Source organism: Dipteris shenzhenensis, chromosome 11 (genome assembly GCF_047967505.1).
Source record: "Dipteris shenzhenensis isolate YYH24624 ecotype China chromosome 11, Dip_SZ_1.0, whole genome shotgun sequence".
NCBI classification, from domain to species: Eukaryota; Viridiplantae; Streptophyta; class Polypodiopsida; order Gleicheniales; family Dipteridaceae; genus Dipteris; species Dipteris shenzhenensis.
In genome coordinates this window covers 3,900,715-4,189,072 of record NC_141606.1, presented here as the reverse complement: position 1 = coordinate 4,189,072, position 288,358 = coordinate 3,900,715, and the positions used below count along the sequence as shown (strand labels likewise).

General features: G+C 41.8%; 5 protein-coding genes across 8 annotated transcripts; 2 read left to right on the top strand and 3 right to left on the bottom strand.

Annotated features, from left to right (window-relative positions):
* The first annotated feature begins 128 nt into the window (after window positions 1–128).
* On the top strand, window positions 129–1,549 carry LOC147896509 (putative RING-H2 finger protein ATL69). Its single transcript, XM_087381573.1, has one exon. It carries the CDS (start codon window positions 478–480, stop codon window positions 1,033–1,035), a length of 558 nt encoding a protein of 185 aa, XP_087237699.1. The 5' UTR covers window positions 129–477; the 3' UTR covers window positions 1,036–1,549.
* Window positions 1,550–61,324: 59,775 nt separating this feature from the next.
* Window positions 61,325–62,977, top strand: LOC147896508 (uncharacterized). Of its 2 annotated transcripts, none has more exons than XM_087381666.1 (3): window positions 61,325–61,918; window positions 62,038–62,223; window positions 62,335–62,977. In XM_087381666.1, exons 1-3 carry the CDS (start codon window positions 61,400–61,402, stop codon window positions 62,605–62,607), a joined length of 978 nt encoding a protein of 325 aa, XP_087237792.1. In that variant the 5' UTR covers window positions 61,325–61,399; the 3' UTR covers window positions 62,608–62,977. The 2 variants fall into 2 exon arrangements, with proteins under 2 accessions (XP_087237792.1, XP_087237791.1); XM_087381665.1 differs by having other exon boundaries at window positions 62,317–62,977.
* A 39,358-nt stretch (window positions 62,978–102,335) lies between these two features.
* LOC147896507 (protein LIKE COV 1-like) lies at window positions 102,336–136,685 on the bottom strand. The gene is made up of 7 exons (XM_087381231.1): window positions 136,176–136,685; window positions 124,719–124,771; window positions 124,508–124,617; window positions 124,166–124,333; window positions 103,482–103,579; window positions 103,120–103,246; window positions 102,336–102,987 (listed from the first exon to the last, which is right to left on the bottom strand). Exons 1-7 carry the CDS (start codon window positions 136,329–136,331, stop codon window positions 102,914–102,916), a joined length of 786 nt encoding a protein of 261 aa, XP_087237357.1. The 5' UTR covers window positions 136,332–136,685; the 3' UTR covers window positions 102,336–102,913.
* A 17,540-nt stretch (window positions 136,686–154,225) lies between these two features.
* On the bottom strand, window positions 154,226–219,477 carry LOC147896506 (protein S-acyltransferase 10-like). Of its 2 annotated transcripts, XM_087381706.1 has the most exons (12): window positions 219,398–219,477; window positions 219,116–219,304; window positions 218,884–218,998; window positions 218,660–218,734; window positions 218,495–218,569; window positions 208,282–208,362; window positions 205,617–205,650; window positions 205,366–205,475; window positions 176,259–176,348; window positions 176,043–176,126; window positions 155,339–155,404; window positions 154,226–155,161 (listed from the first exon to the last, which is right to left on the bottom strand). In XM_087381706.1, exons 2-12 carry the CDS (start codon window positions 219,126–219,128, stop codon window positions 154,990–154,992), a joined length of 915 nt encoding a protein of 304 aa, XP_087237832.1. In that variant the 5' UTR covers window positions 219,129–219,304; window positions 219,398–219,477; the 3' UTR covers window positions 154,226–154,989. The 2 variants fall into 2 exon arrangements, with proteins under 2 accessions (XP_087237832.1, XP_087237831.1); XM_087381705.1 differs by lacking the exon at window positions 219,398–219,477 and having other exon boundaries at window positions 219,116–219,389.
* A 33,806-nt stretch (window positions 219,478–253,283) lies between these two features.
* Window positions 253,284–254,870, bottom strand: LOC147896505 (universal stress protein PHOS32-like). Of its 2 annotated transcripts, none has more exons than XM_087381549.1 (4): window positions 254,477–254,870; window positions 254,235–254,344; window positions 254,019–254,137; window positions 253,284–253,872 (listed from the first exon to the last, which is right to left on the bottom strand). In XM_087381549.1, the coding sequence occupies exons 1-4, from the start codon at window positions 254,649–254,651 to the stop codon at window positions 253,863–253,865; spliced, it is 414 nt and encodes a 137-aa protein (XP_087237675.1). In that variant the 5' UTR covers window positions 254,652–254,870; the 3' UTR covers window positions 253,284–253,862. The 2 variants fall into 2 exon arrangements, with proteins under 2 accessions (XP_087237675.1, XP_087237674.1); XM_087381548.1 differs by having other exon boundaries at window positions 253,284–253,627; window positions 254,477–254,865.
* Window positions 254,871–288,358: the final 33,488 nt, after the last annotated feature.

Below are 288,358 nucleotides of genomic sequence, written 5' to 3'. Positions count from 1 at the left end.
TCACCGCCTTCCAAAGTGCCCATCAATGCTGTTGTTGGCCCTTTGCTGGTTTTGGGTGGAGGCGCTCGGGCCGCACACGCACACGGGCGGAGCTCCGCGCTCGTGGGGGCCAGCGGCAGCGGCGGAGGTGGCGCAGCAGCAGGGGCTCATTCACGGCCGGCCGCGATAGCTTCTCTTTCTCTCGCACTACAGATTCCTCCTCACCTGCTTCAGCTCCCTCCCTCGTCGTTCACGGCCAGTTTCCGTCCTCTTTCCCCTTCCCTTCCCTTAGACGCACGGCTTAGTCAGCTACCGCCAGCACAAACTAGCTGCTATCTTCGGGCCCGAACTGCACAATTCGCGGATTTGCCAAAAGGGTCACCCTCAGCTGCTATCTTCGGTCGCCCCAAGGCGCATCTGCGGTTTTATGTCCTTGAATCTTCCCTCTGGCTCTCCTCGGATCTACACCCTGGGATATGACACAGGGTAGCAACCACCATGAGCGCAAACAACACAACAGCCGATGCGGGCTATTTGAACAGCATGAACACGGTAGGCATGGGCTACGGAATCGCGATAGCAGTGGGCATATTGCTTTTGGTATCCACGATCATGTTGGCGTCGTATGTTTGTGTTAGGCTGCACGGGAGAGCCCTCCAGTCAGGCGGTGCGGGTCACAATGGGGAGCCTGCAGCGCGAGGGGGACTTGCCGAGCCGTGGTCCATTGGCGGATTAGATCAAGCAACACTGGAGAGCTATCCCAAGATCGTTTACAGCGACAAGGAGCCTCTTCCCACTCCGCAGGATTCCTCTTGCTCAATCTGCTTGTCGGAATACAAGGATTGCGAAATCCTTCGCCTACTCCCCGATTGCGGACATGTCTTCCACGCTGCCTGCATCGATGCCTGGCTCCGCCTGCACGCTTCCTGCCCTATGTGTCGCTCCTCCCCTCTTCCCACGCCCCAAAGCACCCCCGCCTCCACTCCTCTCTCTGAACTTATACCCCTCGCCCGTAATCCCCTCCACAGTCATTACACCATTCATCATAACTTGTAGGTTGATCAGGGACTTGTTCGCTGAGATCAGTTTAGCTTTGAAGCCACCCTGGTTACAGTTGTAGGGCTGCCTATTGAGAGCGAAAGGCTCGCTGGCGTATGGTATTGATCTGGGACTCCCAAGCTGCTTCAAAACGGCTGATGGGTGTGCACAGTAGCAGCGATTGTATTCTCGGTGCAGGCCCGTGAGTGAATATGTGCACGAAAACGTCGTGATATGTGAGTGTGCATTCAAAATTGACGACCATCCGTAATCTATTGTCGAGCTTTGCAGCTGCTGCGCGAGCATGAACAGGGTGGACGCAGTATTGAGAGATGGGGTTTCGACTCACAGATCCAGGGTCATCACAGATCCAGGTCAACGCCAATAGGTTTTTGATTCTCTGTTGTATGCCATTCGTTAGCTAATGATTCGAATCTAAGGACACGTGTGTGAGTGTGTGTGTCTATGGGCGCACAAAAAACAAGTTGAATTACATTCAGAAGGCCTGCCCTTGTTAAAGGTCAAGATATGTATAAATAAGAGAGTGGTCTGACCAGTAAATCAAGTTTGTTCTTGATTGTGTGCTTTCATTAGTATTGTTTTTCCAAATTTGGTCAATAGTGGATCCTCGAATAGTGGTAGGTTGATGTATTAATTGGTTGAAATTTTTATTTGAAAGGAAATTATTAGGTTGTACTTGCATTAGTGTAGTTAATGTTGAAATCTCCAATTATGGTTGTTGGAAGTAGGTTTTCTATTCTTCAAGGAGATTTTGCAAAACCGATATTAGTGTTGATTGTGGTGATGAAGGATGCTTATATACATTAATGATTGCGAAATAATAAAGGTTTGTAGTTGTGAATATTGTTAGCATGCATTCGCATTTGTTTTTTATTATGTATTCAACTTTTTCCAATGTCAAAGTTTTTTTTAAAACAAGTTGCTATCCCAATGCCGTTATTGTTTTGCAAGCATGTGAATTTGGGTAATTTTATTTCTTCATTTTCTTTGCAATGCAATTCTTGGAAACAGAGAATTGTTGCATGTAAGAGGCTTTTATCATGAATGATATCTTCGTAGTGTAAAGAAAAAGTTCTTGTATTTAGAGATTTCAATGTTTTTATTGTGTTATCCAATTGCGAAAAGTTTTTTGCAAGGGAATCCATTTTCTTTGACAATGCAAACATTGAACGTTGTTGTCTACTTTAATATGTTTTGGTTGGATTTCTTTGACAAGGTAAAGATGACATGGGTTACGTATGCGGGAAAGAGCTGTGTATGTAAGACCATGCGCTTTAATGAAGGATGGGTCAAATGCGAGACAATCCATTGATAAGCCTTGTGAACGATGAATAGTTCTAGCAGCTGCTGGTGCAATGGAAATTGTTGCCTTGATATAGAGTTCAAGTAGTTCTTTCCTATTTGGAATTCTCTAGTTATTGGATGTATGGGAGTCCAAGTGGGTGGGATATTATTTTGGTAGAGGTGTGAGTTGTTGTAGCGTGTTTGTCTTCCAATGTTTTTGTTGTTAAAACAAGACCCAAACTACGTGGTGATCACTTGTTTTACTTGAATGTTTGAATAAGCCATCAGCACCATTGACCAATCCATCTGAAATGTCCAAGTTTCCTGAATAAATTTCAATGATCATTCCAGGTTTAAGGTGTAGTGTATGGTGAAGACCTGCGGTATTTTTTGGACATGTTGGAATTGTTATTGTTTTGCTACATGTCTTATGTCTTTTGTCAATTGCTTTTAGGATGTGTGGATGGTCTTTTAGCAAGGAGAAAACCTCCTCATTATGAGCATCTTTTGATGCATTGGTATAAAAGAGATAAGGCACATTTTGTTTTTTCGTTGGTTGACGATGATATTTTTCGTTACGGTATAAGATGTCTTGAAGAGTGTGTGTTGCTGTTCTTATTCGATTGAGAAGTTCAATGTACTGAGTGTCTTGTTGATGCATTGGAGTGGAAAGTTCATATAGTAGCACGTAGTCTTTCAAAAATGATGAAATTGCAGAAGAATTTGATGATTTGTCCATGAATATCCAAGAATCTTTAGTAGGACTTCTTGGCATAAGTCTCCGCATAGAATAACATTGACACCACCAAATGGTTCTGGGTGGTTGTGTTTGATTTCCCTGAGCCGCATGTTAGTTGCGACTAGTGTGCTGTGGCCAATTAGTGACACCTCGTCAAAAACTTCTTCTAGGTCTTGTATAGTTGCGATAATTCTTGCAACTTTTCTGCGGAAAGGCTTGTGTAATGAGAAGCCATTAGTGGCAAATGAAGTGCTGAGTGGATTGTGTTTCCACCAATGTTGAAAGCAGCCTTTCCTATGTATGCTAGAAGTAGTATTTTTTGTAGTTCCGAGCTTGTACTTTCATTGTAAGAATAGTGTCTAAGTAAAGTTTGTACTTTGCAATATGATGCTGCGCCATGGGGGTTCAAAATGAATTGAACATCTGTATTGGCATTCCATAGTTTAGATAAAGTTGGATTGAAGTTGTTTGTGTATATATCTTTGGGATGCCTTTTCAAAAATAATGTGGGTTGTGAAATAGATGCTTGTATTGTTTGAATGTATTCATTTTTTGTCATCTATAATATTTTGAGAGAGTTGTAATAGTCTAGCGATAAGGTTTTCTCATCTAACAAAAAAGATTGTATCTTCTTCATTTTTTGTTTGTGAGTTTTTTCGTTGTCTTCTTCCTTTAGTGGAAGCAGGATTTTAGTACTGTGACATTGGTAAGCGTGGAAATCCAAATCTGCATTTTGTTTTTTTCTTAAAATAAGTTTTGCGGTGTTTGTGAGTTTGCATGAGCTTGTTATTGAAGGGGAACTTGTCAATGTCTGTGGATGTATAAGTATCGACAAAAGTTTCAATATTATGTGATGGTGAAATTCCAAATATGGGTGCATTTTCAATCTAAAGTAGGCCATGATCATGCTAGCTGCCTCTATTTTGAAATTCTGTTACAAAGAAGTAGTCATTCAATTTCCCTGGTATAGTATTGTCTTTCTTTAGTAAAGTTTTAAGAGCTTGGAATTATGGACATAGTATTGTGCTCTTGTCACTGGATCCGATCTTATTAAATTATGTATGCTTATATTGGTGTTCAAATTACGACTTTCTTCTGTTGGATTGAGTTTTTTAAGAGCATTCATTAAAGGATCCCAAAGCTTTTCAGCTGTAGAAAGTGTGATAAAGAAAGATGGGGGTCCAAGTTGTCGCAACATTGCAAATATGTTTTCCTTTAGATGATGCTTGTAGTCAATGGAAGTTCTTAAGTGGGTGAAATCTCTGAATCCTATGTTGATTGTAGAAGTTTCTCAATGTTTGTGTCCAAGAGTGCATCTTTGACTTACAGAGTTTTTCCTTTTGTTTGTGCTTTATGCATTCGCACCCAAGAAGATGAAAGCACTTGACGCACTAAAATTTTCATTTCTTTGAAAAAAAAGGTTGTCTATGGATAGTGCGAAATGTCGATCGACGTTTGTTAGTTCCCAAGAAGCTATGTCTTGGTAGGATGTACGAATGGGAATGTTGTATTGTCTTGGATTGCCAAAGAAAAGTTTTGGATAAGCTAATTCCTTCTTCTGATGGAGCCATAGCAATTGTTTTGCAGTTTTCGAAATCAACTACTTATATGCTTCCATATATTCCGTGTACTAAGGTATCGGTTGCAAGTTCATCTTCTTTAATTATATTATTCTCCTGTAGATTGTCTTCTGGATTGTGTTCTTGTTGTTGAATGTCCTTAATATGATTTTCCCAAGTTTTGTTGGTATAGAAGACTATGAAGTAGTTCTTTTAAGGCAAGCATAGTCATAGTTGGTCGCATAACACCACTCATGTAACTATGCTTGTAGGATAACTTTCGTTCAATTGCCACTGCAACAGTATCATTTTCACTTATGAATCAAGGCAACACTTGTTGGGCTCTATCTACATCGGCGAAAACATTAACAACACTTCCATGAAGCCCATATTGTCCTTCATATGAAAGTTCTCGAATTTGTGCAAATGGTATTTGAATGGAGACCAAGCGAGCTTCTACTTTGTTCAAGTTCATTGTGTATATTTTTTTTTCTGTCATGCGAAGGTTGTTCTTATTCATCAATGGTACTTTGTTCATTTTTACATCTTTCTAACAAAGAGAACATAAGAAATTACTTTCCATACATGTCGTTGTTGATATATTAATGAAATTGGTTTGCAAGAATATTGCCATATGTTCTTTGAGTTTTTTCAATTTTGATTGGAATTTTAGCGATCCACAACAGACACATGGAAAACTTGGAGTATCCAAAATTTTCTTAATGTATTATTGTTGATGATTGTTCTCATATCTCTTTCTCTTATTTGGACATTGATTTCTTTCAATTGTTTTTTCTTCTTTTGGAAAATTGGGTGCTTGTGAAATTATTAAAGGAGCAAGAAGAAGTTTCCTCATTTTGTAGATTTTGTTTAAAGTGCTAGTTAGTGTATAGTGAGTCTTTAATGATGTTGTGAAAAGCAGATTAGCAATTTCTTTAGCTGCCATACTTGGGGTTTTTTACTACTAAGTTTTGAAGTTTGTTTTCGTCTTCTTTAGACCATAATTTGTATGCACGTTTCTCGTTTAACCAAAGTAATGGAATCATTGTAGAAACCTCATTTGAATAGTCCAACAACAAAGTGTTTGAATGATTTATCTGAGGTGATCCGATTGTTGTTTTATATTCAAGTTTAATTCCATCATAACATAGCAAAGTAAATGATATATCGAAGATGGAGTGGAATCATCCTAAAATGTCAACAAGAAGTGCTACAGATGTTGAAGAATTTTGAAGTAAGCTTTTGACATTTTCAATTGCAAAGACTGTTTTGTTAGAAATTATTTGGAAAATGTTCCAAGGGTTAGAAGGTCCTCCGCATTTGGAGACAATATTCTCAAACAAAATAGCTAACAATTGTTCATAATTCAAAGATAGGAAAAACATAAGAAGACAATTTAAAAGATTTGTATTCATAGGATTTTGAAGTACAAAATTTTCATTCTTTGCAAATTGTCTTTTCATTTGTAGGTCCATAATAAAATGATTGGAAAGTACAATGAATGAAAGTTGATTACTCAATTGAAGAAACAACAATACAATACATTTTCAAAGAAGAACATGCACTATGCATTTGGTTCAAATGCAATTACATAACTAGAGTTGTTAATGGTAAAGCTTCCACCTAGTTTCAAAGTCTTCAAGTTGCCCCATGCTATCATCAAATCGTTCTCATATAGTTCCAAGAAAGGAACATCCAATGAAAGTATTGTGTCGACATGATGACCTTTGATGTGAACAGGAACTATGTCGACACAATCCAATGAAAGTATTGTGTCGACATTTCGTTGCACTATGTCTCCTGTCAAGCTTGGTACTTGTAAGACGTTTTCTGGGCTTTTGCATGTCAACAAAACTTACAATAGCTCTATCCTCATCACGTGGGCCATCAACAACAATGATCTGATCTGCCATTCCTTCATCGTTTGCTACTTTGATAAATAATCACAATTGCAACGGTACCCATAACATTTGATATGTTCCATTTGCAAAAGTTTATCATTTTGGATGCCCATCGCACATAAGTGCAAAGGGAATGATCGGGTAGTAGTCGAAGGTTGCCTTCGAAAGGTACTCCTCTAATTATACTTGTTGTAGCATCAAGAAGCAAAGAGTATCTAGATGTTCCACCTTCGGTGGCTCCCCTCAAAACTACACTAGCCCCTTCAATTTTATAGAACTCTCCAACTTGGAGGAAATTCACAAATTGGTTGATATAGGTGGAGGGTATGAGCAAAGTCATAGCGTAAGATCTAACCCTATTTGTAAAATCACCTTTCAAAAATGTAGGGTATTCTAGATTTGTGACTTTATAAGTGCCATATTTACAAAGCAACTTCCCTTCGAAAACAAATCTTTGTGTTGCGCAATCAAACAATTGAGTTATAGTAAGGGTTGCCAAAGAAATTCACTCCCCTACAAAATTTTCCTTTGAAGGAATAATTGCATTTCCTATGGATGGGAAGTTATGAAATGATGGTTGCAAATTGTTATAACAATCAGGACCATTGTGAGAATTAACTTCATCATTTTCTTCTTTGCACATCAATTGTTTGCTAGCTGCAAGTACAAATGGAAAACATAGTAAGATACTACTAACATTGCTAGACTTTTCCTACATTGGTAATTTGAAAATGTATATAGTCATATTCAACATTAGAAATTCTTAGCAAAGTATTGTAAATTTGAAGCCATAATGTCTTCTCATAGACAATGTGCTTTTCACATAAAAAGAGTAGTGTGATTCGCATACAAAAGATAGTGGATTTCCAAATTGTGACAATACATCAATCAATAACAATAACTTCATTCATGCATCGTTTGAGTGGGGAGGTTTGGGTTCTTCATGTTTCAATTTCACAAGTGTGATTTTACGTTGCACACGTCACGTTATGGTTGATTTAAAACTAATGCACTTTGGGTTTTCATGGAGAAGCCTCTTCACTAATACACAAAATAAATAAACACTTATTAAACAACATTTTATAAAAGGCCAAGTCTATTTTCACCTTGTGCATACGCTTCCTGCGCCACTTCCTAGAAGGAGTGCTTCAAGGAACGACGCGGAGTTTTCTTGATTGCTGAACTCTTCAAAAGATTCTATTTTGGTGGTCTAGTTGGCGTACCAACAACCAATGGAGCTGAAGTTGGGCTACTAGGTGATACACTCTTTAGAGCATGAGAACAAGCAGAGGCAGCAGCAAGACCTATACAAGAATTGCTCACCCATTCAACGCTTATTCAAAAGTTTAAGAACAATTGAAACTTAACATATAAAATTTTACTGATGAAAGTCTAATAAGTGAAAAGATGTCCATTCTAAAGTTAGTCGTTATAGTATGAGGTAGACTACCAAAGGAGAAACGAAAAACAATAATGACTAGGAACCACGAGAGGCATACAGTAATCTAAGTCACAATTTCTCTTATGAAAATCGAGCTAGGTCTGGGAGGTCGCCACTGGCAATGGCAAAACAGAAACTCTGCTACTGCTGCATGTAGGAGTGATACGAAGTCTACAAGGCTATGACATGCGTGCAACTTTAGCATAGATGATGGACTTTGATTCGGTACCTGCAATCAAATAAGTCCATTACTCCATTAGTCTATTGCAATCCTATAGTATTAATACATACAACAAAACGAAGAATGTCTGTTTTTCCATTAGTCGATTGCAATCTTGTAGTATTAATAGATACAGGGAAACGAAATGCATCTGTTTTTTCATAGTATAGTGAAACAATAAGCGTCACAAATAAAAACCGTTGAACCAAGAACAAGCCATGCATGTACCTCCTTCCATCGGGTTAATGGCTTTGCCAATCTTTTCAATATCTTCACCAATGATACGTTTCACAGATTTTGGAGTAGAGGGAGATCCAATCACCTAGGGACATGCTTTAGCAAGCCCTACATGAAGAAAACGTTCAGTAAGTTCAAGAGAAATTGAAAGAAGGAAAGAAAGACGCTTAAATCAATGAAGGAAGAAGTATTTCACGATGCTCCACTTCAAACCTTGTACGAACGCACCGCTGTTGGTATCCATGTAATCGCTACCACCCTCCATTGGATGTTACTGAAGTAAAGAGAGACAGTGAATAGTACCTGGAGAAAGCTTCCACCATGCACGTATTTATCCTATGTAGGACTTAATCGCAAGGTAAGTAAAAATCTCGTGCATGCAGGGAAAGATCTCTGTGAACTTAGCAAATGAGCCTACGAATTAAATCGAGCCAGGGAATTGAATAGCAGAAAGACGAAAGAGCAGCAAATGTGTCGATAAAACATCCTCCCCAAAGAGAATATCCCCATACACTAATGTAAAGCAATCACCTAACTCTTAGAGAATCACAGCTGGATTAATGAAAAACAACATTGAAATATAATCTAAATAATTCCTATTTTCTGCTTTGTAGGAATCACGCCATTGCTAAAGCTACCCATCAGGCCAAAATTTTGTATTGGAGACCCAAGTACGCTCTTATTAATAACGGAGTATGCCCCTTAGTTTGGAAAACAAAACGTCCTTTTTGGAGAAAATAAAAAATGGTGTTAAAGAGCTATAATTGCCTTCTAATTTTGCTTTTTGATTTCCAGCTTTTTGTGCTTTAATGTTCAAGTTATGATTCCCTCTCCATTCTCTTCTAGAAAAAGATTGCCTTCTATGATCTAAGATAAACGTTATCTCTAACTTGCAATCAATTGTTGCTACTTCTTCACATAATACTCGATTTGCATATTACGATCTTCTCTAGCTTGTGCAAGCTTGCCACTCAAACACGTTTATTTTGTGTTTGACTAGCTGCAAATTGCATAAGGACAATTGCTTTTAAGGCTTAGAATTAGAAATAAACATACTCAAAAAAGTTATAATCATCATCATGAAGTTACAGAGTTAGTAGTTGTGAATTTCACAAGGTTCTATTTATATTGAGTATGCTCATTTTTTAAATTAACGTATTAGTCAAGTTTTTATGTTTATGAGCATAATATTATTTCCTATGATTATAGATTTTGGGTATGGTGCATTATGATTTTGTTTCTAAATAAATTGTCCATGTTGCATTTGCAATCTTGACTTGACCACCACATGTCACACGTGCAGTATTCCTTTTAGTGATTGTGTATTTTGGGGCACGGTTCTCGAAGGGTTATGATTTTGTTTCTAACTAAATTGTCCTTGATGTGTTCACAAGCTTAACTTGAACGCATGTTACACTTATTGCATCTTGATCATTTGTGTTTACTACTAGGCTAAAAAGAGCACGAAAATGACCTTGGTTCAGCCAAATGTAAGTTTGCAACAACATCACATGGCTTGTGATTCCCATTTCATTTATGGGCTAGCAATTTTCAAAAACAAAGTAGAAATGGTTGTTTTGTCATTAATAGCCATGTGAATGCATTGGCCTGCGTATATGTTATCACCTTCTTTAATTGCCACTAGCATTTTTTGAAAGTAAGCAAAAGGGTGCCTCTTTATACAATCTAATTTGTAAGTGTAGCAATGCTAGCTAGCATCCATGTTTCATCCTATGACTACAAATCACCAATGGCGCCAAACTCTAAGTTGCAATGCTTTTCTAGGACATTGTTTGAGGGCTTGCTAGCATGGCATTGCCATTCCCAACAATAAATTACATTGATTAAAGGATTTATAACATTGTACCATTGGAGGGAGACTACAAATTTCCAATGGTGCCAAAAGCAATGCTTTGTTAGGACACCTTGTTTGAGGGCTTGCTAACATAAGCGTTGCCATTCGCAACAAATTACAAAAGGCTTCATAACATTGTTACCCTTGGAGGGAGTCATTTTCACAAATTGTGAAAAGCGTGTGGAATATATGTACTGCTAGTGTTAGCACTTTATTATCAGGATAACCTTGCTTACAATTAGAGCAGCACCCTCATGCCTTGCAATGACATTTATGACATTTGTGCATTCCATCATCACCCCTTCATGCTTTCTTTTAAAAATTATTAGGCATCAGAATAGTGATCAACATTGGAGATTCGACTTTAGCTTCAAGGCACGATGAATTTACAAAATGGTTAGAACCACAATGTGGAGAGTGGCATGTCCAATCATGTTTCCTACATATATTGTCCCAAAGCCACATGATTCTCCATGCTATCACCATGCATGTAGATTCGTTAAAGAGGATCAACCTAAGGAATAACTCCTGTTGGTGCAAAACATTTTTATTTTCTTTGCCTCTACAATAGTATAATGGAGGGTAAATTCACTTCGAGTGAGAAGCCATGTCACATATGTAATGGTTGGTGTGAGACATTGGAGATGCACAATAACTCCAAACGGTAGCACGAAGCTCCAAACATATGCCCATGGCAAAGTCTCACAGCTACAACGGTGCAAGGTGGCTCCTTCAACATCACAACGCAAGCCTGCCACGTTAGCAACCTACCACCTAGGCATCTATTTGCAACGTAGGTAGCCACATCACCTTATCTGCCAGCTCAGCAAACCTGTGCCATGTCATCAATTTACAGTGCACTACCATCATCACAGATACGTCAGTAATTCCATGTCATCTACCATGCAAGTAGTCCACATCATCAAATTTGCCACCTCAACATGCCACGTGGTAGAGTGCCAGCTAGGCATACTTGCCTCTTCACAAGCAAAATTGTCACCTTCCATGTGCACCCAATTGCCACCTAGGCACAATTCTCCACACAGGCACACTGCATGTGACCACCCACTGCCACATCAGTACTGCATCCACATCAGATTCCTTTTTCGGCTCTCTTGGGATCAAAGTTTGGCCATCCTTCTAGGAGCCATAACTTTTGATCCAGGTGGAATTTGCACAAGTTGTAAAAAGAAAAAATGATTGGTAGCTTGTCCTCTACATGGTGATCACTTGATATCTACTCTCTAACTTTTCCACACGTCAAAAAATTTCAATCCTCATCATCAAAACCACCTTATGATCCAATGCAGCATACCCATCACATAAAATGAATTTCCTTTATTGCATTTTGCACTTTGACATGTAGTCTAGCTATAGACTAGCACATCCATAGAAGAGATTAAACTCCACCAAGCCAAGTAAGGCATTACCATATCACCCTATTAGTTCTCACCAACATCAGTCCCTTTGGATTTATCATTGGTTTACACATTCATACATTCTAACACCAGCTCGGTCTCTTGGCATTCGATAGTTCAACACTTCAGTGTGACACTTAGCAAAGTGATCTTCCTTGGATTCAGGATTGTTGCATACATATGTACGCACATTTTCCACCCATGTGCAGTCATATTAAATTAGTATTTTTTGGCATTGATTCCTGTACACATATCCATCAGCCTTGTATATGAGAGTGCTCTCAACGGAAGCAAGAATGGAAGAAGGAGAGAGAGAGAGAGAGGGAGACAGAGAGCCACACAAGTTTTGGTGGGTGCAGAACCACCCTAATCTTCTTTTTCATTCATTTATATATGTGTTTAATTATTGTACATAACTGGGGTGAAGGCACAGTGACCTTTAACCCCCACAACCTCCCACTTAAAGGACAATGTGCCTTTAAGGGAGAACAACCAGTGAGCATACTATCCAATGCCCATCAATACACGACAATACTCAAACCGCTGACTAGGTAGACTCTTTGTCAGCATATCTGCAGGGTTATCATCTGTATGAACCTTGACAAGCTCTATGCGCTTGTCCTCAAGTACCTCCCTGATGAAATGGTACCTGACCTCAATGTGTTTGGTCTTTGCATGAAAGACCGGATTCCGTGCTAGCTGAATAGCACTCATGGAATCACTATGCAATGTCGGTACACCTGTATGAATCCCCAAATCTCCCACTAGCCGATCAAGCCATATAGCCTCCTTGCAACCCTCTGTGGCAACATACTCAGCCTCTGTGGTAGACAAAGCAACGCACTTCTGTGCACGAGACATCCACGACCTGCAAACGTGAACACATAACTAGAAGTGGATCTCCTACTATCCACATGCCCTGCATAGTCTGAATCTGTGTACCCAAGTACACGCATGTCTCCTCTACCAAAGCAAATGCACATCTCCTTGGTACCCTTCATGTACCTCATGATGCACTTAACTGCCTCCCAATGCCTCTTTCCTAGATTAGCCATATATCGGCTAACAACTCCCACTGCAAATGCAATGTCTGGTCTAGTAGCTATCATAGCATACATAAGACTCCCAACTGCTGATGCATAAGGAACCTTGGCCATCATGGCCCTTTCCTCATCTGATTTGGGACTATCTGTATGACTCAGTTTCACATATGGAGGCAATGGAGTACTCACTGCCTTCCCCCCCTCCATATTGAAACACTGCAATACTTTTGTAATATACTCTTTTTGTGAAAGCCAAAGGAGTTTCCTACTCCGATCACGCGTGATGCGCATACCAAGAATATGACCTGCAAGTCCAAATCCTTCATATCAAAGGCCTCATGCAACTTGGCCTTTAAAGCATCTAGCTCTTAAGTATTCTTGCTAGCCAATAGCATATCATCCACATATAGTGCCAAGATTATCAGGCTATTATCCTTAGCCCTTTTAGTGTAGAGGCAGTGATCAATTTCACTCCTTCTAAAACCCTGGGACCGAATGAAAGCATCAAACTTCTGATACCATTCTCTAGGCACTTGCTTAAGACCATAGAGACTCTTCTTCAGCTTGCAAACTAAATGCTCTTTGCCCTTTTCTTCAAAGCCTTTCGGCTACACCATGTAAATTTCCTCATGCAAATCCCCATGCAAGAAAGCTGTCTTGACATCCATTTGCATAAGCTCCATATCCTCTGATGCCACTAGTCCAAGCATGCATCTAAGTGTGGTCATCTTCACAACCGGAGAGAATATCTCATCAAAGTCCACACCCTTCTCTTGCTTGAACCCTTTAGCAACCAAACGGGCCTTGTACCTAGGCACATCATCACCTGTGACCTTCATTTTGTAGACCCATTTACATGGCAATGCTTTCTTTCCATGTGGCAAAGAAACCAAGTCCCAAGTCTTATTCTTCATAAGTGAACTCATCTCTGATTGCATAGCATACTCCCACTTGCATTTATCCTCACGCATCATAGCCTCTCTGTAGCAAGAAGGCTCCCTGCAATCAGTAAGCATCACATAGTCTACCCCTGGAACAAACCTATCAAGCGGTCTAGACACTCTCAATGATCTTCTCAATGGCATTTCAGCTTGCTGTCCCACTTGCATATCAGCCATATTTGGCTCATCATTTCCACCAATAGATGATCCATTATCTACCCTTGATTGTATACCTGTGGGAGTACTTGGTTGTACCATTTCTTGCACATTTGGTGCATGGACAGCTTGCTGTCTATCAACATATGCAGGTGGATTCACATCCTGGAAAGTGATTCTCCTCATTTCCACATCCCTCATGGGTGCCTTATGCATCTTCTTCTCATTGAAGACCACATCATGGCTGCGTATGATCTTCTTTGCTTCTGGATCCCAGAGACGATAGCCCATCTCTCCACTTTCACCATAACCTAGAAAGATGCATTTCCTAGACTTAGGATCTAGCTTCTTTCGAAGCTCTTTTGGCACATGTGCATATGCCTCACACCCAAATATATGCAAATGAGAGTAAGAGGGCTTCTTTCCACTCCATGCCTCTTCAGGAATACCACCATCCAAACTCTTACTAGGCGATCTATTGATCACATGCACTGCAGTCTTCATTGCCTCAGCCCAAAAACCACCAGAAAGACTTGCATTGGAAAGCATGCATTGCAACCTCTCTTGAATGGTATGGTTCATCTTTTCTGCAACTCTGGAGTACGAGGGGATGTAAGCTCCCTCTTAATCCCACAAGTATCACAGAAATGCTGAAAGTCATGAGAGAGATACTCTCCACCATTGTCAGTCCGTAGGCATTTAAGCGTTCTACCTGACTGATTCTCAACCAAGGCCAGCCATTTCTGAAATACCTGGAACACATCACTCTTCCGAGCTATAGCATAAGCCCACACTTTCCTAGTTGCATCATCAATGAATGTCACATAGTATTCAGCCCCGCCTAATGACCGTGTAGGCATGGGACCACATACGTCTGAATGCACCAAATCAAGCTTTTCAAACTCTGTCTTTCCCCTTCTTTTATGGGCTGATTTAGTCTGCTTCCCATAGAGACAATGCTCACAAAATTCAAAATCAGAGAAACTCAAATGCGGTACATAACCCAAACGGCATAAGAGTTTCATTCCATTCTGGCTCATGTGCCCCAACCTGCAATGCCACAAAGAAGTGCTTGGCTGCTCGGTTATTGCAACAACATGATCAAATACCCCTGATACATGTAAGGGATACAAAGTCCCACACTTGGCACCCCTGGCCAAAAGCATAGAGCCCTTCTGAATTTTCCAACTCTGAAAGCCAAAAGTGGTGTGAAAACCAGCATCATCTAGCTGACCCACTGAAATAAGACTCTTGGTTAGCTTAGGCACATGTCTCACATGTTTCAAAACAAATGCAGACCCATTTGCAAAAGAAAACTTTATGTCACCTGCTCCCACTATGTCACATGCATAGTCATTTCCAAGATGCACACAACCTGTCTTTCCACTGTCATAAGTGGAGAACCATTCCCTATGGGGAGTAACATGGAATGAAGCACCAGAATCCAAAATCCAATCCTGGGAATATGCATCATCTGAAGTGGCAAGCAACTCTGCAGATAAAGTAGACATGAAGAGAACATCATTGTCACTATCATGTGTGACTGCATTGATCTCCTCGATCTTCACTTTTCCTTTGTCCTCCCTTGGACTCTCTTCCTTTTGATTTGCACCCCAATTTGCATTCTTTTTCTTATCCTTTTGCTCTCTTTTCAGCTTGTAGCAATACTTTTTCATATGGCCCTTCTTGCCACAATGGTAACACTCAATGTTCTATGCCCTGGATTTGCTATGAGACTTCCCTCTTTCTTGGGACTTCCCCCTGAACTGTGATCTGCCGCTTTGCACATTTAAGGCTGCATCCTGCTTGTTGCCATCCATAGACTTCCGTCTAATCTCCTCGGCCAACAAGCTACCCACAACATCATCAAATTTCAGTACTCCACCAGGTGCAGAGTTACTGACAACTGTACGGAAGGTATCCCATGAGGATGGCAATGAAAATAAGAGAAATATTGCCTTAGTCTCCGCATCAAAATTCATTTTCTGAGCCTGAAGCTGGCTGAAAATAATATTGAATTCATTCAAGTGAGAAGCAATGGAGACCCCTTCCTTCATTTGTAGCTCAAACAACCTCTTCATGAGGTAAACTTTATTAGAGGCAGTTTCCTTTTCATAAGTGGCACATAGTTTCTTCCACAAATCTTCTGTAGTCTGCTCATTTACTACTGTGAAATAAACTGACTCTGCAAGATGAAGTCTAATAGTAGACTTTGCTAATGCATCCAACTCATTCCAATCATCCTCAGACATATTTGCAGGCTTAGCTTCAATCCCTGCCAAGGGTTTAATCTGCTTCTTTTGAATACGCACATCCCTTATCTGTTCTTTCCACAAAGAAAAGTTTGTCCCATCAAACTTTTTAATGCTGAAAAACTCCTTTTCAGGCATGGAAGAGGATGCCATGATGCAAATAAAGCAAAATCCCAAATGCTAGTGCCTGCAAGAGAGAATCACACCAAATACCAAGTGCACCCAAATGTGTATGCCACAATAAAGTGAGAGATCACCAAAATTCAAAGCTCAAAGCATCAAAAGATGCATCTGACTCATGTGCATATACTATGCATCCATATGAGAAAATCTGGCCCAAAAGAAAATGCCAATAAGTGCCAAATGACTCAAGCATAAACACCGTCCACTAGCATATGCATCAATAATATCTCATCCAAGAGAGCATAGCACTATCAGTGCATCACTTGCAATGTGTCAAAGCTGTCCGTCAGCATAAAATAGCATCCATGTGCAAAGCGTCCATAAAAAAATAGCATCCCATAAGGCAATTTGGGCCTATCAGCGCATCCAATAAGGACCGCAATGCATCCAAATGGCCTATAAATCATCCACTGCAACCCAATACACACCACGAATGAGCGCACACTGCTCAAACTGCAACCAGAGTGATATGCATAAGGTATGCTCAAGAAATCATAGTCTCACGGTAATGAGCGCTACTGAAAATAGAACCTGAGATGCCTCAAAACATGGGCGCCATTGCATAATCGGAATCAGCAAGAAAATCTGCAAATATCTCTCTTCTGCCAGAACTCCAAAATCCCAACCGATGAGTGAGAAATGGGAGTCAACACTTATCCACTGCCATGTGGCATAAATCTAAGGTTTCAAAACCTTAGAATGAAAAAATGCATAACAGAGAGACGAAATCGAATACACAGAGATCTATAACTCTGAAAATCCTCCAGCAAATCGTGCAAGAACTGATAGGTAGGGGTTTTTGGGCATCCGAAACGCAATGGGATAGACGGTTTTGGAAACCGTGGTCTCAATCACTGGGTCCAACACACGGGCTGAAAAACGTTTTTTGAAACAGAGCTGTTTGTAAACTCCACCGGAGTGCGAATGATGAGCAACATAGAAGTTTTAGGAACCTCTTGAGTCCACCGGAACTGACAGATCTGCAGATGGTTGCTCCAAACTTGAGTTCCAACACCTGGGCAAAAAACGCAGAAACTAACACAGTGAGTCAAAAATCCAATGAAATGATCCCAGATTCAAGAATGAAGGTGTTTCCAAGCTCCTAAAGTAATGTGGACACCAAAAGCAAGCAATAGTTGCCTCTACAAGTCAATACGGAGTCTCTGTCATCGAACGGAACAGGAAAAAGCTCAAAAAACGACTTTTCTTTGAAAAGCTCTTAACAGGCTCTCAAAACCACTTCGCAAAGCCAAAGTGACTTTTCGAAAGGTTCCTCCAAGGTCTCTGCACACTCGGATGCAAGTAAAGTCACCCACAAAGCTTCCCACAAAGCTTCTCCTTCCTCCCACAGAGCTACTGAGCTTCAAGCATTCACGCATGCTTAGCTAGATCACCCGGGCTCTGATACCAGTTGAGAGTGCTCTCAACGGAAGCAAGAATGGAAGAAGGAGAGAGAGAGAGAGAGGGAGACAGAGAGCCACACAAGTTTTGGTGGGTGCAGAACCACCCTAATCTTCTTTTTCATTCATTTATATATGTGTTTGAGTATTGTACATAACTGGGGTGAAGGCACAGTGACCTTTAACCCCCACAGTATACCCTCTTGGCTACTCAATCATGACACACAGTTGTCATCACTTCACTACAAGCTTGATCCTTGGCACACAATTGTTCTTCCATCACCTAACTTGGTTCACACATTGACATGTACAGCGGCAGGTGGAGCATAAGACCACAGTTTGCAACTCACTCACAATGTTCTCATGGGTTGACACCCTCATCAATAAATGGGTAAGCCTCTTGCATAGAGCACCAGACTCTGCCTCCAGCATGGAGTTCTTCATATCACATAGTTGATGATATACAAGTCATGACTCTGGATGAGAGATCCATGATTGGAAAGAGAACCTACTTTGACCATTCATTACCATAGAGTATGTGCCGATATATGATGCTGACTCGATCATTGGTCTTGAGAGATTCGACACAAATGTTCCACATGTTAACATGGATCCTTCACATTTTGATCATGAACATTTGATGGTAAGCCCTCAAGAGTCAACATGAGGCACTCCCATCAGCACAGTCATATTCTAGTGACATACAGCATCACATTCATGCATCGATTCGACTCTATCTACTGCCACATCGGATGAAGATACTCAACAACATTTCATTAGTGATCATGCAGTCTTCAAGACATTCCACCATCGGCTCAGTCATGCCGCATTGCATCATGCTTGGATCTAGTGAGATGATAACCACCTCCGATCAACAGATCATTCCTTAGAATGAGGATATTTATGCATCAGTGCACTAGACATCATCAGGTTTAGCCATAGCGCAACCTGGGGAACCTGAGTGTTTTAGAACTTCAGATTTATCCCGACATTAGCATTCAATACCTCATATGCCTCAGAGATATCTTATGATTTTTCAGTTGTATTTCAGGCTTTAGGCCTTTACACTATCAACTCCACCTTGAGCCTATGACGGATGCTGCATCCCATGCCGATGGATGTTTAGCCTTGCACATGCAAACGGCCAATTTTATGGGCCTCTTCTTTAGTAGAGCAGAGTATCACACTTGCACCATTGGCCCTAGCTTTTTGCAGCCTCTGTCCACACCAACTATGTTGTCTTCTTCAACCCTGCATCATATGATACTACAACATACCTTCAACATTGTTATCAGTTCTTTTGGGTTGGTGACACTCTTGTATGTCACAACCTACTGGATCATATCTCCATAGCTGCATCGACTAGCCTCACATCTGGATGCCTCTTCTACAGAGCGATTGCATAGTCCACAATGACTTATGACATGTCCAACATGCAACCATACATGCAATGATGTACGCCATCATCTTTCAATCAATTAGTCTTGATCAAGGTGGACTTTACTCTCTACATATTTCCTTCCTCTTCCCTTTGGCCTATCTTCTAAGTTTATTTCCCAAAGGCAAAGGATGACCCACAACTTTAGAGGGGGAAATGCACATTATGTACAAGATCTCATAAGTTTTACTCATTGTACATGCTTCTACTATGTAGGCATTATCCTCACACATGCACATACTACTCTAATTCTTTTCAGTTTTGGATGTTATCATATGCACCAAATGAAATCCACAAAAAGATCTTGTACATGCGCCCTCTACTTATCCAGTGCAATTTAAGAGGGGGTGTTGAGGATGGTGTAAATTACACCATACCTTAAAAGCATTAGAGGAAAACCCTAACCCTAAGGGGTTCTCATGATATATTCATGTTTTGTTCAATATGGCATAGTGTACAGGTAGCTATATCGTGTGCATGCCTCTCTCTCTCTCTCTCTCTCTCTCTCTCTCTCTCTCTCTTTCTCTCTCTCTCTCTCTCTCTCCCTCTCTCCCTCTCTCTCTCCACTTTATCACATTATGCATTGCAATAGTACATGCTATTGATATCATTATGGAGATGCTTGGCAGATGAGGCTAGGAGGCTACTAGCAACCTAGTATTTTTGTAAGGTATGCACCTACAAGGAACTCACATCCCACATGTGAGCAAGAAAATGCAAGTACGTTTGCTTTGTAAGCTGTGGGCCTATGAGGCACTTAAATCTTTTATGTAGCCCCAATTTTTTAGCTACCACTAGATCTTGTTATATTCTAGGTGGATATCATCACAAGACATTTAAAATTCATCAGATAGTTCTAACAGTGAGGATCCATGCCAAAAGTAGTTTTGGAACGAGCTCTACATTGGAATTGGCAACGTGCATGTGTGTGATAGGTGTGTGTGTGATAGGTGTCACTTCCCTCACTCTAGGAATCAAAGTGAAGTTCCTCGGATGTGTTCATAATGAGGAGTCTCTAAATTTTGGAGTGATGTCAAAAGATCTTGAATGTGTCGCTAAGGTGGAGGTTTGACTATGAGAGCCTGTGTCGCTTGTCCCATCCAAGAAGGACTGTGTTTAGCAGTATAAGTCCAAAGGCTAGCGTGAGTCAAGGCACAAGCATCCTTTCCATTTGCAAGACCTCTATGGAGCAGATCAAACTTGAGTTTGGAAAGGCTGCTTCATGGAAGCCTACATGTAGCTCTTCTTTTTAAGTCAAGTCACGTCATTCACTGAGCTTGAAAGTTTTCTGGGATATGAGTGTGAAGTGCCACCAAGCAAGTTTGTTGTTTTCCTCTCTATTCTGTTAGTCTATTCAAAATGAATTGGTTGGGACATTGTTTGTGTCAAAAAGGCATATCTTGAGGTTGAAGGGAATTGGCTCAAAGGAATGGAAACTAAAACAATATGACTATCATCTTGCAATTGAAAGTGGATATACAACTTTTGAGATCTGCAAAATTGGATTAAGAGGTAATGCAAAACCTAAAATCAAATGGGAGGATGATTGGAAGGGTTGGAGGAGGAATGATAGAGGTCAACCATTTTTGGAGGATCTATGTGGGTTGCCTCCAAAATACACATAAGAATTATTGGATCCTGCTCTCTAGGAGGCTAAGGATCGAGGAGAGACTGCAAGTACAAATTTAATTGCATGAAACAACATCTAGTAATTTGTGTTGCTTTGTAAGATGCTTTTGGTTTGTGTTCCATTTTTTTGAAATATGTTGCATCGAATGGCCTTGTTGCAACTGCATATATCTCAAAATTTAGGACATCCACAATCCATCGATACAAATATGAATGAATGATGAAGATGAGTTAATGAAACCCATGAACTACCTTGCTAGAATTTTATGGCAAAAATGTGCACAAATACAGAGCCCCATTATCGCATTTATTTTATTTATTTATTCATTTATTTTTAATGGTAGTATCAAGTATAACATTGATGCTAGATTCCAAGAAATTTATCAATGCTGATTCAAATAGTTACTCCAAAGGTTAACATACCACATTGCAAAAAAACACATTATAGGTATGAGACTAAGCTTACCTGTAATAGCTAGAAATTCACCTCAATCACTATTGCCACCATTTATGGTCTTATATTGCACATCTTTTTCCTATCATGACTCCATTTTTGGCTTGATATCTCAAGTCCACCCTCTTAGCACTACACTAGTACTATAAGCCAAGTCACTTATCACTACTAAGCTACAATGCTATAGTGTAATAGGTACAATATGTCTTAGAGATTAATAGCTCTAAAATATGCTCATGTGACACATACTGAATATTCAGTCTATTGAAGCCCTTTTTTAAATCATGCCACTCAAATAGAGGTAGTAGTATATCCAAAGTTTTTGATCATTTTCTTTAATATAATGATAGTTTTATAATTTTTGGCAATTTTGGCATTCCTACCTCGAATGGCATGTTGTAACTCTTAACTTTTAATAAAATACATACAATAGTGGGGCTGAATGGGGCTAAAACAAGCCTTGTTATGCCTCATAAAAATTTACTTAAGCTTATGTTTTGCGTCAGTATATACCAACGCTTCACAATGTGGGTATATACCGATGCTTCTCAGTGTCGATATATACCGATGCACATTTATCGACACTTACATCAATGATTTTTTAATGCTAGTGTAATTTCCATTGGTATTAGTATTGGAAACCAACCAATACCTTCTAGTGCCCACAAATATAACGAGGAATTTGAGTGAGAAAACAAACTACTGGGAGCAAGAGGCTAACAAACATGACCAATGACAAAAAATAACTTCTAGTATCCAATTTGCAATTAGAAATAAAATTGTTTAGGCATTACAAAAGTAGGATCATTTCTCTATCCAAAATCAATTTCTCCTTAATTCTTATGGAATTTCATGTACTATCCGATGTAGATTTCTCATGCCTTATACATGCTTTGATAGCTATTTCAAATATATTTTGTCTTTTTAAAACAAGAATAATATCAACAATGACAAAACAAAAATATATTATTCACAACCAAGAAGTATTTTCATTCCACTTAAGTGGGCAGGGAATTCCATGGCATGTGGTATTGGTCAACCATATGCAAAGCAAGGTTATGGTGGCAATGTGTGAATGGTGAGTAGCATAATGGGTACATGGCATAGCCACTTTGATGGGTCTATTAGGTTAAGTTTACAGTGTGGATAGCAAGGTGCATACAACATCAATGATTCTACCTTGATGATTCTTGGGTGACAACAAGTACCATTGCATAATAGATGGAGCATCTAGGGTCAATGAGTGAGTTTAGTACAAACAAAGCATCACGGCACTTGAGCAACATGTCTTGGAGTGAATCACAAGGAGGCTTGCAAGAAGCATACCTTTGGATGAAACTTGAGATTTGATCTCGAGGCACAACTCTCTCAAAATGCTAACTATGGAATCTCCCTCCTAACTATTTAACCAAACTATCAAAACTAATGGAACTCTAGGAACTTTATAACTAATTGTTTCAAAATGAGACAACTTGAGTTAGGAAGTTCACATGATGCTATAATAGAAAGAGTATAGCTCTCTCCATAAGCTATAATATGAGAGAATGTGGTGATGCAATTGAAGAAATAATGATCAACCATTGGCTTCGATACCATGTTGAAGAAGTAGGGGAAAGAATAGTGTTCAGAACATGTTAACTATACACTACTTGTAGTATAAACATAATGAAGTATTAAGTCAATAGTTCTTTCTAATACCATGGTAAGTACGGAGAGAGGATTGTACACAATATGCTAACTAAAAATTACTTGTATATATGCATCACCCTTTAAGGTTAGGATTAGGGAGTGTCCTTATTCCCTTATAGTCCTCTATGAATAGTGCAAGGTACATTACTCTTAACAGAGCTGGATCATCCACAGAGGAAATTTTGTGAGCCTACTCATTAGATCAGTGAAAAAGATATCCTAAATTTTTATTTGTAATATGTGGCTCCAACCAACCCTTGTTCATGGTCACAGATATTGTTTCAAAATGGAGAATCCCTTAAAGTGCATGCCTATGATTGTAAAGAACCTATGACTAGCCTATGCATAATGTCGCAAGATACATGCTAAGGATAGTATTCATAATCAATATCATGATACGTTAATTGACAAGAGAGAAAGTACTCTCAAAGAATATGAGGGAATCCTTTTGCTGGAGGTGCATTAAGTAGTGGCTACTACACAGACATACCAAAGAATCAAGGGGTGTTATTGCCTACTATGAGAGCTTCATGAAGAACATGATTTCCAAACATGAATATGTTCACTGAATTAGGACCATCTACCTTGGTTGAAGAGAACATAAATGCATGAGAAGTCAAGATGTGTGCATGAAAGAAGTGCTAGCCAGTAAGCGAAGTTCATCGAGTTCTCACAACTCATGTAGACAAAACCCCAACTGGTATGTCCATATGAAGTGGCTCTTATAGGGGAGAGAAGACAAAGGAGTGCATGAAAATATAATGAGAAGAAAAGAAAACAAAAGTGATGCAGTGAGATAAATTTTTTGATGTCAAGTGTCTGACAAAATAGTCCATTCCTTTCCTTTCATTCTTACATGTCATCCTTTGATTCTCCTATCCCATCCATTTGACACTACATGGCAAGAAAGTAGGGTTAAAAGTGGAAGCCACTTTCACCACATGTATGGCCTTCCCTTTGAAGAGTTATTGCTATTCACAAACTAGAAGCTTAGTTTAAAGATAACTCTTCACTACTTCTAAACAATGGAGAAATGCTCAAGGCCAAAGATGCAATGATGATATATGCTAAGGAAGCCCTCTTATGTGGGTGCCTGTCGACCTTAAGGGGAGATTTCTTATCCCTTTCTCATTGTTTTGCAACTAGTAATTACAAAGGAAGATTCCAACCATTGACTACACCTAATTTTGAGAGGCTAAGAGGGCCTCTGGTTTCCTTCCTTGGACAATAAATCCATGTTGAATCAAAAGTAAAGTTGAACCAACTAGATGCAATCAACTAGGATTGCAAATTTCAAAAAAGAGGCTCAACATCGATGCATCTCAATACTAGGACCTCCTATGAAGCAAAATCAAATTCCTACATAGAAAGAGAGGCAGCTCGATTGGAAATTCTCCTCAAGAAAAAGAGTGGTGAGAAGGGAAGCATTTTGTCGCCCCACTATCAAGCAAAGAACAAAAGGAGATGTTCAAAGTGGGCATGTCATGACTGAGACAATTAGTCTTGCTCAAACAAGAAAGGTCACAATTTTTGGATGCTGATGTGCATGAGGATTCTATTGCCTAGCTTAGAACTGGGTCCAAATCCCATTGCTACTGCTGGGTGAGTTTTTTTGGGTGAGAAAAGGGTTGATAATTAGTGATCAATGTAAGGGGACAAGAGGAGACTATGTTTTCTAGTTTCAAAATTGTCAAAAAGGCTACCAAAGTCCATCAACAAGGGCTTTGGACAATAAGATTCAAGAAACCAACTTCTCTATTTATAGAGTTGGTCTTTAGATATCTCGCTAGATAGTACAAGGTCAAATTTGGCTCCTTGCTGGGTTAAATTACTAGATTTTTCTTTATCTTTATCTAATCAAGCAACAAACCTCTTGAAATGAGTTTATAAACCTAATGAGAAACCTCGAGTTTGTATTCAATTGGATACTACTACTGAAGATCTTCCATCATCCCTAGCCGTCTACTCTAGGAATGGTGGGAGAATACCCTACAAAATCCTTTCCAACTCATGTTTCTTATGTGGCCTTTCCAAGCAAGAAGCTAAAAATTATCCTCAAGACAAGACTAAAACAAATATTTCCAACACAATCAGTCCAAGGAGGCATTGGGATCCTAAGAACCCAAAAAGATCAATTACTTCCAACCAACGAGTCAAATCCTAGTATGGAGACTATAAAAGCAAGAAATGGCTTAGAAAGAATTGATAAGGCAGTATCTACAAATGCATTTGATGTGTTGAATGGTGCAAATTAAAAAACAAAAGCATGGTTTAAGATGTTATGAATAAAGAGGAGGACTCAATTGTGATGAAGGTATGGTTAAAGGAGTCTGGATTTGGATATTAATAAATAAGAGGATCAAATGAGGCAAGGGTATGAGGATGCATTCTCTAAGGAGGACTAGCCCAATTACGCTGCTAAAGTCTTGTTTATTTCTCTAAATCAAAGGTTATCTTATAGAACAAGAGAAGGCAACCGAAGATTGGGACTCCATTCAAGTGGCAAGTCCTGGTAAAAAAGAAGCAGAAAAAGAATGGTAAGGAAGATTGTAAATTGCTTGACTTGATTGTTTTGTGAGTTGCAAAGAGAGAGAGAGAGCAGAGTGTGAGAGCAGGAGAGCAAGAAGGTAGTAGAGAGCTGAAAGCAATAGTTGCAATAGAAGAGTGTGTTACAACTGAAGAGTGGGATAGGTTTTGTCTAAGTGACAAAACCTTATCCTTCACTAACTGTAGTTAGTGAACTAACTGTGGTTAGAGGGAAAAACCTCTAAATGAGGGAAAAGTGCCCCTAACCTACTTATTACATTACATTGGTCACTGATATATTATAACAATAATTCTAACACCCCCCTGCAGTGCCAATGTCATGTACAAGGAAATGATCAATCACCAAAAGGAGATAAGTTCAGGGCACTGTGAAATGCCTCAAACTTTTCACGTGGAAGTGCTTTGGTGAAAATGTCTGCAACATTGTCATGTGTTGACACATAGATCATACTGATCTCTCTTGCATGCAACTTCTCTCTGACATAGTGATAATGAACCTCAATGTGCTTCGTGTGAGCATGAAACACAGGACTCTTTGCCACTGCAATAGCACTCTGACTATCAGTGAGAATTGGAGAAGGACCCTCCAATGAAAGATGAAGATCAGCAAATAAATGAAGTAGCCAAACACATTCAACTGTCGTTGTGAAAGCTGCCCTGTACTCAGCTTCAAATGAGGAGGTAGCCACTATAGACTGTTTCTTGCTTAACCAAGAAATACAAGCTTTTCCCAAAAAGAAACAATTGCCACTTGTGGACTGCCTATAGACAAATACTCTCCTCCTCTATCTATGCGTAATGTCTATATCTTGAGTCGTGATTCATTTTTGCAAAGTGTTTAAAAACCATAAACATTTTTGATTTGCGTTTCAGCCCATAAACCCAAGTGTAGTTAAAGTAGTCATCTATAAAAGTGACAAAGTAAAGATGACCACCCAATGATGGAGTCCTCATGGGACCACAGACATCACTATGAATAAGCTATAATTTTCAAACAGCTTTTACTGATCCATCCTTCTTGAAAGGAAATCTGTGCATTTTACCAAGAATGTACCCTTCACAAGCATGTGGAGGAGGTGTTTCAAGAGAAGGAAATGCATTAACCATAGCATGTTTTTGAAGTGTCATCAAGCGGCATAATGCATGTGTCCATATCTGGCATGCCATAACTCCGCATTTTGCATAGCAGTAGTAGGAGTGGAAACTACAAGAGCATGTGCTAGTCTTTTCTCATATATGTCAAGCTGAAAAAGACCATTTAACAAAGTGCTAGACAATCTCAAGGCATAGTCATTTTCTCTGTCATGGACTACACACTTATCATCTTCAAAAATGACCTGAAATCTAGCTTTGTTAAGAGTGGACACTGAAAGTAGATTTTTTGTGATACTAGGCACATACAAGACATTAAAAATTTTGAATGTTGAGCCATCCATGGGTGTAAGTTCAACTTCTCCTGTACCACTTACAAATTCAGCGAGGTATGAAAGCTGAGATAAGAATCTGGAAGAGAATTCAGAGTAGTGGTAATCATCTCTGAATCAGGAATGATCTCATCAATATTCAGCAATTGCTCTCATAAATCTTGTAGCTTTGTGAGGTGCACTGACATGGAGTCACCCTCTTCCATATGTGTATGAGACAATTCTCTTTTCAAAAAAGACACCTTGGTAGCATTCCGAGCTGCATACATGCTCTCCAAAATATCACATGCTACCGTTGAGGTCTTACATGACCGGATATGCGGAATGATGAATCTTTTCACTGAAAGAGATATACACGACAAAGCTAAAGCATCACGTGAATCCCATCTTTTTTGCTCTGGAGTGGTAGGTATAACTGCACCAATAACTTGTCCTACAGTTGTACCTTGTGCACGACCTCTGCCACCTCCTTGCCGGGGAGGGGTATTAGGTGCCACATTTGCTAGCCGGATCTCATCCCCATTTACATAGTCCCACAAATTATGAGAAATAAAAATGTTGCGTACCATAAAACTCCAGAGGGAGTAGTTGGTATCATCTAGCTTATCCCCTTGTGAGAGACCACTGAACTGGAAATCATTCTGATTTTGCTGGGCCATGTCTGAGAAAGAAAATACAGCAAATGCAAATCTAAATTCCCTTGCTAGAAATGGAGTGCACAATTCCCAATAAAACAGCCAAACACTGGTTGAAAATGTAACTCAAATCTCTGTAATGTCTTTGTCAGAAATCTACCAGAGCATCCAATCTCTCCCAAAACCTACCAAAAGTGCTTCAAAACACTTACAAAAAGGCAATGTGAACTGAAACCTGCAAAATTGCTCTCCCAACATAAAAGCCCCAATTTGTGGTTTGAAATTGCAACCAGAAAGGGACAAATGGTCTAAAAGCCCCAAATGTTGCACAAATTGCTCTCTACCTGCAAAAGCCCCAAATTTCACTGCAAAATTGTAGTGTGATTGCAAAAGCCCCAAATTTTTGCAATTCTCTGCAATAAATGCAAAAGCCCAAATTTAACAAAATTCCCAATACACAAAATGTGTCCAAATCTGCCCACAAAATGGCTTGCAAAGCAAAAATCTACATCGAATTTGAATGGCTCCCTAAAATGCTCTTACAAGAAGACCTTGAATGCACATGGAGGCTTGAGGAGATAGCTGATGACACACTCCGTACAAAAGTAAGGAATTGTACGGAATGTACAGTCAAGCTGTACGGACAGGTACTCTCTTGTGTACGGACTGCTGTATACGACAGCTATACGGAACAATGTCTGTACGAACGATCTATTGGCTGGTGCTATTGGAAGCTTGTATGTACAAACAATTACAACAGGTCGGCCTACTGTACGGATCACGTGCATAGCAAGGGGTTGTAGTAAGTACGGATGGCATTGTCAGCGCGTGTAGGTACAGACAAGCGTATGGCACTTGCAAGCGATGGTGCTATCAGCGCATGCAAGTACAGACAAGCGTACAGCACTTGCAAGCGATGTACGGTTGTACGGGCGACGTGCTATACGGTAATGTATGGATGGATATGTCGGGGCTGTATGGTGATCTCAAGAGCTGTACGACAATCTCAGGAGTTGTACGGTGGTGCAGAAAGTACAGTCTGTACAGATTGTATGGAGGACTGTACATATGAAATCTACAAGCAGGTACAGATGGGCAACAATCTGTTGTTCTTAGAGCAGGGCAATTGCGAGCAAGGAAGCAAGGAGCAGGGTCAACCTGCTCTGATACCAAATGTGAGTTATAGAGGGAGAGAGAGAGCAGAGTGTGAGAGTAGGAGAGCAAGAAGGTAGTAGAGAACTGAAAGCAATAGTTGCAATAGAAGAGTGTGTTACAACTGAAGAGTGGGATAGGTTTTGTCTAAGTGACATAACCTTATCCTTCACTAACTATAGTTAGTGAACTAACTATGGTTAGGGGGAAAAACCTCTAAATGAGGGAAAAGTGTCCCTAACCTACTTATTACATTACATTGGTCACTGCTAAATTATAACAATAATTCTAACATGTTTATGGGATAACAGATCCTACTAGAAGCTTGGAACTTGCCAAGTGGCTAAGAGACTGTAAGAAAATAATACAATGTCTATGCTCAACAAATAACAGGATCTCATAAGCAAGAGAGAAAACAAGATAGTATGGAGAATCAAAAATTTGATTACTATAGAACTGATACAATAGATGGCGCTACCTCCCAGCCGTGCGCTTCTATGAAAGAAGCTTCGATGGCATGCTGGAAATAGTAGAAGACAGAGGCTGAATGCTAAGGAATTAAGGTTGCTATAGCCAATGATGAAATGGGCTTCACGGGCTTGCTCTTATATAGCCACCAGTCGTAGTCGGTTAGGCTCAATTGGGTGGCCGACCCAGTCTGCCCAAAACGGTCGACTAGGGGTCGGTCCCAAAATAGGCCACCAACCATACGATAGAACCAGTGTGTAAAATAGAGCAACTGACCTATGGTCGCCGTTTGGCCACCAGCAATCCGGGATCATCTGAGGCTCCAAACGGGCCCCGTAACCCGAGAGTGGGCTACCCCAGGAAATGCTCCATCTACCCTCAGTGCGGTCAGTCAAGGGATGCCTTCCCGCGCTTGCATGTAGCCTAGTTGGTGGTGTGCCAACTGTATCGGAAGTCGTCTAGCAATCAGGCCACACATGGCCCCCATCTAGTGTCCAAACCAGGACCTACCGGATATCCGAGCTACTCAAATGCCTTCTCCTCATAGGGGGGGCTTACAAGTAGAGTTAGCTGGTTCCCGCATAGTTACATGAGAGTGGAGCATTGATATCTAATAGAGGCAACACACTCTCCTAATTTCTTAGCTCCTCAAGAAGTTAAAGTTAAGAACCATGTGTTGATGCATAGACCGAGTGTTGATAGAACAAGGAAATAGTCTTTCATTGATCATGAGGAAGGAAAGGGAGGTATAACTATAGGTATTCTTTCACACTTTGGAGACAACATGAACTCCTCTATCTTTGACTCTATGGGTAAGTGGCTTGCCTTCAAATATGACTAGAAGGGATGTAGTTCTCAATGGTCTATGTGTATGCTCCTATAGGGTGTATTGTAAGAAAGTGAGTTTGGGAATCTCTTTTTATTTTGGATGGATTTCTCATGCTTGCAAGTGATTCCAATATGGTAGAGTCAGCTTGAGATAGATGGGACTCAAAGGGTTTTGATTGGATATAGTGAGCTTTTAGAATGGTAGGCACTCAAAGGAGATTCAAAGAAATGCACTAGTTACTTTATTAAAACTCCCATAACATTTGTATGGTCCATCAATTGGACTTAAAAAGAGGGAATCCATATTGGATAGGTTTTAGTTGACTTAATATTTAGTTCTCAAGTCAGCCAAAACTAACACTCAAACGTTCTCCCCCTTGGCTAATTTTTTCCACAAGTTAATTTTATTGAGGTGTGATTTTGGTCAAATAACTACCACACCATCCTAGTTCAAAGTAGGCCCCAAATTATTAAATATCATATTGCGAGTGTCTAGAGATTGGCTTTAGCTATATTGCTATCTCTTGGGGTTAGGATAGGGATACTCAAGGGGTGCTTAAAAGGGGAAAAAAGAAATTGTAGTAAGGCTCTAATCAAAGAATATGGATGCTTTAAATCACAAAATTATAGAACTTGAAGAGAATGAGAGGCTACAGGATGCTCAAGAATAGGTTTAGCTACTTATGGCCAGGGCCATGAGAGTGCAAGAATATATCAAGCTCAACTAAGAAAAGATCTATTGCAGCAATTGTTGGACAATTAAGACTGATTGACCAAAAAAAGAAAACTTTTGTTTCATGAAGAGTGATGATACTTAGTCATCCTCTCCTGAAGATAACATTCAAATCATTCAATTATATTTCTAGGGTTCTGGTCCACATCATCTATCCCTACAAGGAGATTTTGGATGCCAAAATAAAGTTTCAATAGACCTGGTCCAAATCCATGGAAAATTTTAATATTTTCTTTTTGGAAACCCATTTGATATTGATGGAACTAAGGTTAGCTATTTGGGTTATGGATAATGGAACACCCCTAGGAGAGGATGGACTATCCAAATAATTTTACAAAGTTTTCTAGGACCTTGTTAGACCTTTCCTTGTCTCTTAGCAAGAAATTCTTGGATATTGGTTCCACTCCTTTTTGCAAAAATTGTAGATCCCTTGGTTGACTCATTCACTTGTAGTTGATGAAGGAAAACTTAAGGGGATCCAAATATCTCTAGGAGGATGCTTGGTGCATGAATAATTTATGAATGACAAAAAAGTAACTCTAAGAAACACTCAAGAAGACATTGAGTGTACTCTTGCTTATCTTGAAGCCTTTTGTCTGTTCACCAAAGTAAGGCAAAAAATAAGGATTACCAGCAAACTCACTAGCAATACATAGGTAAAGTAGGTTCAAGGTAGGATATGCCACATACACTAGAACAACAAACCAATAGTTTTCTTGTTGTTGGTATATCCTCATCCTTCCTCAAGAAAGAAAACTTCAATTGGTGGGCTTCTCATAGTTTCCAATTTTTTGAAAGAAATTTATAGAGCCTAGACTCTATCTTGTTAGAGTAGGTTCTTCTCAAGTGTGAGTTTATGGTTTGATGCAATTACTTGGATCTTAATGAATTTCTCCTAAATATGAATACAAAACCAATTTTTTAGCCCCACGAAAAGAAAATGATGAGAAGAGATATAAATGGGATGTAATCTTGCCTCCAAATTCTTCATTCATGAAGGATAAGGTAGCCTACCTTGCAAGAGATAGACATCACATGTTTTAAGAGCAATGTGTTTTCTTTTAACTTTTCAACAAGTGCACATGGAGAACATAACATGGAGCTTTGTATTGAGGTTTTAGATGAATACAAATATGAAGACCCAAGAAATATAGCAAAAGGCTAGTGAAATAGAAGCACCAAATTATCATAGAGGGGAGGTTTAAAGCCGCTTAATTTCATAATAACAAAGAAAATCTAATGGAAAAGTAAAGAAAATCATCTACAAGCTCCAAAAGTAAAGAAAATCATCTAGAAGCCTTTAAGTACAGTTATTGAGACTGGGTGGAACATGCTAAAGTTGCATAGTGCAAAATTTTCATATCCTACACTTTACCAACAAGTAGTTGTTGGTAAGTTGATGACATTGACATGGCTTGATATTTGCTATGTAGTAGGGCTATTGAGCCACTTCATGGCAAAGCTATGTGTCCACCATTGGAATGGGGTGAAGCATATTTTATATATCTTATTGGGATAGCCAATCATAGGGTAGCATATCTTAAAAAGAGCCACATACAAAACCATCTTGAGAGGTTATGTGATGCAGATGGGATAAGGGGCCCCAAACGCAAGTTTATTTCTTGATACACGTTCATGTTTAGGATAGGATGTCCCAAACGCAAGTCTATTTCATGATACACTTTCATGTTGAATGCCCATTGGGTATCTTTCTCTAGGAGGAAGCAAGTCATCATGGCACTATCTACAGCAAAGGTTGAGTATGTATCCCTTGCATAGTGTGCATGTGAAACAATATTGCTTTGAAGGCTCTTGGAGGATCTTAGTACAGTCCAAGATGGTGCTACTGTGATCCTTTCTGATAACCAAAGTGCCATTTCATTAGCAAAGAGTCTAAAAGATCATGAGAGGTCAAAGCACATTTATTTCAGTTACCATTTCATACAACTTTAGATGGAAGAAGGAATTGTTCATCAAGTTCATTGTTTCTCCGAGGACTAGGTAGTAGATTTATTCACAAAATCCTTGAATCATGAGAAGTTTGAGAAGTTCAATTCTTGCCTATTGCTTTGTGATATAGAGACCATACAATGATGGGGGAGTGTTGAAGTATGGGTTATTGGGCTGGTCATTCTCATGTATATATGGTTGGATATATGTTCATATGATGATTCATGGTTAGGATATAGAGTTATCTAGAGGGATCCTAAGTCTATGTGTGAATAGTACTTATAAAATTAGGGCAACCCACCTAGGGTCGGTTCTGTATATATTGTATCACCTTCATCTTGTTGGTTATGTGAGAGTGCAAGTGGTATGTGTGTGATCTCTCTCATCCTCTTTGTTGTGTGCTGAGTGTTGGACTATGTGTCCTCATTTAGAGTTATGTGCTCTTTCACATAAAGTATGCTTCTGCTAAGCACTCAAGAAATCATGGAGAAGCTTATGGAGCAAAATCGACTTCTCCTCCTAGCTACTAGCAGAAAACCCATCACACTAGAAGAAAAAATATGAGATTTTGACAAAACAAAGAAGCATCTTAGAAATCGAGGAAGAAAGACCTGAAGCAATCAAAGGAGTTTTAGATTTTGGAGAACTGCTCTTATTGATGTGAGAGGATTGTGAGCATGAGGAGACGATCCACACATAAAAAGGGTCAGCTGCGCCAATTTTACGAGCAAAAACCTATGAGCAGGTTTATCCGAGCATGTTTTTCAAGAGATTTAAAAATTTGTATTTCTTTAGGAAATATGGTTTTTACACTTTTATTTTCAGTAGAAGTAGATCCCTTTATCATAAAAATATACAGACTTGTAACTCATTCAATTTTACATAACATAAAATTTCTTATTCATAGACATCCTTTGTGCCCCTGTTATTACCTTTAAAAAGTATTGAAAAATAACTCCTTTAAGAAACGTCCCTCATAATCACTCTTAACATAATAATATTATGCATATATAACTACTTATTAAACACATTTATATCAACATGGCAAGATCTTTCTAGTGTTTTAATAGCATAAATAACAAGGTTTTTATGGATATGTTTCTAAAGAAGTTTAAATTATTATAAATAAGTATTAGCTTGGGCTTATATATCACTCTCATAAATACATGTAATATTTAATGCTATATATGCAAGATTTTCCAAAATATAACTCCACAGATGTGCTCAAATGGGATTTTTCGATCAATTTGAGTGCTTGAATGACTATATTTGGACATCGGATGTGAAAGTTGTGCCACTTTTAAAAGTGTTGTCCAAGGCAGTTTCGCCATCGAAACTACCTTAGAAGACCTACTTCAAAGGGGCTTCCTTAGCAAAACTACCTTGATGACTTGCTTCAATGAGGTTTCTTAGGAGAAACCCTTTCATGAGACTAGGTTGAGAGAGGGTTTTCAATGTCACCCCCTATTAAGCAAAAGTTGTAAGAAGGATCATAAGGGAATTTTCATAGAGAAGTCTACTCTACATGTGGGTTTCTTCAAAAGCCATCCCATTATGTTAGTCACCATTACCAAAGATTCACGTAAAGATTTATATATAAAATAGTCATTGCTATAATACTTTGCATATTTCTACGTGAAACTTTGTTTTGTTTCAATCTATTTTTACCATATTTTTACATAGTTGAAAGCTTTTTTCTTTCTTTCGCTCGAACGCTTGGAATATTTCACTTAGAAAATGCTCATCCCCCTATGTAGGCTAGCTTGAGTGCATTAGTTCCCACACTCACGCCATCCTCTACCTCTCCCAAGTCACTCCCCTCACCCAGTCGTTTCCAAACTTCACCAAGTATGATGGTAAGTGCAACCACTCATCTATTTTATAGTTTGTTGTTGTGCTGACTTTAGCATAAATTCAAGATGAAAAAGATAAAGTCCATCTTGCAACCCCTCAGCTCATTGATGAGGCGGTTACTTGGTGGTAGTGTTGGGCTAATAGCCATCCTAGTCCTAGCATGCATGTCACGACTTTTGTTTCAGATACATTTGTGTCCAATCTTCAATGTCATTTTTTGTCACCCCATTATAAGCTCAATGTGGAAGATGAGTTCTCTTGTCTATCCTAGGGCCAAAAGTTTCAAAAGACGTCTATTATTTTGACAATGAGACTAATTCTATGGATAGGATAAGGTGCTTTTGTTGTATTGAGAGTACATGGAATTACCTTTTCATCAATGTCATCTTTCATATTGCACACTATTCCAAGAGTACACAATCCATTACCCTTTTCTTTTTAAAACGAGTGACATCTTTTAGGCTCTTGGCATAATTCACTACGTATCCATGTAAAATTCTCACAATTTGTGGGGTCACTGGTTCCTTTGATGCCTCAACCTCCATCACTAGCTTTATGGAACATGTGTCCCTTCAATATCTCTATAAATGTTGATCATTCCCTCATGTTTTTCTTGAAACACTATATCTCCTTCTTTGTCTCCAAGAATCCAAAATTCACATATCGATACATCAAAAGTCTTCATGAGAGAAAATGTCTTAGACTTCATACCATTTGATTGTCCGTATTACAACTTTTGATTGTCATTATCACATCTTCTCATACCAATGTGTGGGTCAATTTGTTTGTGTGCCAACCATAGAGCTCATGACAACATCTTTTGAGATCTCTTTTGACCCATTGGGGGGTGGTGAGGATCCATGAGAGGGAGCATCATAGGAGGAAGAGAGGGGAATAGGGGCCTTCTGAGGGTGCATAAGGGGAGAGGGGACTAGGGGCCTTGTGAAGGGTTATAAGGGGAGAGGAGTGAGTCATGGGGAGAGGGAGATAGGATGAAAGGGGGGAGGGAGTGAGGGGCTGAATGCAATGCAAGGGCTAAGATGAGGAAGCCGAGGTAAGAGACACAAGGGGGGATGATGGGTAAGGGAGATGGGGCATCTCTACTAAAGGAGATAAGGGTGGGCAAAATACAAGGGGAGGTAGCCATCAAGCCAAAGGATATGAGAGGAGACCTAATGCAAGGGGAGAGCAGAGGAATTAGGCTAAGGTAGATAATGTTGGAGGTGCAAATCTCTCATGGACAAAGGGGATAAGAAGAAGGAGAAAGGGTTGAATTATCCCACATACAAAGGTGTGTGGAAGATGAAGGGACATAAATAGTCCAAGTTACCCCTCCTATCTTCAATTCCCCCAAGCTTGCCTTTTGTGGAGGTTGGAGGGCTGGCTAGGCAAGGGTGCCTTATGGCAGGGGTGGGGACCTACCATACACACATGCCAGAGCCTCCGTAGTGGCCATGAAGGTTGTGCACTTTCGTGAGGTGCTAGCGGTCTTGGCGGGGGGCACGCTAGGCACATGCTCTTGGATTCTAACATGGTATTAGAGCCCGGGTCTGATCCCCGGCCACCTCTCTCCATGATCGATTGGAGGGGGGTGTTGGAGGTGCAAATCTCTCATGGACAAAGGGGATAAGAAGAAGGAGAAAGGGTTGAATTATCCCACATACAAAGGTGTGTGGAAGATGAAGGGACATAAATAGTCCAAGTTACCCCTCCTATCTTCAATTCCCCCAAGCTTGCCTTTTGTGGAGGTTGGAGGGCTGGCTAGGCAAGGGTGCCTTATGGCAGGGGTGGGGACCTACCATACACACATGCCAGAGCCTCCGTAGTGGCCATGAAGGTTGTGCACTTTCGTGAGGTGCTAGCGGTCTTGGCGGGGGGCACGCTAGGCACATGCTCTTGGATTCTAACATGGTATCAGTGTTAGAGTTAGCTCAAATGTCCACCTCTCATGTAACCCACCAATATTCTGTGTACCCAATGTTGTAAGGCCCCCATATGAGGAGAAGCCATGATGGGTATCAGATATTGGGAGGGATCCCCAGTTTAGACACTGGAAGGGGTCTTAGAGTAGACCAGATGGTTATGAGACGGCTTAGGAGCCAAGAGTAGATACCCGTCTGCACAAAGGGGGGGTTCGGGGGGGCGATAGCCCCCCCGATAGCAGGGGGTCCGGGGGGCGCAGGCCCCCGGTGGGGGTCTGGGGTCTGGTTGACGGTATGACCTATGCGCGATCCTTCATCTGCCCGACGGCATGTTTTCTGAAGGGTCGGTTGGTCTTCCAGGCCGACTGTCTATTAGGCCGACTGCCTATTACAGGGCCGACCATCAACCACTTACACTATATAAGTGGCCACCCCCTATCATCAGATCACCAGTTCTTCACGCTCATAGTCCTCCGTCCAGCATCTGTCTAGATCACCATCGAAGCTCTGTCTGTAGAGCGCATGGGTGGACAGCCAACCATCAGTTGTATCAGCAGTTTGGTATATCAGAATTTTTTGTATTCTCTCCAGCTTTCCATCGTGTACTTGCGTTTTGTTGTTATCTTCCGCTGCGTACTATTTTCTTACATGGTATCAGAGCTCAGGCTATCTGAGTAACGACTTTATTGCAAGTTCAACGAGCTTTGTTAGCAAAGGCTACTAGGAGTGATGGCTGCACCAACCCCGTTGCGAATTCGTCCACCTGCCTTCAATGAAGGCAAGCTCGATGGGACGAATTATACTTTGTGGAAATTCAAGATCAGCGTGATCTTGGATTCATATGAGCTTCTGGATACTGTTCTGGGATTGGATCCAGAACCGGTTGGATCACCGAATCCAAACAACCCCAACGTCATAACGCCACCGAATGCAGATCTTCTTCGCGCATGGAAACGAAGGAACGCAGATGCACTCTGCGCTCTTGTTACCAGTTCAAGTGATTCTGTTTTGACTCTGATTCAGCACACAGACAAGGCAAGTGAGGCTTGGAACATACTGAAAGGTCAGTATGAAACGCGGAATCAGACCAGAATTCAAAATCTGGAGAATATGCTTGCTGCAGAGAGGTGCTCTGATGGAGAATCAGCTGAGACATTCATCACACGGATCAAGAATCTACGTGATCAGATGGCGGCGGTTGGGATTACAAAGACCAGCGAAGAGTTGGCCAGAAGGTGCATTCGGATCCTTCCACAAAAGTACGATGCGTTGGTCACGACACTCAACACGCAGGTAAGAAATCCACCCCTCACTTTTGAAGAGTTCAACGCGATGCTTCTAGAGGAGGAGATGCGAATGAAGACCCGCGATGGCGGAAGTGATGCAGCATTCTCAACCACATCCAAAGGGAAGGGTGGAGAGAAGAAGAATGGTAAGAAGAAGAAGTTTTCAGGTAAGTGCCACTACTGCAACAAAAGCGGTCACATGATCAAGGATTGCAGAAAGAAGCAGCAGGACGAAAAGAATGGCACTACACAGTCTTCTTCGAAAGGCAAGGAATCTGCCAACACAGTTGAAACTGAGTTGGAGCTATGGGTTGCAATTGAAGAAATATGCTCCTCAACAGAAGTTTCAACAACGAATGATTTGTGGCTCCTTGATAGTGGAGCGTCCCGTCACATGACCAGAAAGAAGGACTGGTATAGCTCTTTCAAGCCTCTACAAGAGCCCATGAACGTGACGGTCGGTAATAATGCAAAATGCCCTGTGGAAGGTACAGGTACTATCTCTCTTTCCATTCAAGAGGGTGAAACTAAAGAGCTTTCTGATGTATTACTAGTTCCTCAGCTAAAGAAGAACTTGCTTTCGGTTGCTGCGATAACTGATCGCAACTTGGAGGTACGTTTCAAGAGGACCGGAGCAGAAATCCTTAATGCAGCGGGCAAGGTGGTCGGCAAGGCAGTAAGGAAGAACAATCTCTACGAGCTGACGGCACTAACAGTCTCTTCAGGAGTGGGCATCAGTAAGGTATGGCATGAAAGATTTGGTCATCTTAGTTATCCTATTCTTTTGGAAATGCAGAAAACAGGGATGGTTGCACACTTGCCTGCACTCTCAAAGGTGCAGGAACCTTGTGAAGCTTGTATGATGGGCAAGCAACAAAGGAAGGCTTTTCCACATGAGAGCGGCTATCGGGCAAAGGCTCCTCTAGAATTGGTTCATGCTGATCTCAGTGGGAAAGCTCCGACTCAAGCTTTGGGGGGATGTAACTACTATATGCTTATCGTCGACGACTACAGTAGATACATGTGGGTGTATTTTTTACGAGATAAGGCTGAAGCTCTTGGAAAATTCAAACAGTGGCAAAAGATGGTGGAAAACGAAAGCGGGCTGAAGGTAAAGAAGCTTCGCACGGATCGAGGAGGAGAGTTCCTGTCAAAAGAGTTCGACACATACTTGCACGAGAATGGCATTAAGCGCCAACTCACGACTGCACATACTCCGCAACAAAATGGTGTTGTAGAGCGTCGCAATCGTACTACCATGGAGATGGCACGATGCATGGCACTAGGTAAAGGATTGCCTAAGTCTTTTTGGGCTGAGGCAGTCAATACAGCAGTCTACATCCTCAATCGAAGTTTCACAAAGGCCTTGACGGGCAAAACACCTTTGGAGGCTTATTCAGGTAAAAAGCCTTCCGCTTCTCATTTCAGAACATTTGGATGTGAGTGTTTTGTTCATGTTCCAGATAGCACCAGAAAGAAATTAGATCCAAAGAGCAGAAAGTGTATCTTCATGGGCTATAGCCAGGAGTCAAAGGCGTACCGGCTATATGATCCAGAGGCAAAGAAGATCGTGGTCAGTCGTGATGTGGTGTTTTGGGAACAGCCACATACAGTGGAGGAGGAGGTATGCCCTTCCACTTTATCATCAGCCGTAAAAGTAACTCACCTTGTGCCCGTATCTAAAGCAGAGTTGCAGAATGAGGAGGAGTACTTCGAGGAACAGACTCCACCAACACCACAACATGCCTTGGCTCCACAAGGTAAGCCACTTCCAAAGTGGGCAAGGCAGCTCTTTGATGAGAAGAATCCGGTTCCAGACTTGGCGGAGTCATCTGCAGATGGACTTCGACGATCAAAGAGGATAGAGGAGCAGAAAAGGGCTTCTGAACACATAGTCAATATGGCCTTGATGGCTGAGATTATGAAAGTTCAAGAGCCTACGAATTTGGATGAGGCAATGGCGGATCCAAATTGGAAAGCTGCCATGCAAGAGGAGTATGACAGCATCATGAAGAATCAGACTTGGGACTTGGTTGATCGTCCAGAAAAAAGGAAGATCATTGGTACCAAATGGGTATGGAAGGCCAAGTACAAATCTGATGGATCTTTGGAAAAGTACAAGGCTAGGCTTGTTGCACAAGGATACTCTCAAGTTGAAGGCTTTGATTTTGAGGATTCCTTTGCTCCTACAGCAAGGATGACAACTATTCGGGTGGTACTTGCCTTGGCTGCTCATAAGCAGTGGCCGGTGTTTCAAATGGACGTAAAATCTGCGTTCTTGAATGGACATCTCAAGGAGGAGGTATATGTGTTCCAGCCACCAGGATTTGAGGTGCCCAATTCAGAGAACAAGGTTTGCAAACTAAAGAAGGCATTGTACGGACTGAAACAGGCCCCAAGGGCATGGTACCAACGGATTGATAGCTTTCTCATATCTATTGGTTTCTCAAAAAGTGCTTCTGATGCTAACCTGTATGTTTGTAAGTAGGATGGCAAGTATGTGGTAATAGTCCTTTACGTGGATGACTTGATCATCACAGGAGATCATGAGAAGATGCTGCAAAAGTTGAGGGAGTCGTTGAGTTCCGAGTTTGAGATGACAGATTTGGGGCTCATGCACTTTTGCCTCGGCATTGAGGTTTGGCAAAAACCTGGCAGGATTTTCATCTCTCAGCAGAGATATGCTCGCGAGATCTTGAAGGCATTCGATATGACCGAGTGTAAGGACGTGGTCTCTCCCATGGAGGTGAATGGTAAGCTCTCAGTGGAGGATGCATCACCACTTGTCGACATCAAGGAGTATAGGAAACTTGTGGGGAGTCTCATTTTTCTGTGCAACACTAGACCTGATATCAGCTTTGCAGTTGGTGTACTTAGTAGGTTCTCAAATCAACCTCGAGAGAACCATTGGAAAGCAGGGATGCGTGTGCTAAAGTACGTGAAAGGTACACTGGAGTATGGCATTACCTACAGAGCAGGGAAGACCTTGGCGGGTTACTGTGACTCAGATTGGGCAGGAGATTGTGATTCTAGAAAGTCAGTTTCTGGATATTGTTTCTCACTTGGTTCAGGAGTGTTCTCTTGGATTAGCAAGAAGCAACCAACAGTGGCACTATCTTCGACGGAAGCTGAGTACAAGGCAGCATGCATTGCTGCTTGTGAAGCAGTTTGGCTAAGGAGGATCCTGCAAGACATAGGAGTTCCAATCGAAGATGCGACGGTTCTGAAATGCGACAATCAGAGTTGCATGGCCATTGCAAAGAATCCTGTGTTCCATGCTCGTACAAAGCACATAGAGATCCAGTATCACTACGTACGAGAGCTCATCGAGGATGGAGTCATAGAGCTGGAGTATTGTCCCACAGAGGATAATTGCGCAGACATCTTCACGAAGGCTCTTGGGAGTGATTTATTGTTGCGGCATCTACATCGACTCGGCATTGGTCCGATCACATAGTTCATCTTCGGGTGAACATTGAGGGGGGGTGTTAGAGTTAGCTCAAATGTCCACCTCTCATGTAACCCACCAATATTCTGTGTACCCAATGTTGTAAGGCCCCCATATGAGGAGAAGCCATGATGGGTATCAGATATTGGGAGGGATCCCCAGTTTAGACACTGGAAGGGGTCTTAGAGTAGACCAGATGGTTATGAGACGGCTTAGGAGCCAAGAGTAGATACCCGTCTGCACAAAGGGGGGGTTCGGGGGGGCGATAGCCCCCTCGATAGCAGGGGGTCCGGGGGGCGCAGGCCCCCGGTGGGGGTCTGGGGGCAAAGCCCGACGGCATGTTTTCTGAAGGGTCGGTTGGTCTTCCAGGCCGACTGTCTATTAGGCCGACTGCCTATTACAGGGCCGACCGTCAACCACTTACACTATATAAGTGGCCACCCCCTATCATCAGATCACCAGTTCTTCACGCTCATAGTCCTCCATCCAGCATCTGTCTAGATCACCATCGAAGCTCTATCTGTAGAGCGCACGGGTGGACAGCCAACCATCAGTTGTATCAGCAGTTTGGTATATCAGAATTTTTTGTATTCTCTCCAGCTTTCCATCGTGTACTTGCGTTTTGTTGTTATCTTCCGCTGCGTACTATTTTCTTACAGATAAGGGGAGGATGAATGTGAGCAGAGAGGGGAGGCATCTAGATGAAGGAGATGGGGGATGAATGCAAGAATAGAGGGGAGGCAAATGGGGGCTGAGAGGGGGGAAGATAGTAGGCATGGGGAGACCTCACCCTAGATGCCAAACAATACCTCTTTAGGGCTTCTTGAACGCCCTCTAGCCACAAAGTATCGTGTAATCTACAATCTATATCTCCTCCTCTTATGGCAACTTGGGAGCAACAGCCCACTAGTCCCAATTTGAATCTAATAGCTCCTTTGTTATGGCAGGTTGGGAGCAATAGATCATTGCTTGGGAGCATAGAAAATAACCAAGTGCCTCTACCATAAAAAAAGAGAGGAAAGGACAAAGAAAGAGTTTTTTTGTACTAGTGGGAGAGGGATAAGGCCTTCCCCATATGGATTCCAACCAGCATCAGGCTGGTAGTCCTTGCATAGAAGGCAAAACCCTCGAATTTGTTTGTCTAAAAACCCGACATTTGCATGGTGCCTATAGACTAGGCCACTCTACCCTATCATAAGCCTTCTTAAAATCCAAGAGTTTTCTTCAAGAATATATGGACTTTGTGAAAAGATAGAGAAGAAGGGAGATTATTTATGTAGGTTTCTAATACATTGTGATAGAGAGTACTTACATAATATTTCTAATAGCCTATGATACAACAGAAAGATTTTCTAATAGGCTATGTTACAGAAGAAAAGAGGTTGTAAACCACCTACAAGTAACTCTTTTTCTTTCTTGGTGGGCTTTCATCTCCTTCATACATATGTCCTTTCCTTGGACTTTTTAGTGTTGCCTTTATCATCAAGGTTGATTATCGACTTCAGGAGTTGATTCTACAACTAAAAATATGTTTTGTAGGTTTTCAACATGCAAAAAGTGCAAGCCATATTTCCAAGGTTAAATTTTCACAAATATTCTAACACTTAATCAAATCAGGATTATTCCATATTGCATACGTATTCAATGATAGAATTCTAATTTTTGAAGTAATAGGAAAGAAAAAGACAAAGAAATAGTATAAATTTATTTAAAGAAGGGTCATACCACATCAAAGTGCCTATATTTGTGTGGGGGTTAAAGGTCACTGTGCCTTAACCTCGGTTATGTACAATACTCAAACACATATATAAATGAATGAAAAAGAAGATTAGGGTGGTTCTGCACCCACCAAACTTGTGTGGCTCTCTGTCTCTCTCTCTCCTTCTTCCATTCTTGCTTCCGTTGAGAGCACTCTCAACTGGTATCAGAGCCCGGGTGATCTAGCTGAGCATGCGTGAATGCTTGGAAGCTCAGCAACTCTGTGGGAGGAAGGAGAAGCTCTGTGGGAAGCTTTGTGGGTGACTTTACTTGCATCCGAGTGTGCAGAGACCTTGGAGGAACCTTTGGAAAAGTCACTTTGGCTTTACGAAGTGGTTTTGAGAGCCTGTTAAGAGCTTTCAAAGAAAAAGTCTTTTTTTGAGCTTTTCCCTGTTCCGTTCGATGACAGAGACTCCATATTGACTTGTAGAGGCAACTATTGCTTGCTTTTGGTGTCCACATTACTTCAGGAGCTTGGAAACACCTTCATTCTTGAATCTGGGATCATTTCAGTGGATTTCTGACTCACTGTGTCAGTTCCTGCGTTTTTTGCCCGGGTGTTGGAACTCAAGTTTGGAGCAACCATTTGCAGATCTGTCAGTTCCGGTGGACTCAGGAGGTCCTAAAACTTCTATGTTGCTCATCATTCGTACTCCGGTGGAGTTTACAGATAGCTCTGTTTCCAAAAACGTTTTTCAGTCCGTGTGTTGGACCCAGTGATTGAGACCACGGTTTCCAAAACCGTCTGTCCCATTGCGTTTCGGACGCCCAAAAACCCCTACCTATCAGTTCTTGCATGATTCGGTGGAGGATTTTCATAGTTATAAATCTCTGTGTATTCGATTTCGTCTCTCTGTTATGCATTTTTCATTCTAAGGTTTTGAAACCTTAGATTTATGCCACATGGCAATGGATAACTGTTGACTCCCATTTCTCACTCATCGGTTGGGATTTTGGATTCTGGCAGAAGAGAGATATTTGTAGATTTTCTTGCTGAGTCCGATTATGCAATGGCGCCCATGTTTTGAGGCATCTCAGGTTCTATTTTCAGTAGCGCTCATTACCGTGGGACTATGATTTCTTGAGCATACCTTATGCAGATCACTCTAGTTGTAGTTTGAGCAGTGTGCACTCATTCGTGGTATGCATTGGGTTGCAATGGATGATTTATAGGCCATTTGGATGCATTGCGGTCCTTATTGGATCCGCTGATAGGCCCAAATTGCCTTGTGGGATGCTATTTTTTATGGACGCTTTGCACATGGATGCTATTTTATGCTGAGGGACAGCTTTGAAACATTGCAGGTGATGCACTGATAGTGCTATGCTCTCTTGGATGAGACATTATTGATGCATATGCCAGTGGACAGTGTTTATGCTTGAGTCATTTGGCACTTATTGGCATTTTCTTTTGGGCCAGATTTGCTCATATGGATGCATAGTATATGCACATGAGTCAGATGCATCTTTTGATGCTTTGAGCTTTGAGCTTTGGTGATATTTCACACTATTGTGGCATACACATTTGGGTGCACCTGGTATTTGGTGTGATTCTCTCTTGCAGGCACTAGCATTTGGGATTTTGTTTCATTTGTATCATGGCATCCTCTTCCATGTCTGAAAAGGAGTTTTTCAGCATTAAAAAGTTTGATGGGACAAACTTTTCTTTATGGAAAGAACAAATAAGAGATGTGCTTATTCAAAAGAAGCAGATTAAACCCTTGGCAGGGATTGAAGCTAAGCCTGCAAATATGTCTGAGGATGATTGGAATGAGTTGGATGCATTAGCAAAGTCTACTATTAGACTTCATCTTGCAGAGTCAGTTTATTTCACAGTAGTAAATGAGCAGACTACGGAAGATTTGTGGAAGAAACTGTGTGCCACTTATGAGAAGGAAACTGCCTCTAATAAAGTTTACCTCATGAAGAGGTTGTTTGAGCTGCAGATGAAGGAAGGGGTCTCCATTGCTTCTCACTTGAATGAATTCAATATTATTTTCAGCCAGCTTCAGGCTCAGAAAATGAATTTTGATGCAGAGACTAAGGCAATATTTCTCTTATGTTCATTGCCATCCTCATGGGATACCTTCCGTACAGCTGTCAGTAACTCTGCACCTAGTGGAGTACTGAAATTTGATGATGTGGGTAGCTTGTTGGCCGAGGAGATTAGATGGAAGTCTATGGATGGCACCAAGCAGGATGCAGCCTTAAATGTGCAAAGGGGCAGATCACAGTTCAGGGGGAAGTCCCAAGAAAGAGGGAAGTCTCGTAGCAAATCCAGGGCATGGAACATTGAGTGTTACCATTGTGGCAAGAAGGGCCATATGAAAAAGGATTGCTACAAGCTGAAAAGAGAGCAAAAGGATAAGAAAAAGAATGCAAATTGGGGTGCAAATCAAAAGGAAGAGAGTCCAAGGGAGGACAAAGGAAAAGTGAAGATCGAGGAGATCAATGCAGTCACACGTGATAGTGACAATGATGTTCTCTTCATGTCTAGTTTATCTGCAGAGTTGCTTACCACTTCAGATGATGCATATTCCCAGGATTGGATTTTGGATTCTAGTGCTTCATTCCATGTTACTCCCCATAGGGAATGGTTCTCCACTTATGATAGTGGAAAGACAGGTTGTGTGCATCTTGGAAATGACTATGCATGTGACATAGTGGGAGCAGGTGACATAAAGTTTTCTTTTGCAAATGGGTCTGCATTTGTTTTGAAACGTGTGAGACATGTGCCTAAGCTGACCAAGAGTCTTATTTCAGTGGGTCAGCTAGATGATGCTGGTTTTCACACCACTTTTGGCTTTCAGAGTTGGAAAATTCAAAAGGGCTCTATGCTTTTGGCCAGGGGTGCCAAGTGTGGGACTTTGTATCCCTTACATGTATCAGGGGTATTTGATCATGTTGTTGCAATAACCGAGCAGCCAAGCACTTCTTTGTGGCATTGCAGGTTGGGGCACATGAGCCAGAATGGAATGAAACTCTTATGCCGTTTGGGTTGTGTACCGCATTTGAGTTTCTCTGATTTTGAATTTTGTGAGCATTGTCTCTATGGGAAGCAGACTAAATCAGCCCATAAAAGAAGGGAAAAGAAAGAGTTTGAAATGCTTGATTTGGTGCATTCAGACGTATGTGGTCCCATGCCTACACGGTCATTAGGCAGGGCTGAATACTATGTGACATTCATTGATGATGCAACTAGGAAAGTGTGGGCTTATGCTATAGCTCGGAAGAGTGATGTGTTCCAGGTATTTCAGAAATGGCTGGCCTTGGTTGAGAATCAGTCAGGTAGAACGCTTAAATGCCTACGGACTGACAATGGTGGAGAGTATCTCTCTCATGAATTTCAGCATTTCTATGATACACGTGGGATTAAGAGGGAGCTCACATCCCCTCATACTCCAGAGCAAAATCTAGTTGCAGAAAAGATGAACCGTACCATTCAAGAAAGGTTGCAATGCATGCTTTCCAATGCAAGTCTTTCTGGTGGTTTTTGGGCTGAGGCAATGAAGACTGCAGTGCATGTGATCAATAGATCACCTAGTAAGAGTTTGGATGGTAGTATTCGTGAAGAGGCATGGAGTGGAAAGAAGCCCTCTTACTCTCATTTGCGTATATTTGGGTGTGAGGCATATGCACATGTGCCAAAAGAGCTTCGAAAGAAGCTAGATCCTAAGTCTAGGAAATGCATCTTTCTAGGTTATGGTGAAAGTGGAGAGATGGGCTATCGTCTCTGGGATCTAGAAGCAAAGAAGATCATACGCAGCCATGATGTGGTCTTCAATGAGAAGAAGATGCATAAGGCACCCATGAGGGATGTGGAAATGAGGAGAATCACTTTCCAGGATGTGAATCCACCTGCCTATGTTGATAGACAGCAAGCTGTCCATGCACCAAATGTGCAAGAAATGGTACCACCAAGTACTCCCACAGGTATACAATCAAGGGTAGATGATGGATCATCTATTGGTGGAAATGATGAGCCAAATGTGGCTGATATGCAAGTGGGACAGCAAGCTGAAATGCCCTTGAGAAGATCATCTAGAGTGTCTAGACCACCTGATAGGTTTGTTCCAGGGGTAGACTATGTGATGCTTACTGATTGCGGGGAGCCTTCTTGCTACAGAGAGGCTACGATGCGTGAGGATCAACGCAAGTGGGAGTATGCTATGCAATCAGAGATGAGTTCACTTATGAAGAATAAGACTTGGGACTTGGTTTCTTTGCCACATGGAAAGAAAGCATTGCCATGTAAATGGGTCTATAAAATGAAGGTCACAGGTGATGATGTGCCTAGGTACAAGGCCCGTTTGGTTGCTAAAGGGTTCAAGCAAGAGAAGGGTGTGGACTTTGATGAGATATTCTCTCCGGTTGTGAAGATGACCACACTTAGATGCATGCTTGGACTAGTGGCATCAGAGGATATGGAGCTTATGCAGATGGATGTCAAGACAGCTTTCTTGCATGGGGATTTGCATGAGGAAATTTACATGGTGCAGCCGGAAGGCTTTGAAGAAAAGGGCAAAGAGCATTTAGTTTGCAAGCTGAAGAAGAGTCTCTATGGTCTTAAGCAAGCACCTAGAGAATGGTATCAGAGGTTTGATGCTTTCATTCGGTCCCAGGGTTTTAGAAGGAGTGAAATTGATCACTGCCTCTACACTAAAAAAGGGCTAAGGATAATAGCCTGATAATCCTGGCACTATATGTGGATGATATGCTATTGGCTAGCAAGAATACTTATGAGCTAGATGCATTAAAGGCCAAGTTGCATGAGGCCTTTGATATGAAGGATTTGGGATTTGCAGGTCATATTCTTGGTATGCGCATCACGCGTGATCGGAGTAGGAAACTCCTTTGGCTTTCACAAAAATAGTATGTTACAAAAGTATTACAGCGTTTCAATATGGAGGGGGGGAAGGCAGTGAGTACTCCATTGCCTCCATATGTGAAACTGAGTCATACAGATAGTCCCAAATCAGATGAGGAGAGGGCCATGATGGCCAAGGTTCCTTATGCATCAGCAGTTGGGAGTCTTATGTATGCTATGATAGCTACTAGACCAGACATTGCATTTGCAGTGGGAGTTGTTAGCCGATATATGGCTAATCCAGGAAAGAGGCATTGGGAGGCAGTTAAGTGCATCATGAGGTACATGAAGGGTACCAAGGAGATGTGCATTTGCTTTGGTAAAGGAGACATGCATGTACTTGGGTACACAGATTCAGACTATGTAGGGCATGTGGATAGTAGGAGATCCACTTCTGGTTATGTGTTCACCTTTGCAGGTGGTGCAGTGTCGTGGATGTCTCGTGCACAGAAGTGCGTTGCTTTGTCTACCACAGAGGCTGAGTATGTTGCAGCCACAGAGGGTTTCAAGGAGGCTATATGGCTTGATCGGCTAGTGGGAGATTTGGGGATTCATACAAGTGTACCGACATTGCATAGTGATTCCATGAGTGCTATTCAGCTAGCACGGAATCCGGTCTCTCATGCAAAGACCAAACACATTGAGGTCAGGTACCATTTCATTAGGGAGGTACTTGAGGACAAGCGCATAGAGCTTGTCAAGGTTCATACAGATGATAACCCTGCAGATATGCTGACGAAGAGTCTACCTAGTCAGCGGTTTGAGTATTGTCGTGTATTGATGGGCATTGGATAGTATGCTCACTGGTTGTTCTCCCTTAAAGGCACATTGTCCTTTAAGTGGGAGGTTGTGGGGGTTAAAGGTCACTGTGCCTTAACCTCGATTATGTACAATACTCAAACACATATATAAATGAATGAAAAAGAAGATTAGGGTGGTTCTGCACCCACCAAACTTGTGTGGCTTTCTGTCTCTCTCTCTCCTTCTTCCATTCTTGCTTCCGTTGAGAGCACTCTCAATTTGTGTAAACCTTATCAAAATGGTGATAAAATCTAAATATAAATGCATGATGTATTTAGTGCAATTGTTATAGAAGATCATTTAATCATTTTACAAAGAATCTTCATCTTAAATGCTAGATAAGGCTTGAGATAAATTGTCAAATTTTTTGAAAAACTTGGATAATGCCGGTGATAAGAATAATGATCACAAGGCAGTAGATGTAAATCATGCTCTCACCACAAGAGGATAGCATTACTCTAGTCAGTAGTATAAGAATTGGAGAAGGATTATAAGATTGATTCAAATGTTGATTCTAATCTATATTGTAGTGATGAAGTTATTAATGTTACTTGCTCCTATGTTGGGATGGATATATTGGAGAGGCTCAATATGCTAGAAGAACACAGTGAGCCACAAGAGATAAGACAAGTTCTCGAATGTCCCTATCTTTACACTAGCTTTAACTTGTGGATTGGCTAATTAGGTCATGATGATGTTGATTTACTTGAATACAAATTCTATTTTAGTAATGGTAGATTATATAAAGCCTATGAGTTGAAAGAATAATCCATATGGAGGAGAATTTGGTGCCTAACAATAATTTTAATATCTACTTATCATCTTGTAATCTAGAGGTGTGGTTCTCCATCGTACTTGAATGGATGTGTCTACAATGTTAGCTATCTAAACCCAACATCTTATAACTTCTTATGTTTTTATTTCTTAGCGACATTCTGATGGTTAGAGTGGCCTTGATTTTGCAAAGAGGGACGTGTAGATTTTTTATCCAATTTGATCCAAACATTATCAACTAATTAAAATAATGATCCAAACATAATCAGAGATCACAACAATGATCAAGAGATAAACAAAAATTATAATGCAAAGATAATAAAAATCAATAAAACGATCCAAAGATAATAAAAAATGATGACCATGATTTAGAGCTAATCAAAATTCAAGATCATGAGATAAATTGACATAAAATATCAAGACAATGTGGGACAATAAACTTAAAATCTATATGAAATTGAATATCTTCAACAAACTAAAATTTTGCATGAAACCAACAATCTCTAGAAAACTAAAGGTTTGCAAGAAATTAAAATTCTATAGCAAACTAGAAATTAGGACCAACTCTAAAATCAAGATAGTTCATTCATTTTTGAAGATGAGAATGAATATGAAAACAATATTCAATGTGAACCTTCAATAAAATACTAGTACATCAAAAAAAATGTTGAAGAATAGGTTGAACACATATCTAAAAATGATGTGCTCAAAGATGGATAATCAAACCAAGTTCAAAAAGAAGTTCTTGATTAGAAGGTAGAGGACATACAAAACCTATTGCACTTGAGAGTGCGAGAAGAAGTCAAAATGGATGTCAATGATATTTAGAAAGTGCAACCCAAGAAACTAATTGATCAATTCTTTGTATTCTCCCATGAGAATCAAAGAAGTTAAAAGTTAAGTTGATAATGAAACATTAGATGTAGTTTTAACTCAAGAATCTTTTAAAGATGGTTTGATTTTGGACCAATTATTATATTCTCCGATGACTCTCACCATATCTCTTAGATTTCCTAAGCCTAAAAGGACACTCAAAGGAAAAAATATAAGGAATAAAAGAATATAAAACTCAAAAATGAAGTCATAAGAGACAAGTTCAGCAACAACAAGAGCTAAAATGAGAATCCCCTAGTGAGGAAGCTAAGAAAGAATAATCTTCTAGTGAAGAAGCAAAGCAAAAAAATGGCAATCTTCTAGAGAGGAAGCCAAGATTAAAACTAGTATGCAATATATATTTTCAATGTTGATATAAAGTACTATTAGACCCTTTTGAATCTCTAAACATGGCTACAAGACAAAGCAACAATTGATAAAAAATTACTCCATGATTTGAACAAGCCCATGGAGTAGCAAACATATCAAGTCGATGTACCCATATGGAAGGTGAAGATCTGGAACCAGCTTGTGGCTCAAAATCTATGGAAGCTTGTGACCGGCATTGATGAAAGGCCGAAGCACACATTTGACAAGGGAAGATTACTAATGTTAGTGAGGCATATGAACTCAGAATGTGGGAGGATAAGAATGACCAAGCCCTAACCATGCTGGCAGACATGACCGACAGATGCAATGATTCCTCATATCTAGATGGCGAAGACATTTGTAGAGGTGTGGGCCATATTAAAGGATCCATATGAGACAAACAATACATCTCGGATCCTCTCTCCAGCATCAGTTGTACAATCTGGACACGCGTGAGGGAGAAAACATACATGACCACTTGACAAAGATCAAGGTGGTGAGAGACCAACTCACTTCAGTTAGTTAGAAGGTAGACTCGAGTCAGCTGGCACTTCACAAGCTACCTAGGAGCTCCAAGAGCTTTGTGATGATAGTCATTACAGGACACAAGACCAAGCGTCTCACATTCAAATAACTTGGCCCTTGCGAAAGGAGGCTCGTCAAAATCTCTTCAATCATTCAGACAAGAAAGCAATTGTGGCAACAACAGGCAAGCTTGGAAAAGGCAAGGACGTTGAGAGGAAGAAGAAGATGAAATGTTTCTACTACAAGAAAACTTGGTCATTCAACCAAGGAATTCCCAAAGAATAAGGTAGACCTAAAGCGAAAGAGGGAGTCCAACAACAAGGAGGAGTCAAACACTAACTTAGCCAATTGTCACTACCGATGCACTTTGAGTAATACTTAGCTTATGTAGTGAGCAAAGGCAAGGAAGGTTGGTATGTTGATACTAGAGCCTGAAAGCACATGTCAACAAGAAGGAGTGGTTCAAGACCATGTAAGTTACCCATCATGACTCCAAGGTAAGAGTGGGGGATAACTGGACATGCCTTGTGAAGCGCGTTGATAGTATTCCATTCATCACGACTGAAGGAGAATAGGAGTGATATTCGGTGTACTCTATGTACCGAACTTGTGCAGGAATCTTTTGTCTATTAACTAGATGCACAACCACAACATGTCAGTACTATTCAATAATGGCAAAGTCACTATCACATCCAAGGAGAATGGACAGGTAGTGGCTCAAGGTGTCGAAAATCATGGGCTATACTAGCTCAACATCTTGTTAATACATGGGGACCATGGAAGATCCAAATTATGGCATGAGAGGTTTAGTCACATCAACTATAGCACTCTAGCCAAGATGTAGAAGTCCAAGATGGTGGATGGACTTCCACTGATTGCAGGCAATGATCGTGTCTGCAAGGCTTGCTTGGAGGGCAAGCAACACAGGGACAAGGTCCCATAGGAGACCTCATGATGGGCTAAGAAGCCATTGGAGTTCATTCATTCCAACATTTGTGGCCCAATGTTGACAAATTCATTACAAGTTCACACTATTCTCGATTATTTGTAAATAATTTTAGTCGTACGACCTGGATATATGCCTGGCCAAGAAATCTCAAGCTTATGAGAAATTCAAGAAATGGAAGGCCAAGGTATAAAAGGAGATGTGGAGAAGTCAAAGCCTTCCACACAGACAGAGGGGGGGAGTTCACTTCTACCAAATTCAATGATTTTGGTAAGAAGCACAGGATTAAGTGACAACTTACTATAGCCTGCACATCTCATCAAAATGGAGTTGCTAAGCAAAACCATAGGACCATTATAGATACAAGTTTAAGGGATAAGTCTCTCAAAAGCTTATTGGGTGAAGCCATGAACTTTGCCATTCACATCCTCAATAGAACCAAGACCAACAAGGCTATTGACAATATGACTCCATACAAAGCTCACTATGATTAATAAACCTACAATATCTCACTTGAGGATTTTCAATTTAAATGCATGTGTTCATGTATATAAGGACGAATGGATGAAGCTTGATTCCAAAAGTAGAAGATGTATCTTTGTTGGGTACAGGGAAAAATCTAGGGCTTATCACCTCTTCGACCAAATGAAGAAGCAGATTTTTATTAGTAGCAGGGACATGGTCTTTGAAGAGACAGAGCCCTAGGATGAAGAGGAGGTTTGGGAACTTTTGACACTACCCCAACCTAGGGTGACCATCAAAGATGTGGAGAAGAATGAAACACCCAAGGAAGAGGAGGATGTAATGACTCCTTAAACATAGAGGGATTCTTCTGCAATTACTTCCCAACCATGGCTTCTGTGAGCTCCCTTGATACCTCTTATGAACTGTATTTAGAGTAGTTCAAGAAATTATGTGTTGCACTATCATCGACCATCAATCTTACTCTTTGCCCCTTAATTTTTCCATGCATCCTCATTAAATCATGAGGACCAAAGGTGGGCTGCCACATTGCCAATGATAAACAATCCTCATGATAGACCTCTACCTCAGTGTACTTTTCAGTACCATTAAGCGGCAACACTTTCACCACATGTACTTGTTTTTGTGGAGGTTTTTTTGGGGCTTTAGCTCTCGCTTGTTTATTTTTAGGGAAATTCCAAGTAGCATGGTCTTTGCCCAAACATTTGAAGCAAAGATTTTCTTGCCTAGCCCTTTCATAATCCTCTTTCTTCAAGAGAGGATGATTTTGTGTTTGAGGTTTCTTAGGTGGTACCTGAGGAACCACCTTCTTAAAGTGCCCCTTCCTTTTCAAATTGGGAAATTTGTTGAACTTTGGAACAAAACTTGCTTGCTCTAAAGTTTCAACTTTGAGTTTCCCCATCGTATCATCGTATATTTGGGCATACTTAATAGCTTCCTCAAAGGTTTTAGGAGAATTTCTTTTCACCTCAACCTTATGTCTTTGAGACCTCTCATGAAACTTCTTATCTTTTAGAATTCATCAATTCCCTTCAGCTTAAGGACTGCCTCCCTATAGTTTGTTATGTACTGGACTGGAGTGTTTTTACCCATAGTGCAATTGTCCCAAGCCTTCCACGCTCTTTCTAATTCATTTTCCGATCAAAACTTTTTAGGAAGGCTTGTTGAAAATCAGGTTCAATACCTAGGAATTCTATCACTTTCCCTAAGGCTCATCCACCATTTATAGGCTTTATTTTCAAGGGAAAGACCTGCTTCCACGACTTGATTTTTAGGAGGAGTATTCTTGAGCTGATGGAAGTCTTGCCACTTTTGCAAGAACGTATTAATCGCATCTTTATTACACTCCTTTTCTTCCCCATTAAAAATTGGCGACTTCAAGTCCTTAAGGATATTAGAGGTTTCTCTAAGTTGAGAGGTGGACCTCTCAACTTGATTAGGAGGAATCGGCGATTTTTTTGTCATAGCTACTGATTGAGAATCAGCTAGCTTAGTTATGGCTTCAGCTAGGGTTTTCAATGTATCACTAATAACTCCTAGCTATGTTTCTATATTTTGCATTGGAGTTTCAAGTTTAGTGAATTTCGTATACATAATTCCATAATCACCGTAGTCTATGTCCTCCATTTCCACGTTATCCTCTTGAGTTACAATTTGTACCTCCTCATGTGTTTCCTCTCCAACTATCGCTTTTCCTTTTCTAGCCCTTTCCTCAACCTCTCTAACCATATCATCCCTCTAGAGTTGTCATTTTCAAAAATGTGTATTTTCTTGAAATAATAAAGCAAAATGCTTTATGTCAAAGAGAAAAATATGATGCCACTTCCCTGATATTTGTTCGAGGTTTTGGATATGTCTTTGAAATCGATGCGTCCTTTACTTCGCAAGCAATCTTCACTTTTGATTCCACCTTTTCATTATCTTCTATCTCAAACTTCTCTCTTTGAAATCTTGAACTCCTCGCTTCGATCTTCTTCTTTGAATTTGGCAAGGTTTAGAGAAAAAGAGGATGATATGCCTTAGGACTGTCGAAAAGAAGCAAAGACTCTTGAGACTTTGGAGAGGGGTGTAAATACATATGATGAGGTGGTTTTTTTTTTTGAAAGCCTTGGACCTTTAGGAAATGGCGTGGCTTTTCTTAATGTCTAGAAACCATGTCTCTGCAATGAATTTTCTGTGTAAGTTCATGAACGACAGAAATCTGTAGGCTATAGCTATGAAATGACCATGGCTCAAGACTACGATTACTCCTTCTTTCAAACAGCCAAGCTATCCCTCTATCATAGCATTGTTACACTCCCTCTTCATCCTCGCGACCCTCGTATTCATCCTCGTTGCTTATCGATGTAACACCTCCCAAGAATAGTAGCTTCTTTCGTAATTTTCCCACAAGAGCATTTGCCATCTATGTTGGCTCGTTGTCTATGTGCCCTCTATGTGCTTGCTAAGCTTGGAGTTTATTCACTATTGCATCAAACGTGACTATATACTTGCCATCCATTTCTCCTCTGCATTCACAAGAGCAACCGTGGTTGATATCCTTGCTTTCACCTTCGCAAATGATCTCTATAGCTTTTGCCACCCTTGTTGTGCTCCATCTCCCCTCCTGTCCTTTCTTTCTACCCAACCAGTTATCAATTCTACGTTGTTGATCGGTTCGTCCCACTAGATTTCGATGAACCGCTCCTTCACACCTTCCTTTTGGCAGCACAGTGTGTCTCAGAATTGGAATTTATTCACACTATGGATTCCATAGTGAAGCACCATCATGACTCCAATTCTGAATCTAAAGATTCTAAGAGGGTCCGGGACAGTGGAAAAAGGACTGAACAAGTGCTCAAAGAGCCTCAAACGAAGCTTCCCCTTAGCAACTTGAATCCCATAGACTTCTCAAGTCGTCTTGCTCTGATACCAATGTAACAACTCCTCAAACATAGAGGGATTCTTCTGCAATTACCTCCCAACCATGGATTCCATGAGCTCCCTTGATACCTCTTGTAAACTACCTTCAGTTCCTTTCCTTGTCCACTTTCCATGTGGATCTCTCCTTCCAAAATCCTCTCCCTTGCTCAGCACTTGCCACTTCGCCTCCAGCTTTGGTGCCACATGCCCCACAAGGGACTCCTCTCTTTATAGCCCTCTCTAGGACTCCTTATGCACCACCTCATAAATGCCTAGGCCTAGGCGTGACCCTAGACCCAAGCCCTTTAGGCCCTATTAATACGGGTGTGATTTTTTGGTGAGCTTTTTGTCATGAGCTTTTTTTTAGTTTTCATGAATATTGTGAGCTTTTCATTCACCTGAGAGAGAGAGAGGGGGGGGGGTCATGGAGTGGGGTGGGTGGAAAGTTTGGGTTGTGGTTGCAGTTAAGAGGAGAGAGGGGGGGGAGGGGGGATAAAGGAAAAGGGGAGGGATGGGCACATGGGTAAAGTGGCATGGAGAAGGGAGGGGAGGGGAGTTGGAACATATATTCGTTATCATAGTTAGAGGGGGAACTTATAAGGTATGCAAAGAGGAGTGCGAGGAGGAGAGAGAGGATGAGGAATGTGAAAGTTATGTTCATCTACTAAATGTAAAGGGGAAGGGAGAGCATATGGGAAATTTGTTCATTTTCAAATTGTATAATTTGATAGATTTGACCTCATATTTGGATTCCTCGTCGAATTCTGGTCATTTTGAGTACCAATATGACCATATTCCGATAAAAATTAGAAAAATGGTGTTTTTGTCATGAATTCATTTTGGCCTATTTTGGGCCTATTTTGAGTCTGCGCTAGCGCAGACTCAAAATAGGCCCAAAACAGGCCAAAATGACAAAAACACCATTTTTCCAAATTCTATCGCAATATGGTCATGTTGGTACTCAAAATGACCGGAATTCGACGAGGAATCCAAATATGAGGTTAAAATTTTCAAATTATACACTTTTAAAATGAACATATCTCCCATAGTTCCTCCCTTCTACTTTGAATATGGACATATCTTCTATAATTTTTTGCCTCCTACTGCCACTCATATCTGCCCCCCCCTTGTGCATAGTATACACTCTTCCACCCCTTCCACATGCTATGAAAATGAATATATCCTATATCCTCTCCCCCTCTTTCTAACCTCCCCATCTTTCTTATAACAAAAACATGTATGGATTTCTAAAAAAAGCTCACAAAAACAAAGGAAATGGTAAAAAAGCTCACATTAAAAAGCTCGCCAAAAGATTTTTCCCTATTAATACAAGTGTTGCCAAGCCCTCTGGCTTCTCGCCTTATACTATGGTCACATGGTATTATAGTTGACGTAACAAAGGAGGAGCAGGATGAACCAATACCAGCCCTGTAGGCACCTCCAGCAAAGAAGGAGCTACCTCATGGTTATTTCAAGACTTTAAAATACTCATGGGTCACTGACATTCCTAAGAGCAGTTCCAAAGTGTGGATATCTCAATACAATGCGAAGACTCCCTCCATGAACTCTGCAATGGTGGCTCAGCTCATGGAGCGTAGATCCTTTGAGGAGGAAAAGGATATCCCAGAATGGCAGGATGCTATGAAGGTGAAAATGGATGCCATTCTGAAGAACCACACCTAGGATTTGGTGGAAATGCCCCCCAAGTGGAAGGTGATTGGTACCAAATTGGCATATAAGCTGAAGTTCACTTCTAATGGGAGCTTAGACAAGTACAAAGAAAGATTGGTGGTGAAAGATTATGTACAATCAGAGGGACTTGATTTGGATGAGACCTTTACACCCATAACCAACAGGATGGTGATGATACGGACTATTGTTTCTTTGTCTTCTCATCATGGATGGCCTATCTTTTAGATGGATGTGAAGTCAGGATTCTTGAATGGAACCCAGAGGAGGAGGTATATGTGGATCAGCCACTAAGCTTTCAGGTTCCAGGGTCCACAGCCAAGGTATGCAAGCTAAAGAAGGCACTGTACAGGCTGAAACAGGCCCCAAGGGCATGGTATTAGTGAATAGATGAGTTATTTTTTAAGATCAAGCTACAGCGGAGTCTATATGATGCAAACCTCTACCTCTTTGTGGAGGGGGGTTGCGGCTAGTACTTGTCCTGTACGAGGATGATCTTATCCTTGGAGGATATCATTCAAAGAAAATTTCTCAACTTAAGAAACTACTCATGGAGGAATTTGAGATGACAGACTTGGGAACTCTGCATTATTTTCTTGGGATCAAAATGAAGTAGGAGAAGAGCAGCATATTCATCTCTCTAGAGAAGTACTATAAGGAGTTAAGCAGTTTTGGATGGAAGATTGCAAGGTGGCAATAACTCCCATGGATGTTGGTCTGAAGCTAAGCATCCATGATGCATCTCATGCAGTTGATGCATCTTAATATCAATGGATAGTAGGTGGTCTACTTTATCTCACCAACACTAGGTGAGAAATTTCCTTTGCTATAGGACTGTTCTGTTAATTCTCTGAGGACATGAACGTGACTCAGGAGGATGCAATGGTGATCATGTGTGACAACCAGAGTTGCATTGCCATCACCAGGAACCCCGTGTTCCACACACAAATGAAGCATATCAAAGTCTACTAGCACCTAGTATGGGAGCTCATCATTGATAATATCATGTAGCTGATGTAGTGTTCGATCACCAATAATGTATCAAATGTCTTCGCGAAGGTGTTCCCAAAGGAGCAATTGAAGCACCTCATTTGACACATGGGTATCGACATAGTTTTGTCATTGAGAGGGGGCGTTAAAAATCATTGTCCCCACCTGTGAGCCCCCAATTTGAGAGGACAAGGGTGCAATAGATGATCGGGGCTGTCGAGGGATACTCAACACATAGATGGCATCAAAAGAGGTGAGGATTTGTGATAGACATCATAGATCTAAGGTGCATTCTGGGACTAGTTATTATGCCATCTCTTGGGCAGTAGCAGGGTCTAGTAGATGGGTCTGCATGGTTGCACAATGTCTTGGCAATCATAGCAGATGTGCCCAACACATAGGCCTTATATAGCCCATGAAGAATGTTGGCTGACAGGCCGACCTGTCAAGTCAGTTAGGGGACCATCTAGTTGGTGTATATAGTAGGGGGCCAACCCCCTTTTGGCTAGTTTATTGGCCCAGATCATGGGGTAAATAAAGCCCTCTTCACCCCCCACTTCACTCATCTAATATACAGTAGAAGCCTCCACCATAGGCCGTGCAACACACACTTGTGAGAGACCATCTTAGGTAGAGAGATCTAGGGCTTAGCCCAACACCTTGCTAGAGGTTTTGTAGAGCTCATCTTAAGTAAGTTTTCCCCCATTGTTTGGTGGATATTTATATCTGAGTTCTCTTTCATCTCTATGTTGTCTATTCTATCTGAGATTTGCATCATTGTGATCATCTACTAGAGTGTATACTCCAAGCTGAGGGGTCCAGAGGTGTGAGTGAATCTGTCCTACTGTTGAAACTATTTTCAACGGTGGTAGCCTGCTTATGTGTTGCCCTCATGACAGCCCATGTGGTAGCCCTATGTGCTACCCACATGGCAGCCTAGTTCCCATTCCCCTATTTCCCCATCCCGAAATGTTTTGGCACTCAAGGTTTCAAAAATTTCCCATTCCCTTACAACTATGACAAAGGACTACCCAAGGATTAGCATGAAGGGAACATGGTAGAAAACATTGACCACATATAGCAGCAACCCCGCAAATTGAATGGGACTCAACCTAGCCATAAAAGAAATGAGATTGCCTTTTACACTTTCCTCACCTTAAGGTCCAAAAATCCATCTTAGAAAATAAGACACTCCTCATCAAAAGCCATGGACTCAAAGGGCGTATATATAGATATAAAATTAAATACATCTCTCTCTCTCTCTCTCTCTCTCTCTCTCTCTCTCTCTCTCTCTCTCTCTCTCTCTCTCCAAATATATATATATATATAAAGAGTGCTTTTAATATCTATAAAGAATTATACATATATATGATATACAGAGACTCAACCTAGTTAGCGGAACATTCTAAATCAATATCTATCCATATATATATTATATAAAAGCAAACCTATTCAAATTTAGAAGGAGACTATGTAACTCATATTAGAGGAAAAGAACTCCAACTACATGCAAGGAGACGAAATCATAACAAATTCGAACCGTATACTGAGGATTAGTACTATGGATAAGACTATGATTGTAGATGTATGTTCATCAAAAGTGCAGTCGATATGTGATCCACCTTAATTGTTTAGTGGAATAAGCATAACGAATTTGTCCAAGAAAGATGTCATGAGTTATTTATTTGTTGTTGAGGTAGTAAGCATGAAAGTTCATTGAACTTTGCAAAAATTCATAGTGTGGAGTCTGATCCATCACACCCCATGACACACACTTGGTCGTGGTCGTTTGTAAATGTATTCCAATCTCCACGTTTTTTATGCATACCATTTTGAATTCAGTAGTAGCCTAGTATGTCTTTTCAATTTTGATCTTGGCTTGTGTGTGTGTGTGTGTGGGTGGTTGCACTTTATATTGCCATTGTTGGATTATATATATATATACATATATATATATATATATATATATATATCTCTCAGCAAATTCATGTGAGCTACCTATAAAAGTTGATGATAGTATATGTGGCTACGTTGCATCCTTTGCAATTATACCTCTTAAAGTTTTGGAGTTGAAATAAAAGCAAATTTTCATCTAAAATTATAGCTTTGCTTTTGCTACTTGTCATCACATTGGTTTTGGCTCCTTTTATAATTAGTAATGATAGATGTGTATTCTCTCTTTCGAGACATCTATACTTAAAGGTGCCTTTAATTCTCTTAGTTTATTCTTACAATGGCTTGTAAAGGGAGAGTTTACCGAGCAAGAGAGCTAAAAAACAAGAAGATATATTCCCATGTGAAGACTTGTAATGTTAAAGCTCCAAGCTTGCCAACCAATGGATCTCACTACACCTGAAAACTTGCCAAGAGATGGACCTCACTACACCTAACGTGGTGAGAAAGGGGGAGTTAAAGTGAGAAACTAAGGTTGAAGGCGAGGGTGTGGCATTTTGATAATTCTAACCTTAGAGTGCATTCCCGCGAGCTTGCTCTCAGCGCCAAGCTCCGCTAGCATCCGCCAAATGACGCCACGCCACATTATGTTCCCACGATGCCCGCTAGTGCTCTCAATATGCCGACGTCTGATGACAAGGCCCGCATGGTACCGGTTCACAACTTGCGCTGCAGGTTGCACATTCATCTGCCATCGCTGGTCCTGTATTAGGAGAGCATCTTGTGGAGAAGGGTTCAAAGAACGTTGGCTAGGTGCATTGATCCACCGGCTGGAGCAGGTATCCAAGCTGTGGGTACCGAAATGCTCGGGTGAAGATGCGCAATCCTCGTCTCCAACGGGGCGGAGTTACACCGGGAGCATTCAATGCATTTGCCCTGCCTTTCGCTCTAGTGGGCAATTCCGCCAGATTCTGGCATTCCATGGAGTAAAGGCCCTCGCGGGAATGTACTCTTAGGATACGCGAGGGGGTAGAGTGTAAGGCTGTAAATATGGCAGAAGCACCAAGGTATACCTGAAACAAACATTGTTTGTTGGTGAGCAGGATCCTGGCTGGCGGGCATCAACAAGCCTCGATTTCTGTTGAAGCAGATGGTGATGAAAAATGTAGCGAGGGGCAGTTGGTGGAAGATACCTTAAATTGTGCGGCCGGTAGCGCCATATGCATCCCGGCGGCAATGGAGATGGCGTGCGGCGGTGGCGCTGACCAGGATCCAGCTTTCCTCTGCTCCAAATGAGCTGTGAGATCTCCCTCGCTCGCTCCAAATCCGTCAACCCATCTCTTCTCCTTCGCCATAGCCATCCCTTCCCTCCTCCTCCTTCCCCTTCCTCCTCCTTCTTCTCCATCATGCACGCCAAGTCCGACTCTGAGGTCACCAGCTTGCCTGGCTCCTCCCCTCCTCGCTCCCCCCGTCGCCCTGCTTACTACGTCCAGAGCCCCTCCCGCGACTCCCACGACGGCGACTCCAAGATCTCCTTCCAATCTACCCCCCTCCTTAGCCCCATCGGCTCCCCCCTCCACCCTGGCCTCGGTAGGACGTCTCGCGAATCCTCCCATTCCTACGCTCGCTCCCGCGACTCCTCCGCCTCGCAGCCCTCCCACCATGGAAGCAGAGGGAAACCTCACTCGGGCTCGCGTAGAGTCCAGCCTCAGCCCAGCCTCGACAATGGTCGCTCCGAGAAGGGCCTCGCAGGCTGGTCGACCTGCTCTGTTATCGAGGAAGAGCCAGAATCACGCAGAAGCAGCACCGCCTCGCAGATCTACATGATCTTGCTAGTCCTCCTCTCCTGTGCCGTCTTCCTCGGCCTCTTCATCCTTGTCTTCTGGCTCATTTGCAAGCCTGGGCGTCCTGCTGTTTCTGTGAAGGTAATGCATTTCTGCGTACTGAATAGCAATTAAGTGAAGATAATGTAAGAAGAGTGACGCTGTGGACTTAGTCGTCGTAGAGTCAGGCTCAAATTTTTCGTGGATCTTGCTCTGCCCAGAATGTCATCTTCCACAATCTCTACATGGGACAAGGGACGGACGCATCTGGCGTGCCTTCTCAGATGCTTACGGTCGACTGCACCGTGCAAATCGACTACAGCAACCCTTCGAAGTATTTTGGAGCTCACCTCTCTCCCCTTCAGGTCGACTTGGACTACTCGCAGCTCAACATTGCAACAAGTCAGGTGCGTTTCCCCAAAGGTTTCAATGTGGGGCAAGATGCTCTCAATCTGCTTTCTCCCCTAACTGGACAACGTTTTCTTCTTTATTGTTGCCAGACGGATGACTACATGCAGGGAAAAAACAGCCGTAAGGTAATACCGGTCGTGCTTCAGGCCGTCAAGGTGCCCCTCTATGGAGCTCCCAGCGATCTCTCCACGCCGCAAAACAACCCTGCCAGCATCCCGCTTCAAATGACTGCCCTCATTTGCTCTCAGTATTTTGTAATGGGAAATATGGTTAAGTCCCGTTTTTGCTCCCAAGTAGCCTGCAATCTGGTTGTCAACTCCAAGACAATGGCTCTGCTCTCTCCCCTCCACAGCTCCTGCACCTACTATCCTCCGTTGTGATCCTTTGATTGCTAACTGGGCTTACTTCGAATCATGGCAGGCGATTTTCAGGCTCAACTTGATGAAACTCTAGCTATGCTTGCTGAGCTCCATACATCTGTACATGCGCTTTCTATCTGTGTAGACCCGCACCACATGATTGAGCTCATGGAATTCATGTTTCAATCGAAGGCGTTGGTCGTCTTCTCATTCGAATTCGGCGGTTTCATTGTTTGACTGATAGGAAAGCTGTGTGTGTATTGCTGAGGATACGAATAAATGTCACTCTTTACCTTGGTAAGGCACACGGGCTTGTTACTAAGGCTTTACAAGAAAGACCTGAGGGCCACGGAGCCCCCCCTTATAAAGCATTAAAGCATTATGGATTCACGCTGACTTTTTTGCAAACCCGGTACCTTTAAAAATTGAAGTATTTAATGGTGCTTAAGTGAGCTCTATACCTTGGTTACCTACATTTATTGGCCCCCATCTTTACCTACGGTACTACCTTGTTTTTTTTCTCTTCTCACTAATTTTTTTGGGAAGATTTTTTTTAATTGCCTTATACATTTCTAATGGGGGACTCTAGTGGTTTTGGCACCTCGTTTGATTGAAGGATAATGGTGGAATTCTCTATTTTTAAAAAAATGGCATACAGGCCTTATGTCATGGATGGGGAAAAGGGGGGAAGTAGGAATGGCTATCTTAGATGTTCTATCCTTGGAAGAGGCTATTTTGGATGATATTCTCTTGACGCATGTCGGAACGACCAAAGAGAATATGAGAAGGTTATTAAGAAATGTCACATCAATGGTTCTCAACATTAGGGGGAATAGAATCATGTTGTTTAGAGCATTTGGTGCTATTTTCGATGGTCCTCCTCTACATCCTTTTTGCACAATAGAAAAAAGTAGTGATTTCCAAAAGCCTTAGGCATTTGAGACCCATATGCAAATGCCTACAGCAATACCATATGCAAATGCCTACAACAATACTTTTTCAAAAACATGATTCAGTGCTCATGTTTTAGATGCTTATGCAAGAGTAATGCCTTAAGCATTTGCATATGGGTCCTAAGTAGAGGAAATTGCAAGCGGACAAATGTTGATGTAGTTGCACTAGCCCCCTCCATATTGTTTATATTTGGGCTTAATGGTCTTACTCCTAAAAGTTCTCTAACAAGGGTGCACGTATGCACGAAAGCACTTGGTTCCAACTTGTGGGTTTTATGGGTCTTTGAACATTGTTGATTGTTTACTAAGAAATAATAAAAAAGAAACTCTTCGAGGACTCATAAGATCCATTAGGATTTGCCAAGGTTCTATAGTTATTTGCATGCTCTCACATCGATTGCAAAGCCATTGCCCTAAAATAAAAAATCTCTAAATTAAAGTTGGAAAGTAAATCAGTGTTACTTTTCCTTGAAGGTTTTCCAAGTGATACTTGCAAAGTGTTGATGTTAACTTTTTGGGGATTTTTTTGGCTTTATGTTTGTAAACAAATCTAGTAAATGACAATCTCTTCGCAGGCAAGCATAAAGCCCCTTTGGTTGGCATAAAGCCCTTTAAAAAAGAAAAGTGGATTTTTTTTACAAGCAAACTTGTTTTTCTAGAAAACGGCTTTTGGGATAGAAAATGCTTTTTTAAAGGCAACGGCTTCAACAGTTAACAAGCCGGCTTTAGCACCTTGCTCACAAACAAACACGCGAGTCTTGGATGGGCGATCGGAAAGCTTGTAGTGACTTGAAGACTTGTAACTAGAAGAAGCCAAGGCAATTGTTCTAGGGAGAGCTCAAGCATGGAGGAAGAGTGGAGCCCCCCAATTGATTTATAGCCATGTAGGAGCGAGAGGTTAAGTATTTTTAAAATTCCTAATAAAAATTCATAAAAAACTAAGAATGATCACAAAACTCTCACTCAACTCAATCCTAAAGTATTGTGTTTAAGAGACCTAGTGCTAATAAACATACTCAGAAGACATGAAGTCTTTTAAATTTTAAAAGCTTTGCATATTTCACAAAAATGTCAATATTGAAAGTTTTTTCATATATACCTCCACTACTTGAGTTTACACATGTGAAGGTGTGAGAATTGCTTCCCCTTTGAAATGTAGTATGTTAAGGTGTGCTTTCCATTTAAATTACAATTCTACTTTAAAGCTTTAAATGGTGTGCCAACATTGGCCCTCGAGTGAGTTAGTGTAAGCGATTCTTTGTCCCTTGTTTGAAATGTTTTTTTTCCTCGATGAGCTTCCTTAACCCCCATTTTAATTATTATTTGTTTGTAAAAGAAACTATATGTGTATATATGTATTACTTAAAGGGGGAAAAATTTTACCTCATCAAAGTGAGGCATTATAATGGACTTCTCAAGTTTCAAACAAACTTGCCTATAACATTCAATTTTCCCCCTCAAACTCCTAAAAGTGCAGAGACATAATTGGCCATGTTCAATTGTTGTCATTTCTCCCCTTGATGGCATCTTGCCACATTCTTTCAACTCCTTGGTCTATATAAAGCCAAAAACCCATGTTGTATTTTTCTTGTGGATGTGCATCTACTCAAATGGGTGTGCATGTCTATATGCAAATGTGCAAATGCATCCCACCTCTACATGCATGCACGTGCACACGTGTCTGTGCATGCGTGCGTGCGTGCATGCGTGTGTGCACGCAAGAGAGAGAGAGAGAGAGAGAGAGAGAGAGAGAGAGAGAGAGAGACAGACAGACAGAACCATGCTACATTTTGAAATCAGAACAATAGATGTATGCCTCTTTTATTATTTAATCAAAAAGAAAGAAAAACTATATTATTTACAATGAAGGTAGAAAAATACTAAAGTTGATCTTCTATTGTTCACATCCGTGATACAAGGGCTCATGACAAACAATATTCAAATAACAGTCATTACTCACAAATTTGGCATACAATCGGTGAAAAGGGTTTGTCTTGTAAGGGTCTTTTTTTCCATTCTTGAAGGATCTTTTTTCCTAGGGCCCTTTGTAAGAGCTAGTGCCCATGACGCTTTTTGTGCACCTTTAGTGCGACTCTGAAGTGCCAACTCCCTTTTTTTTAGTGAATCAACTACTTCGAGAGCTTTGGGGACCATCTAATTACTTGTAGGAAGCTTTATTGAATTGTAAACAGTTTTCATTAGTTGAACAAGGCAACTTGTTTGCTCTCGATTATTGTAGGAGCATTCAAGGCAATGGTCAGAGACAAATGTCAATCTTTTTTTCTTTTTTTTTTTTTGCAGTAAAAGCCATTGTATTAGAGTGAAAAAAGGGGTAGGAAAAGGTAGGAAAAAAAGGAATACATCATTTGCGTGTCCTCCTGGCGGGGAGGCAGGAACCCTCAGTTCTAGATCTTTCCTAAATGCTTACAAGTAGCATTCTTTTTACCAAAATACTTCATTGCCTTTCTCGTGTCCTCTATAATGGCTATAGTCATTAGTCTCCCTAAGTGTGGCACGTGGAAGGGAAGGTTGTTTCTTTGCCTCCACACATGGGTTATGACATGCCCTCTAATCACCTGCCAGATCTCATACATAGGGTCGGTCATCCTGCATCTATCTCCTAGCAGTGCCATTTTCTAATTTAGTCTGAAGGTCACTTGAGCTCCTATCAAACTAAGCCCGATTTGTTTCCAAATGTTTCTAACAGAAAAGTAGTTTCAAAATAGATGCATGTGAGTCTCATTGGCCTCTTTGCAAAATAAACAAGGACTTATGTTTGGGTTCCATTTGGAGATTCTTGATCTCACCGACATTTTCCCTACCAATACCAACCACAGCAAAAAATTCATTTTGTATGAAGGCTGGCCTTCCAAATCTTGTTCAACCGTGCCACCCATACTGGCAGTTTGTCACTAGGGGCATGGAACCTCCACTGTCGGTTTGCAAACAGTGGGGCCTCAAAAGAGGAGTTGTCCTTAAAATCACTTAGGCATACTTTAGAGAAAGGTTTCCCTTGGCTCCATACAAACCCTCTGAACCCCATTTCTTCTTTAAAAGCTTGGCTAGTGGGCCAATCTCCTCTGATCCTACTCAATAGCAGTGTGGTTACCTCACCTTCTCTAGCCGTGGGGCCGTACCTTTGTGTAATGGTCTCAGTATCCAACCATTTCATCCCTCCAAGATTCCAAATTTGGATAAAGATCTGAATGCCTTTCCTGAACATTCGAGCAGCAAGCTGCATGAAGCTTTTGAGGAGGGCTGGGCCTGTGGCTAAGGGCCAGTCAGTCAACCAAATTGATCTATTGAGAGATGCATCACCATGAAGCGCTGGCCTCCCACTAACAACCCTTCGATTTGTCTTTCCATATTTGCACTAGCCTAGCAAGCAGTTCAAATTGGGGGATCCTAATTGCAAATTTTAAAAGAATCACGTCCTACCATGGATAGTTAATCGTTTTTGGAGCATTTAAGCAGATCAAAAATCTTGAGATAGTTGCCCATGGTTGCTGCATAGCACATCATTTTTTTCCTTCATAGTAGTCAGCCCTAGGCCACCATTCACCTTTGGGGTTATCATTAACTCCCACTTCATTGAGTGCCACCTCCCTTCCCAAATGAAATTCGAAATTAATCTTTCAACTGTCCCTAAATTTACTTTAGAAAAAAGGATAACTAAAAGAACATAAACTAGTGAAGACTCAAGCATATGCTTAGCAATGGTAATCCGGGCAACAAGGGAGAGAGTTTTCCCCACCCACCGATCAAACTTGTCTTTTATTCTCCTGATTACCTAGTCAAATTTATCTTTCAGGGAGACTCTAACCACGATTGGGCACCTAGGGTATCTCAGTATTTGCCCTTTCGGGATCCATTTAAACTCAAAGTTGGCTGTCCATGGGCGTTCCTCGTCCCATCCAAGCCAGAGAGCTATCGTCCTTGTTGACTTTGGAGTCAGATAATGTGGCAAACTCGTCCACAATTTCCAAAAATCTGTTGATGCTCTCCTTTGTATTTGCCAGAAAAGTGGTGTTATCATCTGCAAAAAATTGTGAGCAGAATAGCATCCCTCAAGGCATCTTTAATCCCTTAATGCTACCATTGTTGAGCTGTCTGTCAATCTGCACAAGTAAAGGCTCAGTGACTATGGCAAAAAGCAAAGGGGCTAATGGGCATCCTTGCCTTATCAACCTTTTCAATTCAAATTGATGATAGTGGTAGCCATTTATTGACACCGTAGCCCAAGCATTCGTAAACAACATGTTTACTAGTCTACAAAAGCCATTGCTAAATCCCTATGCACCTAAGCAACTCAGGACGAATTCCGAGCTTACACGATCATAGGCCTTCTCAAGGTCTAGGTTTAGCATGACCATCTTTTCATTGCTTCCCAAGGCATAATTAGCTGCTAGCATCACGTTCAGCACTGCTTCATGGACGTTTCTACCTGTTACAAACCCAAATTGAAGTGGGTATATTACCCTTGAAAGCTGGAATTTGATTCTATTAGCCAATAGTTTGGCTATCACTTTGGAGTGGCCGGTTGTGAGACTTTGGAATCAGCTTAATGACACCCATATATAATTCTATGGGCATCACGCCCAGTAAACTTGAAAGAACTCTTCAGGGATCCCATCGGGGCCCAAGGCTTTCTCCTTAGCCATTTGCATGACCATGTACTGAATCTCACCTTCAGAGAAAGGTCTCTGTAGCATGGCCGCTTCAAAATCCTGCACCTTACGAGGCATGTCAACTAGGAAGGCCCTTGTTCTACTTTCACAGTCATCTAGCTTGTTGGGCCTTGAGCCTGAGGCTTTTGCCAAGTGGTTGGCAAAAACTCTTACAATATCCTCTTCTTTGGTAACCCTCTTGCTTTCTTCGTCTGCAATCTTGGTTAGAGCTTCTCTCTGTCACTTTTCGTTTACTGCTTTGAAGAAGAAAGATGATGGTCGATCTCCCTTCTCGAGCCATCTGAGTCTAGACTATATTCGAGTAGCTTCGAGTCTCCGGTGTTCCTGCACTCTTAGGAACAAGTCCGTTGAGTTGAGCATTGCCGATAGGTGAGAATCTTTAGGACTTTCTTGGAGCACCTGTAGCAAAGCCTCCCTTGCTTTGTTGGCATTGAGCTCTACATGTCTGTGGATCTTTGCTCTATTCCTACTAGTTTCCTTTGCAACCAAGACAACGGCTCTGATACACCTATTTCACACCCGAAGAGAATGCATAGATGATCCAGCAGCTTCTATCCAAACCATGCGAACCCTTTCATCGAAATACTAATGGCCCATCATGGCCGAGTTCCATTTGAAGGGCACCAAACCCTTAGCTGAGGCTTTTGCATGTAGCAGGTCAAAAGACACCATGATTGGGAGGTGATCGGGAGTCCTTGAGCACTTGTCCATGAACTCTAGGCTTGATCCACCAAGCACCTTGCAAGAAGTAGATCCTCTCGAGCCGGGTTGCCCTCCATGTGCTGCCTGCTTGCTTGTTGTTCCACATGAAGGCTAGCATGTTTCTAAGGTTATCAAAAGAGACACAGTCAACCAAGTTGCAGCTCCTTTCAAAGAGCTGCAAAGCGTCGATTTCATTACTTGAAGCCTCTACACCTTCGTGAGATCGGTCTCGGGCATTGAAGACAGAGTTCCAATCCCCAAGCAGTAAAGCATGTTTCCCCTCTACCAGAGATCTTAGCCTTCCCCACAAGGCTGCTCTTTTAGTGGAGCAGTTCGGGGCATAAACAGAAATGGCCATAAACTTGACTTCTTGGCAAGACAGCTCCACAACTAAGTATTCTCCCCTTGGAGCACTTTCGACAGTAACCACTGAGAGTTGTTCACTGATAATGAGGGTAGTCCCCCCCTTCCTACCTGGGGGCAATTGCTAATGCACCTATAGCTTGAATGCAGATTCTGTCTAGGTTTCTATCTCCCGCCGTCTTGAGCTCTTGCAGAGCCAACACCTTCGATTTCTGAGCGCTGAGTATCCTCCTGACCACTTGTTGTTTCCAAAGAGCACATGCACCTCTGATGTTCCATGAGCTGCATGCTAAATGTGGCCTTCTAGCCTGTGCTTCATCTTACATCATAGTCTTCATCCCGGTCCATTTCTTCCCCCAATTGAGCATAGATATTGATGAAAGCTCCACCTCTTTGGGCTTGACTCTTAACATCTCTAAGATATTCGACTCTTCTAGGGTTGGGGTCACCTTGGGGACCTTCACGCACGGCTTTTCGCTTAGGCTTCTTTTTCCACCTCCATGAACTTTCTGTGAGCCTCAGCCTTACCTTCAAGCTCTTTACCATGTTGGGGTGTTTCACCCTGAGGCTTTTCCTTTTGAACATTTGGCACCCACAGGAGTGCATGCCCCCGTCTTTTCTTCCTTCTCCTTAGGTAGGGGTGCAGGTTCGTTCTTTCCATGGCTGCCACATTTTGGGCACTCTCGTGCAAAGTGGCCGCTCTTCTTGCAGAAGTAGCAGGCATCAGGGAAGACTCCAAAGCGTACTTTGACAAAAATGCTTCACCTGTTGGGGAGTTCGAGCTCCAGAGCCTCAGGAATCTCCCTTCTCCTGTCCCACAAGAGGCAAGCTTTGGGAGAAGCTCATTTAGGTTGCACACGAGGCAGGTAGAGTACCTTATTGAGAGAGGACGCCACTGATATGAGCTGGGGGATGAGGGGTTCGTTGAGTCCAGGAAAGTGAACCCACACCTGGCACTCATGCTGCAAGACTTCTTCGGGGGTAAACGATGCCCTTCATGGGATGGAGTAGACCAAGTTACCTTTGTAACCAACTAAGCTCGAGATGAGCCATTCTCGCTCGCATGCTAACTGCACCGTGGCCTGAAAGAAGCCTCTTTCAACATACCTGTAGTCGACCAAAGAGGCATTGCCTTGATATGAAAACCCGAACCACCTTGGGAACTCGTCCTTCGAGGGGATGCATCCAAGGAAGAGCACGAAGATGCCGTAGTCAAGGAGCCTACTATATTCCGGACAGTGGCTCTCAGGTTGTATATCGAGTTGAATGCGTACCACCTTGTGTGAGGGTCCTTTACCATTTTGAAATCCTTCTCGCTTTCTAATGTTGATTCGTTGCAAGTCTTGTTCGAGACATGCGAGCTCAACGGCATCGAGATCTGAGATCTGTGGAGCCTGACTTGGAGCCTGACTTGATAGGGTCTGCAAATTTGCCTGTCTCTTCACTGACACCTTCAATTCCTTCACCTACTTTTTGGAGCTTTCTGACAGAAACATCAACTAGGGACTGGGATCTGTGAATATTGGGGGGCCTCCTCTTGTTAGGCATGGTTGGGAAAATGGCAGAGCCCGCTCCAGCTCCTGAGTTCCTCACATCGCCTCACCGCGTTTCACTTCCCGAGTTTCCCCACTCAATCATTGATTGCTTGGAGTTGAAATGGAGCAATCTACACTGTCCAAAATGGAAGTGCCAATTTGAGCACCAAAGCCACATTGAATTTAAGCCGTCTTAGCAACTAGTGGTGCATTTTTAGGTTAATGGCCTCATTTTTTTTTGTCGATGGTGCCATGAGATATGGTGATCACGTGCGATGGGAGGGCCCTCTACGCCAGCCTGTAACAAACGAGTGATCACGCAAGCTCGCATCTGCTCAATAATAGCAACCGCCATTCGCAACAGACTTCCGTCGAACCGACTGCACGGGGGAGCAAAGTGTAACCGAGCATGCACAGAGTGGCACCTGGGCACTAGAACCACTGTCAAGGATAGCCCCAATAATCTTAATTAGCGTGCCCATATAGCTCAATCTCGAGACCAGTGATTGGTGCTCCCAAGCACGTGATTTTGTAGGTGAAATAAAATAATCAGGGTTATCCGACGTCGGAGTAGAGCTGTCCTCTTTAAATGCAATAACACGACAATCAGTGACCAGATAGGATGTAAAAAAGCATGGCAATGTTAATGGCGTAATGCTTTCCGTGATGATCCAAACTAAAGCAACGTGTGTCCACAGTGTTGTCATTTTCGAAAGCAGCACTCTTGTCAATTGATAAGTTGGCCCGAGAATTCATATGAATTGGGAATACATCACAACTCCGAGAGCTAATTGGAGGCCTTGGAATCGAGTCACTTAAGGAAAAGTGCCATAGATTATGCAGCAATATTTAAACTGCATGGGGTGCGCCTTTTCCCATCATTCTGCTTGTTATTGACAAAGTTGATAGGCATGTGGAAAATGCAACTCTCTAAGGATTAGTGGAGATGGCTCTCCATTTGGATTGATAAGGATCCCTTTGTGAATACTGTGGTTCCCATTCAAATGAGTCCCACTCTTTCAAGACGCATCAGCACATGGGGAATTAGCTGTTGGCATGATTTATGGGTTCAATCCTATTCTTCTTGGCTACCACTTCCAACGTTTGCTACTCATTATCACTTGACGTAGAGGGAGATGTTTTTACCTATCAACTTTTTCTCGCCTTAAACCATGCTAGCCAGCTAGTCCATTCTTGAATTGCTTAAAGATAGATTTTGGGGTCTTGGCTTAAGGGTAGATTTTGGGATTTTTGGTTTGTCCTTAGTGGATGCAGTGGGCCCCAATGTCACCGGAGCGCTTTTTCGGTGCTAGGATGTTTATAGACATGCTTATAGACATATGTTTATAAGCGCACTTCATATGTGCACAAGCATGTGTGTGCGGCGTGGTGGCTAAAGCTTACAGACGTTCACACGAGGTTCAAACATAGGTCTCGGATTTCAATCCCCAAACACCCATAGTCTTTTGCACTCCTGTGCATTTAGTTTTTTCGACGACTGGAGGGATGGGTCCTAGCCTATTGAAGTCTGAGGATATGACAAACCATACACCCCTAGATTTATCCCCGGGCTCTTGAATTGGCCAAATAATCTTAAGGATACATGCGGGAAGGTGATGCATACTCTTACCATTGTTTATTTTACTATTTCTGATTCAGTGCTTATCTTTCGCAATGTCGTTGGCTCCCTTTGATTCGCAAAGCATTTGGGTAGCTCGAATCTTGAGAGCATGGGTGGCTAGCCCTTTGTACCATTTGAATTTTACATTGTGGCATCTTTTAATCAACAAATACCCTACTAAGGATCCTATCACCAGATGGAAACAAGTTTTAGTTCCACCTCTTTTAGAGCTGCTCAGTAACGAGAGCTCTCTGGTGCACTATTTTCAATTGGTTCTCTTGAGCCCAGTTCGATATTTTGGCTCGGTGGAAGGTAGTGCTACTTGGTGAATGTCTGATGCTCTCTACCACATATGGAGTTTAGCTTATTGCCATCCAAACTATATAGAGACAAAGGAACAATCTCATCTTTCAGAACCATAAGCTCTCGTCTTCACTCTCTCTAACGACGCAAACAGGAATTTCAAAGCTTCTAGCATACTACAGCAAATCGAATTCTGGCCTTACAGGAGGGGGCATAGCCTACTCTGATCAGTTGCATTTTCCTTTTATTTTCGTTTATAATATTTTTTCTCATGCAAAAAAAAAAACTAAGGAAAGAATACTAATAACGCACTCACATCTAAAAAATATCTGTCTTTTTTTTTCCAAGAGAAAATGTTACATATTTTATTACTTAATGAAACAAGGTTGAACAAAGTTCAATTGGCTTGCCTTGGACACCTAGTGTCGAGAAATAAATAGATGGGCATGTTGCTGTTTATGTTGGAGAAAGTTATGATTGTAGTGGTTAGTAGTAGTGGGGGGCAATACCATATTATAGTTTGAGCTTTTTTTTTTAATTTGGGTTGTTTTTGTGTGCTTGTAAAGCGGGGAATGTGCATTTATTTTTGATGTTGGGTTGTAACGTCAGTATATCGAAGTGTATATGAGGGAGTGGTCTAACTAGTATATGAAAAATATTCCATGCCATTATTGATGATTATTGTGGATGTGGGATGTCACCCATATGTAGTCAATGGTAGACCCATGGATTGTTGTGGGTGTTCTGAGAAGTTTTTTCATGTTTTTAGATTCTATAAATTGTGAAAGGTTGGTTGTGGTCATGGAGTTAGAGCGATAGTTAATGTTGAAGTCATGTATTGTGTACATCTCAATTTCATTAGGTATCTTGTTGTATAATTTTCCTAAGGTTTGAATAAGGATTTGAGTTTTTGTTTGTGGGGACTTGTATACATTTATTATTGCTATCTACTTGTTATGTTGTATACTTAGTATTGTAAGAAGGCACTCACAACCTTGAGTGCAAATGCTTATTGTATGTATAAGTTTAATGTTTTCTTGGAAGTATGTGCTAAGGCCCAAGCCTTCTCATGTTGCAATGTTCTGAAATCCTCATAGTGTTACATCAATTGATGGACATACGTGCGTTTCTTGTAAGCATAGAATTGTTGCATTCATTATGGTTGTGGAGTGCAACAAATCTCGTTTCTGTCAAGAGAAGGATCTTGTGTTTAGGATTTGTATCGTATAGTCAGATTTACTTGCTCGTGTTAGTATGTCCTCTTCAAAAGGCCATGGGGATTTAGTTTGTAGGCATTGTATTTCTTGCAGAACCGCAAGGTGCACTTAATTGTTTTGCGATTGCAATTCATGAAGAAGGTAAAGATTTGTTGGGTCGTTTACTTGCGACAAAGCTGTGTAAAAATGCCATGTGTTTTTATGTTTGAGGGGTCAAAAGCAAGTGATGCCATGGTAAGGCCTTGAGAGCAGTGTATGGTTCTTGTCGATGCAGCCTCTATCAGGAATTGCATTCTACAAGCACTATTCAAGTGGTTGTTGCCAATTTGAAATTCATGTGTGATCTGCATTATTGGTGTCCAAATTTGCAATGTTTTTGTATTATCGTACTTGTGCATGTTCTCAACGCATGTCTCAGACCTAGTTGTTTTGTCGGTTAACTCAATCCATACTATGGGAGGGTTGTTGTTGCTCGTGTTTGACCCTTTAAAGATTCTATCTGCACCATTCACAATGCCATTATTGATGTCTAAATTACCCAAGAAAATTGGGATTATCATGCTTGTTTTTAGTCTTAGCTCTTTGTGTAAGCTAATATTTTTTTTGGGATCTAGCGGGATATTGATTTTTTTGTTGCACATCTTATGCTTATGGTCGATTGCTTTTAGGGTGGAAGCACATTACCATGCTATGCATTTTATGCTAGTTAGCAATAGCAGTTTTTAAAAAATCGACTGTAACACCATATTAGGGAAATTGGGAATTCGCAACATGGTACAGATTTGTTGGCCACATGGTCAGATCTTAACCCCTTACTTGAAAGTGGAATCTTCCCTAAACACATGGTCAAATCATAAACCCTAATTAAAATGGGACTTGAGAGATTCCCAAATTCTCTAATATAGTGTTCTATGGTAAAAAGAAAGCAAATCAAATCATAATTTGGTGGAGATTACACATTAAGATTCTTTGTTTCAAAAGCTTTCCAATGATATATAGCATCATAAGAAATTTTTCATTGTGGGTCATATTTGGATCTAATCATCACATCCAAAAATTTTGCTAATTAGCATTGTCCATTGACATGCTTTTTTGTACACATTAACATTCTTTCACCCTTTAGTATGGGTGGGTTTCCTTCTATTGTTTCGAACATGTACTCGTTATGTTTGTCTTTAGCCATGTTTGTCTAAAAGAGGTGCAAGATTTTATGTTTGTTTGGTATTGTTCTTACATATAGATCATTGAGTGTGAAAATGTCATCGTGTGTTTGTGAGCCATTTCAGATTTTGTTTAACAAGTCAAGAAATGCAGGAAATTATATGGCTTGGACATTATTGTCTATATTGTATTTGATTTGTGTTGCTCTTGAACTGTATTTCTCTACCAAGGTCAAATGTATCAGTGTCTGTATGTGTTGTTGTTGCTGTTGTTGATGCGGAGCTTGTGTTGTTATTGCTTGGTGAAAATATTGTGTATGAAGACATGTTGTTAAAGAGTGCTTTGTTTATAGTAATATTTTTGCATTTTCAATGTACATGTCATGCCAAGTTGGGTGTGTATGCTTCAGTAACTATTGAGATGATTGGAACGGTAGGTATAGTAAGCACAGTTATCTATAATTCTCTTCCGATTTCATGTTCTTGTTGTACTTGTTGAAATGGATTACTTTTGAACATTTCCTTTGTTTTGGCACGCCATTTTTAACGCTAAATTTATTAGCAAAAGTTGCAAGGCATGTGTGCTCCAAGTTCTATCCGTGCTAAAGATATTTGGAAATAATGTCATCAAAGAAGATGTTTGTATTTGCTGGGTCTATCTTTTGAAGTTCAGATCATCTTTTCAATAGAAGCATTAGTTCTTCAGCATCACTTGTGTTGATGTAGATGAATTTCCTCATTGCACTCATGAGGGGTGAGGATGTGTTGAGTCTTACGTAGACAAGAAGGAACTTGAAAAGAAAAACTGGTAGCCTCTTTATTGAGTCCTACACTGTGAGTAGGAGTAGCAGCAGCAGTAGGCACACCCTGAGTAGGATGAACATCTCCTCGGAACTATGAAATAAAGGCTAAGACGAGGGAGCAATAGCATCATTACTTTGGATAGATGGGTGTTGTGTGGAAGGGCCAACATCAATAGAACTAGGGACATTTAAGGGAGGCCTCCTTTGAAGAAAATGGGGCAACTTGTCATGATCCTCAGAGATAAAACACCTGCTCTTGTGCTTTGAGATATCAGCATTCAACCTTGTGTGTTCCAGATTGTAAGTCCCTATCTGAAAATCAAGGCTTCTTTTTTCCTATCCCACCATGAAGAAAACAAGGCAGCAGTACACAATTCTTTATGATTAAACTAAAAATTATTTCTAGAGATCCAGATAAACCATATAGCATGTGCCCTTATTTGGAACCAAGGCTCATGCCTGGTTTTGCATGCATCCCCTAGTAGTATAGCTTTCCAGTTAATTGCTTTCCACACTCTATCTGGATGAACTTCCAAACTCTTCTGGCATGAGGAGAAGCTACAAACAAGTGGAAAATATCCTCCAAAGGACTAAGGCATTTTTTACACTTCCCATCTCCCTTCCCTATTCTGAGTCCTCTAGCATTTGTCCATACTGCATTGTGAAGAATGACCCAAGAGAGACAGGACGTCTTCTCTGGCATCTGTTTAAATCCCGAGCTAGTTAAATCTTGCAACCATTTTTCTCTACTATCCTTCAGAATCCATCTAGCATTAAGAGTTCTAAAAAGATCATCCATATCAGTAGTTAGGGTGGGAATAGGAAGGATAAAAGAGCATCCTACCCAATTGAATTCTTTATGGAAGATTAAAACAGGACCCCCCTTCCATCTTGTTGAGAGTTCATGCTCAACATCACGTGATCACGTGTGCATAGCACCATCATGTGATCATATGTGCATAGCACTAACCCAATAGAGTGCTATAAAGGAAAGGGTTAGATCTCCTAACCCTAACCCTAAATGGATTTGTATATATTCTATTTTTTCAACTAAATCTAGTGTATAGTTAGTCATTTGTGGTGTGCTCTCTAGCTGTGCCCTCTCTCCTCATCTCCACTCTTCTCCTCTCCCCTCTTCATATTTTGTCATGGTATCAGAGCCTTCTGCTGAGGCATTGCGATTTGTATGTGAGAGTATGAGAGAGAGTGCTAGATCGAGATTGATTGAGAGTAATTGAGTAAGCATCCCCTTCATTCTGTTCATGAAAGAGAGAATTTTGTTCATGTGAGAGATTTTTCCATCCAATTCATTTGAGAATTCCGTTTATTTCATTTCTTCTTTGAGAGATTTATGTTACAAGAGAGAGTGAGAGTATTATTTTGTTTTGATTTCATTCTTCTTCACTAAGAGAAACAGAATTGAGATAGAGACTATTCTATCTCTTTTGAGAGACAGAGAGCTCTCAAGGGAGAGACTCCAAGGAAAGACTCACTCCTTCGACCTCGAGTAGCCCTCAGTAAGCATGTCCATTAACTCTGACTGCAACAACTGTGCATGTGCCATCAAATGCCCCACCTACAGTAGCTTCAGTTCCATAGATGTCTCCTCTAGTGGGCACAAGCGCAGTCTCCATACACCAACACAGTAAGCACCGGAGGCTACCTAACGCCGTCAATTCTTGCCTCTCCAACACGTTTCTCCTACCTCCATTAGCCGCCAAGTTCTAAGGCAAGCCTCCCACAACAAGCTTCAATGACTCCAACAGCGCTCCTACTTCAAATGGCTGACCCCCACAACCAACATCACAAATGGGCTCCGAAAGGCTCCCACGAAGCTCAGCACCTGACGACTCAATGAACGAATCTCCAAATGTAACACCATTGGTTGCAAGCCCATCCACCAGCAGCACACGCCTAGCACGACGATCAGCCCACGGGTCTTTAACGACTGCTCATAGCCTCGAACGCCAGACGAATGAGAGCTCCTGCACACTGGCTACCAAGTCAAGGCAGCAGCGAAGGATTTGACTACAAAGTTTAAGAGGAAGACATTACTGTTGCACTTTTGTACGTAGATGATCTAATTGTGACAAGAAGCAAGGATAGCTTCATTAGAAAATTGAAACAAGACTTATCTGCAGAGTTCGACATGAAAGATCTTGGACTTATGCACTATTGTCTTGGAATTCAGTTTTGAAGAAATTCAGATAGCACATTCATGAGTCAACTCAAATATGTTGACAGTCTCCTGAAGAAGTTTCATATGGTAGATTGCAAGATTGCAGCCACTCCAATGGAATAGAGTTTGAAACTTACTAAAGATTCAAAAAAGCCTACAATCAATGACAGGTACTACAGGCAGCTCATTGGATCTCTTATATATCTGACAATCACACAGCCAGATATTTGTTATGCAATAAGCTCACTAGCACAGTCTATGGCAAATCCAAAAGAGTCTCATTGGAATGCAGCCAAAAGAGTCTTAAGAACATCAGAGGTACAAGACAATTTGGGATAGAATACAGAGGAAGTCATCCACAGTTGCATGGATACTATGACAATGACTATGTCAGAGATCATGAGACCAGGAGATCGGCACAGGGATATGCATTTTTTTTTGGTCAAGGTGCTATATCATGGTTGTCAAACAAATAGCCAACTATTTCTTTGTCTTCAACTGAAGCAGCATATAGAGCACTCACTACAGGTGCATGTGAGGCTGTATGGCTCAGAAGACTATTGTTAGAAATAGATTACTTTGATGATGAGTCAAAGCCAACAACAATATATTGTGATAATCAATCGGCTCAAGCATTGGCCAAGAATCCAGTATATCACTCCAAGACAAAGCACATTGATGTCAGAGAGCACTTCATCAGAGAAAGAGTGTTACTTGGTGACATCACACTGTAGCATTGTGATAGCAAAGAAAATGTTGCAGACATCTTTACCAAACCACTTGGTAAAGAGCTATTCAAGAAACACTGACTAGACCCAGAGGAAGGACATTCCCATTAAAGGGGTGTGATGAAATGTAATGCTCAGTCCTTCTTCGATTCCTCAGAATCATCATCTTGAGGGAAGGCCTACTTCATGATGTTGATCTTGAGGGAAAGTGTTGAGAGTTCACGCTCAACATCATGTGATCACATGTGCATAGCACCATCATGTGATCATATGTGCATAACACTAACCCAATAGAGTGCTATAAAGGAAAGGGTTAGATCCCCTAACCCTAACCCTAAATGGGTTTGTATATATTCTTTTTTTTCAACTAAATCTAGTGTAGAGTTAGTCATTTGTGGTGTGCTCTCTAGCAATGCCCTCTCTCCTCATCTCCACTCTTCTCCTCTCCCCTCTTCATATTTTGTCACATCTGACATCTCCTTGCCATAGTTCTAACCTGCTCAAAATAAGGGCCTGGATTAGATTAGATAAAGCAAATTCACTTTTGATCTCATGCCATGTCTTCCATCTGAAAAGGTCTCTGTGCCACAGCTAGCCCCAAGAGTGCAATCCTTTCTTAAAAAGGGTGTTTGCCAAAGTAAACTAGTCATCAATTAGTTGAGAGTTCCTAAAATTTGCTGAAATCCATATTGAGTCAATTGCCATAAAAGCACCTTTTCCAAAGAATTATGAAAAGCTTTTATATGCTCAAACGCTCCCCAAATGGGTTGCCACATTGAGCTCCCTTTGGCTTTGCAGGGTTTAGGATTAAATACAGCAGAAACTAGGGGATAATTCTTCCACTTGAGTGCCTATAGGGTCCGATGTGTTTCATATTTCTCAGTAGAAGTTGAGCCCAATCACATTTAGAGTTTAAAATAGCTTTAATTACCCAAGTAGCAGAGAGTTTTTTAGCTACAATTGAGATATCTTCCACTCCTTTTCTTGGTTTAGTGTAGTAGCTCCATCTTACTTTAGAAATCTTGGAGCTACCTCCACACAAAAAAGATCTACAAATTCTAATAAACCTATCTAACCCAGTTTTTGAGGGAGACCAACAAGAGAGAGAAAAATTAGAAATAGGGCAAATGTAGTGATTGAGAACTAATCTCCTCCCTACCAAATTGGCCTGAAATCCCCTCCACTTGTCAATTCTTTTTCGAAATCTATCCAGAAACCACTCCCACCTTTTCTTCATAGTTACTTCAAAGCCCATTGGAATCCCCAGAAGGCTAAATATTGTGACCTTTTTAATCCTGAGACATCCCAGATCATGCAAAACCAGTTGCTCCTTGCCACTTAAAGTGTCATAGCTTGTTTTTGAGTGATTATTTTTTGAACCTGAATCTTTACAAAAGGTGTCAAGATAGTCCATAACACATCTGACATCCTACTCATTATTCTTGGGGGTGAGAGTGGTGTCATCTACAAATTGCTGACACACTAGATGCTGACCATTCATGAGTTCAATCCCCTAAAGGTTACCTTCCTGAATTTGACTTCTGAGAAGCCATCCAAGTGCATCAACTGCTATAGCAAAGAGTAGACCTAAAGGACAACCTTTTCTGATTGATCTTTTAAAGAAAATAGGTTCACTCATATCTCCATTGACACTTACCTTAGCTGAAGCATTAGTGAGTAAGAGTTTAACACAAGTTGAGACAAAAGAATGGCCAAGTCCCATGTCCTACAAAGATTATATTAAGAAGTCCCATTTCAGCCTATCATATCCTTTATCAAAGTGAATCTTAAGGAAGCATATATCTTGTTTAGTCTCCTTGACATACTCACATCCTTCCCATATATTTGTAGTGGCTTCAAGGAGGTGACACCCCTTTATAAATCCCTTCTATTCAAGAAGTATCCAGTCTTTCATCTTCCTTTGGATTTTAAGGGCTAAAGCCTTTGCAAAGATCTTATAGCTACAGTTGAGCATTGTTAAAGGCCTCTTATTTTTTAGCTCATCTTTGGGGGCTTCTTTTGGAATGAGCTTGATTATTCCCCCATTGACATGAGGGGGGAGGGCACCCTTCATAGTACTTTCTTGCCAAAGTAGCAGCAAGTAGGGGCCTACTAGATCCCAGAAAACCTTATAAAACTTAATGGGAAGACCATCCTCTCCTAGTGTCTTGCCATCTGCCATCGCTCTGACTGCCTTCTTCAGCTCTTCAATGGTAAAGGGCTTCTCAAGAAAAGGAATATCATATTTTTCTACAACTTTCTCCCTTATTATTTGACAAAGCTATCTGGCTCTCTGAGTATCCTCATCTAGAATGACTGCAGAGGATAAGAATACCTAGAAATGCTTTTGAATAAGTTGGATGTTCTCTTCTATAGATGAGACACAAGTGTTATCAGCCTTTTTTTAAAAGGGTATATCTTCATTAACTCTTTTCCTTCTTATCAGTTTGAAGGCCTCTTTGGTAGGTCTATCTATTTTCCCTACCCACCAATCGCTAAAGTACACCTTGGAGACATTTAACCTAATCTATTCTTGTTTTTTGAGTTCCTTTTTGGCAATAAGTAGATCCCCTTGTGCAGTTGTATCTCATGCTCTGGCTTATTATTCTAAATTTTTAATGTTGCTCTAGATTACATCCATTCTCTCAGCCCTTACCTTAGCTCTATTTTTTCTAGCCATCTTGAGAATTTTTTGAGTGCCCTCAACAGCTAAAGCCCAAGCTTTTGAGGCAAAAATGCCTTTACCAAGCATTTTCCCAGGCCTTCTTTATCAAACATTGAACACTCTTTAAAGCAAAAAGTTTTGGGTCTACTTAGAACCAAGAAAATCCCCTAAGGCTAGACCCAAAATCACAGCTTAGCAAGACAAGTTTGTGGTCGTAAAGAGTTAAGAGAGTTTTTGAAGAGAGAAGATTATTCAAAAGACCCTATGAAACATAAAACCTATCCAATCTGCATTCTCTCCTATGTTCTCCCAATCGACTATTACACCAGGTAAAGTCCCCATCTGTACCAGCATCTACCATCTACCAGTGCTCTTCGAATTCCTCCCATGCCAATAGCTCAGAACCTCTGATGACTGTACCTTTTTCCAACCATCTGTCTCTCTTCATCTCTACCATATTGAAGTCCCCCATAGCAAAACAATTGCCAACTATACACGATAAAGAATCTCACAAGAGTTTTCTATCTGCTATTACTGAGTTGGGGGCATAAAGAGAAATTACTACAAAGTTCATCCCCTTGATAAGGCATTTGAGCATCACCCATCTATTTTGATCATCTGTACGGACTTGAGTGACACTCAATTATAATGAGATAGAACTCCAAATGAAGTCCCACCCTTACCCTCCACATGGAAGTGAGGTGAATGTCACCACAAGCCTTGACCTCTTGTAATGCGAGGAAAAGAGGGGATAGAGAATTTGCCCTTAACTAATAAGCTATCTCTTCACCTCTACCAGGGTCCATTAGCCCTCTAACATTAAGAGTCAAGAAAGAGACTAGTTTATCTGGCATTCTTTTTCTACCCCTTCTTAGTCCTGGGGTTGGGGCTATTTACTTGCATGGTAGCAGCTTTAGATTGTCTTAAAGGTAGCTTGTTTAGCAATAAAGGGCTCAACCTCCTTGGACTCATCCCTCTTTAGGGTATTGTTTTTAACAACACATGTGGAGAGACCACACAAAAAACAAGAATTAGGAGAATTTTTATGTATCAAGGGCTGTTCCCTAAAAGTGCTACCATTTCTGTTAATAATTATGAGAGTGTTAGGCATCTCCTCTGCTATATCCATCTTGATACAAATTTGGGGATTACCCCTAGGATTGATGAAATTTTCCTACTCCACACCTAGGACTTCACCCAACCCACAACACAGGAAGGGTAACTGATAACATAGATAGAGAGGTAAGTCAGGTAGCACTACCTATATAGGAATTCTGGTAGATCTAGGGGCATCTGGAGAAAAGTCCTTGGACCACCATTCTAAGTACAAAGGTTGATTCCTAATGGTGCATTAGCTTTGCTACATGGCTCTTGTAGTAACCACCTCAAGCTTCTCAAATAAGAAGGCAAAAAATCCTTTTTTTAGGAATCTCTAATTCAAAACATTCATGAATCCAAGTTTCTATAAAAGCCATTGGAGATATGACACCAGGGAGGAAGGCTACCAGTGCATGGGTGTGTAGCCAGAGGATTGATTCATGAAGTAAGGTATCATCTAAAAAGGCAAGAACTAACTTCAATGGGCTAGTAGATTCGCTCTCTCCTTTAGATTATTGTGTTCCTCTAGCATTTTCTTATTGGCTCAGTGTTTCTTGAGGTGCATGGTCTTTTTCTTTCCCTTGGTTGGACACAGGAAGCCTCCGCTCAATCAAAGATGACCCAATACCTTCTATATATGCACTTCTTCCTCTTGCATTGACAATACAGCCTCTCCGTAAGCCACTTTGTCCTCCCAGGCATTGGCGCATCATCTGAAAATCTTTTATGGATGCAAAGCACATCACTAGTAGCTCCATCATCTTTACATTTGCATCAACTTTGTTGCTATGTACAAATTGCTACACAACATTGGTGGTTTTAAATTTTTTCTCCTCTAGCATACTTTTCGCAATTGTAGTTGTTGACAATAAACCTTTCATTTTTTAACTTGGCGGGCATCCGAATCAACATTTTCTTTTTGAGGCTCAAGAATTTTACTACAATAAGCACAAACAAAAGAGTTTTTCTATGCTTAATTGCTATTATCATTGAGAAAGCATTTTCTTTGTGTTGCATTCAAAATTACAGAACCAAAGAAGACTTACCTTGCTTCCTAAACTCTATGCTTATATCCTCCACTACCAGCTTTCAAATCTGCAAGGTTGCGAATTTTTCTATTTCTAAGTCTATCTAGCAAGGATGTAGTTTTTCTTCTAGATTTCCTCAACATCTCCTTTGTCTTTGTGTGTTCTTCAATTTCTTTCTGTACCTACCCTTTCAATTTAGAGCTTTCTGCTGCAATTTCATTCCCATCTCTTGTTGGTACAAGCCTTTGTACATTTGTACAGTAGTAGTAGCAGATTGAGTTTTGACATATCCAAGTAGGACCTTATTGCCATCACCCACAAACTTAAGTAGTGTTGTCAGATTAGAAAATGGAGGAGCAAAGTTTCTACTTGGACATCTCAGTCATCACACCATAAATCGATATGTTGTAAGCCTTTTATCCTCATGTTCTCTATTTGCATTGTACCTACTTGTGGACCCTTCTGTCATTTTTGCATAAGTGCATACTCTTCTTCTAAATCAATATAGAGATGGTAAAGTCTCTTCTTGCTGGGATTGTTCTTCAGTAGCCATTTTTTTGAGCAACATTGTCCCATTTTGCCATGTTGCCATTTTCTCGAGATGGTCACATGTTGCCATTTTTTCGAGCAATGTTGTCCCATTGCTTCACACCCTCATCAACTTTTATAAAATGAAATGTTAGCAATGCACTTACTATGATAAACCCATGTTAATCTTTCACGGGAATGTTTAAAATTTGAAAAACAAAGTTTCTTAAAGGTTAGTTGTAAGATGAAACTCAACCATTCTCCTTTACAGGTGTTGAAGATTGACAAAAATGATGTGAAAAGAGTTATATATAGTGGTCCCCTTGTCACTTTTGTAACTCCTTCAATGTGCATACAATTTCCAATATAATCATCTACTTGTTGGTTGAGTAGGCCTCTTAACTTCCACACTTCTGCATGCTTAGGCAAGAGCACAAGTTTAATCCTCTGATTTTTCAAGGTTATTAATACTGCATTGAAAATGAAAGTGTAACCTTTCCTTCTCATTCCACTCTCGTCGAGTTCCACTTGGATTACGTTCGCATCAACTTTATTGCTATCTACTACAAACTGCTACACAACATTGCATTTGGTTGTTTTAAATTTTTTCTCCTATAGCATACTTTTCGCAATTGTTGTTGACGATAAACCTTTCACTTTTTTTACTCGGGGAGCATTAGGATCAACATTTTCTTTCTGAGGCTCAAGAATTTTACTACAATAAGCACCACAAGATTCCGTGGTCTAAAACTCATTACTAGCCTTTACGAATCTTTGTTTTTTGAGTTTGTAAACATTCCCGCGAAAGATTAACATGGACTTATACGGTGTCCATTGCTAACACTTTTTTTTATAAAAGTTGACGAGGGTTTGAAGCAATGGGACAACGTTGCTCAAAAAAATGGCAACCACGCTACTAAAGAACAATCTAGTAAGAATAGACTTTACCATCTCCATATTGATTTAGAAGAAGAGTGTGCACCTATGCAACTAATACGGAAGGTTCCACAAGTAGGTGCAATGCAAATAGGAACATGAGGATAGAAGTCTTACAACATATCGATTTATGGTGTAATGTCCAAGATGTCCAATCAAAAACTCTACTCCTCCATTTTCCAATCTAACAACACTACTAAAGTTTGTGGGTGATAGCAATAAGGGCCTACTTGGATATGTCAAAACTCAATCTTCTCCTGTGGAAATGTACCAACAAGAGATGGGAATGAAATTGCAACAAATAGTAGAAAGCTCTAAATCGAAAGAGCAACTATAGAAAGAAACTAAAGAACACACAAAGACAAAGGAGATGTTGAGGAAAGCCAGACAAAAGCCACACCCTTGGGAGATAGAATAGACTTAAAATAGAAAAAATCGCAACCTTGCAGATTTGAAAGCTAGCAATGGAGGATGTAAGCGCAGAGTTCAAGAAGCAAGATACGTCTTCTTTGCTTTTGCAATTTTGAATGCAACACAAAGGCAATGCTTTTTCGATGATAATAGCAATTAAGCTTAGAGAAACTCTTTTATTTTCTTGCATAAGCCAACAACGACAAGTCTATGTTTACCGCGATAAGTCCATGTTTATCTTTTATGCGAACGTTGAAAAATTTCAAAAACAAAGATCCTTAAAAGTTAATTATGGGATTCTGACACCAAAATCTACTATCGGCATGAGTCGGGATTAAGTAAAACCCACTTTAAAGAGAGAATATGATAAGAGCATTTAACACCATTTCATTTTTGAAGATTTTGGAGTAACGAAACATAGAAAATTGTGAATTTCTTACAAGGCCCCAAAATGAGTTTTTTTTTTCCTAATGATCATTAGTTTCAACCACCAACCATTCTTAGTAAAGTAAATGTGGTCCAATTTTGCAGCTCTCCATGACTAATCCGAGTGGCGATTATGCCATGTATTGAAATACCTTACAAGACTTGAGCACATCAAATACACCCAATCAACCAAAGAGCAAGCATTACACAGCCTCTTCCATGCTCCCATCTCCTAGATTAACATCTGCACACCCTAATGGGACCGATCATTTTTGTCATAAACACTATTCCAGTCTCCAAGGGATATGGCTTGCTTACTAGTTAAAAATCATTAAGCTTATCCCATAACCTCTCTCTATACAAGCTAAAATCCTTAAGCTTATCCCATAACCTTGCTCTATACATAGACCTATTAGCTGCATAAACTATTAACACACAGAAACATGCACCTTGAAATTGTACCTCATAGAGAATATATTCTCCATCTTCATAATTGATACTAGACAAAAATACCACAACATTTTCTATTAAACAAAAATGTTCATTCCATTCCTTAGACAATAATATTCCAACTTAAGACTAAACATGCATTATCAACCTCATTCATTATGGCATTGATCTTCTCGATCCATCTCCTCTGCCAAGGTTACAAATGCATTGACAGACTTACCTCTCTGGGCTTTCTCCTTAATCATTCTAAGTGATTCACCTTTGGATGGCTTTGCCTTAGAAGAAGATCCTTGATTGCTAACATTCATAGCATCAACCTTCAAGACATGACCATTCTTTGAAACATTAGCAAGAGCAACATCCTTCCAAAGAACACCCTCCTCCTTATGTTTCTTCTCTAACAATTTCCCATGTTTGATTTCCTACTCCTTTTATATCTTACCCAATGCTTCCTGCACCTCCGTAATCTTTTGCATCTCATACCTTGCTTCACCCCATGCATGCATGTCATGCAGCTTTTCTTAATCCCCATCCTTCCCTTGTGCATGCAGTGCTTGGGCTTTGTTTCCTTGGATCTTTGCCAACAACAGTAATGTCTTTTTCCTCTTTCAAATGCATGCATGAGAAGTCAATCGGACTTCCACCCCCCAAAATGCCTACATGTCTATTCAAGCAATCCCTTGGAAATGGTCCACCGGATTTACATAAGTAGCAGGCATCTAGGAAATTTTCTGAAGTGAGCCTTAAACAAATAAACTCTATCCATTAGGCAACGTAAAATCATGTCCCTCAAGAGGCTCCTTTTTTCGATCCAGAGAAGGCAAACTCTCAGTGAACCCTTCTTAGATTGCACAAGTAGAATGTATGACACCCTTCCAAGAAGAGGTGCAATCCTCTCCAGTTCAAACAACAAAAGTTCATTAATATTTGGAAAAGAGACCCATACTAGGCACTCATACTACAAAATCTCCTTGGGGTTGAATGAGGAACTCCTTGGGATGACATAAACCATAGTTCCCTTGATAACCAACTGAGCTGAATACAAGCTAGTCCCTCTCCCCAACCGTTTGCACTGTTGCTTGAAAGAACCCCTTCCCAATGAAATGGAAATCCACCAAATAACATAAAGAATCCACAGTCATATAGTCTACTATACTCCCTACAAAATTTCTCAGGAGGAATATCAATAGGGACATGCAGCACTTTCTTTGCATGAGGTCATTCACTTGAAAAGACTAGTATTAGGGATGTTGGTCCTCTGCAGATCATTCTCCAAGAAAACAAGATCGATGGGTTTAATGTTGCTTAATCCAGTTTGGAGTTTGGAGATCAAAGAATCCTTCCAGTCTTTATTGGACCAAAATAGGCTAACCAATTACTAATACACCTATAGGGTAAAAAGAATAGTTAAGAGGCAAGTGCCTTTAAAATGTCAGCCTCCCTTTCTTTTTCCTCCATGGAAAGACCCAATAAAGAGGCATGAAAAAATAAAAACTAGTATCAGTGATTTAGGATGCCACCACCAATCATTCCTTTAACTCATTCCATATTTGTGGTTTCTTGAAACTCTTTGTTTCCTCGATCATTCTCCTTTCTTACTCTAAGATATGATGCCTTTTGATCCAGATGTCATGGAATCTAACCTTGTAGAATAATCAAGATCCCCCCACACACTGATAATGTGAAGGATGCACCCATAACAATACGTGAATGAATTTTTATGCCCTTTTTATGCCACAATAAGACTATATCTAATATGAGAATTGCATAATTTTTTATGTTTGGAAGACTAAAACCTATTCTTCTTGTGATTACTCTGACTGGAGATTCACACTACCAAAATTAGGTGCTAGGTTACAACATCTCTCTCCTTTGCTTCCAATGCCCTTAAGTTCTTCCTATCAATGCCCATGGGCATAGATTACATGTATAATGTTGGGAGAAAATATTTTAAACCTATTTTTTTGAAAACAATGCTCAAATAAAATATTTATGTCTATGATGATGGAAACATGACACCTTTGAGCACCAAATTGATCAAATTAAATCCTAGACCCTACTTTCCCGTATAGCTTGCTTCTCTCCTGGGGTGACAATTTAATATGTATTACGTTACTACCCTCGTCCCTCCCATAAAATATAAGGTATATACCTTGCAAAATATGCAAGATTTTAAAATATGTACATATGCTTCATTATATGTGAGGCCCAAGGGGAAGGGGGGGGGGGGGTCGGGGTCTTTTGGATGAGGGGGATTAAAACAAAAAATACACTAAAATATGAAAACCCATCTCCTTTCAAATTAATGTAACTTTTTCGTGTGCTACCTAAATTTCAAGGCGTAAAGACATATTTGAAGCTCTTTTTGCATAGAACACAACCATGCTAATTTGACTAATTTCTACTCATGGCATATTGTTAAATTCATCTCATAATCAAGATAGGTATTCTTTCTAAAGGGAGCTGGCACTCCAGGGCTCTCTTAGACTTCATCTTCTTTGTGTGGTGTAGGTGGTTCTATAATTTTATCTTGCTCAGTCCATTTACCCTACTTCTTATAGACTTTATCTTCTTTGTGCCTTGAAGATGGTTCTATCCTTTTGTCTTATATTGTGATAACATTCTACAAATTCTTTAGTAGAAACAAATCGACAATATTGAACTTTAAATTCCCATAGCCGCTTACGATTAAAATGCAAATATCATCATTTTTGAACAAGCACAGAGAGAGAGAGAGAGAGAGAGAGAGAGATCAGTGCACCCACAAGGTAGCTTAATATGCACTACATTTACATTAAGATGAGGACATAGACCTCCCCTAGTGTTAGGGTAGAGTTTGTTTCATAATCCTAACTAATCCTCTATGGATAGGTGCAATTTTCACTATCCATAGCACCTCCTCTTAAATTCATAGGGTGCTTTACAAAGATATTTTTTTATTTTTTAGAATAAAAGTGTTACATTGTGGCAACAAAGGTGATAAAGAAGATGTCATAGGGTGCAACAAAAGAAGTTATGTATAGAAATTATAACTGAACTATCGATTCCACCTCTTGAGATGTACCAAGTTGGTGTTTGAAGAGTGTAATTTGTGGAGGGAAAGTGAATGGGTGGAGACATTAACAAAAATCATCCTTCTCCTTTGCATATTAAACTTGAATTATTGTTGTTGTCCTTCTGTGTTTTTTTAATGTACTTAAAATGTTTGTTGATAGGAACTGTATGTACTTTTTGCAATGCACTTCTTTCTTGGCATCTATATTTACATTCTATTTATGTGTTGTTTGGCATCTATATCATGACCACTTTTATATTTTTTCATTTTAGTAGATGTGCCATGTTGGTTATAGGACTCCACGACACTCTAATACTGAGCTTTGTTCATTATCTTTTATTCACCTCGCTCCATTGTCTATAGAAAGAAATGCAATCAATTGGCAAAGGCACACTAAATAGTCTGATAGTATTTTACCACTAAATACTCCCTATTACAAAGCTTGGATTTGTCAGCAACATGGGTAGTTTGCCTCTAATTATGTAATGGTGTTGTCTCATTGGATGTATTATCTTGTATGCTACAACCCTTGAGTTTTGAGCATTTGACATTTTGTCATTAGAGGGGGCTTGTTTATATTAAATATCGCTTTATATGCTATCAAGCTTTATATGTTATCAAGTATAGTTTTATGACAAAAGTATAAAGTTTTTCTAACTTGTGGAATGGTTTTGAGGACATAACATGCACCCTTTGATAAAGAAAGTTGAAAAGGTTGAAAGCTCAAAAATCATTGAACTGACAACCTCTACCTTACCCTCTATGGATGGGTGCAATTTACCTTTTCTTAACCATCATCCTATTCAACCATTGTTTCAATGATAAATCTAAAAAAGATGCTTGTGCTTTTGAATGTCTGGACTTGTTACTTTCATTGGATGAAGCATTCCAGTGAAAATAACAAGCTAATTAGATCAAAATTGATCATAGTGAGATGACTAATTGGGCTTAATTATAGTTGAGCATAATTCATGATGAGGTACAACAATTATTTTTTCCCCACCCTATAGAAAGGTACAATCTATTAAACTTGAAAATAATACAAAGATTTAGCTATCTATAAGGTGCTGAGAGGAAAGCTAGTTGTCTTGCAACCTATCTTATGTAATCCCATGTCACTACTACGGTACCATACAAATGCATGCCAACAATGAGTCTAATTAGATTATATAAAATAACTCCTTAATTCCTTTCAATGTAAAAAATGATTATAGGCCCAGATTGGTAGAAACTAATCTACCTCTTCGTGGTCTTCTTGGAACCATCTTTGTATTTTATGTTTGTGGTGGCATACGGTATGGATAATAAGCCAAATACTAACAAAGACTATGATAGATTAGAGTGTAATTTCTTAATCCAAGCTCTACAAGACATGGGGTTTGGACCTATTTATGTGTCTTATGTCATAATTCTACTAGTTAATGTTGTTGCTAAGGTTTATCTTGATCAATAAGGAGTCAATTATTCCTAGCTAAAGGTCCATTAGACAAGGCTACCCATCAGCCCCTCTTCTTTTTACTATAGTAGCTAACTCTCTAAGTTGGATCATCCATTAAGAAGTGGAAGAAGGAAAGATTGAATTTCCTTCTATTAAATAGCTAGTCATAAATAGCTAGTCAACTGGCAATTTGTCGATGACACAAATATAACCCCCAAGATCACTCTTCAAGTTATATGTGAGACTCTAGAACATTTAAACCCCTTTCATGCTACTTCAAGGCTAGCTATTATCAATCATGCCGAAAAAAGTTATTGTACCCTCTTGTTAGATGATTAAGAACTGTTGGATCGAATAGGGTGTTTGAAAGTCCCACAAAGGAAACTTCCTGAGACTATTAGGGATTCCAATGGGATCTTATGTTTCAATGAAAAATACGAGGGACTAGTTCCTAGGCAGGTTCCAAAAAAAAATTAGACAAACAGAGAGGCTACCAAGAAAATCTAGCTAGGAGGAGACTTGTCCTAAATCATTGCACCTATCTAGTGGCCATATTCTATTTATCCTAGTAGAGTCCCTCTCTCTCTGGGCTAGAGAAATTTATTAAAACAATGTAAGTTTTTCTTATGGTGAGGTGCCACTAGGAAACAGATATCCCTAGTTAAGTGGTGCTTCTATACTAAACCAAAGGCTAAAAGAGCATTGGGAGTGTTGATATGGAACTAGTAACATTTAAGCTCTCTCTCCCTCACAATGATGTACAAAAAGAGGGAACAGGACCATGATCTTTCTTCCTAGAAATTCCTTGAGGAAGGAGGAGGTCTCCAACTAGAAAAGAGAAGGGGAATTGGATGAGATTCAGCGCTCTCAAATTGGTAGCAAATTGAACCTTAAAAACTAATAGAAAGCACTCTCCCACATGTAAAATTTTCAAACTAAGTTTAGTTGATTTGCTTAAATCATTTACAAAGTCTCTTTAGGAAAACAAGATCTAGAGGATTCATTATGGCTAGAAGCACTCTGTGAGCAACTATGGCTTAGAGATCAAACGAATCCTTAGCTATGAAGGGATGTCCTCATAACTCTAATGTCATGCTAAGAGAATTGATGAAGGTGAGGGAGATGAGAATATTGAATTTCCTCTCATGCATACAGTGAAATTTATGTCCTTAACTAGAGCTACACCATGCACTAGTGTGTAAGCATGGGCCTGGCTTCAAAACATATGACAATGTGATCTTATTGAGAGCTCATTGTTGAAGATATTTATGCTCTTTATTTTAGTACTTTGTTGGAATATCCATCAAAAAACCAAAACCTAGCAAGGACATCATGTGGCAATCGTTGATCCAGCCTACAATTCTATTGAGATGGACTCTAGGGGGAAGCAAAAATTTAAGCACTATAGAGAAGAAGGGTGTCACATAATATCCAATCCTTGATGGCCAAAACTAACCTCATGGATCCCATTAAATGCTTCTCAAAGTTTAAGCTTGGGCATACTCCTTCTTGGTTGACTTGGTGTCTATGGCCCATCTATCTATACTACCACTCTAATCCTCTACCAATCTAGTAATTTCAAATCCTTCTTAAGCCTTGATAGTAGCCTCAAACTCAAACTACAAGACACCTCCAAGGACTATGTTGAAGAATACTAGATAGGGCATGCCCCTTTAACCCCCATCTTCACACCTCCAAAGTCTAGGCTAAAGAATATTGTCCCTCTAACCCCACATCTTTATAGCTGTCAAATGATAAGCCTTGAAGAGATCCCTAAGGAAGACTCTTGTCCTCAATATATAGTGCATCAAATGGGCCTCTATTGCATCTACAACAATGTGTCTAAGTCCCACCAATCAAACCCTTATGATGGCTATGTCAATCTCCTTGATCCTATGAGCTACCTCCACATATGCACCAAGGCTTGCAATCACTCTTTCAATTGATGTAGAAAATAAATTCATGAACCCATGGAGCAAATGGGTCCACTATCCCACTAAGCCGAGTTCATATGTGCCTTGTACCCAAACATAAAACCATCCTGATCCCAAACCTCTAGCCGGGGCTAGAGATCTATCTCTCCTTGCATTTAGGGTTGGCACAAATGAGTCCAAGATAAAATTGCTAGCAAACATTGACCAACCTCTTCATCAAGGGAGATCCCCTCCAAATCAATGGGGCCTCAATGGAGATCCATCTCTGTGAAAGTTTCCGATGTTCTCTTGCCTATAGGAAGTCCTTGCAAAGCTTATAGTGAAGCAGGAACTTCTAGGGCTCTATATTTGGAGTGAGATATCAAAAAATCATCTTGCCCAAGAGGAACCTAATTTGCAACTCTTAAGTCATCGATGATACCTAGGTTTCCCTTAGTGTGAGTATCACTATATACTCACACTATATATTTAGTGTGAGTATCTCTTCGTGTGATTATCACTATATACTACGATATTAAGATACTAAAAGAAGTCCTTTAGAAGCTTGTAGCATAGTAGGAACTTCTAGGGATCTACACCTAGAGTGAGATGTCACAAAATCATCTTGCCCAAGAGAGAACTAATCTGTATCTCTCAAGTGAAAGAGGCTCCCGACTTTTGCATCATGTGCAGGTTGAAAGTTCAAGGGTACCCGAATCTCCTCCCACATTTCCTCCACCCAAGGGGGTGGCCTCCTCTGGACTAAAGGTGTATAATGACAAATAAATATGCAATTTTTAGAGAATGCAAGGAAAAGTAAATGATGATCTGTGCTCACTTGGAAAAGAGGAATGAAATAGAAAGACAATGTAACTTGTCTAAATTTTAATGAGAATAAACTAAATAAGAGACATATAGAGATTTATGTTAACCCCTGGCACCCATATGCAAGAAATTTGCATGTGGGAAAAGTGAGCATGGACGAGGTGGCAAGCAAGTATTATGCAGAGTGGAGCATGCAAGAATTGGTGCATGCAAGAAAAGGTGCAAGAAGTCAAGTAGACAAGAGGTGGCACATAATAATGTACAGGGCTTTAGTATGCAAGCAAACTAAATAATGTGAATAGTCATCACCTAGCTATGTCAATCGGTGTTGCAACAAGCTACTTCATCAAGACCAGAAGCGTTCCAACCCTAATTGTTTTTTTACAAGCAGGCTAAGGAACATAGGCAATGATGAGACAAGCAGCTTTAAGTGAGCTACAAGGAGAAGATATGCCAAGGCTACATGATTAGAAGGTGAATTCTCTACTATGGGTAATGCAAATCATGAACACGAGCCAAAGAACACACCTAGCTACAAATGAGCGCATCCAAGGAGACCAAAGATTAACATAGCAAGTAGTACAACTCAAGACACACAGAGTGCAAGCGTGTAAGACAAGACACCCAAAAGAAAAGCCTAGAGAAAAGATGTAAATCTCACCATGAATACGATACCAAGAAGCCCGAGAATTGAGAGCCCACAGTCAAGAAGCACCTTGGTAGTAGGACATTAGAGGATGGAATCCTCGAGACAAGAGGGCCACTGAAGCACCACACAATGGCATCTCACAACCCATGAACGTGAAGTTCCAATCCTTCAAAGGGGCAGAGGAGAAAGACCCCTACCATCATTTGCAAAGCTTCCTTTAATAGAGAAAGAATACATAAAATAATTCCCCCGCATGCACGTGCGTATAGACGGCCCTCGATTTTCACTTGATTATAAAATGCTTAAAGTGTTAATTGCTCTCCATGAGTCGCCTAGCAATGTTGTTCTGACATAATACTCTGAATTGGACCTCAAGTAAGCTAAAGGTGCTTGTAGACAAAGATGCCATGATCTTATATTGCCTTAATGTTGACTTGCTTCAACTAATGACTCTCGTTAACCTGCTTCAACTAATAATTTATGTTGAGAAATGTGTGGCCTAGTAATACTTTGCCAAATTTTCCATAGTATCTTTAGAATTATAGTATAAATGTTGCCTTTGATTGGCTAAACCGGTTGGTAAAGACTATAGTCAATTTTGATATGCTTTTATGTTTCTCCAGAAAATCGTCTAAAATAGTTGCAATGATTGCACATCATAATATTGTCAAAAACAACATGTTTCCAATTAAAATTATGCCATAATTTGGGCTTTGAGTGTGTAAAATATGGGGTCTAATTGGCTAAAGTACAATACTTCAAATCTTTTTTTGGGGGGAGTCCAAGACTTAAATTTGATGTACATAGTTTTTTTCAAAGAATGTTCCAATGGCATATACTAGGCAATGTGGCATCTAACCATGGATAGAATTAATTCTACCTAGGTGTAGTTACCTAAATCATGGTTTGTTTTAATCAATCCTAACTAATAAGATGACATAGAAGGATGATGTGGAAAGGTGTAACGCTATCTGCCAAGTGTCAAAGTTTTGTGGCTTACCCTATCTACCACATGTTGTAGTGACATGACAATCTATCTCTGCAAGTCAAATTCTCATGTTGTATCTCGCTACTATGAGTGGATCGATGCCACCTGCCTATCCTATACTTTGCATGTCGTGGGAGTCACAGCAAGTAGCTCATTGGTTTCTCCAAGTAGTTCATTAGTTTCTCTCACACTAGAGACCTTCCATTTGTTCACATTGCTTTGTTTTGTCTTGGGCATTGGTCAAGGTGAAACATTACATGTCATTTTGAATCATGAAGTCATCACCTTCCAGTGATGGATTTGTTCTTGCACCATCAATAGAGCAACAACCAAGTCAGTGAACCCATTAAACTACCAATGCTAGTAGTTTTGATCATTAGAGTTGATGTTGATGTTGGAACATAGACTCCTATCTCAAAAATACTACCCAATGGGCCACCCTATTCATCAAGACCATGATCTAGGTTGTCAAGTACATGGAGGGATCTGTATTTGCTATCTGAGGAGCGTTTGTCAAGCACTTGCTACAATTTTTTGGACATGTTTTGAGAAATAATCCCACGGCTACTCCACACAAGCAAGCTAGAAGTATCAATCTAGTGAGAAGAGAATTGATAAACTTCCAGATCCTCTTGCATGGCTAGAAAAGGTGCCAATTTCACATTATCTTGGTCACAAATCAAGCTATAGTTATCTATGGTTTTTGTTCTTCTTTCAAATGCTACCAAAATTTTGTACTGCATTGCCAATCTTTGTGCAAGATTAATGGCTAATAATGCTTTTATAGTGTGCACACAAACTCAGCACATTTCACAATACCTTCCAGCATTCATGAAGAGTATAGGATCTTATCCCATGTGAAAATGGAGAGGAGAAAGAGGGAGACCCCATAGAAATATGCAATCTACAAGTCTATTTAAATGAAGACAATGGGAATATATATAGCTTATCCATTAGGGTTAGGATTTTCTCTTTTAGGGTCCTCCCTTAACATTAGTATATGGTGTAGTTTACATCATTATCAATATATGAACATTTTCATGCTTGCCTACATGTGTGTGTGCTTGCTTGTGTACATGTGTGCACATGGACGTGGGTGCGCATCTTAAATGTATCAATTTAATTAGGTATGAATCTTATCTTATCTATTTTCATGATAAATTCAAAGTTTCAAAGTTAGAAAGTGACAATATTAATAATTTCACCCAAAGAAGGTAGGCACATTGCCATTGGGAGGCTTGCAAATACTACGTGCAGAAATCATCTAAATGCCATCATAGTGGAAACAATGGATAGCCTAGCATGCTCAGTCATTTCATCATTACAAAGAGTGGAGATTGCTAGCTTTCACCCATTTTAGGACCTCATCCCCATTTGGAGCATGATATAGACTAAGGCACACACATCGACGTTTTCAAACCTTTCCCAAATAACAAGTAAGAAGGATACAGGTCAATGAATCAACAAGTCCATATCTTTCACAAATTCGCAAATAGAGTTCTTGTATGAGACATTGACATATTATTTATGTTAGCCAACTTCACCCAATCCATCATAATAGTTTGAACTTAAATGCACCCATATCCATATCTATTGCTAGTTTGATGCCCATAACCAAAAGAATAATGGTGTTCATGTCTATATCAAAAAAATAATAGTTACAACATATACACCAAGAAATACACTTGTACATCCAAATAAGCTATAGGACTAGTCAACAAGAGGAAGAGGGAAGAGTCCATAATACAGTATACATGTGAGACACCTGAAAATGAAGATGTACAAGGAGTAGATATGCTTCCCATAATTGTGCTTGTAGGGTATATGGGCCACAATTGGGACTGCTAGCACTACAACTCCCTATGGTGATGAGGTATCATGTATAGTGTTGATATGCCACCATGCAACACTTGATGAGAATGAGAACAAGGAGTGCCACACAAAGGATATCTTGCCACAAATACAAAAATTTACCATCTATATTTTTCAAAATCTCTACTTGTAATTCCATAATGTTTTATAGAATTTGTCATGCATAATATTGTCCAATGATGGCTTTCAAAAATATGTGAAATTTTGTAAAATTTAAACTTTTCATCTTGAGCAAACATTTTGTAAGCAAGGTCTTGGATTGTATGTGTCTCATGTCATATAACTCACACACTAACACTAGGGCATTGCATGTAGCACAAGGATTAAGACATGCCAAGTAAAATTGGTGCTTGCATAGTCAACAATAATCAGTTCCCATCGAGGTAGATAATAGGCACAAGTAAGGATTAAAAATTTTTGACAAGGACCACAAAGTCAATGTCCAATGTCACATCTTACACTACCCACACTATTGATAAATCACAACTTGTGCCACCCATACTATTGATTATACATGGTTATAGTTTGACCATATTATTGATCTGTAACAACTTGTACCACACATTATTGATCTCTCATAGCTTGTGCCACCCCATACTATTGTCATACATGGTTTTAATTTGGGTGTATTTGTGGAGTACATCTTCCAAGTCATGGCTCACTCGTGCAGTGAGGCTATTCCCACCTTTTGTTCTCAACCATGATGCAAAATTTCTTTTGAAACTTGTATCTAGAATGGTGATTGAGGGAAGGTGTGCTCTCCATTAAGGGACTCCAACCCTTGTGATCCTTCTAGCTCCTCGTGCCAATCCCCAAGAATATGCCATTTTAGGAACTTTCAAATAAAGTAAAGGAAGCATTAGTTATATAGAGTGTCATTATTTGGCATACACAAGTGGCCGATTCAAAAGCCACAAGGTCATGTTTTGTACAACTGCCCAATTATGAAGCTACTTGTGACCTTAAATTGATGACTTTCGAGGGTGATTGCAATACAAGCACCACCAACTTGATCTAAAATGCCCTAATGCCATCAACAAAGTCAACCAATTGTCCTCGGTTTTTTATGTGGGTTTTCAGTTTGTACATTTCTCAAGTAAATTTTGGGCAATTTATCAATTTAAGGCATGGTGCAATTTTAAAAGGGTCATCAATGGCTCATGATCAACCTTGTTCCTAGCTAGCTCGTTAGGGATTGGGGTGTTCCTCACCTCGAAATCTAAAAAAGTAATTCTCTACATTAAAGCTTGTGATCAACCGAGACATACAATAGAATGAATCTATTGTGTGGGTTTAAGATTGTACATTTTTTAAGAAATTTTTATCATTTTGCTAATTTACAACATGGTGCAATTTTTAGTGGGCCATCAATGTCTCATGGTCAAGCTTTGCTTCTAGCTAGTTGGTGAGGGGTTGAGATGTTCCTCAAAAAACCACAATTTACTAGTCGCTTAAAATTTTAAAAAATTAGTTCTCTCCAACAAAGCATTGATCACCATACCAAAATAGGGTGCATGCTTCAAAATGTTCGAATTGGTCATTGCCGCAATTTACAAAATTGGTTCTCTACTTTAAAAATGCAAGCTTGCCTTAAAGCATGGAATGAACAAAAGTGAAGAAATGAGCAAAATTTGTACACTTCATTCTTCCGCAAGCTCCGCCCATGATTCAAGACTAGTGTATGTTAGTAGAAATTGGTAAGCTTACATGTTATGATAAGGTTGAGGGTGCGTGGGGACTTGTTTGCACCTTCAAGAAGAGAGTTGTCTTATGGTAACAATGGAATGCCTAGATTCGTACAACCTATAGGCAAGCACTCCATGAGCGCTATTGTGCTGCTACAACACCCTATGTATCTAAAAGGGAACCTCCTTATCCAATTTAGAAAGTTTATTGAAATGTAGATATTCTTTCCTTTAAAGTAATGATGAGATTTAGAGCATCTAACATTGTTGAGACCTTACTCCATAAACCCATTTAAGATTTGCACATCACATGATTTTGTGATGCAACACAAGTGATATGTCCATGTCCACCAATTGTAGTTGATGAGCACCTTTTAGAAACATGGTAGTTTTCTCATCCTTTTATTTGTAATTTAGTATGATTACATAGGGTCTCGGAGTAGGAGTTTGAGTCACAACTAGTCCATGTGTTAACCAATGCTTGCTTCTCATCATCTTGATGCAACAAAGCATACCAACCTATTGTGAGCTCACTTATAAACTACACATTATAGGTTAAGCATTTCCAACTTTCAAGCTAAGAAACTCAAAAAGCACTACCACTCAAATAGAGGATAGAACAGAGATGTAATCAATGCATAACCTTAGAAACAACTTGAAAGGATAAACCCTTGAAATCTAAAATACTCCTTTCCTTGCACCCAAAGACCAACGACCACAAACCAAAGAGACCAAGACCATCTTAAGTTCACCAAGACTACAACAGACAAATCAACCAAGAATGCTAGCATAAGAAATGCCATGCAAAAGAATGACTCAAAGCAAGAACAAAAGGAAGCAACAGCTTGCCAAAACTCAAGAATCACCTACACAAGCTTCAAAAGTACCAAGAACAAATAAACCCACAACCAAAACATTAACATAACTCAAATACAAGCTTTAACATACTCTTACATCATGCCAAATCAATAAAACAAAGGTCGAGGACTGCTCCATCTTATAAACCCATGAAACACAAGAGCAAGGTTGCATGCCTTTCAAAATCCCATGCAACAATCATTGATGCCTGACACATCCACCAAGAAAAGTAAGAGCTAACACAACACGAAAAACACACAAGGAAAACAATCACAACAATAAGAATATGCACTACACAAGGTGGTTAAGTATCAAATTGACATATACCTTTGTAAGACTAGAATAAGTCCAATCATACAAATCTAGATTTTTTATTGTTCTAAAGATCAAAAATCTACACAAAAAATAAAAGAGTATATGAAAGAGAAGAAAAAAGGAGGTAAACAAAAACTTTTAAGAAAAACAAAAGACATACTTAGCAAGCAAAGCAACACTTATGTCGTCATCAGTGCCCACGCATAAACAGCTATACTGGGTTTCTAAAGACCCACAGAGTCTCTTGGGCAAACCCAATGCTTACTAAAATATGTCAAATAAACAAAAGAGAAAGAAAACAAGAAATAAAGATGAAAGGAAGCAAGTGACTAAGCAAAAATAAACAAGCAAGTCAAGAAACAAGATCTTCCAAAAAACTGGAATATCGCTCACTCACTCTCACCCTCACTCTCTCTCTTATTTAAAACATAAAAAGCTAAATGGTCCTTTACTAAGACTTATGTATTGTTTCCTACAAAGAGTCAAAAATACATTTCTAACTTCGAAAGCACAAGCATACTCAAACAAACTCTTTTTTGAAACTACAAGAAAAACGGGCTATTCAACTCCCCGCTTTTTGTTTTCAGCTTATGTTCAATCATTTTAAACATACCTAAGACCGATACACCATAGATAAAAGACTTCATATCTAAGATTGTGCGTACTTTTTTCATTATTTTCCTTGGATTATACCTCTTGTGTAATAGTAAAGTGATCAAATCACTACACTAAGTGATAAAAGACTCCTTAGTTGTACAAAGGCGAAAAATCTATGAAATTTGGAAGAAATGACTGCATATTTTGCCAAATCAAAAATGTTTAATCAATGTGAGGCATTTTAATAATGTGTAAACCACTATATTCAGGTTGTTCAAGTTTATCGTATATATCAACCTCTAATCCTATGGTAGATTAAGAAATTCTAAGATCTAAGAAAACACAAGAATCCCCTCTTGAAGTGTAGTGCAATTCACAAGAGTCGGGAGGATAGATTCCTTCTCCAAAAGCACTAGCGTCTTTGTACATAAAATCTTGAAAGTTAGTAACATCTGGTATAAATAAATCATCTATAAAACGCCAAACTTGGCTAAGTTTATGTAAAATGATAGGACAAATATTGATAGAAATAAGATGTTGCATAAACTCAAATTCATAAGTGAAAAGATAAAAGTTTGGTAAAAAGACGACACAATTAGTGCCCGTGGGGATTCCTATAATTTGTTAAAACAAAGAATCACCTATTGTGATGTAAAGATTATCTAAAATTGAATCTATCCAAGAGCAAACATCTTCCACACTTACTACCTTTGTGTATCTTTTCTTTTTAGAACCTATGTCATGATCTTTATTTTTTAGCCACAAGAAATCAAAGCATAAGGCTATTTTCTCAACTTTTAGCACTTTGCATCTATCTTTGTCAAATCTCAGATTGAAAACTTCAACCACTAGCTTTTTTATTCTAAACTTCAAGTCTTCTAGCTCAATCTTTGTGTAAAGCGTCGTAAAATCATAGGTTTGAAGGAGAATAGGAGACTCTTTTTCCTGAATGCTTCGAGAGGAATTAAAAAATTTTACAACAGAAATCACTCCTACATAGTCATTTAAAATCCAGCTTGAGTGCAAGGGGACATCTGCCTCTTTTAATAAGTCCCTCCAAAGTTCATGGACACTAGGCAAAATGGCTTTGAAGCAGTAGCTTAGCCATTTAGCATACTTACAAATCTTTAGCAAATATACTCAACAAATCTTACTTTTTCAAGCCTAACCTTTAGCAAATATAGTTCATACTAATAACAAATGAACCATTGATAGGAGATCTTGTTTTAGTCATGACTTTAGAGAAAATCTTGCATGTCTTAAGGGGGATGCATGCACACACACATACAGATGAGCGACGGTTGCACATGCATGTGGGCGTGTGGGGTACCAAGACAAACAAGAGAGTATTTGATGGTACAACAAAGAAAACATCCTTTTTCACAAAATTTTGAGAAAAAGGCATGAATTTCACAAAACTTGCCGAAAAGCTTTTATTTCCATCAATTAGGTTCAGCCCAATGACACCAACGCAATGCAACCAAACCCAACCACCCACCCCAATCCCCCGCATGTTGGCCCACCACGTGCCATTCAATAATAATCCCACGCCTCCATTGAAATATGACACATGAGTCTCTTGATAGAAATAAAAACCTTCAATGAATGATCCCATTAACAGTGTCACCTATTAAACAACAATATCACCTTTATGAAATGGTGGATACTGTAAAGCATACAAAGACCATTGGTTAAGCAATCTAATATACCCAAACCCATTCAAATATGATCCATGCAATCTTTTAAAACACCAACCTCAAGTAACTCCCATTGAATGATTCCAAAAATAACCATGTATATCTACTCCATGGTCCAAATTTTCAAAAACTGCAGCCTCGTTTATTGTAGCCGATAAGAAATGGTGGCTAGTTAAACCATACCAAGACGCTAGTACACCCAATGGGAAAGCACAAATGAAGCCAAACACAACAAAATTCCTCAAGGGATAAAAACCATCCTGTTTACACCAGGGAGCAAATCTCAACCTTTTTATATCTTATGACAGCTAAGGAGCCTTACACACATCAAACCGGTGCTCTCTCTCTCTCTCTCTCTCTCTCTCTCTCTCTCTCTCTATCTATCTATCTATCTCATGTGCAAGTGTCACTACCCGTGTCGCGTGTGTGTAAGTCTGTGTATGTCACTTGTGGAATTACAAAAAGGCACAGAAAGATGGTCAGCTACCAGCAAGACAGCAAGCAGACCCACAGTTACAGGGCACAAACCGCGCACTGTGTGTTACTGTACAAGAAAAGTACTACATTACACAACTCTGACAAGAGAATGAAGAGAATTACAGAAAATCACATGAACTCGACCTATATGTTATCTGCAGATATCATGGCGATACCCGTGCTGTATCAATTGGGTAAATATGCTGGGGCATTGTCATGCCCCCAGACACAACTATTTCTGCACGCATATCCACACAAACTTTGTAAGTGCAGGCTTAAGATCTCTCTTTCTTCGTGTATGTTGACAAGAATCTCTTCGAACAGTTTGTTTGCACAATCAATACATACGAACGTTATGATCAGAAATTACCGATTCCTTCCCGGACAGAGAGGTTTGGCCGAATCACGTCTTTTGAATTCACCAAAATTATGTCCCCAATATATAAATGATTTGTTGGAACATAGACACTGCAAAGGTGCTCCTCTTCTGTGTCATTCTGCATAAAACACCAACCAATAAGTACAGCCTACAGGCATTGGTATTACCTTGCAATATGCTTATCTTCATTATATGTTAAGAACTCTAGAATATAAAGGTCTTAAAAAAAAGGAATTGACCAGAACACAGGTCACATAGCTGAAACCAACGAGATCTACATGCACCAGATGCTACATGGAAACAATAAATATAGAAAGATCAGACTTCTCTAAAAGGTGACCCCAAGCTTTTACCTGAAGAACAAGAGAGGAAGTGATGAACCCAAAAGCATATTCTCCCACCCTTGGATGTCTAATTATTGCTACCTCTTTGAAAGCTTGTGAGTTTTGATCTGCACACCATCACACAACACAGAGAAATCCTCCACTCTGATGTTATCCCCATTTAAAAGGAAATTAAATATTTAAAACAGCTTCTCTTAAGCAAAATTAAATATAATCGTTCGATTCTTTTCAAAATCTTATCTCTATTACGTCTAGAGAATGTGAAAGATAGTGTATGAAATCAATAACAGCATCAGCAACCAAAACATGGCTTCTACAATCACAATTCATCAGAGAGAATGCTCTGTCAACTAAAAGCCACCTTTTTAACTGTGCAACAGCATGCCAAAGCACAGGACCTAAGAAAGCATGTTAGATAGTCTTTAAATGGCTTGTAAATAATTAGTACTTTAAGTAGGGGAAACCGTAAGTTGCCATGAAGCATTCTAGGATGGCTATCCCATAATCGATGTTGTAAATGTTGCTAGGCCCAAACCTACAAAAGGGCAGAGTCCTGCTGCTCCATGTATCCATTCCTGATTTGCAATTCAATACATTTCATTTCCAGTTGGGCCTCAAGGCTCTTGGCTGAACTGAACTATGATCAACTAGGACTTGCCCTCCTAGCCTAGGAACTCTCTTCCTAGCCTGTGCTTGTACAGCCCATCACAAGCTGAGGATCCACACATGTTTCCAGGTACACATGATGATTTTGAACATGAAATCTAATCCTCTCATGCTATCCTATCCATCTATTTCTATCTACTGTCGTTTTTGCTTACCTAGTCTGTGAAATTAGACCTAAACTAGCATGCTGTATGCTAACATAGCTACATTGGTATCAGAGCCCTTTCCAGGGATTTTTGTGGGGGAACTCATATCATTTTGATTTTTTGTCACGGCCAGGTGTCTGAATTTTAAGACAGACACGTGGCAGCCCCAGATTTGACCAACATGCTCAGATTATCACAATTCTGGTATCATTGCGTTCAGCTTGATCGGGAGATCATAAGCCCTCACTAATTGCAGTATAATTACTAAGTTTGATTCAGAAATGCCTCAGATTAAGTGGCGCAGGCAGAATTGAAGATCTGCAGCAATTTGGCAAATCTCTGCCCCAAAGTCTGTTTTTTCTGCATATATGAAGTGTCGCCTCTGCCTCAGGAACACTTGTGCCCCGTTTGAAGCTGGTCAGATGTCATTTGCCCTAATATCTACTTCGAAATTGGCTCCAGCAAGTGCATTTTTGGCTTACAGCAGTTAATGGTTGCACTGAAATTTGGGGCTTTTCAGTTTTCCTGCTAATCAACTCTACTCTACTCCATTCAAACCTAATTTGAACCCCTGGTTGGAGAATTGAGCCTTAATTTAGTCAAATTGGGCAAACTGTGAACTGTCCAGTCAGAGACTGCCACGTGGCAGTGAATCTCCTGCTCTGGCCAGTTAGAATGTTCAGATACTAACTGTCCAAACAGTGCTTCTATTCAGTGTTGTGGCAGGGAATTGGCTGTTCAACAGTGTTCTAAGTCCTACACTGTGTTTCCACTGAGGATCTGGCAGTAAAATCCATGTTCAAACAGTGTTCTAACAAGCTTTGACAGTAAATCCACTGTTAGTCAGTGAATTAATACCTCCAACAGAATTTTGACAGAGTTCTAAACAATGTTTTCATATCACAGTTGATTTGGGTTATCAGGATGCCTCCAAGGAGGTCTGGAAATCAGTTTAAGAAGTATCAAAAGGGAAACCTTGATCTGTGTTGGATTCTGCCAGTTTGGGCATTGGCTCCAGTGAGGGAGTCCAGGATGGTGGCACTGAAGTTGTGGATGCCCCTGGCAGTGGCAGACAAGAGCTCACTGATGGCACTTCCAATGTCCAAGCATCTCATGCCCAGGAGCAAAACACTAAAGGTCATATGGATTCCATATTACAGGCACTCAAAGAGATGACCATGGAAATCAGGGCTAATGGATTCAGAATGCAGAACTCTTTTGCTACAGTGAACAGAAGGTTAGATCAACTCAAAAGGAGCCGCATCCATGAGGGGAAAAGGTCTATAGTGTAGTCCAGGGAAGATGACTCAGATTCTGATGATGGCACCATTGCTGAGCCTACTGCAGACCCCATTGGTTTCATGTCCTCAGCAAGGAAGGCCTACCATTCTGATGGGGGAACAGCTCATAGGAGCAGGAAGCCACCAACGAGTAATGTGCGCAAGCTGCTAGCCCTGAGGTGGATGGTTTTATGTCAAAGATTCAATGAGAATAAGGCCTTGCCAGCACACCTCAAATCAGTCATGTTTTTCCATCAATATATCTAGATATTAAATCTGTTGATCCTAAGGGACCCACTCATCAAGATAAGGATGCCAAAGACAAGATTGTTTTGTCTAAGCTCAGTCTAAGCTCAAAGGTCTACTGCCACATTTATGGAGCATTATTATTATCTCTACATAATTTCTTAGAATCTCATTTTTACTAATCACATGTGTGTATTACTGTATGTGAGTTCTGGTTGCAAGTGTGGTGTGAACCTACCCTTGGGACACTTTCCATCCAATTAGGGGTTTTCTTCAATAGGGTTCATTTGTGGAGAAACCTCATTTTGGTCATTCTATGATAATGCACGCACTCTTGCTGTACAACTCGTTTCTTTGTGTGTTCACCAACAGCATTACCCATGGGCTGCTCATGAAACAGATGCATATGTGTCCCTCCCAGTTGCTGCCCCTGTGGCACTTGGATATTTTGGTGATGCATAGGTTATATATCCCGTACCCATCTTCATCTGGTTGAATTTGCAGAAAGTAACAAATATGTGAATTCACATAAGAGAGAGGTTGGATTCTAAGAATGTGAGAAAGTTTATTCAAGACTACCTCCTCTAAAACCCTAAAGACCTGAACAATGTCGAGTGCATCCAGTATTTTATGTTAGTTCTTTGAAGCAGCGACTACTTGAAGGTGAGAGTCTAGTAAGAGTAGAGCTTCTCGTAGGCTTATATCTAGATGAATCCAGGAACATGCCCAAACTCATCCTCTAAAAACACAACATAGTGCAGTTTCAATCTCATGATAGTCACTCATAAGGTTGAAAACCATAAACTCCAATCACGCATAGCAGGGACTAGCTACTATGACATCCCCACTAACATCATCAGCGCCCAATAGTGGGTGTAGACCATAGTATAAACACATGCTCTCACACAAACAAATAACCCACACATACTTGAGCATCCATTTATACAAAGTCTTCGTACTGGGTTTCTGTCGGCACTCCGGAGGCTTGATTGAACCTTCAATGCTTTCATATGAAGAATTCTTAATGTTGAAGAAAGGCATCTACACCATATAGTTATTTAGTACAGGTACAAAAGATAATGCTACCCAGGAAAGTGTCAGCAAACTCAGAAAGCAATTTTTTGATACAGTAGTCAAGGACACCAACTCTTCTTAAGGAGAAGAAAATGTTACATCAATTATAGCAAGGTGAGACCATAGTTCCTATGAAAAACCAGAATTTTGGAAATGCAAATGTGTGCAATGCATGCAAAATTTTGATGCTGATTGGGTCCTCCAATGGGGGGAGAGCACCCTCATGAGATACTTGTTTCTACTTTACCTATATGCAGTCACACACACACACACACACACAGAGCATACACACAAAGTGGTAGAAAGAATGATACGTGTGTTCACAATGAGGGGGATAACCCTTCATTAGTGCCCCTTGAGATCACTCAGGGTCATCTTCACATGTAGACCTACCATTAGCCTATGACTCATGCAGCCACCATTTTATGCACTTCAATGCACTCTTCCCTTTCCTATTACCCCTAGGACCTAGACCTATGGGTGCGCATCTTTATTAATAATCATTGGCCAATGTTACATAATTTAACGATACCATCTTCACCACTTGATCAATCTTAAATACAACCACCATCAAATTGGCACCTAATGAAATAATGTTCTACTGACTATTAATTTAAAAAATACTCATCTCTTGTCATGACAATTCCAAATATACACCTATTTCAAACAAACTTTTCAAGTATGGTATGCATTTCAATGTTTGGTATTTTCCTGGCAAGTAAAACATATGTAGCAAATATACTTGACACAAACCCTAGCCCCAAAAGAAATATAAAAACATTCATACTTGGATTTTCAAAGTCTAGATTGTATAAAACATGCACCACCATTTGAAATACAAGAATATTGAAATTTCAGGACTGTTCTGCAGATCCAAACATTTTAAATCATACACTAGTGTTATGCTCTAGCCGAGATAGCATGACCTCGGATAGATCGGTGGGCATTTTCTCTTAGATGACCAACTTTTGTAATAGTTAATGTGCGTAATTGAAATGGTCAAGAGAAGTAACTGCCAAGGTCCTGGGTGAGGGTGAAATGGCATTGACTAGGTAGTTCTGAGTGCTAAGGCCTAGGTGCACCTAAATGTGCAATAATTCCAAGGGGCAAGTGGTCTTAAATGTGCCCAAGAGAGGGGTAAAAAGGTGCACCAAGTGGAGAGGCTAAATTGATGACATTTGGCAAGGAGAACTATCTAGGGAAATGAGGGTCTCATGGATAAGCAAGAGAGAAACAACAAATTGATCTGATGATCTGCTATCCATGAGAGTTTGGCTGGGTGGAACAATCGATATGCCATCGCCCGTGAGTGAATTAATGTAGGAAGAGAGATGAAGAGTGAAAGTCGTTGACAGCTGGTATCAGAGCTGAAGGTAAGGGTAGCGACGTGACCGTCAACTGATTGACGCGGGTCAATACTAGTAGGTCGATGGGAAGCCCATGAAGCGTTGCGCGATGGCCTGGGAGAAGAGATCGACGGAGAAGAGATCGATGGAGATGCTGGTGACGCCTAATTGACGGCGTTCTCGACTGTCGTTGTAAAAGTGGTGGTGAGGTCGTCAAGGTTGACACTGTTTTCCCAAGCGGAGCTTGAGCGCAGGGGACGCAGCGCAGGTGGGCAAGGGCAACCGTGGCTTATCAAGCATTGAAATAAATGGACGGCTGAACCAGGGAGCAACGTAACGGTTCGGCAGTCGACGGGAAGGAAAACCAGACGGGTTTTCTAAATTGAGAAATTGTTGCTGTGTTGTTGGGGTCTCTACCGAGTTGGGTGAGGTGCTCAGATTGGATCGCCTCGAGCAAGAACTTTGTGAAGACCCGAGGGCTACTGGCCGTCGCACAATGAATCTGTCTCTTCCGCTCCTGGAGTATGGGCTGGTTGCAAGGCTTCAGCCTTGGTGACTATACCGGTCTATAGTTGGCGTTGTGGCCACAAGGCCTAGCCTTTGTAAGGCGGTTGGCTGGTTGTGGGCAAGCAGAGATGGGTCGTGGAAGCACGAGCGTGGAGTAGAGACGAGCGACGCGCATGCCTGAGCAATGAGCAGATTTGAGTCGGCAAAAGCTTTCATGCCATAAGTGGAGGCGGAAGAGAAGACTCGAGTTTAAGTCGACGTCTATATCGTCATCTGCGCAGAGAGCAGGATGGACGCCGCGACCTTCAAACGTGATTTTACTGGGATCGCTATTCTCAGTGAGACCATAACCGCGAAAGTCAGGAGCGTATGAACTCGGATTGCGTGGAGATTCCAAGGAGCATTTTTTCCTCTTTTATAAAAAAATTCTGAGTTGCAGTTGATTCGTTCTATACAGCAGGGATTGTCGTTTATCTTTTCTGTTTAAAAAAAAAGAAAATCCACCACAACAAAAAAAAGAAAAAAACTATTTTCCCTTTTGAAACTATGGAGGCAAAAGGACAAGATTCTAGGGTGAATCCTAGTGAGTCTAGAGTGCAGTCTACACAACAGAGGTCACATCATGCAGCACCTACTTTGATTGGTAGGATTTCGATATTAGAGGATGCTTTACAGCAGATTATGAACCAGCAGCTTCAAGTGAATGCTGGTCAAAATGAGATCAGGGAGATGGTGCAAGCCTTGTCGGCTAGACCGTCTAGAATTGATAAGGGCAAAGCTCCAGCAGAGCCAGAGCCCAGTATACATTCCTTAGAGCGCGCAAGGGTCAAAGTGCCTAATATCGCTAATTATAGACCGGAGAAGTACGCTGGTCGGATGACCGAGCGCAGCTCTGATGTGATCGAGGTTTGGTTACACAAGTGGGAAGAAGCCTTCGCCATTTGTGAAATTAGATCCGATCTAAAGAAAATCCGCGAGGCCACACACCTGTTTATTGAGGCAGCGGACAGATGGTGGATAAAGCAACAGAAGGATCAAGTTGCTCCAACCACCTGGGAAGGGTTTAAAGCTGAATTCAAGAAACACTTTCTCCCACCTGATGAAGAATCCCGAGCTTGGGATGCTTATAGAAATCTTCGTCAGAGGAGTCTGTCAGTGGCAGAGTACACTAACAAATTCAGGGAATGTGTCATGAAAATAACAGACCCTCTCCCTATGTCGGTCCAGTTAAAAGACTATATCTATGGACTGAACGACAAAATCAAAATGGAAGTTCGGGCTAAATATGTGACTACATTAGATGAATCTATAGCAGTAGCCCTGAACTATGAGGATGCCAGAGGCAGATCTGGTGGATTTGTGCAGGCAGGGACTCAGTATGAGTACCCGAAAAAAGGGGGATTTCCGAGGAAATGGGTTTCAAAGACAAAAGTCTCGCAGCCAAGTGGCCAAACCAAGCAAGTGAAGCCGGTTGAGGGACCAGTAAAAACAAGTATCACCGTTGGGGTGAAAAGGAAAATAACTCCAATGGCAGCCCGGGCTTGGTCAAAGTCCTCGTTGACCCCTGAACAAAAAGAGAAAGCTAGAAAAGAAGAATTGTGCTTCGGCTGCCTTCAGCGACATCAGTGGAAGGATTGTCCACTGAATAAAGACCGTCGCACGGCTAATATGATAATATCTGAATGCGACGTAGAAATGCAGGAGAGTCCCAATGCGGAACATATGCAGATGCAACTCGCGGGACCTTCTCAGAGGTTAGTACCTTGTTTGTTGTGTGTATCTGTTGCTAAGTTAGTGACGAGTGCACCTGATAACATCCTATCTAAGCCCGCAGCAACGGGGTATACGGCCTTTAATGATACGGAGTTAATTAAAATGAAAGGGCAAGTGGCCAGTCATGATGTCATTGTGTTGTTTGACTCGGCGTCAACTCACAATGTGATTAACTCCAAGAGATGGAAGTTCAACTGAAGTATGGGACCAAAGGGTTACCCAGTTGGAACTTCGGATTCAGGACTATGCTGAGAAGCTTGATTTTGAAATGACCAAGCTTGCTCATGCAGATATAGCCCTGGGTATAGCGTGGCATTCTAGGAAGAATCTAGCCATTGATTGGAAAAAGCACGTATATCAATTCTGAAGGAAGAAGGTGAGTGATAGAAGTACAAGAGGGAGAGAGTGAGAGAGAGAGAAGACTCCAAATGTGCGGGTGTGTAGTGATAAGCCACACCACAAACTCTTAAGTTTTATTAGGATTAGGTTTTCCCCCTATGACTGTCTTAAGACAGTCATAGGTGTCATATCTTTAATAAAGGGGTGGCAATGTGCCTTTACCCCAACAACCTCCCACCTAAAGGCCAATATGCCTAAAGGGGAGAAAAGAATAAAAATTACAGCAATATACAGTTACTGTATACAAGACCATAAAATAAGAGTGGTCTCATCCTAATCCCATGATGTGGCGGCAATGTGCAAACCGCTCTGTAGGCAAGCTCTTAGTGAGCAAATCTGCAGGATTATCATCAGTATGTACCTTCACAAGCTCAAGTCGCTTGTCTTCCAGTACCTCCCTGATGAAATGATATTTCACATCTATGTGCTTGGTCTTCTGATGAAAGACCGGATTCTTTGCCAACATGATAGCACTCTGACTATCACAATGCAAAACTAGCATATCTCCTGTAATGCCCAAATCTCCCACCAGCCGAGTAAGCCATATTGCTTCCTTGCAAGCCTCAGTGGCTGCAACATATTCAGCTTCAGTAGTTGATAGTGCAACGCATTTCTGCAACCGAGACACCCATGATATAGCACCTCCTGCAAATGTGAAAATATAACCGGTAGTAGACTTCCGGTTATCTGCATTCCCTGCATAGTCTGAATCTGTAAAACCATGCACCAATGCATCCTGCCTACCATAGCATATGCACAAGTTTTTGGTACCCTTGAGATACCTCAAGACACCTTTCACTGCTTCCCAGTGCCGCTTGCCTGGATTCGCCATATACCTGCTAATGACTCCCACCGCAAAGGCAATATCCGGACGAGTGGCAACCATGGCATACATCAAAGAACCAACTGCAGATGCATACGGAACCTTGGCCATTTCAGCCTTATCATCATCTGATCTGGGGCTGTCCTTACTGCTGAGTTTTAAATGTGGAGGCAACGGGGTACTAATAGACTTCCCCCCCTCCATTTTAAACCTCTGCAGTACTTTGTCAATGTACTCCTTTTGTGACAGAAACAAAAGTCCCTTGGACCTGTCACGAGTAATCCGCATGCCAAGAATATGGTTTGCATCACCCAAGTCTTTCATGTCAAAAGACTTATGCAGTTGTTTCTTTAAAGCACTAATCTCAAGCTGAGATTTACTGGCAATCAGCATGTCATCCACATATAGAATGAGTAGCATCAAACTGCCATCCTTTGCCCGTTTAGTATACAAGCAATGATCGGTCTCACACCTATGATACCCTTGGGACTGCATGAAGGCATCAAACTTCTTGTACCATTCTCTTGGTGCCTGCTTTAGTCCATACAAGCTCCTCTTGAGCTTACACACAAGCTGCTCTTTCCCTTTAACAGCATATCCCTCTGGCTGACTCATATAGATCTCATCATGTAGATCTCCGTGAAGAAAAGCAGTCTTCACATCCATCTGACATAAATCCATGTCCTCATGAGCAACAAGAGCTAACACTGCTCTCAAAGTAGTCATCTTGACTACAGGGGAAAAGATCTCATCAAAGTCAATGCCCTTCTCCTGCTTAAATCCCTTGGCAACCAATCTGGCCTTATACCTCGGTAAAGCATTTGAATCCACTTTGACTTTGTAAACCCACTTGCATGGCAAAACCTTTCTGCCTGCAGGTAGCTGCACCAAGTCCCATGTATCATTTTGAAGTAGGGAGTCCATTTCTGACTGCATGGCTTTCTCCCACTTCCTTTTCTATGTTCTTCCCATAGCTTCCTTGAAGCTGGAAGGCTCACCACAATCTGTCAGCATGATAAAATCAGCCACATTATTGGCTCCTGGAACAAACCTGGCAGGAGGCCGTTGTACACGGGTGCTCCTCCTAACAAAATGTTCCGGATTAGGCTGCTGTCCAGCCTGTTCGTCATGCATGACGGGTGGTTGTACCACCATATCTGGCTGTTCTACAGCCCCATCTGCTGGCATATCCAGTGGTGCATCATTGGCAAAATTATCTGGCTGATTTCCAGCCTGTATACCCTCTTGAACAGGGTTATCTGCAGCAGCCTGCTGCTGCATATAAAAGGGCATTCTTTGCTGTCCAACATCATCATAAATAACCCTCCTGTATTCCACAGGTTGCACGGGTTCCTTGTGTACACTATCCTCTTTAAAGATGACATCATTGCTGCGTATAATCTTCCGTTTAACGGGATCCCATAACCTGTACCCCATTTCACCTTCGTCACCATAACCCATAAAGATGCATCTGGAAGACTTTGGCTCCAGTTTGGTGCGCAGTTCTTTGCGTACATGAGCAAAGCACTCGCAGCCAAATACACGTAAGTGCTTATATGAGGGTGGCTTGCCAGACCACACCTCCTCTGGCACTTTCAACTCCAAAGCATTGTTTGGCGACCTGTTAATAATGTGAACTGCTGTTTGCACGGCTTCTGCCCAAAAGCCATGGGGCAATGCAGCATAAGACAACATACATCGAACCTTCTCCTGAATAGTTCGATTCATTCGCTCACTTACACCATTTTGAGATGCATTATGAGGGGCTGTGAGTTCCTGTTTGATGCCCTTAACTTCGCAAAACTGCACAAAAGCATGTGACACATACTCACCCCCATTATCGGATCTGAGGCATTTCAGCCTGCGTCCTGTCCGATTCTCAACCTGAGCGACAAACTTCTTGAAAGCATCTAAGGCATCGCTCTTATGCTTCAAGAAATTGACCCACACTTTGCGTGTGGCATCATCAATAAAGGTAATAAAATACTTTGCACCCCCTAGTGATAACTGTGGCATCTCACACAAATCAGTGTGCACTAGATCAATCAGTGCTCTATTCTGGGGAGTTCTCCTCTTATGAGGACTCACATAATGCTTGCCAAATATGCAATGATCACAAGTAGGCAAATCTGAAAAAGAAAGAGACGGCAAATAACCCAAACGTGACAGTTCTTGCATTCCTTTAACAGACATGTGTCCCAACCGGCTATGCCATAATGAAACCTTTGGCAGCTCGGTTATGGCAACAACATGATTACCCACACTGGAAACATAAAGAGGGTACAAGGTATCACTCTTAAAACCCTCAGCCACTACAACCTGGCCATCAGTAATCACCCATTTGGAATCCCCAAATGTGGTGTGGTAACCACTATCATCCAATAAGCCAGTGCTAATCAGATTTTTCTTGATTTGCGGCACATGGCGAACACCATCAAGCATGAAAGTGCGTCCATCAGGGAACACTATCTGTATACTGCCAATCCCTGCAATCTGACATGCATAGTTGTTCCCAAGGTGAACAACTCCATGAGTACATGTGTAGGAAGTAAACCACTCCCTATGAGGAGTAACATGAAAAGAAGCACCTGGATCCAAGAGCCAGGTGTGCATGTCATGGCCATCAATAACCAATGTGTGTGCAATTACAGCAGAAGAACATAATACCTCATGTCTGTCACTGTCACTGTCCTTTGCTGCAACATTCACTGCATCTAAGTCATCTACCTTGGCCTTGCCTTTGCCTTTGCTTCCACTGCCTGCATCCTTTGTTTCAGCCTTCTTGGCTTTCTGATCCCGTATAAACTTGAAGCACTTAGACTTCACATGTCCCTTCTTGCCACAATAAAAGCATTCAATATCCTTTTTACCACGGGACTGACTGCGGGATTTAGACTTACTAGCAGATCTCCCCTTCTGCTGAGTCCTGCCTCTTTCCTGTACCTGCAAAGCATTTGAAGACTTGCTGCCAGCATTATTCTTTCTGCTCATCTCCTCCATAAGGAGAGAGCTCTCCACATCAGCATACATAAGAGTGACATTTGAATTAGACAGGGTGGTCTTGAAAGTGTCCCAACTCTCAGGAAGGGTACACAACAAGAAAGTAGCCTTGAACTCCTCATCAAGGTTCAACCCCTGTGCAATCAGCTGTGTAAAGATGGCATTGAACTCACTCAAGTGTGAGGTCATAGCTGTACCTTCCTTCATGCGAAGATCAACCAACTTCTTCAACCAATACACCTTACTGGCTGAACTCTTTTGTGCATACAACTCTGCTAGCCTCTGCCATACACCATAAGAGGTCTTTTCAGCCTGAACATTGTACACAAGAGAATCACTGAGAGTAAGCATGATAGCAGCCCTCGCGGACAGATCTAGCTCCTCCCATTCATCATCTGACATCCCAGATGGCTTGACACCCTTCACCCTTATGGGCTTAGAAATCTTCTTAAGCAGAAGTACATTCAAACACTGTTCTGCCCATAATGCATAATTGTGTGCCCCTTCCAACTTCTTTATGTTCAGAATTGATGATTCACTTCCCCCTGATGCCATATCAGATAAGGAAAGTACCTGACTCCCTGTAAGTCAAGAAAGACTGAATAAAATTCTGATTTCTCAGAAAAAACCTGCTCTATCAAGAGCCAGGAGCACTCACAATAGTGCTGTTTTTTTACTGTCAGAAAATCTACAGCACAACAGAAAATTTCTCTCCACTTACTGTACCTTCTGACACACTGTACCGTGCTCAAATAGGCATTAAAAAAAACAGTAATTTCAGAATGCTGCAGCTGCTCCACAAGTGCTTTAACAATGCATCAACAGCTGACAAAGCACAAAACACTGCTGTAAACACTGCTGCACTGCTGTCCTGATCACTTCTCCCACCTCAGATGAGGTATTGCACTGATTTAATACCACTTGGCATATACTGTTTTGATTACCGAAAAAAAAGAGCTCCAGACACTTCAGCCTGTCACAAAACCTGCAACAGAAAATGGGATAAATCCCAAGCAATTACCCTTCTGCCAAGGGAATAAAATGCATCTGAAGATCTCTGACAGTAACCCAAGTGCTCTCAAGCAAAATCTGGGCAAAAGCCCCTTGATCTGACACTTGTACCAAGTGAAAACAACCTCAACAATGAGGGATAAGGCATACAATGTGCAAATCTCTCTGACAAAATCAACTAACAGTGTAATGCAAATACTGCCCTGTGTAGAAATGACATACACAGATCCCAACGTACAAACACTCAATGAGGAACCTTTTGAGCACTGTCAACGATGGACAGTTAGGGACCGAGTAAACTCGATGCGCCCTGGCCAAGCGTGGCTCAACTGAGGTTCTCTGAGTGTTGCACAAAAGATGTGACCTGCAAGAAAATGTCACCTCCACACTGCGGAAATCGAGACAAATGTGTGCACTCTGGCACCACACTACCTCAAGGCATACAAAGCATCAACTGCTGGGCAAAAGCCCTATGATCTGCTCACCCATAAACTGAGATTCAAACCCAGTAAAAGCATATATCCTCTGCAAGATCAAGGCATTACCTTCCCAAAACAAAATAACTGTGCAATCAACCACACACTGTGGTTCTGGTCACCTCAAGCACGAGGGAGATGAAGGTACTTGCTGTACTTTCAAAAAGACACAGTTTTGAGAACTGAAAAATGATCCTGAATGAAGAGCAGAGTGCTCTTTTTCCTTCTCTTTCTTCCCCAGAAAAAAAAACTGATGTACCTGCTGTACTTTCGTACCTGTGTACCTGTGCAGGGTACAAATGTACCTGCTGTACCTGTGCAGGGTACAGATCCAAGGAGAAATTTCGAAATGTACTCCTCTGACGCAGATCCAAAACAAAAAAGCACCTTCCTGTCAAAAATCCCTGACACAGCTCCCTGTCACAGTCCGTACGGCGGCGTCCGTACGGTACGGTCGCCTGTACGGTGTCCGTACGGCTGTACGGACGGCCGTACGTCCGTACGGTACTGTACGGCGCACGAAATGATGCGCTGCCTGCGCCCACGCGTGCGCCTGCTGCCCGCCTGCGAAATGGCGCGCTGCTGCGCCCCCCGCGCTGCCTGCTGCAGCCCGCGCTGCTGCCCGCTCTGCTGCTGCCCTGCTGCTGCGGCGCTGCCGCCCTGCTGCTGCTCGCTCTGCCTCGCTGCAGCCCTGCTGGCCACTAGGGCAAAGAGGTAGGGAGTGGGTAGACGGAGTGGAGAGGGAGGGGTAGGCTCTGATACCAGTTGAAGGGGGAAGGTGAGTGGTAGAAGTACAAGAGGGAGAGAGTGAGAGAGAGAGAAGACTCCAAATGTGTGGGTGTGGAGTGATAAGCCACACCACAAACTCTTAAGTTTTATTAGGATTAGGTTTTCCCCCTATGACTGTCTTAAGACAGTCATAGGTGTCATATCTTTAATAAAGGGGTGGCAATGTGCCTTTACCCCAACAAATTCAAGATGAATGATGTGCTTTATGTCTTGCGAGGTGAAAAAGATATACCTCAGGGACCGTTGGTTTCCGTGACGGAAATCAGAAAAGCTCAAGTAGAGTTTTTATTCCTTTCCACAGCATCGGTAGAGCCGGTGGATGATTCTTCGGCTAGCACTGATGTTACGCAAAGTGGTGAGATGGCCAAGCTGGCTAATCTTATAACAGGAGTTCTCTGAATGTTTTAGTGATGAACTACCTTATGGGTTACCTCCAGAGCGGAAAGTTCAGCATAAGATTGAACTGATCCCGGGGGCAGAACCTGTAAATAGACCTCCCTATAGAATGAGTTTTGCTGAAGAAGCGGAGGTGCGTAGACAACTGGAAGAATACCTCAAGTTGGGGCAGATTCAACCAAGTTTCTCACCTTTTGCTTCGCCAGTGATATTAAAGAAGAAAAAGGATGATACGTTTCGCCTCTGTATAGATTACAGAGCATTGAATAATATCACTGTTAAGCACAGGTATCCGATGGCTCGGATTGATGATTTGCTAGATGCATTACATGGAGCCATGATTTTCAGCAAGATAGATCTTAAGTGCGGCTATCATCAAATCCGGATAAGAGCCGAGGATGTGCATAAAACCGCTTTTAGAAGCAGGTTTGGTCATTATGAGTTTTTGGTAATGCCCTTTGGACTTACCAATGCTCCAGCGACCTTCGTCATGCTTATGAACGATTTACTACGTCCGTATATCGGAAAGTTCATAGTACATTTCATTGACGATATCCTGATATTCAGTAAAAGTATTACTGAGCATCGTGAACACTTAAGAGTAGTGTTCAGTACTTTGAGGAAAGCCAGTCTCTATGTAAATAAAAAGAAAACTATACTGTGTATGGTTAGGCTTGAATACTTAGGGTTCATAATTACTCCACAGGGGGTAGAAATGGATCCGAAGAAAGTGGCTGCGGTACTAACTTGGCCAATCCCTCAGAGTCTGACCGCGTTGCGATCATTCTTAGGATTTGTCCAGTTTTATAGAAGGCATATCAAAGGATATTCCGGAATAGTATCGCCATTGACTGATCTAACCTCAGATAAAGTACCTTTTATTTGGGGACAGAATCAACAGGAAAGTTTTAACACCATAAAACAAGCTGTGGTCTCAGGACCGGTGTTAAAAATAGTTGATCCCCAGAAACCGTTGTTCCTAGAAACCGATGCAAGTGGCATTGCGGTAGGAGCAGTCCTCCTTCAAGAGGGAAGGCCAGTAGCCTTTGAAAGCAAGAAGCTTTCTCCCTCTCAAAGGAATTGGCCAACTCATGAATTGGAGTTGTATGCAGTTATCCATGCTTTGAAAACATGGAGGCATTATTTGTATGGTTCAGAGTTTTATGTGGATGTTGATCATGATACTCTGAAACATTTTTGTAAACAGCCTGACTTGAGGGGCCGCCAAGCTAGGTGGGCAGAGCTCATGCAGGAGTTTAATTTGACGATTCGGTACCGAAGAGGAAAAGACTATAAGGTTGCTGATGCGTTGTCTCGCATTATGCACAACCTGAGTTTCACGGTATTAGAGAGTGCTCTAATGACCGAGATAAGAGAAACTCAAAAAGTGGACGAGTTTGTCCAGAGCTTGTGGCCTAAAGCTCATGTGTTAAAACCCGGGGAAAATGAAAAGGATGACCTGGCATCCAGAAAAGGCCAAACTTATGCAAGATATACCATAAGGGATGGTATGCTAGTTAGAAATGGCAAGGTTGTAGTACCTGGTCAGAATGATCTCAGGCAGAGAGTCGTTCGACAATGCCATGATAGCCCGTGTGCGGGACATCCAGGTGTCAAGAAGACATATGATCTCGTGAAGCGAGATTTCTTTTGGCCAAAGATGAAAAAGCATATTCATGAATATGTGACACAGTGTTTCTCGTGTCAGGTAAGTAAGGCCGAGCAGGTGAAGCCACCCGGACTTTTACAGCCCTTGGAAATACCACTAAGTAAGTGGGAGAGCATTTCCATGGACTTTATTGTAGGGCTACCTGCAACACAAGGAGGGTATAATTCTATCCTTGTGGTGGTTGATCGTCTAACCAAGATGGCTCACTTCATTCCGGCTAGAGAGTCTGTTAGTGCCCCGCAAGTGGCGGATTTGTTCATTAGACATATATTTCGTCTGCATGGATTGCCTAGATCCATAGTGTTAGACAGAGATGTCAGATTTACCGGTCATTTTTGGACAGCGGTATTTGAGACATTGAGGACTGAGTTGGGAATGAGTAGTGGGGATCATCCTGAGACGGATGGTCAGACGGAGAGAGTCAACCAGACTTAAGAGGATATGCTGAGGGCATATGTGTCATTGAGGCAACATACATGGGACAAGTGGTTGCCATTGTTGGAGTTTGCCTACAATGATAGGAAACATTCCTCTACCGGGTTCAGTCCGTTTGAGCTGAACTATGGTTATAGACCAGCCAATCCAACTATAGTTGGAGTACCTCAGAAAGTGCCTAGTGCCGCGAACTTTATAGTTCAGATGCGGGAGATGCTACCGCTTGCGAGAGCTAATATCCGCCAGGCTATGGATAGGGCCAAGGTATATGCGGATGAAAATCGGTCTATAAGAGTATTTAAAGAAGGAGAAAAACTTTTTCTCAGAGTTCCTTCGCACTCGAAGTTGTTGACTTCAGGAGAGTGTGCTAAGTTATCACCTCGATACTGTGGGCCGTGGTTAATTCTAAAGAGAATAGGCAGTGTAGCCTATAAATTAGAATTGCCACAGGGGTGTAAGGTGCACCCGGTTTTTCATGTTTCGCGCTTAAAGAAATTTTTGCATACAGGTGACTCACTAATCGAAGGTGTGGTTTTGTTTCAGGAGATAGAGGATATTGCAAGGCGCCAGCCAACAAGAATCCTGGACCGAGGAACAATGCAGATACAAAATCGGAAGATACCCACGGTGTTGGTTGCATGGCATGGTCAGCCTCTATCGGAAGCTACCTGGGAATCCGTATACCAATTACGGAGAGTGTTCCCAGATTTCATCATCGAGGACGCTGATGCTTGAAGAGGGAAGGAATGTTATGCTCTAGCCGAGATAGCATGACCTCGGATAGATCGGTGGGCATTTTCTCTTAGATGACCAACTTTTGTAATAGTTAATGTGCGTAATTGAAATGGTCAAGAGAAGTAACTCCCAAGGTCCTAGGTGAGGGTGAAATGGCATTGACTAGGTAGTTCTGAGTGCTAAGGCCTAGGTGCACCTAAATGTGCAATAATGCCAAGGGGCAAGTGGTCTTAAATGTGCACAAGAGAGGGGTAAAAAGGTGCACCAAGTGGAGAGGCTAAATTGATGACATTTGGCAAGGAGAACTATCTAGGGAAATGAGCGTCTCATGGATAAGCATGAGAGAAATAACGAATTGATTGGATGATCTGCTATCCATGAGAGTTTGGCTGGGTGGAACAATCGATATACCATCGCCCGTGAGTGAATTAATGTAGGAAGAGAGATGAAGAGTGAAAGTCGTTGACAACTAGAATCTGATGTCTCAAGAGTCTTTTTTATAGCACACTGAAGATCTTAGGAATCAAAACATATAAAGAATCTATAATTTTTCCCATATTGGAGCGTGGGTGCAGCACCAAAAGAAGCGCAATGAAAAAGGGGCCAAAAAGTTTTCTTTTACAACCCCCCCCCGGTCCGTTCCCCCGTCAAACAATCATGAATGTTTTCCCTATGCCATATGCATATAATACGCATGTTGCAAATGTTTGTGTCACCAAACGTATACAAATGTTTGGAACTATGGGTGAGATATCACCCCTAGGAGGTGCATGCCTTCAGGTTAGGAAACTAGGAGATAAAGACATATACATTCATAAGGCTAGGCTAGAACATATCCAGTCTTACAATTTAAATTTTTTATAGAACAAGCAAAAGAACCAAGTAACAAACAGAATTTGAAAGCGACTTCAGACTAAATTGAAAGTAAATGAGAAAAAGAAAAAATAGTAATAACTTAGTTAGCAAAGCAATGCTTATGTTGTCATCAGTACCCAAGGATAAGCTGCTATCTGGGTTCAAAAGTAAGCTTTGAAATGGCAACCAAACAACAGAAAATTTGATAGCAAGCAGAAAATTAGAAGAAAAGCGCAGAGAGAGAGAGAGAGAGAGAGAGAGAGAGAGAGAGTTAAATTACGATAAATTTTCATCACAACCCAACCTAACAATTGATTTTTAGTGGTCTTGAGTGGCATAGCAGTTGGTTAGTACCTAGTTAGGACAATTAGAACTAGTCCTAAGTCCTAGGTGCCCTAGGTGTCCTGATTGGACCAGTGCACTAATAAACAATATGAATTTCATCATGTGGCTTGCTCTCAGAGAGAGAGAAGAAGAGAGAGAGAGAGAGAGAGAGATGGGATGCAAATAGCAAGAGAGAGAGAAGTAGAAGTTGAATTTTATTATCGTCCTCGGGGGGGCAAAAAATGACCCATGGGACCTAATCCTCAGTACAAAAATCTCCTCTGGTGTGGAGGGGTCAAGAATTTTCGAGTTCTTGACGGTACAAAAAAAGACGAGTGACAAAAGATCCCAACGCTACCGGAGAGGCAGTGGAGAGAACTGACGAGATCTGAGTGGTGTCTGCCAGAATCTGCTGATAGTTGTCTCTGATGTGTGCATATCAGGGGCAGTGTGCCTCTATCTCTACTCTCTGAGAATCACAAAATCTGCAAACTCTAGCATGTCACGGCAGATTTAGCCAAGCTCCTGTCTCTATTGCCAAGGTATGTGACCGTGTGCGGAATCTAGCAATATTCCTACGATAGAGAAGAGGTATGGGAGTACTGATGTATGGCTGAGCAGGGGCATCTGGTGTCATGAAAGATGACCAGCATAAAGGAAGAGAGAGAGAAAGGGGGAGAAAAAGATGGGATGCAAATAACAAGTGTGGCCCAATCATAAATATCCAAATGCTAATTTCAAAAACACGCATTTTTTCTTCCCGTGAGGGCAGGCCAAAAATAACATTGGGCCTAGGGAGATGCTTTGGATGCATCCAATGGCTCTTTCAAAGCTGAGAGATCATTAGATGACAACTTCAAGGCAAGGTGGCAAGTACTACACATTCCATCAGTCATTTGGTAGTCAAGCTAGCAGGAATCTAACAGAGAATACTCATGGTACATAACCTCTTTATGCTTCATGCTTCTCTCTTCATCATCAAGCTTTTTGGGTTATACTTTCTAGCACTTTTTTGGATGCCTTAAGGTAACTTCAACATGCTACAAAAAAGGTTAAGTTTTGAGAGCTGGCTTTTATGTGTGTGGCACTTACACCCACCAAACTTCTCATGGAGAACCCTTTCCCCATCTTATGTATCCTCAAGTGTGGACCCCCCATGAGTAGATACCAAGACCCTAACGGACCTAAGCGGGATCTTCTAGCGTTATATTTAAGAGAGAGAGCAAGAGTCCAGCATGGGAAAGATTTACTCTCAAGGTAATGTTTCCAATCCAAGGACTTTCTCTATGTTACAAGAAGGTTTACCCTACATTGGGTTTGTAGATGGACTCGTTTGGGTTTTACCCAGGACAATGGGCAGCTCATTGAGGTGGACACTATGGGATCGGTCTTGGATTCTCTCTAGGCCACCAACTGGTGTTATGCACAAGAGAGGACAGGGTGCCCTCCACTAGGCTTGGTCGTTGATAATGGCCCTTCAGCCCAGTAAGTGGGCTGAGGCAATCAGCAAAAGAGTCCTAACTAGCCTGCGTGCAGGTGCATGCAGGGATGTCCACCTACAACCAATCAACCAGCTACATGATTGCAGCCTCTTATTTCAAGATGAGTGCTGTCAAGTATTGATAGCCAGGCTGCTCATAACGTGAGCTTAACGTTAGCACCCAGTTGACAAAATGAAGGGTTAAATTGCTCCATGTAGCCCCCATCCTTCAATAGCACAAGCAAAAAGGCATGCTTTTCCTTGGTACGGGGAAGATCAAGAGCATCCTTCTGTTCAATCTAAAATTGCTCAAACACTCAAATTAGGTTGCATCAAGAAAGCACCATGCAAGTACAATAATAAGAGAGAACTCTCAATACAATATGTCACATCACAGAGATATAAATCGAATCAAGAAAGCAGATCAAAGAGCTAGTAATCAATATAGGTAAAGAGAACAATCATGCAATGAAGAAATACAACCCACACTTGAAAATCCATACCATCAGGAAAGAGAAAAATTGCCCCATCAAAAGTTGCACCTCTTTGAAAGAGGGTATGCTGCCTTGCTGGCTATAGAACCCATATACACACAACTTTGTGGACAGCTTGGGAAAAATACGAATGTGCCATCAGAATTCTTGCCTAAACCTTCAAATTTGTGTCAAAGAAGCTTACTGGTTTTCTTGCATTTGCGCCAATGTCAATTGAAAATTCTATGTGTAACAACAGGATTCACGGGGCATGTGCCATTGACTTATAACAGGCTGTAGGCTAAAAAATGCTCGAATATCGGATTCAAACTTACGAGGAAAGCATTGATAGCATCAAACCTATCTGCGTGAGGCTTCACAAGCACACTACAAAGCATAAGACTGTTTGACCTCCCAATACAAAACTATACATGACTAATGAAATAGCATCCTAACTTTTAAAGCTGCATGCAAACACCAATTTTTGCTTCAGGCTGTTGGACCCCAAGCCACCAATATATATTTAGATGAATCCAGGAACATACCTCTAAAAACACAACAAATAGTGCAGTTTCAATCTCATGATAGTCTCTCATAAGGCTCAAAACCATAAACTCTATCACGTATAGCAGAGACTAGCTACACTATGACATCCCTACCAACATCAGCAGCACCCCACGATGGGTGTATAGTATAAACATACCCTCTCACACATACAAATCTACACACCCACACATACCCACCAAGCCCCAAATAAAAACAAGAACGGAAACATTAGAAAATATGTTACCTGGCGAGATTGCAGCACTAATTTGCTTAGATGCCGAATAAATATGTTTGACCAATGGCATCCGCTTGATGAACCATTCCCCAACTAAAAGGATAGAGGCTCCAACCCACGATGAGACGAAAACACCAACCAAGAAAATGAATATAATCGATGTCACAAAACCTAGTCCTGCGATTCAATTAAAAAAGATGAAGCCCTTAAATCATCATTTGGAAGCACTGAGATCAGCCACATGACTCAATTGTGACAAACCCTAATCCTGCAGTTTAATAAACCCAAAAAATAATAATAATAAATAAAGCAGTGAGATCGGTTAGATGCCCTCAAATGTCAAAAGCTTACCAAAGATGTTGATCCCCAAGTGGGCATAGATAGGTGAGAAAAAGCCATCAACAAACTGAATGAACCACCAAGTGACATAGAAGGTGATGGCAATTGGAAGTAAGATAACACTGCACCCCAAACACCACATCATTAGGGATGATATTTTCATTCAAACAAGTTGCTTCGATCCCTGACAGAGTGGGAGAATCGAGTAGAGAGGAGTACATACCAGCCACTCATGAATTTTTTGGAAACCCAACTCCGAAGCATTGAATGAAATGCCTGCAAGGACCAAAGACCGTATACTTCCATGCTTATCAATGCAGGCTATGAATACAGACGTACGAGCAAGCTTTGAAAACTAATTGTAAATATAAACTACTATTTGACACAAAGATCATATGATGCAAAATGGTCCATTACAAAAGACACCTATATGAACTAGGGCACTCCATGGAATCCACCCTCGTGTCAATATCAACAGCCACACACTTGGAAGATTCCAAGCACCCACCTTCACAAAGGTTTCTGACTCCCATCAGCCCACATCTCAATGTCAAACATCATCACTCTGGTTTCTAGGTCGACATATCTGCACACGGAGATGTCACCAAGAACAGTTCTTCGATTACCACATTAGCTTTGGCTTTTGTGTTCCCCACTGAGTCGGACACCTTCTTCTTGTTTTTTTGATCCGCCTTCTTCTTCTTGCAATCCTTCACAAAATGGCCAGGCGTGTCACAATAATAGAAGCACTTCTTCTTCTAATTCTTCATGGAAGTGTCCTCGTGATCAGTCATCCTTCTTGGACTTGCCACCATTAGGCTTGCCCTTTCCTTTGCCAACGTAATCCTTTGCCAGCAATGCCTTGTCATCTTTGTCATTGTTGTAGAGCTTCTTCCTGGAGCAGTAATGGACCCAACTCCTCAAAAGTTAGAGATTTGGCCCTCTATCCTGCTATCACAGTTGTAACGAAGCTTTTGAAACTCCGAGGTAGCCTCCTCAGTACCATCAAGGCCAACTGGCACGAGTCCACCTTCTGACCAACTGATGTTAGTTGATCCCTCACCACCTTGACCTTCATCAAGTGGTCATGTACCGAATCTCCCTCATCCATATCCAAGTTGTAGAGCGGATGCTAAAGAAGCAAGATCCGAGATGTGTTACCTATCTCATACAAATCCTTCAGAATGGCCCACGCCTCTATAGACGTGTCGACCATCTAGATGTGAGGAAGCATAGAGTCTGCCGTAGTCCCTATGATCAATGCCAGGGCAAAGGCATCTCTATCTTCCCAAGCTTCGAGCTACTCTCCATCTACAGGTATGAGTATCTCCCCCTTATTGTCCACCATATCCTTCGGCTTCGCCTCGGCTCCCGCTGTCAGTTTCCACAGCTTTCGAGCCACTAAATGACTCCAAATCTTCACCTTCCAAATAGGGTAATTTGTCCCGAACAGAGCTCTCACAGATTTGGGGAAGGAGGAGGAAAATGGAGAAGATGAAGAAGCTTTGGGAAACTAGTAGTTTATGCTAGAGAAAACATCTAATGCTAGGCTAGGCTAGATCTAGAACCTAAGGCTCTGATACCAAGTGTAGAATCCTGTAGGATAGAATAGATGCATCTTGCAAGAGGTGTGAGAGCACAATGAAAGAAAGATAGTAGTTCTCTATTATAGATTGTGAGAGAGAGGACTCTCTCTTATAGAAAGGGGGAGAAGGTAATACCTTCCCTACATAAGTGGCAATCAGCCCCTACATCAGTGGGAATCAGTCCTTACATAAGTGGGATTTCTCCCTCTCTCCATTGCGCATCGGGCCAGCTCCCATTTTCACCCGTATGCATTTATGTTGGTGAACTGAAAGGAAAGCATGGAGTGAACACAAACTGAGAATTCTTGCTTATAGAATGAAGAAAGGTGAGATCCTTAAGTAGGCACCTCTTACATGATCACTGACATCACTGATGACCTCTGAGCTCCACAATCATCTCCTCAATCTACTCCTAGATTCTCTCAATCATCCTATGTGGCATCTACCACCACCTAACAGTGCTTATGGGCACCTAACTGTGCCTCTAGCACACACACATAGAAACCAAGGTGTGCCTGGGGCATACACCTTGAGATATCCCAAAATACCCCCCCTCAAGGGAATGCCTCAGGCTATGTCAAGGATACATCTAGTCTCATAGTTTCTCATGCCATCTCATGGTGGTCAAGGATAAATCTATGGCTAGGTTCTCATGCTAGCAAGGGGTTCCCAAGGATGTGAAGTAAACAAAAGGGATACAAAAGACCTTCCAATGGTTATCTCCCCTGCATGTACATGCACACAATGTCAGCAGGAGGTACCATGGAGCAAAACACATACACATGGCCTACATCATATGGTGACGAGAGGTGTTTACAAAACACAATAGTTTATTTCATTCATTTTGGAGGACTATCCAGGCTGAGTACCTTGACTTAACATAAAAAAGGGAGATCTGGAGCATATATGGAGATGATTCAAAAAGCATAATCTTCATAGGATGCCTCATCTTGTGGAGGCACATCAACTGAAAGTAGATTGGTAGTTTCTGGCTTTGTAGTTGCTTCCTTTTTGGCAACCATTATCTTGGCAATGTGCAGCAAGGAAGCCATGTTGGCATTCTCTTCCATTGTAGCATAACAAGACATTGCTTTATGATCTGGCTTTCCACATATTTTGCATAAGCAAGCCATAAGAGGGTCTAACCCAAAATAGGAAGTGTCTAGTGCCTTATAAGATGGTACCATGATAAAAGAACAAGTGGATCTGAAAATCATATCCTTTGAGAGAATAATTATCGTCATCTCCATAGTTGTGTAGAGAAGCATATCTTAGGTATCTGACCTTCATCTTTTTCTTGTACTTGGAGTCAAATGAAGGTGCCATGAGACGGTAGATATCTGTCAAACTGATCTGATACAGTCAAGCAAAAATAAATGCAGCTTGGACAGTCAAATCTTTGAAGAAATGCTGACCTTTGACCACAATTTTTTTATGCATATGCTTGTAAAACTGTCAAACTGCAAGAAGGTTGTCACGGGGGCGTGAAATTCTAAGTACTTTAATGTACTACAAGACCGTGACAACTTTGGTTTTAAAAGTCCAAGCGTGGGCTTAATAATGTGTAATTAAACGCGGCATGGTGCCTAGCACATAAGCGTAATTAATCCCTAGGCCCAAAGGCATTCCAAGGAATTAAAAGAGTGGTTGTTGGGAAATGATGATGTGGCATTTTTAATGGGCCCCTTAGAGGGCCATGTACCTTCAGTGGCCCCCCTAGAGTTCCAGGTGGCTCTAGTGCCTTCTACATGCTCCTTTGCCATTCCTGGACCTTCTAAACTTCACATGTGTGGTTTTCTCTCTCATCTTCTCCCTTTGTTGAGATTTTGGACTGGTTTTTCAGCCTCCTTCAGCTGAATTCCGTTTTTCTTCATAACTCCTCACCCGTTTGGATTCCTCGACTTCCGTTTGGCCCGATGGCTTCCCCTCTGCCTCCCCTTCGTAGTGATATGCTTTTCCCTCCGTGCGTTTGGTAGAACGGGCAGAGCTGAGCACTTCTTTTGCTGGTCGAATTTGCAAAAGTGGCTTTTTTGCTTCTATTGCCTCTCGGGCCTCTCCTCTTGCAAAGCTACAGCTTTCTGTTGAATTTCGAGTGGTCCCACGCGCTGGTTGACTGGTTTTTCTCAGTTTTGGAGGACTTTCCGGCGTTGAAACTTCTCCAAAACCTTCTCAATGCATTCCTCTCTGAAGCACGCTTCTTTTGAGACCAAGAATTCCCACTTCTTCGCGACAGAAGTGCTTCTGTTCGCATTTTTCAGTGGAATTCTTGCTGGTCGGCTCTTGTAAATGCTCTTTCTTCATGCCTTTGCACTCCTCTTTGGCTGAGAATGCAATTGGGCATTGGCTACTATGTCCTCTTGGCGATCGAGGACTTGGTTCGAGTTCTCAGGGCTTGGTGAGTTGTGATTTTGCTACTGCAATTTCTTTTTGCCATAAGCTATTGGTTGGCCTCGTGTGCCGCCTCTTTCTTGGCTCACAGGTGCCCAGGCAATGCTACATGAGTCATTCTTTGGTTGGGTACTTTGCTGATTTTATTTTGGAGCTTTGAAAAGCTTTGTGAATGCCATATGGAAACCACTCAAAGAGAGTGCAGCTGGGGTGCAGTGTGATTGCATCTGGACAGCCAATGGAATTGCACTTGGAAAAGAGAATGCCTTTGGGTTGAGCCTATGGGTTAAGAGCACTTATGTGATGGTGTTCTATGCTTGAAAGCCTTGCGAAGGCTTAGTGAATTGGGGCTGCATGCTCAGTTGCAGGAAATGTCTCCCAGATGCAACTTGTAATCATTTCACTGTGAAATATAAATAAATACCGAAAGGGGTGCCACAGTGTTTGGGGCCAATCGGGTGCACTTGTCTATGTCTGTTGAGAAGGGGCATTCTAGCCTCCATCCCTTTTTCAATGGTTTTGTTTGTGAACAAATGGGTAAATGCCAAATGGTGATCATGCAATGGTTAATGGTTGTGATATATGCTTTGTGAGCTGTAAATAAGTGCTGAAGTGATTAAAGGTTTAGTTCCACTGCCCTCTGAGTGATTAGAGGCCGGTTTCAAAGGTGCTCCAAAGATGCAACTCAAATGTGCTCTAGATCACATCCAATGATCAAACATCCTAAAGAAAAAAGATAATTGATATAATTTCAGAACTTTCTATCATGAAACCTTTGGAGATAGTTGCATGCGGAAAGAGAAATCACAGTTATCCCCAAATTGAGCAGGTCGAGGCCGGAGGCCGAAATTGGAGTAACAGAGTGAAGCACTCAAGGGGCTTTCTGGAGTAAAGAAAGCTCTTGCTGAGGAGAAGATCCAGCACAGAGGTTGGGCGAAATGGCGCGCTGTTTTGCCCCAGGGAGTTGCTACAGGCTGAACCTGTGTTTTGACGTTTTCTCCTTCGTTACTGAACCAAATGGGCTGCAAAGTGACTCAAAATGTTCGTCTTGAGGTCGCCCATCTACTCCTAAGAGGGCTCGAGCAACGGTGCAGCAGGCAGGGAGTATTCTGCAACAGAAAAATGACGAAAAAATGCGCTATTTGGGGAATGGCGACCAGCAGCGACGTCTTTTCTTCAATTCCTTGCAGGTGAAGGTTCGCCCATTCGAGAGGTATCTCTAGCAGGAAGGGCTTGGAGAATGGCGGAGAAACGAGGGAGAACAAGCTTTAGCAAGATTTGGGAAGAAAGGAAAGAAATGGTGAAGATGAAGAAGAAGAAGATGATGTGGCACAAATGGGCTCAAGGAGGATCAAAGGGCTCTGATACCATGTTGGTGAACTGAAAGGAAAGCATGGAGTGAACACAAACTGAGAATTCTTGCTTATAGAATGAAGAAAGGTGAGGTCCTTAAGTAGGCACCTCTTACATGATCACTGACATCACTGATGACCTCTGAGCTCCACAATCATCTCCTCAATCTGCTCCTAGATTCTCTCAATCATCCTATGTGGCATCTACCACCACCTAATAGTGCTTATGGGCACCTAACTGTGCCTCTAGCACACACACATAGAAACCAAGGTGTGCCTGGGGCATACACCTTGAGATATCCCATCAATTTACACTTGGCAAGGCAGTGTTAGGGGGGAATTGCTCCCTCTGGTAGTCATTGTTGCAGATTTTGATGGGTCTACCAGTCTTCCATCATGGATGTCTAGTAGAGTAGCCCTTAGGCAAGTGTTTAGGGAGCATGATTATCTCCTAGAGCAGAATCGGCTCTTTTCTGAGCAGCTCGAGTAGGAAAAAAAGACAAAGAAGGATGCAACGACATTGGACCGTTACTGGTTTCTGTTGGAACATGAACACCTTGAGGCTACCGCACATCGATCTAGATGTCGTGTCGACTTGGCAGCATATGAGGTCCAGTGCAGGCGAGACCGAGAGCAGATACTTTTATAACAACAGCACTTGCTCACAGTTCCTCTCCTCATCAGTAGCTATCGGTAAAAGTCCATCATCCACTCAGGGGTCTTCCACCCTAGAGCATAGTGTAGGTATCCATAGAGAGTTCTTCATTAGTAGGCGGTCCTTTATTTGCTTAGGAGTCTTCCATCTTTGAGCATAGTTCAGTGGGCTATTCTACAACAACTCAGGCAATGGTTTCCCTTGGGTCTACCAGTCCAGTGGACCATTCAGTTTCCACAGTAGCTACATGTAGTGCCTCAAGGTCTTCCACTAATGGGGGTAGTGCAGCCATTTCCTTAGCTAGCTCTCAGGGGTCTTCCATCCTTGGGGCTCGCTTAGCTCAGTCAGCACACCCAGATGATGAGCTTCTTGGGTTTGCCACCCACGGGGATCATCCAGTTTCAGCAGCTTATTCTCTTAAGGTTCCCATTGAGGGGATCACTCATTTTTTGCAGTTATGTAAGACCTTGTCTTATCATGTCTAGTAGTTCCTCTGGGTCTTCCTCCTCGGGAGCTCAGCTTTAGCATGGGAGCAGATGGTTTTAACAGCTATGGGTGATGGGTCTTCCATCCTTGCAGACATCAGTAGTTGCAGTAGATGAGCCTCTTGGGTCCACCACCCGAGGGGGTTGTCTATTCCCTTATAGTTAGTTCTCTTGGGGCTTTCACACAAGGGGACACCCCAGATGCAGCATATAGTTGTGATGAGTCTTCCACTTATTAGGCCTCTTCATTAGCTACGGTTAGTTCCTATGGGGCTTCCACCCTTGGAGCTCTGTTGGCCACATCAGTTCCCTCTGCAATTCCCCTTCCTTAGTTCTTTAGGGAGGCAACAATTGCAGTACCAGTGAGCAATTAGATTGACGATGTTTTCCCTTCAACGTGTCCTTCTCTCTGGGAGGTTAGTCACGTAGTCTCCTCTTCATCAGATCTCGAGCCACCAGCATTAGTGGTGACCAGTGTCTACCTTGGCAGTTTCCTTGGTGATGATAGCAGATCGGTGATCGTGATCACATTCGCTTAGCAGATTCACTCAATCCCTCAGCAACTATTATCATCTAGAAGTTAAGCAGGAGGGAATATCACATGCGCCCCCACACTAGGGGCATTGTGACACAGTCTGACCCATTCGTCGTACACCGTGATCTCGTTGTGAGCTCAAGTCCAGGGACGAGTCAGGCACAAGCTATGGCGTCCATTCTCATTTCCCAAATTCACAAGCCATGGTGGAGTAGTTCGTATTGGAAAGATCACCTCCTCATCTGTACGCTCCCATATGAGGAGAGCATGGGGGGGGTGAACCTAGGTTCTGAGAGAAGGCCACATGGGCAGCACTATGGCTACCATGGGGGCAAAGGTCAGAGAAAGAAAAGAGAAATATCTCGAGCTCTAGAGACTGCCTCAGATGGCAAGACTATGCAGGATAGATGGTGAGGGCAACAGCCCCTAGATCTAGGCGTGGCAAGAGGCGCCACATGGCTGAGAGGCTTTGGGCAAAAGGTGACAGCATGGCAAGGGCTATGGGCAGGTTCTTGGTCTGCAAACAGGCCCTGGAAGCAGGCCGTGTACCTGGAAGCAGGCCGTGTACATACGTAGATCAGGAGCAGCTACAAGGCGGGGGCATTGGGTCGGCCATGGGCCTGCAATAGGCTCTGACTGTGACAAGGTTATAGCCCAAATAGGCCCTTATATAGGGCTGGCTGGACCAGCCAACCAAGTCGGCCAGCAAGCCAGTCGACCCATTAGGGCTGACTGGTTGGTATTTTGACAGCCCCTTGGGGGCCTATGGCCTTTGTGTCCTCATAGCTCATCAGTTGGAGCAGCCAACACAGAGCAGACAGGAGCAGCACTTAGGGATTCCTTGGGACAGCAAGGTGTTGTGATTAGGATAGAGAGTCTACATACACTTGAGGTGGAGCACGCGGGCTCGAGTCTAGAGATATCCGGCAGATAGTAGAAGTAACTTGTGGTAAGATCAAAGGACCATGCTCTGGTGGGACTTTGGATCTATCTCTCATTTGTATTGTGTCCATAGCTTTGGACGGAAATATATATTCTTTTGATAGCTTCTATATCTGGCTGGATCTCTATCTATTGATGAGTCTGCACATCTATGTGATACACATTAAGTAAAGAAGTTTGTGATTCCACCCCACACACACACAGTGTGAGCTCCTGGGCTATTCTATCAGTCTTCCGCTGTGCGTACCCTCTGTTGGTCGATTTCTAACAGAGCCCAAGTAGGAGGCTCTCAAGTGTGGGAGCCTAGGCAAGGATCTTGCTGAAGGATAACCCTGATTCAGAAGCTCTAGGGAATCGACTTCCACGACTGGAGGACATTGCCCTTGCGAGGAGGAGGGTGACTGATGTTCAGTAAGGTGCGTAAGGAGTTCTGGTCTACGGAAGGTTGAGTTTGTTCGACTTTGTTGTGTGGTTTAGCAACAAAGATGTCGATTTCAAAAGCCTCTTCAACCCCTTCTCTCCCTTTCTCCCTCCCCATATTTCTTTCTTTCACCAGCCCTAACTTTGGAGAGTCTGGGAAACTGGATGGACCTACAAGCGACCATTGCTGAAACCCTTTGAGCTGCAGGCTCCTAGTGTACGAGCGACCTTCCAGCTGCAAGCAATTAGAGAGTTCTCCTCTGTACGCGCAACGCCAACACAAAGACTACTCAACGATCTATCGCGTAATGCCGCCTCTGTGCTTAACCTTTTGCAAATTCCTCTGAGCCCGAGCTGCACGACATTACAGGCAAGCTGCTGTTGAAGTCTGAGCTCGTTTGGTCAAGAAATGGAGGCGCAACAGACAAAAAACCAGTCGGTTTTCTCAAGCTTGACTATGGCGACCTGGCGCAACATTGCGCCCTCCCTTGGTGGAGGACTTTCTCTGGTATAAGGCCTTTCTTCCTGCATAAAAATCCCCTTGAATAGAGCTATGAGCTGTGAGAATTGCACCCTCCAAGTTCAGGCCTCTGTTTTGGACAGTTTTGACAATGTTGTGAGTTTGATGCTACATTAGATGCTACTTTAGCATTTCTGATGTTTTAAAGTGTTGAATAGCATCAGTACAACTGTGGCTACAGCTTTCCTTTAAGTTGCTATACCTGAATTTGCTTGGAATACTTTCATTTAGCTACCTCTATGAAGCATGCAAGTTGAAGCATCATTTCCATTATGATTTGTAATATGGAATTTGGTTACAAGTCTTTGCTACACTAAATGCTTGTACTTTGAAGTTTTTCAACTCTTTCTAACCTTGTAAGAGAGTAGACACTGCCCATTCTGGGTTAGACCCTCTCATGGCTACCTTCTTGAATATGGATAAGTTCAATGGTAAAGGCTTTCACACATGGCAGATGAAAGTTAAGTTTGCATTGATGAGGGAAAACCTCTGGGGGCTTGTTAAACCTGCTTCAACTTCTTCTTCAATAGCCTCTAATGCTGGAGAATCCTCAGCTCCGACACGCCCGGCACAAGATCTTGCTAGAGAGGAGAAAGCCTATGGCATTATTGCTCTTGGCTTAGGAGATGACTATATTCATCACATTTTTGATTTGGAGTCTCCTTCTGAAGCTTGGCAGAAGCTTGATATTATTTTTTGTGCTAGCTCTCACATCTCAAAATTGTCACTTAAGATTGCTTTCTTTGAATTGAAGATGGCTAGTGGCACTCCTTTGGCTGCCCATGTCAATCACATGCAGAGTCTCATGACTCAACTTGCTTCTATCAACTCTCCAATCACTACAGATGATGCAATGGTAGTGTTGCTCAAAAGTATGCCTGAAGATTATGATCATGTTGTTACCACTTTGAAAAATCTTCCTAATCCTACTCTTGAAGGTCTTATTACTGCTCTTTAAGAAGAAGAAAGGCACATGAAACTCCGGAGAGGCAATGACACAGCCTATGCCATAAAAACTCAAAAGGGCAAGTTTTCACCTTGCAGACATTGTGGGAAGACTAATCAACTCTCAAAAGATTGCTTCAAGATCAATCCTTGCAAACATTGTGACAAAAACAATCACCATGAAAAGTATTGTAAAGCCAAAAAGGAATCAACTACAAAGTCAAAAACCGCCAATCTACTTTCAGTTGATGTGCCTCCACAAGATGAGGCGTCCTATGAAGACTGCTTTTTAAGCACTTTGTCTTTTGAATTTTTGTTTATCATCACTTGGTCAAATTTTGAGGTTCTCTTATGTCTTTTGTAAATCACCTCTGGTCACCATGTGATATGTGTTTTATCTATCCCATTTCTGTGAACCTCACACCCTTGGGAACCCTTGCTAGCATGAGATCCTAGCCATAGATTTATCCTTGACCACCATGAGATGGCATGAGAAACTATGAGACTAGATGTATCCTTGACACTGCAAGAGGCAACCCCTTGAGGGGGGGTATGTTGGGATAAGTATGATCAAGGGCTTGCTCTATGGTGCATGTGTGCATCTAGGGGAGTCACATGTGTGTTTGTGTGTGTTGTAAAGGCACATCAAGTGCTATGATGTGTCTAGTGTGTGACCTAAGTGATGATGTAAGACAAGGCAATCCCACTGATGTAGGGACTGATTCCCACTAATGTAGGGGCTGATTGCCACTTATGTAAGGAAGGTATTACCTTCTCCCCCTTTCTATAAGAGAGAGTCCTCTCTCTCACAATCTATAATAGAGAACTACTATCTTTCTTTCATTGTGCTCTCACACCTCTTGCAAGTCTATTCTATCCTACGGGATTCTACACCTCCCTCTTCCCCTCATTGCATTTGGCTATATCTAGATTTACCTCTACAAGAACTTCGGATCTAATAAAGCATGTAACTTGCTTGCCTGAAATATCGCACCAAGGAGTACGACCCTATCCTACCCCCACCTTTTAACTCTACAAGAACCTCCGGATCTGATCAAGCATGTGACTTGCTTGCCTATAACATAACACCAAGGAGCAAACCTATCCTCTCCCCACCCTTTTTCGTTCTATGAAATTGTTTGCACAAGGTACAACAACCATGGTGGCGTGGACACACAACTCATACTCACTACCAAGGCTATAAATACCTAAAATCCCAGTTGTGATCCAAAATGAGGCCAACTTGAGTCTTCTTTACTGACGATATCTTCTTTGTCCACCAAAATTTGGTCCAAGTTTGCACGTCAGTAGCATTAACTCACCCATTTCAGCACGGCAAGAGCACAATTTCCCAACCAAAATTTCCGTTTGAGTAGAAAGGGTTGTCACTTGCATCATTACCTAGTAAGATGCAATGAGCATACTATTTCTCTAATTGTACTCTCTTATACTCGATAAAGTATAGTAGAGATACGTAACATAAAGAGTACGTCTATCAAAGCAGCCTCTACCAACCATGAGCCCCACAATCTACCATCTAAAGCTTTACAATGCTGTTAGCCCTCTTACATCTTTGTTGAGGTATGCGGAGAGCATTGGAGCAATTCATGATCAACTTAAGCTCAAAACAATTCCGGGCCTAGAAAACATGACGCCATAGGAAATATTTATTCAAAAAGAGGACGGGCACTTCGACCAGACATCTCTCTCTCTCTCTCTCGGCGGCGAATACAAAAGGAGACCAGCCTAGTCACGACAGAGCCGACGGACATTACAAACCCCCCCGCCCCCAAAAAAAAAACGAACGCAAACAAGATAACCGGTATCTCAGGGCAAAGAAATAGCCACCAACCTCACGGCCAGAGTGGAAGGAACCGTTGGCAGATGGACCGGGTTTAAGAGGATCCTCGGGATCTTCAGAGGGTGGCATCAAGAGTTGTCGATCTGCTGGGAGTCTGGATCCTATAGGAGCCGAGGATGGAGCCGCGGACTGCTTGTCGTCACCCATCAAGGGAGCAAGCTGCTTTCAAAATCGAGCCAGAAAGCTTCAGCGGGGCAGAGTAGTGCAAAAGTTCCTTGGCGACGCAACAGAAGATCCCTGGGTATGTCTACAGTGAATCGAAAGCAGGTGTTGTGGTGAGGAAGGGGCAGGGAGGAGCGAAGCGGAAGCAACGTGAATCACATCAAGGCCAGGAAATCAACTTTGAGCAGCTCCCCCGGATTTTAAGTCTCCTTATCCAACGGAATCTAGTGCGATTTGGAATCCGATAGAAAGTGATCTAGCCCACATCTCAAGAGAATGAAAGTTTGACACTACTCCAAGTCCACACTATTTAACAGCTCTTTCTTTAGTGCCAACGTTATGGTGATCCCCAACTCCTGGGACCACCCATGCTTGCCTTTCCTTCTCCTCTAAGGGGGGACTTAGAACAATGGTAAGAGTGCACACCACCCATCTTTTTGGCCCTGCAAGGGTCCTACGAGATGACTTGATTAGTGAGTTGCTAATTAGGGCCATAGTTTTGAAGTTAGTTCAGTTGGTCAATTTGACCTTGCAAATTATGGTTAGTATGACGCTTAAATGTGGGTTAGTAGAAGTTTAAGGGCTTCTAATATGTTTAGGGTTTAAGGTTTTTGTTTGCTTGTGGAGGTCCTAGATGTTTTTTTGTCTTTTATCCTAAAGCTTTTGTCTTTGGTTAGGTATCTCTCTCTAAAGATGGAGGCTCTCTTTGTCTCTTGTATGACACCACATTTATATTACTTTTGTCAAAATAGGGACTTTTATTTAATGGCCCATCCACACACACACATACACCTTTTCACCTCTTTCCCAATATTCCTTCACCTTCACTTGCTTTTTCTCTTTTCCTTTCCTTCCAATTTACACCTATCGTTTCCTTTCACAAGTTATTCGAAATATTTATCGAGCTACTTACACTTTATAATGACACTCCAAAAGGCAGGGCCATAGTGGGATCCCCACCTTGTTACCATTGGTTCCTCCTTCTTTTGCATATGAGTATTCGTGGTACGCATCTTGATCACAACTATTGCCACACCCCTCCTCTCTCCTTCCATATAAGTATTCCTATCACATCTCATAAAGCCACCATTCATCAAGGTTCCACTTTCCAAGAATACCCTCTCAATGCCCGTCAGATCCATTGCATGCACCACACTCAAGCTTGCTTCTAAGGGTGGCAATATCATCACATTGCCTCTCATGCTACAATGCTACACATCGAGTTGAGCTTCCACCTAAAAGTCCCTTTATCTCAATACTTAAAGTACTCATGTCTACTCCCTCCCTATTATGTTGTATTTGTCCTTATATCTTATGATCTGTTCATGTTTACCCACCCATCCCCTTTCCACAAATGATCACATATGTCTTCTCTAAGCTTCCAACTCAACTCCAATTTTGCATGCACATGCCCACATGACATGCTCATAGTGCAACCTCAAAAAACTCAAGTAAGCACCATCAAATATAAAATGACAATCCCATTACATGCTAGAACGTAGTGAACTACTAATGGCAATAAAACTGACAAAACATGAGCAAAGGAAACCAAAGATCAAGCCATTTTCAATACAAGCCTCAACAAGTGTTCAAGAGTAACAAAACAAGGCACCAAATCGAGCTATGAATAATAGCGTGCTTCGATGAGATGCAAATCCTCTTACCAATAGTCGGGTGTCTTGTTAGATCTATACATGACCTTGTATATCCATTTGGCCTTGCACTGGTATGGTCTTAGAACTAGATCCCAGGTTTTCATATTATACGGGTTACCAATCCAAATTGTCCTTTACTTCCTCAAATTTTATGGCTCATTAATCAATTGATATGAGCAATCAGACTGTAGCTCCTTGTTAGCAGATTTTGTTCCAAAGTCTTCCAATGACCACCTACACTAAACATAGGAACTACTTTTGGTTCTCTATTGGAGTCAGATCCCCCGGGGATACTTCACGTTCCTCAACAATCACCAACTTCTTCGTAATCAAATCGTACTTGTAGGCGTTGGATTATTTGTTGTAGCTAATGAATATGCCTTTTTTAGCTCATTTAGTCTAGCTTGATCTACATGTCGTAGTGGACATGGATTTAAGCATCAAACCCGAATACACAAATATGCTTGATGATGGGATTATTCCTTATGGATGCCTCCAAAGGTGTCTTTGCCTCAACTTCCTTCATCACGGTTTGGTTTGGAATATGAATAGCCACATTAAATACATCTATCCAAAATGAACATGGAAGATTCTTCCCTCTCAAAATGCTTAGCTCCACCATCTCAACAATCGTATAGTTATTTCCCTCTCAACGGGTGCGGGTGACAGGCTGATGGGATAGCAAGCTAAGGCAATAGGTCATTAAGATAGGAATTGTCTGGGAACACCCAATGTCACTGACTCTCTTTTGTTGATTCTTGGTGGTTCTTCAAGTTTTGTTACAGGTTTGTGTGCAAAGGGGGGTTGTTAAGGACCTAAAATGCCTACCACAAACAAAAAATATCATAAAATAATAACTTTTGGCTGCCCTCATGTGCTCTCTTTGTGCACATACAAGCTGCTCTTTGTGTTTCTAGGCTTCAAGGAGAAAAATAGCCACACATTGCTAACCTAGATGTGCTAGGAACTCTTTGAGCAGGCCAAAATCAAAACAAAAAAGACAATGGTGTCGACCACGAATCTTGTAATATATAAGGCATCTAAAAGCATGGCGATCTTTTGTCTCGGTCTCCTGCATACCACATAAATTGCAGATTCGTTTCTCACGTGGGATGCCATTTTGCCCGCCCTATCTCGACCTATAGTGTGTGTGAAGATACTCAGAATTGACCAATCAAGATCCTCAGTGCATGTGAGAGATGAATATGGGTTTAGCCTGGCAGTATGATAGAGCCCTTCTTAGAGATCCATAGGCAGTGATCTCTATAGAAGCTGCATTTCACTAAAGCTCAATATGTTCTAACTAGGTCTTGTATGATTCAAAGCTCGATGTTCCCGCTAACACCCTCGATATGTAAGTTGCGACTTCATATGAGGTTTTTCCGCCAAATATTATTCACCCTATCATCCAGACTCATAGTGGCAACTCCTCTAATTTAGCCAACCCATCCATGCTTTACATATATATATATATTAAATATTTTTTCCCTCCCCTCTCTCTCTCTCTCTCCCCCCTCTCTCTCTCTCTATCTCCCTCTCTCTCTCTCTCTCTCTCTCTCTCTCTCTCTCTCTCTCTCTCTCTCTCTCCTTTTCTTCTTCTCTCTTTTTGTCACTCTCTCTGCTCTCTCTCCTCTTTTATACACACATACACATGCACACGCACATGCACACACACACACACACACACAAAGATATATATAGACAGTTTGGTGTGTAGTCGTCCACTAACATGTGGGGCCACCTTCCACTTCCCTTAACTCCATGTGGTATCCACCTTGCCCTGCCTTAACTCCACACACACAGAGACTCTCTCCCTGTGTGTGTGTGTGTGACCTACTATTCCAATGAATCTAAATATCCACTACTCAACATTCTTAGTCAGAGCTTCGAAAGGCCCCTGCCAGCCATTTTTTCATCATGATTATATTCACATTTATGTTAATACTTTAGGGTGTAGCACAGAGAATCACCAAGCAAGAAGAATTCCATCCAATTACTCTAGCTGCATTTCTAATCAAGAATCCAATAGAATAAATTCTAGGTGCATCTCTAATCGAGAATCCAAGAGGATAACTCCTTATCAATTTCCCCAATGGTAGAAACCATAACATAGTTTCTAAATTCAACAAGTTACAAGGCAGTTCAATTTTCAGTTCTCATTGCCAACAGATATATTTCTGTGAGTGTGCATGATAGGGTCGAGAGTACTATATCTCTCATCATAAGTCCCCCAAGTGTATCCTTCAAGGTTGCCAACATCCTTTTCTACAATACCATGCCCAAGACTCTACTTGCAAATCCGATGGAGAGGTGTGACAACTCACCTGGCACCATCACGACCAAATGAAAGTTAGAAAAATTCATTCAAGCTATGGTAGCCAGGCTTCAATGCCGGTGCATGGTTGTTATCCATGTCACTCTATCTAGATTAACATAGTCAAATCTTGGCAATCTAGTGTTCAAAAATAATCAACGATTGGCATTCAGCCAGATCATGAAATGTTTATAAAATGTTAGGGTAATTCTCAATGGAATAAATAGACTAATCAAAGGCCCCATTGTCCTTTGATCAATTCCCCATCAATCATGATATTGAATCATAATAGGCCTGCAAACAAGAACCCAAATTGATGCATAGAAACCATCACATAGAACTAAGGGGTAAAACATGTCTTCACTCCTCTCGTATCCAAGACAATCCCATGATTCACTGGGAACCAAGTCTCGTACCTCATAAAAGTGACAAATCTACAATCTGCCAAGGGAAACCCTATAGAGCCTAGTGCAATATATACATGAGATTGGCACCACTGCCATTCTCCATTGGTGGCATTCTCCACAGAGATTGACACAATTCCATATGATCTCTACATAGCAGAGAGTGTGGTCACTACATAGAAGAATGCACATGTGAGTTTAGGCTTCTCAATGCCATTTTCTGGGGCCTAATAAGAGATGGGCACCATTGCCATTCTCCACTTGTACAAATGTTTACCCTACTATTCTAGGAGGGGTATTCCAGTGATCATAGAGCTCTTGTTGCACTCGTCATCACGTACAAGATACATGTCTCAACACATTATTATTGAAAAGGTCAAACATGGTATCTTCCATAGGTTTAGTTTTAGAAAGATGTTTGGGAACCATGTTGCATGGAAAAGTAGCATACGTCTAGGAGCTCAGATGTTCTCTAGGTTATGCTTCTACCTAGGAAATAAATAAAGCATTATACTTCATCACCTTGACTTGGATATATTCTTGAAATAAAAATCTAATGTACTCAATGTATTTTAAGTATTTCATAGCACTAGTTGAAAAGAGGCTACAAATTCATCAAAGTACTCCATTGTGATATTGGAAGTGAACACACATCAAATGAGTTCAATGCATTCTATAGACACTTTGAAATCAAGAGACAGCTCACATGTAGATACACTAATGGAGCAACAAAAAGGAAAAATAGAAGCATTGAGTCAACATGGTGTATGCTCATTGAAAAGAAAATTCGCAAAAGCTTGTGAAAAAGTCTACTTGATAAATAGAAGTCGCAATGCCAGATTGCAAAAAAATTATAGCATAAGAGACATTCAAAGGAATCAAGCCCTCAATTCAACGGCATTCAAAGGAATTGAGCCCTCAATTAATCATTTAAGAGTATTTGAATCTCTAGCTTATGCTTCTAGGGTCAAGGGGACCCTAGCAGGATCCTTTAGAAGCCTCTCATAGCCTTTTGTATTTGGCTTGGTGGACCGTGCACATTACACCCATAAGCTTCCCAAATCTTATGATGGTTGCTCCAAAGTCAAAGGAGATTCGAGGATGTACATGAGCTCTGAAACTTATTGGAGTCTATGACAAGGTAGGAGGAGATTTAGAGAAGAGGTGACTTGAGTGGATGAGACTTTCATGACCCTCCCCCCCCCCCCCTCTCTCTCTCTCTCCCTCTCTCTCTCTCTCTCTTGCTTGGATGGAGGAGGAAGTCACATCAATGAAAGGTGAACCTTAGCTCTAATACCATGACAAAGTAGGATAAGGAGGAGGAGAGAGTTGAGGAGGATGAGAGTGGGCGAGATAGTAGAGTAGGAGTGAGAGGGCACAATTAGGGAGAAAGGAGAGAAGCTAGGGAGCACACACACAAGTAACTAATTTTATACTAGAGAAAATGTAAAGAATGAATATGTATACCCTCCCATTAATTTTTACCAATTCAAGCTAAGAAATCCTAGTGCTATTTTAGCACTCTCTAAGTGTTAGTGCATATTTACATTTGTACATGATGTTGACATTGCTTCGCAACACCTCTCACCATTGAGAACCATCACTTCTCATCATTTCTTCTCAATCGTAAATCTCATGTAAATAGAGTTCGGTACCCTACGATTAAAACTAAAGCTAGGTTGAGGAGCCATAGCTAAGAAATCTTGGTACTTGGTAGTAGCCAAGTAGGTAGTAACTAAGAAACAAACTTATTTTCTGGGTCCAAATCACCGAAAGGGCATACCTCCATATGCATTTCAAACACAACACGTCTTTGAAGCAACCATGCATGGGAGACAGCCTAGCTCAAGAAGAATGTGTCAAAATTGACCCTGTGAATGAAACAAATATTAGTTTGGATGCCTTGTCTTCTCCTTCCATTGCCACTATTGTTTTTTTTACACCACCAAGTACCCTTTAGGTTTTGGACAATGATACATGCGTCTAGCAAATCCTAGGGAAGACATCAACCTTAAATGTGCCACTTAAGAGACTTGGGACATAGGTCCCCATGGAAGGAATCGTCTAATAGCTAAGGAAAAGGAGTGAGAATATCTTGAGTTGAAATAATGATAGTCACATCATGTGTTTGTAGGGAACGATGGAAGGCACTATTGATAATCTATTGTAGTGCTAGTTACTGATGTTGGTATTACTACTGTACTGCCAAGAATATATTGATTAGCTACTCTCACCCAATCATTAAACTTCAAGTGGAAATTATTGACCTCATAATGTGCTAATAACTAATTGCTCACGCTTCTTCAATGATAGCCCCTCAGGATTGTTCGAAGGAAGCCCATGGCTATTTGTAGTCTATTTGAGAGATAAATTTGTAGATATTCTAGTCACCTAACGATTCTCTAAATTAGTGGAGGAAATGTAGAATCCTTCTTAGTGACAAGTGGCTAAGTTAGGGATGCACAAGCATATTGAATATAAAGCTACCACAAGTCATCCCTAAAAGTTGTGTGAACCTCATGTTGTATCAAATGAAGAGTCCGTCTTAAAAATTCAGGAGTGGATCAAGTGGACGCATTTGGAGAATATTGGTAAGCAAGGAGAGGGTCAATCCACATGCCTCTAGTGTGAAACTATCTAGTAGCACATGGATACAAACAACACTCAGTTGGAAGCTGTATGAATCCCAAAGGGACCCTCCATGGTAACCTTTAATTATCTCAATCAACTCTCATTCTATTTATACCAATGGTTTAAAATGAGACATCCATGGGTATGGGTCATGCTATAAAATTTGCCTATATGACATCATGTGGATTGCAATTCTTCCAACAATCATATGTGATCTCTCAAATCCTACCCACTTAACCTCTTATAAGATCCACTAGAAAGTTCCACATGGTGTTGCCTATTTGACAAAGGAGTCAAAGATAATAATTTTCATGTATACATGTTGGAAGTGAACTTGAAAGTGTTCTCTCTCCAATGTAGCCAATAAAGTATATCCTCTATTTAGTCTAGCCCAAACAGCTAGTTTCATGTCTAACTAGGATCCTTTGGACAAGCATCCCAAATATACATAAGATGTGACAATGTCAACCTATGCCCCCATAAAATTGCAACATTAGAATTGAAGAGTGGGCATCACTAGTATTGGAGATTAAAATGTTAGTCTTCCCAAGAACGAACTTAGTGTCTAGGATGTCATAGAAAGCCTACTAGCATATCTAAGTTTAAGATGATAGCGTATCATAGAGCTAGATAGGGACAATTGTCTCTACTTTGTTGAATCCTACCCACCTAGTACATTGATAGACCAAGCGTGGGAGACAAGGAACCTTCTTGTTTTAACCAACAACGCTACTTACTTTGCATGCATGTCATGCAGTACACAATACTTATGACTCACATAGTGCAACCATCATCCATGGCATCTCCATCCCCAATGTCTAAAGATGTGATGGCGAAGCTTACAAAATTGAATTGAATGCTTTGCAAAAATCACAATAGGACAACAATAAACCTTCTGCTTCTAATAGTTGACATTTTAACAAGGGATCTAAGGGTGAAGATATGGTTTGAAAAGGAATGGTCCCATCTTAACCCAACTTGTTAAACCACTTCCATACCTATCCACTCAACCTACTTACTAACGTGTATCTCAAACATTGATCTACATACCTTGGACATTAGATGACTTAACATGATGGTCTGATAGTTTTAGAAGGATTCATGGCATAGCTTTGGCAAAGATTTCTAGTCATGAGAAGAGAAAGAGAAAGAAAGAAAGAAAGTCTAGTAATGTCCATGGGAAACCCTATACGTCTATCAGACAACAAACCTAATACATCTGTTCATGGAGGACACAAGGCAAGTCCTAAGGAGTGCAATAGAGCAACTCATAATTAATATGAGACACCTACATCCTAGTTTGAAAATTAAGACAATAAACCACCATACATCACTTTAAGAGTGAGGGTCTTTTGATTTGGATTTAACCTCCTTGATTAGGGCCACGCCCTCACAATATACTACCAATTTTCCATCCTTCCTAGCAACCTTCACCTTAGCTAAATCCGTTGTCATTTTTTCAATTGAGCTCGTGTGAGTTATCGTATTCCACATCTTGATCCCTTTTAACTTGTAAGATTGGTGAAGAAGCTTGATTCATGTATCACGTGTGCTGAGTGTAATTATGGCATGCCCTTTAGAGAAGTGATATTAATAGTGGAATCTATCTCATCTTCGTCTTTTGACCATTCAATGCTAGGAGGAGCTACTTTGATGTGTGCTTAGGTCTCATTGTATGTATCCTCCTCTTTGAACCGACTTTCAAGAAGGCCTCATATTCTGATCTTTAATGCTTGCTATGTTTTTTTTTTTTCGAAAAAACAGTGCTAATTATATTACTTCGAGAACAAGATACAAGAGGTCAGCCTTGTAGCTGACAGGCTGCGTTCACAAATCGGACAAAAGGTAACAAAAAAGTAAAGCACTCTCTCACGGAGGGATAAGGCGAGTGTGAATGAATAGCCAGAGAGGTGGTGAGTAGCGCCACCGAAGGCCCTGCGAAGTCTGCTCGAAGAAGAGGCCCTGTGTGTCCCAAACCCGAAGGAAGCGTCTCCGCTTCTCCCGACAGGCCCGGGAGTCCCCCTGTATCTGGTCCCACTGGCCTCTGAGGGTATGAATAATCTCGCTCCAAATATCAGTCATGATCTGGGCAGTCGATAAGGAGGTGCCACCGAGGATCTGCGCGTAGCGCGAGGTCTAAATGTGCCATCCTGTGATGCTGCTAATAATCTCCCAGACTGGCTGCCTCTCCTGAGCTCCTGTATCAGCCTCTACTAGGTGCTGCGGGATACTCTCGAGCGGCCCCCACGTCCCCTGTGTGATAAGGAATGTGGGGTCCTGCTGACATGCCTCGAATAAGTGATGAAAACCAGGTGCGGTGCTACACCAACAAAACGCGCCCCAAGTGATCAATCCTAGCTCCGGTGCTGCGCGAGTAAGAATCCCGAAAGTCCATCTCCACACTTCCTGGGCACGAGTGCAACTCCACAGGCAGTGTTTCGGTCTGGCCTATCTGCCGCCACCAGCTCCCCACTGGAAGACCTTTGTGGGCAAGAAGCCAGAGGAAGTAGGAGATCTTCCGTGGCCGCCAGCTCTCCCACAAGGCCTTCCAGAGGCCTGCAAAAAGAACCTGGAAATAACCTGTGCATACCAGCTGGGCCGTTGGGTGGGAGGGCGGCTCTGCCTCCTCCCAAGAACTCGCCTGCCCAAAGTCGTGCTATAGGCAAAGAAAGAGGTCAGTCCCTGACCTGTCACAATCTCTGGCCATCTCCACTCTCCTGGATCCCAGTCAAGCTCTGACACCGCCCCTCCCAGAGCCAGAGTCGCCAAAGCTGCAGCTGATCCTGCTCTATGCTAGGATTGGTCCACCAGACCTTCCCCATGAGGCCTACGACCTGAACCCTCTGCCATGGGAGTAGGGGGTCGATGAGCGCATCCTCTCTCCTGAGTCGTCCATCCCCCATAACCGCGAAGAAGGAAATAGAGGAGTCGTCCATACGTCAAGCGACCACCAGCGGGATGCCATGGGGGGTGAACTGTCCCAGCCAACGGTCATCACCAGGCATGAGGATCTGAAGCTCAGGTGGAACCAACCAATCAGCTGGGATCGCGCCGTCGATCTCCGTACGTCTCGCCTGGGCTCCACGGGCACCTCCAACTGCGTCTGCGAGATCAGCCGTCTCCAAATGTCTGTACGTGTCCCTCCAAACTCGAAGGGACCGGGCTGTGGCCCCCGCATCCAACTATCCCACCTGATGTGTGATCTCTCCCCCAACTGAAGGCCCTCGGCATCTCTGACCTAATCATTCCAGATAAGCGGCTGGCGATCGATCTCCTCCTGACAGCTAGGAGGGGACTGAATGAGACTGAGGCGGAGCCGCCTCCAAACCATGAGGAGGCTACGAACGAGTGGGGAGTGGTGGGGCTGAGTGAGCGGGGCGGAAGTGAAGATCCACCTGAGGGACGGAAGCCACTCTCCACCTCGGCGCGAGACACAAGAACCGACCCCCTACTGAAGTAGCATCTTCCACGTCTGCCCCCCCGAGGTCAAACTGTGGATGACTAGCTTGCCTAACAGGGCCTGACTCTGAAGCTCTGGATCGATGACCCCCAGGCCACCCTCAGCCTGCGGAAGAATGACTGTCTGCCAAGCAACCCTGGCTCTGGTATCTCTGAGGCCATCCTCCCCGGACCAAAGGAAGTTCCGAACCAACCTCCTAAGCTGTGCCACGCTGGATCTCGAGAAACACCAACAGGAAGCCACATACCAAGCCGTGGCTAGGAGGACCTGGTTGACTACCAGGGCACGACCTGCAAGGGAGAGCTTAGCAGTGCTCCAGAAAGCCAGCTTCCGTTGGATGGAATCTAGCACCGGGAGAAATTGCTGAGCTGGCGTGATATCCAGGCTGACCTGAAAACCAAGATATCTAGCTGTCTGTCCCCGCGGGATCCACCTGAAACCCAAAAACCTCCCCCACTGAGAGCACGCCCCGGGGTCTGTGAGAAAATCATCTGATTTGTTCCAGTTGATTTTCGCACCAGCAGCCGAACAGAAGACCTCCAGGGCCATCCTCACCCTCTCCAGCATCATCTCATCGTCCTGGACATACAGGGCTGTGTCATCCGCGTACTCCGAGTCCAGGAGCTCCGTGTCCTCCCGGAGTGGAAGGCAAACACCCCTGATCCCAGTAGACCTCGCCCGAAGGTAGTAAGTCATAGCCTCAGCGAAGAAGAGAAACAGGTAAGGAGCAAGGGGGCAGCCCTGACGCACTGATCTCTCCAAACTAAAATGCTCACCCATCCTGCCGCCAATGATGACCCTGCTAGAAGCTGTCCTGTACAACGCTGAAATACCCTGAATCCATCCTACTGGGAAACCTAGTCGCTTCAGAGTCCCCTCCAGAAAGGACCAGTCCACTCGATCGTAGGCCTTCTCAAAGTCGAGAAGTAGGATGGCTAGGTGTGATCCACTGTGCTGAGCCCACTCCACCGCCTCTGAGAAGGTGAAGACATTATCCAGGATACTGCGATCCTGGACAACAAAGCCTGTCTGAGTGTCATGAATGAGGTCTGGAAGTAGAGGCCGAACTCTGGCGCTGATCATCTTGGCAAGGATTTTGTAGGCAGTGGTAAGGAGGGTGATCGGGCGCCACTGACGGATCTCCTGTCTATCTCCTCCCTTCGGGATGAGGCAAATCAGACCTGAGGAGAGGCTCTCTGGCATATAACCGTTGCTGAAAATCCTTTGAAAAGCTGCTAGGAGGGGCTGATGGATCTGATCCCAGAAGGAGGTGAAGAATGCCCGGGCTAGCCCGTCCTCACCCGGGCATTTCTGCCCGTCGATGGCCATCAAGGCCTCCAACATCTCATCCGTGGTGAACGGTGCCAACGTCGCCTGCATGCTGGGCTGGACCAGGGATGGAGTGTGTCTCCACACCTCCTCACGGGAACGTCGAGTGCGAGGGGCAAGCGGCTCCTACTGGAAAAGGGTCCTGTAGAAGTCGGTAGCCAACCCCAAGACCTCACTCGGATTCGTAACGATGTGCCCCTCCGTTGTCCTGAGACTCTGAAGCTAGTCACCTGTGCTGCTCTCTGGCCATGCGTCCTGAAGAACTCCCTGCACATCTGGTCACCCTTCCGAGCCTAGAAGGAGAGAGAGGCGTGATAGGAAAACTCTGAACGGCGCTGGAGGGTCTCCTCAAGAAGGGCTCTGGCTCGAAGGGCCTGGATCCGAAGCTCCTCAGAGCCCGGGGCTGCTTGCTGGAGTCGCTACATGGAGGCGAGGTCCCTCCGAAGAGCTCTCTCTCTACCCCACCATTCCTGTCGAACCTGTAGGGCTGCGAGCTGGCAAATCTGGCTGGACTCCTGCAAAGCCTGCGCCACCGAATCAACCAGATCCACGCACTCACCCCAATCTCTGTCCCATAGACTGCAAATACTGCTGCGCACGTCCACCCTCGAGAAAATGGAGTCGAGAATCCGGCATGAGTGGGGGGGAAGGGCCTGAACTGCCGAGTCTAATGATAAGAGCACAGGCGCATGGTCGGAAAGTGACGTCCCTGGAACTATACCCGCCTGGCCGCCTCTGCTGATGGCCCAATCACTAACATAAAATCTATCCAGCCTCTCCAGGAGTCTGCCTCCTTCCCTGCGGAAGCCCCACGAGAAGTCCAAGCTCCCGTGCCAACGCCGGAAGGACGGGTCTCTCCAACTGTCCCTACCTCCTGTCGCAAAGATAAAAGAGTTCCAAGCGGACTGCTCTGCCTGAGACATACCTGTAAACTCCAGTCCTCTACCCTGTTGGTCCTCCAAGGTCTCCAGATTGTTGAAGTCATCTCCAACAATCCAGGAATCCATGTCTGGGAGAATCCTTGTAAGTATCCTCCAGAAGGTGGCTCTGCAACGGAGGTCTGTGGGAGCATAAATGTTGAGGATTCCTACTCTGGAACCCTCCAGTTCCAGGCCTACCCAAAGGGCACGGCCTGGGATCAACGTGCCATGACCGAAAACTCCCTGGGCTAGCTGCTCGCACACGGAAGTACAGACACCACCACTCCTCCCCAGTGCGCCGATCGAGGGCTCCCAATAAGTGTGAGAGCGTCCAGGGAGAATCTTCCCGCATCTACGGGAGTGAGCCGCAGAAAGCTTGTGCTCCTGGAGCAGAAGTACATCCAAACGACCAATCACTGCTGGCTGAAGTTCCTATCTCAAAATGAGCTTCCTAGGACCACGGGTGCCAGAAGAGTGAAACCCGTTCACATTCCAGGATACGAGGTGTAGGCTCATGGTGAGGACTGGGAGGCTGCGAACAACTGTCTGCTCGCAGTCGAAGTCGAAGAAGAAGTTGACATATCGGAGTGGAGGCGCTGACGCTTATGAGAAGGTTTGGAGAGGGAGGCGGGGTCATCCTGCCCGTTCTTCAACACCTTCAGCAAAGGCGAGAGGCCTTTGGTGCCATGAGCAAAGCTTTCTCGAGCCAGCTCGAGATCTCTGAAGTAGTCATCCCGTAGAAGGCTCGGAGTTTCTGAGGAGTCCAGGCTCTGACATCCTGGGGGAGGGGCCAAGATAGGGGGGGCCTGAGGATCACAATCAGTCTGAAGCGTTTGGCGGCGCAGCGCCACCGCAGGCGCACGTCACCCTCGGACCACTGAGTCTCGAGAAGCTGCCCACCGGACGGGCCAACCTGAGCGTGCGTTTGCTCCCTGAGAGCCTCCCAGACCGAGTCGTCTGTCCAAGTCTCGGTGCCGTCGCTGAGGAACGTGAAAGCAAAGCTAGGGCCATCCCTAGGGGCCAAGCCGGCTATCTTCCCATCCGCCCCTTTGCGGAGCAGGAAGATACTGATGTCGAGGCAAGCAGGGAAGGTCCCGAGGTCGACCACATCCAAGTAGTCCCAAGGGCCAGATCTGTAAAAGTCGCGAGGAAGCTCTCTCTCTTGAAGCTGAGGCCCATCAGAGTCTGCCACTGAGGGGCTAGCGGACAGAGAAGCCTGCTCCAGTGGTGGTGTAGACTCAGGGTGTCCTGCCACCAGTGGAGGGGGAGGGGGAGGGGGAGGAGGTTAGGGGATAGGTGACTCAGACTCCTCAGAGGCGACTAGCGAAGGAGGAGGGGGAGCAGGGACTGCCCTCGACTGAGGAGCCGTCGGTGCAGCTAACTCTGCAGGAGAGCTGAGAGAGGCGGGGGGGGGATGGGGATGCATCTGGAGCTGGGGCTGAGAAGGAGGAGGAGGAGACTGAGGAGGAAGAGGCGAGGGCTGAAGCTGCGGGTCGGGAGCAGTGGGGTGCAGCTGGGGGAGGGGCTGGGACTGAGTGGAAAGAGGCTGGGGAACGGAAGAGAGGGGGACCTGAGGCTGTGAAGGGCGGGCTACCGTCGAAGAAGAAGCTCTCCCAGGTCCCTAGGGCGGCTACCTGTCAGGTCTCTGAGGTGCTGCTGCAGGTTGGGTAACCTCTGCCTCCTTGCCTTTATCAGAAATCTTCTTGTTCTTTCCTCTTTTCCTTCTAACCTCAGTCCAACCGCCCGCGCTAACTCTGGACCGGACTCCGGTTGCCTCTGCTCCTCCTGACGTGGCTGGCCGGACGGGGAGGGAGGGGGCGGGGAGGGAGGGGGCGGGGGAGGCCGAGAAGAGCTGGCGAATCGTGGACAAGCAGCCGCAAGATGCCTAAAGCCGTGACACCTCAGGCACTGGCCTGGCTGTCCGGTGACTACTATGCTCTGGGTGATGCTGCCGGCATCTGTGACGATCTCGATCACTGCAGGGAGAGTCGCAAGATCCGCCACAGCCACACGGACTCGGGGGGCTCCTGCCGTAGTCACCGCATCGGCGAAAGTGTCATGCATAACCCAGCCAAAGTGGGAGCCCAGGTCCCTGACAATCGGCCGCAGCTCAACAGCAAGACCTAGAAAAACTAGCGTCACTGGATGGCGAGGCATACGGAACCGAACATCAAAATCCGCTGCGCTGAATCCACGGTACCACGGGACTATCATGATAATCTTTCCATCCACCGACGTGGGGGAGCCACCAATCAAGTTGCTCGCAGCTTTCGCATTGGAGAGTTTGAGCCAGAAGATGCCCCTTCCCATAAGGGCCACCTCCTCGATATGGCCGTCCTCTAGCATGAGAGTGGACTGGAGCCAGTCCCTGATGGCTGATCTGGAGGGGGAATGTCCAATGACTCTGCCATACACAGAGGTAAGGGCAAAGTCGTTGGCAACCTCCTGAACCCGAGATGATTGTTGCTCTGTCACGATGACGCGGTAGGCATCTGGAGAGGGAGGGTCCGACTGGGCCTCCGGTTCCGGGCAGGGAGCCGCCATACCGCCAAGACAAACTGCGAGGCTTCCGATGAAGAAGAGACTGCCACCCAGAAAAAGGGAGGATAGATGCGGGAGGGTGGAGCCTGGGTGTGAAGAAGACGGATGGTCGCACGGGATGGAGGAGTGAGGACGGAGAGCGGGTGAGGTGAGGAGGCGAGAGCGGGAGCGGGGGAGAGGCGGAGTGGGGCGAGAGGGGGGCGGAGTGGAAGAGCGGGGCGGAGGGGACGGGGTGGAGCGCGGAAGGGCGGGGGGAGCGGGGGCGGAAGGGCGGGGTGGGATGGGGTGGAAAGGGCGAGGGTGGAGCGGAAGGGCGAAGGGACGGGAGGGGACGAGGGTGGTGTGACGAGGGGCGGGGGGGCGAGGAGGGGCAGAGTGGGCGGCGGGGAGGGTGGAGCGGGGGGGCGAGGGGGGGGGTGAGACGAAACGACGAGGGGGGGGTGGGCGTAGCGAGGGGGAGGCGGTGTGAAGTGGGGGTGAGGCGGTGGTGCGAGGGGGGTGAGGGCGGAGAGGCAGCGGCGAGGGGGTGAGGCGGAGGTGCGAGGGGGTGAGGCGGAGGTGCGAGGGGGTGAGGGCGGAGAGGCAGGGAGTGAAGCGAGGGTGAGGCGGAGGTGCAAGGGGGGGGCGGCGGCAGCGGCGAGGTGAGGAGGAGGAGCTAAGGGAGGTAGAGGTGCGGGAGGGGAGGGGGAGGCTCGCAGGAGCTCACTGGGGTGGTATCACCCCTTCAAAAATATGGAGAGTCTAATGCTTGCTATGTTTGGCTTCATCCTTCTTTCTCATCCTAAATATCAACTGTATATGCCTTTGTATCCACCTCTACAATCACCTCTTGATTGTTTGCATTTTAGTGTATTCTTTTGTTTGTTTGAACAATATCCTTAACTATAGAAAGTAATTGAGGGGTACAAGAAGCCTTGCAAATCTGCATTAGCTTTGCTTTCCAAGCCCTTAAAGAATGTAGATTCCAGTTGTCAAATTTTCCATCTATAACCTTAGCTCTCATACTTCTTGCTAATGCCCCCTTGTTAGTATGTCCTTGTATAGGGAGAGGATGTCGAGGTTGCAATTGTGGAGCTCATAATTTGTTAGCTGGAGTAGAGGTTGCAAGAGAAGATGCAAGGGAAGGGGACTTTGAGTAGCCTTCTGTCCAACATTTGCCGCGTCCAAGTGCACCCCCTAATTGAGACTAGTCCTTGAGGTTGGGTTGGGGGTTCAGCCCAACTAGGGGTGAAGAAACCAAATGAGGGGATTAGAGATAAAGTTAAAGGGCTAAGTGCTAGAGTGAAAAGTGGTTGGACATGCAAGAATGACTACAAGGACTTGTGCTAATTGATGACTTGGGCTGTAGGAGCGCCAAACTATGCTGAGCAACAACCTGTGTTCGGACATCTGTGGAAAAGCAACACGATGGAGTGGAGTGATGTGGCTGGCGCGAGGGGGGAGAGAGAGAGAGGGGGGGGAAGGGGGGCTAATGGAAAGGGGAATAGGGGGGAAGAGATCCAAGGGAGAGGTTTGAGGAGGAAAAGAAAGCAGGATGGAGGGATGAAATGAAATGGAGGGAGGGAGTGGAAAGGGGGAAGGAGGCAATGGAGGAAGGGGACTGTGAGGGAATGGAGGGAGGGAAGCAATGGAAGGAAGAAAGTAAAGTGCAGGGAATGGAGGGAGGGAATGCAGGCAGAGATAGAGAGAGAGAGAGAGAGAGAGAGAGAGAGAGAGAGAGAGAGAGGCAACAATAACAATAGAAGGGGAAGAAGAAAGAGAAAGAAGAGGAGGAAGTTAAGCAAGAGTACAAAAATAAAGCAATAATGAGGAGCAAAAGAATAAGCAGAAGAAGAAAACCAACACAGAGAAGATGACGAGGAGAGGCAAAGGAATCCAGAGAAGCAGCAGCAGCAGATGAAAAAGTAACAGCAACAGCAACAGTGGGAGCAGTAGCAACAGCAGGAGCATGCAACGGGAGAACCAGAAGCAGGAGGGAAGGAGGAGGAGAAGTAGGAGAAACAGGAGCAAAGGAGGAGGAGAAGCAGGAGTATCAAAAGAAAGTTTACTCGTCTTATGTGCGACTTCAACTCTGAATTTGTGTAGAGCTGGCCTAAAGAACATTCAAATGCACGCTTTTATAAATATACATATCAATTTATTAATGAATGTAATACTTAGAGTTGTAAGGAACATGGCTTTGACATAATAATTCATCCATTTGAAGGCATGAATTAGCTCAATTCAAGCATCTTTTTGGGTTTTAATCAAAGTTCAACTCTGCAAAATGAAAAGGCTTGGATTGGGAAAGAGCCCAAAGAATTACAAATACTTTCACATCCTCTTGAGCTAAAGAAATAAAATAAAAGCTTGAAGTTTGGTCATTTCCACTATAAATAGTTTGCAAGAGGAAGGAAATTGTTAGAAGAATTATCTGCAATAGAAATAATAAAAAGATTTTGCAAGAGAAAGGAAATTGACAAAGCCACAGTGAAGTCTAAAAACTAAGAAAATAGTATCTAGACATAACAAAGGAAGTCTCCCAGAGCTGCAATTTTGATATCACACTAACAAGCAATTATAAGAATACCTCACTTTTATGCTCTAAAATGGTCTCAATTAATGTAGGAATAATCTATGTGCTTATCATAAAATTTTCAAGAGCAGATCCCAACCTCTTAACTCAATGAAGAAGAGTATACATCAACTTCAGGCAATCTTGATATAGGAGTCAAAGCTGTCTCATGAAGATCAAGAGAAGTCCAGTGACCATGAGCTATCTCGGGAAGGAAGGAGTCCAGAGTCCAAAAACCTCTCCAATGAGTTTTAATACAGTGCAATGGAAATTCACTTACTCAGAGATCTTCCAAAATTGAATCTTTCAATAGGTAGTAGTTGGTAGCTTGAAAGACTGCTTCAACCCCACAAATACTTCGGCATTGTATCTGGATAGAAACCCAGACAAATCTCTACCTTGTACTGACACAGCTAAACCAACAGTTCACCTGAATGGTGTACTCTCTAAGCACTTTTTCTGGCCATTATAATTTTAAATGCCAAACCTAAAACACAGCTTGCTGGTGGGCTAGCAATATCACTTGTTATTTCATGGTTTCAGTCTATGGGAGCTAATCAGCATTAAAAGGAGAAAATAAGACAGCTCATAGTTCAATAGATGGGCTACAAGGTAAGAAGAATCCTCTTAACGCAATACCAAACTTTACATTCTTGGCTATGCAGTATCAGCTCCAGATTGCTGTAATAGGTGAACATCTGAAACTTCACAAAATTGATCTAAACTAATGTCTTGACTCTTAAACCAACCAGCCTTTTTAATGCAAGCTGACTTTAAAAACAGCTCTGTTATTGAACCTCTTCACGAACGCACACTAGACCGCCAAAAAAGGCCTTCAGCAGAAATTGAAGTACAAAATATCACAAAAAGAATAATTTGCCCTTTCCTCCAAAAAGTTGAGACTGGGCATTCTTTCTATCTCATAAAGACCACGAGGAGCACAGCAAAAAGAATAGATATTCCTCGCACATCCTTTACTGTAGGGTTTGACCTTATCAGGTGTGTTTCTGTGAAACAATCAACCCAAACAATTTCAAATTCCATGTTTTCATGCACTTACAACATAAGTCTTTACACAAGACAAACAACAGCTAATGCTTGAATATGAGAAAATATATTTTGTTTTAATTAACTGTTTGAGAATGAAATTAAAATCACCCCAAAATTTGTACACAATCATTTACCTGAACTCAGGAATCCTTTTCCTTCGAATCAATTCATATGTTGTTTGATTTGTCACAACCAAATAGCTGCAGACATAAAAAGCACACAAAAATGTTGTCATGCTCATTTCTCAAAGACAATACACAAAATCTTGATACTTCATGGCAGAACACATGTACTTATACCAGCAAACACTGTAACTGGGGACCACAGAATGCCTGCAAGAATGATTTGACCAAAGCATAATTCAACGTATCATGTGAAATGTTTCAAAAAATGTGTGCCCTCCTGCTGCTGTCTACTCACAGAGCATGCCATGCAGCAACATAACCTCAGAATAATCATGTCTCTACAAAAATGTGGTGAAGATATAATAATATCATCAATTGAATTGAAACTTAAGCTATAGCTTGAAGAATCGAATCTTAAATTAATTTTTGTTTTTAAGTTGCAGAAATTTCTGACAAGGCTCTAGATAACTTAACCAACTACAAGTTTCTCTGGAGACTCATGGCCTCTTGTGACTTTACTGATTAATTAAAGCAGCAATTGTTAAACTATGGGTCATTGAGACGGTCATCATCGTTGTACATATTGCGGAACATATGTGTATATGTTGTATATGTGGGGGAGATGGTTAGAAACATAGCCCTTATGGACTTAGGGTAACCCACATTAGTGTTTGGTATATGTTGTATCATGTTCACTATGTGTGTTGAGTATGTGAACTGTGTGTCCACTTTAAAATGGTATCCGAACTGTACGATTCAGCTTGGTAGATGAGAGTGGCTGAGCAGAGATCTTGTGTCAACCTGAAGGAGAAAGGTTAAGAATCTCGTTTTTTGTGTCAACTCTCAGATTCACTGGCTGTGTGTCAGTTCCTCACTCTCCTGACTATTTGTTACTTCCCTCCCTCTCCTGACTATGTCAATACCCTAAAATGTCTGTCCTGAGAATGTGTTTCCCTTCCCTTGACACTAGTTTGGTAGAAGAACATAAAAATGTTCTAGGACACTTTTATGTCATGTTAACTTAGCCACTTACCAAAACTATTCAGAAGCATCGATAATTTATTTTGGGGTTTTGATTATTTGCCATAATATTTTATATGCTAAAACAAACTTGGAATTATTATGGATTAGAACTTGTACCCATTACTTTGAGTTCTACCTAAAGTATTAAGATCAACCTAACACCAAAATTCCCACGCTGTTTTCTTAGGTGTTAGATAAAATGGCCATACTTCTTAATTAGATTGCATTTTTTTACAATTTTGTGAGTCCTAGAGTCTAAGGAAAGCTATAACACATATGTTTAGATTGCTTTGGACCTAGATAATCATACTTATTATGATCTATGGCCTCAAATGTAATTTCCAATCTCAACCATAATTAGTAAATGTATTCAATAGGATGTTATTGAGAACACCAAATTTAAACCTTATTTTGATTGTTCATTATGCTGTAATTCATGCTAAATTCAAGATACAAGGGTTAAAGGATATCATAAGAACCTTCAAACGTTTAAATTATAGTTATACAGTGCCTCTAGGCTCTAATCATAAACAAGTGATACCAATTAAACAAGGTGAATGATATTTAATCATTCAAAAGGCATGCCCAAGATCAAAAAAGCAAAAAAGAAATCCACTAGAGATGGTGTGGAGGAAGAAGATTGCAGGAGATAAAGGAGAGAGAGAGAGAGAGAGAGAGAGAGAGAGAGAGAGAGGGGGGGGGGGGGGGGGGGGGAGGGAGCGAGAAGCAGGTAATCATCCCCATACTGCTCACCCACCATTGACTCATTAATGTGGGCAGCCAAATCCATGGGTGAAGTATTTCCCTATGCAAAAGAATTAGCCCGTTTGCTATTTTTCGGGACAGCAACTCGTTATCATTATTATTGCAAGAGAAGAAAGAAAGTTTATGAAAAGTCTTCGAAAGACCAAATGGTCTATGAGACTAAAAGAACTTGATACAATGAGCTGAAAGGGTGGAGCCTCCAAGTGGACATCAACACCCAAGACGGAACATCCATAATCATAGAGATACCAATACATAAAAAAATCTATCAATCCCATGGGGAGGCTATGATGTGGAATCAAGGTTATGATCATCAGGAAGCTGGCAGAGGGAGCAAGCCTAAGTGGAAATCCGGCGATGTGTGAGGCTGCAAGAGCATGAAGCCTCATTGCTGATGGTCAGCAGGTGTGGTCCATGGTGGTATCCTAGCTAGGGCCCTATGTCGACAAGTGCCCTGTCACTATGTCAATCGTGCCTCTAATTTGGTGACCATGGAGGGAAGATCCCCCAATCTAATATGTGCCTCAACACGTTGGGGGTCTGCCGTGTCTCTCAAAGACGTGCTTTTCATAAAAACAACACAAATCATTACCAAAATAGATTTCAGGTTTTTCAACACACCAAAAAGCATCACACTCTCCAAATGATCCAAAGAAGAGTCAAAATATTTTATTCTTTAAAGAAAAGACTTCTAGTAAGTATGAAAGAAACTCCAAGAGCAAAGCTCATGGGAGAAGTACATCATGGAAGGCTAAACACTCTAGTAGGAAAAATCAAGTTTCTGTAAGAGAGCTAGGAATCCAAGGTTGATGCTGAAAATGCTACCCCCACCCTGTGGAGGACTCCGAGAAAAACGAGAGCCACTCCACTCCCAGGGGAATACAATTCTCCTAGTAGAGGCTGCCTAGAAAGACCCTGCATGCTCCCCCAGATGGCCACTAAGGTGTGCATAATATCTGTCCAAATACTGATCGATGTGAGTCAAAGGTGGACCTAGGAACCATCCAAGGCCTCTGTGCATCTCGATCACCAAATATACCACGCTAATATGCCCGGTAAGATCTCCCATGAAGTGTCTACAGAGGCATGTGAAGGTTTGTAAGGAGAACCAGCAACATCATCCAGAGAGCATCACTCACCCAAATATAGTCGAATTGAGAAAGCCCAAGCCAAAGCCACTAAGCCCCAGGTCATGAAGAAGGGAGAAGAAATAAAGGTGCTCAATAAACTAGCAATCCCCTTCAAGATTATCCTCGCCTATCTGCGGTCTCATAAAAAATGATGAATAGACACCTCAGAAAAAAAGCAATGAATACAACTATAGCGTATGCCTCCAACATGGATCTCCATTGCTTCACCGCGATCCCTCCATGAATGGAAATTCAAAAGAAAAGAGTGATTTTCTAAGGATTGTCTCTTCTAATAAAAGGATTTCTAGAGTCTCTCCTAATAAGAGTATTTTCTCCGCTACCCTCCCGCTAGCCCTCCACTCAACTCCCATTAGCTCTCTGCTCCCCTCCCGTGCTTCATCAACAGCAGTAGGCGCGGGCAAGCGCTTCACCAGGGCGCTCGCAGGAGTAGCCAGGTCATAGGAACAAGCGCAGGTCAGATTTAAATCAGCCCCAGGCTGAGCTAGGCCCGTGGCTCAGCTTGGGGTGTTAGACTCAGCAAAGGGGTTTTCAGATTCTCGAAGGCCAACATGGAGTTTCCCAAGACAAAACTGTTTGCTTCTACACCGGTCAGCAAGCCCTCATACTCTGCTATTGCAGCAACAGCCCCCTACACATTGATGTACAAGCAAAGGATTGGTACAGATCCAATGAGCAAATTTACTATCTACAGCAAGGAGTAAGAGAGCTGAGGCTTTTGGTGGCAGCCCTCGGAAGGAAAGTGAAGGAAAACTAGTATAGTGTAGCTAATTTATAACAACTTTAGTATATGCACTTCCAAGAGACCATCAATCTATAACTGATGTTGGCGTTTATCCTTTTGTGTGTCCTTTGTCTCATAGTCCCGTGAGGGCTTCTCAAGACGTTACTATATCTTTCTTTCTTTCTTTCTTTCTCCATCTTTGTCCACATATGCTGCACTTCTCACATGGTATCGGAGCCATGGTTGGCTAGAGACCCGAGGGAGTGGAGGGAGTGTTGAGCTAGCAAACTGAGAGCAGTTCTAGGGTTGCTGTTCGGAGGTGTTTTGTGAGGAGTGTGCAGAGATGTGGACCGTACGGGTGCCAACAAAGGCGTGTCATTGATGGGTGTTTTCAGATTCAAAAGGAGTTATTCTCGAGGGTCGGGACAGCAAAGGTGTGAAGGTACATAGGCGCCAAGCCTCTTCATCATTTTCTGCAGCCCTCTCCTCTCCTTTTTGTCCCATCATCCCCCTCTCTACCTTCTTTCCCATCCACTCTCTCTTTTCATTCGATTATCTCCTCCCTCTGACAAGTCTACCCTAGCTGAGACGGCAGAGAGCAAGGCAAACGTTCCAGTTTCGCCCACCTTCCCGATTGGCCGTCAATTCGATGGTCTCAATGACGGTGTCTGGTGGGTCATGATGGAGTTGTGCTACAGTCGTATGATCTAACAGACTTCATATTGGTGGGATTTGACAAGCCTGATCCCCTTGTGTCCAATCTAGGGATCCTGCAGTAGAAGGAGTCTGAGACCTTGGCTCAGCTGTGGGACCGTGTCAATGCAAGGGTGAGGTCGTTCATACTTCTTAATTGTACTCCTCAGGTGATCAATCACGTGAAGCATATCACAGTGGCCAAGAGTATCTCAGAGCACTTGGCATCCTTGTACAATGGAAACTCTTCCATGAAGAGGGTCTCCTTGGAAGTCCAGATGGGATTGTTGAATCCCAAGAAGTCTTCATTGATGGGGGAGCACATCAACAAGTTACAGGAACGTCAACAAGGGATCCTCCAGGCGGAGAAGCAGATATCTTCGGAGGACAGCTCTCACAGCTATCTTCTCGATACGTTGCATTCATAACTAGTGGAAGCATGAACACGTTGACTTGGAAGGAACTGATCTTGATGGTGCTTGACCAGAAGGAGAGATTTATAGATCGTACCTATGAGAGTCATCCTGAGGCTTTGACACTCGAGCAGCAAGGACGGAAAAAGTTGACAGCTGAGGAACGAGAAGCATTCAAGGCCTCACGTACATATAACCGATGTGGCCAAAAAGGTCATTACTAGCGGCATTGTCCTCAAAGGATCAATGAGAGACCAATAACCAAAAGGATGATTCTACAACCGCCACGTCATTTGTTCTAGACTTCTAGTAGCATGCGGCAGGATGCACTGCCAACAAGCTTTTTGGATCCAGATGGAGGATTGCTTGCTTGTTAATGGCAGCAGTACCTACCAGACAGGTGCAGTGGCGAAGGAGTCTTTGATCAAAGCAGGCTCTCAAGCAGGACATCGAGCCATGAGGAGTTGTTCCTGCTAACTAAAGAGGCAATATCTTACCAGTGTGTATTTTGTTTGGACGTCATGACCTGGCATATCCAAAGGGGGTCTCCTTGTGTTCTGCTGCAGATGTTGACTGATGAGCTGCTAGAGATCTGGATGGGTCTGAAGAGTGATAGTGCAAGAATCCAAACACAATAGATTGATCTTTGTGAGACGTTGGATGTCCATTGTTTCTAGAGCACTCAGGTTTATCAATTTGGGGACAGTGTACCAGTTTGGACTTGATAGGGGACTGGATAGCTCTGAGATACAAATGTCCATGCAAGGAAGCAGACCTTGCACCACCGGGAGTATTCGCTGGATTAGTGTAACAATTGGGTAAGTGTACCCATTGGATCATTGTAACAGTACTAGACCAGAGGAGAATATCTAGCACCTGTGGCCTTGGAGCAACAATACCACCTTTCCATTGATCGTGCTGAGACGGTTCGTGCCCAGAGCAGCTTCTTCGACTGTACCTATGGCAATCTTCAACAACGAAGGATCACACAATAGATTCCATCAGTACGTCCAGCGGCACACCCAACTTATTATTTTGGAGCAGCTTTGCCCATCTACAACAGAGGTTTCCCCATCATTTGGGGGTTTTGTCATCATGAGATCCCTTGCATTCCTTTTGGTCTCTCTCTGCTCTCTTGTTCGGTTCATGTGTGGTGCGCTCTTTCTCTCCATTTCTATGCACTTCACACAACTCTGCTAGGCTTCCAACCTCTCTGACTGAGTTGAATTCTCCTAGCATTACGAATACGTGTAGTGAAGGAAGAGGAGACTCTTCTCTCGGTGCCCTGCATCAACCCACTCCCATTCCCTAAGTGACGGGTTCCACTACAAATACTTTATAAGGACACCTCCATAGAGCCATTTGCTCCATGAACCCAAGAAAATGTGATTCGGGTAAGGGTCTAGATACCATCATGAAGCCAAGAAACAATGCTCCACATGACCTAAAACCCTCACAGGCTGAAAAACAATATCCATAAGAATATCTAGACAAATTGCCCCAAGGATGAACATAAAAACCATGGCATCCCCATCTAAACCTCTATGACCTGAAATGGGATCCCCGACCTTGTAAAAGCCCCAAGGCAAGTAGACTGAAAGTGGGCCTGTCACCTGAATGAATCTGGTGAACCCAATCCAACGGTATGGCTCCAGCAATTTGCTGAATTCTCACTCCACTTCTTCTAAGGTGACTTACTAACTGGTTTCTAGATCACCTAGAAGGTTTTTGAAATCCTTACGAGAACCTAGGGAGGAAGTGGAACATCTCTCTCATATGGACCACTGCATAGAATGAGAAGTACCAAGTGATCTTCCATGATCATTAAGTGTATTTTCATTCCATATGATAGGCTGCCTATCGATCTCTTCCCAAGAGGAAGGGGGAACTCTCCAAGGAGTTCAGCTAAAGTTGGCCCAACCTTTCAGGGTGGCAGCCATAAAAGGGGAGGAAGGAGCCCTAAGCTGGGTTGAGGTAAGATCCACCTAGTACCATCCATCCTATCTCCACCTATGGAAGGAGAATAGGACTGTATGCATCGAATGAAAAAACCCTTTCAAGGGTCCTTGACAAAAGCCCTCCAACAACCACCTTGCATAATGGCTTTGATCTATTATATTGAGGCCTCCTTTCAACATGGGAAGGATGAAGAGTCCCTAGAATGGCACTAACAAGAGCAAACAAAACCGTGGCAATGTCAATTTTGATTGAACTCCAAAAAAGGAGTTTTCTCTTGATACTATTTAACATACAAGCAATTGTTGCCATGGAGAGATGCCCATACGGACCTGCAACCCAATTATCGGACAAAAACATCCCTCTGAATCCAAATAAAACTGAAATCAGCCTCCCAAACTGAAACATCCTTGTCATTAATCCAAAAGCCATTGAATTTAGAGGTGGTTGAGCTGCTGCACCCACTGCCCGCCTAGCTGCTCCCGGTGCCCCCTGGCCATCTCCTCCTTCCCCTAGCCCTCCTCCGCCTCCTCCCCCACGATCTCCTCCTCCTTCCCCTGTGTGAATTGTACCTCTAGTGCATGCCAAGTCTCGTTGACCGAAGTCAACACTCTCTGACCGTAGTCAGCTTTGTAGTTCTCTGGTTAACCGCAGTTAACTCTCTTGGTAATAAACCAAGTCTCCCCGACCGAAGTCAGGTTTACTTGACTAGAGTCAAGTATCTTTGACCGTAGTCAATCCTTTGACCATTAAAAGAACTCTTTGACCATAATTAACACATATAAAACTCTTTACTATGCTTATCTGCAGCTCTTTTATGTTTCTCTTGAGACCTTTCGATTGCTGTCCGGACTTGGCTGTAAACTGTCTGGAGGTCTCTCACAAACTGATCAGCTGCAAATATTTCATCTTTGGTCCTCAATATAGGTGGCAAAATCACCTTCCCATAAATGACCTCAAAAGGGGCTTTCCCTGTAGGACTATGTACTGTATTATTGTAAGCAAACTCTACCAATGGTAGGTACTTTTCCCAGTCTGAACCTTGGTCACCCATGTAGCATTTCAGCATATCTAATGCTGTAGAATTTGCTACTTCACTTTGACCATCTGTCTGGGGATGGAAAGAAGAAGAAAAATTCAAATTCATCCCCATGTTATCAAATAAAGCTCTCCAGAATAGACTGGTCATTCTGGGATCTCGATCACTAACAATGGACTTAGGCATACCATGATGCTTAAAGATCTATGCCATGAAAAGCTTAGCCATATGATCTGCCTTTATGGTTTTGCAAACCGGAATGAAATGAGCTTGCTTGCTGAATCTATCAATGATAGTCCAAATCCCATCATTCCCTTACTTTGATTTTGGCAAATCAAAAATAAAGTCCATTGTAATACTTTCCCATGGTGCCTGAGGCACGGGAAGAGGCATAAGTAGGCCAGGTGCCTTCCGTCTATCATACTTCACTTTCTGACACGTAAGGCATTCAGTAACAAACTGATGTATATCTTTCCGCATCCCTGGCCAAAAGAAATACCTCTCTAGTGCTAGAGTTGTTGCTGTAATTCCTCTGTGTCCAGCATAGGGAGATGCATGGCATTCCTCCAAAATCTTTTTCCTCATCTCTTGGGTGATGCATAGGCAATCATCTTTCATTAGATACCCATGTTTCAGGGAATAGTGACTGGTGGATTGCCCCTCTTGCATTTGCTGTAAAATCTCACCAAAATCTGCATCACTAGCATATTGCTCCCTCATGCCTTCTAGGTCCTGATGATAAGCAATAGTCACATTATTGACCTGGGGTCTTCGGGACAAGGCATCTACCACTCTGTTCCGAATTCCTGGGGTATGGACAATCTGAAAATGATACATTGACAGCATGTTTGCCCATTTCATATGCTTCTCGGAAAGCTTGGTCTGAGTCAAAAAGTATCTCAGACTTTGGTGATCTGTTTTAACAGTAAAATCTGCACCCAAAAGATAGTGCTTCCATGTATGGATGGCATGAATTACAGCCAATAACTCTTTCTCATAGATTCCCAGATATCTTTCTGCATCACGCAATCTTCGGCTCTCGTAGGCTACTACATGTCCATTCTAATGTAATGCAGCCCCAACACACTCTCCACAAGCATCGCAATCAACATCAAAATGTTGATAAAGATCCAGGACTACAAGAATAGGCTCTGTAGTCAACTTCTCCTTGAGTGTATTGAATGCGTTCTTTTGTGATATTCCCCATGTGAAGGCTGCATTTTTCTTAGTAAAGTCATGTAATGGAGCAGCGATATCAGCAAAATGCCTGGTAAATCTTCTGTAGTAAGAACACAGGCCTAGGAAACTTCGAACTTCATGCACAGTTTTCAGCTCTGGCCATTCCTGAATGGCACGGATCTTTGCTGGATCCATCTGTATCCCATTCTTAGATATTATATGCCCCAGATAATGGATTTCTTCCAAGAATTCACTTTTCTTGCTGTTTGCATAGAGCTGATGATTTCTCAGCTCTTGAAACACTATAGCAAGATGTTCCTTGTGCTCTTCTTCTGTCTTTGAAAAGACTAGGATATCATCAAAGAAAGTACCCGTGAAATGCCTGTACTTTTGGAAGATGTGATCCATCATTCTATTGAATGTGGCTGGAGCATTTGTCAACCCAAAGGGCATCACTAAGTATTCATACAACCCGAATGTAGTGCGGAATGTTGTCTTGTGCACATCTTGAGGCTGTATCCTCACTTGGTGATAGCCACTCTTTAAGTCTATTCTGCTGAAAACTGAAGCTCCATTTAACTGATCCAGCACATCATCAATGCGCGGAATAGGGAATCTAATCTTGATGGTCATTTTATTCAGTGCGCAGTAATCGACGCACATACAGAATGAGCCATCTTTCTTTTGTACTAGCAGTACAGGGGAACAAAAAGGAGACGAGTTGGGCTGAATCAACCCTTTGGACAGCAAGTCCTGTACCTGAGCCATAATCTCCTCTTTCTGAGTTGCACTAACTCTGTATAGGGGCCTATTGGGTGGCTCGCTACTAGGCATTAACTCTATCTGATGATCTTTTGGTCTCTCTGGGGGTAACTCCCCTGGCAAAACATCGGAAAAGCAATCTTTAAAGTTTACAAGAAACTGAAACTTATCTTTGTCTGCATCATTCATTTCAGCATGCATATCATTCTTTTTTTCTTTTACAAAAACCATGTACGCGGAAATTGCAGACTTTATTGCTTTACCACATGTAACATCAGATACAATGGGGATAGTCTCCCCTTTATTCCTGGCAACTAAACGCTGATTTTTCCCCCTATGCACAAACTCCAGCACTCTTTCAGGAAGCGTCAACTTCACTGCCTTGCGATGAAACCAAGGCATTCCCAAGACTACATCATGATGTTTCAGTGGAGAAATGAAGAAGTCTTCCTGATCCACATAACTCTGTACACGAAGATGGAGCTTCCCTATCAAGGGAGTGACTGGCACAGGATTCCCACAGAACATCTGATCGGCATCCAAAGCCCTGCCCAACTCCTCCGTCTTTATTCCCAGCCTCAGGGCTAAGTCCTCTGATATGAAATTATCAGTAGCCCCTGGATCAAATAAAATTAGCCCTTGCTGGTCTCTGACTTTGCCCCATGATAGCAGCAATTCTCGTTCTTCTGGGTTTGAAACATGACCCAGTATGTCAGGAATTCCTCTTGCCATTGGCTTTTGCGGTCCTCGTGGCTTCTCTGCCTCTTTTCCCTTCGAAGTTGAACTGGGCACTGGGCAGCCACATGCCCCTCTTTGCCGCACTTGAAGCATTTCCCATCTCTACCGAATTCAGCTATCTGTTCAGGGGTGAATGGAGATTTGCCTTTATAAGTCTTTGAAAACTGAGTACCCCTCGGCTTCTGAGGCTGAAACCCTTTCTTTTCAACCTTGGGGTACTCTTTCTTTTCTGATTTTGAAAAATCAATTTTCTTTCTTTCAGCATCATGCATGCAAGGATAGTACTGTAGATGGATCTTGTAACGGCACAACACTAGCTACTGAGCTGAATGCATAAGGTCTTGAATGTTCTTTGCCCCCAAAGCATTCACTACTGCCTGGATTCTTGGACTGAGACCTGCTCTATACTTTCTCATTTGGGTTCCTTTGGAGATCGTTTTGAAAGGTGCAACCTGCAAATAAGCATCCCAAAACTTTTGGTTGTACACATCCACTGTATCTCTTGCATCCATATGCAAACTGTCCCAATCTTGAAGAACATGGTCTCTAAACTGTTTTGGCATAAATTGCTGGTAGAAGGCTTTCTTTAAGTCCTTCCACTTCTTTGGGGCTGACCCATCTGTGGTCTGTGCACTTCACCATGCACTAGCTGTCGCTGTCAAGTGTAAACTGACCATTCTTAACTTGGAGGATTCTGAAAACTTTTCTGTACCGAATGCAGCATCAAATTGCCTGATGAACTGCAATGCTTTGTCTGTATGTACTGTCCATTGTAGGTCATAAACTTGACAGATTTACCTCCCTCTTTAAATTCCTTGGTCTCTCTGGAAGACTTTCTCTTCCTAGAATTCTTGTGTTTTCTTCTTTTCCTTGATGGTTTATCTGATGAAGAAGAAGATACAGAAGTCGAACTCGAGGTAGACGGTGATGGACTAGGAGATCGGTGATGATGCCTCGATCTCTTCCTGCTATGAGACCGTCCCATGAGATCTCTCTTTCTCTGGCTGTACACGAGAGTGTGCCTCTGGCATTGGCACGTCATATACTGCATTAGGCATAGCTTCTGCTTGAAACAAATGTTGAGCCCTTGGATCCTTTCTGAGATTTTCCATCTCTTGTATACGAGTGCGTACCATCTGCTCAAATTCTTGCTGAGTTTGTTGCACACTTCTCTGATTTGGATGCGCATCCCTATCTTGTGAATCCCACTGGATAGGTGATTGAGCCATTTTCTTACAACTCGTTTGAGATCTGCAAATTTCTCACACACACATTGTGTATGCAACTGATGCACGCTGCCTTCGCTTTTCAAAGAGAAAAATTTAACTCAACAAGAGATGTCTTGCATTCACAGTCTATGCCAGTACTGGCTGTCAATTCAAGGCATAAACTTAAAGCTGTGTGCCTCTTTTCTGGCTACTGCAAATGGCTTCAAAAAACATCTGTTTTTCCCTCTTTTCACTACTCAAAGGCATGCAAACTCTTTTTCTGCAAATCTCTGATTTCTCTGCTTTTCTGCTGCTTTTCTGACAGTAAAAGTCTGACAGATAGGTGAAATCTGCTAGCAGAAACAGTCTCTGCAACTGTCTTTTTTTTTTTAAAATTAAAGAACAGTAACCAGATGAAATAACTGACTGGTTACTCTAACCAGACTAACTGGCTCTAGTCTGGTTAGTCTGCAACTAGACTAACTGGACTGGTCACAGTCTAGTTACACCAACCAGACTGGTCTGGTTGGGCCAGATTAACTGGACTAATATTGAACTAACTGGGTACTAGTTCAACTAACCAGAGTTAACTAGCTGTAGTTAACCACGGTTTCACTAACCACGGATCAACCAACCAGGAATTAACTGTACCAGGGTTAACTTAACCACGGGTCAACCAGGCTGGCTGCCACGTGTCAGTGCCACGTCATCTAGTGCGCTGTCTGCCACGTGTCAGTGCCAGGTCATCTACTGCACGTGTGGACGCCACGTTAGCTGGACCTGCTGGCTACCACGTTAGCTATCTGTCAAGCCTGCCACGTCAGCGCCACTTGTACGCCTGTGCCACGTCACCTCTGCAAACTTGCCCAAACCTTGGCAAAGATTTCCGTCGAGAGCATCGCGCATCGCAGGCTTTTCTGCGTGAACCTAACCATCCCGAGCATCCGCAAGCACTCAACGTTGAGGTCGTCGCCAAACGAAACGCGTACACAGGTGAACACGCAACCGAAAATCGCCCGCACGCTTTTGGATTGCATACGTAGTTCAGCGGGCTGCTTAGGCTATGGGATTGGCGGGCATTGCGCTCAGAAGGAAGGGATCCATTAGAAATTTTTCACCACAACCAAGCCTTGGAAGTTGGGTTACCACACGGCATGCTCCCTAAGACCACGTCAACTGTCTATCAACGAAATGCTCCATCAGCGCTCAACTCTCGTATCACCCTCCTTACTCTCCCGTCGCCAATCTTATGTACAGCCTCTAGCACTGAGCACCGATCGGAAGTTTTTGCACTTGACAAAATTCTCACATCTTCCGGTGCCTTGTCACACCTTGCTTTCCAGCACGCGTCCGTCCAGCACTTGCTTTCATATAACGATGAATTTCCAGCGATGGCATGAATCCTTCTTCTTGCACATCCTTGCCTAAGCTACTGCTTGGATCGTCAAAGCTAGGTCCTAGGTTTTCATTGAGTTCATCAGTTTGGAAGGTGCATTGCACCTTGGTCTTGTATCTCCATTTTCAAGAATAAAGTGAGCCTGGATAAGGGGGGGGGGGGGGGGGGGGGGCCGTCTTGGCCCCTCAATCATATTGCATTTTCCAATCATGTCACTTTGTGTTTAAGCTTTGTGTTTAAGCTGTATAAGTCTTAATTCCAGCTGCACGCTTCACCAACATAGAGTTCACGACCACTCTTACTGCCCTTCATAAGGGTAGTTGTCCAGGGTCAGATGGGCTTACACCACCTTTTTTTATTATTTTTTGGGATCAGATTGGGGATTACATTACCTCAGCCCTGCAAGGCGTTTGGAACTCGGGTGAGATGCCGGACTCACTCTTGGAGGGTCTCATTCATCTTATCCCAAAAGGAGGTTGCAGAAATTTAGTGTCTCAGTGGAGACCGATCACCTTACTGGGCACTTTGTATAAGATCTTGGTAAAAGCCATCAGCCTGCGGGTGCAGCCCTTCCTACTAGATCTTATACATGACACATAGACAGGCTTTGTCCATGGCAGAAGCATTTTTTATAACATATTGGGCTATGCATGAGGGCCATAGACTGGCAATTCTACTCCTGGATTTCGAAAAGTTTTCTCGAGGGAACCCTTCTTCACTTTGGATTTTCAGATTTGTGGATTAGAGGGGTTTCTACTCTTTACAGGTCAGGCCATAGCCAGGTACTCATTGGTGGAGTCAGGGGAGACAGGTTTCAGATATCCAGATCAGTCCAATAGGGATGCCCTCTAGCCCCCTTTTAATTCTTATTTGTGGTTGAAGCTATGAGCCTTTATATTAGAGCTCAAGCTGATATTTTTGGGCTGAGACTTCTGTTGAGACGGGACGAGGAGTTGCTCGACAGTGAGCTGGCAGATGACACGGCTATTTTTTTGGATGCCACTCCACAGACACTCACCTCTTTCAGGACAGCCTTGGATTTATTTTGCATTGCAGCAGGGGCTCACATTAACTGGAACAAATCCAATGGTTTCTGGATTAGTGATGAGGACACTCCAGATTGGGGTGCAGATATTGGCTTTACTTGGATTCAGAGGGGTGTCTCCGTCACGCATCTTGGATGCCAGGTTAGGGGTGGGCATTTCTCCAGCACAGCAGTTCGCTCCCGTGTTGGAGAGCATCGGGAGAAAACTTCTATTTTGGAGTTCGGCTAGACTTGACCTTGCATCCAAAGTGATTGTTGTAAACCAAGTACTGTTGGCTATAGCTTGGTTTGTTTGCTCTTGTTGGTGCCGATCTACAAGCAGTATCACTCAGCTCAAGAGACCTATCACAAATTTTTTGTGGAGTGGATTAGACGGCACTTCAGATGTGATAGCCAGGGTGGCTTGGGAGATCCTCGTTCTACTCACTCAGGAAGGGGGCCTCAATATTATTAATCTGGACTTGCAGTGTAGAGCCCTGCTCTGCAAGATGGTGGTCAGAGGTTTGATGCCTAGTCAAGAGCCTTGGAAGGATTTTTTCTTATGCAGTATACAGACATGGACACCTTCTCAGGGAGGAGATTGGATGGACAGCCCTAGATGGATCTTTACGTCAGCCCGTCTCAGATCTCCTACTTCTATTCTCATGGCTGTCATTCTGAAAGCTTGGGATAGCTTCAGAAGTACTCTTCGGAGAGTTCCACCCTCCTCTCGTGAAGAAATTGACAGGCAGCCCATCATGTGGAATGATTGCATACTAGATGAGCATGGCAGATCACTAGGCATATCACATTATATGCAGTGGTCTAGATGGGAGTTGGGACCTGCATCCACGGTGGGTACTTGGAAAGCTTTCAGGATGCTTCCAGAGGATCAGAGAGCTCGTTCAGTTAGTCACCTCAAAGGAAGTACAGCCGGGATGCAGCAGATAGATGCAGCCATACCAGTGGAGTGGATGGATACATACCATTTGTATTTCTGAGTCCACCTGGTTGGGGGCTTTTTTGAGGACAGGTATCCCTCTGCAGGTTATAGCCTTGCGGAAGGCACATGAGGATACCCTTGTCTTTCAGGTTCATGCAGGAGGCAAACTCCACAGATCTTCAAAGGACATTCTTTTGGAGGCTCCTTTTCAGCCTGTCAGGATTGCAGGATACATGGAGATGGGTAGAGACTCACAGTGGTATCTTGATCCAAACCCCGTTCTCCTGGCTATTGGATCTTGAAGGCTTTGGTTGTATGGAGGTTCCGGGATCCAAGAGAATGGGAGTGGATAGTTGCAGGGCACCGAGAGAAGAGCATCCCCTTCTTTCGTTACATGGTCAGAAATGCCAAGAGATTCTAGCTCAGTTGTAGAGGCTAGAGGACCTCTAGAGCTCCTCATTAGGATACTTTTTCAGATTTTTGCAGAGATGCAGAAAAACTTATAGAGAAGACTTTGTAAATCCCTCAGGAATAGGAAAGTCACTTATTCATATGGCTTACTATTCATGGAGGGATTGCAGTGAACCTGTGGAGATCCAGGTTCAGGCCTGACCCTACTTGTCCTCGATGCCACTCAACATTTGAGTCAGTGCAGCACTCCCTTTGGGAGTGCACTCAGGCGAGGATGGTTTGAAAGGGTGTTGCTAGGATACTTTGCACTTTTCATAGAGCGGGGATCAATTGCTTGGTTGTCACTCACTGGTCCACAGGCTTTCTTCGAGGGACATGACACGGATATAGCTTTTTTGGTTCAACGACATCTTGTGGAGTCATGCTCCCTCCGGGATGTTCCATTTACTCCATTCAGAGCTCCCCACACTTCTGTAGACACATCTTGGGAGATTCTAGCTAGTCTCACAGCATGGCATATTTGGAGAGCCAGATGTACAAAGGCTTTGGAGGACTCCAAGGTTCACCCTTCTTAGACAATGGCCAGTATCTGGTCAGATATATCTGGTCAGATACTGTACACACTTTGATGGCCATTTGGGTGAACATACAGGGAACCTCCAGGACTGCTACTGCTAGGGGGCTTGCTTTTCTCAGAGTCTGGAAGGATTGTCCTTTCTTCTCTGACACTCCTTCACGGATGAGGTGGCATTTTCAGCCGCCACCTGGGATTCATTTTGAGCTGTTTTTTTTCTCATGCTTGACATGATGTACTCCCGCACTTGAGCTTGCTCTGCGGTTTTTATTCATACTTAACGAAGTACTTTTCTTGGGAAAAAAAAAACAGGAACAGTTAAGGTCACAAATGCTGCAACAGATGTTGCACAGAAAATATCAGCTCAAAATAGCTGAAACAGCTTTTCAATAAGTCGCACAACAGGGCAACAAGTGTAGGAAGCTCCTGGAAGAGGCGGAGTGAAGAGACTCTGCTCCAAACAGCTGCAGGAACAGTCACACATGCAGGAAACAGCACCAGACAGCTCCAGCCTGCTCCAAATGCAGTCACACAGCAGGAAGGAGGCACCAGACTGCTCCAAATGAAGCCACAAGTCAGCAAACAGGTTGCTGCACGTGGCGGCTGACTTTGGACCAGTCAACTGAAGCTGTAGCTCTCCTTTTCTCGCAACAGAAGTCTTCTAAAACAAATTGGAGTGCACATGGCAGGGCTTGAAATCTGCTCTGATACCAACGATGGCTTGTATGGAAGCAGTAGAGCAACTAGAAGGTCAAAAACGAGCTGTGTTATTCAAGCAGCACCTCAAGTGCAAGAAGAAGTACAATTGAAAGTGATGGAACATCGCTTTGAGGGCTAAACCTAAAACCCTAGCCCGGTCAACCCATGGGGCAAAATTTAAGTTATAGGGCTGACTTTATGCACACTAGCACACAAACTCCCCTACAAGGCCATACCACGGGCTAAAACCTATCAACTCCAAGAAGATTGAGAGAAGCAGTACGACAAAGATGGTGGCGACAAGGCCTTCCTTGCAAAAGGTGAAGGTGGAAAGGGTAGGCTTGGAAATAGCAAGCCCAAGGATGTCATCCTACTTCAACAACATATATCCACTTGCTTGGTAATATTTCTTTTTGTTTTTCAATAGTATTCTTATTAAGAAATGAAATGTTTTCCTATTGTTCAGTTACGGTCAATGGGGACTAGGTCTAGCATTTGAGGGTGGACCCCCTTGCTTGGGGTTAAAGGCATTAGTGACCCACAAGAGTGATGGCCTCTCTTTGAGAGGGACATCTGGGAACCACACGCCAGCTAAGTACCCAAACATGGGACCAATCAAATGCACAGATTGCATACTGACCTAGGAACCATTCAAGAGAATGTTCCCTGAGCTTTGGGTGTGGGCCTGGTAGGCTTTGTTTGAGAACATTGGAACTCTTCTAAGTTTCTCCTCAGCTTTTCATCCTCAAACGGATGGCCAAACTGAAGTTACGAATAGTACACTCTTGGATTTGTTGAATGAAATTTTATGTGCATGACCAGCAAACCTTTTGGGAGAAATTCCTTCCTCTTGTGGAGTTTGCTTATAATAACACCACACAGCAAGATTTAGATATTGCCACAGTAGAATTCATTCCTTCACTGGAAAAGCTCCTTTTGAAATTGTATATGGTAGATCTTTACCAACTCCACTCATGCAAACAAAAGAGAAAATCTTTGCCGCTGATCAATTCATGGAGGACTATGACTCTGCTTATGCCACAGTTCGAGCAGCCATTCAAAAGGCACAGGAGAAACGAAGAGTAGCTGCATATAAAAGACGGAGGGCGTTTGCGGTGAAAGAAGGCCAATGGGTCTTATTGAAATTTGAGAAAGCCCGGTTAAAAACCAAAGTGGGCAAAAAGTGCATCTGCTTCAAGCTATCCTTTCAATATTATGGTCCTTTTCAAGTGTTGCAGGTAATAAATCATGTCTCAGTCCGATTGAGACTTCCAGAGCATTGGAAGATCCACGATGTCTTCCACGTAAGCTTGGTGAAACCCTTCATTGGGGAACCACCTCAAGAGCCCACACTGGACGATGCACCTGAAGTAGAGGACACTGAGATCTTGTTGATCCCAGAGCAAATTATTCTGCATAACTTCACTATGGGACGTCGAGGCACGACTCACAAGATGTACCTTTTGAAGTTCAGAGGGCTCCCATCCACCGATGCCCAATGGATGGATAGAGCTACATTTCAGGAGTGTCCTAAAATCTTGGATGCTTATGAGGAAGCATTTTAGTTGAGGACAACCGAATGAAAGATGGAGGGAATGTCATCCTACTTTAACAACATGTATCCACTTGCTTGGTAATATTTCTTTTTGTTTTTCAATAGTATGCTTATTAAGAAATGAAATGTTTTCCTACTGTTCAGTTACGGTCAATGGGAACTAGGTCTAGCATTTGAGGGTCGACCCCCTTGCTTGGGATTATGGGCATATGTGACCCACAAGAGTGATGGCCTCTCTTTGAGAGGGACATCTAGAAACCACACCCCACCTGAGTACCCAAACATGAAACCAATCAAATGCACAGATTGCATACTGACCTAGAAACCATTCAAGAGAATGTTCCCTAAGCTTTGGGTGTGGGCCTGGCAGCATTCCAAGAGTAATGGAGATACAAGATAAGACGACAAACAAATGAGCTCAGTATGGCTCAATTATGACCTTAGAGTACATCAGTAGATAGTCCAAGCTGTTAGAAACCTGTGGGTGCGATCAGAATTGAATTCTGACAACTTTGAAATTTTATATTTTTTGGGAGTGACACATGGCAGACTGCCACATGGAATCTGAGCTGGCAGGTCAGTCCACGTGTCCCACACATGTGGCAACAGGCATGGCAGGTGGCAGGGCATGCAGGCCAAGTGTCTGGCCCCAAATCTAGTAGATTTGGGGTAGGTTGTGGGCTGTCCTCTTTGGGACTGCAGCCCACCAAAAATCTGGGACAAGTGTCCACCTTCCACTCTGAGCCCCGGGGGGGGGGGAGGCTGAGCCTATAAAAGAAGGCCTCTCCCCTTCATTCCCTACATGAAAATTCGTCACTTTTCTTCTCCCTCCTTTTGGTTGATGCAACAGAACCTCTCCAGCTCCTTGGGTGCAGCCAGCTTCTCCCCAGGCCATTCTCTCACCTCAACAACACTTTCTCTCTCTACAGCAACACACTCTCTCTCTACAGTTCCAGCCCCTCCTCTCCAGAAATCTTCCCCCTCTCAGCTCTTCTGGAACAGCAGCAGCATCCTCTCTCCTTCTCCTAGCCTGGAGCAGCCATAGCCCCTTTCTCTCTCCTGTTGCAGTCTTTCTCTCTCTACTGCAGAATTTCTCTCTTTACTGTTCCAGCCCCTTCCCCTTGCAGAAATCTGCCTTTCTCTGCACCTCTGGAAAAGCAGCAGCTCCTCTTACATCCCCTCCCTTAAATATCCCAAATATGTCTCATTACTTTGAAGGGTGGCTCATGTTTATTGAGTTCCAAGGCAGAAACACTTCTTAGAATCAATCTTGCCCCGTGGCAATCAGCATAGCCTTTATTACTGTGGAGTCCAGCTTTTTTGGTTACTACCATTGGAAGCATGGAGTTACTGCCTTTTGCTTACCATGCAATTGGCTAGCCTTTTCATGTGTGTGGTCCAATGGTCCTCAACCTCATCCTAGCTGCTCCACCTTCTCCTAGGACTTCTCTTCCATCTTCTCCTCATCCTTGTGTCCTTGTCTTCATACTAGACGGCAAACTCATCCTCTTCAATGCAAACGAGAGAGCCATTGTGGATAAACAAGCAATATCCATTATAGATTTAGAGTTCTAATGGTTATCCTAAAATATAGCAGCTAAACATTTTGTGTTGTGCATTTTCTTGGAAACAAGTGAGCTTTGGTACATATACAATAGAAGTTACTTATCAATTGCATCTCCAAAAGGGATGCATTCTAAAGAGAATTGTTGGCACACCATCAAATCCATTTAACAAGCAACAAAATGCTTCACTCTTGACACCACTATTGCAAACCAGTCCTAATAAATGGAAGGTGCGTGTTTTTGCTTCAATGCATTCTTTCAAGGAGTATGTGAGAAATCCACTCTAAACATTACAAGTGCTTCTTTCTTTTTGAATGTGTATGCACCCCTCTCAAACCAGGAAAGATCCAGATAAACATCACCAAAACACAATGTAGCTTTAGTAAATTGCTACAAGAATCCCACACCTTGCACCCCAATGCCTCATAAAAACATGCGCATCCATGCCATCCTCTTCCTTCCATGTCGAAATTGATTCTTCAATGCTCACATAGGTTGCTCGCAATGGCAGCTGATTATGGTGTAATAGAACAAGACTGGCATCCATAGTTCGCACACAATCAAAGCATAACATTGTGTACATAACCATACATTGGAAGAGTATCATGGGGTACACCCATTCATTTTCTGAGTGATTTGTACAGAGAGGAGTGTTTTTTAACATGCGAAACAGAGGCTGTTAGAACAATGGAAAAATCAGGTACTTCTCTCAGATCTTAGCTGTCCTTAGTATATTCTGTGCTGTAGACCTTTGTTATAACAACTAGTGGCTCATAATAGTGCAATTTTTATTCATGTCACAATGAATTTCCATATAAAGTACAAGAAGGCAAGCTTCTCTGCCTTCTCGCCGTAGCACAAATTAGTAAATATTCCTTTCAAAAAAAGGATAGCTTACCTGTGAAATAACAGTAGTAACACCAAAAATATAAGGAAGCACAAAAGAGCAATCAGTAAAATGATGACAGCAGCAGCATGCCACCTGCCGAATTAAACAGCCAAACATACATCTACTCAGAACTTATTAAAGTAAGCTCGCCAAGTAAATCCCGGATCTTCTCAGGAACAGACATTGAAGATAAATCAGCGATTGTGAAATAAACCCAACAAATACCATGAACTTGAACCACCCATACTGGTTAAGGCCATCGCATACATAACGCTGGTCCAAAGACACAGTATGGTTTCATCAAGAATATACCACCTGCAAAAAAGATGGCATAGTTCACTCAGTCTTCCCTCTGCCCAAAAATAGCTTTTTATAGCAAAGAAAGATTCTCCTAGTCAAGCTTAAACGAGTTTTTTTTTAAATGGATTAATGCTAGCTAGCAGTGACAGAAAAACTATTCCTGGATTAGCAATAGATTGGTTAGCTGCACTTAGCTATCATAAGTGACTAGAGCATTATAATCTAGTTACATACTGATAGGACTGCTAGTGACGTGGCCGATCAAGGACAATTGATGGGCTGGCACTTGTTATGGGTTCAAAGGGCATGGACAACACCCTAGCTTGACTGCTCCAATGGAGCATAGCTTACTTAGACCTCAAGCAGTAAATCGAGAGGCCACTTATAAGCTAGAGTTTGTGGCATCCACTTCTTGAGACAAATAATAAGAGTCCAGGGGAGAAAAAACTAATAAAGAAATGTACAAATATAGGACCAATCCATTGACCAACTGCCCTGCTAAGTAGAATGTATGTATCTATATCATATCATATATGGCTTCTTCCAACTAGTTTCACAAACAAACTGAGTCTGCTGGACCCCATGTATCAGTTTCGCAAAACAAACCCCAATAGAGTATCCCGCATTTAATCACTGATGCCCAAAATTTCAAATGTTTGGAAAAAAATTAAAAAGTTTGGCTTTTTAACAATTTAATTTTTACTTGAATGCAGAGTAAAAGGCAAAAGCTCCCAGCTAGTGCAGCTATCCAGGAGTGTGGTCCATGTGTGTTCCTTTTGGGACGCATAACAAGCATTGTGAAGTGATCTTACTTCCATTGAGACTCGAGAGACTTAGAGACCAGCAACCCAACTCCTAGTGGCTGGAAAGACTACGAGTGTGCCAGATGAGCTGCGGCCAGATGAGCAGAGTGATCCTATTTGGCTTTTAAAAATGTTAATTTTTACTTGAAATCAGAGTAAAAGGCAAATGCTCCCAGCTAGTGCAGCTATCCGGGAGGATGGTACATGTACGTTCCTTATGGGACGCAGGACAAGCATTGTGAAGTGATCTTACTTCCATTGAGACTCCAGAGACTTGGAGACCAGCAACCCAACTCCTAGTGGCTGGAAGACTATGAGTGTGCCAGAGTTGAGCTGCAGCCAGATGAGCAGATGGTTGCATCAAGAGTCAACATGACCCGCCTTCTGTTTCAAACCAAAGTGTCTAGATCCAAATGGACACAGCTGTGGCACCAAGAAGGATCACATTCAATCAGACCCCCAAGTGATCCTGGAGATGACCACCTCTTTTTATAGCCAATTGTGTAGGGCAGGGGAGTCCACCCTGCATGTAGAGACTGCACACATCTAGCTTGAAACAAGCATCCATGTACGTAAATCATGTAAAAGCATTGAAAATAGAGCATATTGCAAAAATAGCATCGTGTTATGGCATGTGTGCTTATGTGCTATTATGTAAGGGGTATACTAAGGGTGTACTTACAGATTTCTTTACACGTGACATGCATATGTGGCAATGCCATGGTGTGGCACTATGCATAGCTGTGTCACGTCCATCCCCACGGTGGTCTTCGATGCCATGACAAGTAAGTTGGAGGTCCCCTAGCCCTTACAGATAACAAGATGCTGAGGCCCTAAAGGCATTACTGGGGCAGAAATGCTCAAAAAGAGGACAGCATCTGTTCAATCTTCTTCAAACAATTATAGGCTCTGATTGATACCCATTCCAATAAGGTTTCCATGAGACTTTTTATTCCAAATTAGAGGCCATCCACTGTGCCTGCTAGGAGTCTTAGGCTCTTGCACTCCTTCTGGATTTTGAGGACGACTATGACAATCGTTGGGCAGGACCTTTTTGGAGGGAAAGGTTGTAACCTTACATGCCCCAGTAGCAAAGAGAAGGTAAGCCCATAGGCCCCTCATCATCAATGGGCAGTTTAGGGATTAGAACTTGGAAGGAAGGGGCTAGAAACCATGCAACTGGTTGAGTGTAGGGTAATTGTGATGTATTCATGCTTTGTTTTTGGTACTCTAGCATGCTGCCTTTGTGATCTGATCCCCAGTAATGTGTGCCTCAAGCTTTGTCCCATAAGCCTTGTCCATGACATGGCTAATTATTATCACGCAATAGTTATCTAGCTTCATTGGAATCCTTGCCTCCTCTCCATTGCTTGTCTAGGTAAGGGATTCATGGGATGCAACGTATCGAGCTGCACATGGATAGTTTACTCCCCCTTTTCTCATTTCTAGCCCTAGTTAGATTGTTTGTGTTCTTCCTGCCTATTCTTAGTGGTCCTTCCTACCCTTCTCTAGTGTAAGTATGCGATTCCTCCAAAGCCTAACTGTGCATGTCTCTAGTGCCATATACTCATCAATTTCAGCAAACATCTCTTCATAGACTACAATGTTATCCTTAGAAAAGCCTTCCACGTTCCAAATGTTGACCTCAAAAGTATTCTTTCTTTTCTTGTCAATCACAATGTTTTGATACATGTACTTTTGGCTTGTTGTAGTATGTGGTTGTGTTGACCTTTGTCAAGTCCTCTCATCCCTGTTGCCGCTCAAGGGGGTGTCTAGGTTTTAGGACATTTAAGTTTAATTGAATATCTTGGAGCTTAGCATCCTATTTCTTTCATACCCTATGCTTTTGCCATTAAGGACCAGTCCATGCATTGTGATCCCTAAGGATCTCACAATTCATTTAAGTATAAGTTCACGTTTCCGTTGAAAATATTGTAATATTAAAGGTAGTGGCCAATGTATTAGTTAATTAGAAGGGTCAGGGGCACTCTACCTTCTAAGGTTTTTTTCCTAACCACAATTACTAGTTGAGTTAGGAGTACACTCAATTTTGACTCACCGTCGCTCGCTCTCAGGTTTTTGGGTTTTTGGGTTTTATCATGTTGACAGTCCTCGTGTATCTCATGTTTGCAATCTCAATCACGCTCAACTCCTCGTTTTTTAGCCTTCTCCATCTACAAACTCTCATATTTGGTATCAGAGCCAGGTTGCCCCTTGCTCCCACGCAACTCCCCTGACCTCCTACACCCTTGGGACTTTTGTCGTGAAGAATCTCATTTTTATCGTGCAAAACCTACCTGTCCAGCATTATTTAACTCAACTACAACGTCTATAAGCCACAGTCCCTCTTTTTGAGCAGTCCCCTAGAGCTTCTTCAAGGCAGGGCAACCAATTTTTCGACATATTTGCGTCAAATTCGACCTGTTTTTGACTAGGCCGCCACTCCTACAAGATTCTCCTTCTATTTCAAAATAGGGCTCCTCTTCCAATAGCCTCATATTGCTATTCTGAAACAAGCAGCCAATTTTGAAGGGGTAACTAGAGGTGCTGCTGCTATCTTTGGAGCAGATTGACCGTTTTCAGAGGTGCATTTGTTGCTTGTTAGCTGTTGCTACTGTCCAAAACCAAGTCACTCGAAGTACAAGCATAAAATAATCACTTCCTAGAGGTTTCTGCTGCTGGTCGAGTATCTTTTCTCAAGAGTCACCTCAGTTTTAGATTTCAGAGCTGTTTGTGCCTCCCCTTGCTGTGTCAACTATTTTAGGATTCTTCTTGAACAGTCTGATTTAGTCCTTTGTTGCTCGCATTTGGAGTTATTAGCAATACGCAAGACGGCATTAGGATCTATCTGCAAAAACCCCGTCGGAGTCAATAAGCTGGGAAACATTTTATCTACCATGTCTCAAGCCAAGAAGCCTTTATTGAATTTTCCTCCCATCTGAATCCAAAAGGACTCCCATGCATGAAAGGCATACTCTGCTCTCTGATCTAGCACAACCTGCTAATGAGCCCTTGCTGGCAGCAAGGCGCTCTTGAATCCAAGAATCTGTAGGCCTTTTTTGCTCTTCCCTCTGAAGCACCACCCTACTGTTGGAAGCCCATCTCCCATCTGCGAGTCTCATGTCTCCTGGTACTATCAATGATATGATAAAAATCACTAACACCAGAGAGAACGTGTGCCACATGTGAACATGATGACATTGCACCCTATAATGAGATACCCACATCAGCAAAACATTCTCTATGAGGCCCTCCTATGCATACAAGACTTATGGAATTCTGATATTGGTAGAGCCTCACATGAGGCTCAGAAATCATCATAACCACACTGAAGAGTGATCTCAAGTGGAAACACATGGTGCAATGCATACCAAGCCACCTTTGTCTAGTGCCCAATCATCAACATACGATCTGTCAATCCGCAAATGTATGGGCATCTGCAACCTCCTGCTCGACCACGAGAACACGAGCGAATGAGGCAAAGTCTAAAAGGCATCATCTATCCAAGTATCTCTGTCACTGAACTGGAATAAGAAGGAAACCCAAGCTCCTCTCTCCAATAAACAAATGCCACCTTCTCTAACTCCCTTTTTATTTGAAGGCAATTATACCATGTTGAAGTCCCCTCCAAATAATATATGAGTCTACAATGGGAGCCCAGAAGAAGTTCCTTCCAAAAAAGAACACGATCCCCTTTATGTTGGGGGCATATAGGTTGAGGAGATCAACCTTACATTCCCCAATAAACAAACTTATCCATTGGGCCCTAAAGAGTCAACAATGCCCGCAGCTGCCAGCCGCCACGAGCGCGCATTTCTTCTATGTGGGACCAGGCGAACTACTGCAGCCCTGTCCTCTGGTGACGGTTGCGGACGAGTGCACGACGACGGTACGACATCAAGGAACTCCATCCAGAATACATGCTCTCCCCATGAATCTTGTATGCTGGTGATACCGGATCAATAGCAAAAGCATGACGTCCCTCTGTGAGCCACGCCACCATCCCCCACGTGAAGTCTCTCTGCATACTCTGTGGCATGGCCACTCTCCGGAACGCTGCCGTCCAAATGCTCTGTGCCGTAGAACAACTCCATAGGTAGTGTGGGATTGTCTCTAGCTCCCCCTCCATACAGCGGACACATCTACCACATCAACCCTCATCTACTCCAGCCAATAGAGTGTTGGACCTCCGCCTCCAGAAGTAGACTATCTGCCCCTTCTAGGGGAGATCCGGATAGGGTTGCTCTAGGTGAAGTATGACTAGAGAGTGGTCCCGACATCATGGTACCTGCTAAGATGCCAATAGATCCCCCTCTGTGTAAAACCCAGTCCCCAACATAAAAACAGTCCAGGCGCTCCAGCAGTCCGTCATGACTCCTCTACCCAAAGTAACAGTGTTGACTCTTCTACCCAAAGTATCAGTGTAAGCTTCCAGGAGTCCTCGTGAACTATGCCTCCTACTAGGTGTCAGGCTTGCTAATCGTAAACACAAACTGCTCCCAGGTACTCCTCTCTACAGCTGGCATCTCAAAGAACAAGGTCCCCCTTGTTCATCCTCTGCAGACTTGAGATTGTTGAAGTCACCTCCTACAATCCACGAGTCAAAATCTAGGAGGCACTCGGTAGTCGCCTTCAAAAGGTCGGCCGGTGCTGTCTACATGTTGGTGCATAGACGTTCAGGATCCCTATCCTAAGACCTCCCACATGAAGGCCCATCCACACTATCTTGCCTGCGATCAGCTCCCCCCTGATCGAAAACCTCAGTAGCCACTGGCTATGAGGCTAAGATGCAAACCCCACCGCTCCTCTCAACTGTTAGGGGCCAAACCTCGGGCCCCCTATCAAGGAGGAGGTGGTGTCATGGACCGATACTCTCTCGAGAGCCTCGAAAAGTGGAGTGTCACCAAAAACCGCGGTACATGGTGTGACGTATCCATATCCTTCACTGTGAAACCGTGGTACCAAGGGATAAGGTATACCAAGGAATATTAGACTCTGCTCCACAAGGGCCTGAGTGGTGGCTGGGGAGCTTAGTTGGAGTAGAAAGACACCCCTCTCGTAGATAGTAACCTCCTAAATGTGGTCACCCTCTAGGGCTAAACTCACCTTAAGCCACTCTCGAATCTGCCTCCTCGAGGGTGCCAATCCGACTATCAGGCCTATCATTGCTGTCTTGAAGAGATTGAGTTGCGTGCTGAACCTGTTGCTTGTCTGAGAGGGAGAGACAAATCTTCACAGCTCTGGGAGTCGAGGATGTTGCCATGAGGGCTCCTCTGGCTAGACCAAGACGTCACCGTCAAGATTATTCTCCCAGCCAAACAACCACTAACGCTTTGCTGCCAAAAGGAGGGAAGAAGAAAAACGAAGTAACCAGCTTGCAAGGGACATGCAAACTGGACGGCTGCAAAGTACAGTCCAAAAAACCAAGCCAGACTTCGGAGCGATCCACTCCCAAGTTCTTGGCATAGCCGTCACCAAGATTCTACGATGGCCTCTCTCAAAGTTGCCATGGTCCAAGTGGCCTCAATGGGGGACTCCTCTTGCGCTTACACCGGTACAAGCACCGAAAGGGGACTATGCGCCGCCCTCTACTACTGCTCTGACGAAGAAGCCCAAAAGGGAGACCGCCTCCCTTCCTTGGAGCTGAACGACCAGCAAGGGGGTGGCTGAGGGCCACCTTTCTTGGCGGCTTGGGCCACCCACGGTAACAAAGGGAGAGTGTGATGCTCCTCCCCTCCCTTACGTTCCAGAGCTGGCGGGTTGGCGACCAAGTAGCCATGTGGGCTCAGAGAGTCAGGGCGGGCAGAACACGTGGCGCAAATCCAAAGGCGGGGGCAGGAAGGTCCAATGGCGAGGGCAAGACGACCACATGGGCTGCTGCACGAGTTAGCGAGAGGTTGAGCACTGGTCCAGACAAGGGGAGAAACCGAGGCAAGGGTGTGGGGGTGTGGAGCAAAGGGGCGAAGGGTGAAGGCGAGGGGAGGTGATAGGCGAAGGTGTGACAGACGGAAGGACGGGCACGCAGCAAGCGAGCAAGAGACACTGTTCCCTTACAGGCTGTCCAAGAAAAGCACACTAGGTGATTTCACCAATGAGGCGGTTAAAACTCTTGAATTAGCAAAGCTATTTGTGAAGCATATTTATAGGTTGTATGGGCTACCAGCCTGTTTTGTTAGTGACCACCATAGCAAATATAACAATCATTTTTGGAAGGCTATTTTTAAGACATTGGACACTACTTTGAATATGAGCTTTGTGGATCATCCACAGAGTGAAGGTTAGACTGAAAGGGTCAATCACTACTTCAAGCATATGTAAGTAAAAGGCACACTAGTTGGAAACAACATTTACCCATATTAGAATTTGCATACAATAGTGCCAAACATTCAACAACAGATTTTAGTCTATTCATGATGATGTATGGATTTCAACCTAGAGCTCCAATTGCAATGGGACTCCAAAAAGAGAAGATTCAAGCAGCCAAGACTTTCTTGAAGATACGAATTGAATGCTTAAGTTAGCTAAGCATAGCATTAGAAAGGCTCAAGATAGAACAAGAAATTATGCACACCACACCATAGAAAGTTGGAGTTTGAAGGAAAAGATTAAAAGTTGGATGCCTGAATCTTCAAAACCCCTAAATACAGGTAAATGTCAAAAGTTATCTCCTAGGTATTGTTGTGGACTTAGAAAATTGGAGAACTTGCTTACAAATTAGCCTTACCATAGTTATCTCCTAGGTTTTGTGGACCATTCCTAATACGTAAGAGAATTGAAGAACTTGCTTACAAATTAGCCTTACCAAAAAGATGTAGAGTACATCCAGTTTTCCATTTAAGTAGACCCAAAAGGAAATTAGGAGATGATAATCTCACTGGAAATAAAGTCCTAGTAGAAGTCATTGGACTATCTTCACCACATCAACCCAAAAAAATTTAGATAGACAAGAAAAAAGAACAAGACATACAATATATAAGAATGTCTAGTTAAGTGGAAGATAGAGAGTTCAACATGGGCAAGGATAAGCAATCTCCAAACGAGGTTTCTCATTCGTAAGGGAAAGGTGATTATTACGTCAACCGTGATCATGGAATTCTATGAATCAGTTATGTCAATGAGGAACCATGAGGGCAAAACAATGCTAGGGTTAAAGAGCTAGGTTCTAGGGGCATTCCTAGGATTAGGCCTCAATTAATGGAATGCTCTTGAGATAGCTTTAGTTGAAGGTCCATTTAAGGACGAGTGGCACCATAAGAAGGATTCAAATAGTAAGCAATTGGCTAGTAGGGAGGATTCTAGAGGGAGCTCAAGAAAGGAAGTTTCATGAGGGAAACCTCACAGAAGAACACAAATCGAGCTCAATGGTAGAGGATCCGTAGCTAGATGGTAAGTTGAAATTTTCAATAAGTAGATCACAAATACTGCTTCACAGACACCAAGATACCCAATTGACCCTTATAAAGCTCACACAATTCATATTTCACTTTGGCAAATGCTTTGCTTGGCAACATATCTCCAAAGGTGACACACACCTTCGGGGTCTTTCATTTTCTGTTGCAGTTTCAGTTTTATAATCTTAATAGTTCCTTGTGCTAGACACCTCTCACTGGGGTTTGATCACATGATGTATTAGATGTTCTTTATAGAATGATTGGTACTTCATAATTCCTAAGATGACTATTATCCTACTAAAATCGTAGATCTCTACATCAAAAACGCAAGATTCAAGTAGTACACACAACCCATGAAAGGCCGAAGAAAGGCGACATGATATGTGTCATGACACGAGAAATCACTAATCTGTGATTCGTAGACATTAAAACATTATTATATATATATGCCAATGGTGTAACATGTATTTGTATTTCTGATGGGCACGGACCGATTTGTTATGGCGGTGGATCATCTGAGGAGATAGGACTAGTCGAGCTAGAGCCGCTTCTTCAGATGGCATCAAATTTGGACATGTGACACTTATTCTATTAATAAAAATGTGCACACACGTGTCTAGGTCCCAGGGGCAATAGGAAGGGAAGGGTGCATTAAGATGCATTGAATGGTAGATGCATGGGTCATAGGCTAAGAGTAGGTGTAAATGGGAAGATGGAACTTGAGTGATCTCAAGGGACATTAATAAAAGGGTATCACCCTTTCATTTTGAATCTCACATAGCATTCTTCATTCACCTTGCATTCATTCGCCATCTCACATACACCTTGCATTTCGGTCAAAATAGAAGCAAGTACTCTCACGAGGGTGCTCTTCCCCATTGGAGGGCAAATCGACATTCAATTTATGCATGCATTGCGCACATTTGGATTCTTGAGAAATCGGTTCTTCACATTTGGTATCAGAGCAGTGACAATCCATGACCGGGAAAACAAGAGAACGTGCAGGACGGAAGGCGAAAGCCTGCGAGACAAAGATACGGACAACAAGCCTCAGCGTAGAAGAAGAACGCGCGAAAAGGGAGCCAAATAGCGTCGCGATGTGTGGGAGAGACCCGTACGGAAAACGCAGCAAGGAAGAGGCACTCAAGAAGGGCACATGCGAAAAGGTCGGGATGGAAGGGGAGGCACGACACACGGTGGCCGCACGTGGGCCGAGGCTATGAATGGATGTCGTGGAAGGCCGGGCAATGTAGGAGCACGTCGAAGAAGGCTGCCGGCAAACCTCAAGGCCCAGACGGAAACACACCCGAGCGATGGAAAAAGTGGATGTTGGAGACCTTGAGGAAAGGAGTTTCTCTGATTTTTGAAGAAACATGGTGGAGAGAGAGAGAGAGAGAGAGAGAGAGAGAGAGAGAGGGTAGGCTAGGGAGAGAGGAAGTGATACTCAAAGAGAGACATAATGAAATGGAAATGAAATGACTATAGCAATGAACCAAAATGAAAGTACTTACATGTAGACCAAAGAGCTTGTAGCTTGATACTTGATTGATTTGACACTAGACAAGTACAACTCTTATATAAGAGCACACACTGTCACATGCACCCCTGCACTTGGGTGCAAGGTGACACACTGGCTACATTGACAAGTGCATTATAGTTCCCAGATAGGAGATTTTGTCGTATGCTGTGACCCCTTTGTGAGCCCTTGTCAGGACAGTCAGGCACAAGCTACGTAGGTCAGTCTCTCAACCTTAGGTCAAGTCAGTAAGTCAGTTCTTGCTCACTAGTACCCACTAGAGAACAGTAGGTTAAGTGTTTCCATCTTATAGTTTAGGTCTTAGCCTACATTAGGAGTCTCTTTAGGGTCCCCAAAGGCTGGATAGGTAAGCAGGGAAGGCAGCTGCAAAGGCTGCCCAAAAACTCCCCTGGCAACTGAGCCAGGGAGGGCTTTTTTTAGGCTGGTTGTAGGCCAACCAGTCTGTAAACAGCTGACTCAGTCGGCTGTTTACAGACTGGGTTGGCTCAGTCCAGCCCTATAAAAGGGCCCCTTGGCTGCCCTGTTTTCTCATTCAGTTTGCTCCTGCCTTCAGTTCTCCTACAGCTCCACTTCAGCCTCCTATGCAGCCCCTGAGATCCTCAGATCTGGTCCTGCTCTAGCCTCAGTCCCTTGGCCATCAGTTCAGCCTGATCTGAAGGTGTCCTTGCAGCACAACAGTCGGAGGTTTGGACCAGCAAACGGAGAGAGGTTTGGACACTGTTTCCTCAGCTTTCTCAGCTCTCTTTTACAGTTTACACAGCTCACTCTCAGCTCTATATTTCAGTTCATCTCTCAGTTCTCTCATAGGATCTATCACTTCTAGTTTTCATTCTCTCACTCACGCAGTAACCCTGCATTCCGGTAGACAGCACAAGCCTCTCCCTTGCCTTGCAGAAGCGTCCTACATCGTCAGTGTTGACAGCATCAAGGTCTTGGTACTGGTCGGCGTTGCCTCTCAGGTCTTTGGGTCTGCTATACGTGTGCACAGTGAGCTCTTCAGAAGCGTGTTCCGTGCTCTCTCAAAGAGTGTTCTTTGTATTTCTCAGTTCTTCAAGTATAAAGCAAATTCTCCCCTGATTGGGGAAGGGGACCCTCAGTGGGTACAAGGACCCAATCGGTTGTCGACTCTACTCTCTCTCTACCCTCATCCTCTCTCTCTCTATGGTAAACAACGCTCCTTGCTAAAGGTTTAAAGAAGGTCTTACTGTGAATTACACGATCAAATAACCGTTGCATGTTACATTGGTATCAGAGCTTCGGTTTGTATCCAGCTTGACTACCGCGAGTGTATGGTTGTGTTGAGATCCGGAAAGGACACACAATCAAGCGCCATGGAAGGGTCAGGAAAAGATTTCAATCTTGAAGACTTTAAAGAGGAGAAAGACTACCAACAAGATACGCTTCCGCCAAATGCTCAAGAAGTGATGGCAAACCTTCTAGATCCTGCTGCAGCAACCCGAAGAACATTCATCCCAACTGGAAGAAAGCAAAAGACAGCTGGACCAGACAAAACGACATCTGGAGGAAAAAGAAGCAGAAAAGCCACTGGAAGAAAAAGGAATCACAGATTTTGAAAAATTGCTCTTGTTGATGCATGAGGAACGCAAAAATGAGGAGGCACTGCGACGCGCACAGCTCGCCCAAGTAGAAAGGCAACAAAAGCTAGATCGAGAGGCGATGCTTCTCCAACACAAACAGATGTTAGCCGCTATGCATGCAATTTTGAGCGCAGCGGCCGTCTCCGCCACAACTTCGCCATCGACAAAGGTAACACCACTCACTCGGTCCACTCCAAATTTTGTTAAGTATGATGGTAAGTGTGGCCATTCAGCAATTTTGCAATTTATTCATCAGTTTGTAGCTCATTTTCCGTTAGCGCGGATTCAAGATGAGCAAGATAAAGTCCACCTTGCAACCCCTCATCTTACAGGTGAGGCGGTGACTTGATGGCAGCATTGGGCTAGTAAGCATACTGACCCAAAAACATTTAAGACGAATTTCGTTTGCGTAACGTTTGTGGCCGACCTCAAAGCCTGTTTTCTTCCACCCCAATATATGCTTAACCTGGAGGATGAGTTCGCTCGTCTCTCCCAGAATGGTTTGCCTATGTTGACGTACAGTAATAAGGTCATCACACTGGTGCAACAGTTGGGTGTGACGGAGAGCGCCAAGAAAGCAATTCGTTCGAGGTTTGGATACGAACATACGTTTTACCATTCGGAACTTCGACCCGCCGGATTACGAGCGAGCGTTGACTCTCGCACAGAATCAGGAGATGATGCTGAACGAGGGGAAAGCCCAAGCAGGTCCAAAAAGATACCAAAGCCCCGCATCAGTCAAACAACAGAGCAGGTAAGGATCAGAAGAAGGACAACCAGTTCCAAAAGAAAGACGGCCAGACTTCCGGTCAAAAGGAGGAGTCCATGCCAAAGATGACTCCGGGTGAGAAGGCTAAAGCGGGTATTACAGGAGGCTATCTACAACCCGACGACCAGAAGTGGTACCACCAAGAACATCATTGCTTTCATTGCCACCACATCGTTGGGCATGGCAAGAAGGATTGTCCGAAGTGGCTTGCCGAAAAGGCTGTGAAAGCACCTACTTCGTCTGTCGCCAATGTATTAGCTCTTCGAGCCCCGCCTCCATCCTCAGCTACGAATGCCATCTTCCCTGCTTTGAACGTCATTCCCACGGTGGTCTTTCAAGGTAAGAAGGACGACTTCTCATATCAAAAGAAGGCGCTCATTCGAGCGTACGGCACAGCTAACAGGCATCAGTTTATTGTCATGTTCGATATGGGGAGTTCAAAAGATGCCATCTCCCCTCACCTTGCCAAGACAGTGGGATGCACCTTGGTGCCTCACGAGCTTGCAGTGGACAGGTTCACGCCCGACTTGCGCACACACATCACGCATAAGGCCATCCAGTTCACTTTTTTAGTTCAGAAGGCCATGTTTACGCGGGATTTTATATTGACTCCTTTAATGGGGTGCGACATGATCCTCGGGATTCAATGGTTCCGTGAGCATGTTCCACACCTGATTGGCAGCAGGACACCTTCACAATTGTGCAAGGTTTACCTGAGCCCGCCATGATCGGAGCATACCATGGATTCGATTAATCTCTCATATTCAAGCAGGTCGCACCGCCCGCAAGGGTGCCATGTGTGCACTTGTCTATGTCCAGTGCCAAATCACTACAGTTCAAGCCGCTCCTCCGATGGGGCAAGCAATGGTGGATCTACTCCAAGAGTTCAAAGATATCATGCTCCGGGACGATCTACCACCCTAGCTGCCTCCCAACCAACTGGAAGACCATCGCATCGATCTACTTCCGAACTCGACACCTCCAAGTAAGTTCCCTTATCGACTTTCAAAGTCTATGGAGGGGGAGTTTGAGCAGCAATTGTCTCAATTACTGCACGCAGGGTTTATTAGACCTTCTTCTTCGCCTTTTGCTGCACCCATTCTATTTGTGACAAAGAAGGATAAGTCCGCAAGACCATGTGTCGACTACAAAGCACTCAATAAGCTTACGGTAAGCAACAAGTTTCCTATGCCCCGCATCGAGTACATCTTGGAAAGACTCAATGGTGCAAGATTTTTTTCAAAGATTGACCTCAAGAGTGGCTACCATCAAGTCCGGGTTTTTGAAGCTAACATCCCAAAGACAGCTTTCCGAACTGAGCGAGCTCGTTACGAGTTCGTCGTCATGCCCTTTGGTCTGAAGAATGCACCACCAACATTCAACAAGATGATGTCCCGAGTATTCACAGAGTATATTGGGAAGCGCATGCTCATCTTTCTCGATGATATCCTTATCTTTTCTACAACAGCCGAGCAGCATATTAAGGATGTGCGATGTGCCCTACACTTATTACGTGATAACCAACTATAACTCAATGCAAAGAAAAGTGAATTCGGATTGCTGGAAATTCAATATTTGGGCTCCATCATTAGTGCTCAAGGGATTCGATTGGACCCTGAGAAGATCCAAGCTATCACAAGTTAGGCTGTCCCCAGGAGATCCGATCCTTTGTGGATTTGTGTCAAGCATATAGCTCGCACATGGAGGGTTTCTCAACATATGCAGCCCCTCTTACAGATTTACTCAAGGGGATAAAGACACGCAAACAAAAAGTTTAAGTCACCAGCAAAGCTTTGCAAGCCTTCCACGACTTGCAACGGTTGGCCACGACAGCACCAGTTATGAAGATCACCTCTTGGACTGATCCATTTCTGGTAATCACAAACGCTAGCAATGTCACCATAGGGACAGTTTTATAGCAAGAGGATAGACCCGTGGCATACTACAGCAGAAAGCTTAAAGAACTATTCACTGTATGATAGAGAGCTCCTCGGTGTCATCCAAGCATTAAAACATTGGAAGCCTTTCCTATACGGACGGACTTTCACGGTGAAAACATATCACCAAACCCTTAAGTGGCTTCAGACAATGCCTAGTACGCAATGGAGTGATCGGCAGCAGCGGTGACAGTTTGGGGGAATGATCGAGTACGTTCCCGAAAAAAACAACCCCGTTGCAGACGCTCTCAGTCGAAAAAGTTCCATCCAGACCATTAAGCAAGCCACTATGCTCGAAATCAAAGGAAAGGATCTTGATACCATGAAGGCACAGTTGGCAGAGTTTGGCACGCAGTTCCAATTAGCTACGACGCTTGCTCCAGGCCATTACTCATTAGAGGACGGTTGGCTTTTCTATAAGAAAAGGTTATGTGTACTCAAAGACAAACGGCAGTTGCTTCTTCATGATGCCCATGACGCCCTTACCGGTGGTCTCAGAGGTATCAACGAGACTTTGGAGAAGTTACAACGCTACTTCTATTAGCCAAAGATGCGGAAGGACGTATACGGCTATGTGTAGAATTGTCAAATATGCCAAAAGGTCAAGGCTTCCCACGTCCAGAGCCTATGGCCTAAGGCTCATATGTTAAAACCTGGGGAAAAGGATGACCTGGCATCCAGGAAAGGCCAAACCTATGCAAGATATACCATAAGGGATGGTATGCTGAAAAGAAATGGCAAGGTAGTAGTACCTAATCAGAGAGAGTCATTCGACAATGCCATGATAGCCCATGTGCGGGACATCCAGGAGTCGAGAAAAGCGGCAGGCTTACTTATGCCATTGCCAATCCCCGACGGTCCTTTCCAGGACATAGGTATGGATTTCGTGGGACGACTTCTAGCATCCGCAGATACGCATAATACTCAATGTCTTACTATTGTTTGTCGCTTGCAAAGAAACGGCCAGCGCTAAAGATGTAGCTCGTTTGTTTATCAAGTATTGGTATCCCATTGGAGGGTTGCCGAAGACCATCACATCCGACAAGGACTCCAAGTTTACGTCTAACTTTTGGCGAGCCTTGTTTGATAATTTTGGTACTAAGCTGCAGATGTCCAGCGCTTTCCATCTGCAATCGAACGGCGAGACGGAAAAGTATAATGGTATGGCATTTGATATTTTAAAATCATATTGTCATGATGCTCAGGGAAAGTGGGAGCAGTTTCTTCCACTTGTGTAGGCCATTCTAAACGATACCTATTCTTCGAGTATTGGTCGCACACCTTATGAAGCAGCGTTTGGACAGCGATTTACCTCACTCCTCACCCGGATGGTGTCTCCATCTCTTGAAGCCAACAAAACCACCGAATCCATGGCAGAGATTACGGAGTCTGTGAAAAGCCGCATCACCAAAGCTCAAGCATCTTATACACGCCAAGCTAAATCCAGACGAGATGTCTCGTATAAAGAGGGTCAATGGGTGTATTTACGCATTATCAAGCAACGATTGAAGCAGGTGGGCAAGCGATGCCCTAAGCTGTCCTTCAAGGGCTTTGGACCATTCCCTATTATTCAAAAGATCAACGATGTCTCAATGAAGTTACAACTTACGCCTACCAGACAGTTAGACTATGCACAACGTGTTCCATGTAGCTTGGTTGAAGCCATATTTTGGACCTCCTCTTTCAGAGATTTTCGACCTCAAAGTTTTGCAGCCAGAACAGATCCTTCTTCATAAATTCAAGCATGGGTCAGGACGCAGGATCTAGGAGTTTTACACCAAGTTCTGTGATTGAGGTACCCATGAAGAGTGTGGTTGGATAAAGATTTTGTCCAGGAGTTTCCCCAGATATTGACGGACTACTTGGAAGCAATGAACGTACCGCCAAGTTAAGGAGGGAATGTCACATGCACCCCTGCACTTCGGTGCAAGGTGACACACTGGCTACATCGACAAGTGCATTATAATTCCCAGACAGGAGATTTTGTCGTATGCTATGACCCCTTTGTGAGCCCTTGTCCAGGGATAGTCAGGCACAAGCTACGTAGGTCACGCTCTCAGTCTTAGGTCAAGTCAGTAAGTCAGTTCTTGTTCACTAGTACCCACTAGAGAACAGTAGGTTAAGTGTTTCCATCTTATAGTTTAGGTCTTAGCCTAGGTTAGGAGTCCCTTTAGGGTCCCCAAAGGCAGGACAGGTGAGCAAGGAAGGCAGCCTGCAAAGGCTGCCCAAAAACTCCACTGGCAAATGAGCCAGGGAGGGATTTTTATAGGCTGATTGTAGGCCAACCAGTCTGTAAAACAGACCGACTCAGTCGGCTGTTTACAGACTGGGTTGGCTCAGTCCAGCCCTATAAAAGTGCCCCTTGGCTGCCTTGTTTTCTCATTCAGTTTGCTCCTGCCTTCAGTTCTCCTACAGCTCCACTTCAGCCTCCTGTGCAGCCCCTGAGATCTTTAGATCTGGTCCTGCTCTAGCCTCAGTCCCTTGGCCATCAGTTCAGCCTGATCTGAAGGTGTCTTTGCAGCACAACAGTCAGAGGTTTGGACCAGCAAACGGAGAGAGGTTTGGACACTGTTTCCTCAGCTTTCTCAGATCTCTTTTACAGTTTACACAGCTCACTCTCAGCTCTATATTTCAGTTCATCTCTCAGTTCTCTCATAGGATCTATCACTTCTAGTTTTCATTCTCTCACTCACGCAGTAACCCTGCATTCCGGTAGACAGCACAAGCCTCTCCCTTGCCTTGCAAAAGCGTCCTACATCGTCAGTGTGGACAGCATCAAGGTCTCAGTACTAGTCGGCGTTGCCTCTCAAGTTTTTGGGTCTGCTATACATGTGCATAGTGAGCTCTTCAGAAGCGTGTTCCGTGCTCTCTCGAAGAGTGTTCTTTGTATTTCTCAGTTCTCCAAGTATAAAGCAAATTCTCCCCTGATTGGGGAAGGGGGCCCTCAGTGGGTAGAGGGACCCAATCGGTTGTCGACTCTACTCTCTCTCTACCCTCATCTCCTTTCTCTCTCTATGGAAACAACGCTCATTCCTCGCTAAAGGTTTAAAGAGGGTCTTGCTGTGAATTACACGATTAGATAACCGTTGCATGTTACACACACACACATATGAACACCTATGCATATGGGATAACTCCCAATATGACACATGGCATCCATAGGACTCACTAGACTATAAAAACCCCCTAGACACCTAGTACACTCATTTTTAACTCACTTTGGCTTCATATTCCAACACCCCCCCATGAAGGCAAGGTGAGAGACTACTGGAATGAAACCAAGAACAGAACATGACAATGACGGTCATCAAAACTGTGCATGCCGGTCTAGAACTAGACATGGTTCCCACACAATCTCAGAGGCAAGTGAGCATGGCTAAGAGGCTAGCGAGCATAACATAGAAAGCTCATCTACCATGGCTCAGAGACTCATCATGCATGGATGCATAACCAACTCAGAGGTCTAGGAGACCAATGCACCAACATCACCAACATCCTGGAACTCTCAAGTCAGGCCTGATAAACAAATAGACCTATCAATGCCAATACAAGGCTCCCACAATGCATCCCCCTCGTGACTCCAGGGACTAACTAGAAACATGGAGTCACACACCATAAAAGAAATACATCATTTTAGGAGGACAATCCAAGGCAAAGGACCTTTATTAACTCTTCAAACATTCTTTTTAGAGGGACTACTCAAGGCAAAGAACCTTTAACTCAAACATATATAAAAATATATAAAAGATTTCATTCATTTTATGCATAGCAAGGGCAGAGAACCCATGAGCCCGAAGTAGCTACCGCACAAGAGTGTGCACATCCTGAAGAAAAGAGGTATGTCAGTGAAGAACCAGGCAACGATGCCCTCAAATGATGTGTCAATGAAAGCCATAGGAGCAGCTACCAAGGGAGATCACGTCATGACTCTCAATGTGCCGATCGGAGAGTCACCAAATGCTCAAGGGAGCTTCTCAATTGAAGACGCAAATCGTGGGCCGCTCAAATCAGATCCATGAGCACCAACGGGAAGCTTGAATGAAGGCGGTAAGAGAGGCAATCTATGGCGGAATTACGAGCAAGTTTCGGCATCAGATGGCACAGCAATTGAGGCTATAAGCAGCTGCAAATGGCGCAAAAATTGAGGGCAAAGGCAGCTGCAAGTGGCACTGCAATCGAGGCTGGAGCAGCTACTGTTGGTGGCAGTCTCGAGGGAAAATGGCGAGGGCAGGAGCGTGAGCAGCAGGTGTACGGGTCTAGCGGGCAAGCTGTACGGGCAGACGGGCAGGCTGGTACGGCATGGGACTGCACAAAAACAGACTGTACGGACTGCTTACAGCGGGCTGTACAGCCTGTTTGCAGGTCAATGGAGTAGCTGGAGGCGAGGTTACTAAGGCGACTGATGGCGAGGAACCACGAGGCATTTCGGGCTGAAAAAGAGGTAGTTGATGGCGAGGTAGATTAGCTCCAAATCAGCTCTCGAGGTGAGGCTAAGGATTGGAAGGGAGCTCGATCACAGAGGAGAGAGGAGCTTCCATTTGCGGGCTTCTCTCATCCTCTAGGTAGAGCAAGAAGAAGGGGAAGGTAGGAAGGGAGGCTTTGATACCATATGAAGAAACATGGTGGAGAGAGAGAGAGAGAGAGGATAGGCTAGGGAGAGAGGAAGTGATACTCAAAGAGAGACATAATGACATGGAAATGAAATGACTATAGCAATGAACCAAAATGAAAGTACTCACATGTAGACCAAAGAGCTTGTAGCTTGATACTTGATTGATTTGACACTAGACAAGTACAGCTCTTATATAAGAGCACACACACACACATGAACACCTATGCATATGGGATAACTCCCAATATGACACGTGGCATCCATAGGACTCACTAGACTATAAAACACCCCCTAGACACCTAGTACACTCATTTTTTACTCACTTTGGCTTCATATTCCAACAATTTTTTGTTGTCTTTGGACGGGGAACAGGGTGTCCTAACGGGGTGACTCCCCCCCGTGCAAATAGACCCTTAAAACCCTTAAACCGTGGGGAAAAGAGACCCCCCTGTTCTCCACAACGGAAAGTGATCGCAACAAGTTTTTAAGGGGGTGATCCACCCACCAAGCACCCCCTATAACGGTATCTAGAGCTCCAATCCTCTCAAAATAGACCCTTAAAACCCTTAAACCATGGGAAAAAGAGACCCCCCTGTTCTCCCCAACGAAACTGATAGGAACAAGTTTTTAAGGGGATGATCCACCCACCAAGCACCCCCTATAACGATATCTAGAGCTCCAATCCACTCAAAATAAGTGGCCCAAACGGAGCATGCCAATTTACAGCAGAAATACAAGAAGAAAAGCCTAAAAGAGAAGAAAGAAGAGGTCATTTGAAGTGGCTTTTCGACACAAGCAAAGCGGGAGTCGGATAAGTACCACCAACTCTACAACAGTTGACTTCTGCTGTAAAATAAACCCCTTTTCTAAAATTACAGCAAGTCATTTTCTCTCTTATATTACTAAAAGAAAAGAATGTCAGGAGAAGGGATATTTAATAATGAACTTATCTTTTTTCATCCACTACCAGAAGGAGATAGGGAGAGAACACCATCACCTCCCCCTGAAGAGGATAATGTAGATGAGAGTTACACACATATTGAGTATAATAACCCACGTATAGAATTACCTTCATCTCCCCCACAAGAATCTCTTGATAGGGAGTTTTCCTTAAGAAACAAAGGGAGAAATGAGTCCATCCAAGAGCAAGGCACTGAGTTTACGCCTTTAACTCAAAATCCCATACACATGGATTATAATCCAAGTGCAAGAGGGAGAAATGAGTCCATCCAAGAGCAAGGCACTGAGTTTACGCCTTTAACTCAAAATCCCATACACATGGATTATAATCCAAGTGCAAGAGGGAGAGAGGAGTCCCCCATTGATAAGTTGGTTTCTCAGCTTAGCCATATGATTGAACAATCCATTATGAAAAAATTAGAGACTAAAAGAGTGCTGAATTTTGGGGATGATGATTTAAGTACCCCCTCAAAGAGAGCTAAATTCCAACCCCAAGAGAGAATAGAATTCCCAAAGTATGATGGAGCAAGAGAGACGGATAAAATCCTCATTCACTATTTTGACCTATATTTTGCCCATCAAGATAAGATTGATCACGAGAAACTTGCTCTTGCTACACTGCATCTATAGAAGGATGCTTTCATGTGGTGGTCCTTATCACAAATGGGAAAAGAGCCTATTCTTCAATGGTCCAAATTTGTAGAGCAGCTTAAGGCCACTTTCATGCCTCCGAGGCATGAAGAAGAATTGACCTTCCACTAAGAAAGGTTCAAGCAATTTGATAATGAGAGTAATGCTGAATTTACAGCTAGGTTCTGGAAACTCTCTTTAGAGTTACTTGAGAAGAGCGAGGATGATAGAAGGAAGAAGTATTTAGCAGCCCTAACCCCAAAAGTGAGGTATGAGATTGAAATGTTCAACCCAACCACCTTGAAAGACCTCACTTAATTGGCTGAGATTGCTGAGAGGAAATTGAATCCTCGTAAACCCTTCAACAAAGGAAAGGAGAAAGCTATTGTACAAAATGTTAACAGCCAATCACATCTTGAATGGATACCATTTCTTTCCATGATTGACGATGAGAAGAAAAAGCTAATTAAGGAGGGTAAATGTTTCAGATGTAAGAAACATAAACCAGAGCATCCATGGCATAAATGTCCTATTCTATTGCCAAAACTAATTCTGTAAAAGGGAAAGGCAAAGCATCCAAGCAGGAGGGTGAGGCTTCTGCCTCCTAATCCCAGGACTCTAGGGTGAACATAGAACCAAGAGTAAATGCTATCCATTCAGCCAACACTGGTGTATGAATGTGTGAACTGAACAGAGAGTAGGCATATTCATTATAGAGTATGGACAGAGAATAAATATTTTTCTCATCCATCTAAAGCGTCTAATAGGATGAATAGGGCTGATATAGAAGAGTTGGAAAAAGAGATTAAACATCTATAGTTTCTATAGACTAAGTAGTTCTCCATCACAAAATCAACTATGGCCAAGGTCTACCTAGTTCAATAACTCTCACCCAACATCTTTTGAATACTGACTAGTTTGTTGAGAATATGTTTCAGCTTATTGAGCAAGTTACTATAAAGAGATTTCAGCAGCTTTGTATTCAGAAGAGGATTATGAGCATGAAGAGATTTTAAAGAGGCACTGCAGTGATACTTTTGCATTTTGAATATTCAGCATCCAAAGGAACCAGAACTTGAAGATGGGATTTAAGTTCTGATTCAAAAGAGATCGTGTACTACCAAGAGAAGAATGTTTGCAGATTATGAAGAGGAGATGCAAATGCAAAAGTAAAAGAGAAGCGTACGCGAGAGAAAGAGACAAGAGACGATCCAGAAGACAACTTCTGCCCATTCGAGCAAGAGGGAGTGTCATGACGAGAAATCACTAATCTGCAATTAGTAGACATTAAAACATTATTATATATATACGCCAATGGTGTAACATGTATTTGTATTTATGATGGACACTGACTGATTTGTTATAGTGGTGGATTTAGATAGGACTAATCGAGCTGGAGCCGCTTCTTCAGACGGCATTGAATTTGGACATGTGACACTTATTCTATTAATAAAAATGTGCACACACGTGTCTAGGTCCTAGGGGCAATAGGAAGGGAAGGGTGCATTAAGGTGCATTGAATGGTAGATGCATGGATCATAGGCTAAGGGTAGGTGTAAATGCGAAGATGGAACTTGAGTGATATCAAGGAACATAATAAAAGGATATCACCCTTTCATTGTGAATCTCACGTGCATTCTTCATTCACCTTGCATTCATCCGCCATCTCACACACACCTTGCATGTAGGTCGAAATAGAAGCAAGTACTCTCACGAGGGTGCTCTTCCCCATTGGAGGGCCAATCAGCATTCAAATTCTGCATGCATTGCACACATTTGCATTCTTGAGAAATCGGTTCTTCACAATCTGTATGATAGTTGAGCAAGCAGAAATGATGAAAGAAACCTCATAGTTGAGAAAGCAGAAATGATGAAAGCTACATATAGAGCTAGAAGTACAGCCAATGTGGGCTTGCAAAATCTTCCAAGCTTCTATTGAAGCCTTGGCACTCATCACATTCTTAATGATAAAATATTTAATATATTTTGTGAGAACGTCGATCCTTTGTCTCCTACTGTCAATTCTCTTGACATTTGCAAACGGCTTTGATTGTGCATGCAACAATTTTGGACAAGACTTTGCCAATAAATAGCATCTACATTGTGAACTTCCACATGGGATAGTTTTGAGTGCCATGCAATTTTTACAGACTTTTTCTCATTTCAAAAACATTTTGCAATTTCACCCATACCAAAGGTGTAAAAGTGTAGTATGGACAAATTTACCTAACTGTACAGAAAGTATCATCCTCTTTTTTCTTTATCTCTGTGATTATGTACTGCATGCTTGCTGCCTCAAGTTGTGTGGAATGCTCCTGCGCCACCACAAGTTGTGTGCCTCAAGTTTGAAGAAGGTTCCACTGATGGAACTTCTCCTACTTGCCATACTCTTCTTTGGGTCACCTTTGAGCATTTGCAGGTGCACATGCTTGTACAAGGCTGCCCTAGGAGGATGGACTTGTGAAGTATGTAAGAACGGAGAGAACACACAATGCTGAAGAAAGATTTAGAGAGCAAAATTGAAATGCATGCACTTTAAAATGCAAGAAAGCTTTAAAGAGCGGAATGAATTGCACACTTTGAATTTTGAAATACAAGGATGTGTGGAAAACCCTAACCCTAGGACCCTACACCCTAATTACACATGTCATAAACTAGTGTAGACTTGATCTTCAAACCCATGAGGGCATTATCCAATCCAATCGTGATCATAGCCCAATAATTTTATTGGTAAATATATTACTAATTGCAATATTGTTTGGGCACTGAAGTACGGCAGCTTCAGAGACAAGAACAACCTCTGAAAGTTAAGTATATAAAAGATATTTTGAAGAGATTGAATAAGGAAAGCTGTAAGCCTCTAAAGAATACTACAGTGGCAATGATAAGCTAACGGCTTATGACAACTCAACCTTAGCAAATCTCACTTTATACAAGCAACTTCTCGGTGGCCTGATATATTGGACTTCTAGTAGGCCTGACATATCATATGGAGCAATGTTGTTATGTAATAACAAAAGATGTATTTGTTTTTCTTGTATTTCATGCAAGAACAAAGTACACAGAAGTGTAGTGTCATTAAATCATAGAAAAGGTTACAACATGAGAGGTGTGTCTTTCTTTTCTTTGCACCACAAGTCAACAGGTTGCTGAATATTTTACAAAGCAATTGTTGGTAGGAAATCTGCATGGTGCAAAGACATGCTAGGGCTGCAAGATAGAAAATTGAGCATTTAGGAGGAATGTTAGAAATTAATACACAGCTTTTCGCATTATTGATGTCATTTTTGTAGTTGTTCTAAAATCTGACATGCGTTATGCTCAAGTAAAGCAGCTTTGTGAATACAATGGGCCAATAATTTTCTTTGGCCTTATATGTTTGTGAAAATTCTCTGGAAAAAATATATATGTTTGTGAAAACCCTGATCACTTCAGCATATACTTCATGATGGACATTCCTTCCCCCCCCTATTGTAAGTGGTGAAAGACTATTTGTACTAGAATCAAGGGTATTCTTGTTTGTCCTCAACTTTGGATGGATCCTTCATAAACTGGATTAGTAAGAATGTCCCTTGAGAGAAAGTTTCGGCTCAAGCCCCCTTTTGGTTTTCAAGGTGGCTTTCTGGTACTTCCGAAATACCCATTTTCCTTCTTGTTTACTCGTAGGCCCTTTGTCTTTTATTTACAGCAGATGTATGTTTTCTTGTACTTTTTATATGACCTATCTTGACCGTGGCATTAACTGAGTAATCCTCTATCAAATGATCAGAAGCAAATATCGATCAAAGATCTTATTTTGAGATAGCACAAGGGGTGATTGTAGAAGTCTACGATAAATAATCTTTTCTTTTTCCTTTTTCTTTTGCGAAGTACCATAGATAATCTCAAACGTACCTTTTCATTGACAAAAATGTTGTGCCATTGTAGCCAAAATCTACTCTTGGGAGAAACTTTCCCAACATGCTCTATTGGTCACTACTCATGAACATATATACGTTAAGGAGGTCAAGCAGCGTATTATAGTTTATCTCTGGATAAAAAGATGAAGAGAAACTCAAAGTAGCTCCAAGGTTTTAATAATCTGGCAAGAATTACTAGTAAAAAAAGGCTGACTTCCTCGGAGCTTCTCCTTGCTCCCCCACCTCCTTGCTAGCCCTTTCTCCCCCATCCTATCTCTCTTCCCCTCCTGCACCTCCTTCCTGCTTCTTGTCCTTTTTTCACCTTGACCCCCTTCCTTTTCCAACACATGTCAGGCTTTCCTCAGTTCGTTTTTTCTCACAGCCCATTTTGGGCTGGTTCTTCCTTCTTCCCCCCTCCCCCCCATTCCGTGGGCTGCTTTCCAGACCACCTTTGGCTTTTGCAAGGCCTTGAACAGGCCTTGCTTCCCTCCCACCCTGCCTCGGCCTGTATGGCCCTTCAAAGGGATTCTTCAGCCCCCCCTTCCATTCACGACCCCCCTTTAGGCCCCCCTTCAAGCTACCAGCAGCCTTAAGGGTTTTAGGGGCGCCCCAAGGCTTCAAGCCCCCCTTCAGGCCTACAGTTTTCTTTGCTTTCCTTTCCTCTTCCATCGTTCACTAGTTATTTTCCTTCCTTTGCTTTTCCCTCTCTTCTCTGAGCTAGCAAGTGGTGACTTTGTTTTTGACTGAGGGATTCGGATCCAGAAGGTGACCATTTGGTGTCTGGACAAAGGGGCTCACATGACTAATATATGGGTTGACCCTTGCTTGTAAGCCCCTAAATTATGAGAAACAAAGTTTATTAAGGTCTTTGAAAGACCAAAGGACTGAAAAAACTAGATACTATGAATTGAATGGGTGGAGCCACTAAGCATGCATCTGCACCCAAGACAAATACAGCCACAAACACGAAGACTAAATATCTGAACCCATGGGGAGGACAAAAAATATGCAATGTGGTATCATTGTGGCAGTCCTCTATATGTTGTCTGAGGAACCAAGTCCACCAGGCAGTCGAGAATGCATAAGAGGGCCATCACGAGGAGAGGCTCTAAGGCCCTGGCAGTGATCGATGTTGCAGTGGCAAGAAACCCGTGATAGAGCACTTACATCAATCAGTCAAGTGGTTCCGTGTGGTCTCCTAGCAGTGGCTCTCAGTCGGACAAGTGCCACCGTCACCCCCCTTGGCTGTGTCCCTGCTAGTCCGGCAAACATGGAGGGAAGATCCCCAAGCCTCATCTGTACATCAACACACTGATGGGTCTGTTGCGTCTCTTGCACCAAGCCTCGGCTATGCTGTCTCCCTAGGGACTGCTGGTCTGTGCTATCCAACCAGAAAAACTCGGTGATCATGCTCTAGATGGAGTCTGGAGCTCCCTAATCTTGTGTCTGTGTCCTGAGCAGCTAGTCTCTGTGTCATATGGCCTCATGCATGAAGATCACTAAATGTTTCTGTCACGATCTGGGACGTATTCCTTTCTCTCTTTCTAGACTTATGGATGGTTTGATAAATGGACACTTGTGGAAGGGTATGCCCTTTCGACGGGACACTTGCCCTTTCGACGGGACACTTTCTAATGAGGCATAACCCTTCACAAGAGACATTCTAATGAAGAGACATTCCTATTGTAATGTACCCTCTCATCAAGGGTCACACCCTTCACAAGGGGTACACACCTCTTCATGCACATACCCTTTGGAGTACACACCTTTTCATGTGTGACTCTTCACTCTCTATATAAGAGAGGCCCAATTGTATGGATGACACAACATCCACCCTACAGATATTCAAGCAATACAATTATTCCTTGTTCTCTGCTATCTCAGTCTCTTTTCTGTTCCTTAGCACATTTCTAAATATAGTAAATCTAGGATTTCTTACAGTGGTATCAGAGCAAAATTCGCTCCTGCCTGTAGGAAATGCCCCCCCACCTTCTAGCGCTGATCTGATACATTTTTGCCGCTAGGACATCCGTGCACATTGTGCATGGAAGAGATGGAGAGGATGAGCGTAAAATTTTTAAACGCCTACCCGGCCTAAAGTCATCCTGGCCTCTCCATCTCCCTCACATCACAAGTTGATGTGAATGGACATGACCAAAATCGTGTCCTTTCAAGTGCTTGGGCTGTCCCAAAACCAAGGGACGCACCTTTTCCACCATGGGACACACCTTTTGGTGACGAGTCGCGACTCCTCACTCACAGGACATATCCCATCGTGGACAAAAGGACATACCTATTCATGCAGGGTCACACCCTTTTTAACAATAGGGACATACCCCTTCATGAAAAGGTGCACCTATTCCAAGGGTCACACCCCTTCGAATAGGCACACCTTTTAGGCCCCAAGTACCTACAAAAGGGTACCTAGAGGGGTAAAAAGGGAAAAAAATTAAACCCATCCCCTACCCCTAGGTTTACCCTAGCTACCCTAGGGTTAACTAAACCCCCAAATTAATTTTTGGGCAACTAACCCATTGGGCAGCCCCCAACGAAAAGAGGCAAACCTCTTTATTGCACCGTACGGATCTCGAGACAGCCTGCGCAGCCAGCCGTACATCCCTGCGCAGCCATTCCGTACATCCCTGCGCAGCCAGCCGTACAGCCAACCGTACAGCCAGCCGTATTCCCTGCTCGGTGCCAGCCCTGCATGCGCGATCACGCTACAGCCCTGCTCGCTGCCAGCCCCTGTCTCGCCATTCACGCTGCCAGCCCTGTTTGCTGCCAGCCCTTGCCTCGCCATTTTCGCTGCCAGCCCTGCATCGCTATTTTGCTGACAGCCCCCTCGCTATTTGCAGCCCTAGCCTTGCCCATTGCGGCCCTGGTTACCTGCCATTTCCTGACAGCCTGCAGCCCTCCCCTTGTTTCGCCATCTTTTCCTACCAAATCAGCACCAGTTGCAGCTCCTCGCGCGATGAAGACAGCCTGTTGACAGCCCGGACCAGACAAGCCTCGATCTCTCCTCGTAAAACACTGCAACATGGACCTCCAGACAACGATTTGCAGCCTTCTTCTATGCAACAACTTGGCAGATTAAAGTATTGCCAGGTGGAGTCTTTCCAATCTGCTTTTTAAGGATTCTCTTTAACAAATTACAGCAAATGAAAGAATCCACATTAAAGCATGGAAACCCCTGGTAATTCACCCGGCCTTTCAAGGACACCTCAGGCATCTGCTACTACACAATATCGTGTTCAAATTGCACAGCCAGCCCATTTTGGAGCCTTTGCATCTTGGGTCTTCTGTGTCACGTGCCCTCCGAGTGACTTGGACCACATCCTCTACCTTCTGCGTGAGGCACCTCAGTTACATTATTTCCTCAGCACAGTACAGGTTGTGTTCCACGAGACACAAAGATATCCGGAACACGATATTCCTCAGGAGTTTGCTGTTCATTTTTGGAGAGAATTTTACCCTTCACCTTCGGCATCTCCAGGGTACTCTCCACCTCCTTCAGCTCCCAGATATCCTCCTCTACAGGTTGTACCTTCTCCAAGTCAGTATTTACACTCTGAAGGCACTCCCTCTCCTGGATATCCTCCTCTTCCGACAGCAGCTCCTTACCCTTTTTCAGATCCGTGGACTCTGCTACCTACCCCTGTCCTATCCCGAGCAGTAACACCATTCAGAATCTCCAGTGTTACCTCAGACAGGACCTCCCTTACCAGATTTCCACGGGTGGTTCCATCCTGCCTCGCCTGCCCCCTCAACATGAGCAACCTCAGGAAGCAGCCCGAATCCTCTTCCAGGAATGGTACAAACTAGAGCGCAAGTTCGCGCTTTTCTCACCGGGATCTCCGACATGTCGCACCGCTCACGTGAAGCCTCTCCAGAGATTAAAGAATCAAGTCCCAAAAAGACCCCTGAAGGCAACGTCCAAGGTGAATCACTATTGCAACTTCAAATATCTCAGCTTCAGGACAGCATCTCCGACTTGGTTCAAAAAGTTCAACAACTTCAAGATTCTCGAAGTCCAGCACATACAGAGGATGACGTGACGCAACCAGACGACGATGCGGACTCTTTCCCACCAGAGGTAGAAAACACTGAACTACGTGCCCTCTACCGTTTACTTCAAGCTTCCAAAACTAAAAGACTTGACGTCAAACTTCCGGAAGCCTACACTGGTCAACGTAATCGCCGAACAGTTGACCAATGGCTCGCTAAAATGTGCATGTATTTTGACACTGTTGACCTCACGGAAGGCAAAAAGATCGCCTTGGCAGCCTCCCTCCTGAAGGATACAGCATTTCTATGGTGGCAAAGACGCTTAAAGGACGGAAAAAGTGTGTTAACATGGGAACGTTTTGAACACGTGCTCCGTAAGCAGTTTGTACGTGACTCTTCACTCTCTATATAAGAGAGGCCCAATTGTATGGATGACACAACATCCACCCTACAGATATTCAAGCAATACAATTATTCCTTGTTCTCTGCTATCTCAGTCTCTTTTCTGTTCCTTAGCACATTTCTAAATATAGTAAATCTAGGATTTCTTACAGTTTCTTGATCCAGGTGGATCAACAGGCTGGAGGGGGGTCCGAATCTATCTTTCAAAACCAAGGTGTCATATGTGCCAAATATCCTTCCACAAAAGGCGCCCACACTGCTTTATCTTCCCCCATTTGCATACAGTGGGACAACACCCACTTCATTTATCAAGGCTATCTCCTATTGGCACGTGCATATAAAGTGCGTAAGGCATATATACATGTCAATCTGATATGTACCTTGTCTTTTTAACAAGTGCAAAACAGACGATAGACACTCCAATCTATAAAACATTTAACCATATAAAGAGCCAACCTATAGCAGGAGATAAGAAAGAGATTCACATACCAAAACCTGCAATGATTGCCATATCCCACACATGTGCCCAACCAAACACAATGATGATCAAATCGAAAGACACACTTGTTACAGTCATGGCAATGTTTTGAACGTGGAGGCTGTACACACATGCATTCAAAGACACTTGGTTATGCAAGTGGGGAATTGTATGATTGATGATACTTAATAAATGTAAGGAATTGATAGCCATACGATGGTACTAGGGAAAAAAATAACCAACAGGACTAGTTTGAACTCACCTGCAACACTCGGCAGGTGGGACATGTCCTATTACTGCAGCAACCACGAAGTAGAACAAATTGTCATTTGTCACTGCAAACTTAAAATTATTTCCACAGCAGAAAAATGCACATGAACCAACAAGGGGAAAAAAAGCAACCAATACACCCTTAAACAATAAGAAACGAGCAAGAATGCTTCATTGGGAACTTTTCTAAGGGCTCCATTGAATTCTGGGGCCATGCTAAAAAACAAACTCAATTATGGACATTCCTGACTGCAAGCCTTGTCATAACAGGTCGCCCACCCCCATTACCTGGATATTGCCTTTATAACTGCATCCATGTATGGGGCCCATCCTATTCACTAGGCTTTGGTCTTTCTACTAAACCACACAAATGTGTTTCAAAATGAAGGTGTTATCTTTGGTATCACAGCAATTTAAACATGATATTTGTGTCAAACATATTTTAACTTGCAACACATTTAGGAAAAAAAATTGCAAAACAAGGTGCGTACATCTGTGTTGTAAATCTATCACCAGTGCATGCTGTGGATACCTCACCAAGGGATTAAGCATCTTGCAGAGAGGAGCCCAAGCAACACAATATCACACAACAAATCTATCTGTAGATACAACATGAACTGTAAGAGTGGAATGGCCCTATCATCAATACATATCATCATGGCTTCAGGGTGATCCATGGTGTCATGCGAGACATATAAAGTGTGACTGAGGCAGCTCCGAGGTGTTCCAATTATAGGAAAGGATGTCCAGCCTCCAAGACACAATAAGCCTTGAGGGTAATTAATGCATTCACATTTTATATCAGGAACCCATAGGTGATCAACGTACATGAAGAACACTTGGTTACAGTTTAAAGAGAATCCAAGTTCTACGGGTTTGGACTCTACATATAAGCCTTGAAAAAATGCCCAATGGTCACACACGAAGCACCCTGTTCACTTCACTAATCAAGAGGATGCACATGTGTTCAGTGAGTATGAGAACCTTTTAAAAGACCCTAAGTAATCTAGTCCTTTACATTTAACTCTTAATGTAAGAAAAGAAGCAAGCTGTATCCAAAGAGGCCAATCTACATTTTGTGTTTTTCAAGTTTTTGCATATTCGTGGATGCTTTTCTTTGTTGTTTTTAGGACTGATTTTGCAAGTCCCCTACCCTTTGTAAGACGACTCCTAGCCTTTTCCCATCATTTATGGTACCTCCTTGCTTCAGTTGTGCCTTCCGTACTTGGTCCCTCTTCTCTTGAAATTTGCACCATTGTACTCTCACATTGTTTTCACTTGACCGTTTTCTTGTTCTTCCCTGTAGCTTTCAGAAACATATTACCACTTCAAGCAGATGGGTCTGTTTGTCATCTCTTTACTTTCTTGCTTCTAGCTTTCAGAAATATACTGCCACTTCAAGCATATGGGTTCTGTTTGTCTATCCTGCTACATTGTGACAATTGCACCATCTTTTCTACTATCTTTGGGGCTTGTTGGTGACTTACTCACTGGCCTACCCTATGCTCGTTTTCCAGCTGTAAATGCCCTCTTCATGCTTAAATCTACCCTTCTTCCATTCACTTGAGCTGCAGCCGTCAGCTTACACACTGGTGTCCTTTCCTGGAGGCTTTCCGGACTAGAGTTAATTACTTGAGCTTCTAGAAGCCTCTTCTTGCAGCCAAGTCAAGACCTTGCTGTGATAAAGCATCCAAACCTTTATCATCACCAAAATTGCCATCCTTTTAGTGCTGTCTGCTGCCTGAAATCTGCAACCCTGAGTTCCACAAGCCATTCACGAAGAGTTTGATCTACTTTTCCTAATGGACAACTTAGTGTACCTCTCTTTGGCTCTGATAGAGGGGAGATCTAAGGATAGAGCTAAACTTTTGGGATGTCCTTGCACCTGACCCTTTTTTGATTGCAGATAGAAAACTGTCTTTTGCAAACATTTACAGCAGCAAACACAATTCTCACAATCTCCTGTATATCGAAAAGAGTTTGGATTTGCAATGTCTTATACCTTGGAGCTGATCATCAATTATTACTTACATACACTGCTGACCTCCGACAAAAGAGCAGAAGATCCCAAGGTCCAAACTTTAGATTCAGCATGGTACCTTCATGGAGACAATAAAACTCAATTCCTTGGGTGGCCCGGATTGTTGATAGCCATGATATGGTATCTTCTTTTAAAAATGCCAACTTCAGGGAATTAGCTTTAAAAGCATCTCATCAGGCACTGAACTTTCTGTGCTAGAAAAAAATTTAAATTGACCCACATCCAATGGATGGTCTAGAGATGTACAAAAATTTGACAATTTCGAGGAAAATCTTGCATAAAGACAGTGGTTTCCTGGCCAAGACAAGTGTTGGTGATATGCAGGAATCTGGCTGTTCATGTTGATCTCACATAGAAGGGTACGATCAGAGTATCCAACGATGTTTTGCTAAGAATGTGGAACTGTATCAAGGGATAGAGACATAGCACTATCAGTTCTACATAAATTACTTATAAGTTATATCCATAGCAGCATTCTTGTGCTATTGAAGTATCATGCATTACAAAGACAAAGCAGTCAATGTGGTCATTCAGAAAATGTTGGCAAAGACAACTACATATATTCTAGAAACAAGCTTGACAAAACTCATAAACTGTGCAAAGAACTAGTTTTTGCCTTGAACTGCTGTTGGAACCATGCCATGGAGTTATCCTTGCATTTCCACCATCTCCTCGAGCTCTGTCCATCCTTTGCACACTGACTAGCATGAACACATACAGCCAATCAACATCTGATCAGATGCAAAAGGATTTTTTAAAAACACCATTCGCGACACCTTTGAACAAGCATTACTACAATCTGAATTTAAATAGAAAGTGCTATTTCCCCTTCAACAGGATACAATCTATATTGGGGGGCAGATATCAACTAGAAAGCATGGAACGAAAAAGATAACACCCTGCCACACCTGGTACAAGTCAGTATTAAAAAGAATAAAAATCATGATTCCAACATTGACCAGGTATTTATTTGCACGCATCCATGCTGAACAGAACCACAAGTGCTTCTTTGAAAAGAATGGCATATATCCAAATGACTCCAGAAACATGTTCAAACTCATCCTACAAAAATGAACAGACAATGCAGCTATAACCTCACGATAGTCACTTACATAGTTAAAGACTAAAAGTTCATAACCCATGGCAAGGATCAGGCATTGAGGCCTAACCACCAGTGTCATTAGTAGCCCAACGATGGGTGTAGACCATTGTATAAACATATGCCCTCTTAGATGCACAGCAATACGATTATGAGCATTCATTCATACAAAGATCTTTGATGAGTTTCTGTCAAATTTCTGGAGGGTGTAGACCAAGGTCATGTTAGAGAATAGGAGGGAATGAATCACTCAAACCTCCACCCAAGATCTCTCCAACTCTTACACACACTCAATTCAGATAGATGATCACAGATGCAATAAATACTCACTCAAAAATAACTTGGACGGAGAGAGAGAGAGAGTATATTCATCCACCGGATGGTGGGCAGAAAAAAAACAGCTCACAGGGAGCAATACAAAATACAGCAAAGTGCTAGAGAATACGAAGGACTCTCTCTCTCACAAACTGCTCCAGAACTGAGTGCACAGCACAGCCTTGGAAGGAGGCTTTCAGTCTTGCACTGGATGCTGGAAACAATGAAGGAGTGGGCCTTTTATAGGCACTGCCCAGACCGACCAGCAGGGTCGGTACCCTGTCTGGTGGCCGACCAGGTGAGCTCTAGAAAACCGACCAGGGTTGGCCCTGGTCGGTGGCCCTGGTTGGGCCGACTTGGCCTGCCACACGCCCCTATTTAAGGGTGCCCTGTGCAGCCAGTCTGCGAAGCTGCAGAAGCCTCCAAGTGAGGCCTAAGGCCCCTTATATTCCTGCTGTTGCAGGCAGCAACCAGCCCGTGTGCTGGTTGCCTATGATGCCGACCTGAGTCTCTCTCTTTCCCCAGCCCTCCTACCGCTCACTGCCCCTTGTCCCCTCAAATCGGGGGCTCACAGGTGGGCTACGACTCCCTCTCTCTCTCTCTCTCTCTCTCTCTCTCTCTCTCAACACACACACACGCGCGCGCGCACATACACACACACCTTTGTAAAACTAAAATGTATCCAACCATACAAATTCAGATTTTTGCTGTTCTAAAGACCAAAAGAATTTTTAGCTGTTTGGGGCTTCTGCACCCACGTAAGATATTTCAATAAAGTTGAACAGCTAATCACCACTTGGACGAAAATTCCAAAAATTTGCATGTCTGCTAAGATGATAGAAAAATATACCTTTGTAAGACTAGAATATATACAATCGTACAAATTCAGATTTTTGTTGTTCTAAAGACCAAAAGAATTTTTAGCTGTTGAGACTGCGATTACAAGGATTTCCACTGTGAACTTCTACCTCGTGTAATTGTAATTGCTGCCGAAAGGGAAATGCTGCTTGACAGTGATGGAATGGGCACCCAATTGACAAAATATGAAGAGGGGAAAGGAGAAGAGTGGAGATGAGGAGAGAGGGCACAGCTAGAAAGCACACCACAAATGACTAGCACTAGATTTAGTTGAAAATGTAGAATATATACAATCCTATTTAGGGTTAGGGTTAGGGTTAGGGCATCTAACCCTTTCCTTTATAACACTCTATAAGTGTTAGTGCTATGCACATATGATCACATGAACTCTCAACATCAAATGATGATTTTGGGGAATCGAAGAAGGACTGAACATTACATTCCATCACACTCCTTTAATGGGAATGTCCTTCCTCTACATCAAACCAAGAGTTAGTCGATGTTTCTCGAAAAGCTCTTTACCGAGTGGTTTGGTAAAGATGTCTAGAACATTCTTTTTGCTATCACAATGCTGCAATGTGATGTCACCAAGTAACACTCTTTCTGTGATGAAGTGCTCTCTGACATCGATGTGCTTTGTCCTACAGTGGTATACTGGATTCTTGGCCAATGCTTAAGCCGATTGATTATCACAGTATATTGTTGACTCATCAAAGTACTCTGTTTCTGACAATAGTCTTCTGGGCCATATAGCCTCACATGCACCTGTAGTGAGTGCCCTATATTCTGCTTCAGTCAAAGACAAAGAAAGAGTTGGCTGTTTGTTTGACAACCATGATATAACACCTTGACCAAGGAAAAATGCATATCCCTGTGTGGATCTCCTAGTATCATGATCTCCGGCATAGTCTAGTACTATCACAGTATCCATGCAACCGTGGATGACTTCCTCTGTATTCTATCCCAAGCTGTCTTGTACCTCTGATGTATCTCAAGACTCTTTTGGCTGCATTCCGGTAAGATTGTTTTGGATTTGTCATAAACTGTGCAAGTGAACTTACTGAATAACAGATATCTGGCCATGTGATACTCAAATATATAAGAGATCCGATGAGCTGCTTGTAGTACCTGTCATTGACTGTAGGCTTTTCTAAATCTTTTGTAAGTTTTAAATTATGTTCCATGGAGGTGGCTGCAATCTTGCAATCTACCATATCAAACTTCTTCAGGAGACTGTCAACATACTTGAGCTGACTCATGAAGGTGCTGTATGAATCTCTCGAGAACTCAATTCCAAGACAATAGTGCATAAGTCCAAGATCTTTCATGTCGAACCCTGCAAATAAGTCTTGTTTTAGCTTTTTGATGAAGCTATTATTCCTTCCGGTCACAATCAGATTATCTACGTACAAAAGTGCAATAGTAGAGAGTATGTATCCAAGATCAGCAAAATACTTATCGATTCTACTGTACCAACTTCTGGGTGTTTGCTTTAAGCCGTAAAGACTTTCCTTGAGATGACAAACCTTATTCTCCTTTCCTGGTTCAACATAACCTGCTGGTTGTTGCATGTAGACTTCCTCGTCTAGATAACCATTGAGAAATGCATTCTTGACATTGAGCTGGTACACATTCCATCTGCTGAGTGTCGCTAGTGATATCAAGAACCGTATGGAATCCATCTTTGCTACTGGAGCATAAATCTCATCATAGTCCTGACCATATTGCTGTGCAAATCCTTTTGTAACTAGTATGGCTTTGTATCTTTGAATACTTCCATCTAGATTGTACTTCACTTTGTATACCCATTTGTTTGCTATGAACTTCTTTCCTAGTGGAAGGTCGCATAATTCCCAAGTATTATTCTTGTACAAAGCATCCATTTCTTCATTCATAGCAGTTTGCCATTCTGGCTTATCTACTGTTCTATAGCCATGATGGTAGTCATAAGAGCATAGTTAGTAGTTTCAACCTGAACTGCTTTGTCTTTCTAAGCATATGTCAATCTGACTGGTGGTCTGCTTTTCCTAGTAGACCGTCTGAGCTGCTGTGGCTCTGCTTGGGGTGTTTTTGATAATTCTTACTCTTCTTCATCAACCTTTTCTGTAGATGACTGTAAAGTCGATGCTTCTATCTCATGTGTATTTGAGGTTTTCCATTCTGATTCCTCGTCAACGATTACATCTCTGGAGATAATAACCTTGCGGTTGATGGGATCATACAACTTGTATGCTTAGCTTTCTTCACTGTAACCAACCATGATACATTTGCATAACTTCGCATCCAATTTCCTGTGCAGTGGCATCTGTTGCAGTTGAGCTAACATGGCATGCATATTTGGTATTGTAGCTAGCATTCTGTACAAGCGTCCTTCCTTGACACCTTTTCCTACTAGCTGAAATCTTTTGGATTTATCTCTAATAGTGCATTCATCTCCGTCAAATATGACTCGATAGTTGTGTTCCGTCATTTGACCTACTGACAAGAGGTTCTTGCTGAGCTTCAGAACGTAGAGTGCATCTTTCACCAATCCTTTCATACCATTGAAATTGTTCATAGGGATATTGCATGTCCCTTGAACTAGATTCGGTGTATTATTTGTTGTGTACATAGTTGCATCCGTACGCGTATGGACGTTTTTTCGTACGCGTTCCGTACAAACGTCTGTATGGCTTTCCATACGAGGTTTTTTTTTCCCCCCTCCACTTCGGGGTTTTGTTTTTTGGATGTGGTTTGGTTTTTTTGTTTTGGGGGGGGGGGAGGGAGGGGGCTAAGGGAGATTGTTTTGTTTGAAAGGGGGGATCGATTTTGTGCCTGGCCAAAACCTTGGAAAACACATTTTTAGCACTATTATAATCCATACGTTGCTAATCCGTACTCCATACACTATTGGCCAACTTTGGCTGTGGTTGGCCTCAAGGGTGGTCTCAAGGAGGAGAAGGATGAGGAGGAGGAGGATGGCACTGATGCAGATGATGATGAGGATGAGGATGAGCAAGAGAATGAGGATAAGGATGAGGATGCAGGGCTGCAACTTGAGGCTTGAGCCTCATCGGTTGTGAATCGTGATGCATTTCAATTTTCAGCTTTATTTCCGAGCTGTGGCAGCCTTTTCTTCTATGATGTTTTTCCTTTGATGTTTTGGTATAGTACCTACTTGCAAGTTTCTACTACCTACTACCTTTGATCATGATGTTTAGTGTAGTATTGATCTATCATTGACACTGTATCAGAATCCAGATTCCAAATAACTCTGGTCTCTGAAGAAAGTTTGTAGCTCTATGTCAATGTAATGTGTACAATGTATATCTTTCTAAATGTTTTTGAGTAAAATTAGGGTCACGTATGTTTCAACCCTAGGGGCTGAATCATAGTCCAATCATACTTCCATACTCGTATGATGTATGCGTATGGTAACGTATGGAAAAAACTATGGTTATGTAGATGACATTTTTCTGACCTTCTAATGGTTTCATCTCTGTGAACCATTCCTGATGATTTGTCATGTGAGATGATGCACCGCTGTCGATATACCAAGGATCTTGTGCTGCTTGGTCGACTTGATAGCTGCAATCCTCTTTTGTATTGAAATCAGTGTCTAAGTACACTGTCTAGGTACACTGTATCAATATTATGCATTTTCTCGTTTGCAAGAAACATATTTCCATGTTCATTTGCAAAATGATTGTGACTAGAATGTCCACCACGATGATTTCCTCTTCCACGAAAATTCCATCGATTGCTACTGAATTGACCGCCTTGGTCGTACTGCTTCTTGCGACAATCTCTTTCATAGTGTCCAAACTTATGACAATATTTGCACTGGATGTTTGACATGTTGATGGATGCATTCCCTCATCCTTAGAATCTTTCTCGATTGGAATGATTTCCTCTTTGCTGATTCTGATGTTACTAAGGATGATGCTAATGCTGATGCTGACTTTGCTGATAATGACCACTTCTCTAAAATGATCTACCTCTACCTTTATCTCTGCCTTTGCTTCTATCTAAAGCTGTGAATGTCTGATCATTAGAATGACCTTTGCATGCATGAATGGCTTGAGTCCTAACTTCTTCACCAAGTAAGATTGAGCTCTTCGAGTGTCGGAATTCGCCATTGGATGGCAATACTATAGAGTAGATTCTCGTATCCCTCTCCTAGTCCATTCAGAATGACTTGAACCATTTATGTTGGATTCATGGTCTCTCCTGTTGCTGTGAGTTGATTGTTGTAATCTTTGATCCGGAGTACGTAAGCATGACCGGTTTCGCTGTTGTTGCGGAAACTCTGGTTGATTTGGTTTCTCAGTGTGAGAATCCTGAAAGTGTTCTTAGACTCGTAGAGAGCTGCGAACATATCCCATGCTTCTTTCGATGTTGAGCTGTCCTAGCATGACATTTTGCTTGATTAGATGATATGCATACTTATCTTTCTTATCCCATTCTGCCTGTGCTCAAGATCTGCTACAGATGCGAAAACTGTTTGTGTAGTTGGAGATCTTGGTGTAGATCCCGTTGCTAGTGCTGTGACAACAGGTGGAGTAGAGCTACTACTGGCTGGATCGTCCAATGGTCTAGATGTAGATCCATCGACATACTCCCATTTGTCCTGAATTACAAGAATGGTCTCCGTTTAGTATTTCCATGTGCGTAATTTGAGTTGTCTAGCTTTGCAGATGCCTCCAGATTGAGGTTGCTAGTCGTAGACATGGTGCAAGAAATATACTCAAAGTGCCGTAAAAATCATTGTTTGAATCAACTGCAAAACACTGAAATATGAACTGTCGGTGAAGATAGAACTGCAATATATACTCCGATCTGAATTACAAGGCTTGTGGCAAATGATGCCGGGAATAGCCAAGAGGATTTACAAGGCTAAAATGATGTGCACAATGCCGTGAAATAGCCGAATGGGCTTTACAATAATGGCATGTGTGTGTGAAATCAAATCATGTGTTATCTGCCCACTGAACAATCGGCAATGCCTCTGAACAGTCTGAAGTATGCTCACTGAACTGATGAACGTCAGGTTTCAGATAATGTGATGATGTGAAACCGTATGTGAGCATAGGGATTGACTCCGAGTAGAAACTAGTCGCGAATTTTGAGCATGGCTTAGATTGGCAACTTGGGAAAATTCAAAGCGTCCCCTCTATGGCGATCTAGTCTACTCTGATCTAGATCTATACCAACCGTCGATGAATGAAAGAACAGCAAATAATTTCTTTTCTTTGGTTCTTTTTAAGTGATGGGTCAAATGCATCGATGTAGAGGCTGATGTGTGTGTGGGGAGTGGATTTGTCGACGAGGCAAAAGTGAGTGATACTTGCGCCAAAATGTGCGCGTGATGTGACAAGCGCGTAGAGCATGACAAATCGATCGATTTTTCTTTTTGGAGCGTCCTCAAATTCTTCTTGGATCAAGAGATACTACTTGATCTAGGTGGAGGGGCAAAAGGAGTGCAAATGTACTCAATGATGATGTGGCAGTCAGGGGATCACATGCAGTGATTGTGCCCAACAGGGACTGCGCCTGTGGAGCCCTATGCTGAGGTGGCACGAGTGGTCACATGCAGTGCCTGTGGAGAGATAAGTGTGCCTGGCTGGGGGTTGTGTGCCACGTGGCATTGATGACTAGATTGATGATGTGGCAGTCCACATGGACCTGGTGACGTGGCAAGCGTTGACTGGTCAACCTGGCAAAGATGACGTGGCATGTAACTGGGCAAATCTGACATGGCAAATAAGCTAACGTGGCAATCGATTGCCACGTGTCAAATAACGATGATGTGGCACGCGGGGTGCCAAATGTTGACGTGGCACAATAAGGTGCCACGTGGCACTTTGGTGACCAAGCCCAAGGGTCAATGCCTTGACCTTGAGGATAAGTTGGGTGGCTGTTGTGCCATGTGTCGCTTGCTGGGTTCACCGAAATCTACAAAAGATTCTGTCGCCGATTCCGTCTATGGGATGATTCCGTCGAGGTGTGGACTATGCCTGTTGAAGGAGCCACACTGAGTGTTGAAGTAGGCCGGTCGTCATTCTACCGGAGAAGCCTGTTGTAGTGCCTGAGAGCTGGCGGAAGCCGTCACTGCAACCTGAGGGTGAGCTTTGATGGTCGCCCGATTGTTGATGCTACTGGTCATTAGAGGCGTATGAGGCATCCCGTTTGGAGAGGCTTGTTTGATGGCGATGGCACGGTGAGTTGGAAGGTGCTTGGAGCGAGACGCAGTTGGATGATAGCCTAGATGGAGGCGACTACTGGAGGCAACGTTGGCGAGTCCTTGCATTGAGGCTGTTGAGTCAACCGTTGTTGAAGGCAGCGCCTATGCGTAAATGCTCATCGATTAGCTTTTGGCATTGCAGGCAAGAGGCGGCTATAGAAGGACTCAATAAGGACACCCCTATAGAAGGACTCACTGGGGTCCCACTGCAGATACTCAATAAGGACACCCCTATAGAGCCAAATCCTCCATGAACCCAAGGGAAGGTGATCTGGGTTAGGGTCTAGATACCCTCCTAAGCCAAGAAACACTGCTCCACATGATCTAAAACCCTGACATGCTGAAAATCAATGCCCATAAGAATATCCTCATTCCTAGATATTGAAACTTGTCATTTCTTCTATAATGACAAGGAGGGGGCACCATCAAGTCTTGATATGTATTCAAGTTGACCCAAGAAGATTCAACTTTTCATAAGTACAATGGTGAAGGAATTCTTCCTTGAGGTGATCAAACTATTGAATAAAATGGGATCTAGATGGACCTTGATAAGCTTAAGATGACTCAGATTGGCCCAAGCTTCAAACAGATACGGAAGTCAAATCAATCTCAGGTTTTTGTAGCCTTAAAACTGTCGCCTTGCATGTCACATGCTCTTATTGCTACTCCTTTTCCTGTTTATGATTAAAAATCTTAAAACACAAACAGACAAATACAGAAACACGACAGCATCGAATGAAGAAATCTCTTACTTTGAAACAAGGTTTTACTCCAGCATTTCTTGTGGAGACTTTGTGTGGTTGATGCATGTGGGGCACGCATGGAAGAGTGCTCTGCTTCCAAATGGTCCTGCCATAGCTTATGGTAATAAAAGGCTGAAAGATACTGAATGTATTTGCAACATTTTAAAAATGCCTTCTTGCAGGTGTATCCATTGAAAACCTAGAAACACCACCTCTTTTTGTGCTGATTTTTATATGTTCATGGATCATCGAGTGCCCAGTAAGCTGAGAAAGGGTGTCAAATTTTTTGCACTCTTAGACAACATATTCCCAATAAAAAATCTTGTGAGATCCTCTATCATGGACACAGGTACATACTATTACGGTCCCAAGCTGGCAGCTATGACAGTTGCCTGCAAAAGGATCTTGGTTTCAAGAAGTTTTTGACAGTTTTGGAGGCAACTGAACGTCACAAGAAGGACAACATCAGCAACATATCTATTTGTCACACATATTACCTACGGTTGTCAGGAAACATCCAGCTTAGACAGGACAAGGAGGTGCACATGCATGGTTCTGTATTGGCTTGACTTGAGCAAGTATTTCTCGGCAGATGATAGTTTTTTACAACAACACCAACTATATCACGCATAGCACTAATTAGCTAATACAGCATCCTATTTGCTTCATCGGCAGCCGATAGTGGATCTAACAAATCGTTCATGCGCTTTAACATGCACACATATCAATATACCCTCAGATATTAGGATTACAATTACACTAATGGACCTCACTATTGAAGCGTTAGAGGTGAAGGCCAAGAGACATATGTTTGTGTAGAGCATCAACCTCATTGAATGTCACCACAGACCTAACGCATGTACAAGCAAAAAAAGCCTATACCTTCCATAACCTTTCAGAACTAAAACTCTGCCTGGAATAGAATAAGGTGGCACAATATAGGCCCCAGTCACACTTTACTAATCAAAAGGCTCAGGCTAAGACAGAATATATAACTGCCAATCCTCAAACAGCCAACTTGCCATCATTAAATATCTAAGCAGACATGAAAGCCACTCAGGATGTAAATAAAATCTCGTTCCTACCAGAAGTATGCATTGTCATCTCTTGGAGACTGACTCTACAGTTCGAATCTCATTTATTTATGTTCTTATCTATCGTCCAGTATGTGATACTTCCTCAGTTACTTGCCATCATGTGGTGATGCACCAGGAGCATGGCATGAAGCGCTCCCTGAGCAAGGTTGTCACCCCCCGTCGACTGAGCTGATGTTGAATGCTAAATTTGTGGTTCAACTCTATTGAGAGCTGAGGCCTGGGACCCGCCTTACTTGTAGTACAGAAAGAATCTATTTTCTAAGAAAAGTCCATCAAAACCATTCCTATAAAACCAAACATATCAAAGGTCCCACTCTTGTGCCTCACAAGCTAGCCTTTAAACTAGGCATCCTCCTCACAGTAGCGGGAATCAGGGCAATGCATATCCGTCTTCTTGAGACGTTCTTTCAATATCAAATTTGAAACATAAGATTTAAGTTTTTCCCATCTCGATTCAACACTTCAACGGATACAATGGTCTCATGATAAATTACCCAAGTAGACTGTCCCTTGCACGTTTCATGTCAGCTTCTGCTATCTGGTCCTCTCTCAGTACATCCACGACATATCTGGGTACAATTAAAGAAGAGGGGATGAGTATCGGTGTTGAAACGTCTCGAGCTAAACAAGCCTTCAGTGGTGTCTTATTTGCAACGTACCCCGGGTTGGATCCTGCTGTGTACAGATACTGAGAGACAGCTAGAATCACAAGCAGTAAATACAAAGCTGTGTACCTGGTAAGAGAAAACAATATACATTCTTATCATCTAGAAACACCACAGTAATCTCTGCGCTATAGAGCTATGATATGCCACGTAACTCCTACACTGCAGAGCTTCGATAGTGCATATTTTGATCCATCGCAAAATGCCTGAACGATTACCAGGGATGTGATAAAGTCTGTCGCCGCAAATTCTCGTCTAACAGAAACAAACCCCCTACAAAGAGCATATGCAACGCAATCATGACAATCCTCGTACTCCATCGTGCTAGAACAGCTGGCCATCACGCACAATGCTTGCAAGTGTCACCGCTTAATTCGGGGAGAAAATGCAAAAAAAATCAGCTTGGCAATACACAAAGCATGATCCGAGGAAATACGGGATGTAGCTTACAAAGAATCCTCATATCATTGAAAATTCGCTTGGAGTCAGCTGTGGTGAAAACCCATTCGCATCATTCAAACAACCTGGACGATCTGTGCTTGAGAGTTGAATTTGGCGGACATTAAAGGAGATCTGTCTGCTGGGCGCGAAAGAGAGTTGAATCCAGCAATGTGGGTTCGATCCAAGCGCAGGCAGCAGCTGTAAGAAACATGAAACATGGAAGCGGGATCTAGGAGAGCTTCTGAGCTTGGATAACGTTAGCAAGGCAGATACGCGATAGGTAATAATTACCACAAGCAACGTGGAAATTTGATTCTTGTCAATTCAAATGCTCTTCAAGATTCCCTCGCTAATTCAGGATTCGGCCTCACTCTCCTCTAGCTAGTGTTGTGTAAATAATCTCAATGCAATGTCCAAACGTCCCACAAAGGTGGCACTACGTGTTAAAGAGACCAACCAATGTCCTTGCACCCCCATACCCACCCCAAGAGATTGGTTTTTTCTTTAGTGGCAAGGTGTAAAGGTGTGGGAATGGATCAATCCTGGTTCTAGTTATTTTCCTATTTGGGTTTAAACCCAAACCATGTATGCTATCCCGCAATGGGAATATGAAGGGAACATCCAAATTTTCCCATATTTCATAAACTCAAGGGGTATAGAATGGGATCCCACTTCATTCCCATTCTAGAAAAGAATGGGTGTACAATGGGAATTGCAAAATCATCCTATTCCCAAATTCGATCCTAAACCAACCTCTGTACCAAGGCCCTAAGTGTCCTCAAGTTCCTTTAAGTGCAAGTCTCAGGTGGGAGGTGAGAAGGGCGGAACAGGGGGGGATTGGCTTGTTGTCCAATAGGGAGCTTATAGTCAAAGGGGAGTTTGTGGACATGAGGCTAAGTGGTGTGGGAAGATGGGAAATGTAAATTTTGATTGGGCCTTTAAGAGATAATAATAGAGATAAGTCTCCTTAATAGCACACCTTGATCTTATTCTCTTCCAAGTAAAGAAGTTCCTGTTTTTAAATGCTTCAATGTTGAGCACAAAGAGAAAATGCTATTGAAGTAACCGTAAAATCTTTGGTAAAAGTGTCTAAAGTTCATGTTTTATAGTGACAAATTCTCTTCAAGCAGCATTGAGAAATATAATTTGTAGCGAATGAATCAAACTTTGCATTAAGCACATCATCACTTGGTGGAGCTTGGATAAATTTACACTTGATGTCTTTTATCATTTCACGCTGCCAAGTGCTAGGTGTTTATAACCTTAACATCCCCAAAGCTTCAAACAAGAAGCCATGCCTTGCAAGTCTCACCTCTATGACATTAAATTGCTTCATGTAATAGTAGCATAAAAAGTTGGAAGGTGAAGCGATAAAGGATTTTTAAAAGCTAATCTAGGAGTTTGGATTGAGGAAAGGCATTGGGCATGAGGATTCAAGGTTCAAAAAAACTAGTTGAGGATTAAGTTTGGAAGAAGGGAAACAAGAAAGAAAGAGATGGGGACGGTTGTGTAGGGAGGTAGGAGAGCACGCGTGCGTGCGAGAGAGAGAGAGAGAGAGAGAGAGAGAGAGAGGCTATTCATGGAAGAGTTCCTTTTATAGCAACAATATCATTCTTTGTAATTCATTTTGCTTGGACTGCTTATCATGTTGTTGTTCCCCTCTGACTCCCATTGAAATTATTGGCTCTCTTGAAAGATCTATCCTTTGCTCATTATTCTCATAGATTGGGGATGTTAGCCCAATTCTTTGTGTGATCAACTAGATTCTTGCTAAAGGACTCACTTCTTGTCACAATTCAAGCTAAATCATCATTAGCAATAAAGTGTGGGGCAAAGTATTGGCAAGGTTTGTATACTATCATTGCTTGCTTGGTCATACGTTTTATGACCAATCTTGTACCTTTTCCCTTGTGGAGAGCCATATGAAAGAGACTTTAATGAATTGGTTCTTGCTTCCCAATATATTGGCTGCATTGTCCACAAATCTTGCTATCTCACAAAGAGCACACCATCATCTCCACATTGAAACACATTTTGAATATCAATAAACCTTGTAGCATTTGTCCTGGTATGGGTATCTTCTTTGGTGGGGGAAATTTAAAAGACCTTCTTACAAAACGGATGTGCTTATGTAAGTCTTTTAAAGCCTTTACTCCTGTCTAATTCTTTTTTATCTCTTTGATTGTGGTAAGACTGAATAAGATATGACACGGTCATCCATTTTGGGGTTGGACTTTAGTTTTGCAGCATTGCGAGCAAGGATCCCAAACTTCTTTCATTCAAGTAATTTCCTTGTTGTGTCAAAAAGGTTATTCGTTGTTTGGAGTGGCAAAACCAGTTACAAGCAACAAATATTGATAAAACATTGAAATCTTTGCATTGGGGCTCTCACAAACATTACATTGCCTAGCATGGTTGAAGGTGTCTATCCACGAGGTGGGCCACCAATAGTTGTTTAGGAGGATTTTTCTCAACAGTTGATACTCCTATGAAATGGCCATCTACTATTCCTTCACAAGCTTTTTTGTAAGGTTTTGGATATCTCATGAGACATTAGAGGTCTTAGGTCAAGGGGTGATCTTCTTGCCACAATGTATCCTATGATGTCTACACACTATTCGTGAGACACATCCTTTTGAACGAGTGGCATTGCTTTGAGAACCAATTTTCTTGCATTAAGAGGTCTTAGGTTAAGGGGTGGTCTTTTTTGCCATGAGATATCCTACGATATTCGCACACCATTTTGTCACATGTGCTCATGGTTGCCATTCGGCACCAACCAACGCAACAGGGAAACAATGCTTCAGTATTCCTCTCCACTATGTTTCATTTTGACAATGCATCTAAGATTTATACCATAATTATGCCTTAGTTGTATAACCAATGGCCCAATATATTAAGGCATGATGGCCCTCAGATCTTATGAGGATCCTATGGTTGACATCCCTCTTCCCTTCCCTCCCATGGACCAAAAAGGTAGATCAACCTCTACTGGGGATGCAAACTACTATATTCTTCCCTATCAATGACTCTTACATTAGTGTAGTTGTTTGTTAATATCCATTTCATGACTTCAAAAGCTTCTTTGCATTCCTCAATCCATCAAATTTCCTCTATGAATTTATATAGTAGCCTACAAATCATTGCATATCTCAAGATAATTTTTGTAATATCCTAGATGCCCCATAAAGATTCATACATCCTTTCCATTTAGTAGCAGTGGTAATTCCACTACTACTTAGAACTTTCCATGTTTGTGGTAATGCCATTTCTTGATACTATGTGATAATGCAATGTCTTTACACTATGTCTTTACACTATATGGCCCAAAATGGCCCAAGACAACACCACATGTTATCAGAATTTGACATTTCAAAGGATCTCATGGAATCCCATATTCTTTGTGACTTGTTATAAGCATGCTAGATGTGTCTTTTCTTTTAGTGTATGCATAGGTTATCTAGGAATACTCACAAGAATTCATTAATGACTTCTTATATTAATATGATTGCTAATTGGCATTTTATAGGTTTCAACAGAATCCCATATTCTTTTCACTTCTTTAGGACTTCTTATTTACATGCTAGATATGCCTTTTTACCTAAGTGTATGCATAGGTCATAAGGAATAATTGCAAAATTTGTTGAGGAGGGCTTTGAATGTAGTTTACATTACTCTTCGAGAGCACCGCCTTATATGTAAATGCTTCCCATTCCATTGCAAATATATATTTTCTTGTTCTCTTGGTGCTATCTAAATCGTGGTTGCTAGAACAATGCCCCAATCATGGTGTACTGATGGTTGTTGTTAGCAAGGTCCTCTTAGCAATATTTATTATGTTGTTGTGGTTGGGGGAAGATCCAAGATAGTGAAATCGAGTGTGAATCATTAGTACAACATCAACGATTCCCAATGGTTAATTCTAGGAATGTTCTACAAAATGGAAAGTGGAAGATGGGCATGGAATGGTGTTGTCTTCATTAAAATCAGTCCCCGAGCATTATACAAGTCTTTTGATAGATGCTCACATGCACTCTCCCATCCACCACGGTTGGAAGTTGATCAAAAATTGGAACTATCATACTCTTGGTGTCATCTCTTTCACCAAACTTGACTGATATGATGCTCTTCATCTAGAAAAATCATTGATTGTGTTTCCACGCATGCTTTGAAGATTTCCTAGGCGTTGGGCAACTTCTTAGTAATCTTTCTATTGGTAGAGCTGATCAAATTCTCTTTGAAGATTTCTTGTGTGTTGGGCAACTACTTAATAATGTTCATATTGGTATATTTACACAAAAATGTTGATCAAAATGGCAAGTGCTAGCCCCTCCAAACGAGTTTGATAAACATTTGGATTCAATAACTATAGATTCACTAATGGTTCTATGATGGTATCTAGACTCTATTATTCAAGAATGGGATAGTCTTTGCTTGTCATCATCATATTAGATCTATGCTTGTTTAATCCAAGTCCTAGACCCTTTCTTTCTTCATTTTTTGCATTTGGGTATTCAACTCCACTATCTAGTTGGTCAAAGCTTACTATGGACATGTTGCTATGGACATGCTGCATTGAGCTTTAGTGGGTCTTGACTCTGGCACTTCAGATTTCTTTGATGTTGACTATGGGTTTATAGTTGCAAGAGAATTTGGGAACTTCTTTTCCATTTATTCCCTAGTAATCACATATGTTGTTATTGACATTATGCTAGGAGTTGCCACACTACATATTCTAACTCCAATCATGCCCAACGTTATATCTTGATTGTTCTCAATTTGGGGTTAGGGTTTGATCCATAGAGGATAGTCCATGCAAGCATGTCCAACTCCATAATCTTGACATTGGCTAGGATGTGGTTGGATTGCCTTTGTGTGGGCATTCTGGTGCCCTATGATTCTCTCCACATCATCAACCTCGTTTCATTGGCATAGACGAGTACCTATCCTTCGACATATTCTATGTAATATGCTCACATTGCTTAAGCACATAAAATTGAAGGTCCATCTCTTACCTTGCACTTGTTATTATGCCATTATTGACGGATTTGGTGCTCTTAGGTAGGTCAAGGGTTAGAATTCCTAAACATTTGGGCTACTCCAGTTCTCACAAGGAGAGGTTTCTTTTGGGAGATTCCAAGCAACATTTCTTGAGCAAATCCAATCTATGAGCAACACTAAGGATGTATTGATAATATTTTTAAGTTGTTACTGACAAATATATAAATACGATAGTGATAAACCATACAATTCAAAATATAAAAGCACTTTTCTTTTAGAAATGATATCATTAGATTCAAAGATGATGCTATATTTGCTATGATAGATCTCTCAAAGTAACGTCATACCCTAAAAATTATGAATTACATCAAACATATACAAACATGAAAAAAAGATAAAAGCCATGGAAGCACTTGTCACCTTGAAAGGTGAAGCACCTATAATCATGACAAAATCATATAATGTGTAAAGTTCATAAATTGAGGCCATCTATGCATGACCATGAATACCGTTCACTTTGTTTGCACAAAGGAGGCACTTAAGAACACTCTCAATGACATGTGAGATTATTGCAAATTATGAGTTTTTGTGCAATAATAAAGCAATAATAACTCCTCAAAAGGAAAGAACTCAAGTATTGCTTCATCTCTAGATAACAACTCCAATGTACTAATATTTTGATGAACATTATCGTCTTGTGTTAAAATAGTTGATTTGAGACCAATCTTGTCTGTAAGCACAAAGAAATTTCATCATTGACAAAAATGATTTGTTTTCTTTGCTTCTCTTGCAAAGGTAAGTCATACAAGGGATTGTTGACCATATCCATCGCCGTAGACTCAGCATAACATGGGAGATCCTTTAAATGCATGAACTTTTTTTTTTTCAAAAGAAAGATGGTTGGATTATATTACTTCGAGCATATACAACTTGTTCAACTAAGAACTCGAAGCTTGCAAAGGTAAAGGTGGCCAGAAAAGAAGGAAAATGGGCTACCTTTTAGGATGGCAAGGCTTTGATTAGAGACTTCAAAGCCAAGTCCATAGACTCTCAATTTATAAATGATGTATGATTTGTTGTCTCAATTCCTTTTGTTCATCTTTTTCTAATGCATGAACATTCAATTGCATTCTATAATATTATTATTATTAGAAAAGAAATTATAGTGTGTATGTGTATACAATTTCCATGTGGTCCAAGGTGTCACTCCTAGGGCTTTCGAAGTTGTAGCAATGTTAATCCTCAAGAGAAGAAAGGAGAGAAGGAGAAGGGAAAGAGAAATGGAAGAGGGGGAAAAGAGAGAGAGAAGGGGAGGGAGTGCATGAAGCAAGAAGGGGGAAGGAGGCAAGAGGCATTCACAAAGGCAAGAACAAGAGAAACATAGACAAGACCTTTTGGAAAAGAAGGACATCTTCTATTTCTCAAACTTGCATCCATACGATTGAAGACCAAAAGTCAAACTTTCTAGTTTTTATAAATATCACCTTTTCAAGGGAGGGCCAACTCTTGATTGGATGTGTGCAAGGCTTTGATCTATTGGTGCATCGCCGCTTGGGTCTTCTCTTTGTCCCTACAAGATTGGTCTAGAGCTTGCTTGGCCTCCATGCTCTAGATGAACAGTGTGTCAGCCTTGGCGATTTCCACCAATAGCTCTTTCTCTAGGCCTCATTTTGTTCTTGCAAGGCGGTTGCCAACTCCTTGGCCTTTCAAGCCATTTCTTCTATGGCTTCTCTAACTGCCCGTAGACTGACTATGCGGTCTTTTGTTATCTAGACCTCCTCCTTGAGCTGATGAATTCTATCTCAATCCTTGACCCATATCGTGGATACCTCTAAATTTATCTCCTACCACCTCTTGAAGATATGTATCATGAAGTTGATAAATCTTTCCTCCATTAATTCGGCATGCATCGGTGCTTGCTCCTATAGTTGACGACATTTTGAAGTTGATCCATGTGCAGGGTTTGCATAGTGGCCGAGTGCTTTCTGTATGTCTATCCAGTTGGTGAAGAAGGGCCCTGTGGATTCTCCTATAGGGGCGTTGCCCTTAAGAGAAGAGAGCAAAGAGGCAATTTGCCTTGAAAGTTTGGGACTAAGGGAACTGGAGAATCAACATTTTGGTGATCCTACTGTGGGGGAGGTTCAATTGAAATTTGAGTTGATGAGCTATCAGGATAGGAGATTTAGAGAACCGAGTGGTAAGTTTTGTTAGGGTAGAGCGAGAAGAGAGTTCATGTTAAACAGTGAAGATGAAGTAAAATAGCTTTTGGGAATCATGGGCTACTACAGAAAATTTATTCAAGTAACTTCAAATGAGTGGTATTGATTGGTAGTGTGCTTGAAGACTGGTGTGTTGAATACAAAAAGTACTCAGATTGCTATTCGACTACTTTTTGCCTTAAGCAATGGCTGACACATGCTTGAAAAGATGAAGAAGATACGCAATCATATGTGAAGAGTATCTAAGCCAGTGGCATTGGCTACATCCAACTATGAGAAGTGGAGTGGTCTCAAAACCAGAGTTAAATGCTCGAAGGAGGCTGGAAGAAGCAACTGTCCAACAGGAGTGACAACACCACGAGAGAGAATCAGCTAGGCTACCCCAGGGGTGGAAGTTGGCTATTATGCAAAGCACAATGGTGTTGGGCTGAGCCGACTTAGAAGGTTGGTGGATGAAGGTCCATCGTGGCAAATGGAGTCCGAACACTCATCTTCGGAGAGTTTGGATTTTGAGCGGATGGCCATCTCCTCAATTGAGCATAAAAATGAACACGGAGACCAACTCAAAGGGCGACAGGAACATCTTCTCAATAATACTCGGCTACCATTCCAGAAGGATTGCATTGAGAAATGTATGAAGACAGAAGGCCAGCTACTACGTGATTATGAGAAGACAAGCCTGGTTATGATGGAGAGAGGATCCACCAAAGACCCGAGGTGAATGAAGAGCAACTAAGGTAGTTTGCCTGAGTTCCTCTCAAAACTAAGGATTCCATTGAGAAATGTATGAAGACTGAGGCTAAATCGTCATGCTAAAGCAAGGGAGGCTCATGCAACCACTGATTTGATGGGAACCATAGTTACAAATTTTGATCGATTACATTTATTTAGGAACTCTACTATTCAACCTCACTTGCAGATTCAATATACCTCTTTGTTGTCATTATGTACATCATCTTCAATAGTCCTCTCTCTGATCTTGCTTGCCATAGCTCTCAGGTCTTCTTCATCCTTTCTAATCCCTCTACCTCTATTGTGTCAATCTACCTCTTTTTCCCATGCCTTTCACCACAACCACATTCCTCCTCCTTTTGCACTTATGTTATCTTTGCATTATGGAGGGAGCAAAATGCCACAATTGATAGAAGTGCAAAAGGAGCCTCACATTTCACCTCTGCACCTGATTGAGGACTTCTCTGATGTTGTCCTCACAAGCATCCTAGAGGCCAATCATTTGTTGTTCATGCAGCTCCCATGGAAGGAGGTCGAGTTGGTAGAGGAGATCCTTGACTCCTATGATGAGGAAGACCCCAGTGTCATAATTGATGAGACCCATGTCAGGATCACCTCAAACCTATTGAAAAGAGCCTTTAGTTTGAAGCAACGTACTACCCCTACAAAGTTAGCGGATGCCAGGCAGTGTGACACCTACTTTGAAGACAAAAGTTATTCAACTTCATAGGGTTACTTGATTAGTTAGGCTGGCGATGAAAGTTTGAAGACCATCTGCCGATTTCTATATGAGTTCATAAGATTGAAGAAGAGTGCAAGGTATGTGTCAAGGCACTCGGTGTGATGGTAGGCTGGTTTGCCATCTTTGACTAAGCATTCAAGAACAAGCTACAAGCAATGAACTGGTGGGGCTAGACCCACTACAAACTCAGTCCACATCTCTTCATGCTATAACACCATCTAGTGTCAAGATGGGTGCCTTGGCCATATGCATTTCCCCTTTTAAGTCGAGTAGGGCCATTAGGAGGGGAAAATGAACAAGAGCTAGGTAGCTAGGGTGGGCAAGAGCAAGGGCTAGGTGATCAGGAAGAACATGTTGACCAAGAAACCAAGCAAGAGGCACCAAAGGAATTCAAGGAAAACATGGTGCATGCGGCATAGGCCCTGAATTTTTTGGCCAACCATTGGATCCTGTTAGATATGCTCAATGCCCCACCCTCCTAGTAACCACTGGTGGTCCAAGGTGCTCAAGTTGTAAGGCCCTCATATGAGGAGAAGCCATGTGTGAGCCCGGGACACTGGATGGGGATCTTGACTTGCATGTTAGATGAGGTCTATCAATGAGACTGTTGATGGTAGAAAGGTGATTGTGTGGGAGCCCCTTATTCTTGCTGGGGCCTGGTGGCCAGCTGGCCCCCTTGGTGGGGGTTCGGGGGTGGGAGCCCTCGAGGCGACGGTATATGGAATATTCCCTAAATATTCCATGGATGGCTAGTCGGTTCTACCGAGTAGGTTGACTGGTTGGCTCCACCGACTAGGTCGACTAGTCGACTCCATCGACTACGTTGATCCGACTATCACCCTCATAGCTATAAAGAGGCGACCTCCCCAGTCCATTGTATCATATCAGATCTTCCAGCTAGTAGCTCTTCACCTAGTATTTGTCTAGATTGCCATCTGAGCTCCACTGTGGGAGCACACGGGTGGATGGAGCCATCATCTGTACTACATCAGTATTGAAGGAAAAGTTTGTTTCTCTCTAGTTTTCTCTGTACTCTCTATTCTTTGTTTAGTTTTTGTTCTGCTGCATCGTGTAATTTAACAGATCCCTCCTGAGGTATTGGAGCACAAATTATTATTACAAATGAAGTACCAGGAGGAGGTAATAAGGCTATTTGAGGAGCAAACTGCTAGCCTGTGTTGAGCTAAGGAAGATCTATTAGCAGAGTGCAAGTCACTGCAGGAGCCATTTGAAGACCCAAGTAGCTGAAGTTTGGATGATGGATTTGCTCACCAACCTCAGGTGGCCTCCTATAGATATTAGTGAGATTTATCCTTGGCCACCAAGGGGGCAACATTTTAAAGCCAAGCCACCATGTACTAGTACATAATACTAACTCAATCATTGGTCTTGAGAGATCAAATACAGATTTACCACATGTGAGCATGGATCAACCCATAGTTTTAATCATGCAAATTTGCTAGCAAGCCCTTAGCATGAGGCACATTTGACAATAAGCCCTCAAAAAAAGGCATGCCCATCTACATCAGCACAATTTGATTCTAGTGATGTACATCCATCACATTCATGCATGGATTTGACTCCATCTACTATCACATCAAATGCAAATATATCAAAAGAGTTCATTTATGATCATGCAATTTTTCTTTAGGTAAGTCCTCAGTATAAGGCATCATATCTTTTGTAGCATGTCGAGAGACATGCCACAACACATTCAACTCTTCAAGTGATTCCATTCCAGCATCCATCATTGATGTTTTCACCTCTGACATGGAGCACATCATTTCTTTGGACATGGTTTCCATGAGCAATTTTGACCAATAGGTCAATCTTTCAAAAATTCCAGCATCAGCTCAGTCACATGCCGCATTGCACCACCTCTTTCGACTCATGAGATCATTTCTTAGCATGAGAATATTTATGCATTAGTGCAATCTTACCCCAGTGGAGTGGTTATCATTAGGTTCAGCCATAGCATAACTTGGGGAACCTCAGTGTTTCAGCATGCACTTATGGCTATCATATACAGTCCTTATTTGATGCATAGTGGTTGGAACCAGGAGTTTAGGTCAATCCTACATTAGCATTTGGCACTGCATATGCCTCAAGGACATCTTATGCATTTTCAGTGATATTTTAGGTTTGTAGGCCTTTTGGCTCCACCTTGAATCTTTGACAGATGCTACATCCCATGCCAATGGATGTTTAGCCATGCATACATCAGATCACCTTTAGCTCATGACAGTTGAGCATACAGGTTTGAAAGGTTGCCATACCTTGTCAGTTTTACAAGCCTCTTCATTAGTAGAACAATGCATTATACTTGCACCTTTGGCCCCATATTTTTAGCCCCTAGATCACTCATAGTGAGTGTGTAGTCTTCTATGACCCTACATCATATGACAAATATTACTCTACTGTAGCATACCTCTGATATTGCTATTAGTTCTTTTGGGTTGGTGACACCCTTTTTTGTCACCACTTATTGGATTACATCTTCATGGGGCTAAAGGGCCTAGCTTCATATTCGGATGGATTTTTTATAGAGTAGCTATGCTGCAAAGACTTATGACATATTCAACATGCAGCCATACATGTAGTCACATGTACACAATCATCTTTTGATTGACCAGTCTTTGATCTAGATGGACTTTACTTTTTGCATATTTCCTTCCTCTTCCCTTTGGCATATCTTATGGGTTTTGTTCCCGAAGGTGAAGGATGACCCACAACTTAAGAGGGGAAAATGCACATTATACATAGGATCTACTAAGTTGTACTCATTGTACAACCTTTCGCTACATAGTCACTATGCTCACACATGGATATACTACTTCAATTCATTTCACTTTTAGATGCTATCATATGCACCAAATGAAATCCATGAAAAGGTCTTGTACATGCACCCCTCTACTTACCCAGTGAAATTTTGAGAGGGGGTGTTGAGGATGGTGTAAATTACACCATACCTTATGGACATTAGGGGAAAACCAAAACCCTAACCCTAACCATAAGGGGTTCACGTATATATACTCTATATATATATTCATGATTATGTTAAATACAACATAATATATAGGTAGCTATATCATGCACACTCCTCTCTCTCTCTCTCTCTCTCTCTCTCCCCCTAGTTTATCAAAATACAACATTATTTACAATTTTGTATTTGTTCCTTTTTCCATGCACTTGCTTGCTATATGGATCATAAGCATGCCAAGGTCATTACATTTCATCATGCATAGCATTAAACCCGATAGCATGCCCTTTGGCCTATTTTGTTTTGAAGCAATTTAGGCCATATTGTACTTACTTGGGATATCCAATTTTTCTGACGTGTATTGCTAGAGGGGAGAAATGCTTTGGAATTTTCACCACCTCCCACTTACAAGTCTTTGAATACTGCAACCTGCACCACCCTATAACCTCTGCTATAATCCCTACTCATCAATCCTACCCTTGAACATAGACCCAAAACCTCTCTCCTCTAAGGAGCATTAGCATTGAGATGCTAAATGCTAAAATGTCCCTTGTAGTTCAGGGGATGTGTAGCAGTGGGCGGTGCATAAAAGCATTGAGGTTGGATGACTGGGGTTTGCTCGTCTCATAGGCTAGCTAGTCTCTGTTCTCTGGAGATTCTATTCTATCGGTTCATTGATTGTGTCTTGGCATTAATCGCAAGATGCAGCTTGTCATGGCTTAGAAGAGCAGTAGATAGAGGTTGCAAGATAGGAAAGAAGCTAAAAAGCTTTGGAATTTTCACCACCTCCCACTTACAAGTCTTTGAATACTGCAACCTGCACCACCCTATAACCTCTGCTATAATCCCTACTCATCAATCCTACCCTTGAACATAGACCCAAAACCTCTCTCCTCTAAGGAGCATTAGCATTGAGATGCTAAATGCTAAAATGTCCCTTGTAGTTCAGGGGATGTGTAGCAGTGGGCGGTGCATAAAAGCATTGAGGTTGGATGACTGGGGTTTGCTCGTCTCATAGGCTAGCTAGTCTCTGTTCTCTGGAGATTCTATTCTATCGGTTCATTGATTGTGTCTTGGCATTAATCGCAAGATGCAGCTTGTCATGGCTTAGAAGAGCAGTAGATAGAGGTTGCAAGATAGGAAAGAAGCTAAAAAGCTTGGTCAAGGCACAAGAAACAAATTGTAGGTCAAGAAAAGCAATGGCACGGTATCGAAATGGCAATGGAAGACAATTTTGCAATGTTTGTGGAGGGAGAAACAACAAGAAGAAAGGAGACTTCTTGCAGAGTAGTAACAAGAAGCAATTGCAGCTTGCATGCCATCGAAGCGAAGAACATGAGCTTAGATCACCTAGTTATAAAGAGGGTGACATTAACTATGGTGTGCCCTAAACACACAGAAGAAATGGCTTGGGGGTACACAATGTCAAATATGTTGTCAATCAAAAGGACCAACATGGCTTCAGCTATTGTATGTAGAGCGAAATAAATGCATGATCATCTTGATCTGAAATAAGTAGGACATCTGCAGAAAGTAGACATGATGCAAGAAGTTGGATGAGCACATCATATATATTCTGAATATAATGTAGGTCCGTGGTTGCCTAAACTAGCTCAATGGTTGTGTTGAATTTTAGAATATTTTAATTGTTTGATTTCAAATTGGGCGAGCTTGGAATTAATGCGATTATCCTAATCCAGCCTAGTGGTTGGAACATCATGTGATTGTCCTAACCATCTCGGTGGTTGGAACATCATGTAATTGTCTTAACTATCTCGATGGTTGTTTGTGATTGAGTTTTGGAATGTTTAATTTCTACATTGGGCTAGCTCGGACTTAATGTAACTATCTTGAACCAGCCCAACTAGTAATCACTGCTAGTTCAGGTCAAGCACTAGTTATGTGGTTGTCCTAAACCAGCATTGTTGCACAAAAATTAATAGCAATATATTTTGCAATAGAACATCAATATATTGTTATTGTCTGATTGATGTCAACTTATCTCATATATTAAAAATATGAGGATCTAAAACATATTTTACTAATAGGATCCTAGTCATGTTTTTATATTTTCTTTAATTGTTGGCAAGCTTTTGAACCTACCCTATAGCTTTGTATTTTAATATATTTACTCTTCCATTACTATCACGAGGTTTCTTAAGATCAAATAACCATATATAAAGAACAAGCATGGCGTACATGCAAAATTTTGTATAAACAGACACACGCTCATTTCCAAACCCGCCAAAGACCTTGAAGGACAAGCAAAACACCTCAGGACCCCAAACTCCATGTCCAGCCCTAAACTAGAGTAGCTACTTCTGTTTTGTACTATACTCTACTTTTAGAAGTACTTTTGATAGGGCAATAAACATGGTAGGGATGAGCCTTTGATAATTAAAGTAACCCCTCCATTTGTTTCATTATCATAGATTTTCTTTCTGCAAAAGTGTTTAGTTCTCTTTTTTTTGGCCCTGCTAAGGGTCTATGGAGAGTTGGGATGGTTTCTTGCTAATGAGGTTAGGTGTTGTGAGTATATGGCCATGTTAGTTGTGTAGTTGAACAAGTGGTTAGTGTTATTAAGTATAGGAGTAATCATGTTCTTATCAATCTTTTGTCTTTATATGCTTCATTTTTTTGTCTTCATTTGTTCTCACATTGAGAAAGAGTAGGTCATATTATATATAAAGAGAAATGAGATACCGATCCCTGGGGATGTGCACATTTTCTGAGCAAAAACCTACGAGTAGAAAAGTCCAAGCGATAATGCTTGACACCAACCATGCTAGTATATTTCTCAAAGGAATATACAATTCTTTCTTAATTTCTCATTTATGGAACCATATACTTCCTTATTTATCATTATAACCCTAATTTTAGATTACATCATCTATACATGAACAAATAGTGAACACTTTAGAAACTCCTATAAATCCCTCCCTATACCATCCTCTCTTTTGAGAATTATGGTAATTCAATCAATTTAAAAGGGTTTCCCTTAGCTTTAGCAATCCCATATTTGAAGTATTGAGAAGCTCTCATGTAACAATGTATACCATATTCCTTGGATGAGTAGGAAAAGGATATTGAAAATATCATACTTGAAGCCATTATTATAGATCATAAATTAATCTCTAATACATTATCAAATATGGGAAGGCAAGGGAGGTATTTTCAAAATACTTCCAATTCTCCAAACCTAAGTACTTTTAAGGAAATGTGGTCCCTACTGAACTCCTTCCTACCATAATATGAATTAGAAAAAAGTTTTAACTCTCATATACATCTTGAAATTTCCAATTTATCTCTTCTATACCTATAAAAATTATAATTTAAGCCTATCATTGCATAGATCATGAAATTTTGAATATTTTTCCTTTTTACAGCTCCTCAATCTGAGCTAAGGAGTAAAAGTTATGACCCATTCTTTGTAGGCTCTCGAAGGGTATTCCGCCGATGTAATAGTATTGGGGCAAGCTCTGCAAACCATATTCCTCTAGCAGAATACACTTAGAGGGTCTATTAAAAAGACTTTATATATTTTTCTTAGCCCATCTTGAGGAGATGTAAAGAGGATATTTGCTCAAATTTTGATGATCCAACCAATGGTGAAAGGAAAAGAAAGGATATTTGAAAGTCATAAAATAAGTCGCCATTTGGACCTTATATATGTATGTTATATAGAGGTATATTTATATCTATCTCTGTTCATAAATATTTCATATTTACTTACATATTCTTTGAAATAATTTGGAATTTTGTGCTTCCCAAAAATGACTTGAGCCTATATATTTAAACCCCTCCCACCTTTTGTCTGCTCGTCGCTCGGGGGTTTTCGCTCAGAAAATGGAAACCCCTCGATCCTTGGGATAGGTGGCTACATGCAATTCCAATCCCAGCAATAGAGAGAGAGGGATGGAATTAGAAAATCTATCGTAGCTATAATTGAATATGCCCAAAACAAGCCTTGCACCTCTAGGCTTGCATTTAGAGTAACGTTGTAGCATAGATCTTTCAAGATCTATGTGAGGAGACTGCATATGTCACAAAGACTGTGTAAGAAGATCTTGTATGTCACGATTTCAAGATTAGGGGAGGAACGATTGTGTGAGGAGCTCTCTTCAAGACTAGGGGAGGAAAGATTGTGTGAGATGCTCTTAGACTGTGCTAAGGTGGAGGAGCAGGGTGACACATTTGGGAGGGGATGATCATAGTGATATTTGTTTAACTACTTGTTGGGAAGTAGAGGTTTAATGGGGTAAGCCAGGCCCCTTTAGTGAGCATTTGTGTGCTAGATCATATCTTAGTACTTCTAAATTAGGTGCGATGATATCGAGAATCATATTGTATGATTTGAAAATATCCATCAAATTATAACATCCAATAGAGTGAAACAGCATAAAAGAGAGAACCATCATATCCAAGGATGGACAAATGCAAAGACAATTTATTACTTTAAAACTAAAGTTATGTAGAAAAGCCAAATATATTAGAGGGGTAGTCAGCCCATAAAGAAGACCTGAATAATATACATCCAAGTTTACTCTTCTACATTTTGAAAAGAGACAATCATCATATCCAAGGGTAGATAAATGCAAAGACAATTTATTACTTAAAACTCAAGTTATATAGAAAAGCCAAATGTATTAGAGGGGTGGTTAGCCACCTAAAAAGACTAGGGTAATATATATCCAAGTTTTACTCGTATACATTTTGAATTGGTTTCACTCAAAGTAAAAAATGATTCTAAGGTCAGTCGAAGCCCAAAAAAAACCCGGGTGAATACAAAATAATAGAGTAGCCAAGATTCCAAGAGATCAAGTTTGAGATCTCTTATGTTTCGTTTGTGATGTATGCAAGGCTTCTAGGAAATAGGCTCAAGTTGGAAGTAGTCAAGATAAGTTTTTACAATTATAAGAATAAGGGGAAGATACTAATCAATATATGCTAGCACTGTTCGCATGTAAAAACAACAAGACTGTGAGCCAAAGAGTTGAGATTTAACAAAATTTTAGAGCCTAACATGTAGGTTATGAAAAGAATAGAAAGGTATTAACTACATTCTAATCAGTGTAGCTCTTAAGTATCAATAACCAAGTAGCACTAAACCAAGTTGGTGAGATTTTCAAGTATTTTTGTGTTTCAGAGTTGATACCATCATATAGATAGGAAACCAAAATCATCAACCCTAGAATCAACATTAAAGTTGAGAAAGCAACCTTTGGATACTAGTATAAGCCTTGGGTATTGATATCCCAAGGAAACATGATCAAGGTAGTGAGGCTTCCTTGTAATTTGTGGTCCAATGTGGATCAACACTAGGTCTAGCGAGAGAATGTTGCTCACTATGGGCTCAGCTAAAAAGGACAAGGAGTCTCTAACTGGACTCAATTTTCACTTGATTCTTCTGATGGAGGATCTATTAAACATCAAGATATTGGATTTCTACACCCATTGTATTTTGAAGCTAGAAAGAGAAAAACTAAATCTAAAGAGAGATGAAGAGCACTCATGTGTCACATTAATGTGATTCAAGATCTTATTTCGTTGACCTCAATTTGAGTATAGTGTATTTAAGAAAACTCTTAGGATAAGATGAATACATTTGGATCAATGTCATAGAGAGAGAAATTAAAATGTATGGAGTTTCTCTCTCTATCACAAAGTGTTTAGAGTTTCTCTTTCCAGCACATGGAGTTTCTCTCTCTAGTACAAAATGTATGGAGTCTCTTTGTAGCAAAAAGTGTATGGATTTTCTCTCTCTAGTGCAAAATGTATGGACTTTCTCTCTCTAATACAAAGTGCATGGAGTTTTTCTCTCTAAGGCAAAGTGTAGTTTTAGTATTTCTCTCTCTAGATTATGATTTTGTGTTTAGATCTTTTCTAGAGAGTGCTTTAGTTATCTGTATCCTATTAGACCCACCAAACCTACCTTTAAGCTCAAGATATTTCAACAAAATTATGCCACTACTCCACACACTAATCTCATATTGCTTGTTGTGGACTGTGCTTTTCACTTTTGACCCTTGTTGCAATAGGTTAATAACTCTCCTAGAATAATTTGATCACCCGTCCCTAGTTTATGCTTGAATATCTAGTCAAAGTTGTGTTCTTGTACTCTTTACCCAACAATCGTGGTAAACGGATCGTCAGTGTTTGAGTTGGTAAGCGTGTTGTGGATCTTTTCCTTTTAGTGCTTGAGCCCATATATTTTTTGCTCAATATCCAAAAATCTACATAGATATATGTATCATCCGATATATGTATCATCCTTTAAGTGATATGGCATGTTGGAAGAGATGATTGGTAGTTTGAGCATCTATTATTTGATTTTAGTTGAAGCTGAGCATGGGTAGATGCTGGTTACTTGTTAGGGAGACTTCTAGGATTATGGCCAATGCTTCATTGTATTTGGAACTATCCTTGAGGGTTCAATCGTGACTGCCTTGTATATGTGATGCATGTTTATCCAAGGCTTTTATGATTGTACAATGGAATTGTGCATTCCAGCTTGGAGTATATATGAATTTTGGGTCAATTAGCAAGTGCATCTTCCTTTCCTAGATCATGCATTATTTCATCCAACTTGGATTGTGCATTCTAGCTTGGAATATATATGAGTTTTGGTCCAATTATCAAGTGTATCTTCCTTTTCCACCAAATCATGTATTATTGCATCCGACTTGTGTCAATGGGTTACTATCTCAAAATTGGGATACGTCCTAAAGGAAGCTGATGCTTTGAGATACTTCGTGATATACCTTTCTTTGAAATACTCTATGATGTACCTTTATTCGAACAATGTTGTTCTCCTCCATGCAGGTTGTGGCTCTAGTTTATTTATGATGGCTTGAGTGATATGATTCCCATTGGACTATCCCAATTAAGACTAGGCAATGCATATGATATCACATTTACTAAATCGGGCTCTACCTTCAAGATGGTCATCTAATTTAAGTACGTCAACAAGGTCTTGGTACAATGCTGTGGTGCATTGTAGCAATAAATCTTGTAATGGATCCTCTATATTTTTATTGTTTTGATTTACTGATTGGAGTTATAGTTTTGAAATTATTATTTCTAACACATTATACATCTATGCATTTCTCTCTGTACTTACCGTACGTGGAGGTGCAGGCAAGTTTATGACTTCAAATTGTTGAGTTGCTTTGCTTTGTGTGGGAAATTCATTACACTTGGTCTTGAGCATTAATATCTACATTGGGATTATGTTGAGCTTCTCCTTTGATGTTGTGCATTTTGGCTCTAGTTCCTAAACTTGGTGTTTATAATCTCTGGGGCTTTTTTGCAACTTGTGTTTTTTTCCTATGTTGCATCTATTTCTTCTTCTTTTTGCATCAATGTTTCTTGGAATTGCATTATTTCTTTCTTATGATCATCACAAGAGGCTTTTTCATATTTCTAACAACACATACTACAAAAAACCAAACTAGACACACACTATGTAGCTGCTACATGTACACAACATATCCACACTACACTACACTAAACACCACACGCACATGCACTTTAAAAACAATATAGCATGGACACATAACCACCTCACATAACACACCAAGAAAATCAAAACTCACATCGCACAAACACACACACTACAAAAGCACACATATAAACAAATCTGACACACTCTAAGAGACATTTGCAATAGACTACACACAAAAAAAGGCAACCAAGAAAGACACATTAACCAATAATTTATAATACAAAGCACAAATCAAAACACACAACACCCAAAACCTGTAAATGATAAACATAACCAAACACATCATGATGGAAACATAGGGCAGAGAGAGAGAGAGAGAGAGAGAGAGAGAGAGAGAGAGAGAGAGAGAGAGAGAGATTATGAAAGTCTTTGGAAGACCAATGGGTCTATGAGATAATAAGAAACCTGATACAACAAGCTCAAAGAGCAGAGCTACTAAAACGAGCACCATCACCCGTACTAGATACTAAATGCTACATAGTCATAAATTCATTCAGGACTACGTGGTCCTAACATGAATATCATCATTTCACATCAAATCCATGTCAAGAATGGCCCGGTACAGTAAAAATTTGAGGTCTCTAGAAGGGAGGACATGATGGACCCAATGGCTGGCCGTGCTATGATTGGAGATAGAATACTGGAGGCTATCTATGGGTGCGGTCTAGCATGGCCTCTTGGCTATAGCTCCACATCTGATAAGGGCCATGGTAACTCTTGTAGTAGGTTGCATAGGTTGTGCTCTAGGTCTAAACATGGAAGGGATCTCTCCAAGCATAATCTATGCACCTCCCTCTGTCAGTGTGTTGTGTCACTGGCTCTAGATCTCTACCTCATCAATTACCCAAGGTGGTCTATTTGATCTAGCTAAAAGAACTCTGTGATCATGCTCTGGGATGAGTTTGCCTGTGTGCCTCATCCCTATTTTTGCAATCTGAGTAAGTGTGCTCTATGGCAAACTTCCTCATGAATGAAGTTGACTAAGCATCTCTAATCTGGATAAGAAAGGAAGTGGGAGAGAGGTCCAAAGCTATCTATGAAGAGACAGCAGTAGCATCCCTAGATCTCATCGTACACTGGGCACCGAAAGATGAAATGCTCCTCTGACTCGATCTTGTGTATATCACATAATGCACAAATCTACCTATCCCTAGGTACTCCCTCAGCTTGTCCACTTTGAATTTGGAGTCGATGTGATGAAACCCAAAACTGCCCAATAGAGATCTTCAATCAATGAGGGAGATAAATTTGAGTATATCCTGGAGGATCAATAAATTCCTCATCAAAAATGTGCAAACAATGATCTCTACAAAAGCTACGCTTCATTAGAAGCACGATGCCAACAAGGTCCTGAATGTGTGTATTAAAGCAGTCCATTGGATTAATTTCCTATTGTAAAACTACATTTTTGTCCATTGTATTAAAGTTATCCATTGGATTAATTTTATGTTTGTAGAACTATATTCTTGGCCCTGGGTCTTGCCATAACTTATGTAGCATCTTTTTTGTCACTAACTCCTTGATCTCACATGCATACTTTGGTATATCACTAGATATTATTCCCCATAATTCCATACATGTCATCCCATCTTAGTGCTATCCCATGGTTTGTCTAGCTTCTAATGCCTTGTGAGGTATCCTGATAGCATCCATCTTCTCAAATTTGTTGAGGTAAGCCATGTATTGGCAGAGCGCCTCCCCTTGGAGAGGTAGGATACTTGTCTCACCCGGATGGGCTAGGGTGTCTAAGTATCAACTCGTGATTCCCCTATGAGAAATCTTTTATGTAAAGTTTCCACTATGTCCTAGAGAGTCCGAGAGCCCATGTTGAGCACCCATAAAGGAACACTGATTGTACAAGCATAGTGTATAGAAACTCTCTCATTTTCCAATTCCATAGGTGTGGCTTCTTTCACTTATTTTGAAAGATTTACAAAGCTTCACTTTCTACACATGCATTCTGCTTGTAATTGTTGGAAAATTACAACCTTAAATATTTATATGAGTTGACTAATTCCAAAACTCCCTATCAAAAGTGATGTCAAGATGTTTATTAGGAGCCCCAATCACACATGAGTTTTGTCTTGAAGTGTTTGTACAAGTCTCCAAGTGCATCCAAATATGTTTGCATTTTTTGCTCTCTCTTTGCAAAGAAGACTACATCATATGTGTAAATAAGCAAGAGTAGACCATATCCAACAAGATGGACACCTTCTCTGCTGTGCGCTCTTATCCAATCCTCCAAATAATTAATAAAAAGACACAAAATAGTTGGTGAGAGGGGACAGCCCTGTTTGAGCCTACGTCAATGCTTATGACAACTTTCCCTTTGGAGCATGGCCCATCCAAACATTGTTGTGCTAGCTCAGATTATATTTTCTCATATAGATGGTATGAAGCCTCTCTAAGTTTGTGAGGAACATGAAGCTTTTCAAATCTTTCCCATAGTTTCTTGCATGGAATCGGGTCAAGTACTTTTTGAAATCTACAAAGAAACAAATTACATCCTCTTTTTTATGATTGGTACCTTTTGATGTAGTCATTATGGTGACCAAACAGTCTAGTATTGAGTGTTTGGGGAAAAACCCTATGTGGGCTGGTGCCCTGACCCTTTTTTCTCTGCCCATTAGCTAATTTTTTGTTCAAGAATAATTCCATAAAGCTTGGCAATTGGGTTCCTCCACCATGATTGTTTGCCATCTTGTTGTGCCCTCCCTTGTGGATTAATACAATTCTACAAACTTGCCATGCTAATGGAAACCCTTCCTTTATGGCCATATTCATAAGCATGGTGAGCATTTTTTCTATCTTGAGTAGATTAAAAAGTGCCAAGGTGTTGCATGATTGGGTATCTGAGGAAACGATCATCAAAACTGATGGGCAAGGAGGCGTACACTCCCACTAACCCTCAAAAGGTACCGAATAGTTACTAGCCTAAGGGTTTAGAAATCGCAAACCCATTTCCTCAAGATGTGGAGTCATGCTTGATGGAATTACAAATCCTTCCGATCGGTGAAATTGATATCTTTCAAGTGGTGGTGGTTGATATCAAGCAAAAAATGAAAATTGTGCAAATTATTAGCTCAAAATGATATGTTCCCGAGCAACTTCAATGACAATTTTGAAGGGGAAAGCGAAATGCTAGAGACAACAATCACTATTAAACAACTCTAAACTGATTAGTTAGTTCTAGACCCAACACAAGAACTCAACCTTGGCACATATGATAAGCCTAGAATTGTAGTGGTAAGTGCCAATCTTTCCTTCAAGCAACTTCAATTTGTTAAAGAACTTTTCACGAGGTACAAAGATGTTTTCGCTTGTAATTACACAGATCTTTAGGGAGTCACGCCTAGATTATGTCAACATAGAATTCCTTTAGTACTAAATGCCAAACCAATGGAATGAATCTGAATTATGCAAAGCAAGTCAAAGCTGAATCGGATCAACTTCTTTGAGTAGGGTTCATTTATGCTATTTATTGCAATGATTGGTTATTTCCAATTTTGGTAGTAAAAGAATGGTAAACTCTGAGTACATATGAATCACCAAAAATTGAATGCTCAAACTATTCCTGACCCATTTCCAATACCATTTATAGATGGGATCTTAGATTAGGTTGTAGGGCATGAAATGTATTCATTTACGAATGGTTATAGTGGCTATAATCAAATCACCTTAGCTCCAAAAGATCAATCTAAGAACACATTCATCACAAAGTCGGGTGCCTATGATCAATCTAAGATCAATCTAAGAATGCATTAATGGGAAGCCGAGTAGTAGCCTTAATTGCAAAAGCCATCATTCACTATCCCTAGGAGTTAATTACAAGTCAAATCTGATCTTGAAGCCGACGATACTAGTTGACTTAGAAAAAGGCTTGTCTAAATAATACACGGTCTACCTCAATTCCAACCTCCCTACCTTTCCACTCTCTTCATCCAACTCTCACATTCCTCCTTAAATTAGGGATGATATGCATTACTTTTTTTTAAATCCAATCTAAACAATATTACTTACCATGCTTCCTATCAATTCCAACCAATCCAACACTCTCAAACATGTCATCCGTTAATGCCTAACTTTCTTCCACCTCTTCATAATCCCACCTTATAGGACTATCAGATAGCTCACCTCATTTTCCTGGTCTCCTCGACTTCCCCTCGTCGTCCCACCTCCCCTCTTCTTTAATTTTGTACTTGCTTCCACCCTTACCTATACTTATAACTTCACCCTCACCTTTAGGACCACACATTTTTTGGACACCCATTAAATTTCTAATACTGAAGAAGAAAAAGACTCAATCTACCAGCTTCAAGATGTACATAATCCAAACTGAACTCCCATGATGAAGTTGGATATTGATGTAGAGAAAACAAGAAAAATTCCATTGCCTAGTAATCATTTGATGCTATTATGGGAGATCAGATTACATGCATGATGGACGAATGGATGGGGCCACAGGGACTGGACCTTTGGCATGCCCATGGCGCGGAGGTGTGGTTTGGCGACGACAGGAGTTATCGGAGGCAAAGGTGGAGTAGGCATACTTCTGGTCCCTCCAGAAGTGTGCAGAGCTATTCGGGGTGGCACAGTGCTAGGGTTTACTGCTGCGGCTGCTGCTAGTGCTTCTGCTGCACCCTGCAAATACCTTTGTGCACCTTCTCTAGTGTTTGAGAACCACTTCTGAAGGCTGGAGTGGAAGGCTGATTCTCTGCCTTGTGCTGCCCTCTGTCTTCCTCATCTAGTGCATATTTGGGCACTTATGAAGGCTGTGGACTGCAGCCTGCAAAGGAACTCCTGGAATGAATATGTGACTCCCAATGGGGGCCTTATTTAGGGGCTGGTAGCCCCTTGAACATGCGGCCAACTGGCCTGCAGACTGGCTGAACCAATCTATCAGATGAATTGGGCATGGACGATCATTATTGAGCTGGTATCCACCCTAGTACATCGTCGCACATACACCGATACTTGCCCTCCAAACCTCCTACAAAGTCACATAAGGCAGTCTTTCTAGGACAGGCAGCCACTCACAGGAGAGCCTAACTTTAGGAGATGATGAAAATCTCATTGGAAATGAAGTCCTAGTTGAACTCATTGGACCTACTACTTTACCACATGAACCAAGTTTTTTTAATGCAACATACAATATGGCAAGAATGTCTAGTTAAGTGGAAAAATAGATCTAAAGAGAGTTAAGCATAGGAAAGGGTAAGCAATCTCTACAAGAGGTTTTCCAATTTTGTTTTCAAGGATGTAACCACTCTTAAGAGGAAGGAGTTTCATGGTAGAAACTTTCAAGGACTATTTGACCAAGTTCATAGCCCCATGTATTTGGATGATTTTTGTGTATAATCAACACACAATGATCATCTATGTTTTTTGGAAAAGGTGTTTCAGCGTTGTAGGCAAGTAAGCATCTCATTATATCAAGCTAAGAGTGTTTTTTGTGTCCAAATTTGTGTCTTACTTGGGCATGTGATTTCACAAGATGGTATCCAGACTAAACAAGGTAAAATATTGTGCCATTCAACAATTGCTAGAGCTAGAAACTTTAACCAATTATGTTCTTTTGTGGGTTTCATCAGTTTTTAGAGACACTTTGTAAAAGATTTTGCCAAGTTACAGCTCCATTATATGAATTAACTAAGAAGGATGCCAAGTTTGAATGTATTTTTGAGTTGTTTATTGTATTTTAGGACTTAAAAGGTGAGCTGCAAGCTACACCCATTTTGAGGCAAGCTCGATGGGATGTCATTTTCCATGGGCATGTTGATGTCTCTGGATATGCCTTAGGGATTATATTGGCACAACTAGATGGTAGATTGGATTATTTGGTGTATTATGGTAGTCGGTTACACCTACAAAATCTAATTATAGCACTATCGAGCGTGAAGCTCTAGGCATGATCTTTAGTGTGCAGAAATTGCACCACTATTTGCTCAAAAATTCATTTATTTTCTATGTGTGGACCATCAAGATTTGCTCTATTTGATTAATAAGACAATCATTCAAGGATGACTTGTTTGTTGGATGCTTCTTTTACAAGAAGTCAATTTCAAAATCATACATAGGCGTGGTAAGATGCATGTGGGAGCTGATTGTTATCCTTTGTTTATCTAGACTACCTGCACCAAAAGAAACTCAAGGGGTTGTCAGTGAACTCCTTAATGCTAAGATATTTGTAATTGATTACTATGAAAGTGAGTATGGTGATTTGATGGATTATTTGTCCCAAGAAACATTTCCAAAACAATATGCCAAGAGATAAATATTGGCATTGGTGCCGGATAAGGCTGGCCTACTAACATGGAGAAGGTGCCATGTGGCTGTTGCGATAAGGGAAGGGTGCCACGTGGCCCTTCAGATAAGGCTGCCATTTGGCAGCTGGCTGAGAAGCTCGTTTGGGTTGTCGTTCGATGGAGGAGCTCGTGGAGGTGTGCCGTGGAAGCTGTGGATGGAGAGGTGCCAGGCGTGGGAATCGATTTTGGAGGCCATGGTCGTCAATCACCAGCTATTGCGTGGTCCAAGCGTGGTCCTTGGCACTAGACACAGTTGTTTCTAGCCTCTGTTGGTTAGCGTTGCGAGTCATGACGTCGGTCGGATGGAGTTCCTTTGCATGGATCTCATTGAGGTCGGAGTTGGCAAGAGCGTTGCTATGGGTGCTGGAGCCCATTCAGTGCTGTAGAGCCGCGTGGTGGCTCGTTTTGAGAAGTGTTGTTTGTAGGTCCGGGTCGGATCCTTCTGTGGGGCTGTTGGAGCATGGCTGATCGGGGAGATGGAGAACTTGTCGCTGGCTGTAGAGTTCACGGGCGAATTGACGGTTGATGATAGTCATGGATGCCGGGGCTGCTTATTGCAAGAGTGGATGCAGGAGCCGAGTGGCCATCGGAGTTGAGGAGCCCGTGGGAGTCGCTGGGCTGTTGAAGCCCGTTGTCGTCTACGTTGGAGGAGAGCTCTTGCGCTATGGAAGGAATTTCCTTTGATTGTCTAGAGGCCCGCCGTTTGTACATGGGAGAGCGGCTGCCAGAGTTGGAGTCTCTGTTGTCAGTCGCCTTGTCTGGAGTTGTAGCTGTGGTCTAGAGGTGTGGAGCCTTGCTGTATCGCTTAGTTTTGCTCTCTTCATGGAGTAGTTGATGGAGTTTGTTGAAGCTACCGTTTGGCTAGCGAGGGATGGCACTGCAAAGTTGGAAACCTTTGTGTAGAAGCTGCTATTGGAGGCTGGCCGAGAGATCTCTGTTGCTGGAGCTTACTGGATAGTGGCACAGCTTGTGGCTAAGTCTCTGAGGGCCAGAGCGCTGTTTGAAGCCTTGGAAGGTCGTAAAAGCTACGTTGATGAAGCTAGACCTTGCTTTATCTCTCTTGAGCAAGCACATTCCTCTCACCATAGATCTCTCTTAAGAATAGGATTCGAGATCCTTAGGGAGACCCTACAGAATCCAGAAATCTCAACACTCATGAAATTTCTTAAAGAAACTCATGGAACTAAAATAAAAATATCTCACTCTCCATAGCTTAGAATGTCAAGCTTTCTCAATTGAATCGAAGAGGAGAAGGAGCTCTACAAGAAGAAATAGAGAAATGAAGAAGATGCCTTAAATGGAGGGCTTATTGCCTTAATGAAGAAAGGGCTTGTGTGCCTTGACGGAATAAGGGCTTATACTCTCTCTCGATTGAAACTCTCTCAATGGAGGATGACTTATGGAAGGAGGGCTTGACACTCATGAAGGGAGTGGAAGCACCATTAGATCTAATACCATGACAAAGTGGGGAGAGAGAGAGAGAGGAGTGCACACGATATAGCTACTTGTACACTATGTTGCATTGAACATAAACACGAATATATACATGTAAACCCCTTAGGGTTAGGGCTGCGGTTAGGGTTAGGGTTATCCCCTATGCCCTACCTAGATGGTGCAATTTACACCATCCTTAACAATGGCAAGCCTGGTAATAAGTAAAAGTATGACAGGACACTCAAAAATCTAGATTAGGTTTGTAGCAAACGTAGAAATGGATGGAGAGGTCATTAAGAGCAGTAAGCTAGTCGTGGCCTAGAGTAGAGGTATTGGTGGTGGTCACATAATGTTCAATATAGAGAGGGGCTACTGGGATGAATTTCCTTCATTTGGCTGGGTAAGAGGTAGAGGCCCGGTAGAGGCACTGCAAAGTTCCCTTGATTAGCTCGTCTTGGGTGACATTTCCAAGGAGGGGTAGAGAAATGGGAAGAATGGACGATGGGATAGAGACTCGATAGAGAGAGAGGATGATGGATTGACAGCAGCAGTGGAAGGAGTGGTGGATAGACTAGAGAGGCTAGGGGTGTGGACCTGAGTTTGACTATACTCATTGGGGCCAAATGTTTATTTTTTGGGAGCTTCAATTGCAAGGTTTTTCATCTTTTTGCGAGCTTTTCTTGGCCTGAGCTCAGGGGACTTGATTTTTTTGTCATTTTTTTGAACATTATATGACACAACTATTGGGGGACTTCACATGATATAAGGCTCACATATGTTGAGCAACACTTATAACACAACCCTTGATCCATGATCACTCTAAAAGTAAGGTTAGTTGACAAGGATCTAGGACATGGATTTAGAGGTCTGAGAGCTCAAGAAAATAGGGTAACGGTTTCAAATGATATATTCTTGTGTGATAGCATATTCATATCATTCTAAACATGCATTAATCTTCGAAACAATGTGGTGCCTAGAAGCATTTAACTGACTGGAAGCATGCACATCTTCAAACCAATGCAAAGGTTGGAAGGATACATTTTTTATTTGAAGGTAATCATTTTAAAATTGCATTCCAAAAAAAACCCTTCAAATCATTGATATTCAATGTTAGAAGCATGTCTTCAAAGCATCTTTTTGGCCATGCATAAAAAGCATCGTATATTTGAAGGCAAGCATTCCAAACTTGCACTCCACACAAGCACTACAACCAATGCATGCATACCAATAATGTAACAGATCCTAATCTTAAAGACATCTCATGTCTCTTTAATCACAAGGGTTGATGACAATATATGTAATCCTCAAACCATGCCACAAGAAAATCATGAAGATAAGGTCGATGAAAGCCTTTATGCCAACAAGGTGTCCTAGCCCACCTAGCTCTTTAGGCTCTCTAAACCATTTCACAAGACAATTATAAAGATACTCTTTGAGGTCTCTATAGACAAGAAGCTAACCTTTATCCAAGTTTTAGTTGAAAACTGCCAATTATAAGTGTTCAATAGAAAAGTTAAGCCATTTTAAGTATGTATAATTTTGACACTCTAACACAAGCAATGGATTTGTTCATATCACACCGATCGTTTTGACTACAAACATGACCATGTTTTGTGTCTTATTGACTAAGTTATGGCCAAAATAAGACTCATTGTCCAAGCCCTCGAAGCACTTGAGGGCTAGTGCAACCCCTAGCTTGGCTTGGGGGGCTTGGATAACCAATCTTATTTTGGTCATAATGTGGTCAATATGACTCCAAACATGGTCATGTTTGTAGTCAAAATGATCGGTGTAATATGAACAAAATCATTTCTCATGTTAGAGTTTCAAAATTCTATATATTTAAAAAAGTTTTTGTTTCATAAGAGCTTGAACTTATCATGCTACACATGGACATAATGTTTTGCCAACCATCACTGTATATCAATAGTTTGAACATATATACTTAGTAGTTATTAATAATCAATAATTTCCATAGTTATTAATAATCAATAATTTCAACAAAATCATAATCAATGATACCAAAAGGGCATCATTATAAGCTTCACGTGAAGGGGAAGATTGTCCTAAACAAATACAAAAAAAGGAGCTCCAAACCAACACAATCCCTAGCTGAGCTCTAGGAGCTCCATCACACAAGTTTATTCTTGCTCATGGTGACATGAAGGTGATCCATAATTGGTGTTCGTAATGGTTATAAGGTGATCAATGATTTATTGGCTATATTATTACACATTTTACTCAAGTGCCTTAATTATCCTTACTATCATATTTATTAGTCGTTCCTTGATCATATGTATAGCAAAAATTCAACGAGCTATAGAAAGTTGTTTCAGAGGCAATTTGGTACAAGGAGCTTTGTGGGTCCCCCACTTTCATTTCTTTTTTATTCACTACACGAAATTCTTGCTTTGAGGCTTAAATAAAGATAGCAATAAAACCCTTAAGCTCACAAATGTGTATTTTTTAGTGTTCCTTTTTATGTCTTTTCCATTCACAACTCAAAAAAAGCTTACATGCAAAGCTCGCAAAAAAATATCTCCCATTGGGGCTAAAGGAATAATAGATTGCAAAAGATCACGGAGGGAGTTGTTAGAGCTTCTGAGGAGTAACTCATGTGGGAAGTGAGAGCTTGGGTAGCTGGAAGGCAGGTGGGTTGGTTTGGAACTAGATTAGGCAGCTGGGAATTTTTTGGAAATTTTTTGCAAAAGTCTATTTACAAACATTAATGCAGCATGGATTTTTGCCTAGGGGTCCTATTTTTATAAAAAATTAACCCGACGCAAGCTGCATTAGCTATCCCGATGGATGTTGTGTGAGCAAGCCAATGTGCATGACCTTAGTAACCTGACATGTGCGACCTTGATATCCCCACATGTGTTGCATTAGCAACCCGGCTTATGCCATGTCAGCAAGTCAATGCGTGCTGCATTATTATCTCAAAATAGGTTTGTGGGGTTACACTTAATGTGACGTTTTTTCCTTGTGGGTCGTTGTGGAGTTCTTCCTAAATTTTTGGCCATTTCTAGACATTTCTTGACGTTTACCCAAGTGTGCAAGGGACAAATAAGTGAGGGGGTAATTATTTGGGGATCCCCTGATAGTGCAGATGACTGTGCCCTAAAGCTGACTGATAGGGGGATGAGGCCTATTCACCTAAGGTGCTCCATAAGTGTGGACTCTTGGGGGTGCAAATGGTGCTATATTAACCTAGGGCATGACACTCTACCAAAAGGGACTCCTATTTTCACCTACGTTGCGAACCACCTATTGTCACATAGATCGAAGGAACACGAGTGGACTCAATCTTGCGAGGATTTAGCATACTGGCATCTCTCTAAGCCACATATTTGTGAGTGCACAAGCAAAGATGATGGAGAGTTGTGCCTTGGAGTTATGAACGGATGGCACCCTTCGCTTGCCTTTGTTGAGTTGCGTGGGTAGGGCACTGGCATCTATCAATGCAGTATGGCTTGAAGGTCCTGATAAACTTGAGGTACTGCTTGGGACTCCATAGCACTTGTGGAAATGTTGGTGCTTGTAGCCAGTACCCCTGTATAGGGGCAATGGTAGGTTCTTGTGGTGCTGCTCCCTTTTTATTAGCAGGTTCTTGTGTATCCATCACGACAATTGTCGATGTGGGAGTAGAAGCAGAGGATGTTCTTAGTGGCTTTCTCTTGGGCCCTCATCAGGACACATTAGGGGCATGGCCTTCAGTTTCCCCTATTCTGATAATAGATTATTTTGTTTAGGATGTGTCACTGCTAAGAGTTGTGGGCATGGCCTTGCCTATAACATAAAAACTCATGGGTAGTGTGGAGTCGCTTACACTGTTGCCTTGGTGTGAGTCTTCCTGGATGGGCTAGCAGTAGATTCTTGTGATTCTACCCCCATGTTAGGTTCAAGTTCTTGTGGATACTATTGCCACCTTGCCATTGAATGATCCTATGGGCCCAGTCTCAATAGGCACTCTAAGAGTAGGTGGATGGGCAAAGTCTTAGCACCCAGATATGCTCGTTACCCTCGTAGTAAACTTGAGCTTGAAGTAGCCGCTTAAAGGAATTCCCTTGGGGCTAGCTTCATTTTCTTTTTCCTTTTGATGTGTGTCTTCTTGCCCAAGATTTCATTGGACTCATAGCTTGCATCAAAACAGAGTGGGGAGTAGAGGCAGAAGCAAAGTTGCTTGTTGAGATTGATTTTCTGAAGATTGCAGAGTACGGGCTGGAGACTCCTTTTGGAGTCCGGTAGGCTTCCTTTTCCTTGGAGGAAGATGCAAATTAAGGGACTATTGATGTGGAAGGTAAAACTACTAGTAGACCCTTTACTTGTCCTCTTAATGCCGTGATGGTATTTCCATTGAAGGGTGTGGGCACTTCCTTGATTTCAGCAAAGGCGGACGAGGAAGCTTTGATTGTATTTCATGGATGGAGGGTGTTCTTGGGCTTGCTGGGTTGAACAAGGTGACAAGATGATTTTGTAGACCATGGGCCTTCGAGAGGGACTCAACTGGAGCATTGATCAGATATGAAAGATAGATAGTCACAAACCTAGTAGGTTAATGTGAGAACCCATGTGAAATCCTAGGAGATGGAAAAAATGACTCAATGATGCAATGGATGAAGCAAATACACAAGTCATTCAAGAATGTAGCATCCATGCACTTAGGAGAACAAAGGCATGTAACACTAACATGCTTTGGTTATCTCAAAGCATTAGGGTGGTATTATTGAAAAATAAGTTTTGTTTTTGCAACCATGATGTTTCCCATATGTGAAATCTAGACAATAGTATTTTGGGAACCTGGTCATGCCCCTAGTTTTGGTAGGTGTACATGGTTACATAACTTCTCTATAACTTACTTCCAAAGAGAGAGTATCACTAAAAAGTATGGGCTTTTCCTAGCCATGTAACTCTAAATCAATATATCATGTCTACATTTGTAGAGGGGTAGCATAATGCACACCTAAATAGATGAGCTTGCAAGCTCATAAGATGGCACTCCGAATTGAGAAAAGTATAAGTCTCTTACAATGGTTTGAGAGGTGGTGCACAAGACCATAGTCATCCAAAATGGCAAGCATATCTTTATTTGACACTAGATGTCTATTGAAAATAATATAACTTATTTATTGCATCTTCCAAGGTGCAATTGTGAAGATTTGAGCCTTAAGGAGTCAAGAAAGAGGCATGTTTCTTGCAAGAACATTACTTTGTCTTCCTACAAGTTCTTGTCTTGATAGCCTAATCCACAACTTCATACATCAAGCTATACTAACAAAGATTCATATTTTATAAGCATTGTTGAAGCCTAGAAATCAAAATTCCATGGTGATCCTTCTTGAAATGTACTTTCTAGAATGGTCATAATTGTATGTTAGATTATAATTTGGCTTTTGGTGCCATGCAGCAATAATGTAACTAGGCTAAGCCACCACTACCATTTTTTAGATTCCCTCATTTTTGCATGTGTCCTAGTTTCATCACAAGCCTTCTATTCCTTAGTATTAAGGTACAAAAATCAAGATAACTTCATGGTTATTTTTTTCAAATAAAATTCTATTGCACTTAAGTTTTTATTTTAAAATTTTCTTGTTGAGTGTTTTGCTAGATACCACATGGGTTGACTATTCTAAAGGCTCTCTCTATATAACAAGCCTTCTTGTATTGTGCATGAGAAGTCCACACATATTGCAATAGATTGAATGTGCCTAATTCTATCTCCCTCTCATGTCCTATTTAGTGTTCATTGAGTCTCCTTAGTTCTTCCAATGATGTTGTGTGCACTAGGCTTAGTGGCAATCCCATCTTGCATTTTCCTCATGGTATCATAGCTTAGGTTGGCCATGAACCCCTTTTAGATTAGTGTGTGTTTGGTTTTATCACATTATGTATAGAAATATATATTGGCACTCATAGTCTCTTTAGAGAAAGATTCCTTATCTTCCTGCCATGTCTTTTGTTCAGCTTTTCAAAGATCCTGTGTCTTGATCGAACTAGAAAACATTGATCATATTGTAACACCACACTGGACGATACCTTAAGTAGCAAGTATGCATTAAGGAGAGGTGATGGACATTTACTCACATTTGACCACCTTGGAGTAGCCAATGCATCATGGCACCAAGGGGAGGTGCTGAGAGATATGGTGCCATGTGTACATAATTAGAAGCAAAGGTATGAGCTAAGGTATGGTGTTAGTGTGAATCAAAGTAGCCACCCAAGGATGTGGACTACATAAGAACATGATGTGGATTAAGGGCTACAACTAGAGATATATGGATCATAGGATACGACATGGGTTGACTATTCTAAAGGCTCTCTCTATATAAGAAGCCTTCTTGTATTGTTGAAGTACATCCATATTGCAATAGATTGAGTGTGCCTACTTCTGTCTCCCTCTCATGTCTTGTTTAGTGTCCTTTGAGCCTCCTTAGTTCTTCCAATGATCTTGTGTACACTAGGCTTAGGGGCGATCACATCTTTTATCTTCTCAAAAGTTTCTAACATATTGCGGAAGAAAGTAATTATTTATTTTAACTTATGCTTCTTCATCGGGTTGTTGGTTTGATTATTCTTCTTCCATTCAATTGTCTGCTTTTTCTTTCATTGAAAGTTTCTACCATACTTTATTCATAGTGGAGAAGAGGAGTTCTATTAACAACATAGTTACGTTTTGTCAGTGCCTTCACATGATCTTCTTTTCATGGGGTTGAAAATTAATTTACTCTTGTGCTTGTGGAGTGTCCAATACATGATGAGTTGTCAAACTTAAAAATGTGCTACCACACTCTTCGATGTGTACATTGTATGTTTCTTAATAATGGAAATCAAAATGTGAAAAATAGGTGCATTTTATACATTATAAGATTCTACATTTGTTGATGGTTTTGATTGTCACTTTACTAGCTAGGACTTATAAGCATCAAACTATGATCACCAAAATGATTAATCAATGTGTCCTATTGTTGAAGATTAAGCTCGCTCAATCCAATCTTACCAACGGACACATCTACTTCTAAACCACCTTTAATATGCATGAATAATGGATAGCCCACATACCTTTAAGACAAATGATCTACCTTTAATCCATATGAATCAACTTGCTATTAGTGCACCCATTGACACTTGCACAAAGCCTAAGTTATCTAGAAGGACATGTAGCCAAGTTAAATCTTGTGAATTGGTTTGAGTTAGAAATAGAACTACACAAACCTCAATCCCCAATAGAATAGAGATACTTTATCTTGACTAGAAATGGAATTGAGAGTGCAATCAAACATCGATTGCCAAAGAGGAAATGGTTAGAAAGGTTTAGAAAGGTGTACATTTTGAGATTTCTTACACTCTACAAAATGATCCCTTGTGAAAGATTCTCCAAACCATAAATTTAGGGCAAAAGCCCGCCATAATCTCGAGACTCATGTTTTGTAGTAAAGTGGAAACAATGCCTTAAACAAGAACGTTACAGAAGCACAAAAGGAGGGGGCTCCACGAAATTCATCCAAGGGCATCAACTTTGGTGTTTGGGAGGGGGAACCTTCACCACGGTCACAGGGCATGTTGCGTAAGTCACCACGTGGGAGCTCACACTTCCCAACAGAACCCTGCAATGGAACCAACAACTTCATAAATTAGTTCATCATGAACTCCTTTATATTTTCTGTGCGTAAAGTTTGGCTAAGACTTCACAAGAGAATATCACGCATCTTAGATCTATATTGATGCAGATAAAGTTTGGCATCTCCTGACCAAACATTTGTTGCTTATGTAAGCCTTTGCGTAATCGGTTGGACAATCTCTGCATGTCCTTTCAGATATGGCCTGACTGAGCGTGCGTTGTCAATGAGTGCTGAGACGTGATGAAGATTGGAATTTGGGATTCCCATGAAGCGCGGTTGCAAGTATCAACAGCCAGCTTTGTGAAAGAAGCAGGAACTAAGAACTTTCTGGGCGCAAGCAGAAACGATAATGAAATTCAGGGGTGCGAGTGAGTACCCTTTGATGGATCCGAGACCCCGGCTGCCCATCACAAGCAAATCCAGCTCCATGTCAGCGATTGCATCGTGCAACTTTACTCTTGGATCTCCCCAATAAAGCTTTGCAACGATCACGAGCTGCAGAAAAGGCGAAACAACAAATGGGCTACAGATTTGCTACGAACAGCAATCAACAGGAATCTCCATTTCATGGATCAAATCATAAAGCAAGTACCTCCTTTTGCCTGTTGATGGTGTCCAGCATATCGAACACCTCGGGATCTTGTTTCACTCCGTAATCCTCTAAGAGCTTCACCTCCCTAAACTCGACGAAAGGTATGAGAGCTGCGTTTTGGGAACAACCAGAAATTTTCATGTTATCGAACGCGGAATCTTAAGAACTAAGAATCTGAACATGAAAAATTTCCTGTCACCCGGACATCGCTACTTTGCGCAAGATAAAAAATCATGACTCACGCGATCCTTCTTCTTTCCAAAGGTTCGCCTGGTTGGAGTTCTCTTTGGTCCTTTCCAGCACCAGGAGCAGAACCAGATGATCTTTGTCGCGAAGAATGTTATTGAGAACCCAATCTAGAGCGTATTTGCTGGATGCAGAGAAATCTAGAGCAACACCTACACGCCGTGAATCCATCTCTCTCTCTCTCTCTCTCTCTCTCACAGAGACTCACACAATTTGTTTTGTATGAATACCTTTCTTTCAGATCACTAATGGTAAGTTCCCTTCCGTTTGGGTCCTCTATATATTGCAAAAGCGCTCTCCAACTCCGTTTTACTTAGGAGGCCCAGAGCGCTGCTGAAAACGAAAGGGTACTTATCGCATGCTGACTTACGGCCATGCGTGGACGTAGTTCCCATATGCAAATTTTATTCTCTTCATTTTATGAGTCGTAGTACCTTACTACATCTCCTCTCCGATGCTCATCCTGATTCCTCAGCAATGATCGAAAGAGCAGTCTTATAATGCTTCTCGGAAACTCCCGGCCTTGACGGCTTTGGCAATCCAGCTTTCTTGCATTTGTCGTTGGGAATACTCAATCGGCTTACGTATCTTGACTTTTGGCAGCTGGTTGTATATCAAACTCTAACTATTTCTTTCCGGGCCGAACCGAGCTGCATTGGCAAACATGTCAAAATCATAAAAATCATACGGTTGTGTGGGAAATGTTCAAAGTGGAATACCCACCTTCCGAGAGACTAAAATTCTACTGTTCGATGGGCGACGCCTCGACGTCCGACTCTCGCTTTATGTCAACTCGGCTTACGGTTTTTCCGTGTCATCTGGCGCAATCGAGAGCACTAAGACAAAGCGTCTCCAGGCTCAGAAACGGACGTCCAGGCTCAGAAACGGACGTCGGTGATCCATGCACAGAGAGAGAGAGAGAGAGAGAGAGAGAGAGAGAAAGTTACAAACTTTGACACACAATACACTACAACATATCCCAAAAAGATTGAAAAGAAGACCAATCATCACAACAAATCACATATGCAGTATTATATATTACAAGAAAATTTCTACGTACTTGGAAAGATCTTTGTCACCATCTTATATAAGCTGTCTTCAAGACTTGTTTAAAGGAGTAGGCATGTTGCACCCATCTAGTAAAGCAAATCCAATCTATAAAATATGGGAACTACAGGCATCATGGCAACAAAACAAGAAGAAGAACTTTACAAAAGTTATGAGAATCTTGTATGCGAAAACTTCAAAGATACTTCCCATATGTAGATCAATTTGTAACAAATTGCACTTTGACTATGGATTAGGATAAGAAATCCATTTAATAATAATTATTATAATATTTCTTGGAAGCTAACAAATTTAACTTTAATCAAAGGCTCACAAAATATTTGCTTTATTCCAAACTTGAAAGTAGACATTTAGGGATCTTGAGTGTTGAGCTGTAGAATTAAACAAATCAAGGGATCCATAATTAGTCATTGTATAAGCTAATGGGTGAGCATGAGTATCTTACCTTACTTAGCCCATTCTTTAAGAAAAACATGTCAATTTAATCCTTGTGGAATCCCACATAGTATATAGCACACATTTCAAAAAAATTGGAAATTTGGACTTGTGTAAAGTCCAATTTTAGAATTGGCCCAAAGAAAAGCTCAAAATGATTAATATTGTGCTTCTATGGTTTTCACTCTATCTTTCAAAACAAAATTTTCTTGAAATAGCAAAACACTTTGCTAAGATTAACCAAATACTTGCTATGACTACTGTACTCCCTATGGTTAACTAAATACTTCTATGAACAATGCTATGATTAAGCTATCTTTCAAACACAATTATAATTGCTATGATTAAGCTATCTTTGAAAAGAAAAATTATTCTCACTATAACCAAATACTTGCCATGAATACTATACTTTGTATGATTTATTACATAGTTGGACATCCAATTCCATAGAGTAATTATGTTTTTAAATATATGACTTGTTCTATTAGAGAGGGTGTACATACGTACAGTAATTATGTTCCTAAGAACATCAATAGATGACTTGTTCTCTTGGGGAGGTGGTGTACATATACAAGAGCATCAATAGATGACTTGTTCTCTTAGAGAGGTGGTGTATGTATACACCTTCTTGGTGTAAAAATGCATGTACCCTTTAAGTATAAAGCAAATTTATGAACAATAATTAATGAAAGACAATAAATGATAAAAACAAATTCATAAACAATGTTCATGGAGAGGTCGTGAACATAGAGTAATTATGTTCATAAGAACTTTAATGGATAACTTATTCGAGATCTCTTTGAAGGGTCAATGCACTATTGGGCAATGATGTGCACATGCACTCACTGGAATTTTGTGTGGCATGAAATGGAGGCCCCTAATTCTCAAGTTGCCATCTTCTCAAGTTACTGTACTAGTGCTGGAAGCGTCATCAAATCTATTGTGTGATAGCGGCATACCGCATGGACTTAAGCTACTACGACTACTGCATTGGTGCCACTGCTCGCACATCTTTGAAGCTATGGATGGGATTCTTGGTGGAGCACATATGACCATGCCAACCACTATGCTTGCTACTGTTATATCTTAAAATTTTCAAAAATTATATAAATATCAAGATTTTTAAATAAGTGCTATGATTTGTTTGCTAACCCAATGACCATTTTGGGATTCTTGGATGTCTTACATGGAGCAATAGGAGACTAACAATATCAAGGCAGATCTACAACTCAATTAGCACAGATATGTATCTTATTCTATGACCATTTTTATGAATTATTAGACAAAGCAAACACTGACGGTGTGTTGAGGAAACAAGATCTTATGCCATGGAATACAATAGATTGGACAATGCCCCCTAGAAGTGTGACAGAGACATATAGGGCTAAGCTATTCACAGAAGTTCAATGAGAGTTCAATGATCTTTACATCCAAGCATTGCTATAAGAATTGTAAAAATCAATGTATGCATGCCAATCATGGTTTTTGTTGACCTATTTAACAAGTATCCATTCAAGGTATGCAAAACAATGCTCACCTACAAAGCAATTGGAAATGAAAAGAATCTTGACTTCTTGGATGATGGTTGGGATAAATCAATATCGAACAAGGTCTACTGTGAGGTGGTGCCAAGTACGGTTACCATTAAGTAGAAGATTGCAAGCCATAATTTTATATTTTCTTTTTACTACAAATGCAGTAGGTTCATTGTGGATAAATTAGTAACACCTATTTCATTAATTTTGGACTAGTGCACTATCCAAATTCATTTTGTGAGATAATTTTGGATAAAGCATTTCAAAAAAAGAGGCTCTTATAAAACAAAACTTTGAGTCAAAAAGTAAGATTTTAAAAAAGCAAATTAGAAAAAATGACATGACATGTTATTAAAACTAGAGTACATTAAAAAAAGAGGACTTCATGTTGTTAAAAGAGACAAAAAGTAAGATTTTAAAAAATCAAATTAGAAAAAAAACTAGAGTACATTTAAAAAACTAGAGTACATTTAAAAAAAAGCAGGACACATTTGTACAAGAAGTAGATCATATAACTCAAAGCCATGTGGTGTTAAAAAACACCTTCCATTAGCTCAGCCTAGAAGATGTCATCTTTGTCTCTCTTGTCTATTACAACTTTACATTAGAGAACTAAAAAGTCTTTGTGGAACTGTAGTTTCATTTCTTGTCTATTACAGTTACTTTAGAAAACACATAAGTCTATGGAATTAAATTTCACAGTTACTTTAAATTTCTATGGAATTAAATTTCCATCACTTGGCTATTAAGTCATTAGAGAGAGCATATGTCCTCGAAAGTGCCTACTATGGCATTGGCTTCATGAAAACAAGCAGACTTTAAACTTGCAGACCATGCATAACCAGGGATGGCATCGCAAATCTCGTCACAGACTCTCCTCACAACTTGTTTTGAATCTTCCGCCAACTTGTAAGCATTCAACAACTCTTCTTTTCTCTCTTGGCTTTCCTTATCTTCACCATTTTTTTCAATACATCTTCTAGCCACCGCCATATCCTGTACGAAAATTTAACTCGTTCGCATAAGAAGTACATGATTAAAAGAAGCGAAAAAGAAAGCTAAGGATATTCACCTCTTCTGCTGAGTTCAAATCAAGCAGCCATGTGCGTAACATATCCTCCTCGAATGATTTTCCCTTCATTGGTCCATACAAAAGAGATCTAAGACAGAATTTGAGTTCAGTAAATGAAGTCAGGTAGTAACTAGTCATTGTCTTAGAGGGAAAGTGGGAGAAGGAGACTAAGGGAGCAATAGCGAGGGATGCACAGTGAGCTGCCCCTCCTTCAAGAGTGATAGAAAGTGAGGGAAGACGTAAAGTGAAAGATGAATACAAGTTAATCAGAAGGACTAGGATGTAAGAAATAAGAGAGTGTTTGTGGAAGGACTACGATGGAAGATTACAAGTGCACTAAGGCACGATGTGTTTGCTATGATAAGGATAAGGGTTGGAATAAAGTGAGAGAAGCATTGGAAATGCTCTACTTTAAGTGAGTGGAGACTGTCCAACTGAATAAAATTTTGCAGAGCATTGGGAATGCTGTACTTTAAGTGAGTGGAGCATTGGGAATTGATACTTTGCCATGAAATATATTACAAATATTACATCATCACATATTCATATCAAAATTCTCATCACAGAAGGTTATATTTCCTAATAATCACATCATCACACATTCATATCATAAAATTGTGTGCATGAAATAAATATATAAATATCATGACTAAATGCCACTTAAGTAATAAGTCAAAAATTGGTGTATAATCAACAAAAACTACATCATGATTCATACATTGCAACAAATAAATGTCAACCATAATATTCATGGAGTAAACAACATCATGAGAATATGCTCCTAATGCATATATACAAACACAACATCATACATGCATCACAACTCTTCTAATGCTTCTAGTGGAGACTGTGGCAACTCTTCTGATGCTTCCAATGGAGGCTGTGGTGCTCTAGATGTACACTCAGTCTCTACTTCTTTTGTAGTATGTAGTGTACTTCTTCTGTAGTATGTAGTGCTTTCGGAGTAGACTTAGTATCCTCTTCCTTAAATGCAAGTGGAGGCTGTGGCAACTCTTCTGATGCTTCCAGTGGAGGCTGTGGTGCTGTAGGTGTACACTGAGTCTCTACTTCTTCTGTAGTGTGCAGTGCTTTCACAGTAGACTCGGTCTCCTCTTCCTTAAATGCAAGCTTTGATATTGCTTCAGTTGCACGTTGTATTCTAATGGCAGCAATTAGGTCTCGAATGATTTCAGCCCTAAACAATTGTATATCCTCCTCTGAATATTTGAGCTCCAAAGAGTCTTCCGATGAGATCTGTGGCTTAAGTGATGAAATTTCTTTGAAAATAAACATGCAGTTGTAAGCAACTCTCCACCCACAACTATGCCCATCTTGCTGCTCTACTACTAAACGCCTTTGGAAGTTTACCGAATCTTTGTACTGTCCTATTTCTCTGATAGCAGATACCAACTTCTCAATTGACCTGCTCATCATGACATATTAAAAAAACTTAGTGTGTCTATTACATAAGGTACATAATATAGAAGTAACAACAGATTAATAGAATACTTACGTTTGCACTGAGCCATGAAAGCCTGCAATCGAGTTAACAAACCAACAATAGTTGTCTTCAAGGTCCCAAACCACCAGACTCCAATGTTCCCTACACGAATAATTAAGAACCATTATTATTTAACACAATGTTGCCAGTATAAGATGAAAATAAAGGTTGCCATGATACTTAGATCTTGTGATATGCCATGAATAGAACTCGCACGCCATGTAAATGTAAAGGCTGTAACCATTTACAAACATCGGCTATTGTCTTTCTGCTATCGCTAAGTATAGGAGAAAGGAGGGAATCCAACATATACACACGGTTTTCTACGGCTCTACCAAATCGTGAGATAACTATACTGCACCAACAAATAAATGAATATTAGCTTATTAGATTTAATCAAAATATTGAATTATCAAGCAGAGAAAAAGTTTGTATCAAACCTGAGAATGGCCATCATAACGTTGTTATTGACCTCATTTGAAGCTCTAGAGAGGATTGAAATCTCCTCTCCCCCAAATTCATGATACTGAGGTCTATGTTGAATCATAACCCTAACATTAAAAGAGCTTCCCAATTCTTCCAATGAAGCCATGTTTGTAGAGTTGAGGTCTTCTATCCCCTTTGACTCTTTGACGGCATTAATTTCATACTCCTCTGAGCCATTATCTATTTGCCTTGTGGGAGGGTCCATAATGTCACCCTTAATGATTGCTCGAATGGTACATGTTATAAATGCATAGAGATGCAAATCCGTATATGTTGACAGTGTGGTGTCATTTTGTATCTCAAAAATTTGACCAAGTACCAAAAAGCAATTGTAGCCCACCCTCCATCCATAATTATAGATGTGGCTATTCTCTTGATGTGATACCTGACATGTTATATACTCTATTTGTTGTGCCAAGTCACATTGCCACATTACTGTGTTGATAGCACCTACTAACTTTTGAGCTGATCTGCACATCAAAACATATAACAACAGTGAATATGTGCATTGCATATCAATCTACATGTCAAGAAGTGATGACAAGTGTAGCCTATACTTACTCTAACACAGTGCCATGGACGGATGTCATTGAGTTGGCAAAGAAGCACTTCTTCGCAAAGATGTTCACGACTACCAGACTCCAATGTGAGCCACATTATCAATAAAGAATAATTACTGTGTTTGAGACAATTCTAGCAATGCAATAGAAAAAACAAGTAGGGTTTGATGCTTACTTCTCATAATATGCTGTAAAAATAACTCGTGCATCATTCATAGGAACGTGCTTCAACCACTTGCAAACATCCTCTATGGTTTCTTCTTTGTTGCTAAGCACTTCCGAAATATGAGGATCGAGCATATATGAAACGCTTTGTATATTTTGCAAAAAATTTGTTATAACATTACTATATTTAAAAAAAAAGTATTAGCTTCTTGGGTTTAATCAAAATAAGCAAAGTATAAAGCCAAGGAAAAGGCTGCATCAAACCTGAGGATGGTTGTAATGACTTTGACATTAACCTCTTTCTTAGGATTCAAGAGGATTGAAATCTCTTCTTCACCAAATTCAAAAAAATGAGGTTGTTATCGAATTAACAAGATAGCGGTGAATGAACTTCCAATCTGCTCCAATAGATTCAGTATTATGGTCGGATGATTAACCGTAGCTCTAATGTCAAAGAAGCCTGAATGTACAAATGGGAAGAGGTTTTCGCCATTTATGAAATCAAGAATGACATGAAGAAAATCCGCGAGGACACGCACATGTTTAATGAGGCAGCAGATAAACAGCAAAGGGATGGTGTGGCATCTACTAGTTGGAAGGATTTCTATAAAAATATAAAAAAGTTATGCGATGTACACATCCCAAATAAAGGCTTAAACAAGCAGATAAGGTTTCATACATGCTTTCATTAGAGTGAGTCTCTCCTCCGCTTGGAGCAAAAATTTAAAAAGTAAGGTTTCATACATGCTTTCATTAGAGTGAGTCTCTCCTCCTCTTGGAGGAAAAATTTAAAAAGTTGTGAGATTTACACATCCTAAATAAAAATAAAGGTTTAAATAATCATAGAAGTATAAAGATAGCATGCTTTCATTAGACTCAGTCTCTTCTCCTCTTGGAAGAAAATATAAAAAAGTTATGAGATTTACACATCCCAATTAAAGGCTTGAACAAGCATACAAGTATAAAGATAAGGTTTTATACATGCTGCAATGTAGTCATATTTTCAGGTTGTTTCCCAATGGTAGTAATTAGATGCTGAATACTCTCAGCCCGAAATGCTAGCAGATCGGCTTATGTATATGATTCCATTTTGACTGGTAACTCCAAATCAAAAATCTCTCTAAGAAACAACATGCAATTGTAGGCAACTCTCCACCCACAACTGTGCCCATCTTTTTGCTCCACTGGCAGACGTCTTTTGAATTCTACTTGATCTTGTTGCTCCGTGGTTGTTCTGATAGCAGATACTAGCTGATATGCAGCACTGTCCATCTTGACATATTAAATATATTAATATGTCATGATCATAAGATACAAAATAAGAAAGTATAAAAAATATTAAGAGAATAATTACCTTGGGGAGTTGGCATGATAGCCTTCCATTGAATTCACAAACCACAAATGAGTTCAAGGTCCCAGACGATCAGACTCCAATGTGAGCTACACGATCAGAATAAAAATGATTATTGTTTTACACAAACTTGCCAAAGAAATAGTAAAAATAAGGTTAGAGTTGATAATTACGCCTCATGATAAGGCATTAAGATGACTCGCACCCCATCTAAATTCAAAGGGCTTAACCAGGTACAAACATCTTCTATAGTCTTTTGAGGAGAGCTAAGAATAGAAGAAAGGAGAGCATCGAGCATGTAGACACGATGCTGCACTGCACTAGGAAGCTGAGAAATAACTACACTGCACCAAGAAATAAACAAACATTAGCTCATAGAATTGATTTGCATTCTGCACTAGGAAACTGATAAACAAATGTTAGCTCATTGAAGTAGCAACAAATAAACAAACATTACGTGAGAATGGCCAAGATAACATTGTCATTAACCTCTTTTAAAGGATTGGAGAGGATTGAAACCTCCTCTCTACCAAAGCTCAAATGCTGAGTTTCTCGTTTCAAAACGATCCTAACTTTAAATAATGCAGCTAAATTTGCAGAATGGGTCTCTATCATAGCTTGTATTCTATGTTTGGGGTCATTCTGCTTTTCCATTGTGTCTTTAAAGCTTGTGCTCATGGGATTCTTCAATCAAATTTAGAGGTGGTTGCATGTTGAAGTAGAAGGGAGTGCCTCCATATTGACTTCATCCATTTCTTCTCCCTCTATTGCCTATAAACAAATATGAGAGATTAGATTCATTATCTTTAAATTTAAATCTTATTTAAAAAATTGTATTTAGTTGAGAAATAGAGAGTTCATACCACTAAGTATTGTTGTAGTGGCCTTTTTTCATAACCCTGCGAGCCATAATTATCAAAGAAGGCATCATCATGTTTGTCTTTCATCCACCAACCTCTCTCTGAACGGGTCATGTAAGTCCATCTTTTCATCATCATCAACTGGGACATTATGATCTTCAAGGTAATCATCCATGTCATCAGTGTCCTTGTGGTCTATCTCTTTTTCATAGCCTGTGGTTAGATCTGCTTGAAGCTGAAAAAAAGCCATAAAATGCTTATTTTCAATAATATTTGTGGAGTTGCCTTTTCTGAGGAGATCCTCAAATAGATATCCCATCCTGCACAAGGTGACCTCCCAACTTGCCACTAGCAAATTCTCCATCATGGTAAGCAAGAGACTCCCACTTTTTGTAGGACTTCCATAGTTGTTTTTTTGATAATGTATGGATCCGGGAATATCTTGCTCTTCTAGCATCAATCTCAAATTATTTGAATTCCCTCTTATGTTCTTTTGTAAGGAGTGATCAGGGTTAGGACTCTGCATACACAAAAAGAATGATTCAAGAGATTGAATCGCTATGCCACATTCTCTCTTGCCTCTCTTTGCTGCATAAACACCACTATAGATCTTCAAATTTGATGAATATGCTCGCTCTAGAGAGACCTGCATGGATTCTTTGTCTTTTTTATCAATAAAAATGACAATGTTGCAAATTGCCACTTTGCTAATGGTGGTATATACTATTCTATCAATGAAGTTATGGATATCATCGCTAGAAACTTCATTGATAAAGAATAGTTGTGGCTTATCCCATGTTGACTCATTCTTGAAGAAGTCATCTTTTGAGACTCCCCTGAAGTTCACAAGCTTTCTAGACTCTACCGTAACCTCTACATTGAATTGAAAGCTTTGTACACACCTCAACTTAGGTCATATTGACGTGCATATAAAGTGGTACACCCATCCCATAAGTACTTGTTCAGATAACACACCTCCAAACGTATTTTTATGATGATTGTGCATAACACTAGGAACAAAATGGTGTATAATGTGAGATCGACTATGCAAAGCATATCCAATGGACATAAGACTTTGCACGTTCCTCAACCTAGGTAGTATTGACTTGTGTGCAAAGTGGCATCCCCATCCGATAAGTACTTGTTTGAAAAATACACCTACGATCGTGTTTTTTAACGGTTGTACATGACATCAAGGCCAAAAACGGTATTTAATACTCAATCTACCATGCAAAGCATATCTGATGGGCACAATACTTTGCACGTGCCTTAAAAGTGGTGGTATGGTATTCCATGCAAAGTGGAAGGCCCATTCAATAAGTACTTTTTAGAATATCACACCTAGGACCATGTTTTTTATTGGTTGTTGTCCATAACACTAAGGCAAAAACACTGATTTATGCTTAATCGACAATGTAATGCATATGCGATCATCACATTACTTTGCAAACATCTCAACCTAGGTATTATTGACTTACATGCAAAGTGGTGTGCCCATCCCATAAGTACTTAGTCGAATAACACATCTAGGACCGCGTTTCTTGACAGTTATGCATGACACTAAGGCAAAAATAGTATTTACTGCTTGTTCGACAATGTAAAGCATATCTGATGGGCACAATACTTTGCACACACCTTCAACTAGGTGGAATTGACTTACATGCAAAGTGGCATGCCCATCCCATAAGTGCTTGATCAGATAACATACCTAGTAGCGTGTTTTTTTACGGATGTGCATGACACTAGAGTAAAAATAGTATTTAATGCTCGATCGACCATGCAAAGGATATCCGATGGGCACAACACTTTTCCTATGCCTCAACCTAGGTGGTATTGAAATTTTCTCAAAGAGGCACACCCATCCGATAAGTACTTGGTAGGATAACACACCTAAGGGCGTGTTTTTTTATGGATGTCCATATCACTAGGAAAAAAATGGTGTACAATGCGTGATCAACCATGCAAATCATATCCGATGGTGACAATACTTTGCACGCACCTCAATGTAGTTGAAACAGACTTGCGTGCAAAGTGGAGCCCCCATCCGATAAGTACTTATTTGAATAACACGCCTACGGTCGTGTTTTTATATGGTTGTGCATGACACAAAGGCAAAAATGGTGTTTTATGCTTGATCGACAATGCAAAGCATATCCGATGGGCACAATACTTTGCACACACCTTCAACAAGGTGGAATTAACTTACATGCAAAGTGGCATTCCCATCGCATAAGTACTTGATCGGATAACACACCTAGCAGCGTGTTTTTTTATGGATGTGCATTACACTAAGGCAAAAATGGTATTTAATGCTCGATCGACCATGCAAAGCATATTCGATGGGAACAATACTTTTCCTATACCTTAACCTAGGTGGTATTAAAATGTTCTCAAAGAGGCACACCCATCTGATAAGTACTTGGTCAGATAATATACCTAAGGGCATGTTTTTTTGCGGATGTGCATATCACTACGGGAAAAACGTTGTATAATGCGTAATCGACCATGTAGAGCATATCCGCCGATGGTGACAATACTTTGCATCCATCTCAACCTAGTTGAAACGGACTTGTTTGCAAACTGGAGCCCCCATCCCCGATAAGTACCTTGGGACCGTGTGTTTTCATGGTTGTGCATGACACTAAGCCAAAAATGGTGTTTTATGCTTGATCGACAATGCAAAGCATATCCGATGGGCACAATACTTTGCACACACCTTCAACTAGGTGGAATTGACTTACATGCAAAGTGGCACACCCATCCCATAAGTGCTTAATCGGATAACATACCTAGTAGCGTGTTTTTTTCACGGATGTGCATGATACTAGAGCAAAAATAGTATTTTTAAATGCTCGATCGACCATGCAAAGGATATTCGATGGGCACAACACTTTTCCTACACTACAAGCAAGGTGTTATTGAAATGTTCTCAAAGAGGGACACCCATCCGATAAGTACTTGGTCAGATAACACACCTAAGGGCATGTTTTTTTGTGGATGTGCATATCACTAGGGAAAAAACGGTGTATAATGCGTGATCGACCATGCAAATCATGTCCGATGGTGACAATACTTCGCACGCACCTCAACATAATTGAAACAGACTTTCGTGCAAAGTGGAGCCCCCATCCGGTAAGTACTTGTTTAATTAACACACTTAGGACAGTGTTTTTTTATGGTTGTGCATGACACTAAGGCAAAAACGGCGTTTTATGCTTGATCGACAATGCAAAGCATATCCGATGGGCACAATACTTTGCACACACCTTCAACTAGGTATAATTGACTTACATGTAAAGTGGCACTCCCATCCCATAAGTGCTTGATCGGATAACATACCTAGCAACGTGTTTTTTCCGGATGTGCATGACACTAGAGCAAAAATAGTATTTATTGCTCGATCGATCATGCAAACGATAACCGATGGGCACAACACTTTTCGTACACCTCAACCTAGGTGCTATTGGAATGTTCTCAAAGAGGCACACCCATCCGATAAGTACTTGGTCAGATAACACACCTAAGGGCGTGTTTTTTTGTGGATGTGCATATCACTCAGGAAAAAATTGTGTATAATGCGTGATCAACCATGCAAAGCATATCCGATGGTGACAATACTTTGCACGAACCTCAATGTAGTTCAAATGGACTTGCGTGCAAAGTGGAGGCCCCATCCGATAAGTACTTGTTTGAATAACACACCTAGGACCATGTTTTTTCATGGTTCTGCATGACACAAAGGCAAAAACGGTGTTTTATGCTTGATCGACAATGCAAAGCATATCCGATGGGCACAATACTTTGCACACACCTTTAACTAGGTGGAATTTACTTACATGTAAAGTGGCACGCCCATCCCATAAGTGCTTGATCGAATAACATACCTAGCAGCGTGTTTTTTTACAGATGTGCATGACACTAGAGCAAAAAAAGTATTTAATGCTCGATCGACCATGCAAAGGATATCCGATGGGCACAACACTTTTCCTATGCCTCAACCTAGGTGGTCTTGAAATGTTCTCAAAGAGGCACACCCATTCGATAAGTACTTGGTCAGATAACACACCTAATGGCGTGTTTTTTTGCGGAAGTCCATATCACTAGGGAAAAAATGGTGTATAATGCGTGATCGACCATGCAAAGCATATCTGATGGTGACAATACTTTGCACGCACCTCAATGTAGTTGAAACGGACTTGCATGCAAAGTGGAGCTCCCATCCGATAAGTACTTATTTGAATAACACACCTATGGTCGTGTTTTTATATGGTTGTGCATGACACAAAGGCAAAAACGGTGTTTTATGCTGATCGACAATGCAAAGCATATCCGATGGGCACAATACTTTGCACACATCTTCAACTAGGTGGATTTGAATTACATGCAAAGTGGCATTCCCATCGTATAAGTACTTGATCGGATAACATACCTAGCAGCGTGTTTTTTTACGGATGTGCATGACACTAAGGCAAAAATGGTATTTAATGCTCGATCGACCATGCAAAGCATATCCGATGGGCACAATACTTTTCCTACACCTTAACCTAGGTGGTATTGAAATGTTCTCAAAGAGGCACAGCCATCCGATAAGTACTTGGTCAGATAACCTACCTAAGGGCATGTTTTTTTACGGATGTGCATATAACTATGGGAAAAACGTTGTATAATGCGTAATCGACCATGCAGAGCATATTCGATGGTGACAATACTTTGCACGCATCTCAACCTAGTTGAAACGGGCTTGTGTGCAAACTGGAGCCCCCATCCGATAAGTACTTGTTTGAATAACACACCTAGGACCGTGTTTTTTCATGGTTGTGCATGACACTAAGGCAAAAACAGTGTTTTATGCTTGCTCGACAATGCAAAGCATATCCAATGGGCACAATACTTTGCAAACATCTTAAAATAGGTGGAATTGACTTACATGCAAAGTGGCACGCCCATCCCATAAGTGCTTGATCGGATAACATACCTAGCAGCGTGTTTTTTTACGGATGTGCATGATACTAGAGCAAAAATAGTATTTAATGCTCGATCGACCATGCAAAGGATATCCGATGGGCACAACACTTTTTGTACACCTCAACCTAGGTGGTATTGAAATGTTCTCAAAGAGGCACACCCATCCGATAAGTACTTAGTCAGATAACACACCTAAGGGCCTGTTTTTTTGCGGATGACTAGGGAAAAAATGGTGTATAATGCATGATCGACCATGCAAACCATATCTGATGGTGACAGTACTTTGCACGCACCTCAATGTAGTTGAAACAAACTTGCGTGCAAAGTGGAGCCCCCATCCGATAAGTACTTGTTTGAATAACACACCTAGGACCGTGTTTTTATATGGTTGTGCATGACACTAAGGCAAAAACGGTGTTTTGTGCTTGATCGACAATGCAAAGCATATCCGATGGGCACAATAATTTTCACACACCTTTAACTAGGTGGAATTGACTTCCATGCAAAGTGGAATTCCCATCGCATAAGTGCTTGATCAGATAACATACCTAGCAACGTGTTTTTTTATGGATGTGCATGACACTAAGGCAAAAATGGTATTTAATGCTAGATCGACCATGCAAATCATATCCGATGGACACAATACTTTTCCCATACCTTAACCTAGGTGGTATTAAAATGTTCTCAAAGAGGCACAGCCATCCGATAAGTACTTGGTCAGATAACATACCTAAGGGCATGTTTTTTTATGGATGTGCATATCACTACGGGAAAAACGTTGTATAATGCGTAATCGACCATGCAGAGCATATCCGATGGTGACAATACTTTGCACGCCTCTCAGCCTAGTTGAAACAGACTTGCATGCAAAGTAGAGCCCCCATCCGATAAGTACTTGTTTGATTAACACACTTAGGACCGTGTTTTTTCATGGTTGTGCATGACACTAAGGCAAAAACGGTGTTTTATGCTTGATCGACAATGCAAAGCATATCCGATGGGCACAATACTTTGCACACACCTTCAACTAGGTGGAATTGACTTACATGCAAAGTGGTACACCCATCCCATAAGTGCTTGATCGGATAATGTTCATACCTAGTAGTGTGTTTTTTTTACGGATGTGCATGACACTAGAGCAAAAATAGTATTTAATGCTCGATCGACCATGCAAAGGATATCCGATGGGCACAATACTTTTCCTACACCACAACCTAGGTGGTATTGAAATTTTCTCAAAGAGGCATACCCATCCGATAAGTACTTGGTCAGATAACACACCTAAGGGCATGTTTTTTTGCGGATGTGCATACCACTAGGGAAAAAACGGTATATAATGCGTGATCGACCATGCAAATCATATTCGATGGTGACAATACTTTGCACACACCTCAACGTAGTTGAAACGGACTTGCGTGCAAAGTGGAGCCCCCATCCGATAAGTACTTGTTTGAATAACACTCCTAGGACCGTGTTTTTTCATAGTTGTGCATGACACTAAGGCAAAAACGGTGTTTTATGCTTGATCAACAATGAAAAGCATATACGATGGGCACAATACTTTGCAAATAGGTGAAATTGACTTACATGCAAAGTGGCACGCCCATCCCATAAGTGCTTGATCAGATAACATACCTAGCAGCGTGTTTTTTTACGGATGTGCATGACACTAGAGGTATTTAATGCTCGATCGACCATGCAAAGGATATCTGATGGGCACAACACTTTTTGTACACCTCAATCTAGGTGGTATTGAAATGTTCTCAATGAGGCACACCCATCCGACAAGTACTTGGTCAGATAACACACCTAATGGCGTGTTTTTTTGCGGATGTCCATATCACTAGGGAAAAAATGGTGTATAATACGTGATCGACCATGCAAAGCATATCCGATGGTGACAATACTTTGCACGTACCTTAAAGTAGTTAAAACGGACTTGCGTGCAAAGTGGAGCCCCCATCCGATAAGTACTTATTTGAATAACACATCTACGGCCGTGTTTTTATATGGTTGTGCATGACACAAAGGCAGAAACGGTGTTTTATGCTTGATCGACAATGCAAAGCATATCCGATGGGCACAATACTTTGCACACACCTTAAACTAGTGGAATTAACTTACATGCAAAGTGGCATTCCCATCGCATAAGTACTTGATCGGATAACACACCTAGCAGTGTGTTTTTTTACGGATGTGCATGACACTAAGGCAAAAATGGTATTTAATGCTCGATTGACCATGCAAAGAATATCCGATGGTCACAATACTTTTCCTACACCTTAACCTAGGTGGTATTGAAATGTTTTCAAAGAGGCACAGCCATCCGATAAGTACTTGGTCAGATAACATTCCTAAGGGCATTTTTTTTGCGGATGTGCATATCACTACGGGAAAAACATTGTATAATGCGTAATCGACCATGCAGAGCATATCCGATGATGACAATACTTTGCACGCATCTCAACCTAAATGAAACGGACTTGTGCGCAAACTGGAGCCCCCATCCGATAAGTACTTGTTTGATTAACACACTTGGGACCATGTTTTTTCATGGTTGTGCATGACACTAAGGCAAAAACGGTGTTTTATGATTGATCGACAATGCAAAGCATATCCGACGGGCACAGTACTTTGCACACACCTTCAACTAGGTGGAATTGACTTACTTGCAAAGTGGCACTCCCATCCCATAAGTGCTTGATCGGATAACATACCTAGTAGCGTGTTTTTTCGGATGTGCATGACACTAGAGCAAAAATAGTATTTATTGCTCGATCGACCATGCAAAGGATATCCGATGGGCACAACACTTTTCGTACATCTCAACCTAGGTGGTATTGAAATGTTCTCAAAGAGGCACACCCATCCGATAAGTACTTGGTCAAATAACACACGTAAGGGCGTGTTTTTTTGCGTATGTGCATATCACTAGAGAAAAATGGTGTATAAGGCATGATCGACCATGCAAAGCATATCCGATGGCAACAATACTTTTCACACACCTCAACATAGTTGAAACGGACTTGCGTGCAAAGTGGAGCCCCCATCCGATAAGTACTTGTTTGAATAACATACCCAGGACCGTGTTTTTTCATGGTTGTGCATGACACTAAGGCAAAAACGGTGTTTTATGCTTGATCGACAATGCAAAGCATATCCGATGGGCACAATACTTTGCACACACCTTCAACTAGGTGGAATTGACTTACATGCAAAGTGCCACGCCCATCCCATAAGTGCTTGATTGGATAACATACCTAGCAGCGTGTTTTTTTACGAATGTGTATGACACTAGAGTAAAAATAGTATTTAATGCTCGATCGACCATGAAAAGGATATCCGATGGGCACAACACTTTTTGTAGTTGAAAGGGACTTGCGTGAAAAGTGGAGCCCCCATCCAATAAGTACTTGTTTGATTAACACACCTAGGACCGTGTTTTTTCATGGTTGTGCATGACACTAAGGCAAAAATGTTGTTTTATGCTTGATCGACAATGCAAAGCATATCCGATGGGCACAATACTTTGCACACACCTTCAACTAGGTGGAATTGACTCACATGCAAAGTGTCATTCCCATCGCATAAGTACTTGATCGGATAACACACCTAGCAGCATGTTTTTTTTACGGATGTGCATGACACTAGAGCAAAAATAGTATTTAATGCTCGATCGACCATGCAAAGGATAACTTGGCATGTCCATCTGATGAGTACTTGATCGGATAACTTCTCCCACCAATAAATTAAGTACTAATTAAAAATTATAATAAATGAGTAGATTATTAAAAAGAGACTAATATTTATGTAATTGTTGCTACTGCAGCTTGCTTGCAAAGGAATCTCACAAAAAAGATGGCTATAGATTTTGTTCCAGGGATGGATGTGATTTTATGTAGCAAAAGAGAAGTAGTTGCATTTGCTACAATCCATGATAGTGATCCCAATTCAGTTTATCACTTTCAAAGACGGCGAAGATAAGGTGGCAGTTACTGTATCAAAGATTCTTAGCGCACATGTTGAGCTAAAGTATAAATGTGGAGATATGGAAACACTTGGAGATGTTATGCCCTACAATACATCCAACAAATCATTTATAGCATGGGACAAAGATGAGACTTATGCAACAGACATCATCAAGAATATAAAGTGCACCACCTTGGATTTTACTATAGGGGACATTTTACAAATGAGATCATTTGCAAATAAGACTGTAGCAGAAGGTGAAGTATTGGGATTTGAACAAGTGGAGCAATGGTCATTTGCACAGATGAGGATTCTAAAAGTCACTGATGATGGTATGGTTGATAACATAACATCCTTATGTGATCCCTACTATGAGGTAGGCAAGAATATGAGATGGAGCATGCAATTTTTAAATATGAGAAAGAGGCACGTGGTTTTCAATGATAAAGACAAGGTATACTACAATATCAAAGGACCTAAAAAGCGTGCCCATGTGCCAGGCTCTATCACTTCAAATGTGGATGATTTCAATATACTCAATTATAGAAGTGACATCTTATCTGGAGTGGATGAGTTCATTGGTTCCGAGAAACAAAATGATTTTAGAAGTGAAGCCTTATCTGGGGTGGATGAATTCTTGCACAGTGAGAAGGGCAAAGGTTTCAATAGCGATGTCTTGTCAAGTGTGGATGAGTTCATGCATATTAACAAACCTGGTGTCAATCAAGCTTGTGGATTTGTGAAAGCCATGCAAGATGTCCCAATGAGTGATGTTCTAGAACTCAGGAGTGGAAGAGTTTCAAGGTTCTCAATCCTCTCGTAGAATATTGAATTCATTGAATGGTCCTAAGAGTATGTTAAAAACGAGGATGAGATCAACAGAGGATTATTCAATATTTAACTTTGATTGTGATATGGACAAGGATGCAACGACCAATCATGGATGCTTGGTTACAAACAAATGTGAGGAGAAGAAGTGCATAAATACAGATAACAACGTGCACGATGAACGAAAATGGTCATACATATGCATGAAGAAAAAGCGAATCTAGGCAGATTCACAAAAGCAACCAAAGAGGAAGAGAGTAATGAAGGAGGAGAACATGTTAAATGCATTGGGATATCTATGTTGCAAGCGAAGATGTATGCACTTCATTGATCTTGTAGACATCAAGGAATGTAGAGGACACGTGTGGCAAAGAAGAGGAAGCGAAAGAAATGAATACCTTCTCACAAGTCTCTCTTGCTTTCTTCAGAATGGCAATAAAAGGCTAAGTTTAAGACAAAAGGTAAAACATCTCGTAAATGGAAAAAGGATTTGTAATAAGGCATATCACAATATTACTGGATTATCCCATGGTACATATTGGGATTTAGTCACCAAGGCAAAGGGCGGCAACAAATTTAGCATTCACGGTAATAGAGGAAGGTCCAAATTAAGAATCTCAACTGTCAGGGGAGCAGCAATTTTGCAAGACTTCATACATGAAAATGCTTTACCTCAACCCCATATATCTACCAAACTCCCTAACGGTGACGCGATCACTAAAATGCACCTTCCAATGGGCTTAACAAAGCTCGAAGTATTTGACTCTATTGCAGAAAAGCAAAGGCAAAGAGGGGATGCTGTAGCTTCTTCTCATACTTTGTATACTCTTTGGAAGAAGAACTTTGGATATGTTAAAATCCCAAGGAGGCAAAAAATGTCAAAGTGCAATGGTTGTGATGATTTAAAGCGAGCGATTGAGAGTGCAACATGTCCAAATCAAAGGGAATTATACAAAAAAAACCAAAAATCTCATCATGACCTTATTCGACATTCCAGACAAAAATATGCATTTTGGAAGGAGCAAGCTATTTCGCATCCCGATGACTAGATGTACCTTATTGCAGATGGCATGGATCAAAATACAACAACGTTGCCTCGTTTTGTTGCCACTCCACCTAAATTACAAGGAAAGCACTTTCTAAAGACACATCTATGTGGAGTGTTAGTGCATGGAATTAAGTTCTTTGCAGATATATGGATTGATTCCTTGCATCTACATGATAGCAATCAAGTTGTAACATCTATTATGAAGGCAATTCGCAATGTACATGTAGAAAAAGGTCGCCTACCACCGACTTTGAGAATACAAGCTGATAATTGCTGGCAAGAAAATAAGAATGTACTCATGTTTGCATTCTGCTCCATGCTAGTTGCTCATCAAATCTTCAATGAGGTCAAATGTGGATTTTTGTATGTTGGGCATACACATGAGGATATCGATTAGGTTTTTAGCACAGTCTCAAGGGAGCTTAAATGCAAGGATGTGGAGACAATAGATGACTTGGTAAGAAGATGTGGTAGGCAAGTTGGTGGTCGTAAGGAAAGTACAGTATGTGAGAGGCTCGAAAGAATGTATGATTGGAAGAGCTTCATTCTACCTTTCATACAAATGGGTGGTGATGCATTGACAGGTCATACCAATCCACACTACTTTTGTTTTTTTTTTAAAGATGAAAAACCCGTAATGCAATGGCAACAGTATTCTCATGATACAAAATGGGAACCTGAAGAACCTTACAGTCTCTTAACTTCAATTCCCAGCAAGGAAAGGTATCCAACATGGGCTCCTATACAAGAATTCGATGAGAGGTCTAATTGTGAAATAGAAGGATTAAAAGCATTTATTACATATAAAGAGGAAATGCTTCGGAGATATCCTGATTCGAAGCCTACTTGGAGAGAACACACTACCACTGTAATTAACAAGACACGAAATTTAATAAAGGACCTTGAGAGAATGCGAGGCTCAAAGAATGTCAAGGAAGAATGCAATATGTTTTGGCCAAATGTTCATAACGATTTGCACCCAGCTCCAGTCTTGGAAAATGAATTTGTATCATTACTCCCACATCCATATTGTGGACCGAAGAAGAGAGAGTTTATGCCACAAGTAGATATAGAGGTTGATTGTTTTGTTGTGGTTCGGCCATCGGATGATGAATATGAGAATGTGAAGTTTTGGGTTGCAAAAGTAGTTGATATGCAAAGAGATAACCAAGGGAGAGCTACAACATTCACAGCGGTATGGTATGAGCCAAAGGGCAGGAAGGAGAATATGGATAACAACACATTGTATACTAATTGTATAATGAAGGAGTGGGTCCCAAATGATGAAGCGGTCTCTCAAGTTTTGACGGAGACAATCATAGTGTCTTGGCATTCAAGGGCAAAGAAATCAAAGAAGCACATGGGATATGAGGTAGAAGGAAAAATAAAAATACCACAGCAAACTATTTTGCATATACACGAATTTTTAAGGATGCTCGCCATGGAGGAAGTAGAAGGAGACAACGCAAATGAAGAATGTCCATGATTAAAGCTTTGTATTGAAGTCCATTGAAGGATTTTATTTGGGTACTAGGCAAGAAGCCAATCCAAGACAATTATAATCAGAGTCATCACCTCCTATGTCAAATGAGAGTCAAAATATGCACTGGATGCCACCCAAGGATCAAGGCTTGCCAAGACAATAGGGAGTTAATGCAGATGGCACCTGGCAAGGGACTATCACATTGAGCAATAAGACAATGGGGAGTTAATGCACCCAAGGGGCAAGGCTTGGCAAGATAACTTGTGGGAGTTAATGCAGATGGCACCTGTATTTTGCACTAGATGTCACCCAAGGCTCAAGGCTTGGCAAGACAATAGGGAGTTAATGCAAATGGCACCTGGCAAGGGACTATCGCATTGAGTAATAAGACAATGGGGAGTCAATGCTCCCAATAGGCAAGGCTTGGCAAGACAAGTGGGAGTCAAATTATGCAGATGGCACCTGGCAAGGGACTGTCGTGACATTGAGCAATAAGACAATGGGGAGTCAAATTATGCAGATGGCATGAATTGAGGCTCTTTAAGAGCAACAATTTAAATAGTAAACATATGTTCAATCTATATCATTTTGGATATAAAGACTCTAGCTGAGAGCAACGTCTCTCAATGTAATCATATAATAATAGCTATAATTGCTATTATACCTCTTTGGTTCAATACAAAACTTGGGCCTTATGGCATCATGTCTTTTTTCTATTTATTAAAAGTTTTAAAAATTTTGTGCATATTGCGAGTGACAATGTTATTTTCATGAAATATTTAAGTCTCCTTTCATGGATTTATAAATTTTCATGGATTTATAAATTTATCACGTCAAGGAAAAACGCCAAGGAAAAATATTAAAAATACTTAAATTAACAAATAACTTAGATATAGCTAGAATTTCTAATATAGGATTATTTCAAATTCTTGCATGTTGGTGCAAAAATATAGATTGAAAAAACAATATATTTATGTGAATATGATAGTGCCACAAAGTGAACTTTTGATTTGGGAAGAATATTTTCAGAAAGTAAAATTTTGATTTGGGAAGGATATTTTCACAAAGTAAAGTTTTCATTTGGGAAGGATTTTCGGGCTTCGTCCAAAAACAACACAAAAAGTCCAAAATTAATGAAATAGGTGTTTAGTTCCAATGGACCAAGAGCTTAACTTGTTTGGCCCTGAAAACAAAGTATTGGAGATTAAGGTCTATGAAGATGGAATATTGGTAAGTGTAATCTCAATAGGACAGTGTTGTACGCTAGCCCAATTGGGCCATGACATTCGTATGGAGACAGAGGATAGTATTTTGAAACAATTCTCATTCATTGTCAACAACAAAAAGGTGCATAGAATGTTTACAAATTGGTTCTTTAGTATCTTCATTTGTTATTTTTACATCATTCATTCATTGTCTTCATTTGTTTACTAACTAAACATACAATAGCTATTGCATAGGAGGGAGAGCACAATTCAATGCAAAAGCATCGTTGGAGAGACTGCTTATATTACTTCTCAAAAACAATGTATAGGATTTCACATGACTTTTGTACATGTATAGTACTTCTCAATGACTTAGTGACCAATAGCCACACTGATCTTAGTGATTGTGTACATGTGTAGATATCTACCACGGTCCAATTCACAGAGAAGGTTTTGATCCCTCATCTGCAGGCTACTGCTTTTCTAGTTCTTGTTCTACATGCATTTTTTATTCTGGCGGCAGACTTTCAGCTTCCACTATACTTGGATACTCCTCAGGAGGACTTTGATGTAGCTGGAGCACTTGAACGATCCCCTATCTTCTCGTGCACCAGCTCCTCCTGTACCATTTTCTCCTCTAACGTCTGCTTCAATATCTCATCATCATCTCTTCTTGAGCTATTCGAGAAGAAGTTAGAGAACCTTTGCTACTAGTCTAGCTCTGTACTCTTAATTATTGGGGAAACATACTAGAGAAGCTATGCTACTAGTCTAGCTCTAAAGCTATATACATACTTTGAGTTGTAACATTCCTCCTTCAGTTGTTGTAAAAAACAGTAATTCAAACTGAGTTTTTAATCCTGAATGAAACTTTTGTATGTGAATTATTCATAATGGAAATTTTATGGTTTTTACAAGTGATAAGGTCTCGATCTTTGTTAATTTTACTGATTTTCCATAGGCTACCTTTAAAGCCTTGTAAGAAGGAATTCATGTTATACTAATGCTACATGTTATATGCACTGCAAATAAGAGAATGAATAATTCTATGTAAAGAAATTATTGAGAGAAATCAAAACTCGTATTACATGTCAATTGCATCAATACAAAAATCAGTGATACATAAGCAGAGACATCCTAAATGGGATTGTTGAGATAAATAAAAATTCATATTACAAGTATTGTATCAGTATAATGAGTGAGTCATAATCAAAATCTAAAGTCCAACTATGATGACAATATGTAGCTACTCCTATGCAGATGAAGTCGAAGGCTACTATGAAGGTTGCTATGAAGGAGGCTACTGAGATCAGGGGATGAGGTTGATCATCAGGTTGCCGCTAGTCATCAGGATGTGACTGGTCATCAGGCTGATGTGAAGGATGAGGCTGCTCATCAGATTGCTATGGATCCTCATCACTGAAAAGCTTCTCTTCCACTTTGGGATCCTCAACTATGATGGTATCCTCACCCCACTGCTCCTTCCCTTAAAGCTCCTTGCTTCTGGAAGCACTAGCTCTAGATCTCACTCTGTGTCTCCCTTGGGATACTTTATGAGCATAAGTTAATAGCTTTTCTATGACCATGGATCTATATCCATCGACATACACTGATGTAAAGCTATCCTTTGAAACCTGGAATCAAGAAAAATAACAAGAAATATTAGATTATATTTTGTTTCACAATGGCATTTGTATAATAGTCATTATGAATATATAGATTTATATACTTACCCTATCTGGTTGTGGATTTGCAAAGTAAATATCTAACAAATACTTGCAATGGATCATTATTCTCCACCCACATGAATGGGGATCATCTTGTTGTGGCTCCTGCACAAAATTAACAACCTTAGAATATGGTTTATATAATTGAGGAGGACAAAAACATTATTGAACATCCATAGATGTCCTTACCTTTAAGTCAAAAATTTGAACACTATCTAACAGGTCCACATTTGAAGGACAATGATCCAAGACATCCAATAACCCTTTTAGGCCTCTGCAAGATAAAATCCTATTGTTACCAATGGTAAAGTAACGACTTAGAGCTTTATTTATATAGGGCTATATTAAAGAATGGAAACATACAGATCAAGGTCCGTATGTGTTCCATAGAGAGAATTCATACGAAAGACTTGTTTTTTTAAAAGATCAATACACACTAGGCTCCAATGGTTACTGTAAAAAAAAGACTAATACATCAGTCAACATTACCACAACAAATGATAGAATAAATGAAGTAAAATGTATTATTCACTTACTCAGAGTGATAAGGTAACAGGATGAGAGTGATCAAGGTGAAGTCACAATGTTTAAACCACTTGACAAGATCGCTTGTAGGAACCTTTGGATTTCTTAGTAAGGGAGATATGCAAGGATCAAGTACATGAACCTCAAGTTGTTGCCACTCTTTTAACCCTCCTATGTACATGCTAGTAAAAATCTTGTTATCAGTCCATTATATAAGAAACTCAGTCCATATCATCAGTTAATCATGAAACTCAACCATATTCATCACCTAAGCATGCATATCAATTACCTAAGAATAGAAAAAGGAAAGCTCGCAAACAGTCTAGGTCAATGTTAAATCTCTCATAGAAGGGGCATCTTGAAACTTGAGGATAACTACATTATCCTTTGATTATTTCTAAGGTCCCTTAGGGTAGTCTCTTGGATGAATTGCCTATTGGTAGCATCCCTTCACTCTATCATGGCCTCCTCATAAGCAGCCTTGCCCCTTGTATCCTTGATGTGTGTTACCTCCACTTTAATTATAGCTTCATCATTTGGTTTCCTTACTAGTGGCACAAATAGATTATTCCTCATTTTGAGTTACACCCAATCACAAGGATGAAGGAGTTTGTCGTATCTATTATGAACTCTCTTAAGTGTCTCAATATCCTTCACCATCAAGGTGAACCTATGACTATGTGTAGCAATAATCATGCAATCCTGGAAGAATTCTAATATCCAATCATCAGATGCCTCTTGGAGGGCCAACAATGTAGACCTATGCAATCAATAACCTAATTGATTGTCATTATAGATCTCCCTCACAAGCCTTTGAAAGTGAGCCTTTGGTATTGCATATCCCATGGCATTTTATGCCTTCCTTATCTCCCTAAGCAATGACACCTTTTGAGAAAATCTCCTCTTCTTTGCTTGTTTGAGGATATGCATGGACTTCCCTTTCCTCTTATGAGATCCTCTGACACTAGCACTAGCAGCAAGGGTAGTGGCAGCTTGAGCAATAGGAGGCCCCTTACCAACCACCTTGGGCTATCTGCTTTGTCCTTGCCATGATAGTATTCCAACCTGCAACCAAGAGATTTATTAGAAAAGTAGACCCTATTAGCCCTATAGAGGAAGAAGAGCAAGACAAAACCTGTAACAAGTGGATATGCACAAATGTGATTAAGCGATTTGGAAAGTTGGGAATTGTCCAAGAAGCCAAATCGCTTTCTTAAGCACATTATTGAAAAACTATACCAAACAACATGTTTCTCTCTCACATTCCACTAAATTTATCCAATGTCCAACCCAGATGAGAGATAACACAACAAGCAATGTAGAAATCAAAAGTAGTCCATATTGGCCCTGTAGAGCAAGAAGACCAAGATAGAATATGCAACTAGAGACATATGCAAAGTGTGCTTAAGAAAGTGATTTGGAGGGCTGGAAGTTGTCCAACAGGCCAAATCGCTTTAAGGGAAAGTGATACAATGCATGTGCCCCAAAGGAGAGCATCTCTAGATCCACAAATCACTCCATTGATCTCTCAATCAAGCCCATGAATCTCTCAATCACACCTAATGGAACCTCCTACCTCCAAACCTAGTCACACTTACCAACACACAACCCTTGTACCCCTTGGTACACCCCATTACATCAATTTGTAGTTCATTTCCCCCCACAAATTGATGACCTCATCCCTACATGTCGTAGTACATGGGATGCTCCATGGCTTGCCCACCATCACGTGGCAACACACATGGCCCCAACCTGTGACTCACTCCTAGGACTCTTGGTTTACAATTAGAGGATTGGACAATGACTATGTATGGAAATACTCATGGGTCCAACAAGGTAAAACCTCAAACAAAGGACTAACAATCATTTAAGGATGGACTATCCATGGCAAAGAACCATTATTGACCACACACACAAACAACTTAGAAAACATATGGGTCATCACCCTTGTCAAGATTGACTTGGGTGGTGAAAGCAGTGAGAGATTTAACATCCTCTGGTTCTTCTTCTTCTTCTTCTTCTTGCTCTGCTTCTTCTACAAGGTTTGCTGAACTTTTCTTCTTTGCATAGCACTCTTTCTCAAAATGTCTAGGTTTTCCACAAAAGTTGCACTTCATCTTGCTCTTACCCTTGAAGTTTCTTTTGGCCAAATATGCCCCATATTCTTTGTAGTCATTCCTCTGTTTGGTTTTCCTTTCCTCTTCCAGGAGGGATGCCCCAATTTCGACCAAACTAATCTCTGGTATATTGGTGAGAGTAGTGACAATAGTGCCATATTCCTCAATTAAGCTTCTCAAGTAAGATAGCAATTACAGTGTCATCATCAAGATTAAACTTGATGCCAGATAACTGAGTAAGTATGCTCTTCATGGAGTTTAAATATGAAGAGATGGATTCTCCTCTATCCAATTTCAGATCAAAGAATTTGATGAGGAAGCTAAACTTGGAACACCTCCCCTGTGCTCTAAAGACAAGCTCAAGATGATTCCATGCAGCATGAGCAGTCTCACATCCATCAATGTTGTGGATAAAAGAATCACTCAATCCAAGAGCAATTATGGATAGTGCTTTTTCCTCCTTAGGGAGCCATAAAGTTTCTCCTTCCGTAGTTGTTGGTTTCTTTTCTTTTCCATTAGCCACATTCCAGATCCCCTTTTTCATGAGAATAAATTTCAGTTTGGTTTGCCAAGTATGAGAACACTGTCCCTCAAACTTATCTATCTTAATTTTGGTAGCCATAGGGAAGGTCTTACTCCATTGATGTGGTAGTGTCTAGTCCCTTACAAAGATAGCATTCAATTCAAAATATATCATAAATGCACCATGAGCTTTCCAAAAACTATCAAATTCAAGACAATGCTCCAAAGGTGAAGTTAAAAAATGCTTTAGATCACTTCAAATGAGCAAGCATCCAAAATCCCAAAGATTACTGACATAATAATGAAACTTTCTAGCACTTAACCATATTCAATGGCTCCCATTAGAAGAAAATATCACTGTTACCCCCAAATTGAATGGTTTGAAGTTGGAGGCATCAATTGAAGACTTCAAGAGTAGCAAACAAAAGGCTTTCTAGTGGAATGGAAGCCCTTACTATGGAGAGTGGACAGCATGAAGCCGAGGTGCAATGTTGCGTCAGAATGTCAGTGAGAGATGCGCCATTTTCGTCTAGTTTTTGTGTATGTTCTCCTTGTTTACTAGACCATTGTTGCTCAAACTTCATTAGCAAGCTCCTTGTAGTGTCTCCAAATAGTAGCTAGAACCATTTGATGAATGGTGGCTCCTACGTGGAGAATTACACAGATATTTAACGACCAAAAAGCATGTCGGCACGGGAAAACGACTCAAACACTTGTCAAGTCCTTCTAGCTAGGGATTTGCCCCATCACAAGGAAGCTTGGGCTCATAGGGCATGAGAAATGGCTCAGAGATGGAGGAGAATAAGTTTAAGGGAAAAAAGTGGGAAGAGAGGGGAGAAATCCTTCATTGTGAAAAAGATGATGACATGGCACTCAAAGAGGGCTCAAGAAGGGTGAACATGGCTCTGATACCACATGATGGAACAATAGCAAGAGATCAAAAAATGAAGCGAAGAGAGTGTTTATTCAAGATAGGAGAGGCCCTTATAAGGGCAACTGATACAATGCATGTGCCCCAAAGGAGAGCATCTCCAAATCCACAAATCACTCCACCACTGATCTCTCAATCAAGCCCATGAATCTCTCAATAACACCTAATGGAGCCTTCTACCACCAAACTTGATTACACTACTTGTACCCCTTGGTACCCCCCAGTACATCAATGTGTCCTTCATCCTAAACCTAGTAGGCTCTCATTTTATATAACTTGATACTAAAGTCAAAAAGAGACAAATCAGAAATGTGCATTTAGAGAGATGAAACAATTGAGAAAGGTGTTCTCAATATGTATGTCCGTATGTGAGCCAGACAGTCTCTCCAACTAGAGGAAAAACTCTAATTTCATTTCTTCCATACTCATTCAAAAAATATTTTTCTAGCCCTACCTTAAAGGTCTAAGGGCTTTGAACATGTACACCCCATTTTTTATCATTATATGGGCTACCAAGGAATCACAGCCTATCAATTGAGGGATGAAGCACCAATTCCTAAATCCTCATGCCCCATGGCATCTCCACAAGGGCTTCATCTATTCCCTTTTTCTCTTTTTTCACCAGTCTTCCAATTGGTGCAAGAGTCAAAGCAAATTTTATCCTCCAAGCTTTGTTTTTGGAAAATTACTTTGCAATGCAATAGTCAATGATGAAGCTTTCTTCATTTTTTTAGTTCTTTCATCATGGCGTAGAGATCTTGCCAAGTAATGAGACATGGTGAGCTTAAGTCTATGTTTGATTCTATAAGGCTCTTAATTTATATAACATTTGGGGTTCTTTTGTTTTCAATTGGGTTTTTGTCCAAGTCTATCTAATGTTGCAAGTACTATTCTACGCAACTATCGCCAACATGTTGCAAGCACTCATTATGGTCAACCATTTTGTGCAACCTTACAAGTACTAACTTTGGTCAACCATTGCTAGCATGTTGCCTCTAATGCATCCATCTCCTCCTCCATTCAACATGAAAAATGCAATGGTGGCTCAAAAGTATTGCCTAATCAATTACAATGACATCACTAAACGCGTCCACAACATAATGGTTCTTGTGGAAAAATGACTCTATGAGCATTTGATGTACACCATGTTCCACAGTTGGGTGAGAATGCTTGTGAAGTGAGTGGGGCATGTTCTTCACATTCCTCTTCCAAGGCATGAGGGTCAAAAATTTCTAGGAAATTAGTCACTCCATATCAACAGACTCTTGATATTTTCTTTGTTGTCATATACTAAAGCCACCATGATCTATTCGTTTGCATGGATCTTTTTGAAGTCATCGATTTCATTGAGGAAGCCATTAGCACTAGCAAAGAATGGATCGCCGAGAATGAGGGGAAGAGGGAGGAGAGAAAGAGACATCAAGCTCCATTAACCTAGTACAAGAAGGATGAGTTTGCTTGTCAAAAGAGCTTAGAGAAGGAGGAGAGAGGAAAAATAAGTAGGTCTACTGAAGACATAGATAGATTACATTCATATAGCAGGAGAGAGATAACAGACTTTCTAAGTGAGGTTACTTTGCGTGTGGCTCATTATGGAAGATTTCCACCCCAGGAAGCACAAGCCATTCAGAATCAACAAAGTGCTATACAGGACAAAATTTATAATTCCTTACTTCTCTTTATAGTTTTAACTACATCGATGATGATGAGATGAACTCAGCCCTTGAATGGGTTGAATCTAGGATTTCAATGGGCACTACCCAATAGGTCTATGGATCGATTAGTACTGCTCAAACATTTTTTAGGATCGTCACTTGTATGGATGTAATGAACCTAAAAGAGGAGTCTTTATGCATGAAACTTTGATTTCCTTATATATGGGCAGCGACAAAAAGGGTTGTTTCGTTTTTAAAAGAACAAGCCAATAGAAGGTGCTTTTTGGCTTTAGTCACCATAATTTAAGCTTCAAAATCTGTGGCGATTTAGATTGAGGGTGGAATCTGGAAGAAGAGTTTGGTTCATGGTATTATGATTATTTGGATACTATGAGTGGATTAGAACCCAAGGAGTTGCAGTACTATTCAAATATGGTAGCATAGAGTATTGAGATGTGAGTCCGAGTATTGTAAGCCATCAAATCTAACGAGTAGCTTGACCCGTCTACGCTGGACTAGGGCCTTCCTTACCTCTGTGTGTGTGTGTGTGTGTGTGTGTGTGTGTGTGTGTGTGAAGATTAAAAAGTCCCATCAATAATTGAGCCATACAATTAATTCCATCAATGGGAGAAAAAGTTAAAAAAGGAAAACATATAAGGAAAAAATGTTTGAGACAACTAAGTTGAAAAATGCGACTAGAGTTTGCAAAAATTCCAATCAATTAAGAATTTTTTAATAATATTGTGTTTGATAAACATAATATTGAAAAAAGATGTCGTCCTCAGGCAGTCCAGGTTTCGAGGTCAAGGTCCACTTACCTACTGCCACCATCCAAACAAACTAGGTGTTAGAACATCATAGCTACGTTTGGGTAGACAAGTAATGCCTATTTTCCCCGGCTTGTTATCGCTTTATCTAGGAATATAGACAACCATATGGATTCTTAGATAATTAAAAAAAAAATTTAGCCACAAGTGAAGTTTAAGTCACGAGTGGAGTAAGGAGTGAATGAGTGCTGTTATGGATAAAATTGTCTAAGGAAAAAGGCATTAATATGTATGTGTGTTTGTATATGTGACAATAGTATAATAAAATATGGTGTGCATAGGGCCCAAGGTTGAGGTGGCAGGGCATGACCATGTGCCACCCTTCCATGTAAGAGGACCCATAAGGTGTGTTGTACATAATCCATGATAGTAATATTATAAAATGCAAGGTGGCATGGCTCCTCCATGTGCCACCCCTCCACCTAGGCTGAATTTAGTGAGATATGGCTCAAAGTCCATGGGAGAAGCAATATAAAATAGGTGGAGATAGATATTATATTGAGTTATTCCCTCCATATGGGATAGGCCCATGTGGGGGAGGTATAGAAGGACCAAGAGAGCTAGTTAAATAATGGGGAAAGTAGGATGAGGTGGCAAGATTCCTTGTGCCAACCCTCCACTTGTCCTCCTAGAGGTTTGAACATATTATAAAATTGGAAAGAGACCAAGGGAGTATCATAGACTTGAGATATGGGGCTTGATTTATGTGGAAAATTGAGGCAAAGGGCCTTGCAAGTCATATTCCTGGTATGCGCATCACGCGTGATTGGAGTAGAAAACTCCTTTGGCTTTCACAAAAAGAGTATGTTACAAAAGTATTACAGCGTTTCAATATGGAGGGGGGGAAGGTAGTGAGTACTCCATTGCCTCCATATGTGAAACTGAGTCATACAGATAGTCCCAAATCAGATGAGGAAAGGGCCATGATGGCCAAGGTTCCTTATGCATCAACAGTTGGCTTATGTATGCTATGATAGCCACTAGACCAGACATTGCATTTGCAGTGGGAGTTGTTAGCCGGTATATGGCTAATCCAGGAAAGAGGCATTGGGAGGCAGTTAAGTGCATCATGAGGTACATGAAGGGTACCAAGGAGATGTGCATCTGCTTTGGTAGAGGAGACATGCGTGTACTTAGGTACACAGATTCAGACTATGCAGGGCATGTGGATAGTAGGAGATCCACTTTTGGTTATGTGTTCACCTTTGCAGGTGGTACAGTGTCGTGGATGTCTCACACATAGAAGTGCATTGCTTTGTCTACCATAGAGGCTGAGTATGTTGCAGCCACAAAGGGTTGCAAGGAGGCTATATGGCTTGATCAGCTAGTGGGAGATTTGGGGATTCATACAGGTGTACCGACATTGCATAGTGATTCCATGAGTGCTATTCAGCTAGCACAGAATCCGGTCTTTCATGCAAAGACCAAACATATTGAGGTCAGGTACCATTTCATCAGGGAGGTACTTGAGGACAAGTGCATAGAGCTTGTCAAGGTTCAGACAGATGATAACAATGCAGATATGCTGATGAAGAGTTTACCTAGTTAGCGGTTTGAGTATTGTCGTGTATTGATGGGCATTGGATAGTATGTTCACTGGTTGTTCTCCCTTAAAGGCACATTGTCCTTTAAGTGGGAGGTTGTGGGGGTTAAAGGTCACTGTGCCTTTACCCCAGTTATGTACAATACTCAAACACATATATAAATGAATGAAAAAGAAGATTAGGGTGGTTCTGCACCCACCAAAACTTGTGTGGCTCTCTGTTTCTCTCTCTCCCTCTTCCGTTCTTGCTTCCGTTGAGAGCACTCTCAACTTGAGCCCAGGAACAAAGGCGATGGGCACATTGTCCTTTAAGTGGGAGGTTGTGGGGGTTAAAGGTCACTGTGCCTTTACCCCGGTTATGTACAATACTCAAACACATATATAAATGAATGAAAAAGAAGATTAGGGTGGTTTTGCACCCACCAAAACTTGTGTGGCTCTCTGTTTCTATCTCTCCCTCTTCTGTTCTTGCTTCCATTGAGAGCACTCTCACCCTGAGCCTAGGAACAAAGGCAATGGACACGATGCCGAAATCAACATCTCTGACAAAATCTTTTTAGATTCCTTTGAGTCTTTCCTACATCTAGGCTCACCCTTACCTGCCACATGGCAAATCACTCACCATGACCAAGTGTGGTTATCCAATTACCATGTGGAGCCTTGTCATCTACATTACTAGCCCCACCTCTGTGCCACATCAGCAGACTTATCTTACCATGCCATTGGCCATGTTGGCATTGAGACGTCATGAGCACTTCATGACATGTCATTTGCTATCTCAACAATGACATGCTAGCATAGTTGGCCAAGGTGCGACATCAACTACTGACCTCATCTGCCATGTCCAAGACTCCTCAACTACCACATCATTAGTTGATTGTACTACCACATGATAAGTGCCACATCATTGGCCACATGTCAATGCCAAATTAGCATGCATAATCATCAGTGCCATGTGGCACACAGCCCCTCCACAAGCACAATTGCCTCTCCTCAAGCACACTTGGCACCTTCCAGTTGCCAAGTAGGCACAATGCTCCCTAGGCATAGTTCCCCAAATAGGCACACTGCATGTGACCACCCACTGTGTAAGCCCTTAAATTAGGCTAACAATCGTGCATGGTCATCTAGTGTCAACCTTGGTTGGAAGTGGTGGAGTCGGCTGACACCAATTTTGTAGCAAAGTTGCAATTGATCGTGGTGTCTCAACCAATCAGGAGATGAAGATTGGCACACTGAGCGCATACTCTTTTGGAATGCGATTCTTTAGATAGTGAAATGATTGTAATAGGAAGAGGAGAGAACAAGAGAGTAGTGTGCCAAATTCTCTTCCTTTGACTTGATTTTGCTAGGACAAGGAGTATCCCTTGCAAGCCAAGGCAGCTTGTTTGTAATTAAGTAGGTTTTGATTTAATAGAAGTGATTGATTGATTGATTGTGTATTCAATTTTGTTGTGGATACTCCATTGTCTTAAGCGATAGAAGTGTGTGCATGACTCA

What these genes read in the sequence shown, in the direction of transcription:
- LOC147896507 (XM_087381231.1), bottom strand. Translation starts at nt 136,331, where the DNA reads ATGGGTGACGACAAGCAGTCCGCGGCTCCATCCTCGGCTCCTATAGGA. An exon ending in CTTGGGGATCAACATCTTTG is followed by an intron (nt 124,334 to 124,507) that starts GTAAGCTTTTGA and finishes ATTGAATCGCAG; the next exon opens with GACTAGGTTTTGTGACATCG. An exon ending in CTCTGTCCGGGAAGGAATCG is followed by an intron (nt 102,988 to 103,119) that starts GTAATTTCTGAT and finishes ATATGCGTGCAG; the next exon opens with AAATAGTTGTGTCTGGGGGC.
- LOC147896506 (XM_087381706.1), bottom strand. An exon ending in TTACTACTGTTATTTCACAG is followed by an intron (nt 155,405 to 176,042) that starts GTAAGCTATCCT and finishes TTATGTCTGCAG; the next exon opens with CTATTTGGTTGTGACAAATC. An exon ending in AAAAGGATTCCTGAGTTCAG is followed by an intron (nt 155,162 to 155,338) that starts GTAAATGATTGT and finishes ATTGTTTCACAG; the next exon opens with AAACACACCTGATAAGGTCA.
- LOC147896509 (XM_087381573.1), top strand. Translation starts at nt 478, where the DNA reads ATGAGCGCAAACAACACAACAGCCGATGCGGGCTATTTGAACAGCATG.
- LOC147896508 (XM_087381665.1), top strand. Translation starts at nt 61,400, where the DNA reads ATGCACGCCAAGTCCGACTCTGAGGTCACCAGCTTGCCTGGCTCCTCC. An exon ending in GTCCTGCTGTTTCTGTGAAG is followed by an intron (nt 61,919 to 62,037) that starts GTAATGCATTTC and finishes TGCTCTGCCCAG; the next exon opens with AATGTCATCTTCCACAATCT. An exon ending in TCAACATTGCAACAAGTCAG is followed by an intron (nt 62,224 to 62,316) that starts GTGCGTTTCCCC and finishes TATTGTTGCCAG; the next exon opens with ACGGATGACTACATGCAGGG.
- LOC147896505 (XM_087381548.1), bottom strand. Translation starts at nt 254,651, where the DNA reads ATGGATTCACGGCGTGTAGGTGTTGCTCTAGATTTCTCTGCATCCAGC. An exon ending in TTGGAAAGAAGAAGGATCGC is followed by an intron (nt 254,345 to 254,476) that starts GTGAGTCATGAT and finishes CCCAAAACGCAG; the next exon opens with CTCTCATACCTTTCGTCGAG. An exon ending in CCATCAACAGGCAAAAGGAG is followed by an intron (nt 254,138 to 254,234) that starts GTACTTGCTTTA and finishes CCTTTTCTGCAG; the next exon opens with CTCGTGATCGTTGCAAAGCT.